The sequence below is a fragment of the Artemia franciscana genome, chromosome 5 (assembly GCF_032884065.1).
Source record: "Artemia franciscana chromosome 5, ASM3288406v1, whole genome shotgun sequence".
NCBI classification, from domain to species: domain Eukaryota; kingdom Metazoa; phylum Arthropoda; class Branchiopoda; order Anostraca; family Artemiidae; genus Artemia; species Artemia franciscana.
Window position 1 is genome coordinate 17,646,393 of NC_088867.1, and position 238,553 is coordinate 17,884,945.

General features: G+C 34.3%; 1 protein-coding gene across 2 annotated transcripts; it reads right to left on the reverse strand.

Annotated features, from left to right (window-relative positions):
• Positions 1-28,509: 28,509 nt before the first annotated feature.
• LOC136027043 (zwei Ig domain protein zig-8-like) lies at positions 28,510-198,723 on the reverse strand. 2 transcript variants are annotated; one of them, XM_065703964.1, is made up of 6 exons: positions 198,590-198,723; positions 140,530-140,799; positions 126,554-126,764; positions 83,207-83,373; positions 58,317-58,449; positions 28,510-28,975 (listed from the first exon to the last, which is right to left on the reverse strand). In XM_065703964.1, exons 2-6 carry the CDS (start codon positions 140,719-140,721, stop codon positions 28,869-28,871), a joined length of 810 nt encoding a protein of 269 aa, XP_065560036.1. In that variant the 5' UTR covers positions 140,722-140,799; positions 198,590-198,723; the 3' UTR covers positions 28,510-28,868. The 2 variants fall into 2 exon arrangements, with proteins under 2 accessions (XP_065560036.1, XP_065560037.1); XM_065703965.1 differs by lacking the exon at positions 198,590-198,723 and adding an exon at positions 146,413-146,513.
• Between the last annotated feature and the right edge of the window lie 39,830 nt (positions 198,724-238,553).

Genomic DNA, 238,553 nt, shown 5'->3' on the forward strand with positions numbered 1-238,553 from the left:
GATACCAATAGCTACATCTAAAGAATCACATTTGAATGCTGATTTAAAATATATAAGTTTCATCAAGTTAAGTTTTACCCATCAAAAGTTACGAGCTTGAGAAAATTTGCCTTATTTAAGAAAACAGGGGGAAACACCCCCTAAAAGTCATAGAATCTTAACGAAAATCACACCATCAGATTAAGCGTATCAGAGAATCCTACTGTAAAAGTTTCATGCTCCTATCTACAAAAAATGTGGAATTTTGTATTTTTTCCAGAAGGCAGATCGCCGATGCGTGTTTATTTATTTATTTTTTTTTATTATTTTTTTCTGGGGGATCGTATCGACCCAGTTGTCCTAGAATATTGCGAGAGGGCTCATTCTAACGGAAATGAAAAGTTCTAGTGCCCTTTTTAAGTGACGGAAAAATTGGAGGGCACTTAGGCCCCCTCCCACGCTCATTTTTTTCACAACGTCACTGGATAGAAATTCTGAGATAGCTATTTTATTTAGCATAGTTGAAAAACCTAATAACTATGTCTTTGGGTACGACTTACTCCCCCACAGTTGCCGTAGGAGGGGCTACAAGTTATAAACTTTGACCAGTGCTTACATACAGTAATGGTAGTTGGGAAGTGCACAGATGTTTTCAGGGGGATTTTTTGGTTGCGGGAGGGGTTGAGAAGATGGGGATGTGTTGGGAGAACCTTCCATGGAGGAATTTATCATGGGGGAAGAAAATTTCCATGCAGGGAGCGCAGGATTTCTAGTATTATTTAAAAAAGACAATGAAAAAATGAATATGGAAAAGTTTTTCAACTGAAAGTAAGGAGCAGAATTAAAAAATAAAACGAACAGAAATTATTACGCATGTGAGGGGTTCACCTCATCCTAATACCTCGCTCTTTACGCTAAAGTATTTTTAGTCATTTCAACTATTTATTCTACGACCTTTGTGATTCAGGGGTCATTCTTAAGGAATTGGGACAAAATTAAAGCTTTAGTGTAAAGAGCGAGGTACTGACGGGGGGGACCCCCTCGTATACATAATAAAAACATGTGAATACAGAAGTTCATTACTTAAGCTAATTTGTAAGTTACGCATATCTTTTACTAATAAAAACATTCGTAAAAAAGTTCTAGTCACCTTTTTAAGTAATCAAAAATTGGAGGGCAACTAGGCCTCCTCCCTCGCTCCTTTTTTCTCAAAATCATTCGATCAAAACTATGAGAAAGCCTTTTAGCCAATAAAATAAATCTACAAATTTCGTTTATTATTCATCTGCGGAGAGCCAAAATCAAAATATGTATTAATTCAAAAACATTCAGAAATTAAATGAAAAAAAACAAGTTTTTTTTAACTGAAAGTAAGGAGCGACATTAAAACTTAAAACGAACAGAAATTATTTTGTATATGAAAGGGGCTGCACCCGCCTCTTTACGATAAAGTTTTTAGGTGTTTTAAAAAGTAGAGTTGAGAGAAAGAGTCAAACTTTAGCGTAAAGAGCGGGGCGTTGACGAGGGAGCAGCCCCTTTCATGTACGAAGTAATTTCTGTTTGTTTTAAGTTTAAATGTCGCTCCTTACTTTCAGTTATAAAAAAACTTGTTTTCTTATGTTTAATCTTTATGAAAATGAAGCAACCAGACTCAGCGGATCACTGATCCCTACTGCAAACAGAGTCCTATAATGCAAACACTTGGAATTTCGTATTTTTGAACCAGAAGAAAGATCATGGATGCGTGTCTATTTAATTTTTTTTTTTCAGTTGGATCGTATCGACCTAGTGGTACTAGAATTTCGAGAGAGGGCTCATTCCAACACAAATTATTGGCTCTGATGCCCTTTTTAAGCGACCAAATTGATTGGAAGCAAATACGCGCCCTCTCTTGCCCCTTTTTTCTCGAAACTGTTTGACTAAAACTTTACGAAAGTTATTTTGTTTAGCATAGTTGAAAGTCCCAATGACTATGTTTTTGGATATATCATGATCCCCTGCATTCCCTGGGAAAGGGTCTTTTAGTTATAAAATTTTCCCATTGTTTACGTGTAGTATTTGCTATTGGGAGGTATGCATATATTTTTGGGTGAGGGGACCAATTTTTTGCTTAGATGATTTTCCACGGGGAAAATTTTCCATGGGGAGGAAAATTCCCAGGGGTTAAATTCTTCAGGGGAAATTTAACACTGGGGGACTTTGCCAGAATTTGTTCTTCTTAAGTCTTGCTTTCCCTTTGCTGACTCAACTTGCAGTGTGAAGATGTTAAGGGCAATTGTATGGGGTAAATTTTCACCAGAATTGAATTCTCTAGAGAAAACAACCGTGGGGAGGAAGGATTTTTTTCGTGAAGGTGGAACCGGAATTCCTCGCACTATTTAGAAAAACGATCGGAAATTAAATGAAAAGAAATACGTTTTTGACTGAAAGTAAGGAGCTATATTAAAACTTACAACGAACAGAAATTATTACACATTTGAGGAGTGTTGCTCCTCCTCAACACCTTGCTCTTTACGTTAAAGTTTAAATTTTGTCCCAATTTTTTGAGAACTAAAAAACTTAAAAGTACTAAGAAACTTTAGCGTTAAGAACGAGGTGTTGAGGAGGGGCAATCCTCCTTATAAACATAATAATTTCTATTTGTCTTAAGTTTTATTGCTGCTCCTTGGTTTCAGTTACAAATAAATGTTTTTGAGTTCATTTTTGTATTCTTTTTTAGAACTTGACATAAAAAGATCTTATATTAATAGACCTCCGATTCTGTTAAAATAATATTGAAAGGTGTATTCATTTCTATTATTGGGTAAAATTTGACTTTATTTACCTTCATTTCAGTATAAATAGCTAGGTACTAGATAGTTTTTTGATGTTCCATAACAAATGGCCTCATAAGGCAAACATTTGATCCTCAACTGACACTTTTTAGTTATGTTCTCATCATCACTTTCCCAAACCTTATTCCTGGATCCCGGCAACCACACTGATATGCTGTTTGATTAATTCATTCATGTCACAAACATGTTCCCAATGTTGTGAATATTCATTCATCAGATGTATGTCAACGGTATGTCCCGTCAACTCCTCTTCAGCCATGATCAAGATGATACGACATTCGTCAGCCACGCAGAAGCTTATTTAGACCTTAAAATGACACAACTCAGTATTTTGGTTTGGCAGAAGGGGTGGCTCGTATTTTATTACTTAATGGCTGAAAAAGAACTAAATATATTCAACCTTTCCAATTAAAATCCTGCAAACCCTCACGTGCATTTTTTCGAGCAAATTGGCTTGTGCATGGCTTTTGTTTGAAGCATCATTTAAAAATAAATAATGAGGCTAATTTATTTGTTTTGTCTTTTTTTCTCTTTCTTGTGTCTTTTTTCGTCGTTATCTATAGATGATTTAACTTAATTGTTTATTCTTTTTCCTTTTTCTCCGTTGATAAACGCTTCCCTAAATGTAGTTGAAATAATCGATTTTTTCATTAATTAATGTTTTGTTTGTTTTAATTTGTTTTCACTATTTTGTTTAAATTAAACCCATTTTTCTCGCTTATTTTTTTCTTTGTAAGAAGATGTATAATTCATTTATTGACCCATTCGTAAATTTGTAACTTTTCTGGTTTTGGTCGTTTAAACAGTTCATTATTGGTTTTCTATTTTTTTGTATCTCGGATCGTTTAATTTTTTTTCTTAACAAAAGTTTATTTAAAAATTCCGAAAAACCTTACTTTCCGCTTAGTACCGGAAGCGTGGGCCCTACTACTTAATGCTACATAGTCAGTAGTTTCTGTTTATTGTCTTCCCCACCCCCTGCCTTATTGCCAAAGATTCTCCAAAGGAGCAAATGATTTTCCGCTTTGACCAAAAACATGTACCCTACAAGAATCTAATCAAAAACGTGGCACCAAAAATGAAGCTCTTATACAAACTTGAAGTGACTAGTTACATTCCAATGTGAGGGGGATATCTGAAGAGGAAATACTTCTTAAAATAAAACACTGGTAGGTTTAACCTCATCTAAAGGATCTAAATACTTTCGCTAACAATAAATTGTGGTTCTGGCATTTAAGACCAACAGGCAAAGACCGAAGCTCTCGCCAAGGCATTTTTCGAATTCTTAAATCTTGAAGGCGATGGTAACGATGTTCCCGATTTCAATGATCGCGTGAACGATTTATTCTACTTCTAAATTCATTCACAGTCTGCCGCGTCTTGATGTGATCAAATCCATGGGTCTTGACAGTATACTTGATGTATCTTAATGCCCTTTAGTACCTAATTGGTTGGACCTTTATCATCATTTTCGGGGCCTTTCCAATCATCTTATACCAATATGCGATAGTTTCCAAAGAAGAATCCGATGAGTCAAGGAATCAAAAGCTTTACGAACATCCAAAACTGAAGCTTCCGGGATATGACCAGAATCTATTGTCGAATGAATGATATTCAAGAAAGCTGTGCAAGCATGCTCCGCAGAGTGACTCGCTCGGAATCCAAACTGGAAATCATGCAAAAATTCTTTCGTATCCAGAAAACTAAGAAGCCTGGATAGCATAGCTTTATCAAAAATTTTGCTGAAAACAGATAGGAGAGAAATTTGGCCTATAATTAGCAGGTTCACTCCGAGAACCACCTTTATGCAGCACTATAACCTTAGCTCGCTTGAGAGATTCAAGGAAATTTCCTTTTTCGAAAGATAGATTGACAAGCTTAGTCAATGGTGACAGAATAGCAGGCAGAATAGCACGAATAACCCTTGTAGGAATTTTGTCTGGTCCTGAGGAGGATGATCCTTTAAGAGTATTCACGATACGAGCTACCTCAAATTCAGTAACATAATTCAAGACCATCGACTTTATACATGAGGGTCCAAGAAAGGCTCTGAAATCGCAACGAGAAGTTGCAGAGCTTGCAGAGGAAGCAGTTGCCTTCCTTATATTAGCAAAATAAGAGGCAAGCTCTAGCTAAACATCTGCATCTCCTTGAACAGTTTTACCATCGAGTATCAGCATTGACGGAACAGAAGGCAGAGGAGGAGTAGGTCTAAGAACTGAATTAATTAAATACCATGTCTTCCTAACATCCTTCCCTTATTCAGAAAATTTCCTATGATAATACTGAGACTTTGCCTTCCGACAGAGAGAATTGAAAATGCTCTTATAGGTCTTGAAAAGTTCGTGATGAGCTACAGATGATGAAGCTTTGTATAGCTTCCACAAATAATTTTTCCTTTTCCATCTTTTATGGAGACCTGAACTCATCCATGGATTCAGTGGTGATATCCTTTTCGAAGTATGGGGTGCTGGACCCTGATTGCAAATTTTCAGGGTTCCTTCTTTCACTAAATCATAAAAGGAATCAAAAGAGCGATTAAAATCTGAATCAAAAACCAAACTGTCCCATGGTAGATCAGCCGGAAGAGAATTAAGTAGACTTATCTCAGTATTACCATAACGGAAAAATGGGAGAACAGATGGTGATGCTATACGCTGCGCTTAATCATCACTCTTATATTGGGAAATAGCGGGAAAATGATCAGAAATATCACTAACCAGCACCGAATTATCTAAGACATCTAGTGACGAAAATATATTATCAATAAGAGACGCGTGCGTGTCAGTAACTCGGGTTGGTATACAAACTGAAGGTAGAATTCCCGAAGAGAGCATCATCGACAAAAAATCAATAGCTGAAGCAGAATTTTTTTCCAGCAGGTTGAGGTTAAAATCACCCGTAAGGATTAGTTCATAGGGATGTTTTTGGACTGAGTCCAAAACTTCCTCCAGAATTTTCAAAAACGAAGGAATAAATCCACTGGGGGACCTATAAACCAAACCCGCAGCTAAATCTTACGCATTGATTTAATCTCAATAAAAAGGGATTCGAAGATTCGTTCCTTATTTTTGCTTATATCACTTCGGACATTATATGTAAGACGATCAGCAATATAAAGGATAAGGCTACCTCTCGCCATCTTTTTCCTATTCAGCATCTCCAACCAATACCCCGGAATATTTAAAAGGATATCCTTTTTTGGATCTAGGAAAGTTTCACACATTCCTATAACACCAGGAGTTCCAGTACTGATGATCAATTTCAGCTCATCCAAAGGCGAGCAAAGTCCCTGAATGTTAGGATGAAGCACGGAGAAAACATTATCACGAGGCAGAACCATTTAAATGCGAAACATACTTACTTTGTTACCCGAATTAGAATCAATATTCTTCAGATTTCTGCTTCCAATTGAATTATTAATTATATGTTCAATATCTAAAGGGTCATTTTGTAATTCATAAACGTTCCCCCAGAGAGTTGATACCAACCTGGTCACCAATGGAAATTGTCGATTTACTCATGGTGGATGGCAGTTCCGCTCCATGACCAAACCCACCAGACCAAAGGTAAAATGAAAAAATATAAGGAAAAAAAAATTAGTATAGTCGAGGAAAAAGCAGGGAAAGAGAAGGAAAAGGAAACAAGGAAAAACCAAGAAATAAACAAATAATCAGCACAGGTAATTTAATCGCGAAAGAACCATGTATATGCCAAGATATGAAATTTATCACAGGAGTTATTGGCTCCCGCTTTTACAGTTTTTAAGGCAGTTAATGCTGTAGCGCGTATGGCCTGGAGCTTTACAACTAACACAAAAAGGACTGTTCTTACACGGGGATTCAGATTTAGACTTATGGTCACTAGCTCCGCATTTTGAGCACAGGGTAGTGTTTGTGCAGTTTGCTGCAATGTGGCCAGTCATATGGCAGTTAAAGCATCGACGAGGCAAAAACACAAACTCCTGGGTGGCAAGTCGCTCATAACCGATTTCCACTTATTCTTGAAGGAACTTATCTAAGTCTTTTCTTGATTTGAAATACACTTTGAACGTCCGTGACACACCACACTTAGCTGTTTTGATGCTTTTTGGGGTTAATTCCTTCAGTGACGAGTCGACTAGTTCGTCCGGTACTTGTTTAATAACAGCAACAAAAGCAGGCTCCTTAAGTGCAGCATTTAGTGTGGGGTCAGAACGCATTGCCTTTCAACAATTAGACTAGCGGTTTCTTTAGACGAGAAGGCAAGTTTCCATTCATTCTTGCCACGGCGTAGCTCAGATACATTGCCGCCAGGACTAGAACAAAGACTGTCTATAAATACTTGGCACTCAGTTGGGCCTTTTAGCTCTTTTGGAGGATTTTTTAGTATTACAGCATACGAGGGTTTAGGCATTGAGTCATGACTTTGGGGCAAGACCAGTGACTGGTCAGAGAGGTGGGTGAGATATGTTTGTCAGAACGCTGTCCAATTTATGCGATAACTCATTGATCTTGGATACAACTGTGGCATTTACGGCCTCTCCTATAGTTGGGACTTCACAGTGACTAAGAATAACAAATTTTGGGATTTTTAGGTTTTGCTTGGCAGCAGCAACTAAAGTTTTACACATGTTAAGAATATTATCTTCATCTTTAGAGTGAGTCACCATTCGGGTTGTAACACTTAGTTCGGCATAAAGAACTTTCTTTGTTTGGATGATGGTATCGCGATCAAAATAAGCGACAGCTGCCTTTTGGATTAACTCTTGCCTAACTCCATCAGTTAGAGATCGGCTTAAAAAGCTCAAAACAGGATTCAAAATTAATTTGTCTTCCATTTTACACTGACCAAAATGCCTTCTAAAATTAACCTGCCTCACTCCTTTACTCCACCTTCCCTCTTTCCTTCCTCCTTTCCACTCTTTTCTTTTTCTTGCCTCTCCCTCTATTCCCTCTCTCCTTACATTCAATTTAAGCCCACAGAATATCAAATATGTGAAATCCATAGATGATGACACCATGGTAAACCGTCACACAAGTTTTAATTAAAACTGGTATTTTGCCAAATACTGCGAGATCTAGAAAGTGGGATTAAAATTCATACTTCAGACTATCAAGTATGTGAAAATGAAAAATAATTCGATTAGTTTAGATGTTGACACCATGAAAGCTAGTTCAGTACTGTTAGGTTAGTTCTAATTAGTTGTTAGGTTAGTAATTAGTTCTGTTAGGAATACATAGATGCAAGATATTTCAACTATTATGCAAAGGTTCTAAAATGTCCCAGCCATTTCATTTCTATGAGGTTTCTACTTCTCTTGATGAATAACAAAGAAGGCCAGCATGCAGCCATCATCTTGCAAATTTTAACTCATGAATAGGCCCAAATCTCTTGCAAATTAAAGCTGGGATTTGAGAAAGACTGACCAAAATAAATGTTTGTGGTCAAGAATTATCGTGCCGGTGGTGCACTGCCGACATCTCATCGGTTGTTGCACGGAATATTTTTGCCCCTGTTGAAACTGACCTTCCCATATCGGGGTGGCGTCCAAGATTAATGGTAATTGCAACAGCAGTGGTAGCATACAAATTTCCCTTTTTTCATCATCTCCCTTATAATTTCCTGAAAATTCCAAATTAATATACCTAATCATTCATGAGTTACGCCCTCTTCCCAATCCCTTCCCTTTGACTCTTAAAAAGGGCACTAGATCTTTCGATTTCCAAATCGAATGAACCCCAAATGATCCGAAGTTTACACAACCATCCGTTCGGGAAACCTTATGTGCCCGAGACATAACTTACAACCCTTACCCGTGTGCTCTGAAGGGTTGTATCTACTTTAAATTCATTGTTGCTCTCCATCAATTTGACTCTTAAAAGGGAACTAGAACAATACATTTCTAATCAAATTAGCTTCCTCTAAAGTTCAAACAACCATCCCTTCCATAAATAGCTTATATGGCCCGGGCATAACTTACAACCCTTTCCCTAAACTCTAGAGGGTTGTGTAAACCCAAAATGCTTTGTTATGTGATCTTTCAACTGTTTGTGAACAAATGGCTTTCCCCAAGTTTCCATCGGATGCATTTGGGGAAAATAAACCATAAGAGAGGGGAGCTAGTTGCCCTCTGATCATTTCAACTCTTACAAATGGCACTTTAAATTCTAATTTCCAATCCAACGAGCCTTTTCTAAAGTTTATACGACCGCCCTTTCCATTTAAACCTTATTTAAAACTCTTGTTTTGAGGGCTGTGGGTGTTCGTCATCTTCAAGTACACAATTTCCGATCCTTTTGACTATGCTAAAAAAATTTAGTTATCTCAAAACTTTGATTGGATGTTTTCGGCGGAATGATGGGCGTTGGTGGGCGTAGCTGCCCTCCAATCGCTTTGACTCTTAAAAAGGGAGCTAGAACTTTTGACTACCAATCCAATTAGCCCCCTCTAAGGCTTATACAACCACCCTTTCAATAAAAACCTTATATGCCCCAGGGCATAACCTAAACCCCTTACCCTGAGGGTCGTGGCGAAGGAGGAGGTTGTCATCCTTAAAGACACAGTTTCTGGACCTTTTGACTACATTGTACAAAATGGCTGTCTTAAAGTTTTGATCAGATATGCTTAGGAGAAAGATGGACGTTGAGGGGGGCGGGTAGCTGCCCTCCGGTCACTTTGACTCTTGATAAGGGCAGTAAAACTTCTGATTACCAATCCTATAAGCCCCTCCCAAAGCTTATACCCTTTTCTATAAAGCCCCATATGCCCCGGGGCATTATTCAAAACCCTTACCCTGAGGGCTGTGGGAGGATCTCATCCTAAAAGACATAATTTCTAGAATTTTAAACTACGTTGTACAAAATAGATATCGCAAAATTTCCCCTAAGTGTGTCTTGGGGAATTATGGCGTAAGGGTGGGTAGCTGCCCCCTAATCATTTCAAATCTTTAAAAAGGTACTAAAACTTCTGATTAAAGCCCCCTCTGAATCTTATACGACCACCCTTTAAAAAAAAACTATATGACCCCAGGGTATAAATTACAACCCTTTCCCTGGCAGTTGTGGGAGAGGAGGGTGGTTGTCATCCTCAAAGACCTAATTTTCGGACCTTTCAACTACTATTAACAAGATAGCTATCCCAAAATTTTGACTGGATGTGTTTTGAAAATGATGGGTGTCGAAGGGGTTTGGTTACCCTCCAATTACTTTCGACTATTAAAAAGGCACCAACTCCTCTTTTCCAAATAAATGAGCCCTTTCCGATGTTTTTACAAAAACTCCTTCTATACAAAGTGCCCTCGTCTAAAAAAAAAAAAAAAAGGAGAAAATATTTATTGTGCCAACATCGTTCTTTACTTAGGCAGCGCTACTGCACTGCCTATGATATTACGAAAATTGAACATAACGACATGAACTTTCTTATACATGAAATTATTTCCTTTGCTATGCTGAACAAAACAATAACTTAATTTGCCCCCAGGGAATAATCTAAAACCCTTACCCCAACCGCTGTGGGGGAAGGAGTTTGTCATCCTCAAAGATACAATTTCTGGACTTTTTGACTAGGCTGCAAAAGTTGTTATCTCAAAATTTTGTTCGGATGTATTTACAGGAAAGATGGGCGTGGGTGGAAAACTGCTCTCTGATTATTTTTACTCTTAATAAGGACACTAAAACTCATGATTACCAATCCAATAAGCCCCTCCCGAAGCTTATATGGCCACTCTTTCTATAAGAACCCTATATGCTCCCAGGGCATTATTTACAGCCCTTTCCCTGATGGCTGTGGGGGGGGGAATCTCATCCTACAAGACATAATTTCCAGACCTTTCAACTAAGTTGTACTGAATAGATGTATCAAAATTTAACTGGGTGTGTTTAGGGGAACGATGGATATGGGGGTGGTCAGCTGCCCCCCAATCACTTCAACTTTTTAAAGGGACACTAGAACTTTTGATTCAAGTCCCCTCTGAAGGCTATTTAACCACCCTTTTTATAAGAACCTTATATGCCCCCAGGGCATAACTTACAACCCTTGCCCTGAGGGTTGCGGGGGGAAGGGGGTATCTCATCGATAAAGACCGAATTTCCGGACCTTTCAACTAAGCTTAACAAGATAGCTATCCCTAAACTTTGAGCGGATGTGTTTGGAAAACAATGGGCGTGGGAGGGGATTTGGTTACGCTCCAATCACTTTCAACTATTTAAAAGACACTGACCCCTTCAAGAGCCCTTTTTCGATGTGTCCACAAAAACTCCTTTTATACAAAGTGCCATAGTCTAAGAAGAAGAAAAATTAATAATAGATTGTGCCAAAGTTGTCATTTACTTAGGTAGTGCTACTGCACTGCCTAAGATATAATGAAAATTAAACAAACCGACATGAACTTTCTTATATATGAAATTGTTTCATTCACTTCGAAATGATTTCCGATATGTCCCATCCGATTTTCTTACATCCTGGAGGTAATCTTTTTTCTTGATAAAGCACATTTTTTTCCAGCCCGGATGGACGGTCTTCTAAAGTGTGGAGCTGGCATTTGTTTTTCAAAACAAATATTCCTTCTGTGTTTCTTCTATTTTGAAATTTAAGTCTTCAAATTCAATACATTTTGTCTAAGTAATATGCCTTGGCTGTGAAGCTAAACTTCTTAGAAACCAATAACTTTGAATATTGGTGGAACTTTATATTATCTCTTTGACATTCTAAGCAAAATTTCTGCGTGTCTTATAAACTTCTGGGAAGTACTATTTTAAAAATAACTAATCTCAACTTTCTATCTCATCTTTAGATTTTCAACTATTTAGAGAAGTCTACAACTTTGCTACTAAAATAGGCACGACTGGTTGTAACAATAGAAATATATTTCAGCTACGTTTGCAATATAGTATAGCTAGAAATTTAGAAATATCTAATCAGTTTCTGAAATAAGGTACCAATTTAAAATCCACAAATCTTAAAAAAGAGTTTCGGTCAAAACTAGCTAATATACAAAAAAAAAAAAAAAATACTGTTTTGTGCGTCTTTTTAATCATTCAGAAAATCCTTGACTAGAAAATAAATCAATTGCATTCAATCGAAGCAATTACTCACAACAAGCTTTTAAAAACATATCAAAATTTGCTCATATGTGTTTTATCTTTACTTACATTATGATTCGGACAAAAATCATGAGGAGGGGGTGGGGGCTCAAGCCGTGAACTATTCCCCTTGAATACGGCCGTGACACCAAATAAAGTCATATTATATACCTACAACTGCAGATTTTAGACTGCTGTTCTTATTTAAATCCTCAGAAATGTGATTGTTCCTATTGATATTTTGCTTTCAATCTTTTTTAAAGTTACAAAAATGTTTCCGACAAAAATTACATTTAAAGCGCACATTTTAAAACTGATATCTACTGTGGAGGTATCACAGTTTCCCAATGCGAAGAGACAAACGCGTAGACATACAGCTTGCTCTGATTATCTGAAGGAGGAAACACATAGACCATAGGGCTCAAATGCTGTCTAGTTTTGGACAAACATCTATCCGATAATACTACTCTGGCTGTGCTTTGCCAACAAAGCCATCTGCAGATGACTTCAAGTCAAGGCTTAAAGATATATAGCCAAAAGTAGTCAAACTAAACAGTGGATAAATGGCATATTTGGACCCTATTTTACATGACACTAAATAAGTTAAAACAACTAGCTACAAGAAAAGATCAGTTCAAAGGAAATTGTGTGAAATCTAACTGTTTGACCTTGGACAAAAAGTTTAATTAAAAAAAAATCCTGTTTTCATTTCAAACGAAAATAAAAAACCCAATTAAAAGTTTACAAACAGAAATTATTGTGTGTATGATGAGTTACCCCAGTCTGAGAGAAAGGCGACAAAGCTGGCATAAGACTTTTTCAAGATTGTATAAGAAATGATGTCATTTTCACTTGTTGTTAGAAAAGCCTATCATCCATCCATCCATTCATCCATCCTAAAGTAGAACTAAGGAATGATCAATATTTTTAGTTTGACTCATGACGAACAAAGTCAACTGGAGTTGTATACAAAGGGGGGGGGGGGCTGAATTTGCATTGAATTTGGACTTTTAATACCACGTAAAAAGGCTACCCTGAATAAGAATGAATATGATTTACTCCCATAACTCCCACTCGTTGTATTAGAGCTTAACTTTTTAATAGCAATACTTCGAGAAAAAGAACTAATTTAAAGTATTTTCTTTTGAAAATAAAATACCAAATACCATCACCCAGCCCTTACTGCTATTTTGGCGTCTGCCTCCCTGGAAAATTTTCTGCCAGCACCCTTGCTTGAGAGGGTCTAAATAGAGATGCTGTGCAAAGGTTGGGCTGGAGGAGGATTGTGCGCAACTGTGTTGGCCTCAGGTGGCTTGGTACAGATGTGAGTTGTCGGTTGCTAGTAGTAGTACTAGAAGTTAATACCTATCGTTTATTAAATAAAACAAATGGATATAAAGCTTCATAAATTTTATAGCAGCTATTTAGGTAGACACAAGCATATTTCTTTATGAGGAGGCTATTTAATGGCTTGAAAATGCTTTTCAAAATATATTCTTGATTTTATATAAGAGTTGCTTAAGAAGGATTAAATAAGTCTTTAGAGGATTTATGCTTTAAGCTCTGACTTCCCTATCTACTTATCCCCTATCCCTGTCCCTTAAGCTCTGACTTATTCACATGGACGAGTACAGAGTGGAACATGCAATTTGCGCCATTTCCTTACAGGAGATGAAAAATCCCTTCCTGTTGACGATTAAATAAAAAAAAAGTTTTTTTAACGGAAAGTAAGGAGCGACATTAAAACTTAAAACGAACAGAAAGTACTTCGTATATGAAAGGGGATGCTTCCTCATCAACGCCCCGCTCTTTATGCTAAAGTTTGACTGTTTCTCTTAACTCTACTTTTAAAACAGTAAAAATTTTAGCGTAAAGACCGTGGCATTGATGAAGAAGCAGTCCCTTTCATATACGAAGTAATTTCTGTTCGTTTTAAGTTTTAATGTCGCTCCTTACTTTCCGTTAAAAGACTTGTTTTTTTTTTATTTAATTTCCGAACGTTTTTGAATCAAAGCATGTTTGATTTTGGCTCTCCACAGATGAATAATTAAAACGAAATTTGGATATTTATTTTTTTGGCTGATTGGCTTTCTCATAGTTTTGATTTTAAATAATGCTAGAAAATCCTGCGCTCCTTTTATGAAACTTTTCTTCCCCCATGACAAATTCCTCCAAGGAAAGTTCCCCCAACATATTCCACTCTTCCCGACCCCCCAACCTAAAAATCCACCAGAAAACGTCTGTACACTTCCAAATAACCATTACTATATGTAAGCACTGGTCAAAGTTTGTAACTTGTGGCCCCTCCCATGGGGACTGTGGGGGAGTAAATCGTCCCCAAAGACATAGTTATAAGGTTTGTTGACTACGCTGAATAAAATGGCCATCTCAGAATTTTGATCCGGTGACTTTGGGAAAATAATTAGCATGGGAGGGGGCCTAGTTACCCTCCAATTTTTTGGTCACTTAAAAAGGACATTAGAACTTATCATTTCCGTTAGAATGAGCCCTCTTGCAAGATTCTAGGACCACTGGGTTCATACGATAACCCCTAAAAAAAAAACAATAAAAAAAAAACAACAAAAAAACCAATAAACACGCATCCGTGATCTGTATTCTGGCAAAAAATGTGAAATTCCACATTTGTATAGATAGGAGCTTGAAACTTCTACAATATGGTTCTCTGATACACTGAATCTGATGAATCCCATGAATTTGAATCTGATAATACACTGAATCTGATGGTGTGATTGATGGTGTGATCTCAGAATTCTGATCCGTTGACTTTGGGAAAATAATTAGCGTGGGAGGGGGCCTAGGTACCCTCCAATTTGTTTGGTCAATTAAAAAGGGCACTAGAACTTATCATTTCCGTTAGAATGAGCCCTCTTGCACGAATCTAGGACCACTGGGTCCATACGATCACCCCTGGAAAAAAACAATAATGAAAACAAAAAAACAAACAAAAACCAAATAAACACACATCCATGATCTGTATTCTGGCAAAAAATGTGAAATTCCACATTTGTATAGATAGGAGCTTGAAACTTCTACAATATGGTTCTCTGATACACTGAATCTGATGGTATGATTTTCGATAAGATTGTATGACCTTTAGGGGTGGTAGGAGCTTGAAACTTCTGCAATATGGTTCTCTGATACACTGAATCTGATGGTGTGATTTTCGTTAAGATTGTATGACCTTTAGGGGGTGTTTCCCCCTTGTTTCGAAAATGAGAAAAATTTTCTCAGGCTCGTAACTTTTGATGGGTCTTGATGAAACTTATTTATTCAAAATCAGCATTAAAATACGATCCTTTTGATGTAACTATTGGTATCAAAATTCCATTTTCTTAGAGCTTCGGTTACTATTGAGCCGGGTCGTTCCTTACTACAGTTCGTTACCACGAACTGTTTGAAAACAATAGTGTATTTGGTAAACTTTTCAAAAGAAAATGGTATTTAGACACGGAATATATTTCAGGATATTTTTTTGTATGAATAATTTTATTTTATTACTTTTATGAAAAGGAAACTCTCTAATAAAAAGAGCAAATAAATCGCATACAAAATGAAACCAAATACAGTAAATTTTAAACGACAAGGATCCATAGCAAAGGGATCAATTTATTCAATCAATAATAGGGTATATTAAATTATTATCTCTAGAGAAAATCAACCTCAAACCAAAATTACAGACAGATTTATGTCTTCCGTAGATTACAAAAGATGTAGATTGGTCTATATGCAATTTCCCACGGCTTAGGATAGTTTACAGAAAGAATAAAGATACTCAAAAATCATCCTGCCTGCATAGATACCATAGAAAGTTTGACTCTTTCTCTTAACTGTACTTCTTAAAACAGTAAAACACTTTTAGCGTAAAGAGCGGGGCGTTGAGGAGGAAAAGCCCCTTTCATATACGGAGTAATTTCTGTTCGTTTTAAGTTTTAATGTCGCTCCTTACTTTCATTTAAAAAACCTTGTTTTTTTTTAATTTTTGGACGTTTTTTAATTAATGTATGTTTTTATCTTGGCTCTCCGTACATATGTAATTAAAACGAAATTTGCATACTAATTTTTTTTTTTTGGCTAAATGGCTTTCTCATAGTTTTAATCGTAAGATTTTGAGAAAAAGGAGAGAGGGAGGAAGCCTAGTTGCCCTCCAATTTTTTGATTACTTGAAAAGGCAACTAGAACTTTTAATTTTTTTACGAACATTTTCATTAGTAAAAAATAGACGTAATTTACGAATTAACTTACGTAACGAACTTGTATATTCGTATGTTTTTATTGCGTATATCAGGGAGTTCACCCCTCGTCGATACCTCGCTCTTTACACTAAAGCTTTAAATTCTGTCCCAATTCCTTAAGAATGACCCTTGAATCACAAAGGCCGTAGAATAAATAGTTGAAATTACTAAAAATACTTTAGCGTAAAGAGCGAGGTATTTCAATGAGGTAAACCCCTCATGTGCGCAATAATTTCTGCTCGTTTAAAGTTTCAATGCTGCTCCTCGCTTTCAGTAGAAAAAAACTTTTCATATTTATTTTTCTTTGTTTTTTTTTTTAAATAATGCTAGAAAATCCTGCGCTCCCTTCATTGAAAGTCTCTTGCCCCATGAGAAGTTTCTCCATGGAAAGATCCTCCCACGTAACCCCCCTCAACTCTCCCTCCCAAACCAAAAATATCCCACTGAAAACGTATGTACACTTCCCAGTAACCATTATTATATGTAAACACAAGTCAAAGTTTGTAACTTGTAGACCCTCCCACAGTGACTGCTGGGAATTGGTCGTCCCCAAAGCCATAATTATTAGGTTTTTCGACTATGGTGAATAAAATGGCTATCTCAGAATTTTGATCCGGTGACTTTGGGGAAAAAATGAGCGTGGGAGGGGGCCTAGGTGCCCTCTATTTTTTTTTAGTCACTTAAAAAGGGTATTAGAACTTTTAATTTCCGTTAAAATGGTTCCTCTTGCGACATTCTAGGACCACTGGTTCGATACGATCACCCCTGGAAAAAAAAAACAAAGAAAAAAAAAACAAATATACACGCATCCGTGATTTGTCTTCTGGCAAAACATGAAAATTCCACATTTTTATAGATAGGATCTTGAAACTTCTACAATCAGGTTCTCTGATACGCTGAATTTGATGATGTGATTTGTGTTAAGATTGTATGACTTTTAGGGAGTGTTTCCCCCTATTTACTAAAATGGGGCATATTTCTCAGGCTTGTAACTATTGATGGGTAAGACTATTCTTAATGAAACTTATATATTTAAAATCAGCATTAAAATTCAATTTTTTTCATGTAACTATTGGTATCAAAATTCCATTTTTAGAGTTTGGGTTACTATTGAGCCGGGTCGCTCCTTACTACAGTTCGTTACCACGAACTGTTTGATTGTTTCGTCAAATAGAACATAATGATTTGGATTTTCATAAATATGATTGCTTAAAGCTGAATCAAAAGATATGGAGCTATTTTTAGATTTAAATGCTTTTTCAATACTTTCTTTGTGTTGCTGTAATCTTGTTCCTAAATTTTGGTGGGTTCGACCAATGTAATAATTTCCATAACTACATGGTATTTGATACACCCCTCTTAGACGAGTAACTGGGATTTTATCCTTACCAGAATTGAAAAGATTCATTATACTTAAATTACTTGTGAAGACAACTGTTTGTGAAGACATAAACAAATTTTTTTTCAGTTTTGAAGTAATTCTCGTAATATAAGGTAGGTAAATCGTGCATATGGGTTTATTCAAATCGTTTACCGGTGTTGGATTTAAGGCTTTAGAAGAATGTATTTTTAATCTTTGCGCAATAACAGTATTTATGAAAGAAATTGGGTACCAGTTGCCAAAAAGTATGTCGTAGTATTTCTGTGATAAAATTTATTTATTTTTAATATATGGCTCTGAACAGATATTAAGTACTCTATCCACTAGAGATATCACTACGCGAAGGTATCTATTATTATGCGTAGGTTTTCTGTAAACCGTAAAATCAAGTTTATTCACACTACGCATTATCAATACATCTAGAAAAGCTATTTTTCCATCTGTTTCGGTCTCTTCGGTCTGCAAAGTGAATTGCAGGTTTCAATCGTAAGTATTTAAATGTTCTAGAAAACCTTTAAATTCACTTTCACCATAATTCCAAGCTAAAATTACGTCGTCTATGAAGCGTCCCGAAAATATATGATTAAGAAAATACAAAACCAGTGCCAAGTTTTCAAGATGCTCGACGAAAAGATTTGCGAGTACGTCTGGTAGAAGTGCTCCCATAGAAAGGGCCCTTGCTTGTTTGTGATATGAATCTCGAAACTGGAAGTACATGGAACATTTGTTAAAAAATTTAACCAAATACACGAGAACATCAATGTCCAAACCTATCGCTGACTTTTCGATTAGATGATAATTGTTTTCCAATTCATTTTGTAATAACTACTCAGATTTTGAATTCAGAGTATTCTACGTCTGGTAGAATTGCTCCCATAGAAAGGGCCCTTGCTTGTTTGTGATATGAATCTCGAAACTGGAAGTACATGGAACATTTGTTAAAAAAATTAACCAAATACACGAGAACATCAATGTCCAAACCTATCGCTGACTTTTCGACTAGATGATAATTGTTTTCCAATTCATTTTGTAATAACTACTCAGATTTTGAAACATCAATACTGGAATACATGGAAACTATGTCAAAGCTGCTTAATAAGGAATTTTCAAAAATGCCTATCTATTTCGATTTTTCTACAAGATCAACTGAATTTTTTATATAAGATTTTTGGGAGTGAAGCAATGGTTTAAATGCAGGGCATAACCATTTTCTGATGTTTGAGGCATGGAATGTTGTACTAGCTACAATAGGTCTCAGGGGGATGCTTTGTCTGTGCAATTTTGGTAATCCATAAAACTTTGATTAGAAACACCACGAGGGGGAAATTTATTGTACAACCGTGGAGTGATTCTGCCATTTTCTTTCAGATTTCTTAATTCTTTTATAACTTTTTGAGCAGACTGATCAGTCTTGTCATTGGTTGATTTAACATAAGTGTTTGTATCATTTAAATGTGACTGAATTTTACTACCATAATCAGTTTTATTCATAATTACTAAGGAGTTACTTTTTTCAGCTTAGTGATTTTTATTTAGGAATCATTACGGAGTGTGTTCAAAACTTTAGTGTCATATGATTTCTCCATTGTGTTATTCGGAGAAATAACACAAGAGTGTCGGAAAAATAAGAGTGTTAATCAAACAAGATCTAACTGTATCTGGGTTTGAAACAAGAGCACAACGCTTGTGGAGAGAGGAAACTAAAGATACAACCAAGTCTGCAACTGGAACCTGTTTTGGTAAAAATGAGAATTTCGGCCCTTGTTCTAGGACTTTTTTTCAACATAGCTAAGTTTTTTCGATGAAATATTTACAATCGTAGGTCCAGGACTTATCTTAGGATTGTAAACCTGTGTTGACTATTTGAGACGTCATATTTCAACCTTGCTAACTTATTAGTGAGTCTCTCTTTTGACATAGAGAAATCATGGTGGAATAAATTCCTTTCTATCCTAACAATCTGCAAAAAATAATCATTTGACAAATTCTGTAAAAAAAATACTAAAAAAGAATAAAATTTTATTACAGACATACTTTTTGGCAACGGGAAACCAATTTCTCTCATAAATACTGTTATTGCTCAAAGATTAAGGATACATTCTTCTAAATCCTTAAATCCTACACCAGTAAACGATTCGAATAAACCCACAAGCACGATATACATACCTTATATTCCAAAAATTACTTCAAAACTGAAAATAAAGTTTGTTTAAAGAATAATTTACGTGTTGTCTTACAAAATTAATTATAGAAAATAATTTATTCAAAAAAAAACAAAAATAGGAACCAATAAAAACAAGCCCAATCCCAAAAGAACTACAAGATTAGCTGCAGAGAAGGCAAACATCGCAATAAGAAATTATTCCAATTTTTGAAAACTGGATTTTTAACCATGAACTTTTATTGTAAGTGCGTTATTGTTTATTATTTTCTTTGCTGAAGATGGCCCTTAGATATAAGGCCAAAAAAATCAAATTGATTTTGTGTATTCACTCTCTTTGGAAAAAAAGTCCTCATTATTCTCTTTTCTGTATTTGTATTATGAAAGGGCAGTGTGGTCTTCGTCATTATTTTAATTTGCCTGATTTTTGAAAAAAGGGGACACCCTTCCCAAAAAGCAAGCAATCTTATTGAAAATCCCTTTATTAGATACATCATATCAGAGAACCCTACCGCACAGGTTCCAAGATTCAATCCTTAACATATAGAGTTTCGCATCGTCTTTGAGAAGTAAGTCGTCGATGGATGTTTATTTGTTTTGATTTTTCTCAGGGGTAATTGTATCAAACCGTAAGTCCAAGATAATTGGGAGGGATCTTATTCAAACGTAAATTTAAAGCTCTTTTTTAAGTGACCACACAGGTTCGACCAGGGGAAAGTCTTGTTTTCTGCCATTTTAGGGCAACAAACTACGACTTTACCCCAAAGAGGACGAATTTTCTATCAATTTAAAATTCTGAGAAGCTAATTGATTTAAAGGTATCAATAACTATATTTCAGGCTTCTCAGTTAAAAAAGAAGTAATGCCAAACGGTGGCATTACTGTCTTCTATCAAGTTGATTCGCTTTATTTGTAATGAAATTAGGCTACGTTTGGTTATCTATAAATGTTTATCAGCTTTAACCAAGGGGAAGTGATTCATGGCCTAGGCAGGGATAGGGTCAATTTTAAAAAAAAAGTACATTTTAATGGGCAAGCTGCTTACTTTTCATGAGGCTTCAGATAAATTTTCAAAAAGGTAGGGGAGAATAGAAATTAATTAAAATATTTCTCTATACAGCTAAAATATTACATTCCAATATTTACCAGCACAGAGGTGGAAAAGGCAAGGCAGGCTATCATCAGCCATGCAAGAAAATCTCTTTGACCTGGAGAATGCTGCTAGGAGCTTAGTTTTCAGCAATTTTAATTGGTAATATTTTTTTCTATTTATATGAAATTATGAAATTTATTTAAACAAATGTATGTAATATGTTTATCGATAAGAAAATTCTATTGTAGAGACGGTGATGGCTTCAGTTATGTAAAAGATCAAAAGTTTCACAGAATTTCTATCTATACAAACTATTACAATCCTTATCATCCAACGGAAGTTTTATTAGTAATATTGACAAGGACTTTTTACCAAAATTACTATCCATCGCCAATTTTTTAGGTATATTCAAGTTTTATACAAAACAGAAATTGAAAATTAAAACGTAGGATGGTGCTAATCAACGTATAATTATTGATTTACACATTTTAAAAGCAATTGACCAGGGATTTAAGGGACCGGTACAACGAATTCTATTTTGGTTAGACCTGGTTATGACTTGGAAAACAATGAGAAAATAAATGAAAAAAAAAGAGCTGTTCGAAAGAAAGCAAGGAACAGATTTCAAACCAATTTGAACAGATTATTCTTTGTATGGAGGGGACTATCTCCTCCTTATCTCCTTACTCTTTACTTTAAAGTTTGATCTTTGCACAAATCTTCAAAGAAAATTTGCAATTGAAAAAAAGGTTTTTTCAAGCACTAAAAATTTTTTTTTTAATGTGTAAGGTGCTAAGAAGGGGTAATTCCCCTTATGTAAAGAGTAATTTCAAGTTGTTTTAAGTTTTAAATCGTTCCTTACTTTAGTTGAAAGACCTTTCCGATTTGTTTAACTACATTTCATTAAACTGTAACGTTTTATGAATACAATACTTTTGGTAACCCAGAAAAAAATGATTAATATTTAAATTATTTCTGTTCGAATTTTGATGGGTAATAAAACAGTTGGTGGTGGTGAACTGTAAGTAGGGAGTAGCCCGGCATAATAGTAACCGAAACTCTAAAAATCAGAATTTGATACGAAGTTTAGTTTTTACCCATCAAAAGCTACGAGCCGGGTAAAATATGTCTGATTTCCAAAAAAAGAGTGAAAGACCCCTAGAAGTCATAGAATTTTAATGAAAATCATACCATCAGATTCAGAGCATAAAAGAACCCTACTGTAGAGGTTTGAAGCTCATCTGCAAAAATACAGAATTTATTAATTTTTGCCAGAAGAAAGATCACGGATTCGTGTTTATGTTTTATTTTCCAGGGGTGATCGTAACGACTCAATTGTCCTAAAACATCGTGAAAGTGTTCATTCTAACAGAATGAAAAAGTCCAGTGCCTTTTTTAAGAGGCCACAAATTGAGGGCAACTAGGTCTCCTCCCATGCCACTTTTTTACCCAAAATTGTCCAATCAAAATTTTGAGACAGCTGTTTTGTTCAGCATAGATGTAAGGCCCAATAAATATGTCGATGGAGATAAAATGACCCCCTACAGCCCCTGGAGAAAGGTTATAAAGTAATAAAATATGTCCATGGTTTACGCAGAGTATCTGTTATTGATAAGTATGCATACATTTTTTATGGGTTGGGAGGGGAGGACGAATTTTCTTCTGGGAGGATTTTGCACGAAGATAATTTTCAATGGAGAGGGAAGTTTTCAGGAGGTGGACTTTTCAGGGTAAATTTTACACTGGGTGAATTTGCAAAAATTCCTATACGAAATGTCTTTTTAAGTCTTGCTTTTATCTTCACCGATTCAATTTTACGCGTGGATATGTTAAAGACTCCGGGGTAAATTTTCACCAGGTTCAAATTTTCCAGAGGATATTTCTGTTGGGGAATGGGATTCCAAATTAAATAAAAAAAAACAACTTTTTTCAACTGAAAGTAAGGAGCAACATTACAACTTAAAACGAACAGAAATTATTATCTATTTGAGGGGGTTTCCCCCTCCTCAATACGTCGCTCTTTACGCTGAAGTTAAAATTTTGTCCCAGTTCTTTTGAAAACGACCTCTCAAACACGAGGGTCTTTTAATTAGATCAAAAAGTAAAAAGTAAAAACTGTAGCGTGAAGATCTAGGTGTTGAGGAGAGGGTAAGCTCCTTCATATTTGTAATGATTTCTTTTCGTTACAACTTTTAATCTTGCTCCTTACTTTCAGTTTAAAAATCTTGTTTTTTTTCTATTTAACGAAGCTTAGAGACAAACATTTTTCTAAAGGTAATGGAAAAAGTATGTCAATTAAAGTAACAGTACATAAAAAATGAAAAAAGTTAGTAATTACAAAAATGTACAAAACAATAGCCTACTCACAAAAACTAAGATATAAACTCCCCGAATTTACTTTTGTTGAGCAATGCCGAAGTGTTGGACGAATGTTTTTTAACAATATCGACAGTTTTAAACTTAGTTATCAAACACCAGAATATTTAATGCTTTTAGACTTCTCACTAGAAGTTTCAAGCTCATATCTACAAAAAAGTGGAATTTTGTATTTTGTGCCAGAAGACAGACCATGGATCCTTGTTTATTTGTTTGTTTTTTTTTCTAGGGGTAATCGTACCGACCCAGTGGCCCTAAAATGTCGATAGAGGGCTCATTCTAACGGAAATTAAAAGTTATAGTACCCTTTTAAGTGACTGAAAAAATTGGAGGGTACCTAGGCCCCCTCCTGCGGTTATTTTGTCCCCAAAATCACCGGACCAAAATTTTGAGATAGCCATTTTTTCAGTATAGTCTAAAAACCTAATAACTATGTCCTTGGGGACGATGCATTTTTACAAACATTGACAATTGTTTACATATAGTAATGGTTATTGAAAAGGGTACCGACGTTTTCAGGGGGACTTTTTCGCGTTGGGGGGGTGGTCGGAGGAGGGGGTTAAGTGGGAGTATATTTTCATGGAACATTATTTGATTTTATTTCTGCTCTTTTTTGGTTTAATGGAGCTCTTTCCTTCTCTCTAAAATACTTGTTTTGTGGAATTTTCTTCTCTCTAAAATACTTGTTTTGTGGAATTTCTTCGATTAGTCATTTAAAGGGCTGGGTCTGAATGGGTATAAAGCTTTTAGCATTGAATATAACCCTAGGAAGGGGAAAATTACTTTAAGGAAGAATTGCTTTTAAATGAGAGTAATCACATACATTGAATCTTAAAACAATCACAAACTATTTCGCATATGAAGAGGGATGCCCCCTCGTCAATCCCCTACTTTCTACTGTAGAGTTTACTTTTTTGTCTCTATTCCTTAAGGACAACTGTTTAAACACAAGGATTGTTGAATTAGAATGAGAACGGTTTTTAAAGTGTTGTAAAACTTTGGTGTAAAGAGTGGGGTGGTTTAGGTATTGAGGCAGACCCCCTTTCTTATATGGAATACTTTAAGTTTCCTCTAGCTCTTAATCTCGCTTTTTACTTGCGTTAAAAATCTTTTTTATTAATCATAAGCAGAATCAAGTCTTGCACTGGATGACAGAGTTTCTGTTCCTTTCAATGGGCAAATCATTTCAAAAGGGAATTGTCAAACTATTCTTATGCCCAAAATGTATTTGATTTGCAAACTAGGAAGATTTACTAGACAACTCATCCCTTATTTTTCAATTTCTAATTAAGTAGTTCTGACGAGAGTTGAGTTTGAATTTTATAGAGTAATAAAAAGAAGCTTTTCAGCAAAACTATTTTAGAAAACACTTGGGTATCAAGGATAATGCCCCCATTGTTATTTATGAAAAGCTTCGGCTAGCTAACTTACTGACTAAAATAAGTTGTTTTTTTCTGAAAGCTTTTTCAGCAATTAATCGTAAAAACTTTCCAATTACTCTTCAATTTAAACAGAGAGCTTGAATACCTATAAAAATACATTTTCGTTTATTAACTATGTCTCACCGGCACAATATCTCAGTTTATAGAATGTGCAGCCACTAATCTATCGTTTTAATGATTGAAATTAATTTCGAATTATATGTTCTGCTCTGATGTAGACCTTACTCGGAACTTCTCCGTTCCAAAATGTCCTATAAAAATACTTATGAAAAACAGGAAAGTAAGACACGCCTGCTACCCTTACCTGCAACGGAAAATTGTTTTCCAGATCCTAATCTTGAATTCTCCATCCACCCGCATCAGGTCAAGCAGAGTTATCATCCCCCAGAGTAAGAAAGCAAAATTTCAAAAAGTAAATAAAAAAACAGGTTTCTTCAAATGAAAGTGAGGAGCAGCATCGAACTTGAAACGAAGAGAAATTGTTACGTATACGCAGGGGATTGCCTCCTCCTCAATACTTCGCTCTTTATGCTAAACTTTTCTAAGTACTTTTAAAAAAGCTTCTTATTGTTCTAATTAAACGACCATTGTGTTTCAGGATTTGTTCTCAAAGAAATGGGACCAAATTAAAACTTTAGCGTAAGGAGTAAGGTGTTGAGGAGGGGGCAATGCCCTTCATATACGTTATAATTTCTGTTCGTTTCAATTTTTTATTTTATCTCTTACTTTCAGTAGAAAAACTTGCTTTTTTCCCCGGTCTGTTTCCGTTTTTTAAGCAATCCCAGAAAATTTGGCCCCATCTCTACAGAAAAATTCACCTCCCTACAGAAATATCCTCTAGACAATTCAATCCCGGTGAAAATTTACCCCTGACATTTACCCTTAAAAACTCAACGCGTAAAATTGACATGGAAAAGAGAAAGCAAGACATATAAATAGAATATTGTTTAGGAATTCTGGAGAAATCCTTCAGTGGATAATTTCACCCCTGGTAACTTCCATCTCATCCTGTGGAAAAACCCCGGCAGAAAATTTGTCCTGCCCCCAAACGAAAATGCATACATACTTCCTAGTAACAAATACTATGATTAAACCATGGGAAATTTATAACTTTAATATCTTTCCCCTAGAGCTGTGGGGGGGGGGCTTATTTTATATCCAAAGGCATAGTTGTTTGATGTTTCAATTATGGTGAAGAAAATGGCTATCTCAAAATTTCGACCGGACAATTTTGGGGGGAAAGGAGAGGGGGAGAAGGCCTAGTATTTCCGTTCAAATGAGCCTTCTCACAATTTTCTAGGACCACTAGGTCGATACGGTCACCCCTGAGAGAAAAAAAAAAACAAACAAATGCACGTATCCTTAATTTTTCTTACGGCAAAAAATATAAAATTCAACATTTTTGCAGATAGGAGCTTGAATCTTCTACAGTCAACTTGTTTGATACGCTGAATACGATGGAACAATTTTCATTAAAATTTTATGACTCTTAGGAGGTGTTTCCTCTTTCTTTGAAAATAAGGCAAATTTTCCCATGCTCGTATTCTTGAATGGGTAAGACTAAACTTAATGGAACTTGTATGTTTGAAATCAGCATAGTAAGCCGATTCTTTTGATATCAAACAGTTCGTGGTAACGAACTGTGGTAAGGAGCGACCCCGCTCAATAGTACCCAAAACTCTAAAAAATGGATGTAAGTTTCATCAAGTTTAGTCTTACCCATCAAAAGTTACGAGCCTGAGAAAATTTGTCTTATTTTAGAAAATAGGGGAAAACACCCCCTAAAAGTAATAGAATCACTTAACGAAAATCACACCATCAGATTCAGCGTATCAGAGAACCATATTGTAGAAGTTTCAAGCTCCTATCTACAAAAATGTGGAATTTTGTATTTTTTTTTTGCCAGAAGGCAGATCACGGATGTGTGTTTATTTGTTTGCTTGTTTTTATTTTTATTTTTTTCCCAGAGGTGATCGTATCGACCCAGTGGCCCTGGAATCTTGCGAGAGGGCTCATTCTAACGGAAATAAAAAGTTCTAGCGCCCTTTTTAAGTGACAAAAATTAGAGGGCACCTAGGCCCCCTCCCATGCTAATTGTTTTCCCAAAGTCAACGGATCAAAATTCTGAGATAGCCATTTTATTCAGCGTAGTCGAAAAACCTTAGGAGGGATTTTTTGGTTGCGGGGAGGTTGACAAGAGGGGGATATGTTGGGGGAACTTCCCATCGAGGAATTTGTCATGGGAGAAGAAAATTTCCATGAAGGGAGCGCAGGATTTTCTAGCATTATTAAAAAAAACAATGAAAAAATAAATATGAAAAGTTTGTTTCAACTGGAAGTAAGTTGCAGCATTAAAACTTAAAACAAACAGAAATTATTACGCATATGAGGGGCTCACCTCCTCCTAATACCTCGCACTTTACGCTAGAGTATTTTTAGTGATTTCAACTATTTATTCTACGGCTTTTGTGATTCAGGGGTCATTCTTAATGATTTGGGACAAAATTTAATCTTTAGTGTAAAGAGCGAGGTACTGCTTCCTCATCAACGCCCCACTCTTTACGCTAAAGCTTTTTTACTGTTTTAAAAAGCAGAGGTGAGAGAAAGAGTCAAACTTTAGCGTAAAGAGCGGGGCGTTGATGAGGAAGCAGCCCATTTCATATACGAAGTAATTTCTGTTCGTTTTAAGTTTTAATGTCGCTCCTTACTTTCAGCTAAAAAAACTTGTTTATTTTATTTAATATCTATTAATATCCAGATGCCAGTGTTTAGAGTTTCGGTTAGTGGTGTGCCGGTTTGCTCCTTACTTACGGTTCGTTAGCACGAACTGTTTAATTCTTTAAGACAGACTGTCCAAATACAAGGGCCGTTGCATTTGAATGAAAAATATTTTTCAAGAGCTTTTAGACTTAAGTGTAAAGAGTGAGGGTTAAAGAAGGGGTGGTCCCCTCACATACGGAATAGTTTCTCTTTGGCATATTTTTTAATGCATCTCCTTAATTTCAGTTGAAAACCTTGTTTTCTTTTGGAATTGCAAGGTTCATTATTTTTTTAAGGCCTAATATTTTGGCTGATCCATAAAAGTTCACCTCCCAAGCAATATCTTCAACTAATTCATAGATATTCGTTAAATATTATTTACATTTGGAACAAATATTTATCTATTTATCCAACTCAAAAAGAAACAAGATGCCACGATTAAAAGTTTGCATAACTGACATACAAGTATAACGATTTTACAAGTTTTGCTTTAAAATCAATATTGTGCATCTTAAAGTTTTTATATTAGGAACAGATAGCACAAGAATTACTTCCAAGATATTTTATTTTATTTTTGCTCGTCAGCAATTATACAGATTATATTTTTGGTATACCAAAGTATGTATACACATTCTAATACAGCAAAGAATGCTCATTTTCTTTTCAGAAGGAAACAATTTGTCGTTAAACACTAACGCCAAGCCACTGCAATATGATGCCCTGGCATCAATACATTGTATTTACTAATACGAATTAAAATTGAAAATTAGCCATTTTCTCTCAAAAATTCATTTCCTACTTATGTGTCTGTAATTCCTAAAAGTTATCTCAAAGTCGTCATGGCTGAGTAGATTGGTGTGCTGGTTTCAGGATCCTTTTCCTGAAAGGGCGAGGATTCGAATCCTAGTGTACCCAATTATTTAGTTTGGGATGGGGTCAGTGGCGTGACTCTGTAAGCTCATCCAGAGTCGACCCAGATCTAAATGGGTACCTGGAGAAATATTGGGAAGATAAACAGGAAGGGTGTGCGAAAGCGCAGGATGGTTGGCCCCCAGCCCCCCATTGCATTCTCTGGCTGAAGGGCCAAGAAATGAAGATCAGCACCGCCGGTAGGGACTGTAAAGTCTAACGCCGTTTTCTTTACTTTTTTTTATCTCAATACACTATATCAAATAAAACAATGTATTTTGAAAGGGTTATGTAGATATATAACTTATGTACAAAGTTTAGTTTACAATCTTGCTTAAAAAACAAACACACAAAAAAAAACAAAAAAAAAACTAACAGTGTCCGTATTTCACAGGAAAAAGTAAAAATTTGAAGCCTTCCTGTTTAAAATTTGCATTATTAAGCATAGTTCACATGCTTCAACTCTTGACCCAACTCAATAGGCACCAAGTCCATACTTAATTTATATGCAGATACTTCAGCTATAATCCTTTCCTTCACCTATTCAATATCAATCAAGTTTATTTTTGGCAAACTACCCATCTATTCGTTCTAATAAAGATCCGTCAAATTGTATAATTACAAGAGCAATAGTGCCAGGAGACAGATTGACAAGCTTAATGACAGGCCATTGATTGAAGGTGATAAACTTTTTTGTCCGTCCTGCATCGCCGCCGGCTGTTCCCCTACAAAGGAAAACAAAAGGGTACTTTTGTGTCATATAAAGAACGAATATAGAATTGAATACCACATACTATATACACTCTACTAAAGGTTGATATTCGGACGGTTAAAGTTTTAACCTTTGTGCTTTTAGTTTAGAAGCAAATTGCTATTTTTATTGTTGTTATTGTTATTACAATTATTATTATTATTATTGTTATTATTATTATTATTATTATTATTATTATTATTATTATTATTATTATTATTATTATTATTATTTTTATTATTATTATTATTATTATTATTATTATTATTATTACTATTATTACTATGAAAGGACTCTATAAATTGCTTCTGCACTTAGGCTACAAAGGCCCGTTACCGCCAAAACTATAGTTATTTCATTTTTAATTTATGTTGTTTTTTTTTTTATTCCTACATAAGGAAATTTGAAGGAATTTGAGTGATTTTTTGAGCAAGTAGAAAAGGATACTAAATATTTAGACTATCGTCGTCGTGAAGTTTTGTTTCTGGAAGAAATCTGCTTGATAGCATCAAAAATCTACTGATGCAGAATAAAAAAAACCGCCAAATTATGGTGGGAGCCCACACTATTTGACCCTGCATACTTAAACGTTCACCATTCTACTTTCAATGATTAATACTCTAAAACATATTTCACGTCTACACCATTCAGTTTCTAAACATACTCAACAATAATGATTTGAAGATAATTTTAGTCCTCAAAGGTTTGATAAACATTCTGCCTGACATCCGTCCATACCATATAAATAAAATGTTACTGCTAATGCTACCACTAATAACAACTCACTGCAATACCAGACCACCTGAGGTCAATACAACTACGCCAGCTCCACTTCCATTCCAATCTATTTAAAGCTCCCTCCTTACATCCTCCCAAGAAGTTCTGGTTTCCTTTAAATACTTCCTTGAGACCTCCTTTAACACATTTTCAGGACAATCTGCTTTTTGTTTGACCCTAAATAGTTTACTGGAAAGGATGATCCTCGGCATTCTGTCACCATCACAGCTTGCAACATTCTAACCATAGTTTGCTGGCAAGTCTTCACATTCCTCCAAACTTTTTTCAAGTGTGAAAATAAAACCATGGGCCTTGGGTATTCTATTTTCAACATCTTCACTGCATCCACCACCATTGCTAATAGTATTACTTGGTAAGTAAAGCTATCCACTTGACCAATCTTTTCGTAACATCATGCCTTCATCGTCACTCAACCTCATTACACCTCGGCCCCAATAATATTGAGCTCATACACAATTTATTATCTCACAGCTCAGCTAGGGCAACTTTGAAGTTCAGCAGAGCGCAGCCCTCAACAAACTAAACTCATAAACTCACTCTCTACGCAGGTCAACTCAATCTACTCAACCCTCAAATTATAAACACTTTTTTCTTTTACTTTTCCTTGTGATATATTTGATTCATTGATATCTTGTAGTAAAACGTTAATTATCGAAAACAAATGCTTTAGGTAAGTTTATTTTTTCAAGTGGCCCAGAGAGTGGTGTATACACATATGGGTCTTGAGCGTCATTCAATATTGCAAAATTTTTAAACTCAAACTTTCAAAGACCAAATGTAAAATTCCATTTTAAATTCGTATAGCGTTTTTCACGTGAAAGTTAAGTAGTTTCTTTATAAAAAGAACTAAACTTGAAAAAAATATAGCCACTCAACACCTCCTACTATTTCCATCTTTTTGTTTTTTCTCACACTTTGTCATATTTGACTAGAAAATCCCTTTCAATCACCCAAGACACTCGAAAAGGGACCAAAATATTTCAATCGCTCATACTACATACAATAAACATGACACGACCCTAGAAATCTGATGAATATTTGATTGTTCATTTTTTCTTTTCATATACTTTCTCCTAAAAACTCTATTTTTGAAAATTTATTTTCCAGTAAATCACGTTGAAATGATTCTTCTTCGTCCATATTCTTATCAAGAACAGGAGAATTTTAATTTAACCGGTTTCAAATCAAATTTCTCAAGAAATAGTCTTTTGCTATTAAATGTGTTTTAAAAAAGTTCTCCATGACTTTTGGCAAAAAACAGAGTTAAGCATTTCGAAAGAAATAATAAGATATTTTATTGAGATAGAATATGAACATTTTGAAAAAAAATAATTGTGCATATAAGTTTTAGTCCTAATTCATAGTAGCAGTCAAATTGTTAACACTAATAACTCGCAACAACTTAAATATGTATAATACACACAAATATATACATATATATATATACATATATATATATATATATATATATATATATATATATATATATATATATATATATATATATATATATATATATATATATATATATATATATATATATATATATATATATATATATATATATATATATATATATATATATTATACCGAAAGTATGGAGAAACAATAAAACTTAAAACGAACAGAAATTAAAAAGAAAATAAGGTGGTGGCTCTTCCTCGGCACCTCGCTCTTTACGTTGAAGTTTGAATTCTGTCCCAATTCTTTAAGAACAACTCCTGAAACATTACGTTCTTTTTCTTAGTGTAAAGAGCGAGGTGTTGAGGAAGAGCAACCACCCTCATATATGTAATAATTTCTGTTCCTTTTAAGTTTTAATTTTGTTCCTTACTTTTAGTTGAAACAACTTGTTTTTTTTATATTTAATATGTTAAAGAGACGAGTTTTTCTCTGAACCTCCAGTTTAACGGGCTTAGCTCTGAAAATTCAGTTGTCTCAGCAAATATACTGAGATAAAACAAATAGAACAACCAGAGTATACGTCATGGAAAGTGGCATAATAAACCGCTTCCAAAAAATAAATCGCATGATTCTACAAATCATCTAAAAAAACGAACAAGAAAGTTACTTTCAACAAGAGAGAAACTTTGTGATTAACCACATGTGATGCCAACCCTAATAATGTAAATATTGAATCCTCTTTAAATAGGCGTACTGAAGAAGAGGCTTGCTATACAATCTTGTTACTATCTTTGTTTATTGACTGAAATATAAGAAATGTTAAACAAAAACTATGGAAAATATTGAAGAATTTGAATATGGTTTCTTCACAAAGAACGAAATAAGTATTATAAATAAATTCGCCATCCCAAACATTAATCATAGGAAAATGAGTTTTTGTACATAAATAAATCTTGTCAAGGCACGCCTAAATTAAAATTTACAGATATACCGTATCAAATTTATTCCAACCAAAAGGTTCTTAGACGCATTCATATTTATTTTTCAATATTTAATACACAAGAACAAAATAAGCGTTACAAATTAAATAGATGGTTGAATAGAGATGGTATTTAAACTTGTAAAAACCAAAATTCCTTTGAAATATCGAAAACTAGACTGACACTTTTTAGGCCATTTGATTTAAAAACAGATCAGGAATTGGCTGCCCTGACCCTGGAATGAAGCTCTTTGGCTAAAAATAAAATTTTTGACCTGGAATTACCTCAAATAAAATTCGTCTAATATATATTTTCATGCTTCTCTTTATCTATCTTAAAGCTAATTTTAGCTTTCACAGTATTTTATAGACTTTTATTTCTAATTAGAAAAATAGGTCGTACGACGTTTAGCACTCCCACTCTTGATATAACTTCAATTTATTCCACATAGACATAAGTTTTCTAAAAAGCTATGTTTAGTCTTTTTATCTTTCATTTGAGTAATTCAGTTTTACCTTCTGAAGTGTCGGCAAATTATGTTACTTTCTATACTTAATATGAATTTCAGTCTCTTGACGAGTAACGAAGGTGGTTCCAATAAAATTCTTTTATTTTACTATTGGATCAAAAATTAACTCTATCACTCCAGTTCAATTACCACTGCACTTACAGGGTTGTCGCTATAAATCTTTTGTCTCGATTTCAGAAACCTTGAAACGATAACAATTCCAAATCAAACAAAATTACTTTGAACTTTTTGCTGAAATACTTTAATTTTGATAATGCTAGTTTTATTATTCAAAGAACAAAGTGACAGGAAAGCCCTAGAGTGAAAATTAGGCTATTTTCTCTATTTTTTTTTCATGACTTTTGATGGGTCGGAGATTGAATGAAGCAAGACCCCTCCATGACAACGCCAAACTTTTTATCTCGCCTTCAAAAAATTACCAAAAATGGTGACAATGTTAGGATCACACTACAAATCTCCAAGTTGATTGAAACAAGACTCAAAGGCCAGAAACTTCAATAGTTTTAACCTGCAAGTTTCGATCTTAAATTAACTTATTTAAGGGATGTGACCAGCACTTACACAATCATTTAGATATTTTTCCGCCGTTTGTAGCGCCAAAGGTGCCAATTTACAAAAGTGTGGAGGGAAAGGAAAGGATTTTTTTACGTTAAAAAAATGACATACAAATAGAAGATATTGTTTAAATCTTGAAGGGGAGCATTTTTGTTTTTTCTTCAATTTTTTTTTAATGGTAACACCAAAAACTGTATTTATTAGAATTTAGAGGATGCAACTTCCCTCCCTCTATGTGGTATATAGATCTTTTCAATTTGTAAAATTTGCTTTGATATGACTGTTCATGTTTCAAATTTACTATCATTGAAGCTTTGCTGATCTAAAAAATGTAAAACCAGGAAGTGGCAAAGGAACCATACCAGTTGAATTTTCTAGTGTTTAGAAGACTCTGGTTTTAGATCTTACTAAATGTTAGTAATTCCTTTGACCCATCCCTCAGGTTTTAGGCTAATTCTTGCTTTTCAGGTGATTGTTTTCTTTTTTCACACTGTTGACAATTCTCCATATCCGCGAACAATTTTCACGCCCCTTTTGAAATTCAATGGTACATTTTGATTTGAATAAACTAAAGCTAAACTATCCGTTGCAAAAATTTAAGGAGCATATAATTTTAGTAACAACATGATTGTTTGTAAGGTTTTTAGGCATTCACACTCTCAATTAAGACCTACATGTTTGTGAGAACACATTCGATTTATGAATCAAAACACTTAAATATGAGAGATAGTTCATTGAATGTCACAAATACCTAAACAACTGTCAGTCAAGATTTGTCAGTCATAAGTTAGACTGTAACACTCTAGTGCAGTGGCTACCAACCGATTTCGGCTCGTGCCCCACCAAGACATTTCTAAAATCCTATGCCTCCTCGTGGCATTTAAATTTTGTTGTTCAAAATTTTACGTTTATTCAACTGAAGAAAGCTTAAAAGGTCATTAACTTGGTATCAATTTTTGTGTCATCCTCCAGTTTTTTTCTACCATTAATGGATAATATTCTCTGAACACAAGAACACATTTTTAGAGGTTCCATAACAGCTGAACCCTTGTGTAACTGAGCCCCTTGCTACTGAAACTATTTCTAATCTTAGAACTGAAACCCAAATTCAAATGGAGTTTAGTTGCACGGACGCTCAGTTACAAGAGTTCAGTTCCACCCATACCTCTTTTATGCAATGCAAAACTTAACTGCAACACTATCCTATATTCAGATGAAAAAGAAATTTTTAAATAAAGGCTCTAAATAACAGTCAGGCGAAGGATGCACGACCCTCTTATAACCCACCAAAATATTGCCACACCCTATCAACAGTGTACATGCCCCACGTGGCGATGGCCCCTAAAAGCTCATCAGTGTCAATCCATTTCTACAGAAGATGGTAGACTCCTAACTCCCTAGATAAATAGTTATTATCCTCATTGCTCTGCAAAATCCTTACATATCCCTTAATGTCACAATTTTGGTCTTTCAGTAAGTATTCTTTTGAGCATAAGGCGGGCATGAAAAGACTATTACTATGCATTTTATTCCATCAATTAGTCTTTTTCCACTGGGCCCAAAAGAGTTTCACTTACTCATGGAACGAACAAGAGATATAAATTATATGTACTCCCTCAATTCCTTACTGTAAATTAAGTGAAAAAAAAACAAGTTTTTTCAACTGAAAGTAAGCAGCAACACTAAAACTTAAAACGAACAGTGAACATTACGTATATGACGGGTTCATTCTTTCGTCAATGCCTCGGTCTTTACGCTAAAGTTCGGATTTTGTTCCAATTCCTTAAGAATGATCCCTGAATCATAAACGGTTTAATTAGAATACATAGCTCTTATGAAAGTACTAATAAGCCATAACGCAAAGAGCGAGGTATTGACGAGGGGGTGAACCCCCTCGTATACGTAACAATTCTGTTCGTTTTAAGTTTTAATGTTGCTCCGTAGTTTGATTGGAAAAAACTTTTATCATTTAATTTCTGATCTTTTTTAAATAAAGCTTGAAAATCATGCAACCCCTTCGTGAAAACTCCCTTCCCCCATGAAAAATTCCTCTATGGAGAGATCTTTCAATGTTTCCTTCTCCTCAGAACCCCAACGGAAGAAATCCGCTCCTAAAACGTCTCTAAACTTTTTGATAACCAGCACTATTTTGTAATGCAATGGCAAAGTTCACATTTTGCAGCCCTTCCCCTGAGACTGAGGGGGATTAAGTCATCCTCAAAGACATATTTATTAGATATTTTGCCTATGCTGAATAAAATGAATATCTCAAAATTTTGATCAGGTGACTTTGGGAAAAACGAGCATGGGAGGGGGTCTGGTTGCCCTCCAGTTTTTAGATCCCATAAGAAGGGCACTAAAACTTTTAATTTTTATTTGAATGAGCCCTCTTGAGACATTCTAAGACCAGAGGTCAATATATCCAACCCTGGGAAGAAAAAAAAAACAGACAAAAAAGAAAATAAACGTACAGCCGTGATCTTTCTTTAGGTAAAAAAAAAAATACAAAATTCCATATTTTTACAGATAGGAGCTTGAAACTTCTACTGTAAGGTTCTCTGATACTCTGAATCTGATTGTGTGATTTTCATTAAGATTATATGGCTCATAAGGGGTGTTTCCTCTTTTTCTTGAAAGTAAGGCAAATAATCTCAGGCTCGTAACTTTTAGTGGATAAAATTAAACTCGATAAAACCTATATATTTGAAATCAGCATCAAAATTCAATTATTTTGATGTATCTACTGGTATCAAAATTCTTTTTTTAGAGTTTTGGTTGCTATTTTAGTCAAGTAGCTCCTTACTTACAGTTCGGTACCATGAATTGTTTGATACCCAGTTTGATCGGGAATTTCCAAAAATTGTTTGATAATGTAATAAATATAGCCAGCTGTTATTACAAGTGTGGAATTTACCGAAAATTATGCTAACATTTGAATTGAAAAATTTGCTACCTAGTGCAAGTATAACGAGGACTTTCACTCTTAAGAAGTAGCAACAGAAGAAAAGGAAAGTCATTTATAGCATTGCTCTTTCTTTGAATACTTGCAGCTTTCATTTCGAAGCATCGACGTAAAAATGAAGGAGGAGTGAGCAGATGGGGTTTCACTTGTATACTCGATAGTTTCTGTTCGTTTGAGTTTAACTTTACTCCTTATTTTTATCTGAAGTTTACTTAATTTTAAACCTAATTTATATCTTAATTTAATTTCTAAAGTAACTCAAGCTGAGTGGATAGTCATCCCCTGAGGGGAAGTATACTGAGGAATCCCCCTGCATCTATCGCTCTTTACGTATATGTGTAACTTTTGTTTAAGGAAGTTCAGGGATAATGCTCGTTTTGGTGTTTTTAACTTGAACAATAATTTAAGATCTACCAAAATATTAAAGAAGCTGCCACACTCGTCAAATCTTCACTTCCCATCGGTACCATATGGCACCCACGAGTACTATACCTAACAGATAAAAACTTTTCCCCCCATCAAAAATGTAGGCAAACACATTCATAGTTTTAGAGCATACATAGATGTGGACGAAATAGACAAGTCTGTCACATTAAAACGTTCCTAAAATGGCTGAGGAGACTTAGAAAAACTGCTGGCAGATGTTAAACTTATTACATCAACCTTGACAACAACTAGGCTTTACGGGTAGAGACCCTGCCCATGACAAAGAGATAATAAGCAAACCAAATCATCGTTCAGATGCCAGTGGCTCTCAAAAGCAAAATATGGTTATCTCTTAGAAGGTTGATGAAGAACGCTAGAGCTCCTAATTTTCCAGAAGAAGATAATCTCAGTCTGCTTAGTGATCATACCAAAAACATCATACGGAAATGTGCAGCCCTTGAAGATATAAAGCTGTTGTAATACCACCTGCGGCCTTACAGATATATACTTTTAAAGGATCGTTTTCTTGTGGATAGTATATCAATGGAGAAATAAAGAGAAATAGATGGTCTGTAAGCTTCAACTCTGGCCTCAAAAGGGGAAAAAAACACAAATTATAATACATAGTTGATCACTTCTTGATTTAATGTCTTGCAATTTCAGCAGTATGGGACCATATGTTGTTTTTTTTTTATTACAGGCTTCAGGTTTTCATCAAAAGAGGTGCGAGCCCACTAGTCTTGGTAAGTACCTCGCCTTTTAATTTTGTTGTATCTCTTACACGTTTTCTTGAACGCCTCAAGAGTATGATTTTCCAGCACTATTTCTGCAGGGATCCTCTGGCAAAACCCTTCTTCAAAAATTCCTGGCGGGGTATACCCTGCGCAATGTAGTACTCCCGAGCTGTACTTTATAAGAAGAATGCAATATTTAACTAAGTTGCTTTGATATCCTATACCCTCGGCAAAAAAAAAACAATTAACTAATCAATGATATTTCACGCCATGGGACACCACTGTCGATCCTTCTATCAATTTACCATAACAAAGGATTAGAATAGTTGCCTTTCAATAAAGCTACAAGGAAATCCCCCTGAGCAATTACAGTCATTTGGTTATATTGTCTCGAAGTCGGGAAAGACCGTGTAATATTTCCTATTCGTATCACAAAAGAAAGTCCAATCAACGAATAATGAAATCATTTTCTTGAAGGTTGAGAGTCATTGAAAGATAAGGTGCCTTGTATTGCCTTTGAATAATGCCATCTGTCATTTCTTTTGAAATTGCTTTTTAACAAAAAAACATCTATAATCTATCGGAAAATGTCAAGTACTGATATATGCTACAAAAGTTAGTTTTTATTCAAATTAATCCAGTTTAATTAGTGCTACAATACGAATTAACAACCAAAAGTATATGATTTCTAATTGGTTTCAGTATTAAGAGACACTTTGTGGTAGAGAACCATTTGCAAAAAGCAACCGATGCCAATAGTAATCGAAACTCCAAAATAGCATCCAAACATAACAAGAAAATGACAATTGCTGCCATTTTTTGATGCGGAGCAAGAATGGCGGCCCAAATAGCGCCACTCTGCAAACGAAAGAACATCTTAGATAACTAATTGACTTTGAACCATTGAAAAATTATATAAATAGTTCCAAATTTATGGCTTATTATTGCACAGAGACGGATTCGCTACTCAATGTACAAGTAGCAAATACAGGATGAACAGTTCAGACAATTAGTCGTAGATTTCATTTGACTGACTTAATTTGTTTGAGATATCGTTCGTTTATTGGTAATATTGCATAGTATTTAGTTTATTTATTTACACAAGGCCCTTCAGATGAATTTGAAGGTGGGAATAAATATTTAACCTCTGAACTTATCTCGTTCGGAGGAATATGATATGAGGGTTGGCAACTCATCTTATTTCTGATACAGTGGTTTCGAAAAAAGATAGATGTTTAGCAAGAAAAACTTTTTAAACCTCCAATTTTGTTTTTCAGCATTAATAGCGAATTCATTTGTTCTAAGCCCATGATTCCCAACGTGGGGCATGCAGCCCACCGATGGGGAACGGGAATATCTTGTTGGTCTGGTCAGGACTTGCACCCTTCGACTGACAATAGTCTAGGGTCTTGACTTAAAAAATCATGTAAATGACGTTATATTCACATGCATTTAAAGAGTAAAACAGATACATTATAGTATTGTAACGACATCATGCATTGTATGAAAGGTGTTTATACAGGCAAAAATTATCATTCGTGTCAAATACACTATGAGGACAACTCGAAAGAAGATACCAAGTTAATGGCCTTATATACTTCTTTCAGGTAGATATGTGTATAATTTAGATTAACAAAATTTAAATGTCATAAGGGGGGTATCAGGATTTTAGAAAGAACTAGGCTGGGCACTGACCAAAAATGATTAGAAACTGCTTTTCTAAGCCAAGATAAGCCATGATTCGTAGAAGCTGCTCCCGAAGCCAGTTTGAAATAATACAAAATTTTCCTTGAAGGGGTTGGTCTAAATGCAGTGCCACCGACAGGTTGCAGGTTAAGAAAAAAAAATCTCGTCGCCCCATTTAAATCATTAAAATAATTTAAAAGTACAATGGGGACTATGTATTAAACCTTACAGAGCCCAAATTGGGCTTGATCGAGTGAACGCATTCTAATCACACTTAGTCTTCCTTCAATATATTGAGAACTGCCAGTTATAGACAATAAAGGCAAGGAAATTGATGGTCTTTTTATACCGTAATGATCTGGCTTACGCAAGAATATATAAAGAGATATTGTATCCGACACGTTCCTAATGACAAGAAATACAAAGCTAGAATTTCCTCAAGTTCTGAAATATCATATTTTAATGTTGGTCAGTGTTATGACTGCCTGGTGCAGTCCACAATGCTTTGACAAAATCCGAATTTTGGTTTTGAGAGAGACACTGCACTGAATCGAAACATGTAGATCCAACAAGTTTTCAAAAGGGTGCATCAGAGAAATCTTTGGAACAGCTGAGTGTATTAAGATGAAACTTTCAGGGCTAGGGAGATGTTGAACTAACTAAAAGACACTAAGTCCATCTAGGTTATGAAAAGGGTGCATCCACGATACCTCAGGAGTCGCTAAGGATACTGAGCTGACAATTTAAGGGTTTGCTGAGGGGTTTTTTAAAACTAAATCAAAAGACACAAGACACCAAGACAACTAACACAAAAACACATCACCCCTTTTGACATATCTTGGGAACGGATGACGGTAATAAGTAGAAACTTCCATGGTCTGTGGAGGGGGATGTTGAAGTGGAGGCTTAAAGCTGAGTAAAAAAAACAGTAAGTGTACCCTGGTTCTCACAAAGGTATATCTAAAATATCTCTAGAATGGCAAAAGGTGAAACTTCCTGGGAATATATAAGATATGTTGAACAAAATAAAAATAAACTATGTATGCATCCAGATTGTCAAAAAGACGTATATGCAATACCTAAGGAACGATTAAGGCTATTAAGCTCAAAGTTGCATAGAATCATGAGAGGATGTTGACATAATGTAAAAGGTACCGTGCATCACATGGTCCAAAGGATGTATCTGGAAAAGTGAAAGTTTCAGTACCAGTTGAAATACAAAACGCACTATGTACTTCCAGATGGTTAAAGAACGCATCTTCAAAATCTTGGGAACAACTAAGGATACTATGTTGAAACTTAAAGGAAAGCCGAGGGGGATATTGAACTAAATAATAGGACACTATGTGTATCCAAGTTGTCAAAAGTACATGTCTGCAATATCTCAGGAGCTTTAAGGGTATTAAGTTGAAATTGTTGGAGAATGGTGAGGAGGGTCCTGAGCCAAATCAAAAGACAATATACGTATCAAGGTTATGAAACATCACACATACATAGTGTCCCAGGAACTGCTAAGAGCACTAAATTGGAATTTTCAGTAAATGACGAGTTGGAAACTGAGCCAAAATCAAGTCGAAAGGCATTAAGTGCATCATGGCTGTCAAAATGGCATATATTTAATAACTCAGGAGTAGTTAAGGATATCAGGCTAAAACTTTCAGTGAGAGTTAAGGGGGATATTGAACTAAATCACAGGATATTATCTGCATCCAGGCTGCCAGCAGAGTTTATGGGCAATATCTCAAGAAAAGGCTAATGATACTCAGTTAACCCTTTCAGGAAATACTGGGGGACCAAAGGACAACTAAGGGACCTAGATGCAATTGTGAAGAATCACTGGATGGGGAGATCTAATAGATTCTTAATTTAGACTAAATTGTTTGACTAGTTATTATAAATTAACGGCTTAAGTGACCCGTATGCAACTATGAGGGAATATTGGATGGGGAGACTAAGTATAATTAAAATTTTGGCTAATTTTGACTAACGAAATCTTCATTCATTACCAATCTTCAGTAATTTTGGTTGCTATACGATTTTCACTTTTTGTTTTCTAGATGCTATGGCAAACAAAATACACGACTTGAATTAATAATAGTTTTCAGCAAAGCGCAAGTGAGTTCTGTTCTTGTGAACGACCCTAGTTAGAAGGAAACTACCACAAACTCCTGTTCGTGGTATTTTTTGTCTATGTTGTTTGACTTGATCCGTTACTCTAATATCGGTTCTTTTGGGGTTAATTAATTGATTGATTGTGATTTATGTTCGTTTTAGGCGCGACTTATTATTTGACTTCATTTTTGTTTTTCTTTGGTTTAATCCAAATTTGGTTTAATCTCTTTCATTAGACAAAAGACAGGGGCTCACACCCCTCCCCTACCCCCCAAAAAATATTATTGACGTGTTTTGACATTGATCTTATATATTTCAATCCATACTTATTCTGCAAACTCATATTAGTAATCAGAGAGTCAAAAATGATGAATATATTAATGTATGCAGGGAGGGGCATCTTTAGAAAAACAAAGAACCCTAGAAATGTAGGGCTCTCCAATAAAGCAGAAAATCCTTGCATGATCGGATTGTAATTTGGTTTGACATGTCCAACATTTGGGAGTATTTACTTAATTTGTTTTGTTTTGAATATTTATAATGTAGCCTAAGAGCAGTATCAGATTCGAAACACAAGAAAAAATCGGGATCAAGGACACGTAAGTTTTGAGCCTTCAATCAGATAATGAGAACTATTTCGTAACATCTCTTCATCAACGTCTGACATAACCTTTTTGCATAAAAATAGTGGGTTGAAGTCAAAGAACCCATCCTTGGGTGACTCTGGTTGAAAATCCTTCAAAAAGAATCTCGTTTTAAACCCTCTATTATCTAAATAGAAAACCCCTGCACGCGATAGGGAGTAGGCGGGGGATGAATGGGATACATTCTTTATTACTCATTTGGGCTCCTACGATCTAGTTCATTGGTTAAATAAAAAAAACAAGATTTTTTTTTTTAACTGAAAGTAAGGAGCGACATTAAGACTTAAAACGAACAGAAACTATTCCGTATATGAAAAGGGCTATCCACTCCTCAACACCCCGCTCTTTACGCTAAAGTTTGACTCGTTCTCACAACTCTACTTTTCAAAACAGTAAGAAAAAACTTTAGCATAAAGAGCGGGACGTTGAGGAGGGGACAGCCCCTTTCATAAATGGGTTAATTTCTTTTGGTTTGAAGTTTTAAGGTCACTCCTTACACTCAGTTTAAAAAACTTGTTTTCTATTTAATTTCTCGACGTTTTTGAATTAATGCACGTTTTGAATTTGGCTCACCGTATATTAATAATTAAGAACGAAATTTGTATATTAATTTTTACTTTTTACAATCTTATAATAACCTAAGCTTGATTTTTGCTCCAGATGCTTAAAATCTTTAAACATCTGTCAATCTTCATCAATCTTTATCAAATTAAAAAGGCAGTTCAGTTAGAATAATAACATTTTTCGAAAGTAAAAAAATAATGTTTAGCGTAAGAGCAAGCTATTAAGGAGAGGGAACCCCCTCAAATACGTAACGTTTTCTGTTCGTTTTTAAGTTTTACTGTTGCTTCTTACGTTTAGTTAGAAAAAAAACTTCTTTTTATTTAATTGCTGATCATTTTTTAAATAACTTTGGGAAATCCAGCTCCCCTCCATGGAAAATTCACTTCCCCACGAGAAGTTTCTCCATGGAAAGACTCTCTCATGCAACTGAAACTAGCGATATTTGTGGAACTAATTTTGTAAGGCATAGTAACAGAACAGCTAAAGAGGTCGAAACTATTTTTATGAAAATGAAAGTTGCAAGGTGAGCAATTCTCAAATGCTTGAAATGAATGAAAGAAAAGAACTTAAAAAAATATCCGTAATAATTTATGTCCATTTTATGTTTTAACGTTACTCCTTACTTTCAGTTGGAACAAACTTTTTTTTTTATTTGACAACCAACATAAGCCGAGGACTAACAGTATCTTTGGTTTATTATCACATATGAACCATAATTATGAAGCTGTTTAACATAAAAATAAATGTTAAGATTGGCCAGAAAATAACACAAACAAATTATTGCTTTTATCGGTCATTATTCAACAAAATTCAAACTTTAGCGTAAAGAGTGAGGTATTGACAAAGGGTGAACTTTCTCATTTGCGTAACTTGAGGGGTTTGCCCTCTCATCAATACCTCACTGTTTACGCTAAAGTTCGAATTTTCTTCTAAGTCTTTAAGAATGATCCCCGAATCACAAAGGCCGTTTAATTAGAATTAATATTTTTTTGAAATTGCTAAAAATACATTAGCGTAAAAAAGCTAGGTATTGAGGAGGGGATGAACTCCATATATACGTAATAGTTTCTGTTCGTTTTTAGTTTTAATGTTTTAATTCTTTCAAGAAAAGATACTCCCACGTCATCAAATCCTCCAACTCCTCCTCAAACCCTATGATAAAAAATGCCCCCTGAGGACGAATTAATAACCAATACTATGCGTAAACAATGGGCAAAGTTCATAACTTGCAGCCTCTTCCCCGGCGATTGTGTAACTCGTCCTCAATGACATAGTTATCAGATATTTCAACTATGCTGAACAAAATGGCTATGTCAAAATTTTGATCCAGTGACTTTGGGAAAAATATGAGCGTAAGGCGGCCCAAATGCCCTCCAATTTTTTGGTCACTTAAAAAGGGCACTAAAACTTCTATTTCCTTTCGAATGAGCCCTCTCGCGAAATTATAGGACCACTGGGTCCATAGGATCACCCTGGAAAAAAAGGCAACACGCATCCGTAGTCTTTCTTCTGGCAAAAAACACAAAACTCCACATTTTTGCGCACAGGAGCATGAAACCTGTACAATAGGGGGTTCTTTGATTCGCTGAATCTGTTGGTATGACTTTTGTAAAGATTCTGTGACTTTTTGGGAGTGTTTCTCTTTTTTTTAAATAAAGCAAATTTAGACTCGTAACCTATGATGGGTAGGACTATACTTCAAGAAAACGTATATATTTAAGATCAACATAAAATCCGATTCTTTTGATGCATCTCTTGGTAACAAAATTCCCCTTTTAGAGTTTCTGTTACTATTGAGCTGGGTCACTCCTTACTTACAGTTCGTTACCACGGACTGTTTGAGAATATTTATGCTGTTCTGATTCTAATAAGGTGTTTAAAGGTCAAGTTTTTTCTGAGTAAAATATGTCTACGGAAATTCTGTTTTTATGGATTTTTTTTTTTTTTTTTTTTTTTTTTTTTTTTTTTTTTTTTTTTTTTTTTTTTTTTTAGTAGTTATTTGGGCCTTTGCATGTGGACATCTGTCATTTCTGCAAGTCGTGCTTTCTTTGTCCGTTGACCGTTTTGATCGAAGTGCCTAAGTTGAAATTACTACCCATTAGCGTACGAGATTTGAGACAACTGGGGACCAATAGGGGTTGAATGGATTAAATTAAAAACATGTTTTTTAACGGAAAGTAAGGAGCGACGTTAAAACATAAAACGAGCAGAAATTATTCTGTATATGAAAGGGGCTGTACCCTAGTCTACGCCCCACTCTTTACGCTAAAGCTTTTATTGTTTAAAACATAGAACTGTGACAAAGAGTCAAACCCTAGCGTAAAGAGCGGTGTTTTGAGGAGGGGACAGCCCCTTTCATATATGGAATAAATTTTGTTCGTTTTGTGTTTTAATTAAATAAAAAAAAAAACAATTTTATTAGATGCAAGTAAGGAGCGACATTAAAACTTAAAACAAACAGAAATTATTCCGTATATGAAAAGCGCTGTCCCCTCCTCAACGCCCGGCTCTTTACGCTAAAGTTTGACTCTATCTCACACCTCTACTTTTTAAAACAACAAAAAACTTTAGCGCAAAGAGCAGGGCGCTGAGGAGGGGACAACCCCTTTCATATTGAGATTATATATAGTGGGAATAGTGAGATTCATATTTCCCTTTTCATATACTCGGAATTATCGGAATAGTAGATAATTGGAATTAGTAGAAAAAATATTTACAAAATAAGCTGATGAAAAACTATTTAAACATTGGTAATACCAATGATAATAGCCGGTAATCCCTTAACGGACCTACATTCAACAAATAAGTGTATCACTAAAATTAGCATACTCCCCCAAAAGATGAACTGCTTTATTCTGAATCGTCCTCTGGTCTAAAATGATAAATGTGAAGTAGTACAACACTTGTCTAGGGGAGTGTTCTAGGGGAGTGTTCACCCTTAAGGGTTCGAAGCTCCCAAACATCACACAAACCATTTTTTCCTTAATGTGAAGAAGATTTTTCTTTTGGCACAGATTCAAAACACATTCACATTTTTTGAACTTGGGATTATCATTCAACCCCATTATACATAAGAAGGATTTGTAAGGGAGCACTTCTTTTTAAGGATACCCTCAATGCTAATTTTGTATTTGAAGCTCTGACACTAATAAAAATCGAACTTCCAGAATCTGAAAAAAAAACAGATGCATTGATAAAAGCTGTTTTCTTTCAATATATTTTGGGATAAAAAAAAATGTTTAGAATGCTGGTCTCATCCTGTTTGGATTTATTTGACATGTTTTCTTGTTCAGTTTATTATCATAAGCGTTATCATCAGACTATTACAACAATTTTATATTCAGGTTTCATTTCGTTAATTTCATTCTGTCAAAAAGTATTCATTTTTTTCTTTTGATGCCAGATATACAAATTGCATCAGCTCTGGAGTTACCATTTCGGAACACTTTGCACTATAAAATCTTTAAAATGGAATCTTCCGGCAATCATCTTTGCGCAAATTCGTTTTGAATACTAAGCCGAAATCACATAGCATATACACATTTTGAATCAGTTTCAGAAGCAAGATTTTCTAGGACCTCCAAAATACAAACGGCCAAAGCAGTAAAAGTTGACTTTTTCGATAAATATTGGAGTCTTCAGCCCCTACAGGCAAACACAATCTTCAAATTTTACCATATTTGAACACTCAGGCACTAAACTTTTCAAGAAATCTTATTTTTTAGACACACTAAGCGAAATCAACATAAGATATAGACCTGTGGTTCCCAACGTGGGACGCAGGCCCCGGCGGTGGGGCATGGCAAACTTTGGTGGTTCACGGACAGGACATGCAACTTTCGGCTTACTATACTTTATAGCCATAAATAATGACGAGAACCACACTGCCTTTTCATAATATAAATACAGAAGGGAGAATAATGATGACTTTTTTTCCCAATACAGTGAACGAACAATACCTACTTGAATATTTCGGCCCAATATCTAAGGGCCGTCTTCAGCAATGAAAACAATAAACAATAACACACTTACAATAAAAGTTCTTGGTTAAAAATCGATTTTTTTAAATTAGCCTAGGCATCATTACTTCTGAACGAAAAGTTCAGTAAAGACTGTGTGATAAAAGCTAACATTCTACAAGCTAAAAAGGTTTATTCATTTCATTGCAATAATTTCTTATTGCGATGTTTGCCTTCTCTGCAGCTAATCTTTTAGTTCTTTTGGGATTGGGCTTGTTTTTATTGGTTCCTATTTTGTTTTATTTTGAATAGATTATTTCCTATAATTAATTTTGTGTGCATAAGGTTGAGTGTGTATTCACCCAAATCTCTATTTAGGGATGTATTATTATTTAAGTTTCGTTTGACTTCGATTGCCTTGCGGACAGTTTGTTTGATTCATAGGTATTGATTCATACTAATCAGAATTGTTTTGTCGAATAGAACATGATGGTTTGGATTTTAAAAATAGGATTGCTTAAGCTGAATCGAAAGATATGGAGCTATTTTTAGATTTTAATGCTTTTTTAATAGTTTCTTTTTGTTGCTGCAATCTTGTTCCTAAATTTTGGTGGGTTCAACCAATGTAATAATTTCCATAACTACATGGTATTTGATACACCCCTCTTAGACGAGTAACTGGGGTTTTATCCATGCCAGAATTGAGAAGATTCATTATGCTTAAATTACTTGTGAAGACAACACGTAAATTATTTTTTAAACTATTTTTTTTTCAGTTTTGAAGTAGTTTTCGAAATATAAGGTAAGTAAATAGTGCTTGTGTGTTTATTCGAATCGTTAACTGATTAGGGATTTGAGGCTTTAGAAGAATGTATCTTTAATCTTTGAGCAATAACAGAATTTATGAGGGAAACTGGGTATCCGTTGCTAAAAAGTATTTCTATGATAAAATTTAATTCTTTTTTTATATACAGCTCTGACCAGATATTAAGTACTATATCCACAATAGGTATTACCACGCCTCTTTTAACCTGTGGAGGATGGTTAGATTTAAAGTGAAGGTAACTATTATTATGCGTAGGTTTTCGGTAAACCGTAAAATCAAGTTTATTCACAACACATATTATCGATATATCTATCAAAAGTTATTTTTCCATCTGTTTCAGTATCTAGAGTGAATTGCAGGTTTCTATCTTAAATATTTAAGTGTTCTAGAAAACCTTTAAGTTCACTTTCACCATAATTCCAAACTGAAATTACGTCGTCCATGAAGCGTCCCCAAAACAAATGATAAAGAAAATAAGAATCCAGTGCCCAATTTTCTAGATGCTCGACAAAAATATTTTGCGAGTAGGCCTGATAGAGGTGCTCCCATAGGAAGGCCCCTTACCTAATTGTAATATGAATCTCGAAACTGGAAATGCATGGAATATTTGTTACATAATTTAACCAAATGCATAAGAACATCAATGTCTAGACCTATCGTTGACTCTTCGATTAGATGATAATCTTTTTCCAGTTTATTTTATAATAACTGCTCAGATTTTGAAACATCAATACTAGTAAACTTTAAACCTTAAATTACCTTAAATCACAGCTTGGAGTGAAATAAGGACTTTTGATCTTGTTGAATCACTCCTTGTGATGACAGTTGCATACGTGGTTCATTAGATTCTAGTGGAAGATTCTGGTGCATCCCAGTCAAATCTCCACTGTTTGTCACTCCACTCAGCATCCAGACGGCGTTTGAATACATCTGTTGATTCAGCAGAAATAGTGTTCTACTTGAGGTTGTTCCACAGGTTCACAATCCGATTCGAGAAGAAGCTGCATCTTGCTCCAATCCTTGCATGAAGTTTGCGGATTCGTTTTGGATATCCTCGTGTTATGTGGGAGGGATCAATCTCCGGGAGCTCATTTTCTTGATTGGTAGAGAGGAGTTTGTGCGCCTGGATCATATCCCCACATTTCCGCCTGTAGACTAAATAGGGGAGGTTGAGTTCCCTCAGCCGTTCACTGTAGGGCTTGTTTTCCATACCGGCAATCAGCTTAGTGGCCCTTCGTTGGGTTTGCTCAAGCACTACCTTATCTTTTTTGAATCGAAGCGCGGCCAGGATGCTCCCGACCTCCAAACACGGTCTTACCAGTCCTTTGTAGAGCTTGGTGATTACATGTCTACTTCTGATGGTAATGCTGTGTTTAATGATGCCTAGGGCTCTGCTAGCATTGGCTGAGATCTTCTGTGAGTGGGAGCTGAATTTCAACTGGGAGTCTACAACAACTCCAAGGTCTCTGTCCTCCTGAACATGCTCCAGTATGTGGTGACTCCCAGGGTTTTGGGTAATAAGGTACTGTTGCTTGGGGTTGTTGTGTCCGAAGTGTATGACCTTGCATTTTTCAGCGTTCAATTCCAGCAGGTTGCGTAGTCTGTGAATGAGGTAGCACGGAAACTATCTCAAAGCTGCTTAATAAGGAATTTTCAAAAATGTCTATGTGTTTCAATTTTTCTACAAGATCAAATTAATTTTTTATATAAGATTTTTGGGAGTGAAGCAATGGTTTAAATACATTGCATAACCATTTTCCAATGTTAAGGCAGGTGATTTTGTACTAGCTACAATAGGTCTTTGAGGGATGCCTTGTTTGTGCAATTTTGGTAATCCATAAAACTTTGAGCAAAAAACACTACGAGGGAAAAATTTATTGTGCAAATGTGGAGTGATTCTGCTGTTTTCTTTCAGAATCTTTAATTCTTTTGTAACTTTTTGAGCAAATGGCAAGCAAATAGCTGAATGAAAATGAAAATGAAAATGTACAACTGTACAGTTGTACAGTTGTACAATAAATTTTTTCCCTCCTGGTGTTTTTTGCTCAAAGTTTTATAGATTACCAAAATTGCACAAACAAGGCATCCCTCTAAGACCTATTGTCATCAAGTTTAGCCTTACCCATCAAAAGTTATGTCCCTGAGAAAATTTGCCCTATTTTTGAAATTAGGGAGAAGCATCCCCCTAAAAGTGACAGAATCTTAACGAAAAATTACACCATCAGATTAAGCGTATTAGAGGACCCTACTGTAGAAGTTTCAAGCTCCTATCTACAAAAATGTAGAATTTTGTAGTTTTTGCCAGAAGACAGATCACTGATGCGTGTTTATTTTTTTTTATTATTTTTCTTTTCCGGGGATTTAATTGTATTCAAACAATATTATTCCTTAGAATAAAATATACACAGAAGACTAGAACACAAAAGAGATACCTAGTTACTGGCCTTTTAAGCTTCCTTGAGGTGAATAAACGTACAACTTTGAAAAGCAAAAGTACCCGGAGACTATTCTTCTAAAAATCTCTGACGAATTATCCTCAGTCTTCAGGAGCAACCATGTTTTCGAACAATACTTACCAATGTCATCAATGTAGCGTTCAATATTCAATATTAATTCAATAATTAATTATTATAATAATTAATTAATAATAATAAAATAATTAATTAATTATAATAATTTACTATAAATTAATTTATTAATAATTAATTTGTTATAAATTTATAATAATTAATTATTAAATAAATAATTAATTCATAATTAAATATTAATAATACAAAGAATAATTCTACTATTAAGATATCACTGCATCCCCCATCTTTACTAATAATAATAGAGCCTTGGTAAAATGGAGCTATATCTCTTCTAAATTATTGGCGCTCCTGATTTAAGAGAGCTTTTGGTTCTTGCTCCAAGCCAAGAAACAATTTAGCTTGTGTTTCTGCAAAAATAGTGATTATAAAATTACATTGGCTATAGTCAAACAGATTAAGTTGTTGTAATAATTATCAGACTAGGAAACAAAGATAAATCAAGAAAAGCAATTTGCAGATGAAACACTAGTTGTGGGTCTTGAGGTCATGGGAAAGAAGATTTCAAGACATGAGGGATCCTGTTGTGAGCATGGTTCGTTGTGACAATATCTTTCATTGTTTGGTGCTGAATCTGGATCCCACGAGAGCATCTGTTGAAACTACTTTTTAAAGCATGTCTTCCCCTCTCTGGTGAAAGACTACCTAGCAACAATCAACATCCGAGATTCTAAGATCAGGACTAATATTTAATATGTGGCTGCATGGCCTTGTGTTTCTAACGATTCAATCTGAAGCACAATGTTAAAGATCATGCTTTATCTACAGTTTTCCATTTTGCATTAAAGCCACAAAGAACTTTCTTCAGAAGTTTTTTTTTTTGTCAACTTCTAATTAATTGACATAGTTTTATCTATTATACTTAAAAGGAGCTTCTTTTTATCTTTTACTTTACAGAGGTTTTGTATTCTCCTTCTCAGGTAACCAATATTTACTTTTAATTTTATCTTCTGAACAGTCAGACCGCTCATCTTAGGTCTTCGGGAGTGCAAATGCTTCACATGATGCCTCTGTCTTTTGATTCGCAATGTCCCCTTTATCTGTTTTTTTTTTCTCAAAGCAAAGGTTTCTTTTTCAAAGAAAATTATTGGCTGGCTTCTTCAGAGTTTAAATTAATGAAGTTCTATCTCTGTCATCACTTGTTTTCAAAAAGAACAAGAAAGGTTTTTTTTTCTTGTGCTATCAAATTCTTAACTTTCGTTTAGTCTGTAGTAATGAGCTTCTATAGTGAGCGTTCCACAGTGAGCCAGATTTCAGATCATGAGTCAAGATAACTACTAATGTAAAACAACGTGTTCCTATTCTTGACATAAACTGGTCTTTTACTAATGTTGGGGCTAAATGGATATAATATCTGGACTATTTAAATTTTGGAAATTGAAATCCATTAACCAAACGCAGTTAGATGCAACAATAGAGGACAAGATAGCATAAAAAGATTTATCCAAAGGTAAGGCAGATTTAAATTCGAAAGTCGAGAATGATTATAAGCCAAATATGCTGCTTTCTATGCAGATGTAAAAGATAGATCTATCGTGACTGTAAAGGCTATATGGAAATGGAGGGGCGTCAGACTTTTCGAACATTGAAAATTAACAATGAAGATCCAAGAAACTCATCCATAAATGACGTCATGTTTTAGCACTACATATTTGGATCAGTGAGCTCGACTTTAGTCATGTGAGTAGCAGTAAAAAGTATATTATGTTTTACAAGGGCTGGATACTCGAATTCATAAGAAAACTAAAAAGACATTATTCATAAAAATTCTTTTTCTTGAATATTCCTAAAAATAGACTGCACAAAAAAGCAACCTTTTTTTGGCTGCACAGTTTGTAGTAAATACCCAAGAAAATTGGTTAAAATAAGAGGGTCAGATGGGCGTGACGTACGATAAAAGATAAGTGGCTGATTGTAAAAGGAAAGCAACCGAATTAGAGAACACAAAAAATAGCAAGTGAAATCTGCTGGATAAGCTAAGTTGCAGCCATACACTACACTGCGGTGCGCCGGTCTTTTTCATACATTTTAAAGGGTGTTGTAAGTTTATTTCTTGTTTCAAAATTCTCCCCCATTGCTCTGCAGTGCAGTGAGCTGGTATTTTTATAAATTAAAATTTCGTTTCTTGTTTGAAGATCCCCTCCCCACTGTACTGCACTGCGGTTTATACATGCGGTCTGTGTTTTATAAGTTAAAAGTTTTTTCTTGTTTGAAAATTCTTCGAAAAAATTTTCCGCACCTCAACTGTTTGGCTATATGAATTTTGTTTATTTAAAGGATTTTTTTTTGTTTCGACAATTCTGCTAAACAAATTTCATTTATTTAAGATTGTCAAAAGTTTTTGCTTGACTATTCAAAATTGATGAAATTCCAAGTTTTGCTACAAAAAATTTCTTGTTTGAAAATTCTGCTGATTGTTTTTCTTCTCGATTTTAAATTTTATTATATATTATAAGCTAGTTTTGAATTTTTTAGTTAGTTTGAATTCTATCAGTGACCAGGTTCCACACATATCCTATGCGTTTGTATTGTCGGGTTCCTAGCTTTTCAAAATTCACATAATTCCCAACATATTTGAAAGCAATTATCGGATATGCAATCCGTGTAAGCTACATAAAGCTTACCGAACTCAAATAGGAGACGAAAACTCCTATATTAATAAAACGTGTAACTCCTGCGCAAAAGATTTCTTATGCTCGAATTGTCAGTATGACAAGTGTGAACAATGGCAAAAGAGTTTTCTTGCTTCAATTGCTGTCTTAGAAGCATATTTATTCATCTTTCTTCATTCACTGCAACTAGAAAAGTAGGATTTCTGGTGTCCCGTCGCTCGTTTACAGTTCCCTTTGTATGCAATTTACAAAAAGGAATGCTAAACGTTCTCACTTTGGCCTTACTCAGCTCTTTTTTAATTATCAGCAAGCTTACACAAAAGCGTAGAGTCCACAAGCTTTTTTACAATAAATCATCACTTTTTGTTTAATGAAGTGAGAAAGAATCTCTTGTCGAAAGAAATTATTTTTCTATAAAATCAAGGTTCATAGAGGAATTTCGAAGAAAAGGTCAGCAAATCATTGAAAAGACACAATTGTTAAGCTTGTGTTTTCCCAAAGAAAATCTCAATCAATCGAGGTCGACTTTCAATAGTCTAAAGAAAATTATGGTCTTTTGAACGACTGTTCTTGGAATTTATTTGAAAATATGACAAAGAAGGAATTAAAGAATAGATTCTGAAAGAGTGAATAAGAATGAAAAAAAAAACAGTAAATACAATTTAGAGAGCTTTAAAGTCTCCAAAAAATAATTGTTTAATACCTTTCTTATTAAATGTATATTTAGTTTGTACCAAGAAAATAAATATGCGAGAAAACTTGATTGAGAACTTTGAGAGGAATTCTTATGTAAAATTTACACAGAAAAATATTTATTAGAAATTGAAATTATATTAATACTTATAGTTCAATAATTAGTATATATTAAGAAAACAAGTAATGTGAGTAGATTTGACTGAGGATGTGGAACTTTGTGAGGAATATAAAAGCATTAATTAAAAATATAATTATTCATTAAAAATATTGAAGATATAATTATTCGTTTAAAAACTGAAAAATGCGCTTATAATTCGAACCAGAATTTGTTGTGCATTAAGAAAATGACTATGTGTAAAAATTTAGTAGTGGACAACAATTTCTAGAGAAATTTTTCAGTGACATATCTATTTAAAATTTATGAGGTAGGACAATAAAATCCTAGTCTACTGTTACTTATCTCTAACCTGATATCCACCTTGTAAATATATATATATATATATATATATATATATATATATATATATATATATATATATATATATATATATATATATATATATATATATATATATATATATATATATATATATATATATATATATATATATATATATATATATATATATATATATATATATATATATATATATATATATATATATATAACTCATTTAGTGCACTGTCCGCAATTTAGACATAAAACTGGTCAAGACATTGTCTACTTTAGCTCCTTTAACAACTGTTTTTCTCCTGCCTCATAAATTTGCATTTTAAACTTATATAACAATTCCTTTAAAAGATGCTTGTCATTTATCAAATTTCATATTTAAATATAAGAATAATTTTCAATCTCCAAATGAATAAAAAAAAAGAAATCAGATATCTTTAAATACCGATAAAACTTCTTATAATCTCTTAAAAAACCTAAGCAAAATTGTTTTTTTTCCTTTTTTCTCAGATTTTTGATTTTGATGTTTAATGCTGTGAAGAATAAGCAAGAAGACAGTCGCTCTTCTATATCTTATAATGAAATGTACAGTAAGAAAGAAAATTCTTCACTAAGAATTGTTTCATGGATGTTCATTACTCGAAGTAAATAACGCACAGTCTTCGTTCAGATAAAAACAAAACAATTCAGATACAAAATTTAAAGATTACTTTGTAAATACAGAGATTATTGTTTTTAGAACTTCGTTATTTACGAAGTTCTCTGACTACAAGTTACGTTGCAGATAATAGCCCAAAATAATCATAATCCATCTGATAACGGGATACGGGAGCATGTTTGGCTTTGTGTTTGTGATCCATAGCCGACAGGTGCTGCAACACTGCAATTGGTTTTGCCATCTGAGGTCTAGGTGTATACTAAAGGTTATCGATATTATGGCTGGTGAGACACTGTTAAGAGCCTTAAAAATGGTCTTCTATTTTCTTCAAGTTACTTACGGAATTTTTTGCTCCTAGGAGACCAATCCTAGTTTTTGTGGTAGCTTTTGTTTTAAGTAAAGCACTAGTTCAATAGAGTTTGTTCAATGCATTCAATACATTTTCAATAGATTCAACAAGTTCAAGTCTCAACAAGTTCAACACATTCAACACTGGAAAATATCATGAGTTAGTTTACTTAAGCTATGTTTTTTTAAATATCTAGCATAATCTGCGAAGTAATGATTTTTGTTCGTTTTTAGTTTCAACTTTGGCTTTATATTCTGTCAGAAAAGTCTTTTTTACGATTAATATGTCAGAAAAGGCAAAGCCTCGACACTTCAAATATTTGTTCCAAAGAACAGTTTATTTACTTAACCCGTACGACATTGTAACGCAACATTGCGATGATTAATATTTTAATTGTAATTGTGCAGTCAAGATTTTTCAGACTTGGATTTGAGGTTAAGATTATATTATTCATAAGACAAGACGGTAAAAGTTTCTGAAGTATGCTCGATCTCAAGAAAGATATGCCTAGTTTTAAGGATCACACACACACACACACACGCACAAACACACACACACACACACACACACACACACACACACACACACACACACACACACACACACACACACACACACACACACACACACACACACACACACACACACACACACACACACACACACACATTAAGTTTTAATGCTGTTCCTTACTTCTAGTTGAAAAAACTTTTTCATACTTATTTTTTCATTGTTCTTTAGAAATACTAAAAAATTCTGCATCCCCTTCATGGAAATTTTCTCTTCCCATGAAAAACTCCTCCATGGAAAGCCCCCCCCCCCGTATAACCTCCTCCCTTCAACCACTCACCAGCCAAAAAAATCCCCTGAAAGCGTCTGTACACTTCCTAATAACCATTTCTATATGTAAACACTAGTCAAGGTTTGTAACTTGTAGCCCCTCCCACGGGGATTTTGGGCAGTAAGTCGTCCCCAAACACATAGTTATTAGGGGTTTCGACTATGTTGAACAAAATGGCTATCTCATAATTTTGATCCGGTGACTTTGGGAAAAAATTAGCTTGGGAGGGGGCCAAGATGCCCTCCAATTTTTTCGGTCACTTAAAAAGGACACTAGAACTTTCAATTTCCGTAAGAATGAGCCCTCTCACGACATTTTAGGGCCACTGGGTCGATACGATCACCCCTGGCAAAAAAAAAACAATAAAAAAACAAAAGCAGCAAATAAACATGCATCCGTAATCTGTCCTGTGGCAAAAAATGCGAAACTCCACATTTTTCTTGCTAGGAGCTTCAAACTTCTACTATAGGATTCTCTGATACGCTGAATCTGATGTTGCGATTTTCGTTAAGATTCTATGACTTCTAAGGGATGTTTCCCCTATTTTCTAAAATAAGGCAAGTTTTCTCAGGCTCGTAATTTTTGATGGGTAAGTCTAAACTTAATGAAACTTATATATTTAAAACAAGCATTAAAATTCAATTCTTTTGATGTAACTATTGTTATAAAAACTCCGTTTCTTAAAGTTTTGTTACTATTGAGCCAGGTCGCTCCTTACTACAGTTTGTTACCACGAACTGTTTGATACTGTCAACCTCATTGCACAAACTAGAGAAAACTGAAACACCACTAGACATGGTATGTCTACTTGTTTTTCTGTGGCTGGGAGAGGAATGTCAAACTATATGATACAAAAGGGGTTTTATAGAAAAACATACCAGAAGATGCATCAGTCTCAACATGTCGAAATAAGTGAGCCTGGACATCCTCTAGATGCACAGTCACCTCGAGCATATATTTTTCAATTTATTCCAATTAGAAGTTTTCATCATTTTCAATATTATTCTAGTTATTTTAACCTATAGTTGCTCAAAATTTACTCTTGTGAATGCTAAATTCCATACACTATGCAGTATATGAAAACGTACCAATAGGAGGTATGAAAAACAAATGAAAACCTAAAACAATATATGCTCACGAAAACTAAAAACAAACATACACTTCTAACCATGAAAAGTCAATGGTCTTCTCGCGTTTCTTTTAGTGTCAAATATTAGCATAGGAGCCATGATTTATTTTGATTTTGGACAACCGATATGCACTTACGCTGAAAACGAAACTGTGAGGGGAATTTTTGTAAATTTTTTTTTTTCAATCTCAAATCTGTTGGTGCTTAAGGAGAAAATAAAAGATGCGAGACCAATATTTATAGTGTGTTTTCAAACAGCATTTTTGCTTCAGCGCTTCAGTACAAAATCTTATCGGTTTAAAGAAGCATATCTTTTCTATTTCTTTTCCATCTCATTTAATGTTTGAGTAAACTCGTAATCCTATAAAACTAATTGTATTTTTAAGATTTAATAATAAATTGAAGTCACTCCAAATCTTACTGCAAATTCAGTTTTTTTTTTCAAAAGTAAGCTCCCACTCCATAGAAATGAATACGTCTTAACTGTATTCATAACAGAAGGGATTCTTCTAAAGCCTATTCTTTGAAGGAGGAAAATGGAAGTCGTTTTGATCATAAAACCTTAGAAAAAAGGTTTTTCAAATAGTGACAAAACGAGACAAAGTATTGATGACAAAATGCCCCAAGTATATACAATTTTAGAAACTCGATTGGGTTATGTTTCTTACCTGTCATTGATGACAAAATGCCCCAAGTATATACAATTTTAAAAACTCGATTGGGTTATATTTCTTACCTGGCATTGATTCAAAAATGGTAATTTTATCTAAATTCAACTAGACAGTAATTTATAATTAAAAAAAAAATCCGGAATTTGACAAAGACCTTACCATGAGGTCAAATCAACATAAGGTTATATCATTAAAATCACCTACCTTACAAGCAAAAATTTTCTGTGTTCTTTGACACTGCAGCAGGAAAAACAAAGCAAATTTGGACGTTCAAATATTATCAGTTTGACATGTTCATTTTCGATGGCAGTCAAATCCCAGAGACCTTCTAAGACTTTGGAGTTCTAGACATATGTCACTTTTTTTGTTTCTTTTACACTCAAATCATTTTGTCAAGAACATGAATGTAAGATACTGAATTTTCATTAAAGTTGTTTTTCCCCGGAAAATGTGATAAGCTGAATGAATTGAATTTTAAATGTAAGTTGTTTTTTGGTAGAGACAGAACCGAAATGAGATATGATTCTTTATTATCCAGAACTTCACTATTATTTTGAGTACCGGGCATCATTCCTTAAATGTTCTCCTAGACGTACAAAGTATATGGAACTTGACAAAACCAGAGCCCTTAGAGGGAGCTGTACAAATTCACAGTTTTGGAAGGAAAAGAATTGAATACAAGAAGACTGTTTACCGATAGCCAACATCATTAATAACAACTCTTGAAAGGAGCTTAATTCTTCAATACAGGGTTCTTAGAACCCATTTTCCAGAATTTTGCAAATATGGATTTTCTTCACGGAATTTTCCTGACAATAGACCAGAGGAACCAGAAGAACTGTAAAGATAATCCAGCCGTCTTTTTTACGTGCAAAAATTGCTCCCAAACTAAGGATCCAAATAAGCATTTCAATATTTTACCATCAAATTGACATTACTTACCCCCCATTCACAATGATATCTTATTACACCAAGACTTATCTAGCACTTGTTTGAGCAAATCCAAATGTTTCATAGAATTTCTCAGCCTATCAGAAGATTCAACAAAAATCTGATTTGGCTCAAATTAGTGCTTGGTAAGACTCATTATTACCAATTCTCTTTGCAAATGGGTTATTTGGTAAATAGTAGACTTGCTTACCATTAAGTACATGCAACGTCACGTTGGTTGGACTAAGGCTTGTAGGATGGCATATATAGACCCCGGCTGAGTCATGAGATGCACTAGAAATTTTCAATGACGAAATTAAAACATCCGGAGGCTGTCGTCGTATCTAAAAGAGAAGAAGTGAAATCAAACAGTTCGTGGTAACGAACTGTAGTAAGGAGCGACCCGGATCAATAGTAACGAAAATTGTAAAAAACGAAATTTAATACTAATAGTTACATCAAAAGAATCACATTTTAATGCTGATTTTATATATATAAGTTTTATCAAGCTTAGTTTTACCAATCAAAAGTTACGAGCCTGAGAAAATTTGCCTTATTTTAGAATATAGGAGTAAACACCCCCTAAAAGTTATAGAATCTTAACGAAAATAACACCATCAGATTCAGTGTATAAGAGAACCCTAGAGTAGAAGTTTCAAGCTCCTATCTTCAAAAATGTGGAATTTTGTATTTTTTGCCACAAGAAACATCACGGATGCGTGTTTGTTTGTTTTTTTGTTTTTTTGTTGTTTTTTCCCCAGGGGTGACGGTATTGACCTAGTGGTCCTAGAATATTGCAAGAGGGCTCATTATAACGGAAATTAAAAGTTTTAGTTCTCTTTTTAAGTTACCAAAAAAATTGGAGGGCACCTTGACCCCCTCCCACGATCATTTTCTCCCAAAGTCACCGGATCAAAATTCTGAGATAACCATTTAATCAGCATAGTCAAAAACCATAATAAGTATGTCTTTGGGGACTTCTTACTCCCCCACAGTCCCCGTGGGAAGGGCTGCAAGTCACAAACTTTGACCAATTTTTACTCATAGTAATGGTTATTGGGAAGTGTAGAGACACTTTCAGGGGATTTTTTTTGGTTGCGGGGCGAGGGGTTGAGGAGATAGGGGGTTATACGGGGGGAACTTTCCATAGAGGAATTTGTCAGGGGGGAAAGGAATTTCCACGAAAGGGGTGCAGGATTTTTATGCATTTTTAAAGAGCAATGAAAATAAATATGAAAAAGTTTCTTCAACTGAAAGTAAGGAGCAGCATTAAAACTTAAAACGAACAGAATTTATTACGCATATGAGGGGTTCTCCTCGTCCTAATACCTCGCTCTTTACGCTGAAGTAATTTTATTAATTTCAACTATTTATTCTACGGCCTTTGTGATTCAGGGGTCATTCTTAAGGAATTGGGACAAAATTTAAGCTTTATCATAAAGAGCGAGGTATTGACGAGGGGGCAAACCCCCTCATATACGTAATAAAAACATGCGAACTTAGAATTTCGTCACGTAAGTTAATTCATAAGGTGCGTGCGTAACTTACGAATTAGTTATATATATATATATATATATATATATATATATATATATATATATATATATATATATATATATATATATATATATATATATATATATATATATATATATATATATATATATATATATATATATATATATATATATATATATATATATATATATATATATATATATATATATATATATATATATATATATATATATATATATATATATATATATATATATATATATATATATATGTATATATATATATATGTATATATATATATATATATATATACATATATATATGTATATATATCTGTCCGTCCGTGGCCGAGTGGTTAACGCGCCGAACTCACAAGCGAAGGGTCGCTGGTTCGAATCCTGGTGGTGCCGACCGTTTGGTTTAGGACGAGGGTTAGTGGCGTTTCCCCGTAAGACAAGCCAAAAGTCCACCCAGCTTCAAATGGGTACCTAGAGAAATCTAGGGAAAAGCACGGGAAAGCGTCGGATGGCTTGCCCCCAACCACGCATTGCACCCCGGCCGAGGGCTGAGAATCAGGAGATCGGCACCTGCGCTACGCGAACCCTAATCGTTTTGCATGCGAAAGTTTGCTTTTTTTTGCTTATATATATATATATATATATATATATATATATATATATATATATATATATATTATATATATATATATTTATATATATATATATATATGTATATATATAAATATATATATATATCATGAAAAGAGAAATCACCAATGCTACAGCACAAACACAAAAAAAAAAAAAAAAAAAAAAAAAAAAAAAAAAAAAAAAAAAAAAAAAAAAAAAAAAAAAAAGAGAGACAGAAGGAGAAAAGGAAGACTGTTTTCCTAAATTAGTGATTAATATAGACCAGCACTTGAATGAGGCCTTAACCCTACTCATCCATACAATCACATAGGTCAAACAGCATAGCCACACACAATCAACCATAAAGAATAATCCATGGACAGGCAGTCATGTCGTCAATAAGTATAAGTCGTCATTTACCAAACAATAGAAAAAATAATATAGACAAATAATTCAGAGGCAACACCCAACATAAGGGCTCATCAGGAGAATACACTGGCCTATATAGGGTTTCGCCACTCTAAATTCTCTACCCAGCAAAGTGTTGTGGCTACCACAGAATATCCATGGCATCCCCGCGTCAGGTATAACCCCCAAAATACATGCCTATGAAAAAAAAAAAAACAGCAAATGTAAAACAACCAAGTAAAACCAAAACAAGCTTATCCTGTTAATATATCCCTCCCTTTAGCAACAATAGGTAAACTAAATATTATAAATTTTATCAAATCACAAATATTAACACATTGCAAAAAACCTGAATGAACTAAACAATTATATAATTCATCTTTACCATGTGGCTAATTTTTTAAAAAAAAATTCCGCTCAAATAGAAACACAATTCAAAATAAATGGCGCTGTGACAACATTTCTCGAACCTCCGAAATTAGTTAAAAATTTCTTTAAGTATTTCTAGATAATTCTTTTGATATTTATTTAAAAGTTCGTTATAATGAAAACTAAATTTTTTAAATTGCCAAGTTAATTTATTTGCAGAAAAACCTCTTGATATCAATTTTTGGCTTAAGATTTTACATCTATTTTTAAAATCAATATAATTACTACAAATCCTTGCATAACGAAGTAACTGTGAGAAAAACGCTGAATATGTGATATTTGAGTGTATATTACTTTCAGGGAATGGGAAACTAATCACTTCAAAATCAAAATCATCCGTTTTATTATACATTTTAAAACTTAATTTATTATTATCACAAATATTAATATTTAAATCTAAGAAATGATCTTCATGACCAGCGCCATGACTAGGCTCAAGAATAAGCTCTGATGGATATATATTTTTAGAAATATCAATGAAATCCTTACAATTTAAGACCAAAATATCATCTAAATATCTTTTATTATTTGACAAAGCATGTTTTAAATTAATTGGATTATTCTTATCCATCATATATTTATATTCTAGTTGACTTAAAAACAAGTCAGCTATAAATGGGCTGGCATTCCCCCCCATGGGAATTCCCATAATTTGCTTGTACAAATCACCCCCAAATCTTATATAAGTATTGTATAAAACAAATTCCAATAACTCAAAAATCATATCCAAGCTGTAACATCTCAAGTTAACTGTAGTATTAAAGCAGTTTGTCCATATGAATCTTTTTTTTTTCTTCTCTTTTTTACTGTTAGCTTTAGAGGCCAAAATTGCCTTTGAATGAATCAATGGTCAAAATTTTATTTTCCGGTACATCTTGTATTGATCCATCTACATATGGGATAAATACATATGTGATTTATATGATATATGTGATATATCATATAACATATGTGATCTTGAGGAAAAATTCATAATTTTGCTTCCTTAGCGAATACAGCTTAAACCAAAATGAAACTGCATTGACTGAGATTTTTCAGGTGCTGATCTTTCCATCAAAAGACCATTTAATTGCTGCGTCTAAAATGAATGTTAAACACAAGCTAACGTAAATTATAACAGGACATTGTCGGTTAAATTATTTCTTAGATAAAATTAGAAAAGCTAGAAGTGGAGAATGCATTTGTGGTGAAAGTGAAAGTTGTAGCCACTTCCTGTTTGCTTGTCCTGTTTGTTTTTTACAACGTTTTGGTATGGAACTAGAACTCCAATCTCTAGGAATTGATTTCCAATTTGGCCTAGTTCAGTAATTACTGATACAGTATTAAGGAAATGTTAGAACAGATTTTTGTATTCAACTAGAAGACTGGTTTGATGTTAATATTTGATATTTATACCTGATTGTTGCCTTTGATTGTAGCATTTATTAGTTTCATTTATTCTAGTTTTTTTCCTTTCTATGTAGTGTTAGTTTGTAGACATTTAGCAGTGAAACACTTGTGTAATAAAAATCATCATTATCATCATACTAGAGAGAAATATAGTGTTTTGTGATTTTGTTTGATTTTTGACTATTTGAATTGGTGAACATTTGTTATATTAGGCATTATTAAGATGTCAGCGCTTGGTTTTTCGTTTGGGTTTTTTGTCGTTTTTTTCCTTTTGCTTATGTGTTCTGTTTAATTTAGATTTGTTTTTTTTTGATAAATTTTATCTGATGTTAATTCGGAACGCTCGGATCTCTACTATTATTAATTTTTCTTCTGCTTTTTCACTGTCTTATTTTAAATATTGCCGGTTTTTCTATATCTTTATTTGTTTTATTTGTAAATAGAAAATCCAAAGGGTCTGAGAAATTAATCCCTGATATTGTATCCTGAAGATACGTGTGGAACAGTCGTATAAATGCTGAAAGAGAGCTACGACACTTTTCTCATTTCTGGTTACTATTACTTTGTTTCTAATTATAAAAGTCTATTTCTAATAGAGCTTATTTCTCAGTGTTTAATCAAAGAGAGGTTTGATCAGAAAAGATAGATTACTTTCCTGTGCCTCCAGAGTTGAAAATATATGTTAATTCCATGGATCTCCGCCTCCGTTATGTTTATGCATTTACGGATTTCCAGTTCTGAATTTCATATTTCTGAAACACAAATACTTCCAGCCAGCCATAAGCCAGTAAAAAGAATCAAGAGTTCTCAGTGATAAGCTATATTGCAAATAGTCTTTCTATTTTCTTGTAGTTTGGTATTTTCAACAAGTTTCAAGATTGAACCTGAAATTTGACCTGAAATTCTAGGAAATATAATAGAAAAGACATTGCGTTAAACAAGTTTTTTTAAGCAAGCTTATTATTAACCATTAAACTAGATGAGGATCCTATAAAAAAAAATTATCCTATAAAGGCTGTACTTTCTGAGGTAAATATTTCCTACAGACTTCAGGTCGATTTTTATACAAAGACGTTAATTATAAACATTTAAGAGCCTTCAAGTTTCTTTTTTTTTGCCGACATAGTTTCAAATAAAATAAAACTTAAGCTATTTATAACATAAATATGATTTAATTAGCTTAACAAGATTCAACACTGAAACAAAATCAAAACTTATAAAAAGATAATAGTGACCCAAAGAAAAAACATAGAGAATAATGACACAAAAAATTGAAGACAGATTTATAAAACAGGAAAAGAACCCAGCACAAGTTTTCAGCTTAGATTAAGATTTCAGATTAAGTTGTTTTTTTTACATAACTGTCATTATTTGGCTTGCAGCTAGTGCTTCAAAATGAAATAAATTTGTCAAATCGACATAATAAAAACCCAAAATATCCACTTTTATCCATTAATCATAAATATTCTCTAGTATTCCTCAAAAGGACTGCCCCAGCTTAAATTTCTATTTTTGAGAATTTTACAGCCTTTCAGACAACTGGATCAATTAATATCTGAAGAGTCTTTGTCCGAGTTAGGAAAGAAATTCTGATAATTAAGTATGTCAATCCTCTGAGCCTGTATTTGTAAATTTCAATGTTGTATGCTCTGTAAAAGTACTCATGCTATAAAGCTAGGTTAGACTTGAAGCAAATTTCATTTTAGCAGCTGGGTTTTACTTCTTCCAACGAAAAGGCAAAACATTTTTGTGGGCCGACAAAATTGTGTCTCGAATAAAACATTGTGCTTATGCTCTGGGAAAAAATAGTATTAGCATAATTTTTTCAATGGATATTCAAAAAAACTTTCTAAAAAGGATTTGTGAATTCCAGCTCAAGTGTCTGATTGAAATTGAAATTCTTTGAAGCCTTTCTATAAAAATTTCTATAGAAATCCTTACTTTTGCCATAAACTATTTAAGTTCATAAAAATTTACTTTTGCCATAAACTACGCTATTGGGCTAAAAATGTTAAGTTTCGCAACGTAGTGAAAGCATATCTGCAAATGGAAATGTAATGTAACAGAGGCTATTTCACAATGTATGGACGGATGATAATTGATGATCTAAAAATAATAAAAAAAAAATAATAAGTGCTGTGTTTATAGATGTAATTTATATTTCATGGCTTACAATATTATAGACATTTTTCTTCAAAACCTGGGGATTTGAGAGAAATGATAAATAAAGTTGAAGATGAATACATTGCTAAACGTATATTAAATTCTTATAACTTTTTCCATCTACAATCAAATTGCATCTACCAGCTTTATCACCCCCCTTTTCATTGGTATCAACGGAAAAGCGCTTACAGACGGTAACTTTTTGAACAACGCATTCCTAAATTGCTCCGAAACACTTAATTAATTGTTTAGAAACACTGACTTCAGAAAGAAAAAGAAATAATTGAGAGAATCAAAGTAATTCCATTGTCAGTCAAAGCAGTTCGACATCAGGTTGAACCCATGGCAAAAATTACTGAAAAATAGGTCATAAATGATTTTTTATCTAGTTACGTATTTAGCATTGTAGTTGACGAAAAGTGAAAAAAAAACTTTCCCTAAAAATGTTTTAAAATGAAAATAGCATCAACCCAAATGTTTTTTTTTAACATTCGTGTTTTGCTGGTTTTTGCCTACAGCCAAAAAAGGTTGCCAACACCTAGTCTACGAGTAAATAAAACTGTAAAAAATGTAAGTGTAGCAAGAATAAACCAATAAAAAGAATCAGATTTTTAGGCTGATTTCACATACCTAATAGTTATTCGTGGTATCTATCAAAAGTGATTGGCATAAAAAGATGCATACTTGTAGACAAAAGAATGGTAAGAGCCCTCTAAACTTAAGCAAACTTGATAGATATTACTTTATAATTTTCAGTATGTCCGAGAACCAACGGACTAAGGTTACTAACTAATATAATATACATAATATACTCACTAATATACACACTAATATACTAATACAATATATCAATTTAAAAAAAAAATTATCGGTATGTTTTTCAGTGATCACAAAATGCTCTTCCTTTGATTAAAAAATTAAAGTTCTGCTTTTTTAGACACTTCAATAGTGCGTGTCAAAGAACGAGTCAGCTTCTACCAATCTGTGCTAAATTAACATTTACTATTACAATACTCAAAGTATTCAGATTCGGAAATAAAAGAGCGGATTTAGTTGAATTTCCCATAAACAATATAATGGTTAGCTCAAATATTTTAGAAAGCACATGCCTAAATAAAGAGCTTATAAATACCAAATGGCTTCATTTTTTACATTCTAAAACGCTTATGAGAAAGCGCTGATTCAATTAGAGCATAAAAAAAGGGAACCGAGGGAGGCGGCAGTCTCGCTCACATATAGTATTATATCTTTTTTTGTCATGTCAATATTTACTTTCGTTTTGTATGTAAATAAAAACTTTTTTGTCGATGTTTGGTTTTTAATTTATCAGATATATATTTCTCAAAAAGGTTAAAAAGTGTTCATTGATTTAAGGTGTGTTGTTTTTAGCTATTCAAAGAGGGTACTACAATTAAACAATGTCATTTGACTAAACCTTCTCTCCGAATTTCAACAACTATTGGCTATCACTACTGACAAGGGTACCTTCATAACATGCACCCCAATGAAGAATATTTTCTGCTTGCTTAAAGTTTTAATCCCCCCCCCTCACCTTATCCTTTTATTTGATTTTTTTAGCTATTCAAAGAGGGTAGTGCAATTAAATAATGTTATTTGACTGAACCTTCTCTCTGTTTTCAATAACTATTGACTATCACCACTGACAAGAGCACTTTCATAAGATGCACCGCAATGAAGAATATATCCTGTTCGTTTAAAGTTTTAATCCCCCCCCCAGACCTTTTTCTTTCATTTGAATAATATATGTTTTTTATTTAATTTCGACAACAGTCACTGAAAGTTTAGTTTAACATTTCTGACAAGAAATTTCTCTTCTTTGTCGGATGTGCATCGGAGATTGTGTAAAAACTGCATTATTCAAGGCGTTTCCCTGCTAGAAATATTATATTACACAAAAAATGAATTTTTCAAAACACAATTACTGAAAGTGGCGGAAGAACGGAGACTTTTCTCTTTTTGTTAGAGCTGGAGCTGTACACAGCGTCAAGATGAATGATTACCAAAAGGCTTAATTAGAAGATCATTTGCCATGTAAAAAGCCTACAAGCAGAATTTAGTATTTTTTTTTTTTAGAGGAAATATTTGATAATTGTTAAGACTAACGGCATATAATGCAGTAATTGATGGGACCACACATTATTGACTAAATAATATTCTCAAATACAGGCAATATGTAGTGAAAAATTCCTCACTAGGGAATTTTAATACCGATCTTGAACTGTAACAGACCAAGCCGTTACATATCAAAATGAAGGTCTTAAACCATTTTGTAATTTTACCGTTTGATTCTAGAAGTATATTCAAAAATGGGCTGTCCTTCAGTTTTCCTTAGGGAGGGGTGGAAAGTCTATCTTTGAAAATAATTAAATAAACATGAATTGGAGTTATTATGGTAAATACTAACTTTAGTGAGTAATGGGAGAAGTGTAATTATTTTCTGATCTGCCATGTATAGTCTAAGGGGAAAACAAGTCCTACAACTCTAATATTCTTCTTACTACTAATTTTGATCAGAGAAGTTTGTATAAAAGCAAGATTATCTTGTTTCTCAAGATTGCTTCCTTTCTCCTTTTTTCAAATAAATTCTTTAAATTGGAAGTCCCTTACACGTTCATTAAACGTCTCTTGTCAGATTTCCTGACAGCTAAATTCCCTTTGATGTTATTTTTACGGTATGGTTTTCAAAGAAGTTATAACAAGGATCAGTTAGTATTAACATAATTGGAAAATGTATTTTTCAAATCTTGTGCCTAATGAGGCAAAAGTAGCGGATAAATTTTAATTTGATATTTTTATTAATTTAAAACTTAGGAAAAAGGGCGTGTTAAGTTTATTATTTTATGAACTTAGGTTTAATACTTCATTTTTTCAAGAGGAATGCTTATAGGTAACAGAGCTAAAAGTTGAAAAAGGAATAAAAAGCCGGGTAATGCTAAGAGTTAGGTGCATAACGACAAGTCGTGTTGAAGCTTTCCCAGGTCACTAAAACAATAAGGAATAAGTACCCAACTTCAATAAAAGCATATTTCTAAACGACGAAATATCTGATAAGGACAAATATTTGTTTGTTTTCCTCCATTCTCTTTTTTGTCGATTCATTTAGAAAATGTTTTAAATTTTTTGGAAAAAAAGTAAAAAGCCACATTGAAACCTAAGAGAGCAAAAATAAAGTCATATATCCAAACTTAACTAGACCTACGTTGCCTGAGCACCGTGAAGTGTTGCGGCAACCTTTCTCCGGCTTCGCCGAATAAGGGGTTGCGAGAGCAACACTTTGGTTTTGTTTCTTTGCTATCGGTTAAACGCTGAAGTTGTCAGCCTATCGAACCTTTTAAAAAGTTATGTTCAAAGAAGAACACGATCAGTAATCACATGATCAAAGGCTATTCCTCAGCGTTGAAAAAACAACAATAACAAAAGAATATCGAAAGAAAGGACTAAATTCATTTTACAGCCAGTTGAACTTTATCCTTTTCAATCGTAGACATCGTGACGGATGAAAACTTGGAACAATATCTTATATAATCTAGTTGGTATTATAAAGCTATCTGTAACTTTTCAGGATCAAAATACCATAGATGACACTCTATTAAGTATTACGAAATTGCCTCGTAGTTTTACGTTATCGTTTGTACCCGTTGCTTATTCTAGGTTACAGTGAGTATGGGTAGACTACACCAACTAGCAAAAGTTACAAATCCCTCTTCACTAAAGATGATTATTGCCTAAAAGACATTATTACTTACAAGTCCCCTGCATGTCTTACCACTGGAACAAACTCGGTCTTAGCATCAAACACAGTGGAAACAAATAATAGGTATACCAAATAGCAACATTTGCAAACCCCTCACTGCCGAAGATGTTTATGAGCTAACAGCCGACCTTTCCTTACATGTCTACATGTCTCACAATTGGTATCGGCTTATTTTTGGTTTCAGTGTGTACCCTACTACTGAAGTTGTCAACCCCTGGAAACTTTCAAACTAGTATATCCCATGAAGGAATTTTTGTATCAAAAAACGGATGACATATAGTTTGATCAACTCGTCAAGAGCTATCGATTGCCGTAAAAAAAATTCTATCTGTCTTAGTTCAAAAGTTGATTTTTTTGCCGTAGGCCGACTTTCTAACGTCACCACTTAGAAAGGAGCAAAGAAAAAGGTCCAGTTTCTTTAGCAATGACAGAACTTTTAAGGCTTAAGAGGTACATCTGATAACATTTCTCTACCTCAATCCCAAGTCCGAAAAAACAAATGATAAACCCAGCCAAAATCACGGCAGCACTTTCGGACCCGTTGGAAAATGCCCCTTTTTTGCTTCTGTAAATTTTTCTATTTATCACTCAAAGAAGATATATTGGCTGTGGGCCAGGTAACTGCCGCATATATTTAACGCTTATAGATTTTAGTCTATCTTCAATATGAAAGTGGGGCCTGCCTGCTTGCCTGCTAGAACGGAGCTTTCCACTCGAAAGCAGAGACATGGGTTTGATGAAACGAAAGCTTGGCTGCACAACTTCAGACACTCCTCTCTGACATAGGCTACATAACTCCACTTCACTTCGCACACCATAGGCTCTGGCTCGTGGACAAGCAAAAACGATCCTTTTTGGCCCCAGGCAAGAGTTCTGCAGAGCTTTCCCAAATGTAGTGCCATATTCATCAATCCGACCTGAGGTCCACACTTTCCGTAAAAACCGCACAGGTTAGACCCTTGCCAGTTTCCAGGAATAACCCGACATCGGCGGCATAGGAAAAAAAAAACGGGACAAAACCAAGGTGTTGCTCTCGCAACACAAATATGGATAGAAATTACTATGAATGAATAATTGGAACTCAAAGCAAGCAGGAATAAAAATAATAATCACATCAAACATAAAACTTATGGCTGCAGCTATAGTTGCAGTTGCAGCAGTGGGTGTGTGTGTCTGCGTGTGTGTGTGCGTGTGTGTGTGTGTGTGTGTGTGTGTGTGTGTGTGTGTGTGTGTGTGTGTGTGTGTGTGTGTGTGTGTGTGTGTGTGTGTGTGTGTGTGTGTGTGTGTGTGTGTGTGTGTGTGTGTGTGTGTGTGTGTGTGTGTGTGTGTGTGTGTGTGTGTGTGTGTGTGTGTGTGTGTGTGTGTGTGTGTGTGTGTGTGTGTGTGTGTGTGTGTGTGTGTGTGTGTGTGTGTGGTGTGTGTGTGTGTGTGTGTGTGTGTGTGTGTGTGTGTGTGTGTGTGTGTGTGTGTGTGTGTGTGTGTGTGTGGTTGTGTGTGTGTGTGTGTGTGTGTGTGTGTGTGTGTGTGTGTGTGTGTGTGTGTGTGTGTGTGTGTGTGTGTGTGTGTGTGTGTGTGTGTGTGTGTGTGTGTGTGTGTGTGTGTGTGTGTGTGTGTGTGTGTGTGTGTGTGTATAGGTCTGTGTGTGAGTGATATTTAAAAAATTATCATGCATAAGTGTGTGTGTGTGCTTTTCACAAACTCGACTTCACAAACTGCCCAATGGCACCCAAAAATGACCTTTTTTGTCCTATGGTTAGAATGAAACAGGTTAGAAGCTCGGGAAGGATAAAATTGTAGTCTTCATGTTTGAAAACCCTTAACCTGAAATTTAAAGCCCCTCCTATTGTATATTCTCTCTCCAAGCCCCCTTTTAAAGTTTCGTACAGCATTTGCTACCTAACAGAACTAGCAGGCAACATTTTAAAGCTCTTGATTACGCCAACTTACTTATTTTAGATTAATGTTAGAAAGGACCCCCCCCCTTTACTTCTTCAACGAAAAAGTCTAGTCTCGTTAGTCCGGAAAACAATTATTCAAAGTTTCAAGGTAATCAGAGAAAAACTAATTGACGTAATCGACATTTCATGGGAGCCGTGTCCCCCCCTTTAAATTTCTTTTAAGTTTGTGGGTGAGCCAGCATCTTTCTTTTTTTACTTTTTCTTGCCCAATGCAGTCCAGTTAGTCCAAACAATCCGGGACATAAATCCCCGATTTTACATAAATTGTGCTTAATCGATTCGATTTCTGAATATAACTTAGTTCTATTGAAAATAATTGAAACTATGTTAAAAAAAACATTATATTGAAAATAAAGAGCGTCAAATTCCCTAGTTCCTAAAAATAAGATTCTGTGCTCCATTCTCCATCGATTTTTCCTTATTTTGAACTATATCATCATAAATGATAGTAAGTTCCGATTCAATATTTAGCAATGGCATTGAAAATTGAAAGTATTAATCAAAAGCACAAACAGATCACTCTCTTTGATAAAAACTATTTCTCAAACTCAGTGTAATTTCTGAGAAATGTGATACTATTAACCTTAATGGAAACGCTCTGTGTTTCTATTGCAAGAAAACTTCTTCTAGTAAATAGAAACAAGATCTAAAAAGTAATTTAGAAAGCAATTCACTCGTTTAATGAAACAACTTGAGTATGAACAAAGGAAGGGGAATTTTTTTCGTAACTGTAAATATTTAGGAAATTAGTAAGAACTGAACCCTGTCAGCATAAGATGGAATATCAGTGATTAATCTATGGAGAAATTTGTAAAATCATGATCTTTTACATAAGGAATTTATAGCCTTTCACAGGCCAATTTGATTAGTTTCAATGTTCAATTCTTTTACAAAGAAATTTAAACAGTAAAAAAAAAAGAAAAAGAAAACAACAACGAAATTTTACAAGAATACACGTATCAAAAGAATATGTTGTTTATGCTGATTTCATATGGGTAAAATTCACCAAATGAAAAGTTGCAGAAAAAACCTGTAAGTATAGGGTCACTTGCATAACTTTCAGAAAGGAGGTAAACATGCTACAAAAATTATACGGCCAAAATCAACATTTCTGAATTCTCTTTAAGAGAGATGATAAGTCACTGCCTTTGAAAATATTAAATTTATATTTTTACTGAAAATAGTGGTAACCACGATTTGGGTTCTAGAGTCCTTTCATACAAGTCTGTTATATTTTTATGAAAATTGGAGCAAAAAAAACAAAATAACAATAAAATTTGATATTAATCTTTTAAAATTCCATCTGTCTTCCAAATATTACGTTAAATATGTTATTTGTTTTATAAGCCAAAAAATATTATAATAAAGTATCTATATCCTAATCTACTTTTGCACTAACACAGCAGGAGTCAAATACGGCCTAGAATAAAAATACTTTTAGCCCATTGGAAAATTATGTATTAACCGAAACGATAATGTAGTTGTATTTATTACATAGTATCGTTTTAGTGCATTCTGAATACAATTTATTTCATCAAAATCTTTCATTAGTTTTATAATAACCTCTTTCTCACTCTTTGTTTTTTTCCGGTTTTCAAATTTTATTATCTTCTTGAGTCATTCTTCAAACAATCTTGGATTTTCAATCCACAGGAGAGTTTATCTCTTTTTCTTGTTTAAATTTAACAAGCCCCTACCGTTCACACCGTTATTCGAAGTATTAGTAGTTCAGTTGAAAGTCTCTTTCTAAAGACCAAATATCAACATATGAGATAGCTGTCATATAGACTCTGGCATTACAAAATGTTAAGGATTTTGTTGAAAAATATCAATTTGACGTGTTAACAAAAAAAAAATTACATCTGTTTTCTTCAACTTTGGTGTGGAAGCAACCAATAGCCTGAAGAGGCTAGTGGTCGCTTGAAACGTTGACAAATGTCGGAGGTGAAATGTGAGGAGGCGAAACTTTGACCAATGTCGAAGTAATTGCTAATTCTATTGGCTAATAATAAAAATAATAATAATTATAATGTTAATTTTATGTCACTAATTTACATTGCTCTGTTTCAAATGCAAAAATTTCATTCAGTCCCTACCGACTTTAATTTCAGTCATCACCAGTGTCAGGGCTCGCTGATAAGACTGGACAAGTATAAAAACTATTTCGATCATCAACTGAAAAGATATGTTTTAAATATTAAATATGATTCCATTGCTTTAATCAGCCTAACTCAGCGACAACTCAATAGTAATAAGGAGGAGCCCCATGCTAGGCTTTAGCCATCCAATCTTAGAGATTAAAACCCTTTCCATTATATCAGGCAACGTGCCATTCTTCTCTCTATAGACGTTGCAGCAGGACAGGCGTTTTCTGCCTCACCTGACATCTAAAATTGAGATATTACTTAGGATTTTGTTAAACGGCAAGCTTCCCATTCTCATGTTGGCTGAGCTTGCAGGGTCAGATCACTGGCCCCGCCCCAGACCAAGTGGTTTTCTAAACCACGATTCTAATCCTTGTTCTAAAGAACATAAGAATTCAGATCCAGCATGCGTACCTTTGCTGTAAAATGTTGATGTGGGTGCCGGAGCACTGGCCGACTTTGGTTGTCTACTCGTACCCATTGCAAATCCTTCTGTGATTACGTTTCAAAAAAGTTGGTAGCTTAATAAAGACAAAAAAATATGCAGGTTGTAGAATCTTATGATCTCGGCCTACTTAATGCCTCAGATGCTCGGAGTCACCGTCTGTATTCGCCTGGTCAAGGAACTGAAAAACTCAAAGCGGAAAAATTTTCTGTACAAAACTGTATGGATCCCTTCTATTAATGCTTATAATTTTGAATTTTGAACCCTATCCCATGAAATTCTTGTCGGACCTGTACAAAAGTAACAAAAATGCATACGAACAAGTTTTTGATGTATTTAAAAAGAAAAATTGTAAACCCCCCCCCCCCCGCCAATCAAAATACAGGATCCATCCATGCCAGAATCCAACTATTTTTGAAGATGCTACGGCTGATATTATGTAACACACATCTAGCTATAAAATTTTACTTTTTATTTTGTTACATGGGGTTCTCATTATAAATTATCATTGTAGTCTTTTCCCCATCATAGAAAATAAAAATGAAACCAGTGAATGGTTAATTCTGGGCTTTTCCATCTCGAGTGAATAAATATCTTGCACAACTTAGTACGAAGAAGATAAAAATATTTTCTAGGTTTCGTCAGGAAATTTTGACTTTAATATTTCTGAAAATAATATTTCAGGAAAATATTATTATATATAATCTTTCAGAAAAATTTTATATACCATCAGAAAAATTTCCTTTTCGAACTGTTCAGTTGGCTCAATATTGCATTTAGTTAAAAATCATTAATTAATAACACTAACTCTACTATGCAGGAACCGTGGAGAAATTTCTGGTCTTGCCCACTATTTTGAAAGATTCCCATGGATACCGGTTAATATAATGAACACATTCAAGGCTTATCATAATGAATTTGGCTTGTTGATTTATTTACAGGTGAAGCAAGGTTTTCCTATTTTGTACCCACTTCGTAATAGAGAAGGTCAAACATAATAATTTAACTGATATCTTTGTCAAGAAACATAATGATTATTACCTAATATTAAATATAGGGTTATAGCCCCTCCTACTTTGGGAAGCGTCTTATTATTAGCTTTAGTACTTTTTCCAAGACTGAAGAAATGTATTCTAGAAAAAAGGAAAATAATACCGCTACAATGAAGTCTTATGGCGTCTCTAAAAAGGTATTGAATGAAAAAACAAGGTTTTTCAACTGAAAGTAAGGAGCGACACTAAAATTTAAAACCAACAGAAATTACTCCGTATATGAAAGGGTTGTTCCCTCCTCAACGTCCCGCTCTTTACCCTAAAGTTTGATCCTTTCTCACAACTTTATTTTTTAAATCAATAAAAAACTTTCATCTCAAAATTTTGATCTGGTGACTTTGGAAAAAAAGAGCATGGGAGGGGGCCTAGGTGTCCTCCGATTTTTTTAGTCACTTAAAAAGGGCACTAGAACTTGTAATTACGTTATAATGAGCCCTTTCGCTACGTTCTAGGACCACTGTGTTGATACAATCACTCCTGGAAAAAAAAAATAAACACGCACCCGCGATCAGCCTTTTGGCAAAAAAATAATATAATTCCACATTTTTGTAGATAGGAGCTTGAAACTTCTACGGTAGGATTCTCTGATACGTTGAATGTGATTTTCATTAGGATACTGTGACATTTAGGGGGTGTTTCCTCCCTATTTTCTAAAATAAGGCAAATTTTCTAGGGCACATAACTTTAGATAGGTAAGACTAAATTTGATTAAACTTATATATTTAAAATCAGCATAAAAATTTGATTCTTTTGATGTATCTATTAGTATGAAAATCCCGTTTTTTAAGTTTTGGTTACTATTGAGCCGGGTCACACCTTGCAACAGTTCGTTACCACGAACTGTTTGATGAAAATGAATTACTTGAAAGTTAAATTATATTCTTTTCGTATTATTGGGTCATCCTGAGCTCTCACAAGAATGTTTTCTGTGTAGCAAATAAAACTTTTATTTAAACAAGAGTAAACAATTCGGTTTTCAGCCCTCTTTGAAAATAAACAGGACTTTGAAATATCAAACGTTCAGTTTTTCAGATTAGATTTATCTTTGACCAAAAAGGTGATTCATTACTGTCCTGGGCTGTGGGTGATGGGGTGAATTTCCCCTCCCTTCCTAGCCTTAGGACAAGAATGGATAAGAATAATTCATATACATAGGAAAGTGAGAATGTTCCTATTAAAATCTTGATTAAAAAAAGATCCTGGTAGCACTAGCCCTTTCCAGAAAATTAAATTTAAAAAAAGGGTTTTTCAACCGAAAGCAAGAAGTAAAATCGAAACTTACAACGAGCAGGAATTATTACGTATATGAGAGGGGTTGCCTCCTCCTCAAAACCTTGCTCTTTACGCTAAAGTTTTCTAAGGCTTTTAAAAAAGCTTCTCATTGTTCTAATTAAACGGTGTTTCAGGAGTCTTTCTCAAAGAGTTGGGACGAAATTCCAACTTTAACGTAACGAGTGAGGTATTCAGGAGGGGAAACCCCCTCATATTCGTATTTATTTATATTCGTCTTAAGTTTTAATGGTACTCCTTACTTATTTAGAAAACTTACTTTCTTACTTACAAAAAATCGTTATTTTCGTTTAATTTCTGATCTTTTTTCAAATAGTACCAGGAAATCTTGCTCCATCTTTACGGAAAAATCCCTCCTACCCACGGATATATTCTACAGACAATTCAATCCTGGTGAAAATTTACCTTGGACAACTACCCTTAACATCTCCACGCGTAAAATAGAGTGGCAAGCAAGACATAAGAAAAATTTCGTATAGGAATTTTGGAAAATTCCTCTAGTGTAAAATTTCCTCAGAAAAATTCACTCCATGGAAACCTCCTTCCGAATGGGAACTTCTACCCGCGGGAAATCCCCCAATAGAAAATTCGCTCCGAAAAATGTATGCATTCTTCTCAATAATAGATACTAGACTATACGTAAACAATTGACAGTTTTTTGGCTTAAACACCTTTTCCAGGGGCTGTGGGGGGTCATGTTATATCCAAAGGCATAGTTATTCGGCTTTTCAACTATGTTGAACAAAATGGCTATTTCAAAATTTTGATCGGATGATTTTGAGAAAATAATAGGCTTGGGAGGGGGCCTTGTTGTCCTCAAATGTTTTTTGTCCCTTAAAAAGGGCACTAGAGCTTTAATTTATGTTCAAATGAGCCCTCACTCTATATTTTAGGACCAATGGGTTGATACAATTACCTCTGAAAAAAAAACAAATAAGCACGCATTCGTGATGTCTCTTCTGGCAAAAAATACAGATAGGAGCTTGAAACCTCTACAGTAGGGATCTCTGATAACTTAAATATGATGGTGTAATTTCCATTAAGCTTCTACGGCTTTTAGTGGGTGCTACCCCTCTTTTCGAAAATCAGATATGTTTTCTCAGGCTCGTAGCCTTTGATGGGTAAGACTAAACTTAATGGAACCTATATATTAACATAATAAACCAATAATCAACCATAATCAACATAATAAGCCAATATTTTCGATGTATCTATTGATATCAAAACTCTGTTTTTAGAGTTTTGGTTACTATTGAGCCGGGTCACTCCTTACTTACTGTTCAATACCAATAGCTGTTTGATTCATCGGGTTTACTCACGTCCCACAAATATCTGGATTCATGCTGAAGCTAAAGTCTTGCAATATATCAAATATCAAAATTAAAATAAAGCAAGGTATTACAAGACGATTTATGAAGATTTTTGTTTAAATAATTTTTGAGATTCTTCTACAAATGCACAAAGTAACTTAGTTTTGGTTCTTCTTGAAAATCAAAGATGTTAATTATTTCCTGAAGTTCATCCCCAACCAAGACCAGAAGTATTTTGAAACCAAGATTGAACAGTACTACAAGTCCAAGGGGGATACTGAACGTTTGGAAGCCTCTCCGTCTGAGCGAGATCCATGTCCAGAGGAGGATTCCATTGAATCAAAACGTAAATAAACTAAAAAAAATGAATGTTTCTGAGTTTTTTTTAATTTTTATACTTTTTCAAATAGTATTGCTGTATCAGGACTCGTTTGTCGTATCTTCATGGTGAAAAGAATAGGCAGCCCACACCATTTTGTCGTATCTAAGTTTACTAAAATTTCGGTAAGGCCGGATTGTCGTATCTGTATTTCATTTCACGTTTTGACAATGAAAACTTCACCTTCTCCATCTCATATTCAGGAGACCCTCCTAGTTATTTGTTCTCTTTTTTTGATGTATTTGCGAAGAAAATCGGTTGTACCGTGTAAGTTCCAGTAAAGGTGAAAACTTCAAAGTTGTTTTTCTCAGAATTTGAAAACCGTAGTTACGACAAAACCGCTCTCAGGGAATGAAATGCGCTATTAAACATTTTATGTTTTGTTTTGCTTTTCTTGCTTTTAATTAATTCAGTTCAGTCTCGTGATTAGATCTTGTTATTCTACATAGAACACTTCCATTAGAAAGAAATTCAACATTTATGTAATATTTTTAGTTGTTCCCATTCAGAATTTGGCATACTTCTTAGATATGTAGGCAAGATTATTTAGGAAGGAAGCCCTCCCAATAATTTGGAAAAAAACTATAATTTATTAAGCGACTTTAAAATTCTTGCTCGTTTTAAGTGTCAGATCTGATCCTGAAGCACATAAATTTTTATTATCTAAATTTAAATTTAATCAGTGCTCGGTTTTAGTAAAAGGTAAACGAGAAAACAAGTGGCCTAAGAGGTCTATCACAATTCATAATAAGTCAAATCAATATTAATTTTCTTTTACTTTTAGCTTAACTGTAGAAACCTATGAATTGGGTGGTAAATCTGGCCCGACACTCCAGGTAGGCAGGTGAGCCCTGTTTTGCTTTGGACTGTACGCTTGTTTTCCTGCGATTCCATGCTACTTAACGGTCATGGGTCAATCCTATAACTTGGTCAACCTGCCTGAGACTCTAGACGGACGTGCCTCTCCAAAAGCTAATACACAAGTATTTGTACAATTTGAGAATCATAGCTACTCCCACCATTTGCCTGTGCCAGTTAAAAAAAAACACTTGGGAAGCTATAGGTGTCCCCGTTTGCCTGCGAGTCCAGGGGACTTGTCGTTCAGGTGTTAATCCTAGAACACGGTGGTCCACCTCAGACTCTAAGCGGGCAAGCCTATAAGGATTACTTGTTTGCCTATGCCTTGGAAACCTAATCATCAAGTAAAAAGGCGCGCCTAGTTAATGGCTAAATTGTAAAAAGGCTCTATGCTTCCTGTTTCAACACGTTTGCAAAAGTCAAATTTGTGTTCCTAATATTTAAGGTGTTTTTACTTCCTAAAATCTACCAGCTAAGATTAGATTGTTCTAAAACTTTCAAAAGTTGAAATGAATACACCCTCCATATCTGTAAATAAGACAGAAATGGAATCATTGAAAAATAAGTCGGTAGATAAACAGTGAATATAATTTCCAGAATGAACAAGAAAATAAGCCTTCGTGCTTTTTATAATAATATTCGTACTATAGCTAGATGGGTCAAATCGGTTGTAGTTTTATCATGGAATTTGGTAGAGGGGGATCCGATCCAGGATTCGTATAATTGTTTTAATTTTTATTTCCAGTATTGAAAGAAACTCCAATATAGGTCCAGATTCTCTTCTATTTAATTGAAATTCCTAATAAGCGCTGATAACAACCTATTCCTTACGTTTGTGATTCACATACTAGCCCATGAATGTAAAACTGGCTGTATGCATAATATCATGCTGACGTCTTGGTATTTTCGCTTTTCTAAATATTTTTTTTTAACCAACTCCCAAAAATGAACTGACATATATGTACTAAGAATTAAGACTTAAAGTAGTCGCATTTCACGTAACGTCAGCACTACTTTTGAAACATTTATCTCTGCATCAACATGCTATAGGAAGTGTCTGATGAGAATAAAATAAAGTGAATTTAAGCAAAATATGTTCATTTTCTCATAATTTAGAAATTTTGTGTGCATGTCTAAGCTGTACATACCCATTCTCTTTTTCTATTATGATCAGTTTTATCATGCAGCACTAGGAGACTGAGCTCCGTTTAGTGAAGGGAATTTTAGATATAAGAAAAATATTCATTGCCACCTCCTTCCAAGGAATTACACTGTGGGACATCAGAAGTTATTTAAAAAGCTAACAGACATACATTGATTTACACGAGTAAAACTATTTTGCAATTTTTATAGATTTTTTTTTTTTTAACAAAAATACAAAGGGGAACGCCTCGCTCTTTACGCTATTTTTTCTGTGAGAAAGGGAGTTGTGAGAAAGAGTCAAACTTTAGCGTAAAGAATGGGGCGTTGAGGAGGGGGTAACCCTTTGAATAATTTCTGTTCATTTGAGTTTTAATGTCGTTCCTTACTTGCAGTTAAAAAAAACTTGTTTTTTTAATTTAATCAGATTAGGGACATAGTTTTTCGATTCAACTCTGTTGTATAGTATAAAACTTACATAAATAAAAAAAATATATTTAACTTACTTTTGTTTAGCTCTTGCCAATTCAGAATTTAGTATGCTTCTAAGGCATGTTGGCAACAGCTTTTCGGGAGAGGGACACAAAAAGTTGGTAACATGTCAGGAAATGTTAATATTTCCCAATAAAAATCTTTTAAGATACTTTTTTGAATGAACAGTTTTTGTATCTTTCTAAATGTTAATAAATGAGGAATCAGGAGTAAGTTAGCGACTTTATTTAGGAAATTCTATACGAGAGAAGATGGAACTCAAACTTTAATTATCTAGCAATATAAAATTTATTATTAAACAGTTATTCAGAACTAACATAAAAAAAAGTTTCAGCTCCATCTTTTAAAGCACCGAGTGGACTCAAAACTATTACATTGACACAACAGAGAAACATTTTTTTGTCTTTAAATGAAAATTGCAGCAATAAGAACTATTGTTTTTTTTTCGTCTAGCTACATCAAAAGCTTCTTCAAACAGTTAATTTTCTATTAATTAATGGCGATATTTTGTCGATCAGATTCCTTTTTTAACCTTTAGCTCTTCCTCAGGAATAGCCTGGTGAAGAACTATTTCCCTTCGAAAGAATAAGATATTTGGTCTCCAGTGTGTTCTGAAGTGCTATTCCATTATAGCCCAAGGGAGGGCGGCTTTTGGAAAGGATAGATTCCGTAAATAATAGTAAAATATGCTGAAGACTAGGAAAAATCGTGCCGTCATAGATAAAAGAAATCTCAGATGATAATCTCGTCTAAAAAACAGGTAAAAAACCCGAATAGACCAATTTTTCTCCTTTTACTATTTCAATTTCACTTGTTCTATTCTCCAAGTTCAATTTTCCCCACAATCTTTTTTTTTACCATACCGATCTAGCCATCTGTTATGTTATTTCAAACATAAATTATACTCTCTCTTTGTTTTTGACTTTAGCCTGAATTTGGGATAAATAAAACAGTGTACTGTGATTCAAACATAAATGACTATCTAAAAATCTTCTGTGGCGTTAGTAAGGTAGTCTTAAATGTTTATTCACCAAGTTTCGCCATTTCCTTACAATTAAATTATAGATTATACGTTTAAATAACGAATTGATGATAAAGCAATGAAACTTCTGTTTTTGCCCTTCGTGAGATAAAGTTTATTATTTAGGCTCTTGTCCACTGAGTTTTCTATGGTTGTAGGTTGCCAACGGGTTTTAAACCGTTAAAAATCAAATACAAGAATACATGCAAAAAAAGCAGCACAAAATATTGAGACTAATGCAATCTAACTCACTGAAAAATTCTTTATGCAGTTTTTTTCATGGTGAAATATATTTTCCAGGCAGTTATTTAATAATCAATTTGCTAGTATTTTACTTTTTCTGACGATTTTTTTTAGTCTTAAGAACGGACTCTAATCTTACCTTGCCGACGTTTTTTCTATTTTTTTCCAGAAAATCAAAGTTCCTTTAGCTTTAATCAGTACTCTAGGAACTTGTGGTCAAACTCCTTTGTTCAAGGCAGCTAAAATAGGTTTTACAGAGAAAAGTTGAAGGCTAGATTTATAATTAGTTATCATAACAAACTAAAGGAACGTTATAATAATGGAAAAGTTTTTGTTCTGTTATTTTCATTAAATAGTGATGGTTTTTTCTCTTAAATGGTTATTTATTTTATTTATTTAAGAATTAACGACGCTTCTTGACTACTATGGTCCCTGCGTCGGCCTGCAGTGCATTCCTGCAGCGTGATTCGATCTCTGGGTCCCGTATTACCAAAGATAAAGGATAAAGCTAAGGTCAAATCCACTGCGCCACCACAGGACGATTAAATGGTTATTATTTTTCATTTTTCCCCTTTTTGAAAATACTGAGATTTTTCAATTTTTGTGTGGGAGACATGACGGGCCACCCATTTGGAAAAGATTTGAAATGGTAATATAGGCCACCGTGAGAAAGGCTTCCTGTGGTGGGAGGGCGCCTTTGATTGCAGCAAAGGAAAGTTCCTTTTTATGGATTGTTTTCTTTTATAGTATTAGCTGTTGGGGTGGCGCTTCGCGCCACCCCAACACCTAGTTGGTGGGGACGCTTCGCACCCCCCCCCCCAAGCCCCACCGCGCGCGTAAGTCGTTACGCGCCATATTAGTTACGCGCCATTGTAGTTGTGGCCCTGTGTCCCACCTGTGAATATATATATATATATATATATATATATATATATATATATATATATATATATATATATATATATATATATATATATATATATATATATATATATATATATATATATATATATATATATATATATATATATATATATATATATATATATATATATATATATATATATATATATATATATATATATATATATATATATATATATATATATATATACATATATATATATATATATATATATATATATATATATATATATATATATATATATATATATATATATATATATATATATATATATATATATATATATATATATATATATATATATATATATATATATATATATATATATATATATATATATATATATATATATATTCACAGGTGGGACACACGTCAAATGCAAACCCACAAACAAAGAAACATGCATATATACAACTTATTTTTATAGATATAGATACAGTTTCGTTTTTAGTTTTTTTTTTTTTTTAGTTTCTTCTTTTTATTGATTTGTTTTCTTCAATTTGTCAATGTTCATTCTAACATTGACACTTTCTGTTTTAAGGTTTTCGAATTACTTTAATCTATTGTCAAAATATATTGAAATATTTGTGCAACTCCCAGTTTTTTTTAGTTTTTTCTTTTTTTTAGTTTTTTTAGCTTTTTTTTAGTTTTTTTTTAGTTTTTTACCTTTTTTCTTTTTTCAGTTTTCTTTTTCTTCTTTATTTTTCAGCGTCACTATGAGATACATATGGCCGAACTTTTGTTTTTTTTTACTAAAATCTGGTAGAAGTTTTTACATTTTAGTTTGTGTTCTTTTTCTTCTTTATTTTTCAGACGTCATATCCAAACCCTCAACACAAAAATACATACAACTTATTTTTATATATATAGAAGATATAATCTGGCGTAACAGACATTGTGTAACAGACATAACACACAGACAACTTATTTTTATATATATAGATATGATGGTTTGACGTAGGTCCGGTTCGGCTTCTATTCTATCATTTTAAAAATGCTACTGGAGGTGGGCTCGATTAAAACAAAAAGTTCCTTTGTTAATATAGTATTTGGCAGAAAATTATGAATATCAGCACTTTTGACAAAAGCCAGTGAGCTCTAAAATTTCAAATGAAGAAAAATAAAAGAAACAAAAAAGAAATTTTCAACAAAAGATAAATAATTTCTGACACCACATCGGCTAATCATGACAAAACACAAAAACGCAAAGAAAAGAAGAACGAGGATAGTGTGTTTTTTATTCAGTTACCCTTTCATCATCACTTAAAGAGGATCATCATATTTTAGTTTTGTGTTTTGTTTTAAGGTATGTTTTTTTTTTATCTGTTTATTCTGCACTGAGCGCGGTTATGCGGAGATCTTGACCGAAATATTTGCATAATTTTCAATTTTTCCACTGGCTGTTTATTTTCCTCGTTTGTCTTTTCTTTGCAATTTTGTGTTTTGTAACGAGAGACGTTCTTAGCAAAAGATTTTTACAATATTTAGCTTCCTATTTCGTACCGCCGAGTCAAAATTAGAAAAAATAGTTACCTGCGTGGAATCGCTGGAAATAACAGTTTGTACTGTTTCTTTACCATGATGCCTCCAAAGGACAAATGCTGGTTCATCAATGTAACCAGTTATGACACAATTTAAATTGACACTACTTCCAGCCATTACGTAAATGTCAGGATCTCCTTTAATTTCTATCGTTGGTACTGAAAGAAAATCCATCATAAAGAGCGCCATAAATGAAGTAATACCTTCTGAGTACAAAAAAGAAAACATGAGTAAAAAGCTGCTTTGCAAAAAGTACCAGCTTAGGTGAAAGAAATTAAGGACTGGAGGGAGAATTTTTCAATAGATACTGATTCTAGGCATTAGCATGAAAATTTGTTTTTTAGAGGTGAAGCGGTTCAATATTTTCGAGGTGAAGCGGTTAATAGCAAAGAAAAAAGAATAAACTAAGCTTAAAACTTAGCTGTCAGCGTAGAAAGCATCCAAGCGACATAAACAAAAGTTTTTGAAAACAAACATTGGTCTGGTTTAGCTTTTATTTTAATGGTAAATTCCCTCAGTCTGGTTTAATAAGACTAATTTTTCAGATATGAAAGAATACTTTGTAGGTTAAATTAAACCTATCATGGTTGCCCTCTCAGGGGCAACCTATTAAAGAACGAACTCTAGTCCATGAAGATCCTCCAAAGCTATTGCCGGTGGATAGGGTGTCAATTTGGCGTTTTGGCTGAAGGGACTGTTTTTACAGTGAAAAGTAGCAACATTTTCACCCAACCTTGCCATTGCGGTGATAGCCCCAGGGACTGTATTGCTAAGAAGAGCATCAATCCAGTGTCCAACCAAAGCGTTAACCCTAGCCCATAGTAACCTAAAACTTGAAAACGCGTTTTGAAAAAAAAACAAAAAACGTCAAGTGACGAAGCATCGCAACTTGAATCTGTTGTATGAATGGCATTTGCTATAATAATCAGTGCTAATGGTAAAAGCTTGTCGCAAAAAAATCTAGTGAGAACTTCGAAAAATACCCTAAGACCTCAAAATATTAGCATGACAACTGCACCAATTACTGTCCCCCATCTTGACCAGCGAGGAAAATCACTTTTTCGCAAGTGAAGCAATAACATGTCCCCTTTCATTTATGCTTACCTTCTTCTTTTTAGTTGGCACTAGTGGGGCACAGAAACATCACAGTGAGATTCTTAAGGGCTCATTTGAAAAAATATTGTTATACATAGTCCCTTTTGTAAGTGTTAAAAACGCAATGTTAAAATACATACAATTTTAGACAAATAGTGGTTTTTCCTAAAGAAAATGATTAAACACGCGTATTTTTCAAAAATGTTGCTTCTCTAGAGTCGGCTATTGGGTTCACCGCGGATTAATTGTTGCCCCTTTAGGGCTAAACTGGTAATAGTTAAAAGAGCAAGACAGAAGATTTTCATAGCAGGATTTAATTAAGAGATCCCTCAGTAGTTTCCACAAAAAGCCTCATCTCACCTTTTGAAAAATGAAATGAGAGCCTGAATAATGAAAACAGTACAAACAGTGCAAAAGTCAACACTAACTTGAATTACTTCTAAAAAGGTATTTACTGATAAATTTTGAATTGTTAAAACTTACTTTTGGCTGCAGCCAATACAAATCTCAATAGGTAAAATGCTGTATTTAAATATCTAAGAAGCATGTGAATTTTACACTCTAGCAAAGTTGAATCTAAAATCAGGTAAAAAAGTCATAGTTCGTATTTGAATCAAGGCACCAGTCTTATTCATTATTTTTTATATTTTTTAAACATACCGCTGCTACCACTACTACCACTAACAACTCACCGAAGCACCAAGCCGCCTGAGACCAACACAGCTACGCACGCTCCTCCTCCATCCCAATCTATTCAAAGGCTCCCTCCTCGCACCCTCCCAGGAAGTTCTCATTCCCTTTAAATCTTTCAACGTGACGTCCTCCCACCCCACACGAGGACGATCTGCTTTCCATTCAGCCCTAGACGGTTGGCCGAAAAAGACAATCTTCGGCAATTTTTCATTCTTCATCCACAGAACGTGCCGTAGCCATCTCAACATTTCTTTCATTATAGCCCAAGGAAGTGGGATTTAACCACATTTTTCTTACAGCCTACTGTTTCAAATACGGTTAGTCAGCCGGATACCCAGAACAATCTGTAAGCCATTTCTCTAGAAAACGTCTAGTAAATTTTCATCCGCTTTTTGGAACGCCCATGCTACAGAACCATACTTGACCACTGTCATCACTGTCTTCCAATATTCTAATCTTGGTTTGCAGACTTGTCTTCCTATTCTTCCAGACTTCTTTTTAACTGTGAAAAAAAAATATCCTGAGCCTTGGCTATTCTACTTGTAACATCGTTGCTGCTCCCACCGTCTTTACTAATAATACTACCAAAGTGAGTGAAGCTACTCACGTGATCAATCTTTTTGTCACCTTTCCACCTTCACTTATTACTAGCCGTAGTGAGTTAGTCTTCTTAATGTTAATTTGTTAAACCTACTCTAGCATCCTGAACTCGCAAAGCCTCTAAAAGTTCATTCATTTTGCTCACACTTTCATCTAGGAAGCTTAAATTATCAGCATAGTCTAAGTCCAGGAGAATATTTCCTCCCCATTTGATTTGGTGCTCTCCCATTGCCTTTTGTGTGGTCCTTAAGAAAAAATCCATTAAAATGATCCATATAAATGGGGATCGAACACATACTTTTTTAACTGCTGATTAAATTAAACAAAACCAGCTGCTAATCTAATTTCCTACCTTAACCGCAGCAGTGTTATTCTCGTACATAACACTATTCCCTTTAATGTGTTTGTCTGGTATACCATACAAGGATAAGACCTTTGCTAATCGAATGCTTGATCATAATCAATAAAAATGAAAACTAAATTTGTCAAAGGTGTTCGACGGCTAAGGCACTTCTCATTTATCAAACAGTTCGTAGTAACGAACTGTAGTAAGGAGCGACCCGGCTCAATAGTAACCAAAACTCTAAAAAATGGAATTTTGATACCAATACCTGCATCAAAAGAATCGCATTTTAATGCTGATTTTAAATATATAAGTTTCATCAAGTTTAGTCTTACCCATCAAAAGTTACGAGCCTGAGAAAATTTGCGTTATTTTAGAAAATAGGGGGACACGCCCCCTAGAAGTCATAGAATCTTAACGAAAATCAAACCATCAGATTCAGCATATCAGAGAACCCTACTGTAGAAGTTTCAAGCTCCTATCTACAAAAATGTGGAATTTTGTATTTTTTGCCAGAAGGCAGATCACGGATGCGTGTTTATTTGTTTTTTTGTTTGTTTTTTTTTCCCAGGGGTGATCGTATCGACCCAGCTGTCCTAAAATGTTGCAAGAGGGCTCATTCTAACGGAAGTGAAAAGTTCTAGTGCCCTTTTTAAGTGACCAAAAAAATTGGAGGGCACCTAGGCCCCCTCCCACGCTAATTATTTTACCAAAGTCAACGGGTCAAAATTCTGAGATAGCCATTTTATTCAACGTAGTTGAAAAACCTTATAACTATGTCTTTGGGGACGACTTACTCCCCCACAGTCCCCATGGGAGGGGCAACAAGTTACAAACTTTGACCAATGCTTACATATAGTAATGGTTATTGGGAAGTGTACAGGCGTTTTCAGGAGGATTTTTTTGGTTGGAGAAGGGGTTGAGAAGAGGGGGATATGCTGGGGGAACTTTCCATCGATAGTTTGTCATGGGGGAAGAAAATCTCCATGAAGGGAGCGCAGGATTTACTAGCATTATTTAAAAACACAATGAAAAAATAAATATGAAAAAGTTCTTTCAGCTGGAAGTAAGGAACAGCATTAAAACTTAAAACAAACAGAAATTATTACCCATTTGAGGGGCTCACCTCCTCCTAATACCTCGCTCTTTACGTTAAAGTATTTTTAGTAATTTCAACTATTTATTCTACGGCTTTTGTGATTCTGGGGTCATTCTTAATGAATTGGGACAAAATTTAAGCTTTAGTGTAAAGAGCGAAGATCTGACAAGGGGGCGAACCCCCTCATATATGTAATAAAAATATGAGAATACAAAGGTTCTTTACGTAAGCTAATTTATAAGTTACGTAAATCTTTTACTAATGAAAATATTCGTAAAAAATTAAAAGTTCTAGTTGCCTTTTTAATTGACCAAAAAATCGGAGGACAACTAGGCTTCCTCCCCCGCTCTTTTTTTCTTAAAATCATTCGATCAAAATTATGAGAAAGCCATTTAGCCAAAAAAAACAAAAAATGCAAATTTCGTTTTAATTATTCCTCTGCGGAGAGCCAAAATCAAAACATGTATTGATTCAAAAACGTTCAGAAATTAAATAAAAAAAAACAAATTTTTTTAACTGAAAGTAAGGAGCGACATTAAAACTTAAAACGAACAGAAATTACTTCGTATATGAAAGAGGCTGCTTCCTCATCAACGCCCCGCTCTTGTTCTCTTAAAACTTTGTCTATAGTCTCTAAGTCTAAAAAGTATTATATTACTAAGTAATTTGTCAAACAGTTCGTGGTAACGAACTGTAGTAAGGAGCGACCCGGCTCAATAGTAAACAAAACTCTAAAAAACGGAATTTCGGTGCTAAAAGATATATCAAAAGAATCGGATTTTTATGCTGATTTCAAATATATAAGTTTCATCAAGTTTAGTTATTGTCATCAAAAGTTATGAGCCTGAGAAAATTTGTCTTATTTTGGAAAATAGGGGGTAACACCCCCTAAAAGTCATAGGATCTTAACAAAAATTACACCATCGCATTCAGCGTATCAGAGAACCCTATAGAAACAATTTCAAGGTCCAATCTACAAAAATATGAAATTTCGTATTTTTTGCCAGAAGACAAATCACTGGTGCGTGTTTATTTGTTTTTTTTTTGTTTTTTTTTCCCAGGGGTTATCGTATCGACCAAGTGGTCCTAGAGTGTTGCAAGAGGGCTCATTCTAACGGAAATGAAAAGTTCTAGTGCCCTTTTTAAGTGACCAAAAAAATTGGAGGGCACCTAGGCCCCCTCCCACGCTCATTTTTTTCCCAAAGTCAACAGATCAAAATTTTGAGATAGCCATTTTGTTCCGCATAGTCGAAAACCATAAAAACTATGTCTTCGGGGATGACTTACCCCCCACAGTCCCTGGGGGAGGGGCTGCAAGTTACAAACTTTGACCAATGTTTACATACAGTAATGGTTACTGGGAAGTGTACCGAAGTTATCAGGAGGATTTTTTTGGTTTGGGTGTGGGGTTCAGGGGAGGGGGCTATATAGGAGGATCTTTCCTTGGAGGAATATTTCATGGGGGAAGAGAAATTCAATGAAAAGGGCGCAGGACTTTCTAGCATTACTATAAAAAAAAACAATGAAAATATAAACATGACAAAGTTTTTTCAATTGAAAGTAAGGAGAAGCACTAAAACTTAAAAAGGAACAGAGATTATTACGCATATGAGGAGTTCTAAAAATACTTTAGCATAAAGAGCGAGGTATTTAGGAGGAGATAAACACTTCACTCTTTATGCTAAATTTTTTTTAAATAATTTCAACTATTTATTCTACGGCCTTTCTGATTCAGGGGTCATTCTTAAAGAATTGGGAGAAAACAAGATTTAGTATGAAGAGCGAGGTATTAACGAGGGGACCAACCCCGTCATATATATAATCAAAAATATAAGAATATAAAAGTTTGTTACGTAAGTTAATTCTTAAGTTACGTATTTTTTTTACTAATAAAAACGTTCGTTAAAAATAAAAGATCTAGTTGCCTTTTTAAGTAACCGAAAAATTGGAGGGCAACAAGACATCCTTCCCCACCCCTTATTTCTCAAAATCGCCTGAACAAAGCTAAGAGAAAGCCATTTAGCCAAAAAAAAAATTAATATGCAAATTTCATTTTAATAATTTATGTACGGAGAGCCAAAATCAGTCGTGCATTAATTAAAAAACTTTCAGAAATTAAATAAAAAAACAAGTTTTTTTAAATGAAAGTAAGGAGCGACATTAAAACTTAAAACGAACAGAAATTACTCCGTATATGAAAGGGGCTTTTCCTCCTCGACACCCCGCTCCTTGCGCTAAAGTTTGATCCTTTCTCGCAACTCCATGGTTTAAAACAATAAAAAACTTTAGCGTAAAGAGCGGGGTGTCGAGGAGGAAAAGCCCCTTTCATATACGGAGTAATTTCTGTTCGTTTTAAGTTTTAATGTCGCTCCTTACTTTCATTTAAAAAAACTTGTTTTTTTATTTAATTACCTATAGAGACCAGACCAATGCCTCGATAATTACGACACTCAGTCTCATCGCCTTTCTTATACAGTGGTTTAATTAAGGTTTTCCTCAGATCTTTAGGTACTTTCTCTTTTTCAAAAATCATATTTGTAATCTTCAGTACCTTATTTCTAACCTCAGATCCATCATATTTAAGAAACAATTTTATCACGCTATCATTACCTGGATGGTTATTTTTTTAATCCTTTTAGTACTGTCGCTAGTTTTTCGCCACAAAACAAATCTTCTTTCACTTCCAAGATATCATAAAATTTTTCATTTTCCTCAATGTCTTTTCCTGCAACTGTATCTCGTTTTAGCACATTCTCAAAATGTTCTGCCCGTCTCTCTTTAACTCTTCCTTATCACTAATTCTAGCCCCGTTCCTATCTTTGTCTGGGATAGGTCCTGATTGACTACTCCCTCTCAATTTATTAGCATGCCAGTACAATATTTTTAACATTATACCGTTTAGCTGCATCTTCCAGATCCTCGGCAATTTTACCCATCGCCTTCACTTCACACCTCCTTGGTTCATATTTAAATGCTTTCTCCAATTTCTTGACATTTTTTTTTGCTTTCATATGATCTTTCACTCAGATAATTTTTGTACAAACTCCTTCTCCTTTCTATTCCTGGCTGAACAATCTTCTCTAAGGCACCATCAGCAACTTCACAAATTGTTTTTCGAAAATGATTCCAACTACCTTTCACATTGTCAATTTTTAAACTCTCAGGTTTAGTATTCATCTGTTTTTGGAAAGTTTCTCTCAAATTCCAATCCTGGAGTCTACCAGTATCATAACTTCCCAGGAGGTAGTTGCCCTTCCGAAACTTCAGCTTTATATTAACCCTAAGCACTAGTAGAAGGTGATCTTTACTTTAAACATCAATAACAGCACTCTTATATTCCCTAGTATCTTGTATCGATCCTCCAAGTCTTTGGTTTACCATAACATAATCTACAAGGTTTGCTGTCTTACCATCACATGAATGCCATAATGACTTATGGGCCATTTATGACCAAACACTGTATAGGTTATAACTAGATTGTTATACCTACAAAATTGCAAGATTCTGTTACTGTTTTCTTTTGCTACACAAAATTTACCTAGGCTATGATACTTTCTGTCTCTATTTCTACTAACCAGGGCGTTAAAGTCTCCTAGTAAAAGCACCATATTTCTACCTGGGACCCTGTCTGTTTGCTTCTGCAACTGTAAGCGAAATTTATCTGAGTCACTAGTATCTCTGTTCATCGGTTCAACAGAGGCATATACTACTATAACTGCTAGCCTGACCTTTTTAGTAATAAGATTAAATAAAAAAAACGAGTTTTTTTAACTGAAAGTAAGGAGCGACATTAAAACTTAAAACGCACAGAAATTACTTCGTATATGAAAGAGGCTGCTTCCTCATCAACGCCCCGCTCTTTACGCTAAGGTTTGACTCTTTCTCTCAATTCTTCTTTTTAAAACAGTAAAAAACTTTAGCGTAAAGAGCGGGGAGTTGATGAGGAAGCAGCCTCTTTCATATACGAAGTAATTTCTGTGCGTTTTAAGTTTTAATGTCGCTCCTTACTTTCAGTTAAAAAAACTCGTTTTTTTATTTAATTTCTGAACGTTTTTGAATCAATGCATGTTTTGATTTTGGCTCTCCGCAGAGGAATAATCAAAACGAAATTTGCATATTTTTTTTTTTTGGGGGGGGGGCTAAATGGCTTTCTCATAATTTTGATCGAATGATTTTGAGAAAAAAAGAGCGGGGGCGAAGCCTAGTTGCCCTCCGATTTTTTGGTTAATTAAAAAGGCAACTAGAACTTTTAATTTTTTACGAATCTTTTTATTGGTAAAAGATTTACGTAACTTATAAATTAGCTTACGTAAAGAACTTTTGTATTCTCATGTTTTTATTACATATATGAGAGGATTCGCCCCATCGTCAGTACCTCGCTCTTTACACTAAAGCTTAAATTTTATCCCAATTCATTAAGAATGACCCCTGAATCACAAAAGCCGTAGAATAAATAGTTGAAATTTCTAAAAATACTTTAGTGTAAAGAGCTAGGTATCATAAGGAGGTGAGCCCCTTATATGGGTAATAATTTCTGTTTGTTTTAAGTTTTATTGCTGTTCCTTACTTCCAGCTGAAAAAGCTTTTTCACATTTATTTTTTAATTTTTTTTAAAATAATGCTAGTAAATCCTGATCTCCCTTCATGGAAGTTTTCTTCTCCCATGACAAATTCTCGATGGAAACTTCCCCCAGCATATTCGCCTCTTCTCAACCCCTCCCCCAACCAAAAAATCCTCCTGAAAACGCCTGTATACTTCCCAATAACCAATACTATATGTAAGCACAGGTCAAAGTTTGTAACTTGTTGCCCCTCCCACGGGGACTGTGGGGGAGTAAGTCGTCCCCAAAGACATACTTATAAGGTTTTTCGACTACGCTAAATAAAATGGCTATCTCAGAATTTTGATCCGTTGACTTTGGGAAAATAATTAGCGTGGGAGGGGGCCTAGGTGCCCTCCAATTTTTTTGGTCACTTAAAAAGGGCACTAGAACTTTTCATTTCCGTTAGAATGAGCCCTCTTGCAACATTCTAGGACAACTGGGTCGATACGATCACCCCTGGGAAAAAAAAAAAAAAAAAAAAAAAAAACAAAAAAACAAATAAACACGCATCCGTGATCTGCCTTCTGGCAAAAAATGCAAAATTCCACATTTTTGTAGATAGGAGCTCGAAACTTCTACAATAGGGTTCTCTGATACGCTGAATCTGATGGTGTGATTTTCGTTAAGATTCTATGACTTTTAGGGGGTGTTTCCCCCTATTTTCTAAAATAACGCAAATTTTCTCAGGCTCGTAACTTTTGATGGGTAAGACTAAACTTGATGAAACTTATATATTTAAAATCAGCATTAAAATACAATTCTTTTGATATAGCTACTGGTATCAAAATTCCATATTTTAGAGTTTTGGTTACTATTGAGCCGGGTCGCTCCTTACTACAGTTCGTTACCACGAACTGTTTGATGAGCAATTATCATTCTATTATTTCTATTATTAATACCATTCCAGCCTAAACAAGACTTAGCAGCCTCCTTATTCGTCATGAGACCTACTCCCTGTCTATGTACCTCATCCTTCCTGCCTGAGTAAACAAATTTTATATCACCTAATTTCATGCTACCTACCCCTGGGATATGAGTTTCTAAAACTCGTCAATAAGTTTAGTTCGAATCGTCTGAATTCGTCAGTCTAAATGTCAATACGATAGTCATTTTTGACAGTTCCAAGCCTATTACCCCCGACTCATTACATATTCATGCCTATAAATATTTTGTTACTACGGGGAGGCAACCCATGGTAGATAAATTGGCTAAAAAGAGGTTTTTCAGCCCGAAAACGCCCGTCAAAACAGACCAAGCTCAGAAGAATTATCCATAACTTTCACAGTTCAAAATTCTTGGGGATTACATTGCTCCTGCTTCCAATAGGTCTTCTAATAAAACACAAAAATTCGCAGCCTAGATCTAACACAGAACTGAGTAAGGCGCTTAAAGCAACTTAATTTGCATTGTGGCACGATCTACTTCGTAACTTCTAATCTTCATTTAACTAAATCTACAATACAACTTTAGAAACCCTTTAACTTTAGAAACACTAAAAATAGAATACAATCGTAAAAGAGTCCTAGAATTGATAATATGTAGCAACTTATCAACTTCATCCAATCGACCGCTTAATTTTAAGTTTTATCGTCTTGAAAGAAGTTGTAAAGTGACCATTAAGTGCTACTTACATCTATAGTTAACGTTGATGTACATCCTATTGGAGACTTAAAAAAAAAATCTGACAAACTTTCGTAACAAATGAGATAAATATTGAATTTATAACTGTTCTTTTTAACCTTTTCAGGCTATAATTCTGCTTGGGATATTATGCGAATTGAATTTCATACACCGCGTCATTCTTTCAATCTTGATGTATCCTCGTTACATAGCTTCCTGTTTTTGTCTAGAACATACAGAACAATAGAAAACAGGTATCAGCAGGTTTAAAAGTCACATTTAGAGCTAGTAATTTCTCACCTTTATGCACAATAGTTCTCTGTCTACATTTTGGGGAAAATATTTTTGAAGCACGGTTCTAACAAAATTTTGCGTTAATTTTGTTTATCTTACTTTAAAATCAGCTCATCTTAAAAATACTATACTATAACTATAATATAAGCTTTCATATACTATAAGCTTTCATTCATCGGCAAAAAAAAAAAAAAAAAAAAAAAGGCCGCAATGGCCTGTAAGCATAGCTGCCATCAAATACGATCCATTTCTTTAAAATATTTCACTTGCCATCAAAAAAAAATAAATTAGATAAATAAACTTCAAAAAAAGAAATTAAAACCCAAAAAAAACAAAAACTAATGATCAATTTAACAAAACGGGGGAGATACCCTTCTCTCAATCTAAAATGCTCAACACTACTAATTATTCAGAAGAATTGTTCAGAAATTTGATACTAATAGATAAATCAAAAGAATCGGATTTTTATGCTGATTTTAAATATATAAGTTTCATCAAATTTAGTCTTACTCTTCAAAAGTTACAGACCTGAGAAAATTTGCCTTATTTTGGAAAATAAGGGGAAACACCCCACCCCCTTAAAGTAATATAATCTTAACGAAAACCACACCATCGCATTCTGCGTATCGGAAAAACCTACTGTATAAAGTTTCAAGCTCCTATTTACTAAAATGTGGAACTTCGTATTCTTTGCCAGAAGACCGATCACGGGTGCGTATTTATTGTTTGTTTGTTTGTTTTTTCGAGGGGTGATCGTATCAACCAAGTGGTCCTAAAATATCATAACAGGGCTCATTATAATGGAAATTAAAAGTTCTAGTGCCCTTTTTAAGTGACCAAAAAAATTGGCGGGCACCTAGGCCCCCTCCGACGCTCATTTTTCCCCAAAGTCAACGGATCAAAATTTTGAGATAGCAATTTTGTTCAGCATAGTTGAAAAATATAATACCTATGTCTTTGGGGCTAACTTACTCCCCACAGTCCCCGGGAGAGGGGCTGCAAGTTACAAACTTTGACCAGTGTTTAAGTAACGAACTGTAGTAAGGAGCGACCCGGCCCAATAGTAACTAAAACTCTAAAAACTGGAATTTTGATACCAATAGCTACATCAAAAGAATTGCATTTTAATGCTGATTTTAAACATATAAGTCTTATCAAGTTTGGTCTTACCCATCAAAAGTTACGAGCCTGAGAAAATTTGTCTTATTTTAGAAAATAGGGGGAAACACCCCCTAAAAGTCATTGAATCTTAACAAAAATCACACCATCAGATTCAGCGTATCAGAGAACCCTATTGTACAAGTTTCAAGCTCCTATCTAAAAAATGTGGAATTTTGTATTTTTTGCCAGAAGGCTGATCACGGATGCGTGTTTATTTGTTTGTTGTTTTTTTTTTGTTGTTTTTTTCCAGGGGTGATCGTATCGACCCAGCGGTCCTAGAATCTTGCGAGAGGGCTCATTCTAACGGAAATGAAAAGTTCTAGTGCTCTTTTTAAGTAACCAAAAAAATTGGAGGGCACCTAGGCCCCCTCCCAAGCTAATTATTTTCCCAAAGTCAACAGATCAAAATTCTGAGATAGGCACTTTATTCAACGTAGTCGAAAAACCTTATAACTATCTATTTGGGGACAACTTACTCCCTCACAGTCCCCGTGGGAGGGGCTAAAAATTACAAACATTGACCGGTGCTTACATATAGTAATGGGTATTGGGAAGTGTACAGACGTTTTCAGGGTTCTTTTTTGGCTGGGGGAGGGGTTGAGAAGAGGGGGATATGTTGGTGGAACTTCCGATCGAGGAATTTGTCATGGGGGAAGAAAATTTCCATGAAGGGAGTGCAGGATTTTCTAGCATTATTTAAGAAACAATGAAAAAATAAATATGAAATTTTTTTTCAACTGGAAGTAAGGAGCAGCATTACAAATTATTACGCATAAGAGGGGCTCACCTCCTCCCAATACCTCATTCTTTATGCTAAAGTATTTTTAGTAATTTCAACTATTTGTTCTACGGCTTCTGTGATTCAGGGGTCATTCTTAATGAATTGGGACAAAATTTAAGCTTTAGTGTAAAGAGCGAGGTACTGACGAGGGGGTGAACCCCCTTATATATGTAATAAAAACATGAGAACACAAAGTTCGTTTCGTAAGCTAATTTATAAGTTACGTATATCTTTTACTAAAAGAAAAATTTGTAAAAAATTAAAAGTTCTAGTTTCCTTTTTAAGTAACCAAAAACTAAGAGGGCAACTAGGCTTCCTCCCTCGCTCCTTTTTTCTCAGAATCATTCGATCAAAACAATGAGAAAGCCATTTAGCCAAAAAAAAAAAAAACTGCAAATTTTGTTTTAATTATTCCTCTGCGGAGAGCCAAAATCAAACCAAGCATTGATTAAAAAACGTTCAGAAATTAAATAAAAAACCATTTTTCTTTAACTGAAAGTAAGGAGCGACATTAAAACTTAAAACGAACAGAAATTACTTCGTATATGAAAGGGGCTACTTCCTCATCAACGCCCCGCTCTTTACGCTAAAGGTTTTTACTGTTTCAAAAAGTAGAGTTGAGAGAAAGAGTCAAAATTTAGCGTAAAGAATGGGGCGTTGATGAGGAAGCAGCCCCTTTCATATACGACGTAATTTCTGTTCGTTTTAAGTTTTAATGTCGCTCCTTACTTTCAGTTAGAAAAAACTTGTTTTTTTATTTAATTACATACAGTAATGGTTATTGGGAAGTGTACAGACGTTTTCAGGGGATTGTTTGGCGGGGGGTTGAGAGAGGGAGCTGCATGGGAGGATTTTCACATGGAGAAATTTATCATGGGGGAAGAGAAATTCCATGAAGGATTTTCTACCATTATTTAAAAAAAAAACAATGAAAAAATAATTATGAAAAAAATTTCAACTGCAAGTAAGGAGCAGCATTAAAACTTAAAACGAACCGAGATTATTACACATATGAGAGGTTCATCTCCTCCTAAGTACCTCGATCTTTACACTAAAGTTTTTTTTAGTAATTTAAACTATTTATTCTACAGCCTTTGTGATTCAGGGGTAATTCTTAAAGAATTGGGAGAAAATTAAAGCTTTAGCTTTAACCCCCTCATATAAATAATAAAAATATACGAATATAGAAGTTCGTTAAGTAAGTTAATTCGTAAGTTACGTATATTTTTTACTAATAAAAAGTTCGTTAATAATTAAAAAATCCAGTTGCCTTTTAAGGAGCCGTAAAATTGGAGGGCAACTAGGCCTCCTCCCCCACCCCTTTTTCTCAAAATAGTCCGATCAGAACTAAGAGAAAGCCATTTAGCAAAAAAAAATTAATACGGAAATTTCGTTTTAATTACGGTGGGTCCAAATCAAATATGCATTAATTCAAAAACATTTAGAGATTAAATTAAAAAAAAAACAAGTTTGTTTTTAACTGAAAGTGAGGTGTGACGTTAAAGCCTAAGAAGAACAAAATTTACTCCATGTATGAAAGGAGCTGTTCCCTCCTCAACGCCCTGCTCATTACGCTTAATTTTTTTAAACAAGTAGGAAAAACGCATACTCTATTGTGGGTATTAAATAAAAAGCAAGATTTTTTAACTGAAAGTAAGGAGCGACATTAAAACTTAAAACTATCAGAAATCACTCCGTGTATGAAAGGGGCTGTTCCCTCCTCAACGCCCTGCTCATTACGCTTAATTTTTTTACTGTTTTAAAAAGTAGAGTTGAGAGAAAGAGTCCATCTTTAGCGTAAAGTGCGGGGCGTTGAGGAGGGAACAGTCCCTTTCATACACGGAGTGATTTCTGATAGTTTTAAGTTTTAATGTCGCTCCTTACTTTCATTTAAAAATTCTTGCTTTTTATTTAATACCCACAATAGAGTATGCGTTTTTCTTACTTGTTTTAGGGTAAGCCAATACCTTCTTCCTTTAAAGTTGAAGTAGTAAATAGATTTCATGACCAGAAAACTATTTAGGCTATATTTGTGTTCATCAGATGTAGTTTAGTTCTTCTTTAGGAACGAGAGGTAAATGCCTGAATTTCCAAAGGCGAGACGAAAAGCTCAAAAACCTCAATCTAAATTATTTTTCAAAAAAAATCTGTCTCTTTTGCAGAATATTTCATAGGTTTTCAGCCCTCACGCTCCTTCTTTTAATTCTGCTAAATAAAAGCTCCCCATTGCAAAGCCAATACAAATGTGTTTTAAGAGTCAATGTCTCCTGTCAATCCTAAATTATTTTTTTGAAGTAAAATGCTAATAGCCACAATTTAAATATGTGGCAAAAAATCATGCCTGCAGCAAAATAAAGAACGAATGATGGCCCAGAGTAACCAAAAATTGTAACCAAATTGTAACCAAAGTAACCTAAAAAAATGTGCTTTAATAAACAATGGCTATTGGAAAAAAAATACCGTTTGTATCTGATGCAGGAATGGTAGTTATCATTTCGATTAGTCTTAATCGTAAAATGTTATTTTGAAAACAAATCCAGATAATTTTTTTTGAAATAGCCAGAAACTCCTAAAAACGGCATTGGACCGAAAGAAAAAGTACACCATTTGAATCGCCCAATATAGAAAAAACCACGACCCATAGCAGCCAAAAATAAAAATAAAATCTTTCTAATGAAAACTGGCTGTTCAGAAAAATTGCCATTTGCAGTTGATTCAGGAATGGCAATTATTATCTTGATAAATCTTAATTGTAAAATGTCTTTTCGAAACTAAAATCATGGAAATTTAAAAAAATAGCCGGAAAATTCTAAAAATGGCGTCAAGTCAAAACAGAAAATACATCATTGGAATTTTCATGGTCAAAACCCTGATGCAAGAGATTTACAGCTCCCTGGCATAACAAAGAAAGTGACTTTTTTCGCATGAGTAGTACTGATTAGCCTTCGTTTTTTACTTTTTTCCTCCACTGGTAGTAGGGCACTGGAACATCAGAAAGATACTTAAGGGCTCACTTTAAAGAAAATTACTATATCTATTGCCTTTTGTAATTAATATAACATAGTGCTAAAACAATAATACAACTATTTACGAAAACTGCATCTCCATATACAAGAAGATGTTATATTGGGAATGATGTTAGATTTGAGTTACTCTGCTGTCTGGTTCTCTTGGGTTCGTTCTTTGGTATATCTAGCTAAGAAAATTCTGAAGACATTTTCCTGTGTCTTGTTGTGACTATAAGTAGCAACGACTGGCCAGTGTGAATAATGATGATCATAAATAAAATGAAGACTAGTATGAATAAACATGCATGGCAGCACTGAATTAGAATACGACCAATTTATTATCCCTACTATTTCCGGGTACAAATGTAAGGCAACGGATTCATAGTAGTCACAATGGAACCTGAATTCAGGCCGAAATAAAATTTAGTTTACGGCAAATACAGTTACGTGCCGCAAGCGACGCTAAAATTTTTTGGGGGCACGATGCCGAAAAATAATTTGTGGCACGCCATCAATTGATTGGAGTTTGTTCTATTTTTATTTTTTTCTACTTTTAAAAAGTTTTGAAAACTAAATTGGTATCAGTTTTAACCAGAATTCGGTCCAAAATTCCTTTTTAGCTTCATTACCAGTACCGAACCTCAGACAAAATAAGGACAATGTATCAAACTTAAATTCTGAAAAACATTTTTTTAACCCACACAATCGTCAGAGAGACCTTAAACTACTTGATATTTGCATTAATCTGAAAAAAATGGGCAATTTAAAATGTAATTTAAATCAAGCCTCCAAAAAAAATTTAAATTTAAATGCACGTGCTCCACCACGGAAGAGGAAAGACCGAGCGTTTATCCGATAACTGGAAAGTGAGAATATTCAGAGATTTAGAGAAGTAATAATTGTAGTCTCTTTGAAAACAGTTTTTGAACAGACAGATCCATCTATAGCTTTTGAAAAGTTTAACACTATAGTGGCAGATATTTATAATTCTACATATCCTGTGAAACAACTACGATCTAAACGAATGAATCCAATAAAACCATGGATGGACCAAGAACTCCTTACAATGATAAATTTAAGAAATGAAATGTACTCAGATTATGTGGGATTTTCGAGTATGAGAGGCGGAATTATTTCACTGACCAGAGAAATAAAACTAATTCATTAAAAAGAAAGAAAGTAAAAACATTCTACAGAACAAAGTTTGAAGAGAAAGCAGGTGATCCGAAAAGTAAGTGGGACATAATTAATGGAATGACAAAAGGAGAAAGAAAGCCAAAGGAATATATTCTTGAAGTCAATGGTAAAGTGATAAGTGACCTGGAGAAAGTAAGTGAGAATTTTGCAAATCATTTTGCAGCAGCTGGTGAAAGAATTCATACTGAAATATCGTCTGATACTTCTGTGCCAACGCAAACTTTTGTGGAAGACCGTGGTGATGGACGTGAAATGATACTTGAACCTTGTAGTGGGTTAGAAGTGAAAAAACGTGATAAGCTCAATTCGTTCTAATATTGCAGGTATTGATGGCCTTAACCTCAAAACCTTTAAAGTGGCAGCAAATTATCTTCTTCTTTGTATTGTTTTTCTTATTAACCTTCCAATGGAGCACGGAGATTTCCCTCATTCACTGAAAATAGCGATAATAATACTGCTACCAAAAACTGCCATTCTAAAGGATCTTTCCAACTGGAGACCCATCTCAGTACTACCGCTCCTTCCGAAGATTTATGAAAAAATGATTCATAAACGGTTATATGATCGCCTTACAAATAATGGATTTTTAGCTGTAGCACAGTTTGGCTTTCGCAAAAACCACAAAACGGTTCATGTTGTGCAACATTTGATAAATGCTGTGAATGATGCTCTTGAAAATGGACTATATGTTTTATCTATTTTTATTGATTTTAAAAAAAATTTTGATACAGTGGTTTTTAGTATAGTTTTAAATAGGTTGAGCGGTCTTGGATAATGCGGTGTGCCACAAGGTTCGGTTTTAGGTCACTTACTGTATTTGATTTATGTTGATTCTATGAGGTTTTATGCATTAGGACTTTTGAAATCATTTGCGGATGAGACTGTTATTTTAGTTACTCGCAAGACAGTACAGAAATTAGTAGATAATGCAAATAATGCGCTCCGAGGTCTACATTCATTCGTGTCCGAGAGCTTACTTGCTGTAAATGCTAGAAAAACTAACTACATGATATTCAAAAGAACTGGAACACATGGAGAGTTGCCGCAGCCAATCACATTTAATGAAGTGAAAATTGACCAAATAGAAGAAACACGTTATCTGGGATTTGTTATTGATTGTAATTTGTCTTGGAAAAAGCATAGTGATTTTGTGTCTTCTAAGGTCTCAAGAGGTGTTGGAATACTGCGTCGCCTTAAAAATGTTTTTCCAACCAGTGTCATTATTATGCTGTATCGTTCTTTAATAACTCCATACACATATTACGGTTGTTCACTTTGGGCTAGCAATTTTTACGGTAATTTCAAAAAAGTACAGACACAACAAAACAAGGCTTTACGAGCTATAGGTAAGTGTGAAAGAGGCGTTGTTAGCACTGAATCTATTTTTCGAAAGTTTTGTATTTTAAACCTAGGACACATTAGAGATTACCAGATTGGAACGTTTGTATATCAGTGTTTGAACAATATTGGTTCAAAGGTATTTTCCGACTTATTTAAAAGGAATGATTTTTGTCACGAGTATGATACAAGAAATGCGGAAGTGTTGGAAAGCCAAGAGGAAAATACTACACGTTCAGGTTTTACAATAAAGCACATGGGTCCTACCGTTCGGAATTCGATTGCTGGGGGGATTCAAAGTTCGGTAAGTCTACCAGAATTCAAGGCACGCCTGAAGAAACACTTCTTGACAGACCAGCGTTGTTTTTTTTTCCTCTTTCAGTGTTCTTTTTTTCTCCTTTTTTTTTCAAAGTAGTACAGATGAAGTTGATTTGAAGTAAGAAATCACTTTGACTGCCTTTACAGGTTCATTTGGGCATTCCTGCAGTCGAAGGTAGTGTGTGATTTTATAGTAATTTTGTTTAATAAATTAATTGTGAACTTAAAAAAACTTTCTTTTAAAGCTTTGACAAGCTTGTAGTTATCATGTATACAAATAAACTTGTTTACACGGTGTGGGGTCAACATAGTGCTTAGCAGCAACAATCAATCTTGCACCACTGAAAACCCTTTCTGCTGTGGCACTTGTTGCTGGCAACAATAGATCTTTTCTTGCCAAAGATCCGATCCATGGAAGCTGAGTAGAATATATTTCCCGGAAGGCAATATTTGGATTGACTGTATCAAGTCAATGTATCATTGACAGGCTCTTTTGATCTCCTGGCATGGGCTACCAAGCCCAGATATAAATCTACTTGACGGCGAATCACATCATCATTTTCAGCCTCTTCTGCATTGTCGTTCTGACACACTATTCAATCGAGCAGCCTCATTTTTTTGTGCATGATCATGAGGAGATTTAGAGTTACTGCTCTTCTGAGAAAACCCACTAGCCATAATTACACAACTGATTAGCTAGCTAATCCATTGACAGCACCAGAGATTACAACATCCTCTTAAGGCTTTTCGAGGGCCCTTTCCTATTCGTGCAAAATAATTTCTACTCCACTAAAAAGCCCACTATAAGTTTAAGTGGAGGGACCTGGAGTGTCAATTGGACAAGTCGATTCACAGGAGACGAGATAAAGTACCTTATATTAGTCACCAGCACAAGAGGATTGACCAATTTGAACTCCCTTCTTGTCAGTGAACCATCAAGAAGGTTCAGATGCTCATCAATTTCATTTATCTTGAATGTTTCGAAGTCCAAAAGTGCAGCTGTCACCATTAGATCATCCGTTGGGAAGCGAAAGTCAAATTTATTTCACTCTTTTTCTTTCAGAAGCAAAATACAGCTACTGTCATTAGGTCACTTCCCAAGGTGACCTTTCAGGAGGCCTCGACAGAGTAGAACAACATTTAGGGTGGGGAAGAACTCTCCTTCAAAAGCCTCGGGCTGTTCCATATAAATTTGTCCACCTCGCTTTCAGGCCTTTGTAGAATTACTAAATTTTTTCACATGGTAAAATATTAAAAAAATATTATTCGCGGAATATCAAGGCTAGTTGAAACCCAATTTAATTAGAAAATATTACAGTGTAACGAAGAGGACAGAAACAAGTGAACGATAATGTAAAGTCCATAGTTGACGATGATATTATCAATAAAATTCGATGATAAAATAAATCGATGATATTATCCATGATATTATCAATAAAATTGATAATAAAATATATAAAATAGATCAAAAAAAAATTGAGACAATCAAGACTATTTGCATGTACTGTTAAATAATAAATTTTACCTTATATTTGCCCCTCAATAATCTGAGAAATTAATTCGGTGCTTGAAATTTTCTGCGGCAGCGTTGGCGCGCTGAAGGCTTTTCGGCGGCATGCCGCCGGTTTTTGGGTTTTTGTCAATCTATAACTTTGTTTCTGAGTAAAATGCTTCTAGCCACTACTCAACTGTGTGGGAGCAAATTCAAATATGTAGCAACTGGCTCCAGATAGTCACAAGCTGTTTTGTCAATCTTCATTTTTGCTTTGTTTAAGTAAATTGTTTCTAGTCACTACTCAACTATGTGGGCTACATAGTTACCATAAACGAGGTCGAGGCTAAAGGCCTCGACCGAGTCCGTTGATTTTTGAATTAAAATGGAATAGTTGTGGGCATCAAGTCGTGGCTAATTGTAGAAAAAGCCAAGACACATAGTCCACTTGTGTGAGAAACAACCTGGCATGAATTCCCTCTTATTGGATGGTATAAAAAGGAGGTTAGTTCATTTGTTAAAATTACACACAAACAAATAAAAATAGATGGCAACTGGCTCCAGATAGTCACAAGCTGTTTTGTCAATTTTCAGTTTTGTTTTGTTTTAATAATATGTCTATAGCCACTAGCAACTATGTGGGAACAGATACAAATATGTGGCAACTGGATCCAGATAGGCACAAGCTGTTTTGTCAATCTTTACTTTTGTATTGTTTAAGTTAAAGGTCTCTTAACTGGCTCCGGATGGTCACGAGCTTTTTGTCAATCTTCAACTTCGCTTTCTTGCGTAAAATCTATCTAACCACAGCTTAAATAAGCGGTTATCAATGCAACTATGGTAACTGTTTCTAAAAGTCACAAGCTTATTGTCAATCTTTTTATTTGTTTTCTTAAGTAAAAAGTCTTTAGCCATGGTTCAAATATGTGGCCACGAACACAAATATTTAGCGACCAGGTCCTATTAGTCAAAGGCATTACTTCAATTTTTACTTTCGTTTTTTAAAGTAAAATGTTTCCAAGCATGACTCAAATTCAATACCAGGAAAAATGTTATTTCTGTTTACAGTCCCTTTGACAGTCATTCCAAAAAAATAAAACGGTAAACTAGCTTCATTTCTAGAAATTTGTTCATTTGAAATTCTTTAATTTTAGTTGTACTTCCTGAAATGTCTAAGATTATTTGACCTTGAAAAACGGAACAAATGGTACTCAGTTGATATTAATCCAACAAAAAGCATACAAATTCAGCCCCTCGCCCAACAGCCCTTTATAGTTGGAATGAAGGGAGAAAGGAAAACAAACTGGGTTGACTGGAGTTAACCAGAGTTGGTCATTACCTCGTTCTATGACGTTTAGCATTGAACAAACGATTTAGCTAGAGCGAACAAGTAAAATCGTATGGGCCCCAAAAAATACAAATTGAGAAATACAATTAGTTCTGCTCTAATAAATGTTCTGCGATAATCTAAGTATATGGGAAACTAATCCCACAAGAACCTCAAACTTTTCTTCTTCATTTTTAGCTACGGGTCTCTCAGAGAAAAATCTAGCCATTCCGGACTATAAACAGTGATCTTGCATGCACAATTTCGCTTAACTAAACTTTGTATCCTTTATATTCCGACGATATAATGCTACGCCTTCTTTTACACAGAAGCCTTATAGATACAACTACAGCAATGTCAAATCATCAAAATTCGTATTTGCTGTAGTATTCTCTGTTTTGAACAAGTTGTCTTTCTTTTTATTGGGATTTGCAAAAGAATCTTAAATAAGATACACAAAAAAAAACTTATAGCCAAGGCAAAAATTATTCTAAGAATTTATAAACATAAATATCCAGATAAAAATCACGTAGGATATAATGAGTTTTTCTGACAGAGTTAAATGCTGTTCATTCATTGAGCAGTCGTCTTACCAATAAATTAAATAAACAAAAACAAGTTTTTTAAAACAGTAAAAAACTTTAGCGTAAAGAGCGGGGTGTTGATGAGGAAGCAACCCCTTTCATATACAAAGTAATTTCTGTTCGTTTTAAGTTTTAATGTCGCTCCTTACGCTTCGTTAAAAAAACTTGTTTTTTTATTTAATTTCTGAACGTTTTTGAATCAATGCATGTTTTGATTTTGGCTCTCCGCAGATGAATAATTAAAACGAAATTTGCATATTTATTTTTTTGCTAAATGGCTTTCTCATACTTTTGATCGAATGATTTTGACAAAAAAAGGAGTGGGGGAGGAGGCCTAGTTACCCTCTGGTTTTTTGGTTACTTAGAAAGACAGCTAGAACTTTTAATTTTTTACGAATGTATTTATTAGTAAAAGATGTACGTAACTTATAAGTTAGCTTACGTAAAGAACTTCTGTATTCTCACTTTTTTATTACGTATATGAGGCGGTTCACCCCCTCGTCAGTACCTCACTCTTTACACTAAAGCTTAAATCTTGTCGAGATTTCTTAAGAATGACCCCTAAATCACAAAAGCCGTAGAATAGATAGTTGAAATTACTAAAAATAATTTATCATAAAGAACGAGGTATTAGGAGGAGGTGAGCTCCTCATATGCGTAATAATTTCTGTTCGTTTCAAGTTTTAATTCTCTTCCTTACTTTCAGTTGAAAAAACTTTATCATATTTATTTGTTCTTTTTTTTTCAACTAATGCAAGAAAATCCTGCACTCCCTTCATGGAAATTTTCTTCCCCCTTGAAAATTCCTCCAAGGAAAGTTCCCCAACATATCCCCCTATTCTCAACCCCCCTCCCAAAAAAACTGAAAACGTCTCTACACTTTCAAATAACCATTACTATATCTAAGCACTGGTCAACATTTGTAACTTGTAGCCCCTCCCATGGGGACTGTGGGGAGTAAGTCGTCCCCAAAGACATAGTTATAAGGTTTTTTCACTACGGTGTATAAAATGGCTATCTCAGAATTTTGATTTGGTGATTTTGGAAAAATAATTAGCGAGGGAGGGGGCCTAGGTGCCCTCCAATTTTTTTGGTCACTTAAAAAGGGCATTAGAACTTTTCATTTATGGTAGAACGAGCCTCTTACAAGAATCCAGGACTCCTGGGTCGATACGATCACCCCTGAAAAAAAAAAAAACAACAAACAAATAAACACGCATCCGTGATCATCCTTATGGCAAAAAATGAAAAATTCCACATTTTTGTAGATAGGAGCTTGAAACTTCTACAATAGGGTTCTCTGATATGCTGAATCTGATGGTGTGATTTCCGTTAAGATTCCATGACCTTTGGGAGTTTTTTCCTCCTATTTTCTAAAATGAGGCAAATTTTCTCAGGCTCGTAACTTAGAGTTTTGGTTACTATTGAACCGGGTCGCTCCTTACTACAGTTCGTTGCCGCGAACTGTTTGGTTAAACAAAGAGACAAGTTTTTTTTACTGAATGCAAGGAGCAAAATTCGTATTTACAATCAACAGAAATTATTTAGTATATGAGGAGGGCTACCCCATCCTTAATCTCTTGCTCTTCATGCTAAAGTTTCTCAGTGATTAGAAAAAACTTTTATCCTAATTATAGAGCCCTCGTGTTTCATGAGTCGTTCTTAAAGAATTGGTACAAAAAGTTAAACTTTAGCGTTAAGAGCGAGGTATTGAGGAGGGGTTATCCCCTTTGGTATACGGAATAACTTCTGTTCGCTTTAAGCTGTCAATATTTCTCCTTACTTTCAGTTGAAAAAAAAACCTTTTTCCATTTAATTCTTGATGAGGCCACTGCTCAAAAAAATGAAAGGCATTTAACACTGTCAGTAAAATACTCGTTACATCAATGCTCATATTCTTTCTATATTTCAACTTCTGATCGTTTTTCAAATAATTCCGAGAAATCTACGTTCCCTATCATGGAACCCCCCCAAAAAAATTCTTCCATCGAAAGTTCTTTCTGCGTAAATGCAACTAAATCCCTTGGTGAATTCACCCCCAGACAATTCCACCATCGCTGAAAATTACCATCAGAATATTTCATGTGGACAATTCCATCTGGAAAATTCTCCCTAGCCTACTTTTATTTGAAAAAAAAGACTTACTTTTGTTCAATTTGCAATCTTTTTAAAATCACGCCCGATATATCCCCCTCCATAGCAAATTTTTCCCGGAAATCTCCCCTCTAATAGAAAGCTTCTTCCCTGAAAGATTCCCCCATGAAAATATGCCCCGTGGAAAATCCTCCCCATGGAAAAATCCCCCAGATAATTCCAACCCCAATGAAAATGTCTTCCAAACAATTCCCCTGGAATATCTCACATGTGCAGTCGATTCGCCAAAGAAAGAGTAAGACAAATAACAAGAATCTTGTACAGGATTTCTGACAAGTGCTCCCCCCCCAAACAAATTTAATTTTCCCCGAAAATTTCAACCCCAGAAACCTCACTCCTAACAAAAAAATCTTCAATCCCCCCCTCTGAGATATACCCCCGGAAAGTGACCGTGAACATCCCAATAACAAATACTACTATATACAATGGGCGAATTCCATAGCTTAAAGCCTTTTCCTCACAGGTTGTGACGGTGATTTCATCCTTAGATGTATAGTTATTGAATCTTTCAACTATGATGAATAAAATGGCTATTTCAAAACCCTGATCAGATAATTTAGGAGAAGAGAGGCGTGGGAGGGGGCTAGTTAGCCTACTCCATTCTTTTAGGGAACTAAAAATGATCATATTTTTGGCATGTCCCGGGGATACTTGAGAGGCTAAAGGATTTGAGGAATGAATTTTTTGGAGTGAATGAGCAGCTGCCATATAAATTGATGGAGATTGGGTTTTTATGAGTATTATGAGTCTGGTACGGTTCATTCATGTGAGCACGACCCACCAAGATGGTTTTCTTTGACAGTTATGTTCATGTTAATGTTTATATATATATACTAGCTGTTGGGGTGGCGCTTCGCGCCTCCCCAAGCCCCCCCGCGCGCGTAAGTCGTTACGCGCCATATTAGTTACGCGCCATTGTAGCTGTGTCCCTGTGTCCCACCTGTGAATATAGATAGATTTATATATGTGTTTCAAACTACGTAAAAATTGCGAATATACAACATTTTTGGCTTTCCCACTACTGGGAGCTTTCCGTTTCCAATTGCCAGCAATTGATCTGAAAATGTTTGACCAGAGTCATCGTTTTGCAATCGGACACGCATATTTGTAGTTAATTTTAATATTTTTACGTGTGCCCATAAATTAGAATTTTTCAGGCAAGCATTCATTTCGTCTGCAGGAGTTAAACTACGTAAAAATTGGGAATATACAACATTCTTGGCTTTCCCATTGTCTGTGCATATACAAAGCCGTATGTACTAATAATGACGTCATATGCAAACGCTCTTTTTACAAACAAACAAACATGCATACACACAACTCGTTTTTATATAGATAGATAGATAGATAGATACAATACAAATTAACTGCGTAAAACTTGCGAATATACAACATTTTTCGCTGTCCAATTGTCGCTGCATATAAATAGATTGTCAGGTTTACCGACCCTCGAACATGCAACGCACAATTGTCCATGGGAAAAACAATCAGTATTAAGATCTATACCACATTTTTCTAATGATTGACCTTGAGCTTTGTTAATGGTGATTGCAAATGCTAATCGAATTGGGAATTGCAATCTTTTAAATTGAAAAGGCAGATCCGTTGGAATCATGGGAATGCGAGGAATAAGAACAGCCTCACCCTCAAAAGGCCCTGTCAAGATTGTGGCCTCTATTAGGTTTTCCATTGTTTTTTTTTACGGCAAGTCACGTGCCATTGCAAAGCTTTGGTGGGTTGATATTTCTTAAAAGTATTATTGGTACGCCTATTTTTAGTTGTAGCACGTGTGGTGGAAACCCTGAAAGATCTATGGAATTTAAAAATTCAGATGGATAATTAACCGCTTCATTTGGTTCCAAAACTGTGTCGACTGACTTGTAAAGGACTGCCTGGTCTCGAATCTTGGTCAAAACAATATTGTTGATTTTGTGGACGTCTATATTTTTGGGTGCGAGAATCGCTCTTTCACTTAGCCATTTATTATTTTTATAATTTTTTAGAATATTCGGAAATACTTTTTCAATCAATTCATTTTTTGACGTCGCTAAATTACAGAAATCAGCAGGTAGTTGTATACGTCCTGAAATTGAGTCTATCGTATCATAAATGTCTTTTTGTTCCGACGTTAACTTGGAAATGTTATTTTGTACATACGACAACAGATCATTCGTACTGTAACTTTTTTCACGATCCAATTCTACACATGTCGAAACAGCAGCGATACGGCTAGGTGAAGGCATTCCCAAATCCTGAAGAGGTTTGTTTGCCATACGTACGCACAAATCTTCTATAATAACTAAAGTGTATTTATAAATTTCTGATGTAAAATCAAAAGTCATATCTGACGTCTCTAAATGTTTTCGATGGAGTATATCTTCGGGCATTTTTGACTTATATTTTTCCTATAACTCTGTAGGAGCTGATGGAGAGCAAGTTGTTAAAATGATGCCAAACAATGCACGAATTTGACTTAGGGTTGACGTTTCGCACTAATTGGGAATATGGAACAACCCACTGGTTATCTACTTCGATGGTGGTACCGTTGCCATTGTAGGTTCTTCAGTCATTTTACAATTAGAAATTTCTCTTTCAACGGTCTTCTTACAATTAAAAATTTGTCTTTGAACGATATTCTTAAATACCTGTGTCCTGGTCGTCATTTATATTCCCTGTGTCCCGGTCGTCATTTGTGTCCCGGTATCCCAGTCTGTAATTTCTCTTTGAGTGTCCCGGTCGTTATTTATATTCCCTCTGTCCCGGTCGTCATTTGTGTCCCGGTCTGTAATTTCTCTTTGAGTGTTTTTTCTTTTTAGTATTTTTTAGTTTTTTACATTTTTTCTTTTTTCAGTTTTCTTTTTCTTCTTTATTTTTCAGCTTCACTATGAAATACATATCGCCGAACCTTTGTTTTTTTAACTAAAATCTGGTAGGCATTGATGACCTTATCCAAGTCAAAATCCCAAACCCAATCATCATCGCTATCATTTTCAGTTTTGATGTTTTGATTCTCGCTGTCCAGGTGGATCTTCATCTAACTGCGCAGTTTTGCGTTCTTTAGCCTCAAGCCTGTTTCCTTGCTGTTCTTTTGATTCCTCGGCACGCTTTCTTTTCTGACTTTCTCTATCAGCAGCAAGTTTTTTGGCATAGACTCTTTGAGCATCTTCATCGGCTTTTGCCATTGTAAGTTCATCAGTCATTTTAAACTTAAACATTAATAGATTTCTACGTGAACATATATGTCTTAAATATCTATAATGACGTCACCTTCATAGCAAAAATGACGACAACTAACTTCATGACGTCAGCCGACACAGATACATGACGTCACCTGATCCACAGACAGACACACAACTTATTTATATATATATATATATATATATATATATATATATATATATATATATATATATATATATATATATATATATATATATATATATATATATATATATATATATATATATATATATATATATATATATATATATATATATATATATATATATATATATATATATATATATATATATATATATATATATATATATATATATATATATATATATATATATATATATATATATATATATATATATATATATATATATATATATATATATATATATATATATATATATATATATATATATATAAGAGTGAAAAAGAATGATAGGTCATGCACACTGACTGGCAACCATTTCCAATAATAACCGTAAGTTTCCAAGAATTTCCAAATGCATGCACTTAAACTTGACTCAGACATTTCTTGCTAGAGGACACACCTTCAACCGGGCTACCTCTATGTAATATAAAAATTCCTTGTTGTTTTTTATTTCTTGGACAGCTCAAGAATTATTTAAAGGACTATCCATTTTGGAATTTTAACCAGTCCTGAATCGAATAAGAAGTATTCCCAATAACGGAAGTTTTGAAGTTTTCATCTGACGTCAAAAGGAAATAACTTTTTTTAAGAAGTCCGAACAGTTTCAATCAATTTCTTCCGTTACTTCCCTTCTAACTTCAAATTGAAAAATGACAGTTATTTCAAGATCAAGTATGCAAAACCTTGCTTAAATTGAAACTTTAGTTTATAAACCAAATAAGACAACTTTCTAAAATTACTGCATTGTACTTGTATACTTGAAAGTAAACAGAGGCTAATAAGATTTGATACTGAGTTTAATCAAACAGTTCCTGGTAACGAACTGTAGTAAGGAGCGACCCGGCTCAATAGTAAACAAAACTCTAAAAAACGAAATTTTGATGTAAAATATACATCAAAAGAATCAGATTTTATGCTGATTTTAAATATATAAGTTTCATCAAATTTAGTCTTTGTCGTCAAAAGTTACGACCCTGGAAAAAATTACCTTGTTTTAGAAAATAGGGGAAAACACCCCACAAAAGTCACAGAATCTTAACGAAAATCCCACCATCGCATTCGGTGCATCAGAGAACCCTATAGCAAAATTTTCAAGCTCCTATCTACAAAAATGTGGAATTTCGTATTTTTTGCCAGAAGACAAATCACGGGTGCATGTTTATTTGTTTGTTTTTTGTTGTTTTTTTCTTCCCGGGGGTCATCGTATCGACCAAGTGGTCCTAGAATGTCGCAAGAGGCCTCATTCTAACGGAAATGAAAAGTTCTAGTGCCCTTTTTAAGTGACCAAAAAATTGGAGGGCACCTACGCCCCCTCCTACGCTCATTGTTTCTCCAAAGTCAACAGATCAAAATTTTGAGATAGCCATTTTGTTCCGCATAGTCAAAAACCATAATAACTATGTCTTTGGGAATGACTTACTCCCCCACAGTCCCTGGGGGGAGGGGCTGCAAGTTACAAACTTCGACCAGTGTTTACATACAATAATGGTTATTGACAAGTGTACAGTCGTTTTCAGGGTATTTTTTGTTTGTTTTGGGGGTGGGGTTGAGGGGAGAGGGCTATGAGGGAGGATCTTTCCTTGGAGAAATATGTCATGACGGAACAGAAATTCAATGAAAAGGGCGCAGAATTTTCTAAAATTACCATTTTTTGCCGCATAGTCAAAAACCATAATAACTATGTCTTTGGGAATGACTTACTCCCCCACAGTCCCTGGGGGAGGGGCTGCAAGTTACAAACTTCGACCAGTGTTTACATATAATAATGGTTATTGACAAGTGTAAAGTCGTTTTCAGGGTAATTTTTTTTTTGGGGGGGTGGGGTTGAGGGGAGAGGGCTATGTGGGAGGATCTTTCCTTGGAGAAATATTTCATGAGGGAACAGAAATTCAATGAAAAGGGCGCAGAATTTTCTAAAATTACTATAAAAAAACAATGAAAAAATAAACATGGAAAAGTTTTTTTTCAATTGAAAGTAAAGAGTAGCACTGAAACTTAAAACGAACAGAGATTATTACGCATATGAGGGGTTCTAAAAATACTTTAGCATAAAGAGTGAGGTACTTAGGAGGAGATAAATACCTCGCTCTTTATGCTATAGTATTTTTAGTAATTTCAACTATTTATTCTACGGCCTTTCTGATTCAGGGGTCATTCTTAAAGAATTGGGACAAAACTTACAATTTAGTGTAAAGAATGAGGTATTAACGATGGTACAAACCCCCTCATATACATAATAAAAATTAAAGAATATAAAAGTTTGTTACGTAAGTTAATTCTTAAGTTACGTATAGTTTTTACCAATAAAAAAATTCGTTAAAAATTAATATTTATAGTTGCCTTTTTATGTAACCGAAAAAAATTGCATGGCAACTAGGCCTCCTTCCCCATCCCTTATTTCTCAAAATCGTCTGATCAAGACTAAGAGAAAGCCATTTAGCCAAAAAAGGAATTAATATGCAAATTTCATTTTAATAATTTATGTGTGGAGAACCAAAATCAAACATGTATTAATTAAAAAACGTTCAGAAATTACATAAAAAAACTAGTTTTTTTTAACTGAAAGTAAGGAGCGACATTAAAACTTAAGACGAACAGAAATTACCCGTATATGAAATGGATTGTCCCCTCCGCAATCCCTCGCTCTTTACGCTAAAGTTTGACTCTTTGCCACAATTCTGCTTTTAAAACAATTAAAAGCCTTAGCGTAAAGAGCGAGGGATTGCGGAGGGGACAACCCATTTCATATAAGGAGTAATTTCTGTTCGTTTTAAGTTTTAATGTCGCTCCTTACTTTCAATTAAAAAAACTAGTTTTTTTATGTAATTTGAAACTTGAATTGATATCTTCCTCTGTTACAATGTAGTCTATAATTATTTGACAGTTGAATATTTGAGAAGTAGAGTTTATTAATTCCAGTTGTAAGATTTCTTAGAGACTTTAAAAATGAAGCATTTAATTGACTTTTGATATTTTTTTTATAAGGAAATCCAATATAATATATAAACAAGGCCCCAAATCCCATGAAGATTGTGGCCCTTGGAAATTGATTCTAAATTTAAAAGTTTAACGTTAGACATTTTTGGCGTTAGAAACTCATCAATAGATATTGACATTAAACATCTTTAAAGTCAATCTGAAAAGCTCCATACCATGTATATCAGCATACTCTTTATACTTAGCCTGATAAATAAAGGTAAATAAAAGGAAAAGATGAAAAAAATCTTTATCAAATCCAACAAGGTAGTTATTAAGCTGTACTGAAATGCTATATATTATAGTCAGTCAAGGCCTTATCCGGTAGGGGGGGGGGGTTAGGGCCTTTGAACTCCCCCCCGGAAATCTTTGTTTGACTCGTAAAAACATAACAAAATGAATTTTAAAAATTATTTTATAGAATTTTTAAGTTTTTTCGTAACCCTCCCTCAAAAAAAGTTTCTTTTGTAAGCCCCACCCCGGAAAAAATCCTGGATATGGCTCTGTAGTCAATGTACCTTCCAATTTGATCCTTCTGCAAAAGCTTTGATTTATGGATTCTGATGGATGGATATAGAATGGATATAGGAATGGATATAGCATTTGATGGATATAGCAGCTTTTCAGTTATTGATCATACATTTCCAAAATGTATGTTCAAAATATTCTTTAAATATAGTAAAGGAAATAGTATGTATAAAAGAACCTTTACAAAGAAAATGAAGTTACACGACAGTTTAGCAAATACTCAGCATGGCTAAAAGGCAAGATATGAAGACCAGATTAGGTTTAACTAGGGTATGTTTGATTGCTAGGAATATATTTAGGCGATATTTCTGTTTAGAATTTTATAAACAAAATGGAGACATTCAACCAATGAAAGTGCAAGAAAATGGTTTCGGCGGAAAAAAAAAAATCTTTCGTTGGTTAATTTGCTTTTCTTTTTCCGCAAAACACCAATTGAAAACAGGCTATATGTGTTCTAAAATATTTTTACATGAAACTTTAGTCTTTATTATCTTTTCGTCCTAGTACGCAAAAGAGCTAAGTATCCCAAAGCTGAAAGAAAGTTAAGCTGTAGAATGATATTCTACAGGATTATTTTAATATTGCCATTTAAAATCTAGGAAGAGATAGATTATTCTATAAAAAAATCTCATGAAGGATTTGAAACGCGGCGTATGAAAATGACAGGATTCTTAATAGCAAGAATATAAAGCAGAGAGTCTTCGGATAATGGGAAGCTCCAATTTTGGGAAAACAACAAAATGAAGTGAGACAAAAGATAATTTATTTTAACTGCATTATTAAGAATCGGCAGAACAACGGAAAATGAATTTGAAAAGGTAATTATCTTTGTATAAAGGGGAAAGAGCTGTTGTTTTTTGTGAGTTCTATATTTCTACATGTTTTCTTTTTGTGTTCACGGTATTCCTCTTGGTCAAAATTGTACAACAAGGAGCCAAGAATACACAAAGCGTCACCGATGTTTCAAAATAAAAAGATAACCAGGATTGCTGATTTTGTCGCCTATGTTTTATTTGTTGACTTGAAATTTCAGCATATGGAGTCGACAAATTAAACCTCGGAGACAAAATTTTCATTAAAAAAAAAAAAAAAAAAAAAAAAAAAAAAAAAAAAAAAAAAAAAAAAAAAAAAAAAAAGTGTCGGTCAACCGACACGTTGTTGAAGTGAAAAATCTTGTACCCAAATTGCAAGAATTTTCACTAAGACTCCCAACACATTTTACCAGGAATGCATGAGGCGGAGCTGAGATTCTAAGAAAACTACCCGAAATATGTTATGCAAAGAATTATAAAAATGGTGCCGAGAATGCAGGAATCTTCTCACCAAAAATTCCATGAAATGTCACCGAGAACCCCAAAATGGAGCCGAAATATTGTCAACATTTTTTACATTGCTTATATTTTTCGTATAGCTTCATTAATTTTTAAGCCTTTCCCTTTCTCTTAAAGATATAATCAGGCGTACGCTATCAAACAGTTCGTGGTAACGAGCTGTAGTAAAGAGCGACCCGGCTCAATAGTAACCAAAACTCTAAAAAATGGAATTTTGATACTAATAGCTACATCAAAAGAATCGAATTTTAATGCTGATTTTAGTGAATATATAACTTCATCAAGTTAACGTAGAGAAACGTAAGTGAATCGTAGTGAAGAAACGTAGTGAATATATAAGTTTCATCAAGTTTAGTCTTACCCATCAAAAGTAACGGGCCTGAGAAAATTTGTGTTATTTTAGAAAATAAAAGTCATATAAAAGTCATATAATCTTAACGAAAATCACACCATTAGATTCAGCGTATCAGAGAACCCTACTAAAGAAGTTTCAAGCTCCTATCTACAAAAATGTGGAATTTTGTATTTTTTGCCAGAAGGCAGATCACGGATGGGGGTTTATTTGTTTGTTTGTTTTTTTTTGTTTTTTTTTTCAGGGGTGATCGTATCGACCCAGTTGTCCTAGAATGTTGCGAGAGGAGTCATTCTAACATAAATGAAAAGTTCTAGTGCCCTTTTTAAGTGACCAAAAAATTGGAAGGCACCTAGGCCCCCTCCTACGCTAATTATTTTCCCAAAGTCAACGGATCAAAATTCTGAGAAAGCCACTTTATTCAGCGTAGTCGAAAAGCCTTGTAACTATGTCTTTTGGGACTACTTACTCCCCCACAGTCCCCGTGGGAGGGGCAACAAGTTACAAACTTTGACCAGTGCTTACATATAGTAATGGTTATTGGGAAGTGTACAGGCGTTTTGAGGAGGATTTTTTGGTTGGGGGAGGGGTTGAGAAGAGGGGGATATGCTGGGGTAACTTTCCATCGAGGAATTTGTCCTGGGGGAAGAAAATTTCCATGAAGGGAGTGCAGGATTCACTAGCATTATTTAAAAAAAAAACAAAAAACAATGAAAAAATAAATATGAAAAAGTTTTTTTCAGCGGGAAGTATGGAGCAGCATTAAAACTTAAAACAGACAGAAATTATTACCCATATGAGGGGCTCACCTCCTCCTAATACCTCGCTCTTTACGCTAAAGTATTTTTAGTAATTTCAACTATTTATTCTACGGCTTTTGTGATTCTAGGGATTCTTCATGAATTGGGAAAAAATTTAAGCTCTGGTGTAAAGAGCGAGGTACTGACCAGGGGGTGAACCCCCTCATATATGTAATAAAAACATGAGAATGCAAAAGTTCTTTACGTAAGCTAATTTATAAGTTACGTATATCTTTTACTAATAAAAAGATTTTTTTTAAATTAAAAGTTCTAGTTGCCTTTTTAAGAAGCCAAAAAATCGGAGGGCAACTGGGCTTCTTCCCCCGCTCTTGTTTTCTCAAAATCATTCGACGAAAATTATGGGAAAGCCATTTAGCCAAAAAAATATGCAAAGTTCGTTTTAATTATTCCACTGTGGAGAGCCAAAATCAAAACATGCATTGATTCAAAAACGTTCAGAAATTAAATAAAAAAACAAGTTTTTTTAACGGGAAGTAAGGAGCGACATTGAAATTTAAAACGAACAGAAATTACTACGTATATGAAAGGGCTGCTTCCTCGTCAACGCCCCGCTCTTTACGCTAAAGTTTATTACTGTTCTAAAAAGTAGAATTAAGAGAAAGAGTCAAACTTTAGCGTAAAGAGGGGGGTGTTGATGAGGAAGCAGCCCTTTCATATACGAAGTAATTTCTGTTCGTTTTAAGTTTGAATGTCGCTCCTTACTTCCCATTAAAAAAATTGTTTTTTTATTAATTATTACTTAGAATTCATCTGGATCGTTGGGATTAAGCTATCGTCTTATGTTAAACCTTCAACGAAAAAAAAGGAAAAAATTAAAGGGTTGTGTAAAAAAGAATGACAATACATCTCAATCAATTACAGTGTGAGACTGATTAATAAAGGTCAAGCTGATCGATGAAAAAAAGAGAATTAGCTCAATCTGAATTTTTGGGAAAAATCCTAAAGCGATACGTTCTATTCTAGTTCAGTGTCACTATACGGAATAATTCCAAATATTATGCTTTTTCTCACTATGACTGTTGTCTATACAATCATAAGGTACTAAAATTTATGAACATATCTTTACAAAATTGGGAAGAATGGAAACCCTCCTCCATTCTTAGTCCATTGAGCATTCTTCAAAATTTAAAAACAGTTGGCTGAAAGAACACTCATATTTTTATATGTGTAGCTAGAAGAGCAGAAGCACGGAAATAGAAAACTATAACCCCTAGAAAACTTCATGACAGCTTAATGAATCTCAAAGACATTTATTCCTCTTAATAAACAATTTTTGATTCTACTCATACACATTTGTGGATCTATATAAAAGGCTAAACGGTTAAACTAGGTTCTGATACGATTCAAATCTTTTTCCAAATTAACCAACCTGTTCTGACAGAGTTCGAACCTTTTTTAGGTGTTACGTAACTCCATGTAGGAAAAAGCCTCAATTTAATTCGTAAAAAGACTTCCCCTCCACCCACCACCACTGAATAATTAATGAATTGCGGTCTAATATGTACTTTTTTATGCTTCTGACCAATCTTTCCAAGAAAATGGTTTACTGGGTACCACGGCTACTTTTTTTATAATATCGGCTCCCTTTTATTCTTTTTAGTAACAGTTCCTGCATTCTCGGGTCCTTCTAGACCCGTTTTAACATTTTAAACTTTGTTTTCTACAATTAGCATTATTCTACCATAAAAAACGCATATTCTTAAGCAATATACATTACGCTTTACCACAATCACTTGAAAATTTATTCATCAAGTTTTATTTGAATATTTGGTATTTCAATCGTATAGATTGCAAGTCCTTTTATAATCCTAGTTCAAAAATATAGTACCATGTCTACCTTTTTACTAGGAAGCTGGCAGGGGGAAGACGTGTAGACGGGTGTTTGTTATACAATGGGCCGCAAGATACCTTCAATAACATATTGGAAATCCTTGTTTGGCTCCGCTTCTCAGAAGGTGAAACGTTTCAACCTTAAACTTAACATTAAATTGAACTTGAACTTAAAACTTAAACTTGACATTAAAACTTTAAACGAACAGAAATTACTCCGTGTATGAAATGGGCTGTCCCCTCCTCAACGCCTCGCTCTTTACGCTAAAGTTTTTAATTGTTTTAAAAATAGAATTGTGGCAAAGAGTCAAACTTTACCGTAAAGAGCGAGGGATTGCGGAGGGGACAACCCATTTCATATACGGAGTAATTTCTGTTCGTTTTAAGTTTTAACGTCGCTGCTTACTTTCAGTTAAAAAAAAAAGTTTTTTTATATAATTTCTGAACGTTTTTGAATTAATGCATGTCTGATTTTGGCTCTCCGCACATAAATTACAAATGAAATTTGCATATTAATTCTTTTTTTTTGGCTAAATGGCTGTCCCTTAGTTTTGATCAGACGATTTTGAGAAATAAGGGGTGGGGAAGGAGGCCTAGTTGCCCTTCAATTTTTCGGTTACTTAAAAAGGCAACTAGAACTTTTAATTTTTAACGAACGTTTTTATTAGTAAAAAGTATACGTAACAAAAGAATTAACTTACGTAGCAAACTTTTATATTCTTATATTTTTGTTATGTATATGAGGGGGTTTGTCCCCTCGTTAATACCTCGCTCTTTACACTAAATCTTAAGTTTTGTCCCAATTCTTTAAGAATGACCCCTGAATCAGAAAGGCCGTAGAATAAATAGTTGAGATTACTAAAAATACTTTAGCATAAAGAGCGAGGTATTTATCTCCTCCTAAATACCTCGCTCTTTATGCTAAAGTATTTTTAGAACCCCTCTTATGCGTAATAATCTCTGTTCATTTTAAGTTTTAATGCTGCTCATTACTTTCAACTAAAAAAAACTTTTCCATGTTTATTTTTTCATTGTTTTTTTTTATAGTAATGCTAGAAAATCCCGCACCCTTTTCATTGAAATTCTCTTTCCCCGTGATATATTCTTCCAAGGAAAGATCCCCCCACATAGCCCCCTCCCCTCAACCCCACCCGAAACCAAAAAAAAAACCTGAAAACATCTGTACAATCCCCAATAACCATTACTGTATGTAAACACTGGTCAAAGTTTTTAACTTGCAGCCCCTCCCCCAGGGACCGCGGGGGAGTAAGTCATCCCCAAAGAAATAATTATTACGGTTTTCGACTATGCGGAACAAAATGGCTATCTCAAAGTTTTGATCCGTTGAATTCGGGAAAAAATGAACGTGGGAAGGGGCCTAGGTGCCCTCCAATTTTCTGGTCACTTAAAAAGGGCACTAGAACTTATTATTTCCGTTAGAATGAGCCCTCTTGTGACATTCTAGGGTCATTTGGACAATACGATGACCCCTGAAAAAAAAAAAAAAAAAAAACACGCACTCGTGATCTGTCTTCTGGCAAAAAATACGAAATTTCACATTTTTGTAGCTAGGAGCTTGAAATTTGTGCTATAGGTTTCTCTGATACGCTGAATGCGATGGTGTGATTTTCGTTAAGATTCTATGACTTTTAGAGGGTATTTCCCCCTATTTTCCAAAATAAGGCAAATTTTCTCAGGCTCGTAACTTTTGATGACACAGACTAAATTTGATGACACTTATATATTTAAAATCAGAATAAAAATCCGATTCTTTTGATGTATCTTTTAGCATCAAAATTCCGTTTTTTAGAGTTTCGTTTACTATTGAGCCGGGTCGCTCCTTACTACAGTTCGTTACCACGATTTGTTCAAAAAGAGCTGCTTACACAGAGGAGGTTATTGGAGGGACCTCGGATCAACTTTATAACTTCAATCGTAAAGATTGAAAATTACTGGTTATTTCCGATTCAGACAATCTTCTTCTTGAAAACCTTTCCACTATAAAGTTGGCAATGGGAGAGTACCAAATGCAACTTCGACTTAGCACATTGTAAACCTTGTCAGGAATAGGCTTATTTGTAGACTAAGTTTAGGCCTAGCCTACTCTTGCACTGAGTCAAGACTTATATTGTTTTTACATAGACTCAAGATTTAAGGGATTGTAGTTTTATCAAGTTACAACACACCGGTTTTTTCAATAAAATATGGTAGTGGAGGGAGGAGGGTCTCTGTCTCTAACTATATCTGCAACTACGCATATTTAAGTTCTTTGCATGACTCAGCTTGAACAAGGTCTACCATAACCATTCCCTAAGCTAAAATATATCTGAGAAGAATGGACCACTTAAACAGCTCAGGTCTCTTGACCATGGGGCTGAATAGTTCATGTCCCCTAGAGCTAATTTAATTTTATTTTTGTTTTTACTTTAAACCATTCTAAATTGGAATGACCATCCCAAAATCTGGATCCGATACTGTTGTGGGCTTAAATGGGGCGTGGAGGTAGAGGAGCATAGAAGGGGGACTGGTAGCCCATCTGTTTATTTTTCTCGTTTTCCCTAACCCTCCCCTCGATTCTTGTGGTACAATTTAGCCATTAATTTCCGGGAAGCATTGTTGAATGCAAAAATATTGCCAGATAGGAGGTTATTGTTTATAGTAAATAAAACAAAATGACCTCTTTTTTCTAACATTTATGTTTTTCATGACAAAGATTTTGTTTCAGAACATTCACACTTGAAGCATCGAGATAGAAAAAAAAAATACATAGCAAGAAAAGCGGAATAGGATAAATTTTGTTGTTTATGTGTCAAGATTTCTTTCGTCTTCCATGCCACACCTATAGTTACCTTACAGATATAGGAGGCTCACATCACCTTAAATCTCCATTTTTTGTTCTAAATATTTATTTTGTTAATCAATGCTTCGAAAATAAGGGCTCATTTCGATGTATTTTCCAAACACAATAAAAGAGAATTTTCCTAAGTCAAAGGGTGGATGCTTTCCCAATTTTTGAATTAAAATTGAATAGTTGTGGGCAGGAAGTCACAGCTAATTGTAAAAAAAGCCAAGACAGATAGTCCAATTCAGTGAGAAGTAAACCTTACATTAATCCCTCACCTTATTGGGATTTTATAAAAATGTTGTTAGTTTATTTGTTAAGAGATATTTCTATGTATTATCCGTCCATTTGTCATTGCTAGGGCAGTAGAACCAAGGTAGATAGTCAAAGAGCTAAGATAGTGACAGAACCTATAGTTTTCCAAGTGTTTTGTTAATTTGGAACGGGTAAACGGCGGGAGTAGGCTTGCCTCTCTTATTAGACCAATATTTATTTGTTATCTCTTAGCAAGTTCCACCTGCCTCAGGCAGTCTCGTGCAGGTTGACCAAGAATTTAAAATTGACCTAGGACCATTGGATTGCCTGAAATGAGAGGTAAACAAGGGACGCCTGCCTCTGGTCTTTGGCAGGTTGAACCGAGAATTTAGGATTGACACAGGACCGTTAATTCACCTAGAATGAGATGCAAACAAGCGTAAAAAGTCAAAATGGGGTTCTTCATTACGTGGTTCTTCCAACTTTGTCATGATGCCTTGATCTTTATTCATCACACAATCTTTTTCTGTTAAAATTAAACTAATACCACAATAATGTTGGACTTATTATCTCCTCAGCAACCATATAGCCGACTTAGTCCATATAGGTTCTTCAAAATGAAGGGAGGCTAGGGTGTAAACTCTTTGGCGTTGGTTGAGAACTTGAATGTCATAAAAGGAAAGTCAGATCAGAAATTAGCTATTAACTTTTTCAGTTATGAATTTATTCGTAGAATCTGAATATGCCTTGGATTTAGTTCTATTATCATATGTTAAATATAATATCTTTCGAATTCTGTTTTTTTAATTTTGGGAGCACAAATTTTGTACTGGAAAACTGTCGTAACTGTATGAATCACCGTTGAAGAATTCATAGAAGAAGTAGAAGTACCAAGTTTCAAGAGTCCTAAGACAAGAAGGAAAATGACAGAAAATCTCCAAGCTACCTTCCATATGCTGGATAGGAGAAGAGACCAAGAGCTATTCTGTGTGTTAAAAGGTCTATCATCAAGCAATAGCAGATGTACACGGGCATTTTCAGGGTTTTGAAAGCATAATTCTGAACGCCATTTTCAAAATTGACTTGAAATCAAAGCATTTTACTTCGACTTACCATTTTACTTAGAATCAAAATTGGTTTCAGAAGTAGAAGCAAGTTTAAACCAAGGAGACTGTATTCTTTCGTGAAGTTTTCCATATGACTCTGATAAAGCTATAAGGTTTTATTATGATCATAAGACAAAAGCATTTGCAGAACACCTAAATCTTTCAAAAGATGGGTTTGAAAACAAAACACCTGAAGATTATTTGGGCTTCATAAGAACTTATTATCAACTCATTTCTAAGGGTTGAGTCCTATTACAGATAATCACAGTCAACCGAAGAGTATTTAAGTGCACTTTGAATATGAAATGGACATACTTTTGATGCTGCGAAGAATGGAGATATATGCATCAAAATACCATTGCTGATGGTGTTAATAAAAGGCTATCTAATATTGAATTCTATTTGGCTTTCCACACACCCAAAAATGATTGAATTGACCTTTGTGAAGAAGTTTCTGTGGATCGTAAAAACGGAACTGCATTGTCTGAGGATATAAGACTATTTTTTGTCAAACATCTCAAGTGAAAATTAGCAATGAAAACTGACAAGGACAAAGATCAGTTGCTGGCTACTTCATTCCTTTGCCCAGATTAAGAAAAAGGTTGTTGTATAACAGAGAGGGCATCTTTTATAAAAGGAAGATCTGTTATTGCGTTCTTATTGCCAATACAAGCTGCAAAAAAAAAATCTTATTTCTGTGAATTGTAGTATAAGCCAAAAGTTTCTTAACTTCACATCCCTCATTGAAGGTTTATAAATTTGAGCTAAAGATACGACTTTTGAGGCGCTGGACATTCCTCTCAGCATAATAGGATCTGATGACCTTCACCTAGTAGTTGGTACGTAACTATGCTAGATAATACGGTTGGAATTTTTCTATTAATCGGTCTATCAATCGCTCATTTTATATTGACTGCATGCATGATCAGGGACAAAAGTGCCACAGATCAACCTCATGATCCTTGAGCTTGGGACATTTTATAAATATATTTTGTTTAGTTCTAAACTTATTTGTAATCTTAAAAAGTTTCGTATGATATTATTACTTTCCTATTCAGGCCAAGTTTGTCGTTTCGGGGCACAAAAACCTGAGCTTTGACGTGGCGCGATCTCTTTCATAATCAACAGTGACTCTAGAAGCTTAGATTTGGGTTGTTGAGCTCCAATAACACTACTGCCTTCTTGATGTAAATACGAAATTCCGGTTTTCTATAGAGCGTGACTTGAAGCGTTTTCTTCCGGAAATTTGCTGTCATAATTTTTGTCAAAATTGCACCTCTCTTGGGAATGTTTCCTTCTTTTAGAAATTTCACAAACTATAATATACTAATAATTATTTAAAGACAAACTGTAATTGATTTTTACTGCCTATTTGGAATTATTTTTATGTATATTTTCTGTTTATAACTTATTTTCTTGAGTTTCGATTTCTATTGAGGTATGGAAATCTCTACAACCGTTCGTCATCTTGAACAGACCAAGGAACAGTGCTACAACATAAACAATACATCGCTACATTTCCCTCTAAGGCCTAATTAGCTCATTAGTGAGCCACCCTTTTATTTCTAATTCAACAGCTTAGATCTTCCTTTCTTTATGACAAGAACAGATTACATACTCATCAGAGATCAGGTCACAGGCCCATTGTTACTAGCATCGGATTCTAGAGAAGTTAGAAATTGATGATAAAACCCTCAAGTCCCCTTCAAGATTCCTCGCTCATTGATGGAAAGAATAATAGCCTACTTAATCATGTGATTTGTATGAGTGATCTTAAAGTGATTGTCGTTGAAGTTCTTTGGTATTGATAGCATTTGTGCAAGGAAGTAAGGCCTGAGAGAAATATCTTCGTTATTTGATACTAGTTTCCAAATGTTGCCCAAATAATCCAAGTTGTGGCCCATAGTATGTTTTTACAACTGGAATAATGGAAAACAATTATGGGACAGATACATTAATGCTAAGAAATCCTGCTAAGAACATCATTTTACTTACTTATATCATATCAGAACATAGTTTGCAAGGTAGCAACATCTTAATAAACACAATCCTTAACAAATTTTTTGTCTTAACAAAATACATATCGATATTCAAATGACAACTTTTTTAAAAATAAATACTGTAATGCAAGTTTCAGACCAAATTCAGTAACTATTTTATATCTTAATACTTTGAAACTAATTGGATTTGTGTTTAGACAAAAACAAGAAAACAGGAAATAACTTGGATGTAATAACAGTATTCAGGAGATGTCTAGGAGTGACGGGCTTAAAACCGTCTATAACAGGAATGCTTCCTGCATTTACTTCGAATTCGTACTGCATCTTTAACTTTACCTCCTTTGCTGCCGCACTATAATTTGAGTGTGTATTAAAGAAAACTGATGCATAGCCCCTTGTTTAGCGCTTTAAAGACGTAGTGTTCACGTCACTGCCAAAATTCAGAGCAGCATTTTTTCTTGTTTTCAAAATAATTTATAGACGCATTCTGTCGATTGTGATTTTATTCATGAGACGCATAACAACCGTACGAACATAGACTAACCCGTGTTTGTTATTTTTCAGCCTCTTGAGAATTCGAGGTGTTTCGTCGTAGAAACATAAACTATGCCTTGTTTTATTTGTTTTCCGATTCCTAATGATAAATACATTTCCAAGTCATTCCTAAGAATTCTACAAAGAGATTTGCAGGTGTGCCGAAGCCTAAATAATAACAAACAGGGATAGCTTGACATATTGAGATATTTATGTAGGCTACTTCATAAGAAAATAAGAAAAGAGCAAAAATGTAGCTTGACGAGCAGAATCATTCAACTAAACGGACCCAAGATACTATATTCAGTAAACATCCATCCCACTTCTGCCAGGATGAAGGGAACTATAATAAGTGTTTTTCAGAAAACCTGTCTGCTGACTTCAGGATAATTACAAACAACTAATTTGATTTTATCGGAAATTTATATTTCATTGTGTCTTATGTTTTCAGTAAATTGAGAATTCTAAAATGTTTTTAAATAAGGGCTAGTTATTTCTTTCAAAGTTTTGGTAAATCCAATTTTCTGTATTATATTGCAGAAAGTTTTTTATCCCAGATGTAAAAAAAAGTCTTGTATGACAGTAATTTTGGTATCAAGGCAGCACTGTCTGCAATGGTCCAATTTTCTTCTCAAGGAAATGTTAAAGTTTAGTAGAATAAACTTGAGACAGTAAATTCATAAGGAAAGAGAAGAGCGAAAATAGCTAGCTGTTTTCAGAATTTAACAAATTGGTTCTAGTTTTCAAACTTTTAACAAAATTGCATGTAATTCAATTTTGAAGGCAAAAAACCGGCAAAAATCAGGATTAGGAAATTTATCAAATAAAAATATAATATGATAAAGGAGGTTTTCATGAATATAATTCAATCAAATGCATTATTTCTACACGTAAAACATATCCATGTCATCTTCGAATTAAAAAGTGTGTTATGCTGTCATTACTATCATGAATAAAATGTGTCACAAGCATTTATACACTTACAGCTCATCCTCATGTACCTACAAGGCAAAATCCAACAACGCCTCTACTCCTCCTGTCTTCCTTCATGGCTACCTACTTCGAGTGTGCCGTGCAATTGAAATTCAAATTCTGTGCCACATTTTTTTGTAATGCAGTTAAATAAATATAACGGAAATTTATTTTGGTTAGAGGGGGGGCAAGGTTGTAAGAAAAAACACAGCAAACAATAAATACGGGAAAATTAAATCATATAACATGAAAAATGGGTAGAAAATGATAACGTTTCAAGAAATCTTCTCCGGAAGCCTATTACCAACATGTGGATACTTGATTTATATTCCCGAAGCCAAATTAAGTCCTTTAGAATACAACCTATCGTCGTGATAAAAAAAAAAAATGGTTTTCATGTTTTCTGAAATGTTGAAGAAATTATGCCCCTCCGTCTTTTAAGTAACCAAACCCATGTGCAGAGTTCACATAAACTACGAAAAGAAAACAACTACAGAAGCTATTTAAATTCCATACGAAACATGTCGCCGCATTAAATGTCACTCTCGGGAACTAAGATGGCCCCTTGGTAACCAAAGCAAAGATGAAGCAAAACACAAAACTCTCCAGAATCTAATCTAAGATATCACAACTCGATGACCCCAGGTCAAATTGTTGTTCTTGGCTAGGAAAAAAAGGAATTAAATGGAGTAACTTACCAACAACTGAAAGGGAAACAATACGGCTTATTTTTGGTTCGGAAGAGACTTGACATTCGTAGTCACCGGTGTCTGAGCTTTTTACACCTCTTATCTGAAGTGTCCATGTATCATGTACTGCTGAATGAACAACAATTATTCTTGTGTCAGCAATAAACGACTCTTTATCTACTGCCAACAGGTGGGCGTCACTCTTTCGAATCCAAGATACCTGAAAACAAATTGAATATAACTTTGGAAAGATCCACAAACTGTTTAGCATGAAGAAACAGAAAAGGGCACTAGTTGAAACTTTCAGAAAATGTCGAGGGAGATGCTGCTTTTTTATTAGTCTTTTCAAACTCCGTTTGGTACAAGTTGGTTCTAAACTTTAAAAAGGTGTGGTAAAGTAGCTAAGGAGAATCTTTGTTAATACAAGCAGATTTTGTAATAGAACTACAAATCTAGCCAATGAAGGGATAGCCAAATGCAAGTGAAAACTATTGAGCTTGTTTATACGACTTGAAAATATCAAAATATAACATTAGAAATGTGAAAGGAAAAACTTATAAATGGATCCAACATTATATTAGACTCAGTACCTAGGCACGTACATTAGATTTTTTATGGGGGGTTGGGCATAAAAGGATAAATATTTTATTTGATAATTTGAATAAGAAGTGTGGAAAAATTTGGAAAGCTTAAAGATTTTAGAGGACTGAGTCCCATGGCCCTCTACGTGCGAATCTCCCTACCAGAACCTAATTGCAAGGAATTTGTAGATAGAATTCAAATGTATTGATCGTGCTACTTTTCAACATTTATGCTACCGTTGCTGATGTGAGGCTATAAAATTGATTATTTTACTTTGTGCAATTATTTTTTAATGTATTACAATATTATTACATTATTTTTTATTATAGTTTTGATTGTGTTTGCTGTACCAATGAGTAGAATCTTGAAAGTTGTACCGAGACAAAAAGCTCAGAATAAGAGGATAAAAAAATAAGACGAAAAACATGAAAAAGTAAAACATTGAAAACAATAGATTTGTTTGAGAGAGGAGATGGAACAAACATAGGTTTTCCTTTCAATTCGTTCAATTCAAACTTCAAAAGAAAGCCTTCGATGCTTAAACAATTAACATCCTTTTGTAAATTTCAACACATGCCTGACTGCATATTGGCTTAATAGTGTTTCCTAGTTAAGCAATAATTTGACTCTTCAAAGGAGGAAAATAATCTCTTTTTAGGATTACACGTGCCCTTAAGGGGCTTTGACAGCAGATTCCAGGATTTTATGGGAAAACTTTTTAGTGGAATAAATCAAAGGTCATAAATGAATATCTTCACATAGAAAATCCATGAATAAATATATTGAATAAAAATCAATCGCATTAATTATCTTTTATCGTTAAGTTTTTGCCCCGTTTTTAAATTCAAGTTTAACTTTTGTTTAACAATGCTTAAAGAATGATAATCATCACTTAAAATTGCAGCCTTTACCTACATTTCTCAGGAAGGCGAGAGGAGGGTTTGGGATATCAGAAATGAACTTTATCTTCATCATTTTCACGGTTTTCAAGGGGTTTAACGAAAAAATATTTTTATAAGGATATTCCTCATGCGTGCTATCAGGAAGGGAGAAGAGTTAATGCCCCCCCCCCTAGGAAACAAGAACATATTTATAAATTTATAAAATAGGAAATGAAAAATATGAACATTTAAAACTTGGTAAAATGAAGCCTCTGGTAGCAGCCCACCCTCTCTAAAAAGTTTTCTAGTGATACCACGACCTTTTGTGCAGGTAAGCACAAAAATGTAAACTGTTATGCTATGCTTAATATATCAAACAATTCGTGGTAACAAACTGCAGTACGGAGTGACCCGGCTCAATAGTAACCGAAACTCTAAAAAACAGAATTTTGATACCAATAGATACATCAAAAGAATCGGATTTTAATGTTAATTTTAAATATAAAAGTTTCGTAAGGCTTAGTCTCACCCATCAAAAGTTACGACCCTAAGAAAATTTGCCTTATTTTTCAGAAAAGAGGGAAACACCCCTAAAAGTCGTATAATCTTAATGAAAATCACACCATCAGATCCAGAGTATCAGAGAGCCCTATTGTAGAAGTTTCAAGCTCTTATCTGCAAAAAAGTGGAATTTTGTATTTTTTTTGCCAGAAGGAAGATCACGGATGCGTGTTTATTTCTTTTTTTTTCCAGGGGTGATCGTATCGACCCAGCAGTTCCAAAATGTCACAGGAGGGCTCATTCTAATAGAAATTGAAAGTTCTAGTGTTCTTTTAAAGTGACCAAAACAATTGGAGGGCAACTAGGCCCCCTCCTGAGCTCTTTTTTTCCAAAGTCACTGGATCAAAATTTTGAGATAGCCATTTTGTTCAGCATAGTAAAAAAATTTAATAACTATGTCTTTGAAGATGACTTAATCGCCCACAGTCCCAGGGGGAAGGACTGCAAGTTATGAACTTTGCCCATTATTTACATATAGTATTGGTTATTGGGAAGTATATAGACGTTTTCAGGGGGGATATTTTCTAGTGGGGAGGAGGGTCGGGGGAGGAAGTTACGTGGGAGTATTGAGGAGGGGGAGAACCCCTTCATATACGTAATAAAAATATACGAATATAGGAGTTAGTTACGCAGGTTAATTCATAAGTTACGTACATTTATTACTAATAAAAACGTTCGCAAATAAAATTAAAATTTATAGTAGCCTTCTTAAGTAACCAGAAAAGTTGGAGGGCAACAAGGCCCCCTCCCCGTCCCTTTTTCTTAAAATCTTCCTATCACAACTCTGCGAAAGCAATTTAGGCAAAAAAGCAAAATTTAATATGCAAATTTTGTTTTTAAGTATTCATGTACAATGAGCCAAAATCAAAACCTGCATTAATTCAAAAACGTCCAGAAATTAAATAGAAAAATTAAGTCTTTTTTAAGTGAAAGTAAGAAGTGACATAAAAACTTGGAAGTTATTCCGTATATGAAAGGGGCTGTCCCCTCCTCAACGCCCCGCTCTTTACGCTTAAGTTGTTTTTTGTCTTAAAAAGTAGAGTTGTAAGAAAGAGTAAAACTTTACGAAAAGTGTCACGAAAAAGGAATTTTTCGTATGGGGGAGAGAATTTTCAATGGAGGGGTAGCCGGGTCTCCCACCTTTTTTTTAAACTATCAGAAATTAAATTAAAAAAACAACTTTTCTCAACTAAAATTAAAGAGGAACATAAAACTTAAAACAAATATAAATTATTACCTATATAAAGGGGTTACACCCTACTCAATACCTTGCTCTTTACGCTAGAGTTGGATATTTTGTTCCGATTATTTCAGAATAACTATTAGAATAATAAAGTTTTTTTTTAGATTCTGAATAAAATTTTTGCGGAAAGAACGAAGTCCTGAGGAGGGGAAAACCCACTCATATATATAGTAATTTCTGTCCGGTCAGAGTTTTGATGCTCGTCCTCACTTTCAGTTGAAAAAAAAACATGTTTTTTTATTTAATTTCAGTCTGAAGCAATATGCCAGACAGAAACGTCAGGGAAGATAATTATTTTTGGTTAAGACAGGTCGCGGGTCCGGGCTGGGTGTTAAAATAGCCGATTTAATTAACAAAAACGAATTTTGTTTCCTTTCTTTGTGGATAAGTGATTTGCCTGGATTACATGGACATTTTTGGAGGAGTAATTGATTTGATAAAATAAAAAAAAATATCCCATCTTACTAGGATAAATGTATTCCGGGGCCTAATTTGCTATGGGGCAGTTTGCCCCCCCCCAGCTGAAATTTATTTTTTTCAAAAATCTTGTCAAAACTAACATAAGCCTTCACAATTTAAGCATCAACAGTAACGGATTAGTTTTATTTAGTATATATTTACCTTTATAGTACTGTTAAGCATCTTCATAGTACTTTTATAGTACCATATAGTACTTCCATAGCACCAGATGCCTCATTTTCCAGTTTTTGTTGTCATTTTTGCTTGATTTGAAAAAACTGGCTTCAACTTTCCCCCCACCCCCTTACAATTTGGAAGAAATTACGCTACTGAATTTATTTCAAATTAACATATAACGATAGTTACGAGCAGAGGAGGGGTTTTTGGGCTCGTAATGTTCTTCTTCTCAAGGCTTCAGTATCTTACATTAAAATGTCGTAAATGCATATATTTAACCCAATGTTTGACTTACATCAATTTTAGCATACAATGCGCTATACCTTGTTAAAATGAGCATCAATAAAAAATATTGGTCAACATAATTGCTGAATAACAAACAGGGCCGTAAAGTTTGACCCAATACCCCTTCCCAATTTCACAAAAATAGGAATGCATAAACAAAAATGGTTTAAAACTTCCTTTTTCATTTCTTTTAAGTCCCGTATGGGGAATTTTGATAGATATAAATTTGTCCCTCTTGAACAGATTAGAATTATGTTAAAATTTCCAACCACTTTCTCTCCAATTACGCTTCAACTTCACTTTAAAATCCCTCTGTAAATGGAGACTCCTATTAGTCTCTTTGTCTCTCAAGATGCTATTAGAGCTCGTATATGTAAGTTATATTTAAGCAATTATGCAGAAAGGAAGTATTTAGTAACCATTTTTTTTTTTTTTTTTTTTTTTTTTTTTTTTTTTTTTTTTTTTTTTTTTTTTTTTTTTTTTTTTACCGCATAAATTGATAGATTGCTATTTGCTTCACATAAAAGCCATGACAGAAAAATATCAAACCCACCGTAAAAGTAAACAATCAAACAAGTATGTGGTAACGGAGCGACTCCTGAAAAACAAGGAGTGGTTAATTAGAACCATAGGAAAATTTTTAAAAGTATTAAGAAACTTTAATGTAAAAAGCGAGGTATTGAGGAGGAGCCCCTTTTTCCTGAAATAAATAATAATTTCTGTTCGTTTTAAGTTTTATTGGTGCAAACACAACTCAACCTACCCTCATTCAACTCAAATCCCATCGACGTCAACCCTATGCAACCTAACCCCCACTTAACTCAACCCTGTTGGTTTCTAATTTTTGGAATCGCGGCCTTTATAATTTTGGCACTCGTTTTCTATGGTCCTTTCCTTCGCTAGTACTTCTACAAGAATTCATAGATCTGCATAGTCGAACATTGTGGAATGTAAAATGAAATTACTCTGGGCTCTCAGGGTTGCAATGATAGCTGCAGGAACCTGTGCAAGAGCTATGAGGAATCTTCTTAACAGCCTCTAAGAGAAAATCAAACAGTTCGCGGTAAGGAACTGTAAGCAAGGAGCGACCAGGCTCAATAATAACTAAAACTCCAAAAAAAAAACGGAATTTTGATACCAATGCATACATCAAAAGAATTTGTTTTTATACTGACTTCAAATATGTAAGTTTTATAAGTTTGGTCTAACCTATCAAAAATTACGAGCCTAAGAAAATTTGCCTTATTTTCGAAAAACTGGTAGAACACCCCTAAAAGGTCATATAATCTAAAATAAAATCCCACCATCAGATTCAGCGTATCAGAGAACACTACTGTAGAAGTTTCAAGCGCCTATCTGCAAAAATATGGAATTTTGTATATTTTGCCAGAAGAAAGACTACGGATGCGTGTTTATTTGTTTTTTATTTGTTGTATTTTCCCAAGGGGTGATTCTATCGACCCAGTGGTCCTAGGATTTTGTGAGAGGGCTCATTCGGACGAAAAGTATCTACTGCCATTTTTAAATGATCAAAAAATTGGAGGGCAACTAGGCCCCCTCCTACGCTCATTTTTCCCAAAGTCCAAAACTCTAGCCATTTTGAAACTTTGAGATAGCTATTTTGTCCAACATATTCAAAAATTTAATAGCTATGTCTTTGAGGATGATTCAATCTCCCCAGAGTCCCGAGAGAAATGCTGCTAGTTATGAACCTTGTCCATTGTTTATCTATAGTAGGGAATTTTTTTATAGTGGGAGGATCGGGGGAAGGTGGTTAAGTGTGACGATCTTTCCATGGAGGAATTTTTCACGGGGGAAGAGAATTCTTCTATGAAATGGGTGCCGGATATCCCAGCATTATTTAAAAAAACAATCAGAATTTAAATAAAAAAAAACAAGTTTTTTCTACTGACGGTAAGGAGCAACATTAAAACTTAAAACAAACGGAAATTATTACGTATATGAGGGGTTAACCTCACGTCAATACCTCGCTCTTCACGGTAAAGTGTTCTTAGTACTTTCAAAACAGCTATTTATTCTAATTAAACGGCCTTTGTGATTCAGGGGTCATTCCTAAAGAATTTGAAAAAAAATGAATTTTAGCTTAAAGATCGAGGCATTAACGAGGGGTCGAACCCCTCACATACTGGAGGGGGTCACATGATTTCTGTTAGTTTTAAGGTTTAATGTTGCTCCTTACCATCATTTGAAAAAAAAAACTTGTTTCTTTTTTATTTAATACAATAATATATAGTAATCGGAAACAGGCGGAACAAAATTAGAAGGCAAGGGCTGTTACTCTTGGGCCAGGGCCTTGGGCCATTTGCATTAATTTTGAGTTCGGGAGCAAACTAGTAAGAAGTTAAAAATACGACCTTTAGCACTCAATGGAAAGCACGACATTATTTTTTTGGTATAACATTTGGGGTATAACTAAAAAAACAAAAAAAAAAAAAAAACACACACACGAGAACAGGTACAATTCAAAAGAAAACAATAAATTACAGGTAATATCTTTAAATTTTCAAGATTTCAGAGGAAGAGCATTACAAGCCTAACAGCCCCGTCGCATGTATTTACCTTATGTTTAAGCTGAATTAATGTACATTTGTTCCAATAAGACGGGAGATTCATAATTTATCAAACCAACCATCCGTTACTCAAAACACCCACCACTTAATCCAGACAGCTCCTTCTGCACAGAAAAAACGTAATTTTTGCAAAAAAAATTAGTGACGACATAGAATTATACCTACCTAAAACTATACTTATTACCTCCCATAACATCTATACCTAGCATATCTTTTCCGACTAAATTAAGTCAGTAGCCTACCTATATTGTTTGTCTCTGTTACGAGTTCATTACGGTTACTGAATTTCAATTCTTAGTAGAATTTGCTTCAAGTGTGCTTTGAAAAGTCTTCATGTGTATATAATCGAAACTCCAGACTCCTCTCAAAACGCTACAAGTGCTTATATAGAAAACGTAAAAGTATGGGAAAAACTGAATATCCCGAAAACAGTGCATTTTTAGTTTAGAAATAAATTTATATTGGGCGAATCGAGTCACTAGTAAACGCCATAAGCAAAAATGTCAAATCTTATCTTTTTCGTCACAGGGGTGCACGTATAGTCTTAATTGTAAATTGTTTTTTCGAAAACAAGCTTAAGGGAATTTCAAACTAGCCTGAAATTCTTGAGAAATTGCGTCAGATTGAAGTATAAACTGCACCATTGGGATTGCCATCGTTAAAAACGCTGTACAGGAAGCTTACAGTCCCGTAACTTGAACAGCAAGGACAATTTCAATTTTGCATAGGTAGTACTGATGTTGCCTCTTTTTTCTTTTATTCCAATGCTAGCAGAGCTAAAGCACCATAATAATGAAAATACTAATTTAGTTCTGACAAAAAACTGCATCTTCGTATGCAATATGATATAACAAATATCTTTTGACAAGAAATGATTAAACAAAATAAAGATATTTCAGAAGTGCATGTTATGTAGGTTCTTAAACAACTTGTGAATCCTGCCTAAAATAAGAGTTTCACTATCATTAAAAAATTGAGACAGTCGCGTATATCAGCACTCAAATCATACTGTGAGTTCATTATCAAAAATCTAGATCTATGGCTTTATCACCTGATAGAAAATAAGAAAATGCATGTGAAATTTCCTTCAAGAATTTTTATATTTGCGCAATTGCTCAGTGTGACCACCCAATTTGTTATGATTGTTCAATTAAAATGAGAGTCTTATGCAGACAACTGGAATGCCCAATATGCAGACAACCGACCCCCAAGACTATAATCACTAGAGGTATATAACGTTATTTAAAGCTTGTATCCAATATTACCAACTATAGGAAGGATGCTGACAATAAAATTTACTTTTCTGACCCGTCAGTAGAAGTTAGGTTTAGAAGATTTTGGACCATAGATGCAAGAAGTGTCTCCGGCTGGGAAAAGTTTATGACAGCTTTTTGACAGTGGGAGATCATTTGCGACGAGAACTCGAATTATGTTTTATGAAACCCTTACTTAGAGAATCTTAGAATATTTACTTGGGAAAGAAAATTGTATTTGAGATCAAACTTAGATCAGCATAATGAATCCTTTTGTGAGTTTTGCAGTTTTTAGTTTTTTGATCAAGACAAACTCTATCTTCATCTAAGGCAGGATTATTTCTTTTGTCATTTTGTGATGCAAATATTTTTTTTTTTTATAGAAGCTATAACTACTTGACTAATATCGTTCAAATAGATGATTTCTTATGCAAAGAAAACGACTGTAAAAAAAACCGTATACAAGACTATTTAGAAATGAAATTGATCTTAAAATTTATTTAGTTCAAAATCACATTCAAGGATTTCGGAAAGTAGAAGTGAATTTTCCCATCAAGTTTCGTCCTAATCCCTCCACTCTAACGTTTTCCAAGATTTTAGGTTTCCCCATCCAACTCCCCCCAATGTCATCGGATCTGGTCAAGATTTAAAATAAGAACTCTGAGACAAGATATTCGTCTAAATATTAAATGTCATTAAGATCCGATCACCCGTTCGTAAGTTAAAAATGCCTAATTTTTCTAATTTTTCCAAATTAACCGTCCCCCCCCCCAGATGGTCAAATCGATGAAATGACTATTTCTAATTTAGTTTATTTTTGTCCCTGATACGCCTGACAAATTTCATCGTTCTAGCTTATCTGGAAGTGCCTAAACTAGCAAAACCAGGACAGACAGACCGAAGGACAGAATTTGCGATCGCTATATGTCATTTGGTTAATACCGAGTGCCATAAAAACTAATACATTTTTTTCAGATAGAATCGTCAAGAGAATTCTATCAATCATCTATTTAAAGTTTGTTTTTATAACTAAAGGATCTTCGCTGTCCCAACCTGGGCTTCCCCCATCAAGAGAGCTGTAACAGTTACGTTTCACGTCATGGCTTTTGAGTGACTAAATAAGCCTTTATACTAAGATTCAATGCCTTATCCAGAGGGGTTGAGGGGTTTGAACCTCCCCTCCCCTGAAAGATTTTTCCGACTTGCAAAAACGTAACAAAAATGAATACATTAAAAAAATTATTAAAAACCACCCCTGAAAAAATATCCTGGATTCGGCCTTGGTAAGAATAGTAATAAATCTAAGGTGTTAATATATATATATATTTTTTTTTTAATTTGAAGTTTCTAGTATTTGTTTATACCTTCTATGGATCTAAAAAAAATTTTTAATTAATCTATAGCTAGAATTTCGTTAATATGTAGCAATAGTCAGTCAATTAAAAAGGTCACATTTAATTTCGCAAGAAAGGATTCCGTGAAACTTAGTATTTTTCAAAGAAATAGTCACACTTATTGGCTATTTATTTGGTCATGTCTCTCCTTTAAAACAGGGATTTCTCTCTCTAAAAAATATGATTAAAATGCTCAGTCGTTAAACAATTATTGATATTGGAAGTAAAAAGTTGATGCTACTTTTCATGAATGTACATTCGGGGACATTATTTTAAAGTCAAACTAATAAGCAATTTTCTCATAATATGAGTTCTAGAAAATACCTCTAACTACTATGAATCAAAACGGATAATCTAACAATCAACTTAAAGAAGAGCATAAAAGTTCTTTAGTAATTAATTTTCTTCCATAAAACCCTCACCAGAAATTCAGTTAATTCATTGAAATATCCTGAAAGACACTTCAATGCATTCCCGAATTTCTGCAAGTTCATAAACTTTAACAAAATATTTTGTCAAATAGTATTCTATCCGGTTTCTTAACGATGCGATAATTATTGTTTTATCTAGTTGACAATAGTATGCAATAAAATATCTTAGATGATTATATCAATTAAATATACTTAGAGAATTTTAAGAATTAAGGAGAGACTAGCGACCAAGACATTGGAATAAACCTGTTTTAAAGAGAGAGAGAGAGAGAGAGAGAGAGAGAGAGAGAGAGAGAGAGAGAGAGAGAGAGAGAGAGAGAGAGAGAGAGAGAAAGAGAGAGAGAGAGAGAGAGAGAGGAGTAGACCTGTTGATGGATGCATGGATTTTTAAATGGATGAATAGATATGTAGAGGGCTAGAACTTCCAAACATTTAGATACAATTTATAACAGTTCACTTTGAAGTCGACATTATGGTATGAACCATCATTGACAATGTATTTTTATGGGAGTATATCTTTATAATCCTTATGTTTTATTCTATTTTCCTTTTGCTCTATTTTGGATGTTTGAACAGTTCGTTAGAATATTAAACAGCTCACGTTTTCATTTGAGTTAGACTAATTTTCTATTCGTCTCCCACTTATTCATAAATTCAATCCTATATTTCACAGTTTGACGGAATCCAAATTAAAGTTTTATTACAATTTTATAAGCCTGCCCTGCTTAGACTTTCTCTATTATATAGTTTTTCCGGAAATATATCTTTATAATCTTTATGAATTATTCAATTTTTCTTTTGTTCTAATTCTGAGTTCATCATAACAAAAACTTTTCACTGGGAAATGGCCAAACGTCTTATAACAACAAACCAATATATCATTTAGCAGTCTTCAATTTCTAAAAGTGACAACTCCCTGGTGCCAAAAATTAACATTCCATATAATTAGTGCCATAATTTTTACCGCAACAAGTTGAAAGGAAGTCAAGATAACTGGGTCTTCCTAATTGAAGTCCAATTAAAAATGTCACTGGAAAGTATTTGTAATGATTTTCTAATTGGAAATTACGACATGCCAAAGAGTGTGATGGTGATTAAGGTTAGAATCATTTTAAACCGACATTAACGAGGTTACCAAAAAGATGCTGCTCCAGAAAAATAGAGAACCTACTTGTGTAAAATGTTGTGACTCAAAAACTTTTCGTTCCTTTTACTAGATTACATAAAAAAAAAACTAGTTTTTTTAACTGAAAGTAAGGAGCGATATTAAAACTTAAAACGAACAGAAATTACTCCGTATATGAAATGGGTTGTCCCCTCCGCAATCCCTCGCTCTTTACGCTAAAGCTTTTAATTGTTTTAAAAAGCAGAATTGTGGCAAAGAGTCAAACTTTAGCGTAAAGAGCGAGGGATTGCGGAGGGGACAACCTATTTCATATACGGAGTAATTTCTGTCCGTTTTAAGTTTTAATATCGCTCCTTACTTTCAGTTAAAGAAACTAGTTTTTTTATGTAATTTCTGAACGTTTTTGAATTAATGCATGTTTGATTTTGGCTCTCCACACATAAATTATTAAAATGAAATTTGCATTTTAATTCCTTTTTTGGCTAAATGGCTTTCTCTTAGTTTTGATCAGACGATTTTGAGAAATAAGGGATGGGGAAGGACGCCTAGTTGCCATGCAATTTTTTTCGGTTACATAAAAAGGCAACTATAAATTTTAATTTTTAACGAATTTTTTTATTAGTAAAAAATATACGTAACTTAAGAATTAACTTACGTAATAAACTTTTATATTCTTTAATTTTTATTATGTATATGAGGGGTTTTGTACCCTCGTTAATACCTCGTTCTTTACACTAAATCGTAAGTTTTGTCCCAATTTTGTAAGAATGACCCCTGAATCAGAAAGGCCGTAGAATAAATAGTTGAAATTACTAAAAATACTATAGCATAAAGAGCCTCACTAATACCTCCTAAATACCTCACTCCTAAAATGTCCTCCTAAATACCTAACTCTTTATGCTAAAGTATTTTTAGAACCCCTCATATGCGTAATAATCTCTGTTTGTTTTAAGTTTCAATGCTACTCTTTACTTTCAATTGAAAAACTTTTCCATGTTTATTTTTTCATTGTTTTTTTTATAGTTTTTTTTTAGAAAATTGTGCGCCCTTTTCATTGAATTTCTGTTCCCTCATGACATATTTCTCTAAGGAAAGATCCTCCCACATAGCCCACTCCCCTCAACCCCACCCCCAAAACCAAAAAAAATCCCCTGAAAACGACTGTACACTTGCCAATAAACATTATTATACGTAAACACTGGTCGAAGTTTGTAACTTGCAGCCCCTCCCCCAGGGACTATGGGGGAGCAAGTCATTCCCAAAGACATAGTAATTATGGTTTTTGACTATGCGGAACAAAATGGCTATCTCAAAATTTTGATCTGTTGATTTTGGAGAAAAAATGAGCATGGGAGGGGGCGTTGGTGCAAAATCTGATTCTTTTGATGTATATTTTAGCATCAAAATTCCGTTTTTTAGAGTTTTGTTTACTATTGAGCTGAGTCGCTCCTTACTACAGTTCGTTCCCATGAACTGTTTGATTAATATTTCTCACAAAAGTAGCAATCAGGTTTAAAAAAGGCTAGGCTATTTATCTCTCCAGATTTCATATTTCCTTGTCTATCTGGCTATGCAGCTCAGCATTTGTCAACCCCAAGACGAGTTGACCCAGTTTAAAAAAGGCGAGTCTAATTACATCTTCAAATAAGAAATAATATGGTTGACTTACAAAAGTCCGTCGCAAAAATAAACCAATGGAATTAAATAATAAACAAATGGAATACGCTTTTTAAAACCGAAATGTAGGTCAGTAATCTTTTTTTCTCTTTTTGCTGCAGCTATTGAGTAATCGTTAATGGAAAGATTCCTGAAGTAACATTTATGTCCAAAAAATGAAGGCTAAACTTGAATAATTCCATTTTTAATAAATACGACAGTTTTCTTTTAAAAAAGAAGGTTTAAAGGCGTTGACATAGAAGTAATCTTTTAGTCGGCTTCTTAGCCACAAGTGGCTGCATATATCTTTATGACTGGGGAGCACGACGGAACTGAAGGGATGGTTTGACTGCAACAGACACTAGTAAAATAGAAGAAACTTTATGGATTTAGGAAGGCCTTTTTTCAGAATTTGCTTTGAGGAGGGGGGCAAAAATACTGGCTGGTTAGTTGCACACTAACCAACCATTAAAGGAGTGCCTGATTCGTCGAAATAAGGACATACTTACACCTACAGAGTGTACTTATGTTTCATTTGCAATGTTTTCTTGTATACGGTAGACTAAGGCATCCTACGGCAAAAACAACTAGATAGGGCAATTTATGATAGGACGGAGAAACTACCAGGCTCCTGTCAAAGAGGGTTAAATAAGAAATACGTCAAATTATTCTAATAACTAGTATTTACTAGTGCTGTTTATGTACTCGAAATGTTCTATTTAGTTATATTCATGGGTCTTTTAGTTTCCAAGCTGGTTAGCTGCTCAAAGTTAAAAACGGAGAAGCAGTAACAAAGAAAATTACTTTGTGGTAAAAAAAAATTGTTCAAAGATTTTAATGGAGGGAGGAAGGAATAGTTAAGTATCTTTTGTGCTTGTCTATGTTTGTGAACAGAGTAAATACGTTGAGATATGTTTGAGGCGGGAACAGTTTTACTTCACAACTTATGCTTATTTATTCGATTGGTAGGCAGACAATTCCCCTCCCCCAAGGGTGAATAATTCATAAAAAGGGAAGGGGATTAATTATGCAAATTTGGCGAAAACTAAGGTTAAGCCAGCAATGGTTCATATCCTCCTTCTCTAGAAACATTTTCTGATCTTGGACCTGTTTCGAAAAAAAGGATAATAAAATGATTTGCCTTGTTACTAAAAAATTTAATTACTAGCATAAAAGCATAAAAGTTAAGCATGTGCTTTAACACAGAAATATTTTACAAATCACAGATGATTAATATAATAGATCAAAAAATGCTTGAATACGTCCCAATTGAGACAAATTCAGTTATATATTCATCCATGTATTTTTATTAAAGCCATAAATAAAAGTTTGGAAGAAATACTTACAGATTTGTTTCCTAAATTGCGCACCCTGCATGTCAAGTAAGCGTATGACCCAACTTGTGCCGTAACATTTACAGGTGAACTCGTATCAAAACTAGGTATCATCGACCTAGCCCCTGGTACTATAGATTCTGTTAGTGTCCAAAGAATTCCAAACACAATGTATATCCTTCTTAACCTTGTAGCTGCTTCCATTATTTGCTTGTCACTAGGTTCCTACTGTTGTAAAACTGCAGGCCAGCTCCATGACTGTTAAATCATAGCAAATATTCTCTGAAAAAAGAATATTCAACTGGGTATTTAGTTGATAAAAAGGTTATGAAAATATACGCATTTGTAAATGAATTTATTTTCGCTTCTAAACAAGAGAAAGAGAAAAACAATGCAGTCACTTCTAAGCTGATTATCCTTGACAATCCTCAAGATCACCAGCTTTGTTTAATGAGCCTTCCTAGGCAAGTTTGATGAGGCTCTCAGCAAGCATGATTTCTTATACTTCCATTTCGGAAATATTTTCGTTTAGGAAAAAATCTATTTGTGGATTTTATTTTACAGAAAAATTTTGAGAACATTTTTAAATGGAACGAGCTGAACAACAATACTTAGCTAAGAAATATTTGGTTGACATTGAACCAATATTTCAAAAAATTTGAATGCTGAATTTGAATAGATGAAAATGAATGAAATGAAAATGCTGGAAATATAAAACAAATTGTTAAAATACTGCAAGCAAATGCACTAGCACATGTTCAGTAATTCCTTTGTAGTACTTCATAACATCGAATTTCTGCATTTTCCTTAGCTCATCGAAGAGTTCACTTGCTTAAAATTCAAAAAAAAAAATTGTTCAGCAAATTGTTCAGAAGCTTCAAAGTGAACTAAAACCGAAATATACCGAATCTATACCGAAACCATGCACAGAGAATACAATTATTAGTTTGCCTCAAAATGTCTTTAAAAAATATCAAACGTCAAAAATGTCTTGGAGGTGATAAGGACCCCAAAGCTTTTAAAGAATAGTATGACAAATCACGTTGACTCCGGATCCTTAACAATACCTAACCCTAGAAAAAGAAGTACAAACAGGATGCTGACATTGTTTTGCCTATCCGTTTATGGGTCGGCGAAATAATTAACAATCACACGCGGCTAATATTGGTACTTATATTTAAAATTGTAATTGCAAATATAGATGTACAATTGTAGAATGGTAATTTGTAAATGAAATTACATTTGGTTATCCTGATCTTTTCGGTGGTTTTGATAAGAATTAAACAATTTGGTAAACTCTTAAAGGTGAATTCACATTAAGATTGTGACACTTTCATAATGCTAACATCAAGGCTATTTTGCTGTACCATGGACATAAAATTAAAAACTTGCTTTCCCCCTGGACAAATCTCGAGTCCATTCATTCTTTAAAACTGCAATTCTCTAGTATTTTCCTTTTTGTTGTTTCAAAATTATGGAGTTTTTAGGGCAGTACCAAAATTTGTCAGTATTGCCCCGTCAAACATGAAAATGTAAATAAATAAAACAAAAGACAACGAATTCCCAAAGACATCAAAACCTTCAAAAAAGCAACTCCTTCCTAAACTGCTTAGTGGCATCTGGTGTTTTTAGCTTCTTTTTTTTTTCATTACCGTTTCTTTTTTTATTTAGCACCCGATACTAGCGACTATGCATAACTTTATGTGTAGGTCTTTTTCATTAAAATTTGAGTTCCGGATTTTTTCCCAATTTTTATTTAAGATAATAGTGATTGTTTATGTTTCCACAGAACCAATTTTAACTTTGACTGTTCTTGGTATAGTTTCCAGAGTCATTTGTAAAAATGAGACCTATTGTTTTTATTTATGGTCATTAAAATGTAGTTCTAACTAATTCTCATGTTGAGCCCTCCACGAATAACTTCAAAACTTTTACAAAGGAATTAATCTTCATCCGCCCTCGAAACCTATAGAACAGCAGAACCTGTGCCACTTTTTTTAAGCTACCAAACAATATATGATATCGACACTTCTATAAAATGATTTTTTTTTACTAATGAAAAACAATTACATTTGAAAAAAATTTACGTCTTCGCAATGGGTGTTTACGGATACTATTTTCTAAAATTAGGGCTTAAAGAGTTAAAGCTGTTCAATTCAGGGTATTGTTTTGACACACTGAAATATACTAAGAAAAAGTTGAAACTTTAAATGTGTGTTAAGAACAACTATTATCATTTTGTTCTTAATAATGTCAATTTAAGAAAAAAGCGAATCTGATATGTACTTTTTTAATATCATACGTAATTATACTAGGCACAGATCTAGGTTAATAAATGAGTCCTAAGAGGAACATAAATCTAAATGAATAGTCCAATCCATCCCAAAACGAAGAGAAAACACTAAAAGCAAGAGTAGGGCTACTGACAGTAGGGCAACTGCCCCTTAAATTTTTAACGGTCAGATCATGATTTTTAGAATCTAAAGATTCAAGGGCAAACTGGGAGCATTAAATTAGTCTGAAAAGATGTAATGAGATCAGGGCTTAACAGATGGGTAACATCACCTCATTTTCTGTAATATTATTAGTAGGCTTTGGAAACGGATAAACATGTAAGTTCCGAATTTTTATCCTTGGATCACTGAATTGATATCATAGTGGGGAATTGTTAAACGTATGCGCTTCACCAAGTTCCTCGGGAATAATGTTGATGAAACCTTATAATTGAAGGAACATGCGAAGTCCATTTCTAAAATACTGTCGAGTAACCTAGGTATGATGCCTAAATAAAAACATATTTTCCCCCCAAATATTTTACGGTTGTTTTATTTTTCCCTTATTCACCCTTATATTTTGTATTGTTGCTCGATGTGGCTTGGTTACTTTCCCCTCGTTACTTCGGCCAATCCGTGTGATCCAGGATAATGCTATCCGAGTTTCTTGCGGTGTGGGGAACCGGAAGTCCATGAGGTCGGTCTAAAGTGAAATAAATATAATGCCTGCAGCCGGATTACGTGATTTTTATACTTTGATTTTTATATATAAGTATCATAATGAAGGCCTTTCAGATTATTTTGCAGGTATATTTTGTGAGAGGTCAAATGTTCACCAGCACAATACTCGGATGTGAGGAAATATTGAGGTCCCCTAGACTTGCTTCTAGTAGGTCTTCTTTTTCTCTTGTTTATAGAGCTTCCAAGCTTTGGAGCAAAGTTAGTAAGGATATTAAGGATAATGGTAATTTTATGCAGTTTAAATCTGATTTACGAGTGTGGTTGCTCGGTAGGTATGCTTTCGAAACAGATTAACTATATTTTCAGTGGGCTATCTTTCTTTATTTTACATACTGTTGTTTTGGGGTTTTGTGTTGTAGTATTTTGTTGTTCATTTGTATGTTGATTTCGGTAAATGGTCTCATGCTCAATACTCTTTTTTTTTTTTTTTTATTTATTTGAGCACATCCTCGCAAGCTCCGCTTTTGTTGTGCTATTATACAAAAAGGATTATTTTCAATAAAATTGCTCTACTACTACTACTACTATTACTACTACTACTACTACCACTACTACTACTACTACTACTACTACTACTACTACTACTACTACTACTACTACTGCTACTACTACTACTACTACTACTACTGCTACTACTACTACTGCTACTACTGCTACTACTACTATAACCAAAGGAAGAAATCTATTTTATGAACTGATGGTAGCGGTCAAGTTTTGGAGCTATTAATTTTTCACCCCACATGAAGGAGATCCACTAAATGATGCTACGCATTCATCGAAGAATTCGGTCAACAAAGGTCCAAAGCTCAAATATCAGTAACAACTGCCCTCCTACACTAAATTAAAATTAGTATATATCAAACAGTTCGTGGTAACGAACTGTAGTTAGGAGCGACCCGGCTCAATAGTAACCAAAACTCTAAAAAATGGAATTTTGATACCATAGCTACATCAAAAGAATTGCATTTTAATGCTGATTTTAAATATATAAGTTTCATCAAGTTTAGTCTTACCCATCAAAAGTTACGAGCCTGAGAAAATTTGCGCTATTTTAGAAAATAGGGGGAAACACCCCTAAAAGTCATAGAATCTTAACGAAAATCACACCATCAGATTCAGCGTATCAGAGAACCCTACTGTAGAAGTTACAAGCTCCTATCTACAAAAATGTGGAATATTGTATTTTTTGCCAGAAGGCAGATCACGGATGGGTGTTTATTTGTTTTTTGTCCAGGGGTGATCGTATCGACCCAGTTGTCCTAGAATGCTGCGAGAGGGCTCATTATAACGGAAATGAAAAGTTCTAGTGCCCTTTTAAAGTGACCAAAAAAATTGGAGGGCACCTAGGCCCCTCCCACGCTCATAATTTTCCCAAAGTCAACGGATCAAAATTCAGAGATAGCCATTTTATTCAATGTAGTCGAAAAACCTTATAAATATGTCTTTGGGGACGACTTACTCCCCCACAGTCCCCGTGGGAGGGGCTACAAGTTACAAGCTTTAACCAGTGCTTACATATAGCAATGGTTATTGGGAAGTGTACAGGCGTTTTCAGGAGGATTATTTGGTTGGGGGAGGGGTTGAGAAGAGGGAGATTTGCTGGGGGAACTTTCCATCGAGGAATTTGTCATAGGGGAATAAAATTTCCATGAAGGGCGTGCAGGATTTACTAGCATTACTTAAAAAAACAATGAAAAAATAAATATGAAAAAGTTTTTTCAGCTTTAAGTAAGGAGCAGCATTAAAACTTAAAACGAACAGAAATTATTACCCATACTAATATCTCACCTCCTCCTAATACCTCGCTTTTTACGCTAAAGTATTTTTTAGTAATTTCAACTATTTACTCTTCGGCTTTTGTTATTCAGGGGTCATTCTTAATGAATTAGGACAAAATTTAAGCTTTAGTGTAAAGAGCGAGGTACTGACGAGGGGGCGAACCCCCTCGTATATGTAATGAAAACATGAGAATACAAAAGTTCTTTACGTAAGCTAATTTATAAGTTACATATATCTTTTACTAATAAAAAGATTCGTAAAAAATTAAAAGTTCTAGTTTCCTTTTTAATTAACTGAAAATCTGAGGGGAACTAGGCTTCCTCCCCCGCTTTTTTTCCTCAAAATCATTCGATTAAAATTATGAGAAAGCCATTTAGCCAAAAAAAAAATATACAAATTTTATTTAATTATTCCTCTGCAGAGAGCCAAAATCAAAACATGCATTGATTCAAAAACGTTTTAATAAAAAATTAAATAAAAAAAACAAGTTTTTTTAACTTATGTAAGGAGCGACATTAAAACTTAAAACGAACAGAAATTACTTCGTATACGAAAGGAGCTGCTTCCTCATCAACACCCCGCTCTTTACGCTAAAGTTTTTTACTGTTTTAAAAAGAAGAGTTGAGAGAAAGAATCAAACTTTAGCGTAAAGATCGGGGCGTTGATGAGGAAGCAGCCCCTTTCGTATACTAAGTAATTTCTGTTCGTTTTAAGTTTTAACGTCGCTCCTTACTTTCAGTTAAAAAAACTTTTTTTTTTATTTAATTCATAAAAATATAATGCACATAGTTTTTCTTTATGAAGTCGCTTTTACCATAGCCATGTGTTAGTAATAAGGGAACCCCTTTGCCATCAATGGGAACCCTTGTGTGATGTTTCCTGAGTTTTTTCTGTCCTCTTTTTTGTTAGAATATTGCGAAAAATATTGCAAAAAAAAACAATATTTTTATTGTGGAACAGTATGCCACACAACTAAAATTCAATTCACAAATCGTTTCTGTCATGTGTACAGGTTATATCCAACATTTTCATACTTTTGCTATAATTATCAAAACGGTTTGCTAAGCAATTCACAAAGAGACGATAAACCAGGGTTACTAACATGACAGAGCTTTTGTTAGTTGACAGGGTTATAACTCAGGTGATAGTCGGACAGTTGATTGTCAAAATAAAGCAGGATTCCATAATTTTGATAGGTTTCGTGCTTTACTATAATGCATTCTCTTTTGTTTAAAACCCATCGTCAATGTAGAGCAACATTTAATTCAGTCGTTTCCGTTAGTTCACAGTTTAGCTGCTTCGGGTTAACTCTTTGAAGGACCTGGAACAGAATCTTCAGCTTCGTAATCTTTGGCCCCTCCTGCCGCGAGTAAAGAGTATGGTTTTATTCTTAAACTGCAAGACATCATGGAATATGAATTTTGATTTGAGCATAGGATGGTAAGAGAACTGGTTACGATATTAAAACTTGACATTCCCTTTTTTTGGCCAAATGGGAAGTTTTATTTTTCAGTAATGAAGAAAGATAAGAAAAATATAACCCCACTAGAACCTAACTTTTCTTGTCCTTAATCTAAAATTGCATTCTTTCTAAAAATTCCTTTTGTTTTTCAAGACAAAGTTGAATGACTCGGAATAAATATAGTAGCATCTAACAAACATTAGTGATTTTGCTTAATCTTTATGTACTATAGCACTGGTGTAAGCGTATAGGGGCAATTTCAGATTTAGCCAGCATGAAAACCGAATTCATGAATTGTCTGGAGGCCGCAATTGTAAGTGCTTTGAAAAAAAACTTGTGGACAGGCCTCCAGACTCAGCACATTTATAAGCCATTCAACCTTCTCTCTGTATTACTTCCAAGAAATGGTACCTGAAGGAGGAGGACTCAAAAGGGGTCAGGGGAAGATCAGCTTTTAATAATTTTTTGGAGGATGACTATGGGGTAGTTATGTTGTGGAGCAACAATACTGCTTTCACTACCTAGTTATTTTATCTTATGTATGTAGCTTCGAAATGGTAAGAAATGCAAAATCAAAAGTCTTTCTGGGTATAGGAATCATCAAACGGAGCAAAAAAGCTCCATTGGAGTTTGTAAAATTTCCCGGTAATTTTACAGAAAAAAATGTGATCTCTTCCTCATGTTGTGTATGGTTTCAAGACAAATCTAATCTAGCCCTAGAAATAAAGTTTCATATAACAGTTGTATGTCAAACTCATGTGGAACATTGACCTAGCCTTATGAGAAAAGGCCAAAAAAATCTGGAGCTCTTCGAGATTTCATGCAATGATTCCGGAAAAGTCGATATTGAATACTAAATTCCAATTTTTGGTTCGTTTTCTAACAAAATTCTTAGTTTCTAAAATTCTGAGTTGAGGCCTCTTGTATTTTACTTGAGTATTACTATGGGAAATATGCAAGATAGCGTGAGATTTCTAATATGCGAAATTGACTTGTTTTCTTAAAACTAATTTCCATTTTTGTTATGACGCATTATATCTATTTTATATTCTAGAAGGAAATTTTTTTTCTAGACAAGGTATAATGTCTTCCATAACGCAGATAGATCAATCTTGATATTCTAAGAGCTGGTATTCTAAAAATTTGTTATTCTATGAGCCTGAAATTGGTTTTTCAAAACTGATTTTTCTTCTGAGACTTTCTGTTTTGAGGCTTTCATTTTTTTGAATTCTCTACATTCTGGATACCTAAAATTCTCAAGTTTCAAACCTAAGCTAAGAGAAATCAAATTACTTTGAATATGAAAGAACTTAGTGTTGTTTCTTCGGGAAACATAAGCGAAATTTCCGTATCTCTCATAAATGCTAGGTAAATAATACCGTAAATCCGAATTTTGCAAGTAAGCTTCGCCTTGCAAAGTAAGCAAGAGTATACGCACTATTCTGTAGACTCTTAATGCCATGAACAGGAAGCACGAAAAATCCAAAAATCTAAAAATCCAAAAATTCAAAAATCGAAAATACAAAACAGGAATCCGAAAATCACCCATGCATTAAGAAATAAAAGTTCACGAAATTAGTGGTTTCACGGATGTTCTTTAACCGAAGCAAACAGTAAACAGTCTTATTACAGGCAGAAAAAAATTATGCTGATTATAGCATTGTTTTGCATTGGCAGTTGAGGCAACATTCCATGGGGCTTGGCACCGGAAGTCTAATTGCTATTTATTCATATTATAAACCTTTCTGAAACATTCTAAGCTGTGCTTATGAATTTTTGCAACTAAAAAATGATCCTGTGGCTAGTGATTGATTTTTACTGTTTTTCTCAAAATAAATACCGCATAGATTTTGTCTTCATAATGGCCATTTCATGTAAATTTGGGCAAGTGCTTTTTGACTGTTTCTGGCAGCTCCAGTTTTCATTTGCACCTTTTAAGGCACCAAGGGCAAACTGGGTGCATTCGAAGTGGTTTTATTTTTAAACTGCTGATGTAAATTTCGTTTAAAAATAAAACCACTTCGAATGCACCCAGTTTGCCCTTGGCGCCTTAAAAGGTGCAAATTGATAAAATAAGGTGCCAAGGATAAAAATTCAGAACTTACACGTTTATCCGTTTCCAAGGCCTACTAATAATATTACAGAATATGAGGTGAGGTTACCCATCTGTTAAGCTCTGATTACATCTTTTCAGACTAATTCAATGCTCCCAGTTCGCCCTTGGATCTTTAGATTCTTCTTGCTTCTTGTTCATGGCATTAAGTGTCTACAGTTTAGTGCGTATATTCTTGCTTACTTTGTATGGCATTAAGTGTTTGTTATTTCATTCGAATAAAAATAGAAAATTTTAGAAAAATGCAAAAAAATAAGGCCTTGTGTTTCAAAAATGCGTATATACGGTATTGTTTTCCTAGCATTTATGAGAGATACGGAGATTTTGCTTAGGTTTCCCCGAAGAGACAACATAAAGTTGTTTCAGTATTCAAATTTATTCGATTTCTCTGAGTTTAGGTTTGAAACTGGGACATTTCAGTTATGCAAAATTTCGGGAATTCGAAAAATCAAAGTCTCAAAACAGAAAGAGTCACAGAAGAAAAATTACTTTCGGAAAACCAATTTCATTTCTAGTTCTTATAATATCAAGAGTGATCTATCCGTGTTAGGGACAAAATTCTAAATTGTCTAGAAAAAAAGTTCCTTCGAGAATATAAAATAAACTTAATGCGTCATAACAACCATGGAAATTATTTTTAAGAAGACTGATTAATTTCGTATATTAGAAAGCTGACGTCATCTTGCGTATTTCTCATAGTACTACTCGCGTAAAATACAAGAGGCTTCAACTCAGAATTTTAGAAAACAAACCAAAAAACCGGACTTTGATATTCAAGATCAACTTTTTAGAATCATTTGCAAGGAATCCAGAAGAGCTATGGATTTTTTTTTTTTGCCTTAACTCATAAAGTCAGGTCAATGTTCCCCAAGAGTTCAGCATAAAACTGTTCTAAAAAACTTTACTTCCAGGGCTACAATACAATCGTTTTGACACCATGTACAACATGAGGATAAAATACATTTTTTTTTTCTGAAAAATTACTGGATAATTTTACTGGAACTTTTCTGCTCCATTTGAAAATTCCTATACCCAAGAAGACTTTTGAGTTTACATTTCTTACCATTTCGGAGCTATAGATGGCTGATCATAAGATAAAATAGCTAGGTGGCGAAAGCAGCAGTGTTGTTATACAACATAACCACCTCCTAGTCATCATCCAAAAAATTATTAAAAGCTGATCTTCCTTCGGCCCCTTTAGAGTCCTCCTCCTAAGGGTACCATTTCTTGCAAGTGATACAGAGCTAGTTGAATGGCTCGTAAATGTGCTGTCTGGAGGGCCTGTCCACAAGTTATTTCGAACAGCTTACAGTTGCAGCATCCAGGCAATTCCTGAGTTCGATTTTCATGCTGGCTAAATAGGAAAATGGCTTCTCTACGGTTGCACCACATTTATTATATTACACGTGCCATAGTGCATAAAGATTAAGCAAAAATCACTATAGTCTATTAGATGCTGCTGTATTTATTCCGACGTATTCAATTTTGTCTTGGGAAAACAGAAGGAAAGTATAGAAAGAATGCAATTTTAGATTAAGCATAGGAAAAGTTAGGTTTTAGTGGGGTTATATTCTTCTTATCTTTCTTCACTACTGAAAACAAACTTTCCATTTGGCCATTAAAAGGGAATGGCAAGGTCTAACGACGAAACCAGCTTACTTACCACCCTATGCTTGGTAAAGAAAAATCAAAATACATACCCCATGATGTCTTGAAGTTTAAGAATAAAACCATACTCTTTACTCGCGGCAGGAGGGGCCAAAGATTACAAAATTGAAGGTTCCGTTCCAGGCTTTTCAAAAAGTTATTCTGTAGCAACTAAATTGTGAACCAACGGAAACGACAGATGTACCTGCTGTTCTCTATCGACGATGGATTTTAGACAAAACACACAGTGCATTATAGTAAAGCACGAAAACTGTCAAAATTATGGAATCCTGCTTTATTTTGACCATTCACTGTCCAACTATTATCTGAATTAAAACCCTGTCAAATAACAGAAGCTCTGTCATGTTAACAAACCTTGTTCATTATCTCTTTGAGAACTGCTTAGCAAACATTTTTGACAATTAGAGCAAAAGTATGAAAATGTCGGACACAACCTGTAAACGTGACAGAAATGATTCGTGAATTGTTTTAGTTGTGTGACTTATTATTACACAATAAAAAGATCATTTTTTTGCAATATTTTTTGCAATATCTTAACAACAAAGAGAGAACAAAAAAACTCAGGAAGCACCACACATAGGGTTCTCATTAATGGCAAAGGAGTTCCCTCCTCATTAACACATAGCTATGATAAAAGTGACTTCATAGAGAAAAACTATTTAGATTCCTTAAAAACTAATTTGAATATAGTGTATAGGAAATTTTTTACAGATATTTAAGCTTTGAACCTATTTTGACCTAATTCTTTGATGAGTGTGCAGTAATAATATAAGCTACTATAGCAGCTGTAAAAGTAATATACTAGTTGAGACCATGTTCATTGGCCAATTATGTAATACTCCATAGCATAGACTTAAGCTTCACAGTAGCTTACACGAATTTCTACCATAAGGATAAAAAAGTAATTCATTGGAGACGTATTGCACGCAAGAATAATGGTTAACAGTTTAGAAATAATAGGGTCTGGCGTATTCCCCCCGGAAAAATTCCCTCGAAAAAATTCTCCTCCTAAAATTCCTCAAAAAAAATTACCACCATCCTCGAAAAGTATTTCCCATGGAATATTTTCTTTCATGGAAAATTTCTCCCACGGAAAATTTCCCCCACACGGAAAGTTGCCTCCTGGAAAATTCTCCTAGGAAAATTCTTTTCTGACCATCCCCTTTACATTTCCCCCAGGAAAGTTCTGCCAACTTGTAAAATTGATCAGCCAAAGGGAAATTAAATTCACGGAGAAAGAAAGAATTGAACTTTCTAAGAAAGTTCAATAGAAATACAGAAATAAATACTTTGAATATTCTACACTATACATTCTATTTTGTTAAATAGGTAGAATATTCGAAATCTCCTTCTTTTCGTCATGAATTTTAGCTGTCATAATTTCTTGTTGGTCAATCAATCTTGCATGGGGGGGGGATTTTCATGCGAGAAATTTGCTAGGGAGTAATTTTCCGCGGGGAATTTTCTGGAGTGAGGGATTTCCCGCAGGGGAATTTTCTACGGTATGGAATTTTCCGGGGAGAATTTCCCCGGGTAATATGCCAATCACCAATAAAAGCCAATTAATGCCAATAGGATTCAAGTAGGTGACACCAAGGTATCAGTTTGATGTAAAAGCTGTGTGACAGGCTAGGATGGCAAGTTTTTCAATTTGGACATTATGCAAGATGATTTGAAAAATCAAGAAAGCCAATAAAATATTGACTGAAAAGAAAAGACAACTTAAAATTTGAGTCTAAGGAGTTTTAATCCCTCGTCTAGCCCCTTCACTTACGAAAAATCTAGTTCTCTGCCTCTCTGTGCTTATTCCCGTACTGCAGAAGACTACTCTTAATTCTAGGGTGAGCAGTGCATCAATTATTTACCTTCAAATTTCTCACGTTTGGACTTTTAGCAATAAATTTTAGGGTGATTCCTAAAGTCTGTCAAAACATTTTGACAGAGAATTATTGCCTAGGCATTCGAAAGCTATTAACAAAAATAGCTTATGCATATCTCTGTTTTCAAAGCATTCGTCTAATGGATAATGTATATGCATAAAGTTTTCCAGATTTTGACGAGTCTCAGTGTCCTGGGGCATTGGTATCCTTTGAAGGAAGTAGTTTGAAAATATTATAATTCTACATGTGCTACATGAGACACATGCTTAGAATTTGGGATAAAAAATTCCTATCAGCAGTAGGCCAGTGTTTCACAATGAGATGCATAATATTCGAAAACATATAGGACAATATATGTATCTCCACGTAGAATTGATATAAAAAAGGACAATTAGACGTTCTACTTTTTTGATGAGCTGTAAAATAAGTCATTTGATTTTTTTTTTATAGTTTTTCAAGAGTAATATTTCGTCCTATCCGGTGCCCACACAGGTAGTCTCCCCATAAACTTGCCCAACTAGAATAATTTCTTTATACATGCCTTTGTCTCATTTTCACTATTTTTTCGAAAGTTTCTGAATTGATTGTTTATGCTTCGGCGTCCAATGTGCATCTTCTTGCGAAGGCTTTATCCTTTATGCTGCAAGGTGAGGCCACCTTACTTAAACAATACTCTTTTTTCAATAACATTTCTGATTTGACAAACAAGCTTATCGCTTTTATCATTTAATTCAACAAACTTTTACTGAACCGGGGCTTTCAGAACAGAATGAATGTATTGCAAAACCAAAGCGACAAAGGGGAGTAAGCTTGTGTTGCCTAAAATATTATAGTTTTGCGTACTTTAAAGAACCGTACTTTTTTTTGTTCTTTATGTACCTGCGGTAAAAGTTTGAACGATGTATTACGACCTACGAGTTTGATTTTTTCAGAGTTAAGACACAGAGAAAGAAAGGAAATACTCATAAAAGGTCTTTTGGCAAAAAAAATCTTCGTTCCTTTTATTGGATTAAAGTTTCGCACAGTAACACAACAGAACCTATCCGGTTTCAAAGGTCGGGGCTATTTATCTTCAATTTCTGACATCCGCTTAAAAAAATATCTGCTATTGGTGTACGAAAATATATCACAGACATAAGCCAATGAAGTTAAAGCACACAATACAACGGAATTAAAGGAATGTATTTTTTTCTTTTTCTTTTGAGTCAGTCCTTTCTCGACTGTAAATCAGAGGAAATCAGAGAACTCAAAAGAACAAAAAAAAAAAACAAATTGAAATCAATTGGCAAACTGCCTTCCTAAGAACCTGAAACATAGGTGAATGCTAGCTTCACAGAAATTGTGAAATGAAATAGAAGATTAAAACTTCAGATCGAATAACTTCTATGGTAATAGATTGCCAAAGCTTTTAGAAAAGATGGAACATGATTGGTTTATTTGACGGTACAATTGTTCTTTGTATTTTTAAAACGAGTTAGTAAGGTTGCTTAATTTTTCTGATCATCACAATTTAAGGCCAAATTTGCCTCTAATAACGAATAAAGAATATGCAATCCACAAAATTAAGGGTATGATGTACTTGTGTATCACTTCAATTGTATAGTTTGGAAATTTACTTCTTTTTTTAACCTTATTTTTCTTCTTGATATTTTTAGTTTCTATTTCTTATACACTTACTTTTTATACTTTTTTCGTTGGATTTTGAACTTTTTTTCATACTCCCTTTTTTTGGTGCTGGAGAAGAACCTCAGAAATTAGTCGGAAATATCTGTTGTTTCTTTTCCTGTCATTGGCCATATCCTGTAGTTCTTCATTCAGAAATATTATATTTTATAATTAATTATTCAGGCCGTAGAATGGATACATTTTAGCTCATTCAGTAATGCAATTTATCAAAAATTACTGTTTTATTAGTATAATTATGAGCAGTTCCAAGAAAAAACATTTCTTGGAACTGTTAGAAAAGTGACATTATTAACTGGCAGATGATATTGCTTGCAATACCCGTGACTTTTTTTTAAATATTTATTTGACGATTTTTTTCAAATTGCTTTATCTCTTCTGGTTAGATAGTCAATTTCCTAAAATATATATTGTAAGTCTTAGAAAAAGTGTTAGCCAGTATCAACTGGCAAATTTATAATCTTGCAGTGCACGGGGGCTTTTTTTATAATATCTATCTGAGAATTCTTTTCTCTTTATGTTTATTTTCCTTAGTATGGGATAACTTCTTTGATTTGTGGCTAGATTGAATTAGGGCTTTATTTCCTTTTCACTAATGATCCAGATAGAGCTGATGGGGAGCGAGATTATCCTTTGTCATGGGAATGAGAAAATCCTGTTATATTTCTTAGTTTGATTCCTTTACTCTGTGTTCAGATAGATTTTTTGTGGAAATAATATTAACACTATGATTTAGCAAATCAAGTGAGGATCGAAAAAGGGTTTATGAATCCATGATTTATTAGTGAAAAAAATTTTCTCTTGTAATAACTGTAAGTCCAGTAACAGCGGTAGGGCCTGCTTGATTACTTATAATCCTGTCGTAAACGAGAAAATTCTAGGTCTAGGATATTTTTTTCTTTTTTTTATATGCTTCAAGGCTATGAAAAGATAATTTTTGGGTACTTTTCTAGATTTTAGCTTATTTTATGGGTAGGTTTTGTTTAGAAAAATGTCATTATTATCGAGCCATTTATGTTGTATACATAGGGTGCCTGAAGACAAATCTGCCATAAAAATTTACGAATTTCATCAAAATCAAGCAGTTTGTGGAAGGGAACTGCGAGTAAAGAGCCTCACGTGCATACAGTAACTGAAACTCTAAAAAACGGAAGTTATGAAAGAGTATATACCAAAAGAATGTGCATAGTATACTGATCACAAATATTTAAATATTTATTTGAGTTAACAGTACATATTGAAAATGCATAGCATATATAAATTTGTATAGTTTTAGAAAAGAATGAAATGGAATCCTACGAAACTAGTTTGGTCTTGATGAGAAGCATACCGCCAAATTTGAACACCCAAGAAAACTCTTCACAAAAATTTTATGCTTCCAACTCCCAAAATGTGAAAACTCATATTTTTCGTTTTTGGGTGGGCGTTGATTTGTTTTTTAGTGCTTTTTTTCTTTTTTGTATTTTTTCGCCAGGGATGACTGCGTGGAACCAAGGCTCGTACAATTCTAAGAGGGGTCCATTTAGCCAAAAATAATTGGACCACTAGTACTAGAAAACGGAATCACGTCAGAATTGTAAGCTTAGTATTTAAATTAGAAAGGGCAAAATTCAACAGAACTATGTATCCTAAGGTACAGCAACCAGTAATTCATCCCCTGTAAGGGTCCAAGCTCAGAAAAATTGCCCATTTTATATAGAAAGATCCATGAGATACCTATGTCAACTGCGTAGATACCTCTGTCAACTACGATAAGGAAGGTTGGTCAAGTGATGGTCGTATGATACAAGAAAAGGACTATTTTTCCTTCCCTACTTTTTCGACCTAGAGTTACATCATAACAAAATAGAATGAGACGTAATTTCATTATAGCTATTCCAATGAGAACGAATTAAATATACAAAGCTATGATCCTAAAGGAAAACTCCCTGGAATACGCTCAAGATGATACTAAAAACGAAAAGAAATTAAACATAATAAGGGAGCAGAACAGGGATTTACCAATTATGCACATATGACCAAAAATAGTAAAAGTAGTTTTTACTACTTTTACTTTTACTAAGTAGTAGTTTAGTAGTTTTTACTACCAAAAAGTAGTTTTAACTTTGGAGATATTTGATAAATCTTGCGCATCTTTTGTTGAAAATATCCATTCTTAGTGACTATCTTCTGTGCAGTTTTTCACTTTATGCTTTTTATTGTAATTTAGGTGATGCAAAATATGCAAACAAGTTGAATTTGGGAAATATCTGGCAAAATATAACACGTTATTGGTAATAAAGCCTTTTTCTGAGCCTCTAAAGGCCTCTTTTTAGTCACAGAAACACCAAGATAAATATTTAGTTTATAAACATGATGGTATGTAATAGACAAATAAATCAAAATAGATGGATTTGGGTGAGAATAGATTAGGGACTAAGCCTTTCGTCGGAATTAATTTGTTAGCATAGCAGAATGAGGATATGACATAGGGAGATATCATAATCCATCAGTTGAGTTGTCAAGCGTAAAATTTTAGATCTGTTATGAAAGTGATACCTACTGAGGAGAAACTTCCGTTAGAAATTCGTTACAGAAGTGACTCGGAATAAAGAGAGGTTTCCCAATCAGAGCATCTTCACCAAAATATAAGAGTATTTCTTATTAAAATACTTGATGACAAAAAAAATATTTGCTTAAATAATTCAATACCACAATATAAATAAAGAATCTCAATAAGCTATATGTCTAGACACGAAAATGATCAAAATAAAGAATAACCCTCCAACATTTAAATCATCGTATTCCATACCTCCATATATTTCTCTCTAAGACCTCTTACCCTAATAATTAGATCAATCAGTATCTTTTGAATTGGGTCTCTAGCAAAAAAAAATTCAATATTGGTTTATTATATATTGTTGAATATGAATTCGTTATAAAAAATATTATTAATATACAAGTATTATCTAAATCAATTCTATTAAAATAACATCAGATACATTATATCAGAAAACGAATGATATCTAAATATATTCAATATCCCATTATTACATATCTTTCAATATTAATTGGATGTCAGAAATAGTAATAATATATAAATAATATCAAAATAAATTGTATCAAAATAATTTGGAATATATTGTATCAAAATACAAATTATATTAAATACATTCAATGTCATATTATTCGGATTACAGAGCGTTCAATATTAATCATATATCAGATACAGTAATAATATATAAATAATATCATAACCCATTAAATAATTTCAAATACAATGATACCAAGACATAAATATTAATATACAATTAATATTTAGAGACAAGCTTGGAATTACCAACGACTTATGAAATGCTGAAATTCGATATGACAACGTTGGTTTTTGAAAGCCTCAAAAATACACATGTTCAAATCTTCTAGATTTAAATAAGCCAGTGAGCTGTCGATCTCAGGGGCTCCCCCAAGGGCAACAGAGCAAGACTCCGGGTCACTATAGGGTAACATCCTACAGATATGTAGGGTGCCTTGGACACACGTCCCGTGAGTTATAAGCCTTCTCCCAGTAATGGGTTAAATTGCATGGTGACGTAGAAGTCTATTGTTGGATCCTCTATAGGAGGACAACTGCGGAAGGGCGTAAGATCCAGATCTATGGACAACAGCCTCTGCAAAGGGCTACCTCAACCTTTTCCGGGTAACTTCAAGCCTGAGGACCTTGCGGTAAACTCTATTCCCACTTTAGGAATGGCACCCCTCAAGGAAACTATAGCCTAGTAAAAAACACAGCATTTTCAAGGGATCATGATTAATGGATAGCTCTTCTGGACTTGGTCTGTTTTGGCGGGCATTTTTGGGCTGAAAAACCTCTTCCAAGCTAATTTATCTGATATGGGTTGCCTTCCCATAGTAGCATAATTTTTGTAGACATAAATATATAATGAGTCGGAGGTAATAGGCTTGGGATTGTCTGTGCAGGATTTTGGCTCTTGTTGATAGAAGTGCATTGGCAAGTGCTGAAAACCATGTTGTGACCAAGATGGGCCCAAGATTACACAAAACCTTTATTCATACTGGAGGTTCCAGGGACTTCTTACTGTCTGGTTCCAAGCCGGCTTAAGCGCTTTGGTGTAGACTTAGGAAGACATGTTGATCCCTATCCTGCACTAGTATCCGCAATCATTGCTTTTCCTGAGCCCTAAATAATTTCAATGATTTAAAGCACATAAAAATTGGAACTTGGAATGTCACGACGTTAAAAAATAACTATCGTGTTGACATTTTGACTGACGAATTCAAACGATTCAAACTGGATTTATTAAGAGTTTCAGAAACTCGTATCCCATGGGTGGGAAGAATAAAATTACGTGATATAGAAATTGTTTACTCAGGCAGGAAGGATGGGGTAAATAGACAGGGAGTAGGGCTCATGATAAATAAAGGAAGCTGCTAAGTCTTGTTTAGGCTGGGAATTTATTAATAATAAAATAATAATTGCTCATTTTATGACTGAAAAGTTCAGGGTATCATTTATAGCAGTATATGCCCCTGTTGAACCGACTGATAGAGAAACTAGTGACTCAGATGAATTTTGCTTACAAATACAAGAGCAAATAGAAAAAGTCCCAGGTAGAAATATGGTATTTTTACTAGATTTCAACACCCAGGTCGGTAGAAAAATAGGGATAGATGGCGTTTGGAAATTTGGTGTAGGAAAAGAAAACAGTAATGGCTACAGACTTTTTGGCGTCTTAGGGAAGAAAGTTAAGACTTCAGCTAGGAATATAAGTAAAAATAGTTTTGTGTATAATTGAGAGGAGAAGGGATCTGTACAAGAATTATCTGATCGATAGAACTGATGGAAACAAAAGGAATGTAAAGAAAGTGAAGGAAGCCTTAAAATATTAACTAGGTAGGTGTGAAACAGAGGCCATGGATAAAATTGCCGAGGATTCTGGAAGATGTAGCTAGATGGCATAATAGTAAAATATTGCACTGGCATGTTAATAAATTGGGAAGGAGCAGTCAATCCGGACTTGTCCAAAGTTAAAGATAGGATCGAGGCCACAATTAATGATAAGGAAAGAGTTAAAGAGAGATGGATGGAACATTTTGAGAATGTGCTAAGCCGTGACACTGTTGCAGGAAAAGATATAGAGGAAAATGAAAAAGTTTGGGATACCTTGTAGGTGAAGCAAGATTTGTTTGTGAGGAAGAATTAGCGACAGTAAAAAAAAAAAAAACAAATAGAAAATAATGAGGCTCCATGTGCTGGTAGTTTTGTAAATGAGTTTATTAAATACAGTGGCTCCAAAATTAGAAATAAGTTACTGAAGATTATGAATACTATTCTTAAAAAAGGGAAAGTACCTAACAATTTTAGGAGAACCTCAATTAAACCACTATATAAGACAGGTGATAAGAGTGAGTGTCGTAATTATCAAGGTATTAGTGTGCTCTCTGTAGCTAGCAAATTTCTTAGTAGTATGATACTTTGTAGACTGAAAGATGCTGTTCACAAAGTTTTAAGAGAAGAACAGTGCGGTTTTAGAAAAGATATAGGATGTGTCGACCAAATTTTTATTCCTAGGTTAGTTCTCCTGGACTTAGATTATGCTGATCATCTAAGCATCCTAGATGAAAGTGTGAGCAAAATGAATGAACTTTTAGAGGTTTTGCAAGTTCAGGGTATTAAGATAGGTTTGAATATTAATGGTAAGAAGACGAAGTCATTAAGGCTAGGAATAAGGTACAGTGATGACAGTGGGCAAATATGGCTCTGAAGCAAGGGCACTCCAAGAAGTGGATGAAGATTTACTAAATGTTTTGCAGAGAAATTGCCTACGGATTGTTCTGGGTACCCGGCTGACTGATCGTATTTCAAACAGTAGGCTGTACGAAAAGCGTGGTTCAGTCCCACTTTCTAGGGCTATAATAAAAGAAAGGTTGATATAGTTAGGGCACGTTCTGCGGATGAAGGATGACAGATTCCCGGAGATTGTCCTTTTCGGTCAACCATCTAGGGATAAACGGAAAGCAGGTCGTCCTCGTCTGGGATGGGAGGATGTAATAAAGAAAGATTTAAAGGAAATTCGAACTTCTTCTTGAAAAGGGGAGGTTCTGAATATATTTGGATGGAGGAGGAACGTGTGTAGCTGTATCGTCCTCAGGCGGCTTTTTGCTGCGGTGAGTTGTTAGTAGTAGTAGCTGTAGTAGTGGTAATATCAAAGTAATTCTGAAAACACCTGAGACAAGTGGTATATCCTCTCGAAAAAAATATTCCTTGGATTCACCAGACTTTTGCATTCACTCATGAAATTTTTTAGCCCATCCCGACACTCCCCACAAAGAGGGCAAGTATACTTACCTCCCGAGCCATCCTGGTCACAGGGCACCCATAGTCCCTTACGCAGTAGCCTACAACTTAGCCGTGCCTGCAACCAACGCTTAAGAGCTCTCTACGGTAGATTCAGTTTCAAATAAAACTCCTTATAATACACTATTTTAATTTGGCTATAAAAACAAGCTATATTAAAAACAAGGAAGATCAGGAGGGAACTTCAAGTAAGATGTTTTTGGCCAAAAGTTTCAGGTTTTAAGTCAATATTGCTTCAGCCTACACCGATTTCCGATTAAAATCCATTCACTTTCTCTAATGTTTTTAATATAATGGGTTGTAACTTATAACAGTGAATTGTCATTATAACACAATGATGGTGTACAAAAACTTTTTTTTATTTTAATGCCCGCATTTTTCTTCTTTCAACCTAGGAGATTAGACTATTTTTCCTGAGTTATTTCTATATTAATTATAGAGGGGATAGGGGGTACCCTTTGACAATTTTTGGTAACAAAATGTCAATAAAATCGTGGTGCTAATTTTCATGGTTATACGAAGCCATTATTTAAATTTTGCGAATAAGAAGAATAAAGATAACTATATAAAAAGACGAATAAAAGTAGAAGAAAATAGTGACATCACAGCGCCTGACATTCTTAACTGTCGAAATCTTATTCTTGGTCGGCAAATTCAGCGATTTCACGGGCTAGATTTCTAAATTACACAAAAAGGTAAATAAAGCAAACTAAATCATAGGTTACTGAAAATAATGATTACAGTGACGGAATATCTACCACTACCTTGACAATGGTTGGCAGTTACAGTGGTTTAGCCTGTTGAAAACAACAGGTGATTCCATGAATGGCTATTCCGTGTAGACGAAGCGTGAAGCTTGGTAGCAACTGCTTGTCAGTAGCAACTCATTCGGTAGCAACTGGTTGGTACATTGACTAATGTAATACAAAATGTCAACTGGACAATTGACTTTAAGCGTCAAAAGATAGATTAAGCATGGAAAAAAAGGTACGTCAAGTTCATGGACCAGTGGAGCATAAATAAAGTACTTGCTATACAAATTAAAAAAAATAGCATAAAGAGTGAGGTGTTGAGGAAGGGGGCAACCCCCTTCATATACGTAATAATACATATATTTATGAGTCATTCTTAGACGACTAGAACAAAATCAAACTTAGATTATTATTAGTTTAAAAAAAATAAAATTAATATGTAAATTTCGTTTTAATTATTCATGTACGGTGAGGAAAATCCAAAACCTGCATTAATTCAAAATATTCTGAAATTGAATAAAAGTTTTTTGAACTGAAAGAAACGAGCGAGATTAAACCTTAAAACAAATAGAAATTATTCCGTATATGAAAGGGGCTGTCCCTTCCTCAACTCCCCATTCTTTACGCTAAGGTTTGACTCTTCCTCACAACCCAACTTTTTAAAACAACAAAAAAAATTTGCGTAAAGAGTGGGCGTTGAGAAGGAGACAGTCCCTTTCATGTAAGGAATAATTTCTGTTCATCTTAAGTTTTAATGCTGCTCCTTACTTTCAGTTAAGAAAAACTTGTTTTTTTTTACTTAATCTTTGTAGAAGCTATAAACCCATATGTCTGATATTTTGATTTTGTTCAGCTGTTTCTTTGTAAAGGTCTATATTTTTTTCTTGGTTCATTCAAACGCATAAACACATCTACTTTTGTTATAAATAAATCTTTCTTTATTTTCGTAGAGACCATGCAATGCACTTTTTTGACAGCTTCTGATCTTGTGTTTATAATTTCTGAAGCTAACGTTTTAGCTTGCTCTTTCGCGATTATTATTTACATGCATCTTACTTAAAGTCAAAAGGCCATAGGAATTAAAGGGTTTTGCTTCGACATTACAACGAACCAATTATCAAGTTTAAACCACTGGTTTATAAATCCTGCCTTACACACTGCTGAGATAAATTCACATTGATTTAAGTTGAAATTCCTTTCTGTTGGAATTTCTTTGGCCAACTCCAATGTTAATGATGTCAAAGACGAATATTGTTGCATTAGTTAACTGTTCAGAGGCTAGTATAGCTAAATCCTTAAAACAGACACTGGAGAGAATTCTCAACGAAAATTAATTTTGGCTTTGATTCTTAAAGACCTATCGAGTTTCCCAAATATAGATATTTCCTTAAGTGCTTGGTCATAAATAATAATTTTATTTGCGTTTCGCATGGATTTAATTGACTTTTTAAAAGAAAAATTAACTTTTAGTTTGGAACTGGATAAAAAATTGATTTTATTATATTTGCACTTATTTTTGGAGAACAGCTTTGAAACTATTTAGAGTGATGTATCATTCTAAGGTTTTATTACTAAAAATACATGAATATGAAATTTTAGCTGAGTCGGACAGATTTCTAATAGACTTTTATAATTGAACCAATTAGCTAGGGATAGGGATCTGGCCTTATTTAAAATATTTCTCCCAGAATTTTGTCGTTAAGCATCACTTGATATAAGAATTGGGTGATGAATTGGGTGATATAAGTAATAGACAGAGATATGAAAGTAATTGTGTTTGTTTAGAAAAGCGGTCGGCAACCTGTTGCTCACGCTCGCAGTGTGAGCTCTTTTGTCATCGTGTGGCTCTTGAAAAATTTTTCGTTATTCTGATTGTGCATGTTCCACAATCAAATAAGCCACAAAAACCACAAACACTTCAAACTTCTTTTCATAAATTCCGCAACATAACTGAAAATTGGAGGCACTTCAAACAATTCCTGTCCACGTTTTCACCCTAATGTATTGTAAAGTTTTATTATTGGTTAATTTCCAAGGAGATTTGGAGTGTGAACCGTGTTTCAATGTTGCTGCTCTAACTTTCCAAGCGTTACACCCCATCGTGCTATGAAACTACGTATGAGAGATTTTTGCACTTGTAGTTTACTGGGCAGAAATTGAAAGAAAATAGATCGAGACGAAGTGTGAGAAACGGATTTTGATTGTCAGGTGGTAATAATCGTTCCTGGCAGTTAGATGTTTTGCTTGCTGTTAGACAGCGTTATACGTCACTGTTTTACGTTAAGTTGGAAATTATTGAGCTTTATTTAACAGTTGGAGATTGGTTTCATAAATGGCTCTGAGCTGTTTAAAGCAGTACTTGTGTATTATTCAGAACACACTCAATAAGGGAAGTTAGGTTCTTTCGTGAAAGAAACTACGATGCGAAAATCAGGTTGCGTAGCCACAAAGACAGAACACTATTTAGTTTGCTACGCATAATGATAGAAGATTTTGTCTGAACATGGATTTTGAAATGAAAATTTGGGATTAGCCAAAGACTGAAAAAGATGCAATTATACTTTTCAGGATAAGGGGTTGTTGTCCACAACAAAACAGTGCGTCACTGGACACAACATGACTTTATACTCTTACGAGAAGGAACATTTTTGGAAGTGTAACCATAGGCCATGTTTGAAAAAAGTCAATTTGCGTGTAAATACGTGGTTTGCTGACAATAGAATACCATTTATTACTGCAGTTCGTTTCATTTATTGCTGGGTTTACAAATCGACAAATGTGGCCTGGTGTGAACGAGGCAGAAGGAAGACCTCTTATTAATGCGATTCTTAACGACATTTCTGCGTTTGAGGTACATAATTCTAAGTTGTAATTTTACAATTTTCCTAATAAAGTATTATATTTTCATCATATTTTGTTTTATTTCATTAGCTTTACCAAAAGTTTGGGCTATATATTTGCACATTAGGTGAGGTGGGGGTGAAGTTCATTATATCAAACACCTAACTTAACCTAATCAACCCTATATATAAAATATTTAATTAAAATGTACCTGCATCGTAGTTTGTTTCACGATAGAACCTAGCTTCACTTATTGAGTGTGCTCTGAATAATACACAAGTACCTTTAAAGCAAATGTTAATAATCTTAATCATAATCGTTTCTAACAGTATCATTTGATTAGGCTGGAAAAAATTAAGTTTAATTAGATATTTGACTTTGATTAGATATTTTTAACAAAATGTTTGGTTACAAAGGGAATAGTATAAATATGTGCTTGCAGCTCTTCGTTGAGATTCTCACAGTCGTAAGAAGGTTACTTGGCCCTTTGAACAATTAAATAAAAAAAGCAAGTTTTTTAAACTGAAAGTAAGGAGCGACATTAAAACTTATAACGAAGAGACGTTATTCCGTATATGAAAGGGGCTGTCCCCTCTTCAACGCACTGCTCTTTACTCTAAAGTTTTTTATTGTTTTGAAAAACTGAGTTGTGAGAAAGTATCAAACTTAAACGTAAAGAGTGGGGTGTTAAGGAGGGAAAAGCCTGGGGAGGGAAATTCCTCCATGAAAAGATCTTTCGACGTAACCTCCTACCCCTCACATCCCCAGTGAAAAGCATTTTTTGACTGACATTGACTGACACTCGACTGACGGATTTAGAAGTTTTTGATCTAGAAATGTTAACCGATGACATGTTGTCATCCCGATGACAGTCACGTGCATTGTGCAATTCCATATAGAATACAATTGACAATTATCTCATCATTTAATTGCTTTGGATGATTAAAACACCTCTAAAACACTTACATTTTTGCGAAGGTGATGTTTAGGGATGTTTTCGCAAAAGAAAAACTTTAAGCACTTATAAATAGAATTTTCAGTATGACCACGGAGAAAAAGCGCCATACCACTTGAAATAAGTAAGGTCCAGAATTCCAGTAAACTAAAAGAACAAAACCGAGGAGGCCAAACCTTACGATCTTTATTTTGGTAAATAATAAAATCTTGAGATATCTCCACGTTTTGGCTACTCTGCTCTTTACAGTTAATGTAATTAACTTCCGTTACTAATTTAATTACTTACCATTGAAATGAAGAAAATAAGAGAAACAATTTTGTAATATCTTAATTTTCACAAGAATTTATAATTAAGACAGTTTTCGTGAGAATTAGGTAAGAGGTAAGAGGTTTTCAAAGGTAAGAGGCAAAGTCTGTCATATCTTGCACGCAAAGAGTAATATTCCAAATAGGCTATGTTTACATTGCAAAAGAACGGTGAAATTCTTACAAAATGACAAGGCTTCACAAAATAACAAAGGCACCTAAAAGCCTTGCAGAGACTTATTTTGGTACCAAAACTAATTTGCAGGATAAAAATTTATTAGACCGCAAGCAAAACATTTTTCGTGCTACACGGGAAATTTCCGGAAATTCTATTGACCTGTAACATTACATTATGTGAAAAAGGATCTGAGTTAGTCACTGAGGAGAGTCAAATTGATGAAACCTCTAATGAGAATTACTTTCCTTAATAGACTGCAAGTATGGGGGTAGGAGGGGAGAATGGATTCCAATGGTGGGGAGACACTGGTCTTTTCAGAGCATTGAGACATTTTTTGTCTTTATTGACTGCAACAACCTTTACTTCTCCAAGTAAAGGCTCTCTAAGTACTTTACAAACCCATGGATTTTTCAAGTATTAATGCAATTCAATTCTTCTCATTTATCAATAATATCTATATTGACATAATTATTCAAAAGAATGCTTAAAATTCTAACTTTAGTTTTCATGGTTGTATGTTACTACAACTATTGTAATAACATAAAATGGTTTGTTTTCTTTTATGTTTTGCTGATAACGGCCCTTGGACATAGCGTCGAAATATTCCTTCAAATATAGAATTCCACAGTGTTGCGGAAAAACAAATCCTATTGCTTCTTCTTGGTCTTGATGTTTATGATGGAGAGTCAGTGTGGTCTTTGTTGCTATTTAAATTCGAAAAGGCACAATATAAAATAAAAAATCGGCTGGTTCACTCAAAAGGACATTTAAAAAAATGATCAGAAATTACCCTGACTGGGGTGTAAACGCTGCCTGCCCTGTCATTCTGTTTTCATAATTTTGAGCTTTGATTACGCTTTGTTAAGAACTTAATAAAATAGAAATGGCTACAATCAGTGCCAATTATGCACTTGTGAGGAATAAAGTAACTATTGTGGTTTCAACAAATCTTAGGGATGAAGAAAAGGGAAGACTTCAGCCTCCGTCCTGTCAAGGTCAATTCCTGTCGATATGAAGTTTCGGCTTCAACATTTATTTCACCTTTCATTGTATAAGGTTCATTAAGCTACCCATTTTAGGTAGCTATAAGTTTGTTTGTTTGTTTTTTTTTAGAGAGAGAGTACAAAGTTGAACTCTTAGGACTTTTTTTTTTATTTCATATTTTATTAAATGTAAACAGTAAATTACTGCTAGTAAATTCTAATAAGACGAATCTTTCAAATTTCAACATTCCAAGACTATTTTCTTTTCCTTTGACCAATGTTTATTGTTACCAGAGTAGAAACAATAAAGATTGGCATCCCAACTATTACTATATTCTAATCATATCACAATCTCTAAAGTAAGCCGGTAGATTTTTATTTTCCCCTAAATGTTCAGACCTCGTTTTTCATTGATGAAATGGAAAAATTTATTTTTCCCCTTGAATAAAGGAGCGTGAAAATTACAGAAAAGGTTTGAGGAAAACTACAGTGCAGGTTACATTGCAAACTCAACCGTTATGAGAAAAATTTACAGACTAAAAGAGCCGAACAAGGGAAAGTTATCATTTTTTATCCCTTGTTTATGCCTCCCTTTGTTGGAAAGGAATATATCTTGCACAGACTCTAGGAAGAGCCTATTAGCGGCTAAGTTAATAGTGCAGAAAAAAGACTCCCCGGAAAACTGAAAAAAATGTTGACGGCAAAATCTTGTTAACTTTTGAAACGTGTTAGCTTAGATAATGGGATAGGAACACTGCCAAATGGTTTTTGTAGCAATAAAAATCTTTAAACATTTGAATTATGAATTATAATAGGCGAAACTTTAAGAATTATTTGAAATAGAATAAGGCATGTAACATACGTAGTGTCTAATAAATATAAAACATATATAGCCTTTTATCATTTTTCATATGCAACTAAAATATTCAAGCTACAAATGGGAAAATTGACGCAGAATAATTTTTAAACTATGAGAAGATAGTTTAGTCTACAGACAACATATGTTTACAACAACAATAAAACTCAGCAAAATTATAATGCAACCCCCATGACGACTCCATGGCATGTATGGTCTGTGAAAATTCAGAGCACATAAACTTGTTTTAAAAAACATAAAAAAGAGGTTTGAAATATGATTATGATAACAATCATGAGCGGGCCTAAGACCTGATTTTACGACCGTAGTAAGCAAAATAAGCAGAGGGGTGTGCCATCATAGTAATTTGTGGGCGCTGGAGGTCCAAGTCTGTCTTTGGCTGAAGGGTTGAGTGAGTGGAAGGAAGACAAGAAAAAGCTGATAAAATCGGTTTCCCTAGCTATAAAATCGAGGTTGTATTTTTCTGTCAACCTATCCTTCCAGTCAAATTTTAATCAAGCAAGCTATACAGGCTATAAAAATGGAAATTGTAGTAGAATAATTTTGGAGTCATGAGAGTAAAAATTAGGTATGAAAATCTGAGAAATCCAGCTTTGCCACAAAAAAAGGAAGAAAAAGCAAAGGTGAACGTTTTTATTATGTGATAATAAGCGTATTATGGCCGAAGACCTGAGCTATCGACCGTAGTGAGCGATGCAAGCAAATAAAACTGCTCTGGTGTGCTTATTTCGCCTTACCTTGTTTTGCATAAAGTATGCACGTGACATAATACATATAACAATTGACCTAATACTTCACTTACGTAAAAACTACTCTGGACATGTCCCTGTGACGTACAGCACCACCAAATATAGTGATAAAATGTATCTCAAAGGAATGTAAGAAAGACTAGAAATTAGAAAGAAGCCTTCTTTCAATTTTCTTTTCAAATTCTTCCTTTCATGGGTTTAAACAAAATTATAATAGCATTAAGCAGAAGTAAAATAATATAAAACCAAACAATTTAAAACTGTTTAATTATCTGAACTAAAAATCGGGAAACTTATATAGCTTATGAACTTAAGAAGCAAATCGTCTGAAAAACTGTGAGAAAGCTTCAGGAAAAAATTAAACTAAAGTAATAAAAGGATTCTTTTTATATTTAAACTTCTCTCTTTCATTATTTAGTTTGAAAACTTCCTAAGCCTCTAAACTTTAGAACTTTATTAGCCGGATCCAGTTAAGAGAAAAGATTTTGTCCAAAATAAAAGGATGTTGCAGGATTTCATAAACTGGGGAGTTGGGACATTCAAAAAACGTTTGTAAATGGTCTGGAGTGCTTGCACGCTCAGGTATGATTTTTTTACGTGCGGATCCTAAATGTTTACGCCTGTCAAATTGAACGTGCTTGTGTTGGCTTGTTGTTTTGTTATTTTTGTTCGTAGCGTATATACAGGCAAATTAAATTCAGCTTTGAGCTGTTAATTTCAGCTGTAATTTCAGCTGTTGTAGCAGAGTGGGTTGATGCTCTGCTTGGCAATATGGGGCTCGGGTTTATCCCTGCTGGATCCAGGTTGGGCAACAAGCTTTTGGCTTGTCCCTGTAAAAATGATCCAGTAACTGAAACGTCGATTCTACGTACTATGCGCCAGCAATGGATTAGGAGGATGTGTATCTTTTTATATTACACTAACCTGAACAGGATCATCGAAAAACGGCAATTAGGACATATTATCTGGTTTTCATGGTCGAAGGAATCTTAAAAAAAGCAATATTTTATTCTTCAAATAAAATCTCTTCAGTCTCCAAAGCAAAAATTTATTGTTTATTATCTTTCACTTGGTGGAAAACTAAAGTTAGTATACTTTAACACTATCATCATTGTAGGTTCCAATGTTTTAAAGCTGGTTCGCAGATCTTCCAATTCTTTATTTTTTTTTATCTGAGAAAAAAAAAACCTGGGCCTTAGCTTTTCTACTTTTAACATCTTCATTGCACCCACCGTATTTACTAACAATACTACCTAGGTATGTGAAGCTGTCCACTAGATCGATCTTCTTGTCAAACAGTTCGTGGTAACGAACTGTAATAAGGAGCAACCCGGCTCAATAGTAACCGAAACTCTAAAAAATGGAATTTTGATACCAATAGTTACATGAAAAAAATTCATTTTAATGCTGATTTTATATATTTAAATTTCATCAAGATTAGTCTTACCTATCAAAAGTTACGAGCCTGAGAAATTTTGTCTCATTTTAGAAAATAGGGAATTTTGTTCCCTATTTTAAGATCTAAAAGTCATACAATCTTAACGAAAATTACACCATCAGATTCAGCATATCAGAGAACCTCATTGTAGAAGTTTCAAAATCCTATCTACAAAAATGTGGAATTTCACATTTTTTGCCAGAAGACAAATCACGGAGGCGTGTTTATTTATTTATTTTTTCCCATGGGTGATCGTATCGACCCAGTGGTCCTAGAATGTCGCGAGAGGGCTCATTCTAGCGGAAATTAAAAGTTTCAGTGCCCTTTTTAAGTGACCAAAAACATTGGAGGGCACCTATGCCCCCTCCCACGCTTTTTTCTCCAAAGTCACCGGATCAAAATTCTGAGATAGCCATTTTATTCACCATAGTCGAAGAACCTAATAACTATTTCTTTGGGGACGACTTACTCCCCCGCAGACCCTGTGGGAGGGGTTGCAAGTTACAAACTTTGACCTGTTTTTACATATATTAATGGTTACTGGGAAGTGTACGGACGTTTTAAGGGGTATTTTTTGGTTTGAGAGGGAGAGTTGAGGTGAGGGGGGGGGGGTTACGTGGCAGGATCTGTCCATGGAAAAACTTCTCATAGGGGAAGAGACTTTCAATGAAGGGGCGCAAGATATTTTAGCATTATTTAAAAAAACAATGAAAAAATAAATATGAAAAGTTTTTTCTACTGAAAGTGAGAAGCAGCATTAAAACTTAAAACGAGCAGAAATTATTGCGCATATGAGGGGATTACCTCCTCGTATTACCTCGCTCTTTACGCTAAAGTATTTTTAGTAATTTCAATTATATATTCTACGGCCATTGTGATTCAAGGGTCATTCTTAAGGAATTGTGACAGAATTTAAGCTTTAGTGTAAAGAGCGTGGTATCGACGAGGGGTGAACTCCCTCATATACGCAATAAAAACATACGAATATAGAAGTTTGTTACGTAATTTAATTCGTAAATTACGTATATTTTTACTAATGAAAATGTTTGTATAAAAAATAAAAGTTCTAGTTGCCTTTTTAAGTAATCAAAAATTGGAGGGCAACTAGGCCTCCTCCCTCTCTCCTTTTTTCAAAATCTTTCGATTAAAACTATGAGAAAGCCATTTAGCAAAAAAAAAATAATATGCAAATTTCGTTTTAATTATTTTTGTGCGGAGAGCCAAGATCAAAACATGCATTAATTAAAAAACGTCCAGAAATTAAATAAAAACCAAGTTTTTTAAATGAAAGTAAGGAGCGACATTAAAACTTAAAACGAACAGAAATTACTCCGTATATGGAAGGGCTTTCCCTCAACGTCCCGCTCTTTACGCTAAAGTTTTTTACTGTTTTAAGTAGTAGAGTTCAGAGACAGAGTCAAAATTTAGCGTAAAGAGCGGGGTGTTGAGGAGGAAAAGCCCCTTTCATATACGGAGTAATTTCTGTTCGTTTTAAGGTCTAATGTCGCTCCTTACTTTCATTTAAAAAAACTTTTTTTTATTTATTTAATTTCTCAACAATAGCACCTTCACATTCTCTTGTTCCTGGTCTTACCGACTTCGACGTCAACAGGTTAGTTAATTATGCATTTTGCCTTCGAACACGCTTCAAATACTATCGTTATTTTACATGTGGGAAAAATTTTCCACGATAGGGGGAATTGTCAAGGGAAGGGGAATATCCCATGTTAAAATGAATTTGATTTGTACATCTTTTCCCAACTACTTGTATATGTAAGCAAAATAAATTAATTAGGTTATTTTTAAAAATGTAGGGTAAAGGGTAACTTTATTCAGTCTGTGATTAACTGATTGTGAAAAAATACTGCTTGGAAAAATCCATATTGGTGCTGATCGATCCTTTGCTTTGTAGATTTTTTCAAGTTTCGGATTCGATTCTCCAGTAAAGGAGAATTTTACGTCAGTGGAAGGGGGCTGTGATGAGGAGAGCTCTCCCTGGGGAACTTACCAGGAAAAATTTTTCAACCAATTTAATCTACAAATGCAGTCATAACTAATATACAGGATGAACTTTTTGTGGAGAAATTTTGTGTGGGGGGGATATTTTTCTCGAATTTCCTTTCTTTTCAGATTGCAGGAGTGTGCAACGGGTAAGCTAGTACATATCTTTATATCATTATGTATCATTAAAATATCTCATTATACAGAACGTAGGCACTAAAGTAAGTCATATTAAATTTGTATATTGGATCTTGAACAAGACATTATTAAGTAAAAATATCGAGAAGAGAGAATTTATATTAGTTTTTGTGAAAAAAAACACCTCATTAATGAGAAAAATTAAATGTTTAAAAGGATGCAAAGGTGATTAAGACCTATGAAAACATAAATTGCCTGCCTCTTAGAAAAGTTAAAAATATGTTTATTTTATTTGAAAGAAAATATTTACTTTTAACAGATAACGAATGTATTGTTCCGGTCAAAATGAACAAAATTTGCAATTTTTTCCTTTTTCTTTTCCCCTTTGACTGAATTTTAATATAGTTTAGGCATCGTATTTTTAATCTTTGAAAACTTAAATATATAATATTAAGATTAAGCTTGCAAAAGTTAAAAGGATTAGTTAGTTTCCCTCAATTTCAGTCCCAGTTTCAGAAAGGAGAAATATAGTCAAATTAATATAGTGGAAAGCAACAATTTGACTCGGTATCTTGATTCTGAACCGCAATATTATTCAAGACATCTTTGAGTACTCAACAAAAAAGTTGTTCGGGAGCCTCAGCAACTGAACAGTAAACAAGTTCATTCTTTCTCATTCATCCGATGAAGTCTCAAACTTTCACTAATCTGGGAAGCCAAAACAACTTAATAAAAACGCTCAAAGTTTTCTTAAGCAGCGACGAAACTGCCTGCTTTTGAATGAAGTTTTTTTTATACTTGACAGGTTCTTCCAATAACTTAGATTTGAAAATGAGTGTAGTCATTCTATCCAGTTCGGAACGTATGTGGTATCATGGAAAAGGACTATTATACTTTCAAAGGTAGCTGAGAAAAACACATATGTTAGATACAGTAGATGTAGGCTGTTGAGTTTGATATATCAACTTTGTAACTGGTTTTCTTTTGTTATTATTTCTTATTAACATTAATGAGTTTTTTATAAGGTAATAAACGTTGAATATTTTATTTTTTTCATTGTAATTGTAATATTAGATTATTTATAACTTATTTTAATTATGTTATTTTTTATTTGTGGGAATATGCCTTGACTGAGTCTCATTCTCGGCGTGAAAGTGTGAACATCTAAACCCTGATAATAAACCCGTTTTAACGGGTTTAATAAACCCGTTATACCATAAGTGCTATAGCTTACGTTGTCGTTAAGACCAAATTAAATTTGAAGAAAACAGTTCAAATATGTAAAATTTGACCAGGTTTAAAATGATCTCGATGACCTAAATGTGAATGACGGTCTTTAGAAATTGAGACGACCGTTGGAAGTATGGCTGATCCAGATGAAATCACTTTCACTCAAGAAAAAAATGTGTCTAAATTGCTTGCCTATCTGAAAGAAGCAATCAAAGAGCATAGAGTCAGTGGCGGTAAAAGAAATGCTTCCATTGCCTGTTATAGGATCGGTGAACTTTACACTTTTCTAATAGAAGAGAATGCAACATTACTGCGAAGAGATAATGACAGACTTTCTGAAATTTTAAGGTTAGAGAAAGAAAACCTACTTCTCAAGTCAAATCCCCTTCCTTTCTCTTCACCCATTGCACAAAGATCGCATATCACTTCATAAGCAAGCACTGTTAAAGGTCCAGAGAAGCATTCGGTTATTCTTGAGCCCCTGACATGTAATACGAGTCAAAACCATCGGGGAAAAAAAGTTGCGAAAAGTGAGGTAAGAAAAATTGTTTCTGACCTGGGGAAAAAGATCCAGGATAGTGGAAAAAGTTTTTCTGTTTTGAACGCTATGCCTGGAAGGAATGGGAAAATAATCCTTGAATTATCCTCGAAACAGGATGCAAAACAAGCAGTTCAAGTATTTGAGGAGAAATCGGAACTGACCTGATATAACCCCAAGCAACCAATAAAGAAAAGACCAAGGATGATAGTTAGAAATCTTTCTTGTTCAAAAGATATTGAACAAGTAAGAACCTGTCTTTTAAATAGCAACGCAATTATAGCCGAACTGGAAAGTCGAGGAGAATTTTTCAAAGTAATTACGTTGCTTCGAAAAAGTGAAGACTCGTCCGATGTTGTGCTAGAAGTTTCCCCGAAGATAAGGAATCAAATAAAAAATCAAAGAGGTGTCAAAACCGGTTTTATGATAAATGATTGTGCTGATTATATATCAAACAGTTCGTGGTAACGAACTGTAGTAAGGAGCGACCCGACTCAATAGTAACCAAAAGTCTAAGAAATGGAATTTTGGTACCAATAGCTACATGAAAAGAATCGCATTTTAATGCTGATTTTAAATATATAAGTTTCATCAAGTTTAATCTTACCCGTCAAAAGTTACGAGCCTGAGGAAATTTGCGTTATTTTAGAAAATAGGGGGACATCCCCTAAAAGTCATAGAATCTCAACGAAAATCACACCATCAGATTCAGCGTATCAGAGAATCCTACTGTAGAAGTTTCAAGCTGCTATCTATAAAAATGTGGAATTTTATATTTTTTGCCAGAAGCCAGATCACGGATGCGTGTTTATTTGTTTTTTTGTTGTTTTTTTCCCCAGGGGTGATCGTATCGACCCAGGTGTCCTAGAATGTTGCAAGAGGGCTCATTATAACGGAAAAGAAAAGTTCGAGTGCCCTTTTTAAGTGACCAAAAAAATTGAAGGGCACCTAGACCCCTCCCACGCTAATTATTTTCCCAAAGTCAACGGATCAAAATTCTGAGATAGCCATTTTATTTAGCATAGTCGAAAAACCTTATAACTATGTCTTTGCAGACGACTTACTCCCCCACAGTCCCCGTGGGAGGGGTTACAAGTTCAAAACTTTGACCAGTGCTTACATATAGTAATGGTTATTGGGAAGTGTACAGGCGTTTTCAGGAGGAATATTCTGGGGGAACTTTCCATCGAGGAATTTGTCATGGGGGAAGAAAATTTCCATAAAGGGAGCGCATGATTTACTAGTATTACTTAAAAAAAAACATTGAAAATTTTTTTTTCAGCTGGAAGTAAACAGCAGCATTAAAACTTAAAACGAACAGAAATTATTACCCATATGAGGGGCTCACCTCCTCCTAATACCTCGCTCTTTACGCCAAAGTATTTTTAGTAATTCCAACTATTTATTCTGCGGCTTTTGTGATTCAGGAGTCATTCTTAATGAATTGGGACAAAATTTAAGCTTTAGGGTAAAGAGCGAGGTACTGACGAGGGGGCGAACCCCCTCATATATGTAATAAAAACATAAAAATACAAAAGTTCTTTACGTAAGCTAATTTATAAGTTACGTATATCTTTTACTTATAAAAAGATTCGTAAAAAATTAAAAGTTCTAGTTGCCTTTTTAATTAACCGAAAATTGGAGGGCAACTAGGCTTCCTCCCCCGCTCTTTTTTCTCAAAACCATTCGATCAAAATGATGAGAAAGCCATTTAGCAAAAAAAAATAAATATACTAATTTCGTTTTAATTATTCCTCTGTTGAGAGCCAAAATCAAAACATGCATTGATTCAAAAATGTTCAGAAATTAAATAAAAAAACAAGTTTTTTAAATGAAAGTAAGGAGCGACATTAAAACTTAAAACGAACAGAAATTACTCCGTATATGAAAGGGGCTTTTCCTTCTTAACGCCCCGCTCTTTACGCCAAAGTTTTTTACTGTTTTAAAATGTAGAGTTAAGAGAAAGAGTCAAACTTTAGCGTAAAGAGCAGGGCGTTGAGAAGGAAAAGCCCCTTTCATATACGGAGTAATTTCTGTTCGTTTTAAGTTTTAATGTCGCTCCTTACTTTCATTTAAAAAACCTGTTTTGTTTTTTTTATTTAATACTTGCAGAGATGTGGTAGGTGCTGCTTATATGGACATAAAAGTGCCGAATGTAAAGGAACTACTGTCTGTTCTCATTGTATGGGGAACCACGAGTACGGAACATGCAATTCAACTCGTCCATACTGCCATTCTTGTCACGTGAGAGGTTTGAACGCGGATGTCCATGCTTCCTATGATATAAAAAAAATGTCCCACTGCTCAAAAATTAAAAGAGATTTTGCAAAACCGCATAGATTATTCTTATGACTAACACTCCTTCGACAACCGTCCGTTTGAAGTTCTTGCAGATAAATCTACAACATTCATATGCAGCACTTTTAGAATTATATAACATCATGGATGAATTGGACCCCGATGTGGTACTCATCCAAGAACCATAGGTCAATAAGCAGTCCAAAATTATTTCTGTGCCTGTTAATTATATATGCTACGATAAAATAGACTTAGAAGAAAAGTTTTTTTTTTGAAGAAAAAGCTATATTAATTAAGAAAAACTTGAAATCTGATATTTATGCCCATTTATCTTCAAATGAATGTATTATTGCGACGATATATTTTAGCAGCAAAAAAATAACTGTGTGTTCTGCCTATTGTCCTCCGTCAGGAGCCTCCCCCTGTGACAGCGTTTCATCAATTGACAAGTTGAAGAACCGTTCATCTTTAGTAATTGGTGCTGACGTCAATGCGCGCAGCCCCTTGTGGTCGGAAGTTAACAATGCCGATAAAAGAGGTAGATATATGGAACAATTTGTAGTTAGTAATAATTTGATCATGATAAATAATCCTTCTGTTGCTACGTATAGACGTACTGGTAGTACTAGTCCAGATATCACCGTATTGGGATCTCAACTATTGTCAAAATTGTGTGATTGGAGTGTGTTAGACTACCCCTCACTATCCGATCATAGTTATATCACATTCTCACTCAATTTCGGAGAAGCTGAGTTTCAACATAATTCAGGCCCTGTTCGCTATAATTATAAAAAGACTGATTGGAATATTTTTGGCACAGTATTATTACAAGATATAGATGATATATACAGTTTACCCGTTTGTTCACGGGAAGATATAGATGCTATAGTTTATAGTTTCCAACCTGACAAATTTAATACAAAAATGCACTGAAAGTTCAACCCCCAGAAAGAGCTATTGTAAATTATCTAATTATTAACGATGGTGGAATTATGACCTAACCCAACCCCGTAGAAATTTCCGTAGAGCAGATAGAGCTTACAAAAAATTTAGAAGTCCCGAATTAGAAACGAAAATGTTAGATGCAAAAAACATTATGGAAATGCAATCAGAAAAGCTAAATTTGATGATTGGAAACGATTTTGTGCTGAACAGGCAAGTGTAGACCCTTGGAATACAATTCATAAAGTTTGTAGCTCAAAACCTCCCCCTGTATTACCTATTCATATTCAAAAAAGTGACGTGTCTCAGACCTCTTCGTATGCTGAAGCTGGCGTAGAACTGTTAAAGAATTGGTTTCCGAGTGATGATTTACAAAGCGAGAGTTTCTATCATAAAAATATAAGAAATAAAGTGAAAGAAAAATTAAACTCCTGTGAAGGAGTCCCTGAACCTATTGCGCTAGATTCACTAGAGGACATAATAAAGTCTTTAAAACCACTAAAAGCTCCTGGCCAGGATGGAATTGTAAGTTTAGTCATACAGAAAAATTTTGGAGTATTATCTCCAACTCTGTTAAAAATCTATAATGCATGTTTGTCATTGAAGTATTTTCCAAGAGCGTGGAAGGAAGCGAATGTAATCGTTCTTTTAAAAAGAGGAAAATCAAACGATGGTATCTCTTCATCGTATAGGCCTATTAGCCTTTTGTCACACCATGGAAAAATTTTAGAGAAAATAATACTGAACAGAGTTTTTGAGACAAATCTTGAGAGTGAATGGGTATCAAACGAACAGTTTGGATTTGTTAAAAGCAGATCAACAATAGACGCTTTAGATAAACTGGTAATGATAGTTGAAAATGATCAAAAATCAAAGCGTTACACATTAAGTTTATTTTTTGATATTAAAGGATTTTTTGATTTTTTTGATTATTTTTTGATTTTGATATATAAATTTGAGCGATAGGTGTGTTATGTATGGTAATAGTTCTGATTTTTTTAATACGTCTTTAAAAAAATCCTGTCCTCAGGGAGGTATTTTATCCCCTTTTCTTTAGTTAATTAATATAGATGACCTACTGCGTGTCGATTTCGGGAGACATTGTGCAGTACAGGGCTATGCCGACGACATTTGTGCTACAATTTCTGCAGATACTCCCCAAAAACTTATTCATATGGCAAATGGAGTATTTATGAGGTTTTGTGAATGGGCAGGCAATAATAAGCTTAAGTTTGATGAAAATAAAACAGAAGCGCTGTTGTTCACAAGAAAATATAAAGTGCCAGATATAACGCTAATGTTTATGAATACCCGTGTAGAAATTAAAGAAAAAGTCAGGTACTTCGGTGTTATTTTGGATCGAAAGCTGTCGTGTAGCGAACATGTCATTAAAAGAGTTAATGCAGCTAAACAGTATTCCTTGCGACTTATGTCAGCAGCAAAAACCACATGGGGTTTAAAACCACTGGCTTTAAGAAATTTATATAAAGGTGTCATTGAAAGCACTATATTATACGCCGCGCCTGTATGGGTAGTAGCCGTGAAGAAAAAATTTATTCAAAATGCACTAAGATCCGTACAAAGAATGTCAATGATTGCCATTTTAAAATGTTCCCGATCTGCCAAAACAGATACAGTGACAGCTGTCGCCGGATGTCTTCCTCTCGATCAACGTGCAATTGAAGTATCTTTGAGCAGATATTTTAAAAAAGGTAGACCAAATTATTGGCCTAGTCAAGAAAATTGGCATTCTGGCATTTGTTTCAGGTCAAATATGAATAGTGTTTTTATAGATGAAGAAGCATTATTATTATTTACGAGTTGTGAAAATATAAGTGACCAATTTACTAACTTTGATAGGAAAAAATTACATGATATAATTTTATCTCGATGGTTTTCAGCCTTCAAAATCGCAGCCAAGCCGTGGACAAAACACTTTTTTAAAACAGTCAATGATTTTAAAGCAGCGGCAAAGACAACCCCATCTTTTAAGCTTACACAAGTTATTACATGTCATTCTAGATTAAATTCATTTTTATATAAAATCAAGAAAATTGATTCCCCTTTATGTGTCTGTGGTAAAGATGAAACTATGGATCATGTCATTTTTGATTGTCCTTTGTCCCTTGTACATACGAGCAAGATTTTCATTACAAGTAAATTTAACTTTTTATAGTGTAAGTTTCCCATTTGATCTAAACTTGGTGTGGCATATGAAGGATGTTTATTCATGTTCCGTCGTTTATTCATGAATTTTACTAATAAAATTGGTCGCCTAGATTTTTAGAACCGTGGAATTTTGAACTCATTAATATGTTTCGTGTATTTTATATCTATATGTGGTAAATGAATTATGTTGCTTTCATGTTTTTTCTTTTTTGTCCATAGTGCTTAGCTTTAGAATAGAAAGTGAAATACTTTTTGTAAGTCGAATCACTAAATAAATTCATTCATTCAGATGCCTTGACTGGGGCTAAAAATTTATTTTTCAAGCAAAAACAAATTTTTTAAAACACACAGCACCCAACACTTGTTAATTAGGTTAGGATGTTTCCTTTGGCACAAGTCATACAATTTTTTTCATATAAATATTCCTTTCCTATTCCCTCACAAATTCATTTTAACTGTAATTGTAAAACCGTTTAAGGATTACTTGAGATTTCTATTATGTGGAAAAACAAAAGAGTTATATAGGCGTATCCCGTTGGTTTACATAAACTCCAATTCTTATACTCCCATTTCCTATACTTAAGTATCAAACAGTTCGTGGAAATGTACTGTAAGTAAGGAGCGATGCCGCTCAATAATGACCAAAACTCTGAAAAACAGAGTCTTCATAACACAAGATCAAACTGTTCGTGGTAACAAATTGTAAGTAATGAGTGACCCGGGTCAATAGTAACCGAAACTCCAGAAACCGACATTTTGATATCTATTGATACATAAAAGAAATGAATTGTTTATGCATATTCCAAATATATATGCTTCATTGAGTTTAGTCTTACCCATCAAAGGCTACAGGCCTGAGAAAATTTGTCTGATTTTCGAAAAGAGGAGAAAACAGCCCTAGAAGTCATGGAATCTTAATGGAAATCACACCATAAGATTCAGCATATCAAAAAACCATGCTGTAGAGATTTCAAGTTCCTATCTGCAAAATGTGTAATTTTTCCCAGAAGAAATTTTTACAGGGGTGATTGTATCGACCCAGTGGGTCTAGAACGTCAGGAAAGGGCTCACTCAAACGTAAGTATAAAGTTTTAGTGTCCTTTAAGTGACCAAAAAAATTCGAGGACAACTAGTCTCCTCCCACGCAACTTTATTCCCAAAATCGTCGGATCAAAGTTGTGAAATAGCTATTTTGAACAACATAGGTGAAATGCCCAATTACTATATCTTTAGAAATAAAATGACCCCCAGAGCTCAAGGGGGAAAGGCTTATAAAATTATAAAATTTGCCTATTGTTTACGTATAGTGTTTGTTATTGGACATATGTATTTAAAATGGGGAGAATATGACAAATTTTCTACTGGGGGTTTTCCATCGGGAGAATTTTCCAATGGGAGGGAAGTTTTTAGGGGGTGAACTTTTCAGGGGAAATTTTAAACTGGTTGAGTTTTCCAGAATTCCTATATGAAATGTCTTAATATGTCTTGCTTTCTCTTTACCGATTCAGTTTTACTTGTGGGGATGTTAAGGGTAATTGTTCAAGGTGAATTTTCACCAGTATTGAATTGTCCAATGACTATTTCCCTGGGTTGAGGGATTTTCCCGTAAAAGTGGAGCCATATATACTGTTTTTTTTTTTTTTTTTTTTTTTTTTTTTTTTTTTTTTTTTTTTTTTTTTTTTTTTTTTTTTTTTTTTTTAATGATCAGAAATTCAATAGAAAAGTTTTTATATCTGAAAGTAAGGAGCAGCATTAAAACTTGAAACGAACACAAATCATTACGTATATGGGGGTAGGGTCCCCCTCCTTAGCACCTCACTCTTTACTCTAAAGTTAAAATTTGTGTCCCAATTCCTTAAAAACAACTCTTGAAACATAAGGGTCGTTTAATTAGAACAATAAATGACTTTTTTAAAATGTAGAAAACTTTAGCGTGAAGAACGAGGTGTTGAGGAGGGGGTAGTCCCCCTCATATGCATAGTAATTTCTGTTCGTCTTAAGTTTTAATGTTACTTTAAATTGAAAAAACTTATTTTTTTTTATTTAGTACATCAAAAGAGTAAAATTTTCATGGTTATTCAAAATATGTAAAACTCACCAAATATAATGTTACCCATCAAAAGTTATCAGCCTGAGAAATTTAGTAACTATGTCTTTGAGAATGAATTAATCCCCCATAGTCCCGGGTGAAGGACTGCAAGTTATTAACTTTGCCCGTTGTTTACATATAGTATTGTTTATTGGGAAGCATTAAGACGTTTTCAGGTTTTTTTCTGATGGAGGGGGTTACGTGGAAGGATCTTTCCATGGATGAACTTATTATGGGGGATGGGAATAATCCATGGAGGAGAAACCGGATTTCCAAGAACTATTTAAACAAGGATCAGATATTAAACAAAAGAACAAGTTTTATCAACTGGAAGTAAGGAGGAACATTAAGAATTATAACGAACATAAACTATTACGTATATTAAGGGGTCATCCCTTGGTACTTTTAAAAGAGCTTTTTATTCTAATTAAACAAAATTTCTGATTCAGGAGTCATTCTTAAACGAATTTGGACAAAATTCGAACTTTAGCGTAAAGAGGGAGTTATTGACGAGGGAACAACCCTCCTTACAAACGTAAAGATTTCTGTTCGTTTTAGTTTTAATGTTACTCCTTAAGTTCAGCCGAAAAGACCTTTTTTGTTAAATTCCCTTTATGGAACGGCAAAATTAAACCACAAGTACAGGGAATGTGAAATATCTTATATATGCACGTAATTTCGTTTCAATGATTCTTGTCCTTGATCATTTGAGCTGAAAGCTTTAGTTGATATTTTTTAGTATATTTTAGATGGCAAATCTTCAGAATGGTGCTGTAACTAATGGGGGCAAAAGGTTGAATTGCGTGATATTAACAAATATTATAGATTTACAAACTTATAGTCAAGATAAAATTGAACAAACGTGCATAATCTCAGAAACAAACTCTCAACACTGAGAAGAAATTAAAGTGCGTAGTATCACGTGATTAGAAATAGGACTTAACACACACACACACACACACACACACACACACACACACACACACACACACACACACATACACACACACACACACACACACACACACACACACACACACACACACACACACACACACACACACACACACACACACACACACACACACACACACACACACACACACACACACACACACTCACACACACACACACACACACACACACACACACACACACACACACGCACACATATATATATATATATATATATATATATATATATATATATATATATATATATATATATATATATATATATATATATATATATATATATATATATATAATGAAAAAAGAAATCACCAATGCAACAGCACAAACACGTAAAAAAATAGACGGAAGGAGAAAAGAAAGACTGTTTCCCTACATTAGTAATTTATATAGATCAGTACTTGAATGAGGCCTTAACCCTACTCATCCATACAATTACATAGGTCAAACAGCATAGCCATACACAATCAACCATAAGGAATAATCCATTTATATATATATATATATATATATATATATATATATATATATATATATATATATATATATATATATATATATATATATATATATATATATATATATATATATATATATATATATATATATATATATATATATATATATATATATATATATATATATATATATATATATATATATATATATATATATATATATATATATATATATATATATATATATATATATATATATACTAGCTGTTGGGGTGGCGCTTCGCGCCACCCCCCAAGCCCACCCGCGCGCGTAAGTCGTTAAGCGCCATATTAGTTACGCGCCATTGTAGTTGTGTCCCTGTGTCCCACCTGTGAATATAGATATATATATATATATATATATATGTTTTTAACTACGTAAAACTTGCGAATATACAACATTCTTCGCTGTCCCATTGTCTGTGCACATAAATAGATTGTCAGGTTTACCGACTCTTGAACATGCAACATATAATTGTTAATGGGAAAAACAATCCGTATTCAGATCTATACCTCATTATTCTAATGATTGCCCTTGAGCTTTGTTGATGGTGATTGCTAATCAAACATTCCCTGTGTCTCGGTCGTCATTTATATATCCCCCCTGTACCCCCCGGCGTCCCCGTTGTAGTTGTGTCCCTGTGTCCCAGTATATATATATATATATATATATATATATATATATATATATATATATATATATATATATATATATATATATATATCGATATATATCTATCTATGACATATATATATATATATATATATATATATATATATATATATATATATATATATATATATATATATATATATATATATATATATATATATATATATATATATATATATATATATATATATATATATATATATATATATATATATATATATATATATGGTTTTTTTTTTTTTAAACTGCTCGTTGTATGGTTTGTTGCAACAAATCATAATTAGGAAGTAATTCGTGGAAGTAATAACCGAAACCATAAAAAAAAAGATTTAGATGGCAATACATTTTTCTAAGCAATCGGCCTTTTATGAACACTCTATGTAAAATTCATTAAATTTAAAGCTAATCGCTGGAAGTTACGAGCTTAAGAAAGTTCGATTTAATTTCGAAAAAGGAGATAAACACCCCCAAAATAACGAGTGATCCTCATGAAGTACACCATCAATATCAGCACATCACAGAAGCCTTTTGTAGAAGGGGGTTTCCCTATCTACAAAAGTCTAAAAATTTTGCATTTTTTTTCTAGGAGAATAAACATGGATGCTTAAAATTCTGATGTAACAGATCGATTTGGAAATATTGAAAAGTTGTATTCAATAATTTTTCCAGTGTATCAGGCAGTAATTCCGCGCACTTGCCAATTCGTTCGTAAAGGTGCATGTAGTCCATACGAAATAAAGATATAAGTGTTTGTTTTAAAGCTCCATTTAACTAGGTTGATTTATTTGGGGTTTGTCAAAATTATCTACAGTGATGGATATTTGCGCGTCGGGTATCAGGGAGGAGGCTGATGGATTTTTGTGTTTGGGGTAGGGGTGAAGCCTAAGTCCGAAATTCCGCATTTTTATGCTCAAATTCTGTAACTCTCTATTAGCCTTCGCATAAATATAGAAGAAGGTTTGGAGGGGAGGGAAGAAATTATTCTCATATCTCTCTGAATTTCATAGAATATTTTGGACTAAGCCAGTAATGTGGGTGCATTTATATATATATATATATATATATATATATATATATATATATATATATATATATATATATATATATATATATATATATATGTATATATATATATATAAATATATATATATATATATATATATATATATATATATATATATATATATATATATATATATATATATATATATATATATATATATATATATATATGGACTAAAAAAAGGATGAAACGTTCATTATGATTGCTGAGGGGGTAAAACTTTCAGTATACTTTTACAAAAGTTTAAATTTTATGTAATGTTTTTTTTTTTTGTTTTTTTTTTATGTGCGGTAACTCTCTTAACATTATGGTAACCACGGGAATGATACAACAACGAATAGAAATTAGATTTTTAAAAGGTATGTAGAAATGAAAGCAAAGAACAACAACGAAACTTTAAATTCCCCTTTACAAGCAAAGCTTCTTGGGCCTGTTAATTGATTTACTTTTGTAATAGTTTTTCTTTTAGTAGTAATAAATTGATTGATTGATTGAAATTACCGGAATTATTCCGTATATGAGGAAAGCTGACATTTCCTCAGCTCCCATTCTTTACTCTGTAGTTCGACTTTTTGTCCGCATTGCTAAGAACGACTACTCTAGCTAAAGGGAGAATGGAATAGAATAGTAAGAATATTCCATCATATATTAAAAATGGAAGATCTTATTAATGGGTAATTTGAAGTATCATTTTTCAGTTCAGTTGTTCCAAATGCAATCGGTTGCTCATATACACCACTCATAGGTGCTGCCAGCAGTGTATTGTAGCATATTGGCGAAAAGAGTGATGGGTGTGAAGGGGACATTTCCCCTTATGTACGTAATAATTCTCGTTTGTTTTAATTTTTAATGTCACTCTTTAATTTCATGTGAAAAATTTGTTTTTTAATTTAACGACTAAAAATGGTTTCTGTTTTTAAGTATCCATCATCCATCATCATTTGGTTTCAATTAAATAAAAAAAAGTTGTTTTTAACTGAAAGTAAGGAGCGACGTTAAAACTTAAAACGAACAGAAATTACTTCGTATATGGAAAGGGCTGCTCCCTCATCAACGCCCCACTCTTTACGCTAAAGTTTGACTCTTTCTCTCAATTCTACTTTTTACAACAGTAAAAACGTTAGCGTAAAGAGCGAGGCATTGAGGAGGGAGCAGCCCCTTTCATATAAGAAGGAATTTCTGTTCGTTTTAAGTCTTAACGTCACTCCTTACTTTCAGTTAAAAATTGTTTTGTTTTTTATTTAATTTCTGAATGTTTTTGAATTAATGCATGTTTTGTTTTTACTACGCATATGAGGGGGTTCACCCCCTCGTTAGTACCTCGCACTTTATATTAAAGCTAAAATTTTGTCCCAATTCCTTAAGAATGACCCCTGAATCAAAAAGGCCGTAGAATAAATAGTTGAAATTACTAAAAAAAAACCTTAGCGTAAAGAGCGAGGTATTAAGAGGAGGTGAACCCTTATATTCGTAATAATTTCTGTCCGTTTTAACTTTTAATGCTGCTCCTTACTTTCAGTTGAATAAACTTTTTCATATTTATTTTTTCATTTTTTTAATAATGCTAGAAAATCCTGCGCTCCTTTCATGGAAATTTTCTTCCCGCATGACAAATCCCTCCATGGATAGTTCCCCCAGCATATCCTACTCTTCTAACCCTTCCCCCAACCGAAAAATCCCCCTGAAAACGTCTGTACACTTCCCAATAACCCTAACTATATGTAAGCAGTGGTCAAAGTTTGTAACTTGTAGCCCCTCCTATGGGGACTGTGGGGGAGTAAGTCGTCCCCAAAGACATAGTTATATGATTTTTAGACCATGGTGAATAAAATGACTATCTCAGAATTTGGAACCGGTGAATTTAGGAAAATAATTAGCGTGGGAGGGGGCCTAGGTGCCCTCCAATTTTTTGGTCACTTAAAAAGGGTACTAGAACTTTTCCTCTCTGTTAGAATGAGCCTTCTCGCAACATTCTAGGACCAGTGGATTGATACGATCATCCCTGGAAAAAAAAATAATAAAAAAATAAAATAAAATAAACACGCATCCGTGATCTGTCTTCTGGCAAAAAATGCAAAATACGCTGAATGCGATGGTGTTATTTTCTTTAAGGTTGTATGACTCTTATGGGATATTTCTCCTTATTTTCTAAAATAAGGCGAATTTTTTCAGGCTCCTAACTATTTTATGAGTGAGACTAAACTTGATGAAACTTATATATTTATAATCAGCATTAAAATGCGATTCTTTTGATGTAGTTATTGGTATCAAAATTCCGTTTTAGAGTTCTGGCTACTATTGAGCCGGGTCGCTCCTTACTACAGTTCTTTACCACGAACTGTTTGATAGGTATTGAAATATGCCTTGAACACTGGGTAAATTTTCCAAACATATATTTAAATACAATAATGGATCTAATAGAGCTAATGCCAATTTGACATCTGACAATTAAATTTGCAACCAACCGTCAATTTCTCCTTTGGTTTTAACATTGATCACCACTGGACACAATAAGTCTTTGATAATGGAGATTCCAACGACACCTTTTATTTCGATCTGCCACTATTTTCTGCCATACAAGCTTTTATTATTAATATAAACCGAAACATGATTGCCATTGATGAATCAGCTTCAAGTGGCAATTGTACCCCACTTAGCCGTTTTTTAATTGCGTTTTTAATGTTTCAGCTACTATGAGCTATAGTTTGCTCTTTACTAGGTTATATGACTGTGACCTTGATGATCCATAAACAATCACTGAATGTATCCAAAAAAGATAAAAAATGCGCGGATTTATTAAATGGAAGAGAGAGCCACTTTAGTTCATGTAATTTTGTCGATATAAGTATGTGCTCGATGCTGATCTCAGGAAGACAGCATATTTGTAAATTTTACTAAAAAATATTTATGCGGTTTTGGTTTTAAAACAGGCTAATTGAATATTTTACGACCCATGCCAGGGTGTTCACTTTTTTTGCCTCACTAGAAGTATTTTGAAATTTCCAGCTGTCCTATTCCAAATGGGTATCAAAACATTTATAATTATACAAAACTGGGTCACAGGTCAGCCTACGGCATAAAGGGCGTTGAAAGAGCACTTGGTTGACTTTGTAGCTCATGTAAGGCAATAGATCCAATATTTTTTTTATTGAAAGAGCCCACTTCAGTGACCTACAATAAAGAAGAAACAAACTGGAGTTGTGGGGCACACGCCAACTTATACAAAGTTGGTGGCGTTGATTATGATGCTCTAGTAAAAAATTAGAACACTTGAAATCTGAGCTAAAATTTAAGGATTTTGTAGGTAATTTTGAAGAACACACTGCCTTCCCGTGACTATAAATAAAAGTTTGAACAGGGATAAACCCTTTTATTAGACAGCAATAATTCACCAAAGATACTGGACATTTCGATCACGTGTAGAGTGACCGTCATCAGTAGAAATACATTTTATGATCTTGTGATCTGGACTTGTGCATATTGGATCGGTAAATAAAAGCATAGGGCAATTGAGACATAACAAGTAGTAATTGAATAGTTAGAAAATATGTCATAGCCAACCCTCACTGTCGTTTTTGATCGAGTAGCGAAAGAAAATAATTTTTTTCTGTACTTGGAGAAGAAATTCCATGTTAAATTAACAGTTCTATTTTGTAGAGATTGTAGCTGCAGCCTAGATTTTGTTTCTGGAGGGCTCCAAACTTTTCGAATGTGTAGAAAAGACAAGTATTCTCTCTCTTTTACCGTGACATAAGCAAACAGTACATATTTGTGTATAGTAGGAGGTTTTAACCTCACAGGTGAGCTCCTGTATGCACCATTAACTAAGCAGCCTAAGTAGATCATCTTAAATTAGGCTTATTTTTGCCAAAAATTCGCTGCAAATTTTAACTGCACCAATTTTTCAAAATAAAGAAAATATAACAAAATCTGCTTCATTTTTTTATTTATACCGATTTATCTTAAAGTGCACCAATTTACAAACGTCGTTCTTTAAGATTTTTGCAAATACCCCCGAGTCTTTTATGTTTCACAAAAGCCCCGTACAACTCCTTAAAGGTCACGTTTTGATTATTTTCCAAGATCCTATGATTTTATTTTAAGCTGCTCCTTAGAAAAAATCAATAGATTTTTTTAACTTTCATTTATGTACTGAAATGTGTTTTAAAATTTTATCATTTAATTTTTTTTGCATTTAAAACTCTTTCATAGCACTGCCCGTATCGTGTTCTAGTCAACAGCATGTTTTACCTAAGTCTGCTCCTTGAGGTCTTGTAAGGAGGATCTTATGATCGTTTTTTAGGGAGTGAAAACGGCAAACCTTGTCTTTTGACCTATTTTTCTAGTTTTCTTAGTTTGGGTTTTCTCCTTATTAGTAGTTTAAACAGCAGGGATTTATTTTAATTTTCGTGATTACCCGATTATTATCTAGTAGAAGCAGAAAAAAAAATAGCTTTCCTAGTCCTATTAAAAAGGTTAGATAACAAGGAATCGATCCCAATAAGTAATTCCTAAGCCAGGAAGCGAGGCCATTATGTCAGCTAAATTGGATGTCTTCATCCCAAGGAGTTACAAATTACTCTAAAATGTGCATTTTTGTACCTAAGCATTCCTGTGGGAAAAATAACTGATGATTTGCAGGACCCTTATTACAGCAAATAACAAAAATAAAAGCAAGGCTATTATGGAAGAGGCAAGCACATGGGGATATTTTTTTGGAAGGAGATACTTGCCAGGGAGCACACTTTTGAAAATTAAAACAAGAATGAACAATACGAAAAATATTTCAAATAGTCAGGGATAAATATTTCAGGTGCGCCCAGACCCAACGGCAACTCCTTAACGGAGTTTCTATAAAAGAAGCTCAAGCAAGGATTTTTTTTATTCCCATAGCACAACTTACTCATCTGTTTACGAACCAGAGCCTTAATAATTTTTTTACCTGGAAAAACTAAAGAGAAAACAGAAGAGAAAAACTAAAGAGAATTTTTTTTTTTTACCTAGAAAACTAAATTACATAGAGAGTGTATAAGATATTTTTATAAACTGAGTTCTTAGGGCAAGCAGAAGAACCTTAAGATTATGCTTACAGCTTATATTGATTAAACAGAAGATCAGGATCGCCAAATGGAGGAAACTCTCCCCTAGGCTCTATTTTTTGTATTCTTTATTTATTTTTTGGGGGATATTGTTTATTGTTTTTTTGGGGTATTCTCGTTGAAAAATTGTGGAAAAGGAACAAACTTACTCCTCCCCAAGGTTTTAAAAATACATTTTGTTTCACCTATATTCTTATGAATATGCGCCGCTGCTGAAGCGTCCTTTTCCCTTAAATATTGAAAAAAAGATTCGGCAAAAAATTCAGACTTTTCACCACTTTTTTGTACAGCATATTGACTACGGTGTAAGTCCATTTACGGTCAGATTTAGCTAACGCCAAGGTTTAGCTAACGCTGAGAATTATCTCACGCTTGTGTATCTGATTCTCATTCTGAATTAAATCAAAACAAAGTTTTCTTTGCTGAAATTAATGAAACTTAAACATTAAAACTTAAAACAACAATAAAATATTTCGTAAATTATTGGGGCTGCCCTTTCCTCAATACCTCGCTCTTCATGCTAAAGTTTTTTAAGCACTTTTAAAAAAGGTGCTAATTCTAATTACACTACCTGTCCTTTGATTTTTCAGGAATGGCTCTTAAAGACCTGGGGCAAAAGGTGGAACTGTAATATAATGGGTGGAGTATAAAGGAGGGACAGCCCTCAACATACACATACTAATTTTTTTTCGTTTTAAGTTTTAACGGTACTGCTTACTTTCAAAAAAACTTGTTTCTTTTTTTTAATTTAATCTCTAATCGATTTTGAAGTAATCCCAGGAGCCCCCCCCCCCTCTCCTGGAAAATCCCACCAGGAAAAATCTCTCTATAGAAAGTTCATCCCACGTAAAATTCTGCCCAAGGAAAATTACCACTGGAAAACTTCATTCTCGCTTCTTATTCCCCCCCCCCAGAAAATTTCATGCTTATGAATCTGCCTGAAAAACACTCCTTAGCATATCTTCATGTGAAGATAGATTTGGTATTTATATAATTTCTGATCGTTTTTAGGTCATGGCGGAATTCCTCTTGTGTGGATAATATTCTAAGAAAAATCCTCCCGCGGAAAATTTTCTCATGGTTACAATTCCCCCAAGGAAAATTTCTTCGGTGTGAAAATCCTCCTCTACGTAAAAATCTCACAGTTAATTCCAATTCGACTTGAAATTCCCCCCAGATAAGTCCCCCATAGTATATCCACTTGTAAGGTGGGGTCGCCAACGACAAAGTAAGATCAGTAAAACGAATTTTGAATATAAATTCTAAGAAATTCACCCCCGGAAACTACAATCTCAATGGTAATTTCACCCCAAAGGAAACCCATCTTCAGAAAATACTCCCCCCTGAAAACTGTCTGCATACTTCTCAGTAACAAATATTTTTCATGTGAACAATGGGCAAATTTCATGACTGGCAGCCCTTCCTCTTGGGCCTCTGGACAGACATGTCATCCCCAAGAATATAGTTATTGGACCTCTAAATTACACTGAACAAAATGCCTATCTCAAATTTTGATCGGACGACTTCGAGAAAAAAAGGGTGTATAAGGGGGGCTAGTTGACCTTCAACTTTTTCGTTCACTTAAAAGAACACTAGACCTTTTAATTTTCACTAAAATGAGCCGTCTCCTAATCTTCTAGGACTATTGATTCAATACAATCACCCCTGGGAACGATAAATCAAAGAAATAATAATAATAATAATAACAATAATAAAAAAAACACACATCTTTGATCTTTCTTGTGGTTAAAAATACAAAATGCTATATTTTTGAAGATTGCAACTGGAAAACCATACTCTGACACCCTGAATCACACGGAGAAATTTTCAATTAGCAAATCGATTCCTTGAATTTTAGGGGATATTTTCCCCTTTTTTGAAAGCAGATATATTTTGTTGGCTCGTAACTTTTGATGGATAACTTTAAACTTAAGAAATTCTATTTGGGATCAACAAGTAAGATGATTCCTTATATGTATTTATTATTATCAAGATTTGTTTTTTAGTTTTGCGGTTACTATTGGGTCGAGCCGTCCTGGCCGAGTGGGTTGGTGCGTTGGATTCGGGATCCCTTGTCTGAGAGGACGTGGGTTCGAATCCCAGTGTACCCAATTCTTCATTTTAGGTACGGGGGTCAGTGGCGTGACTCTGTAAGCTTAGCCAGAGTCGACCCAGCTCTAAATGGGTACCTGGAGAAATCTGGGGAAGGTAAACAGGAAGGGTGTGTGAAAGCACAGGATGGCTGGCCCCCAACCCCCCATTGCACTTCCTAACTGATGGGCCAAGAAACGGAGATCAGCACCGCCGGTACGGACTGTAAAGTCTAATGCCGTATCCTTTACCTTTTTTTTTATTGGGTCGAGCTCCTCCTTGTTTACAGTTCATTACTACGAACTATTTGATGGACACAATATAATAAAATCATCGGCATTAGTGAATTATCTCTTTGAATGAGAGTTAAATTAAACAGAAAATCGCAAAAACAGCAATAACAATACTTGCGTCAAAAAGCTGCTTGGAAGCGGCTTGTAATTTGGCTTATGACTAAGGGTCTTTCCTAGGTTGCTTTTGTAAATTTGAAAATGTATTGATTATTGTTGTGTTATTTTATGCTTAGTTCAACAAATAAACAATGCCAAAGAAAGGCCAAAGTTTTCCCAATCTAAGGATACAAGAAGAACTAATAAATACAATGGTTTTGGGGGCTATGTAGTTACAAAGGCGTTTTTTCAATATTGTTATTTTTATTTTATTTTTTGTGTGTTTAGTAGATCTTTCAGTACGTAAGAGCTAATTTGTTCACATTTCGTTATGATGTAACGCCTAATAACTCGTTGTAAAGCTTGAAGCAAAGGATACGCCCATATCTATTTCAAATAACGAGTAGCCACAGCTTTACATGAATATGGTGGATCAAATCAAACAGCTCGTGGTAACAAACTGCAAATAAGGAGAGACCCGGTACAATAGTAACCGAAACTCTAGAGGACGGAAATCTAACCGAAACTCTAAAGACTCTAATTTTAACACCAATAGATACATAAATGAATAAGATTTTATGCTGATTTTAAATATATAAGTTTCATCAAGTTCAGAATTATCCATCAAAAGTTACGAGCCTGAGAAAGTTTGCCTTATGTTTGAAAAGAGGAAACCCCCCTAAAAGTCATATAATCTTAATGAAAATGAGCACAATCAGATTCAGCGCATTAGAGAACCCTACCCCAGAGGTTTCAAGCTCCTATATGCAAAAATTACGGAATTTGTTTGCCAGAAGAAAGATCACGGATGCGTTTTTTTTTCCCAGGAGTGATTTTATCGATCCAGTGGTCCTAGAGTATCGCAAGAGGGCTCATTCAAAGGAAATTAAAATTTATAGTGCCCTTTTTAAGTGACCAAAAAAGAGAAATTAGACCCCCACCCACGCTCATTTTTTCTCCAAGTCACCCGATCAAAATTGTGAAATAGCCATTTTGTTCAAAATGGTCGAAAGATCAGGCAATTATGTCTTATATAAAAAAAACACAAGTTTTTTCAACTGAAAGTAAAGGAGAAACACTAAAAATTGAATCAACCAAAAATTATTATATATATGAGGGGGTTTGCCACCTCGTCAATACCTCGCTCTTTGCGCTAAAGTTTTTTTTAGTGTTTTCAAAAGAGCTATTTATTCCAATTAAATGGCTTTTGTGATTCAGGGGATCATTCTTAAGGAACTAAAACAACATTTGAACTGTAGCGTAAATAGTGGGATATTGCCAAGGGGGCAAACCCCTTATATACGTAATAATTTCAGTTCGTTTTAATTTTCAATGCTGCTCCTTACTTTCAGTTGAAAAAACTTGTTTTTTTGTTTAATTTATACAAGGGAAAAGATCTTCTTTAAAGTATTTCTCAATTATGCTTTGAACTTATATGCATCGTAGTCGTGACCTAAGGACCGTAATATACGAGTTTAGAAGGTTCTTTTCAAATAGTACCATAAATATGTCCAATTGAACAAAACACATTTCATTACTCTCGCTCTCTGCAGAAGTTGGAAAATTGTAGTATCCAACAACATAATAATTTTTTTCTTCTTCAAATTTCGGGACACCTCCCTCGCTCCTTTTTTCTCAAAATCTTATAAGAAATTCATGGTAGTAATACAATTAATTAAATATTTTAAAAGTAATATTTTTTGAAGAAGTAAAATAACCATGAACTGGTATCTATAACGGATTTAAAGATTGGCGGTACCACATATCATTCTTACCCCTGGCTCAGATAAGTCTAGACCCATCCCCGTTATGATAAAATTAGAAAGTCTAACGCCTTACAAAAGTGTGCTACAAGGTGCGATATGATTCAAGTATACTCTTGAACGATGATATTTTATCTTAAAAAATAATATGTAATGATCATCTGGAGATATTATGAATAGCAGAGGGAGATGTTATTGTTTCTTCTTTATTTATTACTGCTAAAACTACCAATATTTTTCACCCAAGCACCAAGCCGATGGAGGCCAACACAGCTACCCACGCTCTTCCCCCGTCCCAATCTATTCAAAGCTTACCTTTTTGCACCCTCCCAGGAAGTTCCCTTCTGCCTCTCGTCTTTTTTATGACATCCCCCACCCCAGACAAGGAAGATCTGCTTTATGTTAAGCCCTAGACGGTTGGCTGAAAAGGAAAATCTTGGAAAATCTGTCATCCTTCATCCACAAAACGTGTCCTAACCATCTCAACCTTTCTTTTATTATAGCCCTAGAAAGCGGGATTGAACCTCATTTTTCGTACAGCCTACTGTTTGAAATACGGTCAGTCACTGGGGTACCCAGAACAATCCGTAGACAATTTTTCTGGAAAACATCTAGTAAATCTTCATCCGCGTTTTGGAACGCCCATGCTTCAGAGCCATGTTTGACCACTGTCATCACTGTAGTTTCTAATATTCTAATCTTGGTTTGCAGACTTATTTCCTTTGATTCAAAACTTCTTTTAACTGTGAAAAAAAACCCTCTGAGCCTTGGCTATTCTACTTTTAACATCTTCACTGCTCCCACCGTCTTTACTAGTATTAGTACTAAGGTAAATGAATCTGCCCAACTGGTCAATCTTTTCATTACAAGCGTCACCTTTCCATTTTCAATTATTCCTAGCCTTAGTGACTTAGTCTTCTTAAAACTAGTTTTAAAAGCTATTCTAGCACCCTGAGCTCGCAAACCCCTGAAAGTTCATTCTGTTTGCTCACGCTTTCCACCTGCGATGCTTAAATCATCAGCATAGTCTAAGTCCAAAAGAGTTTTTTCTCCCCATTTGATTCCGTGGTCTCCAATTACCTTTCCTGTGTTTCTTACGACAAAGTCCAACAAAATTTTCCTTATAAAGGGGAATAGAACACAACCCTGCTTGATTCCTGTTTTAACGCAAAACCAGCTGCTAACCTCATTTCGTTCTTTACGCTAAAGTTTGACTCTTTCTTTTAACTCTACCTTTTAAAAAGTAAAAAACTTTAGCGTAAAGAGCGAGGCGTTGATGAGGAAGCAGCCCCTTTCATATACGAAGTAATTTCTGTTCGTTTTAAGTCTTAATGCCGCTCCTTACTTTCCGTTAAAAAAACTTGTTTTTTTTACTTAATTTCTGAACGTTTTTGAATCAATACATGTTTTGATTTTGGCTCTCCGCAGATGAAGAATTAAAATGAAATTTGCATATTTCTTTTTTTGGCTAAATGGCTTTCTCACAATTTTGATCGAATAATTTTGAGAAAAAAAGGAGCGGAGGAGGAGGCCTAGTTGCCTTCCGATTTTTTGGTTACTTAAAAAGGCAACTAGAACTTTTTATTTTTTACGAATGTTTTTATTAGCAAAAGATATACGTAACTTACAAATTAGCTTACACAACCAACTTCTGTATTCTCATGTTTTTACTTCGTATATGAGGGAGCTCACCCCTTCGTCAGTACCTCGCTCTTTACACTAAAGCTTAAATTTTGTTCCAATTTCTTGAGAATGACCCCTGAATCACAAAAGCCGTAGAATAAATAGTTGAAATTACTAAAAATACTTTAGCGTAAAGAGCGGGGTATTAGGAGGATCTAAGCCCATCATATGCGTAATAATCTTTGTTCGTTTTAAGTTTTAATACTTCTCCTTACTTTCAGTTGAAAAACTTTTTCATATTTATTTTTTCATTGTTTTTTTTAATAATGCTAGAAAATCCTACGCTCCCTTTATGAAACTTTTCTTCCCCCAAGACAAATTCTTCCAAGGAAAGTTCCCCCAACATATTCCCCTCTTCTCAACCCCCCCTCCCCAACCTAAAAGTCCCCCTGAAAACGTCTGTACACTTCCAAATAACCATTACTATATGTAAACACTGGTCAAAGTTTGTAACTTGTAGCCCCTCCCACGGGGACTGTGGGGGAGTAAGTCGTCCCCAAAGACATAGTTATAAAGTTTTTCGACTACGCTGAATAAAATGGCTATCTCAGAATTTTGCGTAGGCTATTCCAGACGATACGACAAGCAATTATTGGATTAAGTCAAACGTCACCGATGGAGTAAATAAAATATTAATAATCCTTGAATTGCGAGGAAGATGGGTAGACCTATCAGTGACAACAAAAGGAGTAGTTAGAAGGGCTGTGGTAACATCACCCTGAAGTTGATGAAAAGTAAATAGAAAAGGAAAGGTAATTGGAGACCACGTAATCAAATGTGGATGAAAAACTCTTTTGGACTTAGATTACGCTGATGATTTAAGCATCGCAGATCAAACAGAATGAACTTTCAGGGGTTTTGCGAGCTCAGGGTGCTAGAATAGCTTTTAAAACTAATTTTAAGAAGACTAAGTCACTAAGGCTAGGCTAAGGCTTAAGCTAAGTCACTAAGTCACTAAGGCTAAGGCCATTTTCAATAAATGAAAATGGAAAGGTGACGCTGGTAATGAAAAGATTGACCAGTTGTGCAGATTCATTTACCTTAGTACTATTACTAGTAAGGACGGTGAGAGCAGTGAAGATGTTAAAAGTAGAATAACCAAGGCTCAGAGGGTTTTTTTCACAGTTAAAAGGAGCTTTGAATCAAAAGAAGATAAGTCTGCAAACCAAGATTAGAATATTAGAAACTACAGTGATGACAGTGGTCAAACATGGCTCTGAAGCATGGGCGTTCCAAAACGCGGATGAAGATTTGCTAGATGCTTTCCAGAAAAATTGTCTACGGATTGTTCTGGGTACTCCACCGACCGACCGTATTTCAAACAGTAGGCTGTACGAAAAATGAGGTTCAATCCCTTCTTCTACGGCTATAATAAAAGAAAGGTTGAGATGGCTAGGGCGCGTTTTGTGGATGAAGGATGACAGATTTTCCAAGATTTTCCTTTTCAGCCAACCGTCTAGGGCTTAACAGAAAGCAGATCTTCCTTGCCTGGGCTGGGGGATGTCATAAAAAAGGACTAGAGGGAGAAGCGAACTTCCTGGGAGGGTGTAAAAGGGAGGCTTTGGATAGATTGGGACGGAGGAAGAGCGTGTGTAGGTGTGTTGACCTCCGCCGGCTTGGTGCTTGGGTGCAAAATAGTAGTGGTATTAGCAGCAATAATAAAGTAGAAACAATAATATCTCCCTCTGCTATTCATAATATCTCCAGATAATCATTACGTATTATTTTTTAAGATAAAATATCATCGTTAAAGAGTTTACTTGAATCATATCGTACCTTGTAGCTCACTTTTGTAAGGGGTTAGACTTTCTAATTTTATCATAAAACGGATGGGTCTAGACTTATCTGCGCCAGGGGTAAGAATGATATGTGGTACCGCCAATCTTTAAATCCGTTACAGATACCAGTTCATGGTTATTTTACTTCTTCAAAAAATATTATTTTTTGTGTATTTAAATTATTTGTATTTCTACCATGAATAAATTAAAAAGAGAAAAATGGGTATAATTTAAATAAAACAGTGAAATAAAACAAAAGAAAAAAACAATAACGATAATTTAAATGATAAAAATTTGAATATGTAGACTCTATGTCCGTTTTTCCATTTTTTCCCCTGATGAAGGCTCCCAGCGTGGAGTCAAAGTATTTGAATTTTATTTAAGCATAGTTGTCAACAATAACAAAAATTTAAATAATTACAATTTGAATATGTAGACTCCATGTCCGTTTTTCCGTTTTTTCCCTTGATGAAGGCTCCCGGCGTGGAATCAAAGTATTTGAATTTTATTTAAGCAGAGTGCCTACGTGCACAATAAATTTCAAAAAAAAAAAAGATTCGACTTCACAATGTTCTATTGGTGACACAGTACACATTCATTCTAAATTATATACAATTAATCTTCTATAGTAGATTAAAACTTAACTTCGTGCACTGTTCTCAATGCAAATGTCTTTATAATTTCTTCAAACAAAAGCTTCGAAGCCATTTTAGGCTTTATTTTATTAATTAGCTTCTAGTATGATTTATTCGATTTAATCATGAATCTACGCACTATATCGTGGAAAATCGCTAGATTTAAGAAAAATCACTAGTATTAGAACAAAAATAATTATAAATCAATAGCTAAGAGAAAGTCACTAGGCAACATTGAAAAATCACTGAAAATAGTGATAAATCACTATAAGCGGCAACCCTAAAGCTCATACATGTGTTTTCTTCGCAAGACACATGGGTTGAAAAAATCCATCTTCTATATCTAAAATCCAGTAATCATATTCTATGTTGATTACACCAAGTTTGTCAGGCACTGTTTGGCAGTCCCCTTTCTAAGATAGTTTTTAATTAACCTTAATTTGCTCTAGCTTCTTTCATTAGAAGGAACTCATGAAAGGATAGTTAAATTACATCTTCACGGCAAATGTTGGCGCGTTCCAGAGCTGGAAAGTCAGGGTTTAAAATTTATTTGATCACATTAGAAAGTGTCTTACAAGCCCCTCCACGAACCAGTACCCGGGGTAGGCTACCCCTTTTGCCTCCCTAGATCCATCCCTGTGACATAATTTGAAATGTTTATACTAATTTATTCACAAACGAATATACATATATATATATATATATATATATATATATATATATATATATATATATATATATATATATATATATATATATATATATATATATATATATATATATATATATATATATATATATATATGTATATATATATATATATATATATATATATATATATATATATATATATATATATATATATATATATATAGTTTTTTATTATATTTTCTTCTGTATAATGCTGGTATTTTTCACCATCTCATCGTAACTTCAAGTATTATTGTTTGTGAATACTGTAGAGAAAACTGAATAAAATTCAAAATTACCTCTTTCATAGGCTATCCATGTTTTTTATTATCCATAGCACAAACATAGACACGAATCATCACACTTCAGCACAGGGTTGAACCATTCATCAATGATACTATATTTGCATTCCCTGGGAAACTAAGTAAGGACGTGTAATGGAAAGAGCCGGAGAAAGCGGGGATTTTGCGCAATCAGCTTTCTATAGAAAGTTCTAAACTCTAAATACGGATTTTCTTTGAGGAAAATAGAAAGCCTCGAACTAAAAGGCTTAAGCAAGGACAACAATATGAAAAATGTACGATAGTTGGTTCAAAATTGTGGATTTAGACTGGTCGCAATAACAAAAGTGAAAGACAAACGACTTGGAATATCTTATCCATTTTTGGAGACTGAGAATTAGGTCTTTAGCCAGGTGTTTCTAATCTAAGAGGCTCCTTGACACTTGTTGGAGTGACGCTCGAATTACCTATTAGATTATGATAATTCTCCATTGATAGTCTAAAAATATACATAACTATGTACAGACTTGCATTGCTAACGGTCTTAAAGTTTTTAATTCAGTTTTTTTTTCTTTCCTAAAATTCTGTGGTTTTGAATGAGATACAAAGCTGATAGACTTATATACTTTTGATAATATTAAACAGAAATGCAAGAATGGAAAGTCCACCCTCATACCAACATTGTATAAAGACTGGGCTATAAAGCCACTGTCACCTTGCATTCCGAGATTCTGATGCTCACAATAAGATTAATGTACATATCTTGCATTTTCCATACATACAAAATACTTGTGGCGTATTTCATTAGTCATATCCAATCCTCCGAAAGCTGTTGCCCCCTGAAACCAAGTATAATCTACGATGCTGTCCCAAATATCGAAAAGTTGAATGATTTTACGCATCAAGAACATTTTTCCAAGGAAAATATACTAGTATTTTTTAACCAATTTATAGAAATTGTTTGTTTTTTTCTGTATCTATACACGAAAGTAAATAGCCAAGTCGAATGTAACTAACAAAAATTATTGAATATTGGGGTGACTATCAATCCCTTAAACTTTCGCCTTGAATGGTCAATTTTAACCTGTTGTTTAATGAATATTTATTAAAATGCAATAAAAATAGTATCAACAAATATTTTATAATACTGCAGAGCAACAAAATCATTCCTTTCGGTTTCGAGTTAGACTTTATTATATATTTTGATATTTTTTCAGTTTAGATTTCATTTATTCATTCATAGTAATGTCTATTCATTTTAAGTTTGACTTACTATAAGACGAATTCTATTCATTATAAGTTTAACTTAGGTATTTTCTATTCTTTCTGTTTTATATGTATATATATATATATATATATATATATATATATATATATATATATATATATATATATATATATATATATATATATATATATATATATATATATATATATACATATATATATATATATATATATATATATATATATATATATATTGAATTTCTTCTAAAGTTCTTCAACATTTCTTCAAAATGTTGGATTACAATTTAAATTTTAGGCGAAATAGAAATATTTAGTCGAAGTTTTCACTTACAATTACTTATTTTTAGCCATTTTCTAATTGTAATTTATTTAACAAAACTGTATTTAGCTGGTCCTTCTTGTGTTCTTTCAAAAAGCTACAGCTACAGCAAACAAAATTAAGGAAGGAAGGAGGGTTTAGATTCCAAGTCCTCTCCCCCAATATCATAGTCTCCACACTCCTTCCAATTTCTTGCTTAATTCATCTGTTTTTTGTATTTTTCTTAAAATTTGGTTCTTAATTCGAAACTAGTTCTTGCATGCGTACCTGAACTAACCACCATTGTTTATTTCTTTTTTTTGCTTGCTTCGAACATCTGCAATAGAAAGAAAGTAAGTCCTCCGCATTTTCAATCTACTCAAGCTTTGCAAATTGACTCCAAAAGCAACTTCAAAAGAAGATGCAAAACTTACTTCCTAATTTTGTTACTTTATCCAAATTAGGTTGCTTTACAGCATGTCAACTATTCTAAACTAAGCAAATTAAACATAATCAAGGAGTTACTTATTATAAGTTCCATAATGACAAATATATCTTCCTGGCAGTTAATTTTCTATTTGCCACAAAGTTTCCCCTTCCCCCTTGGTTATTTATGTAATTACTAATGGGCAAACGATCAATTAACCACCCTTATATTAGTGACTAAGTCAACACCAGTAAGTAACGCCCTGGGTCATTTAATTAAGGTCTTTTTATGATCTGTCTCATGTCCAAAAAGTAATCTGGTCCCTTGTGACTGATGAAAACGTCAGTGAATTATTGTCACGAAGAGGTCAAACCGAAAATACAGTCAGGTGTACATTATCCAGTCTTTTCTCTTTTTCCTCTTGGTTGGAATTACCAAATGGCAAGCTTTATTAACCAGATACTCATGAAAAGGCTTTTTTGGTATTATTTCCATGTTTTGCTTCCGTTCTTTTTTACCTTTGTTTTCCATTTTGATATTTTTGGTTCGTAAACAGCTAATGGAAATTAGTAGATAAATGAGTCTTTTTGTAAAAAAGAAAAAATTATTTCACTTGTTTTTTTCTTCTCAACAAAAGAAATAAGTCTTTCAGAAGCCAGTTTGATTAAGTTCATCTTTTTAAGTTCTAAGGTTTTAAACGATCCGCCGTAATGAACTGTACATAAAGCGTCACCCCTGTCAGCCACGTACATACAAATGATTTCTTTGGAAGAAGGAGGCAATAATTATTTGATAATTACATTCATATTGATAATGCTAATTATATTATCAGTAAATATCTGATAGTTTGAATAAGAAGTAACCAAAGGGGGGGGGGAGAATTGTCCTGTTACTAACCATTGTATTTTGAAACGAGGTTAGAAAGGGAAAATTGAAATTCAGTTACTCTTTTGTTATTATCATGTTGAATTTAGAAGAGGCCAATCATAGGGCCATTACCATATATGTATTTTATACATGTGCAGATGCGTTTACCACTTGTATTTAATTAAATAAAAAAAACAGTTTTTTTAACTGAAAGTTAGGAGCAACATTAAAACTTAAAATGAACAGAAATTACTCCGTATATGAAACGGGCTGTTTCCTCCTCAACGCCCCGCTCATTACGCTAAAGTTTGACTCTTTCTCTCAAATCTACTTTTTAAAACAGTAAAAAACTTTAGCGTAAAGAAAGGGAAGTTGAGGAGGGAACAGCCACTTTCATATATGGAGTAATTTCTGTTCGTTTCAAGTTTTAATGTAGGTCCTTACTTTCGGTTAAAAAACAATTTTTTTTATTGAATTTTGGAACGTTTTTGAATTAATGTATGTTTTGGTTTTAGCTCTCCACACATGAATAGTTAAAACGAAACTTATATATTAATTTTATTTTTAGCATCTCTAAGTTTGAAAAGTATCATATTACTAAGTAATTTGGTACCTACAGAGACCAGACTCATGCCTCGATAATTAAGACACTCACTCTTGTCACCTTACTTATACAGTGGTTTAATTAAGATTTTCCTAAAAATCTGTAGGTACTTCCCCTTTTTTAAAAATTATATTCATTATTTACAATAACTTATTTCTAACCTCAGAGCCACCGTATTTAAGAAACTCATTTAGCCTTATTATTTTTTAATCCTTTTAGTACTGTCGCTAATTCTCCCTCACAAAACTAATCTTCCTTCACATCTAAGGTATCACAAACTTTTTCATTTTCCTCTGTATCTTTTACTACAAATCTATCTCGGTTTAGCACATTCTCAAATGTTCACCCATCTCTCTTTAACTCTTTCCTCATCATTAATTAAATAAAAAACAAACAAGTTTTTTAACGGAAAGTATGGAGCGACATTAAAACTTAAAACGAACAGAAATTACTTCGTATATGAAAGGGGCTGCTTCCTCATCAACGCCCCGCTCTTTACGCTACAGTTTGACTCTTTCTCTTAACTCTACTTTTTAAAAAAGGTAAAAACCTTTAGCGTAAAGAGCGGGGCGTTGGTGAGGAAGCAGCCCCTTTCATATACGAAGTAATTTCTGTTCGTATTGAGTTTTAATGTTGCTCCTTACTTTCCGTTAAAAAAAACTTGTTTTTTTTTATTTAATTTCTGGACGTTTTTGAATCAATGCATGTTTTAATTTTGGCTCTCCGCATATGAATAATTAAAATGAAAATAGGATATTTATTTTTTTTGGCTAACTGGCTTTCTCGTGGTTTTGATCGAATGATTATGAAAAAAAAGGAGTGGAGGAGGAGGCCTAGTTGCCCTCTGATTTTTGGTTACTTAAAAAGGCAACTAGAACTTTTAGTTTTTTACCAATGTTTTAATTAGTAAAAGGTATACGTAACTTACAAATTAGCTTACGTAACGAATTTCTGTATTCTCATCTTTTTATTACGTATATGAAGGGGTTCACCCCCTCGTCAGTACCTCACTCTTTACACTTAAGCTTAAACTTTGTCCCAATTTCTTAAGAATAACCCCTGAATCACAAAAGCCGTAGAATAAATAGTTGAAAAAACTAAAAATGCTTTAGCGTAAAGAGCGAGGTATTAGGAGGAGGTGAGCCCATCATATGCGTAATAATTTCTGTTCGATTTAAGTTTTAATGCTTCTCCTTACTTTCAGTTGAAAAAACTTTTTCATATATATTTTTTCATTGTTTTTTTTTTTAAATAATGCTAAAAAGTCCTGCGCTCCCTTCATGAAACTTTTCTTCCCCCATGACAAATTCCTCCAACAAAAGTTCCCCCAACATATCCCCACCTTCTCAACCCCCCCTCCCCGACCTAAAATTCCCCCAGAAAACGTCTGTACACTTCCAAATAACCATTACTATATGTAAGCACTTCTCAAAGTTTGTAACTTGTGGCCCCTCCCACGGGGACTGTGGGGAAGTAAGTCGTCCCCAAAGACATAGTTATAAGGTTTTTTTTACTACGCTGAATAAAATGGTTATCTCAGGATTTTGATCTGGTGACTTTGAGAAAATAATTAGCGTGGGAGGGGGCCTAGGTGCCCTTCAATTTTTTTTCCAAGGCAAATTTTCTCAGGCTCGTAACTTTTGATGGGTAAGATCAGACTTGATGAAACTTATATATTTAAAATCAGCATTAAAATGCAATTCATTTGATGTAGCTATTACTATCAAAATTCCATTTTTTAGAGTTTTGGTTACTATTGAGCCGGGTCGCTCCTTACTACAGTTCGTTACCACGAACTGTTTGATTGTGTCCTCGTTCCTATCTTTAACTGGGACAAGGCCGGTTTGACTACTCCCTCTCAATTTATCAACATGCCTGAGCAATTTTTTTTTTACCATTATGCCGTCTAGCTGCATCTTGCAGATTCTCTGCAGTTTTATACATGGCCTCCCCTTTACATCTTCTTAATTCATATTTTACTACTTTCTCCCCTTTCTTTACATTCCTTTTGTTTTCATATGATCTATCACTCAGATAATAATTAGAATGGCTGCAAATGTTGAAAGTAGGGCATCAAAATGCACTTTTAAGAAACCGAGGACTCATTGAAACTGCTTTACGGTCACTCCTTTTGGGCCTTGGCTTTGTGAACCTATGCTAGTAAATTATGAAATGTTGTCTACTTTAAGAAATCAATTAAAAAAAACTTTTTCCACAAAAACAAGTCTTCAAAGAATAGTATATAGCTCAACTAAGCCAAAATTGAGAAGAAATACCTTTAAATAACTTTCCAAGCGTAAAATCTCTGCAAATCACTACCAATGAATAAATGAAACCCAAAATGAACAGAAATTACAATAAATAACCGATTGAAACTCAAAACGAGCCAAAGAGTAGGGCTGACAACGCCGATACCTTCCCAAGACTAGAACATAATTTGCACATTGCTGAAAAAAAAAAAAACAAAAAAAAAAAAAAAACAAATGACCATTAATTGTTTCTTAAAGTTTTGATATTATTCCTTAAAATATTTATTCTTTAAAGTTTTGATAATTTTTCTATTTATAGAGTAAAAAAAATGAAAACATTTGAAATGTATTTCGTTTTCACTTCTTGCTATATTGCTTTGTCACCTTTTTGACAATCCATACGTTCACAGTTTGTTTTTACTTAGTTCGACATCCACTTAAATATTCCTTAAAAGCTTCGCCTGAATAATCTTAGCTTGCTTATTAGCAATAGTTATATTAGCAATAGTTGCAGTATGCACATAGCATTGTTGTTTTTTGTATTGTCTTCTTCAACACACGCTGAAAGTTTCAACTGAATACCATCAACTGTTCTTGAAGCATTTCTGACGCGTCCTCTTGACAACCTGTGTGGGCATAGTGTGTTTCAATTTAGTTCCATACAGTTTCAATATATTCCATATTTTTTGCCTTAATAGACTTAGTTTTAGTAGTAACATTAGCTTTAGTGGCGGTATTAGTGGTAACAGCAGTAAAAAATAGGAACAGTGTTAGCAGTATGAGTAGAAACAAAGCATAAGGATGCAAATATATCCTTTTGGTTAGTTCAAAGTCCCCCACAACAACCTTCTGTTAGTTTCAACTTCACCCAATAAACTCTCCCTAAGATATTGCTGTTGCGCCCTTTTGACAGCCTGCATACAGATGACGTACTGTCATTCAGTTCACCTTCACCCCTCAAAATTCCTTGAAAATTTCAGGCATAGTTTTATTAGTAGTCATAGTAGTCACAGTAGTCGCATGGGTATTGCTATTAGCAGTATTCATATCAATAGTAGTAGTCCTTGTAGCAGCAATAGTATTAAAGTAAGCTATTGCCTTTTGGTCAACTGAACACCCCTCTCATCAAATCCTAGAGATTTCAACATTTTACAATTAGCCATTGTTATGACATTGCTAATATGTCCTTTTGATAATATGCAGGTTCATATACTTCTTGAAATGTTTATCTCAATACTTTTAGCCTTAGAAGCAGTTGCAATAGAAGTAGTAGTTGAAGTAGTAGTGGTGGTAGTGGTAATAGATATAGCAGTGATAGTAGTATTAGTAGTAGCTTGCACATATTTCCTTTTCGTCAGATGATCTTCCCCTTTAATCATTCTCTGAAAGTTCCAGCTTAATTCTTAAATCATTTCCTGATATACACTCTTTTGACAATGTACATGCACATGAATTCTTTCGATTTAGTTTAAATTTCCCCTCACTATTGTTAATGGAGTAGCTTGGTAATAGTAGTGCACTAGAAACTCTCAATCAAAGAAGCCCCTTTCGATCCGAAGTTTGTACGACCATCCGTTCCATAAGAACCTTACATGCCCCTGGGCATAACTTATAACCCTTGGTTCTGGAGTCTGGGGGGTTGTTTCCACCCTGAAAACATTATTATATGCTCTTTGGATTATTTTTAACAAAATGGATCTCTCAAAATTTCGATCGGATGCGGTTGGGACAAGAGGATGTCAAGGAGGTGGTGTGAGTCTGATTGCCCTTCATCACTTTTGACTCTTAGAAGGGAACTAGAATTATGCACATCAAATCAAATGAGCCTCCTCTAAAGTTCACATGACCGCTCCTTCCATAATATTTTATATAACCCTGAGGCGTAACTCTCAACCCTTGTCCCGAGACTCTGGAAGGAGGGTGTATCAACTTCAAAGGGATTTTTTTTTATGATCTTTGGATTATTTTTTGAACACATCGCTTTCTCAAAAATTCTATCAGATACTTTTGGAGAAAATACGACGTGTGTGTGTGTGGGAGGGGGTTGCTGCCCTCTGATCATTTTACTTTTAAAAGAGCATTAAAACTTGTAATTACCAATTCAATTAGCCCCCCCCCCCCCGAAGTTTATACAACCACATTTTCTATAAAAAAATTTCAATGTCCCCAGGGCATAAATTTCAACCCTTGCCCTCAGGACTAAGGGGGATTGTCATCCCCGAAGGACATTGTTTCCAAAAATTTTAGCTACGTTGAACAAAATGACTATCTAAAAAAGTTTAGTTGCTGTGTTTGGGGGAATTATGGGCAGGGAGTATGGTTGCCAACTATTAGTAAGGGTACTAGCCCTTTTAATTTCTATCAAATGAGACCTTTTCAAAGTTATTACGATAACCTCTTCTATACGAAGTGCCCTTGTAAACAACCAAAAAGCAAATAAATAATGCGCTGTGCCCACATCGCTCATTGTTTAGGGAGCGCTATTGCGCTACCTATGAAAACAAACCGACAAACAAAGAAATCCACAAATGCATAAAAGGAAAAAGCAAACAGAATAAAGTTGTTCTTTTATGGAGCAGTCTATATGCTAAGAATGAAAAGCAAGCGAAGACAGTTTTAAATAGTGAAAACTTTTATGTTTTAGTAAAGGGCAAACCCAAAGATAAATTTCGGGGGGAGATGGATGAATTGACTGAGGGATGGTAGTAAAGATTAAAAAGAATAAATAACATTTTAAGAATATAAGGTACATTCTTTATTGAGATTAAATAAAAAGAACAAGTTTTTTTTAACTGAATGTAAGGAGCGACATTAAAACTTAAAACGAGCAGAAATTGCTTCGTATATGAAAGGAGCTGCTCCGCTCTTTACTCTAAAGTTTGACTCTTTCTCTCAACTCTTCTTTTTAAAACATTAAAAAACTTTAGTGTAAAGATCGGAGCGTTGATGAGGAAGCAGCCCCTTTCATATACGAAGTAACTTCTGTTCGTTTTAAGTTTTAATGTCGCTCCTTACTTTCAGTTAAAAAAAACTTGTTATTTTTTTAATTTCTGAACGTTTTTGAATCAATGCATGTTTTGATTTTGGCCCTCCACAGAGGAATAATTAAAACGAAATTTGCATATTTTTTTGCTAAATGGCTTTCTCATAGTTTTGATCGAATGATTTTGCAAAAAAAGAGCGGGAGAGGAAGCCTAGTTGCCCTCCGTTTTTTTGTTACTTAAAAAGGCAACTAGAACTTCCAATTTTTTCTAATGTTTTTATTAGTAAAAGATATACGTAACTTATAAATTAGCTTACGTAACGAACTTTTCTATTCTCATGTTTTTATTACATATATGAGGGGGTTCATCCTCTCGTCAGTACCTCGCTCTTTACACTAAAGCTTAAATTTTTTCCCAATTCATTAAGAATGACCCCAGAATGCGAGGTATTAAGAGGAGGTGAGCCCCTCATATGAGTAATAATTTCTGTTCGTTTTAAGTTTTAATGCTGCTCCTTACTTCCAGTTGAAAAAACTTTTCATATTTATTGTTTTATTGTTTTTTTTAAATAATGCTAAAAAATCCTGCGCTCCCTTCATGGAAATTTTCTTCCCCCTTGACAAATTCCTTTGACAACATATCCCCCTCTTCTCAGCCCCTCCCCCAACCAAAAAATCCCTCTGAAAACGTCTATACACTTCCCAATAACCATTACTATATGTAAGCACTGGTCAAAGTTTGTAACTTGTAGCCCCTCCCACGGGGACTGTGGGGGAGAAAGTAGTCTCCAAAGACATAGTTATAAGATTCTTCGACTACGCTGAATAAAATGGCTATCTCAGAATTTTGATCCGTTGACTTGGGGAAAATAATTAGCGTGGGAGGGGGCCTAGGTGCCCTCCAATTTTTTTGGTGACTTGAAAAGGGCACTAGAACTTTTCATTTTCTTTAGAATGAGCCCTCTCGTAACATTCTAGGACACTGGGTCGATACGATTACCCCTTAAAAAAAAACGCATCCGTGACCTGCCTTCTGGCAAAAAAATACAAAATTCCACATTTTTGTAGATATGAGCTTAAAACTTCTACAAAAGGGTTCTCTGATACGCTGAATCTGATGATGTGATTTTCGTTAGGATTCTATGACTTTTAGGGGGTGTTTCCCCCTATTTTCTAAAATAAGGCAAATTTTCTCAGGCTCGTAACTTTTGATGGGTAGGACTAAACTTCATGAAGTTTATATATTTAAAATCAGCATTAAAATGCGATTCTTTTGATGTAGCTATTGGTATCAAAATTCTATTTTTTAGAGTTATGGTTACTATTGAGCCGGGTCGCTCCTTACTACAGTTCGTTACCACGAACTTTTTGACAACGCTGTAAACATACATTTATAAAAAAAATCAAGCCACCTTTTTTGTCGGGGGCTAGTTAATACAGCACGTCTTTTACATCGACTGGAACACCTCTTCGTATGGATAATAAGGCCAATCCATTAAGCCACTCTTCTCCTGCGACATTCTTGGCATAAGATTTAACTCTTTTAAGGTTAGACAAAGAACACTCGCATGTTACTGTGATAGGAACTGTTACACCAATCTACAAAAATCGATGTAGAGTGGGGAAAACATTCTAGTCACAATCTTTTAAGCATGTTATGAGATATTTTGGTGCTACATTTCCCGAATGCATCCACATTCTCCTCTTCCACAAAGCTAACTCAGCTTGCAGCCTTCCCCTATAACTCTATGCATCAGTATCTTGATGCAAAGAACTAAATGAAACACACTATGCCCACACAGGTTGTCAAGAGGACGCATCAGAAATGCTTCAAGAACAGTTGATGGTATTAAGTTGAAACTTTCAGCGTGTGTTGAAGAAGACGTGTGTTCAGCGTGTGTAGAAGCTAAGATTATTCAGGCGAAGCTTTTAAGGAATATTTAAGTGGATGTCGAACTAAGTAAAAACAAACTGTGAACGCATGGATTGTCAAAAAGGTGACAAAGCGATATGGCAAGAAGTGAAAACGAAATACATTTCAAATGTTTTCATTTTTTTTTACTCTATAAATAGAAAAATTATCAAAACTTTAAAAAAATAAATATTTTAAGGAATAATATCAAAACTTTAAGAAACAATCAATGGTCATTTGTTTTTTTTTTTGTTTTTTTTCCGCAATGTGCAAATTATGTTCTAGTCTTGGGAAGGTATCGGCGTTGTCAGCCCTACTCTTTGGCTCGTTTTGAGTTTCAATCGGTTATTTATTGTAATTTCTGTTCATTTTGGGTTTCATTTATTCATTGGTAGTGATTTGCAGAGATTTTACGTTTGGAAAGTTATTTGAAGGTATTTCTTCTCAATTTTGGCTTAGTTGAGCTATTTACTATTTTTTTGAAGACTTGTTTTTGTGGAAAAAGTTTTTTTTAATTGATTTCTTAAAGTAGACAACATTTCATAATTTACTAGCATAGGTTCACATAGCCAAGGCCCAAAAGGAGTGACCGTAAAGCAGTTTCAATGAGTCCTCGGTTTCTTAAAAGTGCATTTTGATGCCCTACTTTCAACATTTGCAGCCATTCTAATTATTATCTGAGTGATAGATCATAAGAAAACAAAAGGAATGTAAAGAAAGTGGAGAAAGTAGTAAAATATGAATTAAGAAGGTGTAAAGGGGAGGCCATGTATAAAATTGCCGAGAATCTGCAAGATGCAGCTAGACGGCATAATGGTAAAAAAAATTGCTCTGGCAGGTTGATAAATTGAGAGGGAGTAGTCAAACCGGGCTTGTCCCAGTTAAAGATAGGAACGAGGACACAATCAAATAGTTCGTGGTAACGAACTGTAGTAAGGAGAAACCCGGCTCAATAGTAATCAAAACTCTAAAAAATGGAATTTTGATAGTAATAGCTACATCAAAAGAATCGCATTTTAATGCTGATTTTAAATATATAAGTTTTATCAAGTCTAATCTTACCCATCAAAAGTTACGAGCCTGAGAATATTTACCTTTTTTAGAAAATAGGGGGAAACAACCCCTAAAAGTCATAGAATCTTAACGAAATTCACATCATCAGATTCAGCGTATCAGAGAATCCTATTGTAAAAGTTTCAACCTCCTATCTACAAAATGTGGAGTTTTGTATTTTTTGCCAGAAGGCAGATCACGGATACGTGTTTATTTGTTTGTTTGTTTTTGTTTTGTTTTTTTGTTTGTTTTTTTTCCCAGGGGTGATCGTATCGACCCAGTGGTCCTAGAATCTTGCAAGAGGGCTCATTCTAACGGAAATGAAAAGTTCTAACGCCCTTTTTAAGTGACCGAAAAAATTGGAGGGCACCTAGGCCCCCTCCCACGCTAATTATTTTCCCAAAGTCACCAGATCAAAATCCTGAGATAGCCATTTTATTCAGCGTAGTAAAAAAAAACCTTATAACTATGTCTTTGGGGACGACCTACTCCCCCACAGTCCCCGTGGGAGGGGCCACAAGTTACAAACTTTGAGCAGTGCTTACATATAGTAATTGTTATTTGGAAGTGTACAGACGTTTTCTGGGGGATTTTTAGGTCGGGGGGTTGAGAAGGTGGGGATATGTTGAGGGAACTTTCCTTGGAGGAATTTGTCAAGGGGGAAGAAAAATTTCATGAAGGGAGCGCAGGATTTTTTTAGCATTATTTAACAACACAATGAAAAAATAGATATGAAAAAGTTTCTTCAACTGAAAGTAAGGAGAAGCATCAAAACTTAAAACGAACAGAAATTATTACGCACATGATGGGCTCACTTCCTCCTAATACCTCGCTCTTTACGCTAAAGCATTTTTAGTAATTTCAACTATTTATTCTACGGCTTTTGTGATTCAGGGGTTATTCTTAAGAAATTGGGACAAAGTTTAAGCTTTAGTGTAAAAAGTGAGGTACTGACGAGGGGGTGAACCCCTTCATATACGTAACAAAAAGATGAGAATACAGAAATTCGTTACGTAAGCTAATTTGTAAGTTACGTATACCTTTTAGTAATTAAAACATTGGTAAAAAACTAAAAGTTCTAGTTGCCTTTTTAAGTAACAAAAATCAGAGGGCAACTAGGCCTCCTCCCCCACTCCTTTTTTATCATAATCATTCGATCAAAACCACGAGAAAACCAGTTAGCCAAAAAAATAAATATACAAATTTCATTTTAATTATTCATCTGCGGAGAGCCAAAATTAAAACATGCATTGATTTAAAAACGTCCAGAAATTAAATAAAAAAACAAGTTTTTTTAACGGAATTTTTCTTTACGCTAAAGGTTTTTACTGTTTTAAAAAGTAGAGTTAAGAGAAAGAGTCAAACTTTAGCGTAAAGAGCGGGGCGTTGATGAGGAAGCAACCCCTTTCATATACGAAGTAATTTCTGTTCGTTTTAAGTTTAAATGTCGCTCCATACTTTCCGTTAAAAAAAACTTGTTTTTTTTATTTAATTAATGATAAGGAAAGAGTTAAAGAGAGATGGGTGAACATTTGAGAATGTGCTAAACCGAGATAGAGTTGTAGTAAAAGATACAGAGGAAAATGAAAAAGTTTGTGATACCTTGGATGTGAAGGAAGATTAATTTTGTGAGGGAGAGTTAGCGACAGTACTAAAAGGATTAAAAAATAAGGCTAAATGAGTTTCTTAAATATGGTGGCTCTAAGGTTAGAAATAAGTTACTGCAAATAATGAATATAATTTAAAAAAAAGGGGAAGTACCTACAGATTTTAGGAAAATCTTAACTAAACCACTGTATAAGTAAGGTGACAAGAGTGAGTGTCTTAATTATCGAGGCATGAGTTTGGCCTCTGTAGGTACCAAGTTACTTAGTAATATGATACTTTTCAAACTTAGAGATGCTCCAGACAAGGTTTTAAGAGAAGAACAGTGCAGTTTTAGAAAAGCTAGAGGATGTATCGACGAAAGTTTCACTCTTAGGTTAATAATTGATAAGTGCCTTAGTCGTAAGACGTCTTTGGTCCTCAGTTTTATAAATTATGAGAAAGCGTTCTATTTTATTGATATAAGAGCTTTAGAAAAGGTCTTAGCTTATATGTTATACAAGAAAAATACACTAAAGTGATTAGTGGTATTTACGAGAATAGTACTGCTGTGGTTAAGGTAGGAAATGAGGTTAGCAGCTGGATTTGTATTAAATCAGGAGTTAAGAAGAGCTGTGTTCTATCCCCCTTTATACGGATCATTTTAATGGAATTTGTCTTAAGGAGCACAGGAAAGGCAAAGGGAGACCACGGAATCAAATGGGGAGGAAAAACTCTCCTAGACTTAGATTAACTTAGATTATGCTGCTGATTTAAGCATCATAGATAAAAGTGTGAGCAAAATGAATTAACTTTCACAGTTTTTGCGAGTTCAGATGCTAGAACAGGTTTGAAAATTAATGTTAAGAAGACTAAGTCCCTAAGGCTAGGAATAAGGGAATATGAAAAGGTGACATTCAGTAACGAAAAGATTGATCCAGTGGGCTGCTTCACTTACCTTTGTTAGTATTATAAGTAAAGACGATGGGAGCAGTGAAGATGTTAAAAGTGGAATGGCCAAGTCTTAGGGTGTCTTTTCATAGTTGAAAAAAAGTTTGAAAGAATAGGAAGAATGACACTCCCCCACTCTTCTGGAGTGGTGGATGTTATAAAGAAAGATTTAAAGGAAATGGGACCTTCCTGAGAGGGTTTAAAGAGGGAGGATTTCAATAGATTGGGATGGAGGTGGCCTCCGGTGGCTTGGTGCTGCGGTGAGTTGTTAGTAGTAGCAGTAATAAAACTCAAAACAAGCAAAAATTAACATGTGTATGATAATTATTATATTATTTTTTGATAAAGTGCAAATTATGTTCTGGTCGTGAAAAGTCACGGGGGTTGTGAGCTCAATCCTTTTAATTTTTGCACGTTTTGATTTTGACTATGCTATCTATTGTAAAATCTGTTCATTTTAGGTTTAATTTATTTATTAATGGTGATTTGTGGTAGGTCTGCACTTAGAAGATAAGAAAAATTAACTCGTAGAATTTGACAATGCTTTCGTCCGTAAGAACTTAACAATAACAATGTGTTGGTTCTCAAGGCCAGCTAAGATTTTCCTTCTTAAACTTCTTAAACCTTTTTACCTTCTTAAACTTTATAGTGCTATACTGTTTTTAGCTTGATTTTGGAGTTTTTGACTAGAGTTTTATCTTCTTTTCTTGATTTGGTGCCGCCTACTGCCAAAAATCAAGGAAGTCCATGTTCAAGTCCTTTCAATAAAAATGAATTTGTAATTTTCGTTTATTTTTTGTTCTAAGTTTTGAAGATACTTAGAGGGTGTAAATTCCCTTTTTTTCACTTTCTTTAGATCTTCTCAACGAAACTAAAAAATAAAACAAAGATAATACACAATTATCAGATTTTGAACAAACTCATTTTCTGCGTGAAGGGGTGGGATTTTCCGGGCACATTTTACGTGGAGAGAGGGGGGAGGTTGAACGCCTAGAACCCAATATTCATCCAGTAGACATCCTTTAATTTTTTCCAGCATTTTATTTAAAACAAATCTTTCGTTGTTACATTTCAATGCAAATAAAATAGTGTAATTTCGATAATTAAAAAATAGGCGGTGACGAAACAACACACCCAGAATTGTTCCTCAGCTTTTTACCTCATTAAATCAAGGAATAACGTTTTTCATGGCCAAATTTTAGACTCAATGTAAAGAAAACAAAATCCATGATAATAATGTTTTAATTCCCCAACAAATCTAGCCCACAGGGAATTTTTGGCAATTTCTTTTTTCTGCGCTCCAGAAACACTTATTGTTTGTTTGTTTTACTTTATGAATTACCTTATAAAAGCATGAATTACCATATTAAGAAGATCGATTTATTTTTACTCCTCCATGAAATACCATATAAAAATCAAATTTTTTTATTAAAAAAAAATAATAATCGTGGATTGTAAGTTTACTATACATATTCTTATATTTAGTTCTTGAAGTCTTAATACTTCTTTATTTATTAAAAGTCGAAAAAGTTAAAACATTTAAAAATGTATTTTGTTTTCAGTAAAGCGCAAATTAGGTTCTGGTCTTGACGTGTGGGGGTTATCAGCAAGAGTCAATTTAAGTTCCGCTACCTAACCAATGGCTTGAAACATTACTCATATGCTCTCCAGGTCTCTTCAGCCTTCGGGTTTAGAATTACGGCGCTTTGTTTAGGAAGGATTCTACCAATGCTGTGTTGATTTGTGCTACAGATCTTTCTTTCCCTTTAAAAATAAGAGATTGTGTTTGGAGCCCAAGTGAAACAAACTGACTTTGTTCAGCGACTTTTTGAAATGTTTATCTCAATACTTTTAGCCTTAGAAGCAGTTGCAATAGAAGTAGGAGTTGAAGTAGTAGTGGTGGTAGTGGTAATAAATATAGCAGCGATAAGAGTATTAGTAGTAGCTTGCATATATTGCCTTTTGGTCAGATGATCTTCCCCTTTAATCATTCTCTGAAAGTTCCAACTTAATTCTTAAATCAGTTCCTGATATACACTCTTTTGACAATGTACATGCACATGAATTCTTTCGATTTAGTTCAAATTTCCCCTAAATATTGTTAATGGAGTAGATTGGTAATAGTAGTGCACTAGAAATTCTCAATCAAAGAAGCCCATTTTGATCCGAAGTTTGTACGACCAACCGTTCCATAAGAACCTTACATGCCCCTGGGTATAACTAATAACCCCTGGTTCTGGGCTCTGGGGGGTTGTTTCCACCCTGAAAACATTATTATATGCTCTTTGGACTATTTTTAACAAAATGGGTCGCTCAAAATTTCGATCGGATGCGGTTGGGACAAGAGGAAGTCAAGGAGGTGGTGCTAGTTTGATTAACCTTCATCACTTTTGACTCTTAGAAGGGAACTAGAAACACTGAAAAACAAGAGAGATATGCAGTGCGTATTTATTTGATGGAAAAAATGGCAACTCAACTTTACAATTGATTGGCTATGATAGTCAGATATTGATTTTCCATTGATGATTTGTTTTAGAAATACAGAAGAGAGAGTAATGAGGACTTTTTTCCCAAGACAGTGAACGAACAAAACCTTTTTGAATATTTCGGCCCTATATCTAGGGGCCGTCTTCAGCAAAGAAAATAATAAACAATAACACACTTACAATAATTCTCGGTTAAAAATCCATTTTTTAAAATAGCCTATGCATCATTACTTCTTAACGAAAAGTTCAGCCAAGACTGTGTGATAAAAGCTAACATTTTACAAGCAAAAAAGGTTCATTCATTTCACTAGCTGTATTTATTAAAAATTTCAAAAATTTCTTATTGCGATATTTGCCTTCTCTGGAGCTAATCCTGTAGTTCTTTTGGGATTGGGCTTGTTTTTATTCGTTCCTATTTTTGTTTTATTTTGAATTAGATTATTTTCTATAATTAATTTTGTACATAGGGTTGAGTGTGTATTCACCAAAGTCTCTATTTAGGGATGCATTACAACTTGTGTTGCGAGAGCAGCACTTCGGTTTTTTCCCGTTTTTTTTTTTTTTTTTTTTTTTTTTTTTTTTTTTTTTTTTTTTTCTATGTCGCCGATCTCAGCTTATTCCTGTAAACTGGTAAGGGTCTAACCTGTGCGGTTTTTACGGAGAGTGTGGACCTCAGGCCGGATTGATGAGTATGACATTACATTTTGGAAAGCTCCGCAGAACTCTTGCCTGGGACCAAAAAAGGATGGTTTTTGCTTGTCCACGAGCCAGAGCCTATGGTGTGCGAAGTGAAGTGGAGTTACATAGCCTATGTCAAAGAGGAGTATCTGAAGTTGTGCAGCCAAGCTTTCGTTTTATCGAACCATGTTTCTGCTTTGGAGTGGAAAGCTCCGTTCTAGCAGGCAAGCAGGCAAGCACCACTTTCCGATAGTGCTGCCATCTATTGTTACTACCCATTTCTGTTCGGGATTTCAGCTGAGTTTGTCATTCGGCTTTTCAGACTTGGGATTGCGGTAGAGAAACGGTATCAAATTTTCCTAATAAACTTTAAAAGTTCTCTCATTGCTAAAGAAATTGGAGCTTATCCTTTGCTCTTTTCTAAGTGGTGACGTTAGAAAGTTGGCCTACGGCAAAAAAAAATCAACTTTTGAACTAATTCAGATAGAATTTTCTTTCGACGGCAATCGATTCCTCTTGACGATCGGATCAAAGTATATGACATCCATTTTTTGGTACAAAAATTCCTTCATGAGGTATACCAGTTTGAAAGTTTCTAGGGGTTGATAACTTCAGTAGTAAGGTACACACTGAAACGAAATCTAGGCCGATACAAATTGTGAGACATATAGAGGGCTTGTAAGCAACAGTTGGCTGTTAGGTAATAATCACCTTCGGTAATGAGGGATTAGCAACTTTTGCTAGTTGGTGTATCTATTATTTGTTTCCAGTGTATTTGATGGTAAAACCAATTTGGTTCCAGTGGTAAGAAATGTAGGGTACTTCTAAGTAATAATCTGCTGTTAGGCTACATTCAACTTCAGCTATGAGGGGTTTGCAACTATGCTTTTGGTGTACCCATTTATTTGTTTCTGGTGAACTTTATGCCTATCACGGAAGAGGGACTATAAGTGAGAATCGGTTCACTTTGGGCGAGAAACGGCCGTTAGCTCATAATTATCTTCGGCAATGAGGGGTTGGCCACTTTTGCTAGTTGGTGTACCTATTAATTGTTTCCGGTGTATTCAATGGTTAAGCCAATTTGGTTCCAGTGGTAAGACATGTAGGGTACTTGATTAAAAAGCCATAGGTGACACCAATTATTAAGAAACTACCTCATTGTTTTACGTTATCGTTTGTACCCGTTGCGTAAACACTTAATTCTGTCAGATTTAAAGAGATCGAATACAATGTGCACCAATTTGCACAAATTTCTAGCCCAGAGTTAACAGATTCTTACTTACAAATCCCTCTCCCGTGATAGACATCAAGTTCACCGGCAACAAATAAATGGGTGCACAAACTAGAAAAGTTGCAAACCCTCATCGCTGAAGATGATTGTAGCCCAACAGCCGATTATTACTTACAAGTCCCCTACATGTCTTACCACTGGAACCAAATTGGTTTTACCATCAAATACACTGGAAACAAATAATAGATACATCAACTAGCAAAAGTTGCTACCCCTCATTTCTGAAAGTGATTATTACCTAACAGTCGACTGTTGTTTACAAGTCCTCTATATGTCTCACAATTTGTATCGGCCTAGATTTCGTTTCATTTTGTACATTACTACTGAAGTTGTCAACCCCTTGAAACTTTCGAACTGGTATACCTCATGAAGGAATTTTTGTACCAAAAAATGGAAGTCATATACTTTGATCGGCTCATCAAAAGCTATCGACTGCCGTCAAAAAAATTCTATCTGTATTAGTTCAAAAGTTGATTTTTTTGCAGTAGGCCAACTTTCTCACGTCACCACTTAGAAAAGAGCAAAGGATAAGCTCCAATTTCCTTAGTAATGAGAGAACGTTTAAAGTTTATTTGGGATATCTGATATCATTTCTCTACCGCAATCCCAAGTCCGAAAAACCAAATGATAAACTCAGCTGAAATTACGAATAGAAATGGGTAGAAACAATAGATGGCAGCACTATCCGAAAGTGGTGCCTGCCTGCTTGCCTGCTAGAACGGAGCTTTCCACTCCAAACCAGAAACATGGTTTGATAAAACGATAGGTTGGCAGCACAACTTCAGATACTCTTCTCTGACATAGGCTATATAACTCCACTTCACTCCGCACACCATAGGCTCTGGCTCGTGGACAAACAAAAACCATCCTTTTTTGGCCCCAGGCAAGAGTTCTGCGGAGCTTTCTAAAATGTAGTGTCATACTCATCAATCCGGCCTGAGATCCACACTTTCCGTAAAAACCGCACAGTTTAGACCCTTACCAGTTTCCAGGAATAAGCTGAGATCGGCGGCATAAAAAAAAAAAAAAAAAAAAAAAAAAAAAAAAAAAAAAAAAAAAAAAAAAAAAAAAAAAAAAAAAAACGAGACAAAACTAAAGTGTTGCTCTCGCAACACAAATAATAATACATCCCTAAATAGAGACTTGGGTGAATACACACTCAACCCTATGTACACATAATTAACTATAGAAAATATTCTAATTAAAAATAAAACAAAATAGGAACGAATAAAAACAAGCCCAATCCCAAAAGAACTACAGAATTAGCTCCAGAGAAGGCAAATATCGCAATAAGAAATTTTTCAAATTTTTAATAAATACAGTTAGTGAAATGAATGAGCCTTTTTAGCTTGTAAAATGTTAGCTTTTATCGCACAGTCTTGGCTGAACTTCTCGTTAAGAAGTAATGACGCCTAGGCTATTTTAAAAAATGGATTTTTAACCGAGAACTTTTATTGTAAGTGTGTTATTGTTTATTATTTTCTTTGCTGAAGACGGCTTTGAGATATAGGGCCGAAATATTCAAATAGGTTTTGTTCGTTCACTGTCTTGGAAAAAAGTCCTCATTATTCTCTCTTCTGTATTTCTAAGAAAATCATCAATGGAAAATCAACTTTCTGACTATTTATAGCCAATCAATTCTAAAGTTACGTTGTGGTTTTTTCCATCAAATAAATACGCACTGTATATCCCTCTTGTTTTTCAATGTAAGTAGTCTTTTAAGAGCTAACAAAATAATCCGGTGATTCTAGGACAATAAATAAAATTAAATTTACAGATTTTTATAAGATTTCAAAAGGAGATAAAATGATGACATTTTCAAGTTATTCCCGTTTTAATCAAAGTTTGTAAAATGCACTATCCATTATTAATTGATCCGAGCTATATGATGTTCTTCTACGGATCACCAATTGTATAAATAAGAATGGATAGTTTAGTCTTTGAGTTGTATTTTTGAAATAGTCAATAGCTTATCAAATTTTAATTCTTGCTTTTCTAGAGTCCTACATGTAAATGTAATCAAGACTGACCAGCGGAGATGGGTAAGGGACAATTGCAGGCCATTTTCATAAAGGTAATTGTAGTATAAAAATGTGACCAATGTCCTCTTCCACTTTGGAAAGTGGAGGAGGATCCTAGATCTAATCAAAGTTAAAATTGATTGAATAGTATGTATAACTAAGTATGTAAAACTATAGTATGGCATAAGTATTGTAACTATAGTAGTATGATTATTGTTAGTATGTTTATAATAGTACGTATAACTATACTAAAACTCAGTAGAGAATTGTAAAAGAACTAGAAGGGGGCATTTTATTCCTTGAAAGGGATCTTAAAGGGAACTTTTTCCTAGTTGTTGACACAGCGATATACTTTAAAGAGAAACAATTTGCCTACCATCAGGTTTGCTTAAGACTTAAACACTCTAGAAGGCTTTTACGAATATTCCCGTATACATAGTTGTATTTAAAGTAAAGAAGTGGGGTCCATGCCCATTGTTTTGCACCAAATCATTCATACTTGACATTAGCTACACAGAAAAGATTGACCCTTGTTTCAGTTGGTACCAAATCAAAACTTGGTACCATGAAATAGAATAATTATTAGCCATCAGCCCTCCATACATAAAATAAACTCAATCATATACCAAAGGAGGTCCAGGCCTGGGTCCGCAAAGGCAATGAAAATATTGGAATATTTTGCCAGGCCATTACCATTTTGGGGAAGGAGGAGTACACACCCAATTGCTATGTGAGCAATTCGCGAGCAAGTAAAGTATCCTCAGCTGTTTGAAAGATTAAAGCCAGAAGTTGCAAATAAACCTAGTTCTCTACAAGCTTATGCCATTAGATTTATGGTGGGGAATGGTCAATGCAATCCTAATTTTCTTCGAAACTTAGGCAGGATTCTTGGGTAAACTTCTGTATACATATCTATTTATTTATAATCAATCATGGAACAATATAAACAAAATAAGCACTTTGAAGTTCACTCACAGCACGTACAAAGTTATAACTCTGGAGTTGTCACTGCTAGGCTGTCCAAACTTTTTTGGTGCCCAGTCTACACTGTCCTACAGGTACAGCTTAAACCTGCCTATTTTTAGAGTTTGGATAACCGTTTACCTCAATCCGAAAAGCTTAGCTCAATCCATTTAGGAGACAATTCCTGCTAAAAAAGCTGAAGCAGGACTCTGATTTTATTCGACATGGAATAGCACTCCGTTTGGAACACATCCTCAACAGTCTTATCCCAAAAATTAATATGCAAAAAATGTCATTCTGATTTGCTAAATTCAGAAGATTGAATATCACTCAGGGGGATTGAAAGTGACAGAGGGATATGGTCATTAAATTCACCTTTCAGGCCAGCTTTAATCACTAGATCCCCCCTTTCCATTGACAAATATATACAAATATAATTTTAGCCAAATACAAAGGCCAAATATAAATTGAAATTCATGAGAAATTTCAATTTTCATTAAGAAGCACTTCATTGGTAAGGAAAATACCTATATTTGAGGGAAGAACTATACTTTATGAAAAACTTCAGACTTGCAAGAATACACAAAGAAAGCAATTCTAAAAACCGAAAATAACAAACGTTTGCAAAACCATAGCTACAGTCTGCTGCATCCGAAAATTACAGTATTTAATAACAAAGAAAAAATGGACATTTTCGAAAATTTTTAAAATGGACAATATACAAAATTTTTCGGGGTAGTTTTCTGTGGGGAGGGAGGATTTTCTACAGGGAGAATTTACCATGGGGAGGAAATTTTTCGGGGGAATTTTCCAGAAGAAATGTGACATGGGTGTGGGAGATTTCAAAATAGTAGGAATCTAAATAAAAAAATGGACTAGAAGTAAGGAGCAACACTAAAACTTAAAATGAACAGAAGTTATTCGGTACATGATGCTCTTTCCTCAACTCTCGCTCTTTACGCTAAATTTTTGACTTTTTGTTCTGATTCTTTAGAAAAGACAACTCAAACAAAAGGGACGTTTATTCTGAACGAGAAGTGTTTAAGAAAATACTTTAGCCTAAAGAGCGAGGGTAGCCCCTTCTTAAGGAAGCTTAAAGAAGGGGTAGCCCCACTTATATACAGAATAGTTTCTATTCGTTTTAACTTTTAATTTTGTTCCTTACATTCAGTTGAATATATATATATATATATATATATATATATATATATATATATATATATATATATATATATATATATATATATATATATATATATATTTAATTTTGTATAGAAGCCACTTGTCAATGTACAAATTTAAAAATCAAATGAGTGCTTCAATTCTAGAATTTCTGAAAAGTAAAAGTAAAATAATCTGGAGCCTGAGCTTGTCATTTACATTTAAGAACCAAATTCAGGAAAATCTTAATTAGTTTTTGCCCGAACTATATCAAATAATATGAAAAAAACTTCGTTTTCTTAAAGAGTTAAAGAGGCTGCGTCCCAAAGTCGAACCTTAAAACGTACAGGAATTAGAAGAGGCAGTTGGCGTGCTGCCGCCCCCCAAACCCCCAGCTTTTAAAGACTCTTTTGTACAGGTTTTTTGTTTTTTTTGCTAACCCCCAGCTCTTGGCTTCGGAAAGGCCCTCTTTTAATTAACAAAAAATTGAAATGAATGAAAAATGGAATAACTTCGAAAAATGTTAAACACAAGAGGACAGGAGAACCATTGCGCCGAAACTAGTAATTAGTAACAATGAAGTCCCCCCCCCCAAAAAAAAACCTGTACAAAAGAGTCTTTAGAAGCTGAGGGTTTGGGGGGCGGCAGCCCCCCAACTGCCTCTTCTAATTCCTGTACGTTTTAAGGTTCGACTTTGGGACGCAGCCTCTTTAACTCTTTAAGAAAACGAAGTTTTTTTCATATTATTTCTGTACGTTTTTCTACAATCCATGGTGGATGTAATTTAATAATTCCTGTACTCCTCGTACAGGAATTAGGAGAGGAACTTGGGTGGCTGCCGCCCCCCCGCTTTTAAATCATTTTATAAAATAGAAAAAAAATAGATAGAATGACCGAAATGTTTCTTTTGCTCATAAGAATCTAATATTCTGTTATCTCTCAAATGATAAGCTGTCCAGGTGTTATCAAAATTTTTTGGATGTTGTGAAAAAAAACCGCCCATAAGGGACTTGAACCCTTGACTCGAGGATTAAAAGTCTCACGCTCTACCAACTGAGCTAATAACTTGCATGTGTGTAAATATAACTTCTCAATAGCTTTTAAAAATTTCAAATTAACATGGGCTCTTATGGAGAGAAATCCGTTAATTAAATAGCTAATGGGTGGTTTCTGGAAAACAGGGAAGGAGTTATCGGATCGATCTGAAATTTCGCGGATAAGCTCTTGGGCCGTAGGGGACCTTAACTTGTGAATTTCAGCCCGATCGGACAACGTTAAAAGGGGTGGGGGGGGGGTTGGAGGGTCGAAACTTTCGGGGGGTTAAGATTTTCCTACGAAACTTTCATGGGCACTTACTCGGAGAATTCCGCATCGAATGAGTCTTCGTACACCCAGATCCGATGTCGGATGTGACCTGTAGGCGTCTAGGAAAAAAAAGTAAATGAATTTTAAGTGGCTATGTGTGGTTTCTGGAAAACAGGGAAGGAGTTATCGGATCAAGCTGAAATTTCGCGGATAAATTTCTGGGCCCTAGGGGACCTTAACTTGTGAATTTCAGCCCGATCGGACAACGTTAAAGGGGGGCTTGGGTTGACAGGTTGAAACTTTCGGCCAGATTTTCCCCATGAAGAAAAAGTTGGAGGGGGATGAAATTTTGCAGGTTTCTTAGTTGGAGCTTGGGCTACGAAATGCATCCCTCCCCATCCGTCTGCGACCACTGGAACCGAAGATCGCTTAACATTGTCGTGTGTCGCCTCTTTATAGAGGCACGAGTGTGCCTCCTTGATAAAAATAAAAGAGATACTTCAGATGATTTATGTTTCTTTTTGGGGTAGGCCTGGGCTTACAGAGATTACCTAAAAAAGATAAAAATCATTTAGCCGATTAGTAATTGGTACTTGATCTATCTGGTTACAAAGAACTCTTTGAAAGAAAGTTGACATGTTGCATGCTTTGAAAAAAGAAAAATGTTGGTTCTTTCATTGTCTACCTTTTTCGTAAATGGAGGTCACTGGCTTAGTAAATTAGCTTTTTATAGAAAAATATACCTATTACCCACACTGTTAGCCTTCCATTACATTTTATGGGATATTGATCTTCTATCACCATAGTTACTAACTAATATCTTTTTTACGGAAGTTCCCTTTCTCTAAAAGTGTTTAGCAGGAGAATTTAAGTTTAAACCGTTCCGATTTGTTTGCAAAATTGTATTTTAAATTTCTTTTAAAAATTATCAGTGATAGTATTAGATTTTTCGTTAGAACTGTTAGCGATTTTTAACAAGAAAATATATGAAAATTGTCTTAGAAATGATGAGCGGGTTCTAGAGCTAACCAGAGGGCCATTCATAGTGCGGCACGGCGGTATGAATTGACATGGTGTAACACGGAGAGTGGGGTGGACAAAACACAAACCAATGGATTTAATGCATGCTTTTTAGTAAGATAATATCTAGAAAATGCCTTTGGAATGATCAAGGGGCCAAAGGACTAGTCATAGTGTGGCAGAGGGATGTGAATCGACATGGTGTATCACATTGGGTGGTTTGCAAAAAAATGAACATATGGATTTAATGCATGATTTTTAACGTGAAATTATCAGGAAAATGTTTTCGGAATAAGAAGGGAGTGCCAGAGGGAGCTAGAGGTGTTTGTGATAATTTGGGACGGTGGCGTGAATTGACTTGGTGCATCACTGAGTGTTGGCTTGTGATGATTTTGATGAAAAAAAGGGTAAGGGAAGAGGCTAGCTGCCCTCCAATTTTGGTACAAAATTCCATATTTTTGTAGATAGGAGCTTGAAACTTTTACAGTAGGGTTCTCGAATACGCTGAATCTGATGGTGTGATTTTGTTAAGATTCTATGATTTTTAGGGGTTGTATCCCCCTATTTTCTAAAATAAGTCAAATTTTCTCAGGCTCGTAACGTTTGATAGGTAAGACTAATCTTGATGAAACTTATATAATTAAAATCGGAATTAAATTGTGATTCTTTTGATTTAGGCCTAACTGTTGGTATAAAAATTTCGTTTATGAGAGTTTCGGTTACTATTGAGCCGGGTCGCTCCTTACTACAGTTCGTTACCACGAACTGTTTGAAAACTACTACTTTCGCAGTTTCTTTCTGGATGACTAGTATGCTGGTCGGAAGCAATTTAAGATAGAAATTCAAAATTCTTTCATGGAAGGGGGGCTTGTGAAACAGAAGAAAATTTCCTCAGAAATTTCCAAAGTTTCTTATCTTTTCCCCCAAAAAATATTTTATTTTGAGTCTGCTAAACAATATAAATAATAAGCAAAACGACTCAGCCCTAAAATCAAACTTCTTTGGGGTTAAACATTTGACATTTCATGTTGCATATTGAATCCACGTGGTGAATCTACCAACAATTATTCTCTATGAATGCGACCACAAATCTATTTTCAGAAGAAGAAAATAGTCTTCGCTTAAAATATGTCTTGTGGTGTCTGGACAACCTTACCTAATTCGAGGTTTCTATGAAATTTACAATTAATCATAAAATTATTTTTTGGATAGTTGTTCGACTAGGCAAATGGATCTCTTCAATTTCAGTATTTTATAGGGAATTTTTTATAATTTTATAATTTTATAGGGATATTTTATAATGCGAAGTGGTGGCACATTTGTATCCAATGTTTGTAATGCTTCATTTATGCAACAATACCAATAGTTATTAATCATTCTGTATTTCCGTACAATATATTTTGGGGAATATCAATTGAATTTATCTTGTGGTACGATACCTAAAGGCTCACAAAACAAATTTTTGGGCAAAAAATTTCCAAAATCCTAGAAAAAATTGTTCAGACTAATATGGGAGAGAATTTGAACCCTATCATCCCTTCCTTTGGCGAAATAAGTTTGGACTAAGAGTGCAATACAATACTTCAAGTTGGAAGGCTGTCGGAGTGCTAAATGCTTCAATGTCGTATTACTTTTTTTTCCAGAGGCACTTTATAGAAGGAGTAGCCGTATTAACTTGGGCAGGGGGTCATTTGTAAAGGAAATTGGAGGTTCTAGTGCCATTTATAACAGTCAAAAGTAATTGGAGGGCAAGCAGCCCCCACCCCACGTTCTCTTTTCTCCAAATGCATCTGATAAAAGTTTTGAGATAGCTATTTTGTTCAAAATAGCAGTAGTGACAGCATAATTGACCGTTATTAAAGCAGGGAAGTCCCGGCTGTGATTGAAAGGGGGAAAGCACACTTAGGTGTCACATAATAACGGTACATACGTGAAATTTGCAGCAATCTTGCGTGCCTTGCTTGATTTATTGGGGATTAGGTAATCCTACGTGACGTGGTAGGTTTATTGAGAATGATGTAATGGCAGCCCACACGTGGCTATTACTTAATAACAATGTACAAGTGGAATGTTACGTAATACTTTAAGAGATTTTTTTCTTTCACGGTGTTTCTTTTTTCAAGGCGCTGCTTTAAATTTTGTTTTCTTTCAAATCATTTTTCTCAGGAAACCTTTATTAGCTAAATATTTTTACACACATTAGGATTCAAAAGCGATTCACCCTCAATAGAATGCAGCTGCCAACAGTTGGACAATGGAACCCTTTCTAATATTTTGATTCGGCTAATATATTTTACATGAGACCCTATAGCACGCATGGAGAATTATCTCTTCGAACATAATAGAACGATTATATTGCTCGCATGCGTATTAACAATTATCTTCGAGCCGTGTAAGTATCCAACAAAACTGTTTTTGCTATATTAGATACACCTGCTTGGTACATTCTATTAATTTGCTAACGTGACATAGACAGGTTGAGTTACATAACAGATTTTACATAGCATTGGTATTATATTTTTTTCATTATGTAAATGATAACGTACTGAAGTTTTATCCCAAAACAAGAAATCTAAAGAATTAAGGCTTTTGTACCTACAAATTTTATTATTAATTTTTTCTACAAAGTATAAAATATAAGCAAAAGGACCATGAATTAAAGAAATTAGGGGGTTCTTCAACCAACTTCAGAGGGGGGGGGGGGGGTTGATAATGGTGGTAAACTTAAGCCATATTAATAGCTATTTTTCAGAACTTTCAATGAAAATACCACGTTTCTTTGAATCAAGACTATGAATATTCACGCCACCATGACAATATGTGGCTAATTCCCTCCCGCACTATTAGCAAGCAATTCCAGGGGGATTTTTCCACACAAATTTTATTAGTAAAACATATACAAAGAACAATTAAGGCACAGGAGACCAGTTAAAACTCAACAACTGAAAATAAGGAACCTGAACAGAAACAGAAATAGGATAACATATAAGCAAAAAGAACCATGAATTAAAGAAATGTGGAGGTCTTAGCAACTAATTCAAGAGGGGTGATTGTTTTTAGAGACAAATTTAGCTCATATTGAGAACTATTTCTGAAAGCTTTTAACGAAAAAGCCACGATTCATGGAGCCAAGGCTATGCATATTCACGCCACCATAACAACATATGGCTAGCCCACCCTCGCAAGCAATTCAAGAGGGAAGAAAGTTATTATTAGAGACAAATTTAAGTAATATTAAAAGATATTACTGAGTGGTCCTAATGAAAGTTGCTAGTTTCTTTTGAGCGAATGTTAGATTTCAGTCCCCCCCCACCCCTGTAAAGTTAAGTTAACACCTCCCACCTTAACTTTAGCTTTTACAAGCAATTCACGTCACTATGCTAATATTTGGCTGCCCAATGGTACCCATATGATAAATATTATCATTCCCAATACTTTTTTACAAGTAATATTTATGGTAAAAAAATGATTTATATCCATTGGTTCATGTTTTAGCAGCAGAGCTCTTCGTGATGCACCATCTCAATTTACGCCACCGTGCCACACTAGGACGGGCACCATCATCTGGCACCCTTCATAGTTCCCAAGAATTTCTTTCAGATATTTTCTTGTAAAACATTATGATTAACGTCCTTTGATTCGTGATCTACCTATTTTGATTGATATATACATATTATCATGCATAAGACATTTTTAACCGAAATTTGCATGATTAAATGACATTTGATAAATTTTTTGTGATACACCATCTCAATTCACACCACCCTGCCACACTATCACTGCTCCCCTCTTGCACTCCCTGGATATCGATAAGACATTTTTCAGATATTTTCTCGTTAAAAATTATGCATTAAATCTATTGATTCATGTTTTCGAAACCCAGCCCCCTGTGATGCACCATTTCAATTCACATCAACATATCACACTAATAATCACCTACTTGCACCCTCTAGCACCCGCTTCATCATTCCTAAGATATTTGCCAGATATATTCTCGTTAAAAATCATACACTAAACCCAATGGTTCTTGTTGTCACAGCCAACACTCAGTGATGCACCAAGTCAATTCACGCCATCGTCCCAAATTATCACCACCCTCTCTAGCTCCCTATGGCACCCCCTTCTTATTCCGAAGACATTTTCTGATAATTTCACATTAAAAATCATGCATTAAATCCATTGGTTCATTTTTTTGCAAACCACCCAATGTGATACACCATGTCATTTCACATTCCTCTGCCTAGATAACTTCGAAGACCACACTGCCTTTCCATGACGAAAGTAAAGCAGTTCAAAATAGGGATGACATCTTTTTATTGACAGTGAAATATAAAATTATTTAACTGGATATTTCGAACACATATACACAGTATCGAACACACTGTATATGTGTTCGAAATATCCACTTAAATAATTTTATATTTCACTGTCAATAAAAAGGTATCCCTATTTTGAACTGTTTTACTTTCATCCTCTGCCCACACTATGACTAGTCCTCTGGCCCCTTGATCATTCCAAAGGCATTTTCTAGATATTATCTTACTAAAAAGCATGCATTAAATCCATTGGTTTGTGTTTTGTCCACCCCACTCTCCGTGATACACCATGTCAATTCATACCACCGTGCCGCACTATGAATGGCTCTCTGGTTAGCTCTAGAACCCGCTCATCATTTCTAAGACAATTTTCATATATTTTCTTGTTAAAAATCGCTAACGGTTCTAATATAAAATCTAATGGTTTATATTTTAGTTATCCACTCCCGAATGTGATGACCCCATGATAATTCGTGCCACTGTTGCTAACTACAAATAGCACACAACACCATCTGAGGCAGATTATCACTCCTAAGTGTTTTTTTAAACTCGCTCCTAGAAAAAATATCCCTTTACAATAGAATTCATTCTTTAAACTTAACAGAAAATATCTAGTAGCATTTCTTCTGATTACTCCTGACAATTCACACCATCAAGGTAATATGTGACTGATCTGTGGCTCCCCTGTGATACACATTATCTTTCCTAAAGGTTTTCAGTTTTTCCTGCAAAATTAACTTTGTAAACAAAAAATGACCATTGTATTTATTTGAACAGAGAAAAATTGCCATTTTATTGTTTGATTGTGGTGTTTCTTGACATTTCACACGCCCTGTTTCTTTGTTTTCCAGTGACTTTGTAAAAGTTCCCCTTTACTGATAAAAAGGACGTAATATTTTTAAAAATTCGCTTTAATAAGACTTGTCCTTATTTCCACAACATGTAGAAAACAAGAGCTAAGAGCTCATATGGCACTTGTGACGAGGCGAGAAGAGCTAAGAGCCAAGAGATCATATGGTAAGAGCTCTAACAAAATTCTATGAATCAATAGATTGATTTAAAAAGGAAAATAAGAGGATTAATGCCGGTCAAGATTAAAATAAGAGCTCTGAGTCACAAAGTCCTTCTAAATATCAAAATTCATTAAGATCCGATCACCCACTCGTAAGTTATAAATACCTAATTTTTTCTAATTTTTCCTCTCCCTTTTGCCCCCAGATGGTCGAATCTGGGAAAACGACTTATCAAGTCAAATTGTGCAGCTCCCTGAACACGCCTACCAATTGTCATCGCCCTAGTACGTCCAGAAGCACCGAACTCGCCAAATCATTGAACCCGTCCCCCCAACTCCCCCAAAGAGAGCGAATCCAGTACGATTCTGTCGATCACGTATCAAGGACATTTGTTTATTCCATCCACCAAGCTTCATCCCGATTCCTACACTCCAAGTGTTTTTCCAAGATTTCCCCCTCCAAATCCCCACAATGTCAAAAGAGTCTGGTCGGGATTTGAAATAAGAGCTCTGAGACATGAATTCCTTCTAAAAATCAAATTTCATTACGATCCGATCATCTATTCGTAAGATATAAATGCTCCAATTTTCATGTTTTCCAAGAATTCCGATCCCCCCCTCCAACTCCCCCGAATGTCACAGGATCTGGTCGGAATTTGAAATGAGAACTTTAAAGTACAATATCCTTCTAAATATCAAATTTCATTAAGATCTGGTCAACCTTTCGTAAGTTACAAATACCAGTCAATTTTCAAAATAGACACCCCCCCCCCCCAATTCCACCAAAGAGAGCAGATCCGGTCCAGTTATGTCAGTCACGTATCTAGACAGGTTTCTATTCTTCCCATCCAGTTTCATCCTGATCTCACCGCTTTAAGTATTATCTAAGATTTCCGGTCCCCCCCAACTGCCCCCCCCCCCGATTACACTTGATCCGGTTGAGATTTACAATAAGATATCGGAGTTATGAGGTCCTTCTAAATATGAAGTTTCATGAAGATCCGATCACTTCCTTCGTAAGTTAAAAATACGTCATTTTCTTATTTTTCAGAATTACCCCCCCCCCCCCCCGAAATTCGCGCAGATCCGTTCCAATTATGTAAATTACGTATGCAAGACTTCTGCTTATTTTTCCAACCAAGTTTCATCCCAATCCCTCCAATCTAAGCGTTTCCCATCATTTTAGGTTTCCCCACCCCAAACTTCCCCCAATGTCACCAGATCTGGTCAGGATTTAAAAAAAGAGCTTTGAGACACGATATCCTTCTAAAAATCAAATTTCATGGAGATCCAATCACCCGTTCGTAAGTTAAAAAATACCTCATTTTTTCTAATTTTTCAGAATTAACCCACCCCCCCCCCAACTACCCCAAAGAGAGTGGATCCGTTCTGGTTATGTCAATCAAGGATCTAGGACTCGTGTTTTTTTCCCACCAAGTTTCATCCCGATCCCTCCACACTCTAAGTGTTTTTCCAATTTTTAGGTTTCTCCCTCCCAACTCCCCCCCCCCCGCAATGTCACCAGATCCGGTCGGGTTTAAAATAAGAGCTCTGAGCCACGATATCCTTCTAAATATCAAATTTCATTGAGATCCGAACACCCGTTCCGTAAGTTAAAAAATACCTCATTTTTAATTTTTAAGAATTACTCCCCCCCCCCCCAACTACCCCAAAGAGAGCAAATCAGTTCCGATTATGTCAATCATGTATCTAGGACTTGCGCTTATTTTTCCCATCAAGTTTCATCCCGATCCCTCCACTCTAAGTGTTTTCCAAGATTTAGGTTTCCCCCCCTCCAACTCCCCCCCCCCCCAATGTCTTCAGACCCAGTCAGAATTTAAAATAAGAGCTCTGAGACACAATATCATTCCAAACATCAAATTTCATTAAGATCCAATCACCCGCTCATAAGTTAAAAATACTTCATTTTTCTATTTGTTTCCGAATTGACCGGCCCCCCACTCCACCCCACCCCAGATGATCAATTGGGAAAAACGACTATTTCTAATTTAATCTGGTCCGGTCCCTGATACGCTTGCCAAATTTCATCGTCCTAGCTTACCTGGAAGTGCCTAAAGTAGCAAAAACCGGGACTTCAGGTTTTCCCCCACTCCATCTCCCCCAATGTCATCAGATTCGGTCGGGATTTAAAATAGGAACTCTGAGAAGCACAATATCATTCCAAACATCAAATTTCATGGAGATCCAATTACCGTTCGTAAGTTAAAAATACCATCATTTTTCTAATTTTTTCAGAATTAACCCCCCCCCCAACTACCCCAAAGAGAGGGTGGATCCGTTCTGGTTATGTCAATCAAGTATCTAGGACTCGTGTTTTTTTCCCACCAAGTTTCATCCCGATCCCTCCACTCTAAGTGTTTTCCAATTTTTAGGTTTCTCCCTCCAACTCCCCCCCCCCCCTGCAATGTCACCAGATCCGGTCGGGTTTAAAATAAGAGCTCTGAGCCACGATATCCTTCTAATATATCAAATTCATTGAGATCCGAACATCCGTTCGTAAGTTAAAAATACCTCATTTTTTAATTTTAAGAATTACTCCCCCCCCCCCCAACTACCCCAAAGAGAGCAAATCAGTTCGATTATGTCAATCATGTATCTGGGACTTGCGCTTATTTTTTCCATCAAGTTTCATCCCCGATCCTCCTCCACTCTAAGTGTTTGTCCAAGATTTTAGGTTTCCCCCCTCCAACTCCCCCCCCCCCAATGTCTTCAGACCCAGTCGGAATTTAAAATAAGAGCTCTGAGACACAATATCATTCCAAACATCAAATTTCATTAAGATCCAATCACCCGCTCATAAGTCTAAAAATACTTCATTTTTTCTATTTTTCCGAATTGACCGGCCCCCACTCCCCCCCCCCCAGATGGTCAAATCGAGAAAACGACTATTTCTAATTTAATCTGGTTTCGGTCCCAGATACGCTTGCCAAGTTTCATCGTCCTAGCTTACCTGGAAGTGCCTAAAATAGCAAAACCGGACCAACAGACAGACCGACAGACCGAGCAGAATTGGCGACTGCTATACCAAGTGCCATAACCAGACCAACCATAGATATCAAGACCAAACCGTAGAAACCCGGGCAAACTCATAGAAATCATGACCAAATTGTAGAAATCGTTATGAGACCTCTAAAATAAAGATCAATACATAGAAGTTATAACTAGACCCTAGAAATCCAGACAATTTCATAATAATCAAGACCCAAACAGGAGACAAACACACACACCAAGAACACAAAGTCATAAACACAAGCAAACAGAGTCAGACACACACACACACAAAATGACAGACACAAAGACATGTAAACAGACACTCAGTCAATCAAGTACGGAGGGACAGAGAAAAAAAAACATAACAAGGGAGCTATATACGACCAATGCCTACGAAAATCTGAAGTTAGAGGACGAAAATCTAATTGAAAAAAAAAGAAGAAAAATTGTTTAAAAATTTATTATTAGAATTAATGATAATGATAAAAAGTTCCCTTTCCTATATTGGACTGTAAAATTTCATAAGAATTTCCTAAACCACAGTTTATAGCTGGAGCAGCTAGATGTCTAACGCGAATCGCTGCTAAGGACCTCTCTTTAATTTTAAGGGAAATCATGAATAAGTTTAAATCATATTATTCTGCTATTAAAAATTTTTCGAATTTTAATCCATACTGGAGTGTTAACTCTTTAACAATGGTACCAGCTAAAAGAATTGAGTCTTTCGATTTTTCGACGATGCATACTAATCTATCACTTAATTCAGTGTTAGAAAATTTTAAAACGGTTATTAACAAAGCATTCCTCTTATCTAGTAAGAGGTTCTTAAAATAGACACTTATAATAATAAAAGCTAGATGAATAAACTGCTTTAACACTTCAGTTAGTTCGAGATGTTACAGCCTAGATAAGATTCTTGACTTATTAGAATTTTTTTATATAATACTTCATGTTTGTGCGTCGACTGATGTCATTTTTGTCGACTGACGAAATTACAGACCGGGACACCGGGACACAAGTGACGACTGGGACATCGGGACATCTATATATATAAGATAAATAAGCTGTTTGTCTGTTGACTGACGTCATGTTTGTGTGTCGACTGACGTTGACGTCACGTTTGTCGACCGAGGAATTTACAGACCAGGACACCGGGACACAAATGACGACCGGGACATAGGGAATATAAATGACGACCGGGACACTCAAAGAGAAATTACAGACTGGGACACCGGGACACAAATAACGACCGGGCCACGGGGAATACAAATGACGACCGGGAGACAGGGACAAAACTACAACGAGGACGCCGGGGGGCAAAGGGGTGATATATAAATGACGACCGGGACACAGGGAATATTCGATTAGCAGTCACCATCAACAAAGCACCGGGACACAAATGACGAGCGGGACACAGGGAATATAAATAACGACCAACGGGACGACGGGACACAGGGAACATAAATGACGACCACGAAACTCAAAGAGAAATTACAGTCTGGGACACCGGGACACAAATGACGACCGGGACATAAGGAATATAAATGACAACGGGGACACACGGACACAACTACAACGGGGACGCCGGGGGGCACAGGGGGATATACAAATGACGACGGGGACACAGGAAATGTTCGATTAGCAATCACCATCAACAAAGCTCAAGTGCAATCATTAGAATAATGAGATATAGATCTGAATACAGATTGTTTTTCCCATGGACAATTATATGTTGCATGTTCAAGAGTCGGCAAACGTGACAATCTATCTATATACACAGACAATGGGACAACCAAGAGTGTTGTATATATATATATAATATATATATATATATATATATATATATATATTTATATATATATATATATTCACAGGTGGGATACAGGGACACAACTACAATGGCGCGTAACTAGTATGGCACGTAACAACTTACACGCACGGGGGAGGGGGGCTTGGGGGATGCGCGAAGTGCCCCCACCAACTAGGTATATATATATATATATATATATATATATATATATATATATATATATATACTAGCTGTTGGGGTGGCGCTTCGTGCCACCCCAACACCTAGTTGGTGGGGGCGCTTCGCGCCCCTCCAAGCCCCCCCGCGCGCGTAAGTCGTTACGCGCCATATTAGTTACGCGCCATTGTAGTTGTGTCCCTATGTCCCACCTGTGAATATAGATAGATATATATATATATATATATATATATATATATATATATATATATATATATATATGTATATATATATATATATATATATATATATATATATATATATATTATATATATATATATATATATATATATATATATATATATATATATATATATATATATATATATGTTTTTAACTACGTAAAACTTGCGAATATACAACATTCTTTGCTGTCCCATTGTCTGTGCATATAAATAGATTTTCAGGTTTACCGACTCTTTAACATGCAACATATAATGGTCCATAGGAAAACAATCCGTATTCAGATCTATACCTCATGATTCTAATGATTGCCCTTGAGCTTTGTTGATGGTGATTGCTAATCGACCATTCCCTGAGTCGCCATCGTCATTTATATATCCCCCTGTGCACCCCGGCGTCCCCTTTGTAGTTATGTCCCTGTGTCCCGGTCGTCATTTATATTCCCTGTGTCCCGGTCGTCATTTGTGTCCCGGTGTTCCAGTCTGTGATTTCTCTTTGAGTGTCCCGGGCGTCATTTATATTCCTTGTGTCCCGGTGTCCCGGTCGTCATTTATATCCCCCTATGCCCCCCGGCGTCCCCATTGTAGTTGTGTCCCTGTGTCCCGGTCGTCATTTATATTCCCTGTGTCCCGGTCGTCATTTGTATCCCGGTGTCCCGGTCTGTATATACATTCGTTTTTTAGTTTTGTTTTTCTCCTTTATTTTTTTCCTTTTTTCTTTTTTTTCTTTTTTAGTTTATTTAGATTTTTAGATTTTTTAGTTTTTTTATTAGTTTTTAGTTTTTTTGTAGTTTTTTACCATTTTTTTAGTTTTTTTAGGTCGTCATTTGTGTCTCGGTGCTTTGTTGATTGCTAATTTATATTATATTTATATTTATATTTTTTATATTTATTAATATTTTTTTAGTTTTCTTTTTCTCTTATTTTTCAGTTTTTTCCTTTTTTTTAGTTTTTTCTTTTTTAGTTTTTAGTTTTTTTTTTGTTTTTTACCTTTTTTTAGTTTTTTTAGTTTTTTTAGTTTTTTAGCTTTTTCAGTTTTTTTATTAGTTTTTAGTTTTTTTTTTTAGTTTTTGCCTTTTTTTAGTTTTTTCAGTTTTTTTTAGTTTTTAGTTTTTTACCTTTTTTTAGTTTTTTTTAGTTTTTTAGCTTTTTATTTTTTTTTCTTTTAGTTTTTTTTGTAGTTTTTACCTTTTTTAGTTTTTTTTCTTCTTTTGTATTAGTGTGAAATAATTCAGACGTCATATGCGGACAAACACGACGTCACTCGACAGACAGACAGACAGACATAACCCACAAACAACTTATTTTTATATATATTTATTCATATTTTTTTAGTTTTCTTTTTCTCTTTTATTTTTCAGTTTTTTCCTTTTTTTTAGTTTTTTTCTTTTTTAGTTTTTAGTTTTTTTTAGTTTTTTACCTTTTTTTAGTTTTTTTTAGTTTTTTTAGTTTTTTAGCTTTTTTAGTTTTTTTATTAGTTTTTATTTTTTTTTGTAGTTTATGCCTTTTTTTATTTTTTTCAGTTTTTTTTTAGTTATTAGATTTTTACCTTTTTTTAGTTTTTTTTTATTTTTTAGCTTTTTAGTTTTTTTTTCTTTTTAGTTTTTTTTGTAGTTTTTACCTTTTTTAGTTTTTTTCTTCTGTTGTATTAGTGTGAAATAATTCAGACGTCATATGCGGACAAACATGACGTCCCCTGATCCATCCACAGATCCACACACAGACAACTTATTTTTATATATATATATATATATATATATATATATATATATATATATATATATATATATATATATATATATATATATATATATATATATATATATATATATACTAGCTGTTGGGGTGGCGCTTCGCGCCACCCCAACACCTAGTTGGTGGGGGCGCTTCGCGCCCCCCCCAAGCCCCCCCGCGCGCGTAAGTCGTTACGCGCCATAATAGTTACGCGCCATTGTAGTTGTGTCCCTATGTCCCACCTGTGAATATAGATAGATATATATATATATGGTTTTAACTACGTAAAACTTGCGAATATACAACATTCTTTGCTGTCCCATTGTCTTTGCATATAAATAGATTGTCAGGTTTACCGACTCTTGAACATGCAACATATAATGGTCCATGGGAAAACAATCTGTATTCAGATCTATACCTCATGATTCTAATGATTGCCCTTGAGCTTTGTTGATGGTGATTGCTAATCGACCATTCCCTGTCCCGGTGTCCCGGTCGTCATTTACATCCCCCTGTTTCCTCCGGTGTCCCCGTTGTAGTTGTGTCCCTGTGTCCCGGTCGTCATTTATATTCCCTGTGTCCCGGTCGTCATTTGTATCCCGGTGTCCCGGTCTGTATATACATTCGTTTTTTAGTTTTGTTTTTCTCCTTTATTTTTTTCCTTTTTTTTTCTTTTTTAGCTTATTTAGATTTTTAGATTTTTAGTTTTTTTATTAGTTTTTAGTTTTTTTTTCTTTTTAGTTTTTTTGTCCCGGTCGTCATTTATATCCCCCTGTTTCCCCCGGTGTCCCCGTTGTAGTTGTGTCCCTGTGTCCCGGTCGTCATTTATATTCCCTGTGTCCCGGTCGTCATTTGTATCCCGGTGTACCGGTCTGTATATACATTCGTTTTTTAGTTTTGTTTTTCTCCTTTATTTTTTTCCTTTTTTTTCTTTTTTAGTTTATTTAGATTTTTAGATTTTTTAGTTTTTTTATTAGTTTTTAGTTTTTTTTTCTTTTTAGTTTTTTTGTAGTTTTTACCTTCTTTTTAGTTTTGTTAATTTTTTTTTTACTTATGTCCTGGTCGTCATTTATACTCCCTATGTCCCGGTGCTTTGTTGATTGCTAATCGAACATTCCTTTTGTCCTGGTCGCTTTCTCTTTGAGTGTCGTCATTTATTTTTTTCTTTTTTAGTTCTTTTAGTTTTTACCTTTTTTAGTTTTTTTTAGTTTTTTAGATGAAAATTTTTTTTAGTTTTTTCCTTTTTTTCTTTTTAGTTTTTATTGGTTTTTACCTTTATGTTAGCTTATTTTTCAGTTTTTTCCTTTTTTTTTAGTTTTTTTTTATTTTTTATTTTTTTTAGTTTTTTACCTTTTTTTAGTTTTTTTAGTTTTTTTAGTTTTTTTAGTTTTTTAGCTTTTTTACTTTTTTTATTAGTTTTTAGTTTTTTGTAGTTTTTGCCTTTTTTTAGTTTTTTCAGTTTTTTTTTAGTTTTTTATTGGTTTTTACCTTTATTTTAGCTTATTTTTCAGTTTTTTCCTTTTTTTTAGTTTTTTTTAGTTTTAGTTTTTTTAGTTTTTTACCTTTTTTTAGTTTTTTTAGTTTTTTTAGTTTTTTAGCTTTTTTATTTTTTTTATTAGTTTTTAGTTTTTTTTGTAGTTTTTGCCTTTTTTTTAGTTTTTTTAGTTTTTTAGCTTTTTTATTAGTTTTTAGTTTTTTTTGTAGTTTTTGCCTTTTTTTAGTTTGACAACTTATTTTTATATATATAGATAGTTTTTTTTTTTTACTTATGTCCTGGTCGTCATTTATACTCCCTGTGTCCCGGTGCTTTGTTGATTGCTAATCGAACATTCCTTTTGTCCTGGTCGCTTTCTCTTTGAGTGTCGTCATTTATTAGTTTTTTCCTTTTTTTCTTTTTAGTTTTTTATTGGTTTTTACCTTTATTTTAGCTTATTTTTCAGTTTTTTCCTTTTTTTAGTTTTTTTTTATTTTTTATTTTTTTTAGTTTTTTACCTTTTTTAGTTTTTTTAGTTTTTTTAGTTTTTTAGCTTTTTTACTTTTTTTATTAGTTTTTAGTTTTTTTTTGTAGTTTTTGCCTTTTTTTAGTTTTTTCAGTTTTTTTTTTTAGTTTTTTATTGGTTTTTACCTTTATAGTTTTTTTAGTTTTTTTAGCTTTTTTATTTTTTTTATTAGTTTTTAGTTTTTTTTGTAGTTTTTGCCTTTTTTTAGTTTTTTCAGTTTTGACGTCACCTGATCCAGTTTTTTCAGGTGACGTCACCTGACACATCCATCCACACATCCACAGACAGACAACTTATTTTTATATATATAGATAGATGACGTCAGTAGACAGACACACAGACAAACAGCTTATTTTTAAATATATTGATAGATAGATATATATATACTAGCTGTTGGGGTGGCGCTAGTAGTTTTTACCTTTTTAACGTTTTTTTTTATTTTTATTTTTTTTTAGTTTTCCTTTTCTCCTTTATTTTTCAGTTTTTTTCTTTTTTAGTTTTAGTTTTTTACCTTTTTTTAGTTTTTTTTTAGTTTTTTACCTTTTTTATTTTTTTTCTTCTTTTGTATTAATGCTAAAGCCAAGGTTCGAACCCGGAAC

Bases quoted from the DNA above. Each gene is read 5' to 3' on its own strand.
- LOC136027043 (XM_065703964.1), bottom strand. From the start codon at position 140,721: ATGGAAGCAGCTACAAGGTTAAGAAGGATATACATTGTGTTTGGAATT. The intron at 58,450-83,206 runs GTAACTATTTTT...CTTCTCTTTTAG, and splicing joins TTTCCAGCGATTCCACGCAG to ATACGACGACAGCCTCCGGA. The intron at 28,976-58,316 runs GTAAGCAAGTCT...TTTCCTTTGTAG, and splicing joins GACGTTGCATGTACTTAATG to GGGAACAGCCGGCGGCGATG.